Consider the following 280,098-nt stretch of genomic DNA (forward strand, 5'->3'; position numbering starts at 1 on the left):
TTGAAACATGCTGCTCTCATACATGGTTTTGGTTATGTTCAATTATCTGGAAAGATGTGACATTCTTGACATTCATGGAAAAACTCAAACTCAAATGTTGCTCCAAAGGTATCAATCCGTGTCCCACTCCAACTCCAGGTAAGGGTACTCTTTGTTATTTTTCTTTTTGATCAAGGTAAAAGAGCTTGGAGTATTTTAAGGTCCTGAAATAAAAGTATTTATTGATGCTAAGTCTTTTAGTTTCTTGTGTTTAACAGGGATTATATCAACACTGAGGACAACAATAAACACAACAACAATGCCAAACACAACAACAATGCCAAACACAACAATGATGCCACTAACGATCCCAGTGACCACACCAACAACGATCCCAGTGACCACACCAACAACGATCCCAGTGACCACACCAACGATGATCCCAGTGACCACACCAACGATGATCCCAGTGACCACACCAACGACGATCCCAGTGACCACAATAATAATTGGTGAGACACAATGATCAGTATGGATCAGATTCTGCATTCATAGATATCTGTTTAAGGAAATCAATTAACGGCAAATCAGACAGACAAGTAATTATGTTTTATTTATCCCCTGTGTGATAACTTCTGTTTCTGTCATAGAAAGGACACTTTCCTTTGTCTTGGATATAGAATATCTTGAATCCTACAATAACCCATCAGATGAGGTTTTCATCAATGCTAACAGAGCTGTAAGTTTTTGTGTGTCTTGTTTCGAAGTCAAATCTTTTTGTCCTAATGTTGAATCAAAGATTTTAAACAAGTTATATTAAAACCAATGACAGACTCTTTACTTTTAACAGATTCAAACGCAATGTGAGGAGCATGTCTCAACTATACAATCCCCTTGTCAGTTAAGTAGATTCAGGTAAGCTCCTTTTTCATCTTGTACCAAATTTAAAAGGCGACATTTTACAGAAAAATAAAGCAGAAGTCAAGTATGCTGTGTAGATGTTTCCCAGAGTCATGACTGTCCACAGTGAGTCCCACATGGCTTTTGTTGGATAAAAGTCGCCTATTTTATCCTTTTCCTAAATGTTGTTAATAGAAATCTGACTCTAAATAATTACCTCAAATCTCTGCGCATTCTTTTGATGGGATGAGAGGAATGACTGGAGACGTCTCTTTCAGGTAAACAGAGTTTATTGACCCAATGAATCAAGAATACAAGTTACAAAGTCTCTGGGTTCAACACTACGTGTCCCTGACAACAGACAGATACCTGGTCAGTTCGCGAAGTCTGTGCCCCGACTATTTTTCCCTGAATCCTTTTATGCACTAGACCAGGGGTGGGCAAACTACGGCCCCCAGGCCACATCCGGCCCATTGGCCTTTTTAATCAAGCCCCAAATTGGTATAAAATTGCCCAAATTAAATCATATTTATGAATTCATTCATTTGGCTGTATTCTGCAATGCTTTGGTGGTCCACCAGATGGCGCGTTAGGCGCATTGATACGCTTGGCTTGCTCTTTACATTTTCTGTTGTTTACCTTTATTACTGCTCTGAACCGACCAGAACCCATCTACGTTTTAGCAATGAGTGGGCCGAAAAAAAGGGAAATTGACTATGAGTGTCGAGTGTTTAATAAGGACTGGACAACTAAACACTTTTTCACTGAAGTCCGTTCAAAGGCTGTATGTCTTATTTGCCAAGAAACGGTTGCAGTTTTTAAGGAATACAACATCAGCCGTCACTTTTCCACCAAGCATGCCAACTACGCCAGCAACCAGTCTGCGCCAGAACGAGCGGCTACAGCTCAGAAGTTGGCAGCTAGTTTGCAAGCTCAGCAAAGCACCTTTAATCAACAAACTGCTAGTGAAGAGTCAAGCACGAAGGTAAGTTATTTACTGGCATTCAAGTTGGCAAAGACCAGCAAGCCTTTCTCCGAAGGAGAGTTTCTCAAAGACTGCATGGTAGAGACAGCAGGCATCTTGTGTCCGGAGAGCAAAAACAAATTTGAAAACATTTGCTTGTCACGAAGGACAGTGACTCGCTGTGTTGAGCTAATTGATGAAGACTTAGCGAGCAAGCTGAACGAAAAAGCGGAGTCATTTAAATTATATTCCTTGGCACTGGACGAAAGTAATGATATAAAGGACACCGCTCAGCTTTTGATTTTTATCAGATGGATTAATGACAATTTTGACATTACGGAGGAGTCTTTGGCCATAGAGTCCCTAAAGGGGAAAACACGGGGAGAGGACTTGTATGAAAGCGTGTTGGGGGTCATAAACAAGCACAAACTACCTTGGAGTACGCTCGCCAACGTTACCATGGATGGATCACCGAATCTGACTGGAAAAAACATCGGACTGCTCAAAAGAATCCAGGACAGGGTGAAAGAGGACAACCCTGAACAGGAGGCAATTTTCCTACACTGCATAATCCACCAGGAAGCGCTGTGTAAATCCGTACTGAAACTTGACCATGTAGTGAAGCCAGTTGTAAAACTTGTGAACTTTATTCGAGCGAGGGGACTTCAGCATCGTCAGTTTATTAAGTTTCTCGAAGAAACTGACACAGGTCACCAGGACTTGCTTTACCACTCAAATGTTCGCTAGTTAAGTTTGGGAAAAAAGTCACACAGGGGCTGCTAAATATTGTTTTGGGGATTATTGTATACAGAGGGGGGGGGGACAGCGGGTGTGTATTGTAACTAATGTCTTGTGTCCTGCCTGTCTGTATACTGCTACTGGATGCCGTCAATTTCCCTCGGGATCAATAAAGTATCTATCTATCTATCTCCGATCTGTAGGGGAAGACACTTTCTACCTGTTTCTTATCATAAACTGACATCTAGTCTAGTAACCAATTCCTTTTAAAGAAAAGACCATTTAAGTGATTAACTATCAAGGCTCATTGAACCTATATAAAAGTGGGTGAATGATTAATTGTTCAGGGCTTTAAACTAAACCTATGTTTGAATTGGTGAGTGATTCACTTTAAAGGACCACGTCAAACATGTGAGAATGTGAAATCCCTTCTGCAAGCCCTCTTCACAAAATACCTTTAACCTTCAACTAAAAATTAGAAAATTAGATTAAAACACACAAACTTAGAACAAAACATGATCAAAAATCATTCATACTGTGGATATCAAACCATTCATTTGTACTAGGTGATCAAACCTTATCTGATTTATTCAACAACATTATTCTAACAATTTGTTTGTCTGCATTTCTACCCTGGGTGACTGAAAGTGGATACTTGCAGTGAGAACAAATGCCGCATATTCATTGCCTTGTACTTTGTGCATGAGGCTTTAACATGGAGGTCTTTGGAAAATGCTGGCTTCCTTTTGGACATGACAGCTATCCTACCTGTCATTACACAGAATGGTCTTGTTAGCATTAGAAGCTCGGCTCACTTATGGCCTGGGAAATATAGGACACATTAGACTGCCCGAATCTTCAAATGTGTCACTAAACTGAGACACAGCTTTCGTCTCCGTCTCACTTATGTCATGTTTGAATTTTTCTCAAGTAATTAGGATATTTGAAACTCTATTTCCAAACAGGTGATGTGATAAAAACAACAATCATGCAAATGATTTTTTTTAAACTTGTTAACCAATTGACCATACAGCATGTGGAGGAGGGTAATCATGGTTTCAGGAGCTGATGGTTTCCACGTTGAATGTCAAACACTCGTAAATGTATTTTCTGTGTTGCAGGCCGGGAAGCACCATCGGAGAATATACCTTAAGAGCAGCTTCATTACCAGACACAGAGATTCAAGCTCTCAAAACAGGGCTATTTCTAGACCTGTCGGACACATACCCTATAATATCTGAAAGTATGACAGTTATAATTTGTTATTGGTTATAATAAATAGAGGAAACTATATTTTTCTGTGTTGCAATGGTTTGATACACATTGCTATCTTTTCTGATCAATTTGTACATTTTTTTATCAATTTGAACCCTTTGTCCTTTTTTTTCTAGGTCAGTCGTCCTTAACGTTGGACCCGCCTACAGTTATCTCTGAGGAAGAGGCAACTGTGACATGTGGTCCTCCTCCAGCTGATCTGGAGTTAGGAACCAACTGGGAGGCAGAGTGGAGGCTGAACGACAAGCTAATAACACCAGATGACCTCCATGTATTTTCAAAAGAGGGTGGAAAAGCAGTTTTAACTCTGAAAAGATTCTTCGGTACAGACATTGGTAAGTAATCATTTAAGTAATATGCATTTCATGATAGCACAGTTAAATACAAAAAGCTGTTTTTAAATGAAGGGTTTCTTAAGCGAGGGAGAAAAAAATGGTGGTTGATCTCAACTGAGTTCAATGTCTGTAGCCACACCCAGGCCTTATTACTGCACACATGTTCTCAATAAACTGCTATAGACATCATGCAGGGATCAAAAGAAACTCAGGAACAAATGAGAGAAAAAGTAATTGAAATCTATCAGTCTTGAAAAGATTATAAAGCCATTTCTAAAGCTTTGGGACTCCAGCGAACCACAGTGAGAGCCATTATTCACAAATGGTGAAAACATGGAACAGTGGTGAACTTTCCCAGGAGTGGCCGGCAAAACCAAAATTAACCCAAGAGCGCAGAGACGACTCGTCCAAGAGGTGACAAAAGACTCCACAACAACATCCAAAGAACTGCAGGCATCACTAGCCTCAGTTAAGGTCAGTGTTGATGACTCCACCAGAAGAAAGAGACTGGGCAAAAATGGCCTGCATGAGAGAGTTCCAAGACAAAAACCACTGCGAGGCAAAAGGAACATTACGGCTCGTCTCATTTTAGCCAGAAAACATCTTGATGATTCCCAAGACTTTTGGGAAAATATTCTGTGGACTGATGAGTCAAAAGTTGAACTTTTTGGAAGTTCTGTGTCCCATTACATTTGGTGTAAAAATAACAGCGCATTTCAGAAAAAGAACATCATACCAACAGTAAAATATAGTGGTGGCCGTATGATGGTCTGGGGCTGGTTTGCTGTTTCAGGACCTGGAAGACTTGCTGTGATAAATGGAAGCATAAATTCTGCTGTCTACCAAAAAATCATGAAGGAGAATTGCTGGCCATCTGTTCGTAACCTCAAGCTGAAGCGAACTTGGGTTCTACAGCAGGACAATGATCCAAAACACACCAGCAAGTCCACCTCTGAATGGCTGAAGAAAAACAAAATGAAGACTCTGGAGTGGCCTAGTTAAAGTCCTGACCTGAATTCTATTGAGATGCTGTGGCATGACGTTAAAAAGGTGGTTCGCGCTTGAAAACTCCCATTGTGGCTAAATTACATTATTATTATGAGTGTAACCTCAAGTCATGGCCGCGGGAAGTGGGGGTGCTGCAGCACCCCCTAGTGGCAAGGGGTAGATTTTCTAAAAATGTATTAAAAATTTTCTTGCACAATTTATGAATTCCTTATGAATCTTCTGGGAAAAGATTTTTGATTTAATTATTTTTTTGGCATAATCAACACAAGTTCACAGCAGTTAACATTTACATACATACATTACATTTACAAGTTACATTGCCAACGTCAGGCAGGCGCGTGGTTGCAGACGCAGAGTGAAGTGAGAAGGTTCTCGGCTCGCCCCATGCCCGGTCTACGAGTGTCACAGTTGAAGATGTAGCATCATGTTGGAGTAAGCTCCAGTAACAAACCAGAGCCATGTTTTCAGAGACAGAAAAACAGATTGAGATACGTTATAGTCTGTGCCTGCCTACACATCTCTGTGGCCTCATCTGAGCTCACTTTTTCAGCCTTGCGTCTTTTGAAGACATGGGTATGCAGCACCATGACCCAGAAAAGACTCACAAACCTTTAATTGATGCCCACAAAGACATCATGAACTCCCTGGACATTTGTCCCATCCTTAGAGACTTTATTTACACCACCAGAGCGCACCTTGAGATTTGGACACTAGCAACCAGGGCACCCTATCTGCAGCTCAATGTAAGATCATGGTGCATCTTCATATTTATGCAGTTTAACGTCACACTGCAGTATTTTTACAAGGTGGTGGGGATTGAGAGTGTTGTTTTGATCGTGTGTTCTGTGCGTAATGGAATTGGAGAACTCTTTAATAACGTGTAAATAGGAGATTATTTCCCTTTTGCGTAAAAAGGTTGGAGATGGAGAAAAAGTGTTATTTTGTGCGTATGTTTGCGTGATGGATATGGAGAACTATTCAATAACATGCTTAGATTGTCTAAGATCATTTCTTTGTGCAGTGTGTAAAAGGATTTTGGAACTGATAGATTGGTGTGTGAAAGGTGCAGTGACTCAGGTTGATGCCAGCTGATCAAACTATTGCAATGTTAAAGTGTTATTGTGAAGTTTAAGTAATAGCGCATATATTCCTCAGAGAACTGATGATGTCTGTGTGGCCCTGAATGTGTTCACTGAAGAGTGCAAGACAATGACGTGGTGAATCTTAATCTATTTTTTTATTTTTAAACATTTAAATATATTATATTATATATTATAAATGTATTCTAAATAGGCTCATGGGTTTTTTTGTCCAAAAAAGAACAAAGATTTTCACAGCACCCCGTGTTCAAAAATAACTTCCAGCGGCCCTGTCTCAAGCTGAAGCGAACTTGGGTTCTACAGCAGGACAATGATCCAAAACACACCAGCAAGTCCACCTCTGAATGGCTGAAGAAAAACAAAATCAAGACTCTGAAGTGGCCTAGTTAAAGTTCTGACCTGAATCCTATTGAGATGCTGTGGCATGATGCAAAAAAAAGGCGTTTCATGCTCGAAAACTTCCCATGTGGCTAAATTACAACAATTCTGCAAAGATAAGTGTGCCAAAATTCCTCCACAAGGTTGTAAAAGACTCAACAACAACAATTATCCAGAAGCTTGATTGCAGGGCAGGGCATGTCGTCATCAAGCAGAGAGGGGTGCTGTTGAAACTCAGCTCGGATCGATCAACAAAAGAAATGATTTAAACGTGATTTACCACCTATTGTTTGCCGCTGCTATGTAACACTGCCACCAAACAATTCAAACATGCCACGGGGAAATGACTCAGCCAAAGACTTGCTTGGAAAAACGCAATAACTTCAAACAATGTCTGGAGACGTTATCAAAGACGCTGTAAGCAAACAGATTGATATGTTATTTCAGGACTGTGATTTCATCTGCAAAATCAGTAAGATATTGGTTGATTCCCTGATTGAGTTGCCCGCCGCCTCTCACCGCGGGCAACTCCAGAGAAGTAGAGAGTCCAGCCCCTCTCGAGGAGCTGGGTTCCAGAGCCCAAGCCGTGCATGGAGGTGAGCCCGACTATATCTAGCTGGTACCTCTCAACCTCCTGCACAAGCTCAGGCTCCTTCCCCCTCCAGTGAGGTGACGTTCCACGTCCCAAACGCCAGAAGCTGCGTCAGGGGATCGGGTCGCCGAGGCCCCTGCCGTCGACTGCCGCCCGATCCACATTGCACCCGACCCCTACGGCTTCCTCTGCGGGTGGTGAGTCCACAGGAGGACGGGCCCGCGTCATCCTTTCGGGCTGAGCCCGGCCGGGCCCCACAGGCAAAAGCCCGGCCACCAGGCGCTCTCCTGCGGGCCACAACCCCAGGCCTGGCTCCAGGGTGGGGCCCCGGCTCCGCCATGCCGGGCGACGTCACGGTCCTTGCTCTTATTTCCATCATAGGGGTTTTATGAACTGCTTTTAGTCTGACCCATCACATATATATTGCTCCTTGGTGGCAAGGCTCCGGGGGTGGATGAGATTCGCCCTGAGTATCTTGAGTCTCTGGATTTGCAGGGGCTGTCATGGTTGACACGTCTCTGTAACATCGTGTGGTGGTCGGGGACAGTGCCTCTGGACTGGCAGACCGGGGTGGTGGTCCCTCTTTTCAAGAAGGGGGACCGGAGGGTGTGTTCCAACTACCGGGGAATCACACTCCTCAGCCTCCCTGGGAAATTCTATTCTAGGGTACTGGAGAGGAGGATCCGGCTGTTAGTCGAACCTCGGATTCAAGAGGAACAATGCGGTTTTTGTCCTGGCCGTGGAACACTGGACCAGCTCTACACTCTCCAGCGGGTGCTCGAGGGTTCATGGGAGTTTGCCCAACCAGTCCACATGTGCTTTGTGGATCTGGAGAAGGCATTTGACTGTGTCCCTCGCGGCGCCGTGTGGGGGGTGCTCCGTGAGTATGGGGTTCGCATTGCCGGCAGTAAGTCGGACCTGTTCCCGGTGCGCGTTGGCCTCCGGCAGGGCTGCCCTTTGTCACCGGTTCTGTTCATTACTTTTATGGACAGAATTTCTAGGCGCAGCCAGGGGCCAGAGGGGGTCCGGTTTGGGGACCACAGAATCTCGTTTCCTGCTTTTTGCAGATGATGTGGTCTTGTTGGCTCCATCGAACCCAGACCTTCAGCGCGCACTGGGGCGGTTCGCAACCGACTTTGAGGCAGCTGGGATGAGGATCAGCACCTCTAAATCTGAGGCCATGGTTCTCGACCGGAAAAAGGTGGCTTGCCCTCTTCGGGTCGGTGGGGAGTCCTTGCCCCAGGTGCAGGAGTTTAAGTATCTCGGAGTCTTGTTCACGAGTGGGGAGGAAGATGGAGCGTGAGATCGACAGACGGATCGGTGCAGCGTCTGCAGTCATGCGGGCGCTGTATCGGTCCGTCGTGGTGAAGAAGGAGCTAAGCCGAAAGGCGAAGCTCTCAAGTTACCGGTCGATCTTCGTTCCTACCCTCACCTATGGTCATGAGCTTTGGGTCATGACCGAAAGAACGAGATCTCGGATACAAGCGGCCGAAATGGGCTTCTTCTGTAGGATGGCTGGGCGCACCCTTAGAGATAGGGTGAGGAGCTCGGTCACCAGGGAGGAGCTCCGAGTAGAGCCGTTGCTCCTTCACATCGAGAGGAGTCAGTTGAGGTGGTTCGGGCATCTGTTCCGGATGCTCCCTGGACGCCTCCCTAGGGAGGTGTTCCAGGCATGTCCCTCCGGGAGGAGGCCTCGGGGTAGACCCAGGACACGCCGGAGAGACTATGTCTCTCGGGTGGCTTGGGAAGGCCTCGGGGTCCCACCGGAAGAGCTGGAGGAGGTGTCTGGGGTGAGGGAAGTCTGGGTGTCTCTGCTTAGACTGCTGCCCCTGCGACCCGGCCCCGGATAAGGGGGAGAAAATGGATGGATGGATGGATATATATATATATATATATATATATATATATATACACACATACATGTGTATATATATATATACATATATACAGTATATATATACATACACTCAACAAAAATATAAACGCAACACTTTTGTTTTTGCTCCCATTTGTCATGAGATGGACTCAAAGATCTAAAATTCATTCCAGATACACAATATTACCATTTCTCTCAAACATTGTTCATAAATCTGTCTAAATGTGTGATAGTGAGCACTTTTGCTTTGCTGAGACAATCCATCCCACCTCACAGGTGTGCCACATCAAGATGCTCATCAGACACCATGATTAGTGCATAGGTGTACCTTAGACTGTCCACAATAAAAGGCCACTCTGAAATGTGCAGTTTTGTCTCACAGCAAAATGCCACAGATGGCGCAAGCATTGAGGGAGCGTGCAATTGGCATGCTGACAGCAGGAATGTCAACCAGATCTGTTGCTCGGGCATTGAATGTTCATTTCTCCACCATAAGCCGTCTCCAAAGGCGTTTCAGAGAATATGGCAGTACATCCAACCGGCCTCACAACCGCAGACCACGTGTAACCACACCAGCCCAGGACCTCCACATCCAGCAGGTTCACCTCCAAGATCGTCTGAGACCAGCTACTCAGACAGCTGCTGAAACAATTGGTTTGCATAACCAAAGAATTTCTGCACAAACTGTCAGAAACCGTCTCAGGGAAGCTCAACTGCATGCTCGTCGTCCTCATCGGGGTCTTAACCTGACTCCAGATCGTCGCCGTAACAGACTTGAGTGGGCAAATGCTCACATTCGATGGCGTCTGGCACGTTGGAGAGGTGTTCTCTTCACGGATGAATCTCGGTTTACATTGTTCAGGGCAGATGGCAGACAGCGTGTGTGGCGTCGTGTGGGTGAGCGCTTTGCTGATGTCAATGTTGTGGATCGAGTGGCCCATGGTGGTGGTGGGGTTATGGTATGGGCAGGCATCTGTTATGGACGAAGAACACAGGTGCATTTTATTGATGGCATTTTGAATGCACAGAGATACCGTGATGAGATCCTGAGGCCCATTGTTGTGCCATACATCCATGAACATCACCTCATGTTTCAGCAAGATAATGCACGGCCCCATGTTGCAAGGATCTGTACACAATTCTTGGAAGCTGAAAATGTCCCAGTTCTTGCATGGCCAGCATACTCACCGGACATGTCACCCATTGAGCATGTTTGGGATGTGCTTGACCGGCGTATACGACAGCGCGTACCAGTTCCCACTAATATCCAGCAACTTCGCACAGCCATTGAAGAGGAGTGGACCAACATTCCACAGGCCACAATTGACAATCTGATAAACTCTATGCGAAGAAGATGTGTTGCACTGCATGAGGCAAATGGTGGTCACACCAGATACTGACTGGTTCTGAGTCCCCAGACCCTCAATAAAGCAAAAACTGCACATTTCAGGGTGGCCTTTTATTGTGGACAGTCTAAGGTACACCTATGCACTAATCATGGTGTCTGATGAGCATCTTGATGTGGCACACCTGTGAGGTGGGATGGATTGTCTCAGCAAAGCAAAAGTGCTCACTATCACACATTTAGACAGATTTATGAACAATGTTTGAGAGAAATGGTAATATTGTGTATCTGGAATGAATTTTAGATCTTTGAGTCCATCTCATGACAAATGGGAGCAAAAACAAAAGTGTTGCGTTTATATTTTTGTTGAGTGTATATATACTGTATATATGAATGTCAGCAAACAATTACAATCTCTGCAACAATCATTCATCACATCATTAATGTGGTTTGTGTGTTTCCGCTTTTGCAATAAAATCTGAACTTCACTAAAAGTTAGTATCATTTAATTTTTAATTTTCTTTTTTTTTAAGACCATTTCAATACCACAGTGTAAGTGAGGAAAGGTACGGTTAGAAAATTAGGACATTAGAAAGTCCCTATAGGAATCCTGATTCAGATTGTTTAAATTTTAAAACCTGGTTTTGCTACTTCACATCAATTTGATTTTCAGGTCAATATGAATGTCGACTGAAGTCTGGCCAAAAAATCTTCAGAGAGAGATCCAATCAATTATTCAAACTCCAAGAGCGACCTCTCATCCAACTGTTACCAGCCAGCAGACAAATCCATTGTGATGATACAGAGGAAGTGCAACTACAGTGCTCTGTCAACGAACCCTACACTGTTCAGTTCTTAAATGACTTGAATGAAGGTAAACCTGAATCAAGCAAACACAAAAAGGCTAATCTTTTATATTTTATATTAACATTATTAATTGCTTTTTTTTCCAGTCTTAGTCACAGGTAACCCTATCAACTACTTGTTTCGCATCCCCAACTGTGAAAACACGGAACGAACATTTACCTGTAGAGTGACTGGCAGCTCAGTTGTCGAATCAAAAGCAACCATGCTGCAGTTGACTACAGGAGGTGAGTGTTGATTAAAGGGAATTAAATACAGATCAGATCAAAATATTTGTCTTCATTTGAGAGTGATGTTTCATTCATTTCTTTCCTCCTAGATCCTGTTTGTAATGATGAAATCTTTGGTACTGGAGATCCTGGAGACAGGGCTGTCAGCAGTTCCTGTGGCCCTGACAAGGTGGGAGAGAGGATAGGAGTTTGTCAGACGGACCGATTGTGGAAGGTAGTTGAAGACAACTGTATCTTACAACCGGTTCAGGAGCTGCTCCAGCAGTCTGAGGTAAGGAATTCACCAGCACATGCTGACACATGTTTTTAATAATAATTGTTTGGGAGCGTCAAGCAAACTCCTTCCTGCTCAGGCCTTTATCACTAAAATCAGGGTACTGGTACATTTTTCTTTTTTAAAACTACTATTGTAGAAACACAACATTGAATTTAAAGTTCCAGTAAAGCTGTCTCAACAGACAGGGCATGATGTTAAAATGACAAAGGAGCAACAGAGCTTTGATGAGTGTTTGTGCTTTTTAAGTTTATCAATGCTACTTTAATTGTCCGTATTCACAGCATCAACAAATGAGTGGTAAAAAGTACATGCAAGCAGAAAAGAGTTTGAAGCAGGTACACTATAGACTGGCACAGGAACGAGAACTATAACCAGGAAGTGAGTTAGCATTTTAGCGCCATGGGTTCTAACCTCTGAAAGTCAATGTGGATTTTGAATGGGTTTGTGGTTAGACGCCTGAAATAATGTCTTTGGTGTGGTATGTTAGCTAAGACCCCCAAATTTCAAAGTTTTTACAGAACTCAGAACAGCAGTTGCGAACAAGTAGATAAATGAGACTACAGTGGTTGTCAGGGAGATTAAACGTCACCTCGCCAGGAAGTCAGTCACTTGAAATAATCATACACAGAACTAATCGTCCTTTGGTGACAGCTAAAACACTCCACATGACTTTAAGCAGTGACATAAGATTGTTTTGGCGTTAGCCAAAGACCATTCACATCTGTAAGATTTTGATTATACACACACCGTCATCATATTCAATCTCCGAAGATATTCTTCCCCAAACATTGTCTTTGAAATCGTTGTCTTTACAGATTTTATGTATTTTGTCTAAAAGAACCAAGTGCTGGGACACATAGATAAATTAAGTGATCCGCCAAGTTGACTGTTTTTGTATATGACGTGCCAACAACACGCGTTTTGATTGGTCCATTGTGTACGCTTCGCTGGGTCTGGGTATTTCCCACAACCTCACAATACTATACGTATCACAGAGGACACGATCCGAAACGTATCACAATCTGCGTTAGTTCTGGATCATGACCACATCCTACAAAGAATGATATTAGTTGGGGGGTTTTTGTTGATACATAGATTTAAGGATCCAAAAACTTAAACTCATGAAGTTCTTCTCTTAGAGATCCTAAAAGTAAACAAAACTATTCCGTTTATAATGCCAGAGTTATTAAAACATGCAAAACCAATATTCTTTCATTTTTATTTCAATATTCCTCCCTGTTGTCTCTCTGGGTATAATGTGTAATAATCTGGTTTCACTTGACTCTGAGAAGAATCACTTTTTGATGCACATCTGTAAACTACTGAAGCAGTGTAGATACTGAAGGAAGGAGTGGAGTTACACAGTGTGACTCACTGATCAGCTGTCTGAAGCCTTCATTATCAAACTCACTATACGTTCACAAGTCTTTATAAAATACATCATCATCTGAGCTCCTTTACATGTTCAGTGACCATGAAAGCGTCATTCGCTGCTGGCAAAGACGCCACACACTGACACTGTGTAGCCAGTCTAGCTGTTGTTGCTGACTTCTTGTCATATCTTGTTCATTGGTCTTGTTGCTGCTGTGTTTGACCTCGTTTTTATGACTCTTGGACGACTCATGTCCAACTCCAGACTGTCTGCTGTTTGTAAAAATACTAAATGTTTCATTAATCTTTGCTTTCAGTTTAGCTCACGGAGTTTCTATTCATGTTTGTTGTGATTTGGAACGTGCCGTGCATCCTGTAGTTTTACGTCTACTGCCCCCTACCGGCTTTAATAGGAACTGCATTATGGGAAAGGAGTCTTTCAATACGCTATAAACAGATTTGCGGCTGCATCGATACTGTAAAACCTGCATTGATACACGTATTGGCAAGGGGCACATGACGATATATTGCCATATCAATTTTTTAAGCACAGGCCTACTTGTGACGATCTACTACTGGATCGGACCCAAAAGCATAACTCTCAAGCCAGGTTCAAATAAGTGTCCAAGTTAATAAACAATTAAGTGACAGTGAGGGGGAGGGGGTGATGCATCCAGGGATCCCAATGGTGAGGTGAACACTCGGTCCGAGTGTGATGTGAGTCTCCAATCCCGTGGTGAAGTTCCTCCTGAGAATATCAGCAGGCAGTGAGCAGATAGTGAAGAACATACACGAATCCAAAAATGACGATCTGAAGTGGGGAAGCACAGAGGGGTTAGTACCCAGCTTAACCAAGCTAGATGAAAAAATACAAAAAGGCCGTGATCCACAAAAACACTACTACCACACTGGTAGACGCAACGATCTGGCACCGAGGCAGAGGAATCCCAGGTTTAAGTGCAGCCAGGGTTGATGAGAAGATTAGGTACACCTGGTGCAGCCAGCACCCAGTTAGCCACGCCTACAGCCACACACACAGAGACTAACAGGGGAAAGAAACATGAGGATCACAGACAGGGAATACAAACAACACAACGGGGAAGGAGGGACCTGCCATGATGGGATCATGACAGTACCCCCCCCTTAATGAGCGCCTCCAGGCGGTCCACCAGGCTTGTCAGGATGAGCATGATAGAAATCCCTGATCAATGAGGTGTCGAGAATCAGAGCCCGAGAGATCCAGCTCCTTTCCTCTGGTCCATACCCCTCCCAGTCAACCAGATACTGAAACCCACGTCCCCGACATCGAACGTCCATGACTCTCTTTACAGTATAAGCCGGATGGCCATCAATGAGTCGGGCGGGTGGTGGGGCGACGGCTGGAGGGCATAAACTGCTGGAGGTTACTGATTTTAACTGAGACACATGGAAGGTGGGGTGGATCTTGAGAGCACTGGGAAGCTTAAGGCGAACAGCAGAGGGCTTGATGATTCTTTCTATGACATAAGGACCAATAAAACGAGGGGCCAGTTTCTTGGATGGAACAGAGAGTGGAATGTTTTTAGAGTTAAGCCAAACCTGTTGACCTGGTCTAAAGTCCGGAGCAGGAATCCGACGACGATCCGCCATCCTGCAGTTCAGCTCGTGGCTGCGAAGAAGAGCGGCCCGAGTCTCTCTCCAAATTCTGCGACCTCTGCGCAGGTTAACCTGGACAGAAGGTACCGCAATCTCTGTTTCCTGAGCAGGGAAGAGAGGAGGTAAGTACCCTAATGAGGCCTCAAAGGGCGACATACCCGTGGCAGCGCAGGGGAGGGAGTTGTGGGCGTATTCCACCCATGATAGTTGAGAATACCATGAGGAGGGATTGCGGGCGCAGACACATCGTAGCGCTGCTTCAAGGTCCTGGTTGGCTCGTTCAGTCTGGCCATTAGTTTGAGGATGATAACCAGAAGACAAACTCACAGTTGCTCCCAGCGCCCAGCAAAACTCCTTCCATACTTGAGAGGTAAACTGTGGGCCACGGTCGGAGACTATGTCGGAGGGAATCCCATGGAGGCGGAAAACGTTGTCCACAAGGAGCCTAGCCGTTTCTGTGGCTGTTGGTAGCTTGGGAAGAGCCACAAAATGAACTGCTTTGGAAAAACGATCCACAACCGTTAATATGGTATTGTTACCTCTCGACGGCGGCAGACCAGTCACAAAGTCTAGAGCAATATGGGACCAAGGACGGCCAGGCACTGGGAGTGGACGGAGGAGACCAGCCGGAGGACGATGTGAAGCCTTTCCACGGGCACAGACGGTGCAAGCCTTCACATATTCCCTGGTGTCTGTGGTTATGGTGGGCCACCAGAAATGTCGACGGATGAGACACAGGGTTCGAGCAATGCCCGGGTGACATGCAAATTTAGAAGTGTGTCCCCACAGAAGGACCTGGGAACGAACAGTCAGGTACAAACAAACGACCAGGTGGACCTCCACCTGGGTCAGGGTGTGTCTGAAGTGCTTCTCTCACCTCTGACTCCATCGCCCAGGTCAATGATGCCACCAGGCAGGATGACGGCAAGATAGTGTCCGGAACGGCAGGTTTGTCTTCCAAGTGGATGAACTGCCTGGAAAGAGCATCCGGCTTCACATTTTTACTACCTGGACGGTAAGTCAGGGAGAAGTTAAAACGGCCAAAGAACAGAGCCCATCAAGCCTGTCGGGAGTTTAGTCTCTTAGCTGTTTGAATATAAGCTAGGTTCTTGTGGTCAGTCCATACCAAAAATGGGGTCTCAACTCCCTCCAGCCAGTGTCTCCATTCCTCCAGAGCCAGTTTTACTGCCAATAGTTCACGGTTGCCCACATCGTAGTTTCTCTCAGCAGTTGACAATTTTCTGGAAAAGAAGGCACATGGGTGTAATTTATTGTCACCTGCTGAACGTTGGGAGAGCACCGCTCCTACCCCAATATCCGAGGCGTCCACCTCCACAATGAACTGTCGGGAGGGATCAGGCTGCACCAAAATGGGGGCTGACGAAAACCTCCTCTTTAACTCTGAGAAAGCCTTCTCCGTCGCACAAGACCAGAGGAAAGGAACAGATGGAGAGGTGAGTTGAGTGAGTGGAGCTACTACCTGACTGTAGTTACGTACGAACCGTCGGTAGAAATTGGCGAACCCCAGGAATCTTTGTAGCTGTTTCCTGGAGGAAGGGGTTGGCCACTCTGTCACCGCCTTGACCTTATCTGGATCTGTCCTCACCTGCCCACTCTCAACAATGTACCCGAGGAACGAAACTGAAGACGTGTGAAATTCACATTTCTCGGGTTTAACAAACAATTTGTTATCCAGCAGTCTTTGAAGGACTTGGCGGACATGGGTTATATGTTCCTCCAGGTTACGGGAGAAAATAAGAATGTCATCCAGGTAGACGAACACTGACCTGTTCAGGAAGTCTCTGAGAACATCATTGACCATTGCCTGGAAGACAGCAGGGGCGTTGGTAAGACCAAAGGGCATTACTAGATATTCAAAATGCCCAAGAGGTGTGTTGAATGCTGTCTTCCATTCATCTCCCTCCTTGATCCGGACCAAATGATACGCATTGCGTAGGTCCAACTTTGTGAAGACTGTGGCGCCAGACAGGGGTTCAAAAGCAGAGTTGATTAGAGGCAGGGGATACTTGTTCTTGACAGTGATGTTATTTAAACCTCGGAAATCAATGCAGGGTCTCAGGGTCTTGTCTTTCTTAGAAACAAAAAAGAAACCTGCTCCTAGAGGAGATGATGATGGTCGAATGATTCCAGATTTAAGTGAGTCATTGATGTACTGTTCCATTGACTCACGTTCCGGGGCAGAGAGATTGTATAACCTGCTGGTAGGTAATTGAATGTTGGATAGCAGGTCAATGCCACAATCATAGGGACGGTGTGGAGGCAGAGATGAAGCTCTTTGTTTACTGAATACCTCAGCTAAGTCATGGTAAACGGGAGGCACAGAGGTGACATCCGGGGGTTCTGGTGGTACAGCACAGACTGAGCTAGTATGCAACGGCTGAGCTGACTTAAGGCATGAAGCATGGCAGAAAGGACTCCAACTCACAATCTTACCAGCAGCCCAGTCGATAACTGGGTTATGTTGTTGGAGCCAGGGCAACCCGAGAACAATGGGAGCATTAGCTGATGGCATAATGTGGAATGAGATCTCCTCATGGTGATTACCAGCTAACAACAAGGGCAGGGTACAGGTCTGATGAGTTATGCGAGCTAGAACGTCACCATTAAGTGCATTAACCACCAGGGGAGTCTGAAGAGGTTCAGTAGCTATTAGAACTTGTCTAACTAACTCGGAATCAATGAGGTTGGAGTCAGCCCCAGAATCTATCAGAGCCTGATGATGAATTGTGGTGGCGTTAATATAAATACTAGCCTTGAGGTTAATGCGTTTTCGGGGAAGAGTAGGGACCACAGTGTGACTCACCAGAACCCCGACTGACTGGTGATTGTTGCAGTTTAACCGCTGGGTGCAGTTAGCCAGTTGGTGCCCTTGTTCGCCACAGCAGAGGCAGAGTCTTTCTCTAAACCGTCGATTCCTCTCCTCCAGTGAACGACGGCTTCGGCCCAGTTGCATGAGTCCCTCCGGAGGTTGGGTTGACTGAACAGGAGGTATGTTTGGTCTTGTCGGGTTAGATATTGCCTTCTCTCTGCGACGATCCCGTAAACGGTTGTCTATGGTTATGGCTAAAGTTATGAGCTCCTGCAGGCCCTTGGTCTCCATCCTCCCAATTAACCCATCTTTAACAGACTCATTCAACCCTTTAAAGAAAATGCTCTGTAATGCCCTGTCGTCCCACCCCAGCTCTGCTGCTAAAGTACGAAACTCCACCGAATAGTCAGCAGTGCTCTGGGGACCTTGTCTAAGACTGAGCAAACGGTTACTGGAATCACTACTCGTGACAGGATGATCGAAAACCGAGACAATTTCCGACGTAAACTCATCATAAGTGGAATTGGACTTAGCAGGACTATTCCAAAACGCAGCTCCCCATGCTCTAGCCCGCCCCGTAAGAAGACCTAACACATAAGCTATCTTAGTAGCATCGCTAGCATAAGTGATTGGCTGCTGACCAAAAACCAAGGAACACTGAAACAAAAAAGACTTGCATTCCCCTAAATTCCCATTATAGCGTTCTGGTGCAGGAACATAAGGTTCACGAGGCTGATGACTACTCACGAGTGCCGCAGAGAGAGAAGCAGGGCCAGGTAGTGGGGCTAGCACAGGCTGAGAAGAAATAAGGAGTTGGCCTTCCATACGGGAGAGGCTAACTGATAGAGTGGAGAGGGATTCCATGATTTTATGCAGAGTCTGGTCATGATGACCCAACTGTATTCCCTGTGACGACACCGCCTGTCTCAACAAGTCCACACCTGGTTCTGAGTTTGCTGGGTCCATGTAGCCAGATCGTTCTGTGACGATCTACTACTGGATCGGACCCAAAAGCATAACTCTCAAGCCAGGTTCAAACAAGTGTCCAATTTAATAAACAATTAAGTGACAGTGAGGGGGAGGGGGTGATGCATCCAGGGATCCCAATGGTGAGGTGAACACTCGGTCCGAGTGTGATGTGAGTCTCCAATCCCGTGGTGAAGTTCCTCCTGAGAATATCAGCAGGCAGTGAGCAGATAGTGAAGAACACACACGAATCCAAAAATGACGATCTGAAGTGGGGAAGCACAGAGGGGTTAGTACCCAGCTTAACCAAGCTAGATGAAAAAATACAAAAAGGCCGTGATCCACAAAAACACTACTACCACACTGGTAGACGCAACGATCTGGCACCGAGGCAGAGGAATCCCAGGTTTAAGTGCAGCCAGGGTTGATGAGAAGATTAGGTACACCTGGTGCAGCCAGCACCCAGTTAGCCACGCCTACAGCCACACACACAGAGACTAACAGGGGAAAGAAACATGAGGATCACAGACAGGGAATACAAACAACACAACGGGGAAGGAGGGACCTGCCATGATGGGATCATGACACTACTCGTTGTAAACGAACCTTTGGGAAAATCTACCGCGGTACGAAAAAAAAAGGCTACAATAACGTGGCTGGTGTGAAAACTTCCATTTACAGTAGGTTTCAAAAAATAAATGAGTGAAATATTTATTTGAAAAATACGTGTCTGGTGTGCAAAGACTTTAAGGTTGTTTTCGAAACCACATACTGTAAAATACTTGATGATTTGACCAAAATGCAGTATGTAGTACGGAGTATGCAAACAACTGTAAGATTCGTATTGTATCGTAGCCACCCAACTTCATCACTTGCTTCAGTCGAACCACCTCTTTGATCCCCTCCAGTCAGGTTTCCGTCCCCTCCATAGCACTGAAACCGCCCTGGTCAAGGTGCTAAATGACCTCCTACCTTCTGCAGATTCTGGTGCCCTCAACGTCCTCCTGCTCCTGGACCTCAGTGCGGCCTTCGACACAGTCGACCACTCCATCCTCCTCACAAGGCTCCGGCAGCTGGGTGTTGAGGGCACCACTCTGGACTGGCTCATCTCATACCTCACTGACCGCAAGCACTTCATTTCCCTCTCCGGCTTCACCTTCATTTTTTCCTCTGTCACTCAGGGGGCGCCCCAAGGCTCTGTTCTTGGCCCCCTGCTCTTCATTAGCTCTCCCCCCTTGGCCACATCATCCACAGTTTCAACTTGGACTTCCACTGCTATGCTGACGACACACAGATCTACCTCAGCATCAAACTGACTCACAACCCTCCCCTCACCCACATTGAAAACTGCATCTCTGCAATAAAATCCTGGCACATCCACAATTTTCTCAAACTAAACTCTGACAAAACTGCACTCTTCCTCACTGACACAAAATCCACCCTCACTAAGCTTGGACCCATTTCCCTCACCACTGACAACACAACCATCACAACGTCCCCCCAAGCACGCAATCTTGGCCTCATCCTTGACCCTACCCTTTCCATTGTCCCCCACATCAACTCTGGTATAAAAACCTTCTACTTCCACCTCCGCAACATTGCCAAAATCACCCACTCTCTCTCTCCCGCCGCCTCATTCATGCATTCATCACTTCCTGCCTTGACTCCTGCCTTGCAACTCCCTCCTCACTGGCATCTCCTCTCTCTCCCTCCATAGACTTGACTAGATGCTCCAGAACTCAGCTGCCCACTTACTCACTCACACCCGGTCCCGTGAGCACATCACTCCTGTCCTCCAAACCCTCCACTTGCTCCCCATCAAACCTTCACCTTCAGGCCTTACACTCCCTTGCACCCCCCTACCTATCTGACCTCCTTATCCCCCACCGGCCCTCTTATGTCCTGTGATCATCCTCCACCCTCACGCTGCCCTCATCACGTTTAAAAACCTAGAGGACCGGGCTTTCTCCCATGCAGCTCCCTGTCTTTGGAACTCCCTACCCCAGCCTATCTGTAACCTACCCTCCCTACCCCTCTTCAAATCCCATCTCCTAAAAGTCTACCTGTTTGCCCAAGCCTACTACCTCCCCTCCCTGTGCTTCTCTGTGCTTTTCTCTGTTTCTTGTTTATTTATTTGTTTATTTTTAATTTTGTTTTCATCTTAATTTTATTTTCTCTGTTCAGAGCTTTGAGCCTCTAAAAGTGCTGTATAAATATAAAGTATTACTATTATTATTATAGATTTGCAGTATGCCAAAAATAGCAGTATGTCAAACTGATTAGAGAAAACTCAGTGTGCATCGAACCAGTCTACCTTCTGTGCTGTCTCCTACAATGCAAAGTGCATTGTGGCCGTTGTTTACTTCCATGTTCATCTTATCAAGCCATGGCTGAGAATCTGTCCCATGCAAACTATGAGTGCACCCTTAGTCTATTTTTTTGGCTTTTCTCCCAACAGAAAAACATTTAGAGCCATCTTTAATAACAGCCACTCTGTGAATTATGAGTTCAATGTTCATCTTTGTTATACGTTTAACAGTAATGAAGTTTTTTCTTTTAAATCTTACAGTTCTTAAATTCCAATTCGCTGCCTGGATTCCTGGTGACACTCCGCAATGTCACCGTCAACTTCACAGAGGAAGTTGTTGAGTCTCCTGCAAACATAAATGCCATTGTTGATATACTCAACAATGTTGCCACCATTTCTCTACCTATCGATAGTGAGTTAATAGAGGTATGTGAACAACACAGGTGAGGTTTACATGTGTAACATTATGCTTTATATTTCACATGAGCTAATGTCTCCTTTCCTGTCAATGCAGGATATCCTTTTTACTGCAGGTGTCCTCACCACAGATGGTGCAAGGGCATCCTGGGAGTCCCTGAACGACAACAACAACAACAACACAAGCAATGTCTCACAAACAGGAAGAAGCTCTGCATTCTTGCAGTCACTTGAGACTATAACAAGTCTCATTTCTAGTGACTCTTTAGCGATTGAAACACCTTTTATTCTCTTAAACAAAACTACATTTCCAGACTTTTTCAATCAAAGCTTTAATTCTTCTGTGACGATAGTTATATCAGAACCTGAAGAAGGAGAGAATAATATCACTGTGATGACATTTGCTTCGATGAATAATGTTCTCCCTGCGAGAGACGAGGCAAATTCCTCCATCTTTGAAATCAATGGGAGAGTCGTTCTTGTTCAGACCAGCATGGGAAACAGCCCCATTAATAATATTAACTTTACATTTCAACTCTTAAACACTACACTGGTGAACCCTCAGTGTGTATTTTGGAACTTCAGCCTCTTTGATGGTCGTGGGGGATGGGACACTGAAGGATGTAAGTCTGTAGAAAGTCAAAATGGAAGCGTCACCTGCAACTGCAACCACCTGACCTCCTTCTCCATCCTGATGTCACCTTTTGTTAACTGTAATGTGTGTTCTGTGATAACATACGTTGGAGTTGGCATATCCATGGCTTCTTTGGTCATATGCTTAATAATTGAAGCAATCATATGGAGAAAAATAAGAAGGAACACCACATCTTACCTGCGTCATGTCTCCATTGTTAACATCGCCGTGTCTCTCCTGATTGCAGACATTTGGTTCATCATAGGTGCTTCTATTGCAGAAGCAGAAGCAGAGGGTAACCGTGACGCATGCTCGGCAGCTACATTTTTCGTCCATTTTTTCTACCTAGCCATGTTCTTCTGGATGTTGGCCTCAGCTCTCCTGTTGCTTTACCGCACAGTCAGTGTCTTTGATGGAGGTTTGTCCAAAAGATCTATGCTGGCTATTGGATTCTCTCTAGGCTACGGAGGGCCTATTATCATCGCGGTCATAACTATTGCTGTCACTGCACCCAGTGATAGGTACAGACAAGATCAATTCTGCTGGCTCAACTTTGATGAGTCCCTCGCCATTATAGCCTTTGTGTTGCCTGCTCTGACCATAGTGCTGATTAACCTTATCATCTTGATAGTGGTATTATACAAAATGCTGAGGAGAAGGGCAGTTGCAGACTCTGCACAAGCAGGTCAGAGGAATGTGTTATTGGTCATTGTGAGGACCCTGGCTGTCCTCACACCTTTATTTGGATTAACTTGGGGTCTGGGAATTGGAACCCTGGTCCAACCAGAAGATGAAGGCATCCACATTGCTTTTTCATTCTTCAATTCACTGCAGGTATGGATACTATAGTAAACATAACTGTGTGACATTCTGTATAATACTGTATATACACTTTTGATGCCTTTTGAAATAAGTGTGTGTTGCATCATTTAAGCCTTGTGATGCCACTCTGTGCTGTTGTTTTTATAGGGTTTCTTTATATTGGTGTTTGGACTGCTGCTGGACAAAAAGGTATTTAGCACTCATTATTTACATGTGTATGTAATTGCACTTTTAAATACAGGATGAAAACATTCTGAAGTACAGTTCATAGTTTTTACCAAACACTACCCAATGTGCTCTGTAATGTGTGCAGGTAATACAGATACTCAAAAGAGACTATTATCCGTAAATCAAAGTCAAGAGTATAATCGGTGGAAACTTTTTATTTTACTGGTTTTTACTGAGATATGTAGTTATTTTGTCAATGCTAGTTATAAACTGTATGAGTTCATCATTAAATGAACTAGATTGTTATTAAATGCATCTTCTGATGTACCTGAACACATCCTCAGTGATATAACCTGACTGAGTGACCCAAATATCATTTGCTTTGATGGGCATACACCTTGCTTTCAACAGTTTTTTTTTACCAGATGTTCATATTTGGTCTTCTTCCTTTCGTGAGCGTCCTCCAGGTGAGCCTCCCATGGCACTGTCAGCTTCATGATGATCACTTTCTTAGTGATGTTAGAGACCAGAAGGATGTCTGGTTTAAGTGTGGGGCCAGACATCCTTCACAATGTGGAATCTCAGCTGTTTCTGCAGGTCCACTGAGAGCTGCCAGTCCTGTGCTGTTGCCAGGATCCCTATCTGATTGCTTCTGCAATTGGCTTCAGCACCTGGTTATGGCAGCAGATATAAGTTGTTGCTGGGCAGGAGTTCAGAATGTGAATGTTACCTTTGCTGAGTACAGTGGGCAGTTTGGGGTCTCCACCTTAACCCAGGTGAAGTGGTTTGCTTGGCTAGGCAGGACATCGTACACTGCCCGAATCAGGAAGGCGATGCAGTGTGGCTCAGTCTGCCAGAGGTCCGTCCAGGTGTCCTTCCGATCCATGGCTTGCTTCCACCTTGTCGAACCCCCCTGTTACCTTAACCCAGACGCTTTGCTTGATCATTTTTCCAACAATGCTGCCCTCACCTTCTATTGAATCTGCCTCCCCTTCTCTTTCCCTTTGCACTCCTTGTACTGTGGTGTTGGGAAAATTCCCAAGCCCAGTCCCAGTCCTCACCACCACTCCTGCTTGGGCCACCTTTTGGTCTCTTGAGTCCCTCAGCACCTTTCTTGTCCAAGTAACCTCGAACACCTTCTCCAAAGACTTCAGGGGCAACAGGAGCTTTGTGCTGTCCCCATAGAGGGCGATGTTGCTGAGACTTCTGGGCAACCCCAACTATCTCATGAGACAGCTGCTGACTTACCTCTCCAAGGTTTACACAGTGGACATGGGGACCTCGACGTAGCAACTTAAGTATCCTTGGCAAAATACTTTTTTATATGTCCACGCTTTGAACTTGCCTGGGAGCACAGATTTGTCAACTGACCTTAGCCAGCAGTCCAGTTCCTGGCAGGTTGACTGCATAGATGTGGAATCCTGTCAAACAACTTGCCCATGGTCTTCACTGGCTTCTCTTAGATGGTTGGTATTAGTGTCCCTTCGACGTGGAATCAGAATCTCTCAGTGACATTGCCCTTCTTCACCACTCATGCTCTGGACTTAGCTGGTTTGAAGCTCATCTGAGCCCACCAGATAAGCTTCTTCAGCCCTTAAAGGATCCATCGTCCTCCTGCATGGACTCTGTTGACTGTCAGGTTATCCATAAAGGCCCATATTGGTAGCTGATGGATCCTTGATTAAGTCCGAGGGCCGCAGCACTCTGGATCAGCTAACTTGACAATCATGGTCATCGCAAGGATGATGGTGCAGCCGGTGATTATCCCAACCTCAAGCTGGTGCCATCCTGATGTTGGTCCTCCTGCTGAGATTCTCTTCCTGAACTGATCATAACAATTCAGGATCAGATCTGCAACATAGTATGGCACATTGCGTTTAGTCATGGTGGATTGGACCAGTTTGTGGGGGATGGAGCCATACGCATTGGCTCAGTTTAACCACAGCACTGTGAGGTCTCCCTTGTTCATGTGGGATTTCTGGATGAGCTGAATCACCACTCCAGTGTGTTCTAGACACTTCGGCACTCCATAGATCCCTCCCTTTTGCACTGAGGTATCTTTGTAGATGTTGTTGGATAGGAAGTCATGTACCCATCTGGCTACTATGATGAAGAAGATCTTTCCTTCCACGCTCACTGATAGTACGAATCTTTCTGTATTCGTTCAGTTTGGGTACACTCTGAAGAAATGATCTTGATGTCAGCAGATTACAATCTATTCTGAGTAGCTATGACCACACTTGAAGAAACGTATATATCATAGGTAATGTCTCTGAAGAAAAATGTACTGACTCGACCAGCAGTGTAATGAGAGATTGTTCTAAATAGATGCTTGACATTCTTAGAGTAAAGGTAATAATGATTTTCCACATCATGTATAGAGGAATCTAAAGTTGGAAGTAATTTATGACGCATGCTGTGAACAGTATTTAACAGATGCACAGTGATCATTAAACTTGTCTGTCTGTCTATCCTCCCATCTGTCTCTTGCGTATATTGTCAGACCCCCAATTGGGTTATCCCGTCTTCTACCATCCAGTCTGTTTTATAGATTCAGCAATAGGGACATTTAGTTAAACCCCTTACACTCATTAATGAGATCATTCTGAACTGGTCGATGTTCTTTGAATTCTCGTCTTGAGGGATCCAATCCCCTTCAGCATATCGCCACTGCTGTGCCCCCTCTCCTTCAGATGACTCTTCATGCAGCATCTTCCAGAGTATCTTGAGTAGCAATGGGCAGTACTTGTAGACCTTGTACAGAACACCACTTGATCCAGGGACTGAGCTAAATCTTACTTTCCTCATAATCTCCTGGAATTCCCATAAAAGAGGCTCCCTGGCGTTAAAGTTCTTTGTGTCAGGTGGTGAGTCTACAAGGATGTCACACTGACCCAGCTCCATCTGTCTGATGGGGTCCCTGTAGGTGTTCTGGATAAGCAAATCTAGTTCCACCTTCGAGCAGACCAGGTTGCCATCTTGCTTCTACCCCAGCAGTGATTTGGTTAAGCCAGAGGTATTGGCTATGAATGACGCACACTTCCTGACTCTCTCCTTTCTGCGCCTTTGGTGCCATTCTGCTCTGCACATAGACATCAGCCTCTTCCTCAAGATGGCCTGGAACTCTGGGGGGCCGCAGCTCCTCGCTGGTTTCCTTGTACTGCTTCTTGAGGGACTTCAACTCGTGATGAACCTTGTAAACCTTCACTGCCCCCTGGTTCATTGTGTAAGTTGTCTGAACAGGCCATTTTTCCTCTGTTCCAAACCTCTCCTAGGCAAGGCTGATGATGACGGTCATCATGACCTTAAGTCTTCGGCGTACATCCCCTCTCTTCAATGCTTCCTGCACCTTGCCACGTGTCCTCATCAAACTGCCGTCTTACAGTCCTGTGCCACTTGCTTCAAACCTTCCCTAGGTAGAGACTTGGGAGAAATGGTTGTGCTAAAACACTTCTTCCTGGCGAGGTTAATCTTGAGGCCTCAGCTGTTCTTACAGATTTTCCCGCTTCTTCCTTCCTTTGCGCTCCTTGCTCTGTAGTGTTGGAAACATTCCCAACCCCACTCAGCCATGGGCCACCACACACACCTGATGAAGTCTCGTTAAACAAAACAAAACAAAAAACACTGAATGTGTCCTAATGGTAGATATTGCATTGTATTGCGTATTATCTCATCTGGTGCTTTTATTTTGAAGGTGGACAAACTGAAGTGTGGTGCTTTGTGTTGATAAGCTGTAAGACAAGCTAATGAGCTCTGCTGAGTGAGAAAAGCAAGTGCCTTGTAGAGCCCCCAGTCTTTTTTCCTCATCTAACTAAATGAGCAACAGATAAGAAAAAAGATGTGGGGCGTCTGTAGAGCTGGGTATCGATTCAGATTTCCCAAATCGATTCGATTCGATTCACAAGGACCCGATTCGATTCACGATTCAATTCGATTCGATTCGATTAAGGATATTTCAGTCACAGTACCAATTTTACTTGAATAATTTTAACTCTAACTTGGTGCATTATTAAAGATATTATTGTTGAATTAAGCCCAAAGCAGTGCCATTAATCATGTACTTTTTATTAAACATGACCTGACCAAAACAAAAATGTAATTTAAATCAAATCACAAGGCAGGCAGTGTAAATAAGGTGGCTACAAACACATTGTATCAGAAGAGAAACAACCAAAAGAGACAAACAATCATACAAATGAATAAATAATTAATAAATAAAAGTAAACAACCAGAAATTTAAAAGGTTCTGAATTGTCGTATAGTGCAATAAGTCAGGTTGTCAGGTATGAATCCGTTGCTCTGGATGTCCAACAGTCACAAGTTAGGGCGACTCTCTTTGCTAACTTAAGCGATGTTGCGATGCTATGTTTCACGTCTGCATACACGTTTGGGACTGTCACTTCACTTAACTGTTTGCGTGTTGGTATAACGTAGCGTGGCTCCAGAGTCTTTATAAGGCAGCGGAAACCATCATTTTCAACAACGCTGTATGGTCGTATGTCCTTGTATATAAATGTTGCGACAGCCTCGGTTATTTTCTGGTCTCGCGGAGAGTTTGCTGGTAACCTACATACAAATGCCTTCTCCAGCTGCGTTTGCTTCGGGTCCGATGTCTTTGCAGACTGCGTTTCCGGGTGGTGTCTCGATAAATGATTTCGGACATTCATTGTTTCCACAATATTTCACCTCCACGCTGGAGATCTTGCATATAGTTTTGCTATTGTCCAGTTCATTGCTGCCTTTGTGTTTTTTAAATCCAAAATGCAAGTTTGTTGGTAGTGCCTTCAGTGCTCCCACCATGTTTAACAACGCTCGCACTCCTCACCTAGTGACGAGATCTGGCTGTCCACGCGAGACTACTCGGCTTTAAACTGCATTACACACAGTAGAAAAGACTATTAAATAATCGATTTTAGGATTTTATGAATCGATATCGGGCCATTCAAAGGAAAATCGATTCGAATCGATTAATCGATTTTTTTAACCCAGCCCTAGGCGTCTGGCAGGCAGTTAGACCAATAGTTAACAATAGATTCAAGCTGTTTCTGTTGCTGACACTTGCTCGTGTAGACACACTGTAATCAGGGGGAAAAAACACCTGGCGGGATAATTAAGAACTATGACACCTGATTTAAAAACAGATGAATGCACACAAAAAGTCTTCAACAGGGCAATTTGTCCAACCTTTGGTAACCTTTACTGACAGACTAGAGTCAAGTGCAACAATAGGACTGCAGGTAAGATAAGTCATCCTGCTGGAGTCAAAACAATTGTGTTCCCATGTTTGCCTGAAATCAACAAAAACATCAAGCATGTTTCGCCAATGTAAACATAATAAGATGTTACATATGATTACAGATTAATTTAAAGGTTGCATATTCTCACATAGTTGTTGTTGAATGTGATAGACTTACCGATGAGAAAAGCCAGAGTTTTGCTTCTACAGAATTTAATCAGAGAAATAAAACGCGGGGACATTGTGAATTAATGGTGTGAGGTAACAAAAGACAAGACTTCCTCCTGCCTTCAACAAACATTACTGCCCCAAAACACTGAAATAGGCAGCTGACAGTCATCCTGTCATTAATTAATTTAGCTAACAACTTTAGCTATCTAATGTTAACTAAGTAGAACTCAGTGATGCTTGAATGAAGCATTTCTTGCCCTTTAATTTCCAAACAGCAGCAATATCAACCCAGACACATGACAACTACATAAAGCTGCCTGTATGTTTGTAGACTTGTGGACATTCTACATTGATGTCAGGAGAGGGATTATCTTCTAAATTTAAGCAAACATTGCTGAACAGACGTTCTGGTGTTACGATTAAAAGACGAACACGACTGAAAGTGTCCTAACAAAAGCCTCTTTATTTTTTGTTTTTTTGCATTTTAATCATATCAAAAATACTTATTAGATATTATGTTTTTGTGAAAGCTAGACACAGAGGCATTTGTTAGTAAACAACATGTCCAAACACTTCAGCTGAAAGTCACCAGATGACCACAGGCAAAGACTTTGCCTTTTCTAGCAGTGAAAATAATGTATCAGAGCCACAACTAATGATTTATTTTAATATCTCTGTTTACTTCGGTTGCCAGGCTATTGAAATAAAAAGCCAATGTTGTGATTCAACAGTGTTTTCAACAGTAACCAAAGTGTTTTTTTGCTCCCCCGATGGTCCCGTGACTGAAAGCCATGAAATGAAAAGAAAAAGAAAAGAGGGCGAACAAACACCGAGCTGTGGGAGTTTCACCCACCCGGGGGAGGGGTTACTGCCCTTTGTGATGTCATGAAGAGAAAATCTTCATACAGTCTGTTTAAGCACACATTTACTGAAGCAGGCGATGGGCGGAGAGGATGGATTTTTCTCATGATTAGGGGTGTGGAGAGAGAATAGGAACACAGACATTGTGAAGGGTTTTTTTTATAATATGAGACCTTTAACAATGTTCAAAATGATCAGTCAGAGTTAGACCTCTGTGTGGGGATAAACGTTAAATCTGCAGCTTACTGCAACATCAGACTTTTGGAGCTTCAAGAACCACACTAATTCTTGACAATTAACTTTTCAGGTGCGATCAGAAATAGCAATAAAGTCACAGATTTCCGGAAGTGGCACCAGGGTAAGATATTTTCTTTATTTTGTCATTTTTCAAAGCTGATCGAAATATATTGCAATAACTAATTCCTTTGTTTACAATCATTCTTGTTTCAGACCACCAGTGCTGGAAATTCATCGAGTGGATTTGGATTTCTCCGGCTCTGGAGACGTGGAAGAGGTACAGCAGTTATGTCCCAAAAAGAGAAAAAAACGGTGTCTCAGTGCTTCTGTAGTAGTTTCACAGGGTCCCAGCTCAGTCAGAAACTGAAGTTCTTTTCTGATTATAAGTCTATCTATCCTATTCTTGTTTGAGTGTGATATCTCAGTAGCTGGATTGAATATCTTTAAATTGCCCAAACAAAAAGCACAAACTTCCACCTGGACTCAAAAGACAACCTTTTCAGAATTTGTTGTAAAAGTTCAATAGTCAGAGTTATATCTCAAGTGCATTTTGACTTAACGCTAAGACTGACACAATAATAGGCCTACAAAGGATCAGCAGCATAAAATGATTAAGTGAAGACATTTTGTCACCACTTACATCATCTCAAGTCTTACGTGACCATGGTTAATCCAGGACATTTGGAGGGAGTTTTATCTTAACTTATAAATTGAAACTGTAATTTATGTTTTCCACAAATAAATAGATTTAAAAATGCCTGAAAACTCACTTTTTTTCTGAAATGCAATGCAAAATGGCCCAGCAGCTAAACAATAGTCCCTGAACAGTGTTTTTCCTACATGTATGAAAATTGGTACACATATAAGTCATGCCTTGGCCTACAAAACAAATATATTATGACCATAATATTCAGTACAACGTACATTGGCGATTTGAAGGAGGTTTTATCTTACATATTTACTTCCGTAATCCAATGTGTTCCTGATGCATTTAGTGTTGGAATAGTTTGAGAATTTAAATGCAGAGAAATAGCAGCAAGACACATGCTTGTACTGGCTTTAGAAAGGATAATACTTTTTTTTTGTCCCATATTTCCTCTAAAATTGAAACACTATAACATCTACTGAAGACAATCTGATGTGTTTCCACAGCTCCATAAGCCAGCACAGCAATCGGCAGTGTTTATATTGAGAGCTCTCTCTCACTGTTCCTCCCCACAGTGCAGCAGTTTGGCAGATATGGACCGTCTTACAAAGCAAGATCAAATGAATGATTTTTTAATATATTTGTTTATTAGTTTCCTGATTTTGTGCACAGCCAAATGTTCTTCCTGGTGTTCCTGCATTCGCCTTGCACAAGTTTTGTTTAAAAATGATGAAATGTGTATTGAATCCCTCATAAAGGCAGGATCATTTTTTTATAGACTGAAGGCAATAAGCATTTAATCAGCCAGCTGATATCTGTTGATATTAGCAAATCAAGTAACTCTCAGTATTGGTTACTTTGATTACATATGCAATGATCTTTACCAGTCAATTTACCAGTGTTGATCAACCGATCAAGAGTGGAGACTAAACTTTTAAATGACAGGGCAATCATTTCTGACGTTCTGCGCTCTGATTATAGACTGTAAACATCAGGCTCTGATGGAAACACGTCACTTTACTGGGGCAGACATGGGCAGTCAGGACCGTTTCACCCCAGTCAGGCAGACATTATCAGATCGAGCATGTACACGATCTGGATCTGAACAACGATCGGAATGACATTTCTTTCCAAATGAGCCTGATCGGATCAGTTTGTTCTCAATGACATGTTTACATAGAGCGTTTTTATCCGGATCAGGCTTTTCTTCCGATTATTTGTATCCATGTAAACGTAGCCAGAGTCAACCATTGATGCACGTACATGCCCGGTTACATGTTTCTTCTTTTTTTTGGCACAAACACATTATTTTGTTGCTGTGTTGTGTTTTCTTCCAGATGGATACAACATCTCATCCAACGACTCTAATGTTACTCAATCCCTCAACACTTGATGTTTGCAGAGCTCTCCAACCAGGCGGCACTGAAAGAGAACCGACGGAGCTTGACACTTTTTCTCCTCTTCTAATCATGAATTCAGTTTTCTTTTTAATGCTGCTGCACAGCTTAATTGTATAAACATACATTAATATTTATGTTTGACAAATAGTATTAATCGACTTTGTTGAGAAAGGAGTTTATTGTAGTTGCTAGGTCAGGAAATGCACACAGTCGTCATTCTCCTTTCTGAGCACTAGAGGCAGAAGTGCACCAATATTTTTCTTTCAGGTACTTTAATTTAATGCACTTTTAAAAAAAAAAGTATCTAAAGTAAGTGTTCTTATGTTACTGTGTCATCTAATAAATACTTTTTTTAAAGCAGAGACTTTAATAGCCTGTTTTACAAATCACACATGCACACATTTCTGGGGCGCTGCGTGAAGTGAAGCAGTATATAGAGGGCGGGAGGGGGGGGTTGAGCCCAGGAGGAGGGGCCCCAGTTTAAATGTCGTGTTTACAAGCTACAACAAACATTTCTACTGATGCCATCTTTAAGGTCAGCTTGCCAGTGTACATGTTGTTGCCATGCATACATAGAAAAATGAGGCTCATCATTACAACAGAACACTACTCAGTGTATATTTTATTTGGTCCAGAACAGAACAAACGAAATGCATTAAAACACGTCCTTCTGGTCATCTTAGCATAACAAGACAAATTCAATTTAGTCCATTCTGTGAAATGAAAAAATATTTTATCACCACACAATCATATGAAAGCAATATGTCAAGCAGCATTACACATTGTATAACAGTTCTTCAACATGAGCAGTCCTGATAATGATTAAAGTCTGCCATCATGATCATTACATAAACATGTTTTAAATGTGTTTACAGCAATGTGAGCATGAAGTGCTCCTACTCTTTCTAGAAAAATCAAAGTGAACACGTAGCATATTAAAGACATGAGCAGGCGGATGAAAGGCACTTTATAAACCCTCTGTCTGTGGTCATAGAATAAAGGTGACTTCCTCAGAGACTTAAACTGTAACAATTGCTTTAAAGTAAGTTCGAAAGGTAGAATACTACGAAAAGAAAAACTATTAAAGGTCATATATTCTCCTCCTCTTTAATCAGTTTAAACAAGTCTCAGAGCTCCTCAACATGTGTGTGAAGTGTGTTGTTGCAAATCCACTCTGATCCTGTATTTGATCATGTCTATAAACCCCTCTATTTCAGCCCTGCTCAGAACAGGCTGTTTCTGCGTCTGTATCTTTAAATATGTAAATGAGCTGTGTCTGACCACGCCCCCTCTCTGGAAGGGCTCGGGTGTACTCGATGCTTTCTCGCTCCATGTCCTATTGTTTAGGGTGAGAAGGCAGACTCAGAGGGCAGAACAAACACCTCGCTGTGCGAGTGTCACCCACTTGGGGGGGAGGGGCTACTGCCCTTTGTGATGTCATGAAGGGAAAATCTCTTAACGGTCTGTTTGCGCACACATTTTCTGTAAAGTGGAGCAGGCAGAAGACAGAGAGGATGGACTTTTGTCATCATTGAGGGGTTTGCAGACAGACTATGGACACATTAGTGTCAGAGAAAGATGGGGAAGTGTATTTTGTTTACATATGAACTTTAAACCGGTTTAGAGCAAAAGCATAGCAGCCATGTTTGCAGTTTGAGTCCGAGAAATCCCTGGTCCCTTGTCTCAGCTTATGAAAAATCACTCCCTCCTTCCTCCCATCTGTTGCTGCTCAGGAAATGTTCAACTCTGCAAGGCTAAAGAAAGGTTTGGTTTAGACCATAACTTCATGCAGTTTGGCAGGAGAGAGAGGGAGAGTGAACCTTTCTGACTTTATCCTACACCAAGCTGTGAATTTTAAGGACAGGTGAATTTGCCCACAGCACAGTAACACAACTTCAATACCTGCTCAATCCACACCAGAGGCTTTGAATGTTTGTGGCCCACATGATAAATCATGAATAAGGCTTTCGCTCTCACTGGCCAAGCTATAATTATTAAAACTGCTTATACACAGTATTGATTAAGTATGACTAGGAATAATCAAAACAGAGCTATACTTGATCAAGGAATCCACCTCAGAGAGAAACTCAGTGCTTACTTTTAAAGAATCACACCTCTTTCTTCTCTACTTCTTGCTCTCCACTGAAATCTAAAATACTTCTTTCCATCTGCTGACTAGTTTCCAGTCACTATTTCTTCTTTTTCTTCTCCACTGTCTTTATGAAGTTCTGGATGTCCTCGGCCATCAGCTGGGGCTCCTCCATGGCGGCAAAATGGCCACCACGGGCCATGTGAGTGAAGGTCACAAGTTTCCTATACTTTTGTTTGACCCAGAGTTTGGGAGTGTGCGTCAGGTCGTTGGGGAAGCAGGCGAAGCCAGTGGGGACATAAACAGGTATCCTGGTGGGGGGGGACAAAGATCAGGTGTTTTTTACATGCATGCAGATTATACTCCAAGTTCTACACTAACCTCTTGTAGTGGTTTTAAGGGGTCTTTTATGGGGGGTGCCAGTCGGTATCTGAACCGACAAACAAAGTTTGTTCTCTATATGCATTTGTTAATCCCACCACAAAGCTATCCTCTAGTTCTTTAAACCAGACTTCACTCAAAAATAGAAAAATCAGCAATACACAAACCACAAGAAATTCACACAAAGACATGAAGTGCAGAATAAACTGAAATGTATTAAACAATATTAAATGTCCAGCAACAATGTCCAAAAGTCAGTGTCTTTTCACAGTTCTCCAAGTTCTTAACAAAAAAACCAAGAGTGGGCTCTCTTGTTAGTGAGTCACTCTTTGACTGCACCGTTCAACAAAAAATACCTGAGTGAGCTCTCGCTCTTCTCAAACGCAATAAAGGATCTTCGGCGTGACGGCCAGAGAACCCAAATAAGAAAAAGACTCCAACAGGTCGGAGTTACCTCCTGCAAACAGATGATCCGTCTTGGTTCAGCGGCTTTCCCTTTCCTGATGTCCAGCCAGGAAGGAGGCACTTCAAAAGGACCGAAAAGCACGACACCGAAAACTCCGGGGATTAAACTACACAGGCTTTTATCAAGGGCTGGAGCAGCTGCAGACGAGAACACCGGTAACCAAGAGTTGCGGATGCCGCCATCTTGGTTTCTACGTACAACTTTTATTTTCTGGGCAGCGTCAATCGAGGGAGCTCATTGGCCAGAGAGGGACGCGTTACAGGGCGTGGAGCCGGCAGAAAAGGTATTTCCTCTCGGCGGATCGCCACACTCTGACATACAGTAATGAAAAACACTGCTTAGAGAGCCTGACCAGTATATACAAGTCTGTTGCTATGATTGGTTGATATGGTTCACAGATATTAATAATAGAACCATATACTAGCTCTTTTCACATAAAAGTGATGTTACCCCCTGGTCCTTCCAGTAGAGTACACGTGTAGAGCTTTCACACTTAAAAATGACTCCAGATATTTTCAGAGGAGCCGAATGTGTGAACGCAAATCAGCTAAATGAAGAATTCCCCTCCAGTCAGAGTGAGAGGGCGGTGACATGCTGTGATGGACGGATCAGACGGCACGCCACCGCTACAATCTCTGTGCAGGTAATCGAACGGCTGCATTATGTTTTCTTTTAACCAGTATGTTCTTCTCCACTCTTCAGTTCATATTGAACTACAGGTAGTGTTGATAGAAAGTCTGATACTCTCATTTAAGCAGAGTCATCGGACTCTGCTGCTACACCTGCATTGTTCTCCTGATTTCACTGAAAGTGGACCAAAGCCGGAAAAAAAATTAACATTATCACAACAATATTGCCTAAAGTGGTGGTCACCTACTTCGAGTGCGGCTGGTCGAGGCCTTGGCTGAAGTTTTCTTTGTAGAACCTCATGGAGGAGATGATGCAGCCAGACGTCCAATAGATCATCACGTTAGTCAGCAGATCATCCAGGGAGAACTTCCTGCAGCAGATCACACAGCGTTTCATCAGACAGTGAGGCATTTGAAATATATATATATACACATACATATATATATATATATATATATACACATACATATATATATATATATATACACATACATATATATATATATATATACACATACATATATATATATATATATATAACTAAAATCAAGAGCTGCTCATCACTTCTGGGCACTACTGTGAGGTGGCAGTCTGCAGAGGCTCTCTCCTCTGACTGGATTTTACTGTTCTGGTTTGTTTTGGTTGACTCTGAAGGTTTCTGGGTGGAGCTGGTGTGTTTCCTCCAGCCAATGACAGCACACAGGAGAGTTTGAGAGTCAATACAAATTCAGGGATTCGGCGTGAACGTAGCAGCAAAGACGAGAAAATACAACCACAGGGAGGAGTAGCGCCAAACAAAGTTGGTTCTAAAACGAGGATGAACCTTGTGTCGTCTTTCACCCGCAGACGTGGGGTTTGTCCGCTTTACGTTTGACAGACGGGTGACAAACACCGGCGGTTAGCTTGCGCTAGCGTGCAGTGTAAGTACAAGCAGTAAACGTGCTCTGGGGGAGATAAGCAGAGGAGGAGGGGCCCAGTTTGTAGTGGAATTGGACAGCACACCAGCTTCCCTCCAGGTAGTAGTGGAGTGGTCTCTGAAGAGGATACCGGCAGCCTTTGTGTGGAAGAGGTTCAAGTGGAATGAAAGGAAAGAAAAGGCAGAGAAGAAAACGCCAACATGTGTCAGCCTTCGTCAGGGCGTTAGAATCCTTCTCAGGTGTGTTAGCACAGACACTTGAATTTATAAACTTTTGTCTGTGTACTGATTATTTTCACTTCTCTCACTCATTTACTCTGAACACAAGACTTTGGATGTCACGTGTTGGGATGCCTACTAAACAAGAAAGCACTAACCTATTGATGGGGTAAATAATCCAAATGTCCCTAATGCTGAATCTGTTGAACAGACTGAATAGTAAAATACGGCTCATGGCCGCGAGTCTACCTGACAGAAAATACTGAGACTCTGTGCAAGCTGAAGATATTGCAGCCGATAAGTACAGTACTCTGTAACTCTTTTAAATGAAAAGCATCTATTCAAAGAACGATGTCTCATTACGCTGCCAGCTGAGTCTATACATTTTGTTCCTGATAGATTTCATATGACATGCTACTCTTCAAATATGGTCTTAGCTTCTCAGAATAGATTGTAGTGTACCCAAACTGTACTCAAAGTGAACAGAGTCACAGAAATTCAAACTATCACCTATTCCTATCCCACACAAGAGTGGCTGTAAGCGCTTCAGAGACCACTCAGCTGCTACCCGGAGGTTAGCCATTAGCTTTTTTCCTGCAATCTGTTCCCACTACACATCACTTTTAGCACCAAGTATAACCAGACACACAGAGTCCCTTCCATTCATTCATTTATGACATTGTGTTGTTCTGTTTACCTGGTGAGGCCTCCATCCTCCAGGTTCCTGAAGTGACGGCTCGTCCATGTGGAGAACTTCTCCAGAATGTAGGAAGCCAGACCCACAGGAGAATCGTTGAGTCCTCGACCTTGAGGGAATTTCAAAGTTAGAAATGATTCTCTCTTTTCAGTTTTCTCATCCCTGCTTGAAAAGGAACATTCACAGAGACTGGTGTTACAAAGTGTGTGTAGGTGTTCAGTGTATCACTCAGGGGCAGTGACCTCTTTACTTTCTCCTCACTCTGTTTCCTTAATCTCATGTTCAAATCTATAAATCATTGAGATTTATAGATTTGCACGGTACAATTTTATCTAAGCTCAATACCTGCATGAAATACTCATTAAAGCCTCTAAAGTCCAAGTGCTAACTTCACACAGTGCAGCTGTCTTGATTCTTGAGTTTAGTGGAGTTGACACTATGTTGAGACAGCTTTAGGTCCTTACCCACAGTGTCAGGCTTGGTGGCCTGGATGTGCATGTAGCCGGACTCTTTGATGGACTCCACCACCAGTTTCTCCATGCAAGGGAAGAGCCGCTGAACATCCAGGTCGGTGAAACCAAACAGCTTAGGGAAGCGTCGGCCGAGCATGACGGATAAAGCCATGGGCAATCCTGGTTTGGAGGGCGGGGCAAAGTTCACATGCAAGCCTTTGATTGTGCTAAGGGATGAAAAAACAAACAAAACAAGAAATGACCCAGCATCTTCCAGCATCTTATCACATCTCTGCCTTTTTCAAGCGAGCCACAGTCTAAGTGGTGAGGCCTGTTTCATCATGAGCCTGGGATCCTGCCGAAGATTTCTGCCTCTTAAAAGGCTGTTTTTTTCTCACCTATGTAACTTCTGCTGCTTCGCAAAAGTTCTCATGATGGACTAAGTTGGATCTTTGTAATACAGCAATGAGTGGTCTTTTTACCCGCTCTTTGTAATATTAAATAACAAAGAGTAAGGTCTTTTGTAAAGTGTCTTGAAATAACACGTTATGAATGCCGCTATACAAATAAAGATTGATTGATTAACCCAAAGCATGAGCTGAACTCCGCTTCTTGACCAATGGCGCTAGTGCATGTAAGTGAGGGGCGTGGCTTTGAGGGAGCACAGAGGGGAGGGGGTGAAAACACAGAACGGAGAGGATGCCACTTTTAAAATCATGCTAGTTTTCAAAAATGGCCAACCCTGCCTTTAAGCACATTTGTTCCCGCTCCCCTTTCCTCCTCTGGACTGCACTCACTCTGCTCCAGGACTAACCGGGCCTGACCTTTGTTACCTCTTGTACACAACGTTGTAACATGTGCGCTAAGTTTACCAGACAGACGAAAAGAAAAAGGGACATACATCTGAAAGCTCTTTTACCTAAACGCTGACTTATCTTGAGTCATTTTATTCAGATACTGTACAGCAGCGGTCCCCAACCTTTTTTGCGCCACGGACCGGTTCAATGTCAGACAATATTTTCACGGACCGGCCTCTAAGGTGTGGCGGAAAAATACAACACAATAAAATGATACGATCAACACAAAAAATCTGGTATTTTGTAAAATATAATAATAAATGTGAATCCACTGTAGGACTCCTGATATTGCTTGTTAAATGAAGGTTTCTTTTTCTTTGTGGTCCTAGGTTCTTCTTCTGTCTCCTCACTAGGCCTTTTCCCCTTCCCAAAGAATTTTTTCAAAGATGTCTGTTTGTTATTCATTTTGCTAGCTTGTGGGTTTAAAATAAGCGGTAATGTATCACGTGACGAGACGAGCGGTTTGACATCATATAGACAGATGTAACCGAGAGAATCCGGTGGTTTTTCAAAATAAAACAGTGTTCAGACTCGGATTACAAATAAAACAGAAATAATGTAAGTTATTATTTTTTTCTGTGCGGCCCGGTAGCAAATGACTCACGGACCGGTACCGGTCCGCGGCCCGGGGGTTGGGGACCGCCGCTGTACAGCCATAACACTCTGGGATTTCTTGATAATGACGGCTGTGCACGTTGTGTATCCATGCTTGTGCTCATGCACACCTCTTCCAACAATACCAGGGCTAAGGAAGTGTCCCTTTCTCGGGCCCAGATCGGAACACACTAGTCAAATCAACTCGACTTTTGGGGTGAAACGTGCTTAATAATAATAATAATGATGATAATAAAAATAATAATAATTAGGATATACTAAGGTGAGGAATGGATTGCCTCGTGTGAGTGCGCCATGACTAAAACATGGTGGGCTTTCACAATAAGTTAACATGAAATTCCTCAGGGGATTGTACTCCTGGCGAAAGCCATTTAGGTCAAGAGGGTGGGTGAGAAAGAAGTGAAACAAGGCGTCTTACTTGGGCTCCAGCTGAGCCATGTTGGTGGTGACCAGCCAGCCCCAGTCTCCTCCATGAGCGTAGAAGTGCTGGAAGCCCAAACGCTTCATTAACTTGTGGAAGATACGTGCCGCACAAACTGAATCAAAACCTGTTTACACAAACACACAAGCAAACCTATTTAGAGATCAAATGCACAGAACAAACCTGGAAAGTTAAGATATTTACACAGGTCACCATGTGGTGGACACTGTAGCTTCAGTGTTTAGCCAGCTCTGCATCGCTCTGTAAACCTTTCTGTGTTCTAACCTCTCTCCATTTTTAAAATCATCTCCAACATTGATCCTAGTTTGAGCAGCTTTCTGCTGCTGGAGCTTATTAGAAACATGCAGAGGCTTTTTAGCTCGGGTACAATCACTTCTATCTGAAGCAGTTCCACTGCCCGCTTCCATCGCTGCAACACCTGTTCACCTGATAACTGCTCTCATATCTGACAAACCCAGGGGCGTCCAAAACGGCCTTCAAAGCCCCACCTACTTTCTCTGGTCCAATCAAATCCAGAGCATTCAGGCGCAGAATCTAAAGTTAGAAGAAGGACAGAAGGCTGCTGCATTGTTGTCATGTAGCATGTTAATGTCTGATCACAGAGGAAGAGAGCGTCATCATTTCACTAACTCCATGTTTTACACATTGCTCCTATATACATTACAGTAATACACAAGGCTGAGACATTATGGGGATGTTGGGATTTTTTTTTTTCATGGTTGCAAGTGAAACAGTTTACAGACTCACCTTTCTTATGTGACGCCTCTGAAAACCCATAGCCTGGTATGGAGGGACACACCACCTCAAACACAAGGTCATGAGGGTCTGTTGGTTCTGTTAGCAGAGGGATCATTCCATAGAACTCATAGAAGGATCCGGGCCAGCCGTGAACCATTATCAGAGGAAGAACAGTCGTCCCCTCTGGCACCTTCTTTGGCTTCACATGCAGGTAATGGATATCGATGCCTGGGTGGAAGACAGGGGTTTAGAACACGTCAGGCAGCGGTAATAGCAGCTATGCGTCAGCTGCATGGCCTCACCTTCGATGCTGGTTTTGAAGTGGGGGTACTGGTTAAGTTTGTCCACCTGTCTTTTCCAGTCAAATTCATTTCTCCAGTAAGAGACCACCTTCTGCAGGTACTGGGAGTTGAAGCCATAGTTGAACTTGCTGTCCTCCAGTGACGGGACAGGGCGAGTCTGGTCTATCCTCCTGTAGAGGTCCTGATTGACATCAAAGAGCAGACACATGGAATGATGAATCCACTGTAGAGTCGTAGTAACACAAACAGACACATTTTTATACTCTGCATGAATGATTAATCATGTTTTTGAAGCACAGTTTGTGTCTCAGGAACTAAAGAGTTATTTTATTGCATGTCTGTTGTTTTGTAGACAGACAGACACTTTATTGATCTCGAGGGAAATTCAAGCTGTATGAAACAAGGTGTACTTCTTCTCTGGAGTTTGTTAAAAAAGAAACGTTATTTACGGTTTACCTTTCTGCTTGTATGAAAGGATTCAGCCGTGGCCTTATACAGTCATATAAACATCAGCTTTGATGCACTGAGATGCAGGAAACATTGTGTGCAGAGAAGGTACTTGTGTGAAAATAACCATTATTGCATGTATAAAAAATAAAAAAAAGGGACGAGTTAAAAGACGAAACTTTTGCTTTCTTAGCAAACTAAGACGAAAGCAAACCTCGATCTCTTCATCAGTGGTGGTGACTTTGAAGGGCTTGATGGTGACGTCCTCACCACCTTCAGGCGGTGCTCCGGGCCCCCACCAGCCATCCTCCGTTTTCAGAACCTGCTTTCTGCTCCTCTGAACCAGGAAGAAAATCACTCCTCCAATTACCACAGCGACCAGCACCTCAGTGAACATGGTGCTGAAGAGTCTGCGACAGAACGGAGAAGGATGGATGAGCAGAACAGATGAAAAGAGGAGGTGCCGTTATAATTCAATATTTCACTGAGGGTGAGGCTACGCACCAAGACATCCTAAAAACCTTCCAGGATTACAAACCAAAGATTTTATTTCAGCTATTATAATTTGTGACGTATGACGCATTCAAAACAAGAATGCTATTTGAAAGCAACAGATTAAAGTTAAATCCTCATGTCAGCGACTTTCTCTGCCAGTGATGTAACTTTAGTCTGGGCTCAAGGACTCCATCAGTCATGAGACTGGTGAAACATGTGGGTCCAGTCAAACAAAAGCTGTCTCTGTTGTTGTTGTGTGTGTTAGTGGCAAGCTGACAGGATTAGCTAAAGACGTGGCCCCTCAGTTACAAAAACCTCAGACCTGCACGACAAGCCTTTCAGAGCTGCACTCATATAATGCTGCATTCATTCATCAGAAGCTTTGAACTCCATAAAACAGTCCAATGTTCAAACAGCAATCAATAAGAGGTCAGCAGGTCAACGGACAAAGAGCACATTTATGCAATCATAAAAGATACAAGACATACAAGATCCCGCCTACTCCTCTGATCTGATCCTTTAAGCACTTTGTATCAAAAGTTGAAAGTATCTTTAACTCCTCTCAGTAAAGTCTGTCTGCTGCGAAACTTCCGAACACAAAGACTTGTGTTGTTTTCAGTCAGAATATTAAACATCGAGGCTGCAGGACACATGCAGAGATTACCAAACAAGTCGCGCAGAACAGTCTGAAATACGAATTAAAAAAAATAATAAAAAAACAGGAAAACTCGCCACAGCTCACAAAGTTTGAGTAGTTTACCTTAAATGTCTCCTGGAATTGGTCTTTCAACTCCTCCACCGTTTTCTTGAATCCTCCCCTCGCCTCGGGCTGTCTCACTGTCCCTGTCCTTCAGTACTAGTTTAAATGTGACTGCAGGAGGAGCAGCAAAAACTCAAATCAAGTGTCATGCGTATTATTCTGAGCACGTGCACGAAGCGCATGCGCGACTTTATTTCCTCGAAACCTCCGAAGTGCATGGCGGGATGTGTAGTATTTTACGACAAGGAAGTTCTGACCAAGCAATCTGATTGGACAAGAGGGAGAGCAACGTAAGTGGGACCTGAAGAAACACAGCACAGCAAACAAGCACAACGTTACAAACAGAAACACACACACACACACACACACACACACACAAACCTTTTATAACTTTGTAGAAACACACAGACATGCACAAAAATATACACACTATAAACAATACAAATACACTGTTTTTCTTTCATTTGTCTGAAGTATATCTAAAATATTATTAAATATCTTGATATACATCATATCATTTTGTGTCATTGAGATTAACATTATTACATGTACTATATGCTGACGTTCTTTTGCACAGTGATCTGTCATTTGTTACTGATTTACTTCATGCATATAATAAACATTCACACTTGGTTTGTAGACACTCTGTGGACATCAACTGTGAAAACACAATTGATATTTTGAGCACATATGTGTGTTTTCTGTCAGGCGATAATCCAAGTTAGAATCCTGTATTCATATCTTCTGACGTGCCTTTTAGCACTCAGTCGTTATTATGCAGCCAAAAGCTTTCTGGGCCAAGACGTTACTAATCTCTGAACAGAAAGTTAAATCTTCAAGTAGGTCAACTTACACTCACAGTCCATGAGTGCACGTTTCTTTGTAATGTGTGTGTATGTCTAAGCTGTTGGTGCCACATGGGGGCGGCTGTGGATCAGTGGTCTCTCAGGACGGTGTGAGGTTCAATCCCCAGTTCCTGCAGCTTCATGTCCCATGTGTCCTTGAGTCAGACACTGAACCCAGAGCTGCTCCCCCTGCTTTGTCAGTGCAGCGTATGAATGTTACTTCTGTCTCTTTACTCAGCAGCCTCTACCATCAGTGTGTGAATGTGTCAGTGACCTGAGGTGTGAAAGAGCTTTGAGTTGCCAGCAGACGAGAAAAGAACGATACAAGCTCAAATCCATTTACCAATCACCACAGCTGTGCAGTTTGAGGTCCAAAACAGGCACAGCCACCCCGAATCACAGCAGAGCTGATGGTTGGTAATGATGTCGACGATATTTAGGAGGATTTTTATGTTTCTGCAGAACAGCTGTCGATGTTGTGTTCTTCCTCTGGTCACCTCTTGTCAGCACTAGTGTGTCCGATCAGACTTAATGACTTTATGACTTAGAGACTCTGATGGAAAGTGAACGTCAGGTTGAGATCAGAGGAAACGTGCTTAAGATGTTTCCCAGCACAGTGAGGACAGGAAAGAAGCTGGCTTCACTCGGAGGTAAATAAACCTTTATTCAACATGTGACATGATTACTCTCAGGCGATGACATGGCTTTCACAGCATGTTGTTGTTTGTGGGGGGGGGTCATTTTTACTAAATCAAAAGGTCCTGCTTCATTCATGTGGCACGAGTCCATGAGGACAGAAAATGAAACCATTAACAGTGACTTTGAACCCAACTTCTTCAGACATGTGACCCTTCTTTACCGTCTTACATCTCATTTAAAAATGAAAATAAATACAGTCCTCCTTCAGACTAATCAAGGTGTCAACGCTGCTCACTCAGCCCCCCCGGTTTCCCTTCTGTACATCACTCAGCGGCCTACACTGAGTTTCTGTCTCATTCATACCATCAGAGATGTGAACAAAAAGCCCCTCCAGGACACGTAGAATGACGGGGTTTTATTGATTAAACAGGTAGCTGAAAAGAAAAGAAAAAAATCCTGAGAGAATAATAAAATATATACAGTTGATCACATCTCTGATGGGATTCATCCTCTCTGTATCTCTGCTCCCGTCTCTCAGACTCGCACTGCGGTGTTTCTATGCTCTTAACAACCATTGAGTCCACTGAACTCAGTCCAGGCGCTCGAGCTCTCCTCGAGCCGTTCAGTCCGTTTCCATGGCACCACTGTGCGTCTCTTTGGACACCATGAGTCTCATCAGCTTTCCGTGCAGCTTCTCGATCTTCTTCACATCCTGGGCCTGATCCGTCTTGTACTGCAAACACTAAGAGGACAGACAGAAACATATCTCATGTCACACTAAACTATGTATTCACTCCCATCTCCTGTCCAGGTCCAGGATCTTTATTTCAGCTGGTCCTGTTAACATGAGAAAACATTAAATACTAGTTCGCAAACCTTACACACTTTCACACAAAACTCCCTGGTGTTTTTTCTACAGGAAGTCCGAGTGACCTGGTGTGAGGACGCAGCAGGATTGTTTGGGTGTCTCCTAATTCTTTGATTTGACTCTATGAATCTATTTTCGATTCTAAAAGATTCCAAACATCAGGATCTCCTCCAGTCATCTGTGAGAAAGTCTGAATTTCTTGCTGCTTTACTTGGCGTTCTCCTGAGTTTGTAAATAAGAAAGCGTTGTACTAATTCAGAATAATACCTGAACCAAAAAGTTGAAAACGGCGCTGGAGTTGTCGGCCCCTTGACCTTTCAGTGGAAAAAGAAAAGTAGAGACGGAGAAGAAACGGCACAGATACTACAGCAGCAGGCTCGAGGGGCTTTACTGGACCTGCGCCGAATCCTCCGAACAGCCAATCAGAGACTCCTCTCACCGACGCCGATTCAACATGTCAATTCAGCCGAAAAAGGCAGACGGGCGGAGACGGACACACTGCAAAAACTAAGGTGACGATCTGTCCAGCTAAGACCGACGGTCTCCTCGGTGTGTCAGGGCCTTCACAGGTTTTAAATGATCTCTATGTTCTTCATAATTATTTTTTTTGATCTGCAGGACAGAGTCCAAGACGATAAAGTACCTTTCATCTAGTTTAAATAAAAATGGGAATCAGAGCACAGCCATGGATTTATTAATCAATGTTTGAAGAGTATGAATTATTGCAAAGTACTCGAGTACTGTCGAGCTCCCACAAAGTTAAAAGTGCTGCTCGAATTATGAACGCAAAGATCCAGATTACTAAACGGGATTAATCATGATTTTAAAACATCTGCATAACATCTGTAACGTTTGAAGCACTTTAAAAAACAATAAGCCTTCGTTTGGACGTGGTAACAATAATTATAATACTTATAACAATCATGAACTGTGATAGAACTATGCTGGAAAAACTACGAAAACAAACCATTTAAAACATCGTTTAATTGTCTTAATTTCATTGTATGGAGAAGTCGAGAATACAATTAAAATCAGATTAACTGTGGAGCTTTGTGACCAAAATGATCATGTTATGGAGTTCTGCAGATTAATCAACAATCAGAAATATAATAATTACTGGTGATTTGCTCTACTACAAGTTCCTCAACATAAAATCCTGTTTTAAAAGAGAAACACTCTAAGCGGTAAATACAGAGACTAAATAAACAATGTTAAGATGCAACTACTTAATATTTGAAATATACTGTATATAATATATTTGTGTTTAAGGTGGTCCTCATGCTACTTACCACGGCGTTGTCGGTCACTTTCATACAAAGGTTTCCGTCACAGTGTCTGTACTTTAACACCACTCTGACCTGAAACACAACACATACTTTAAAGTTCTAATAAATCATTTTAAATAAATAAATAAAAATCTGTTTAAGACTCGACTGTGCTGCACGCTGCCCAGCTAACATGCTAACCTCACGCTGTTCAAACATTAGTATTCTTGTTTTCACCTTCATTGGATCCGTTAAATAAAGTTTCTCCGCCGCTCGGGCGAACTCCTCCCACGTCTGATAAAAAGGCATTTTTATAATCACAAGAAATGTGTTTTTATTCTCACTAAACTCCGCCGGCTCTGCGCCTTTCTGCTAGCTTCAGAACAACACATCAGCGTGAAGGCAGCCAATCAGCGCACAGAGGACGTGATGTCATAATCACTTCCGGATTTCTGTTTCAAAATAGAGGCACCTTTTGAATTTAAATTGGAAAACGGAAAGGACAAAGTGAGGTTTGCGTCCTCACGTAGCCTCGTTGATTCAATATATGGCGTAAATTAATTAAGAAACTTTTAGGTTTGGGGTTTTATCACGTCAGTGGCTCCCGATCACCACCGGCCTTTTGTTTTGAATTATCCGAAGACGCCGGACCGGAAAGTATTCTTTGCAGGAGACTGTTGTAATGTTTACATATCGCCCTCTAGCGGTTAAAAGGAACAGGCTGACTAAAGGAGATGGTGCAACTTCAATAAAAGCTGAGGGATGTGTGGTGGATTTATTGCGGTCTCATTGATTCTTCACATTCACGTTTATTGTACTCTCTCTTGCCCCAAGGTAAGAAGGCACCTTTTTTTAATTCGATACATTCGTTACAAAAGAAAACAATTCCTCTGCAGTCCTCGAGATGCACTCTGGATAAATGTAAAACGTGAATCAGAAAAAGAAAAAGTAAGACAACATTTACCAATGCTCGAAGATTTGATGTGATCAAGCCCAGAAGACATTATGTGATAAATTGGAGGGGCAGGATGTTCATGTCTTTCTGATCTTGTGTTGTTTCAAAGTCGATGGGATTAGTGCAGACAGAAGGGGTAAATAAATAATCCTCATTCATGCATGTGCACACAAACATCAGGTCATGCTTTCACAGGTCAGAGCCTCTGTCTGGACACGCCCACCTGACCATGACGGGCTTCATGTCAAATCTGAAAACAGCACAAAATACGTTTCAACACTTTTGAGCATTATTTTTAACATTGTAATACAACGTTCATTATTTCGTCAAAGCCCCTAAAAACCATCAGATCACTGAAGACACTCTCCAGATGTTTGTTTGTGTTGGGCCGTGTGCAGACCTTTTACAGTGGCCCAAGTTTGCAGGGGAGGCATTTTAATACATTTAATTCATTTACCTTTCCAGCTCTTATCATGTGCACTTTAACATAACTCAAGAGATGGCAACATAAACATCATGTCAGCCAAATTCTTTAAGTACTCAAACAGATTGTCCAAATTCACAATTTATATAAGACACTGATTAAAGAAAATAAGTGTCACTGACAGTCCCATCTCTGACAAGCCAGATAGCCAATCATGGATTTAACATTTTGAGTTTACCTGGGGTGGCCATAGATATTTTAAAGGCGCACCTCATCTGGACTATGATGATGTACGGACAAACGTCTGTGTTACATGAAATACAGAACTGCAGACGATGTGCTCCAGCTGTTTAGAGCAGGGGTGTCAAACTCCTGTCCTGGAGGGCCGGCTTCCTCAGACTGTTAGATGTCTCCCTGCTCGGACGCAGCTGAATCCAATGAGTGACTCGTTATCAGGCTTCTGCAGAGCTTGATGACAACACATTGGTTTAAAGCAGGTGTGTTGGAGCAGAGAGACATCTAAAAGTCTGAGGAAGCCGGCCCTCCAGGACTGGAGTTTGACGCCTGTGGTTTAGAGGATGTAAGTGCTACGATGAAGGTCGGACACTAGATGGCAGACAAACTTCAGATATCTTCATGGCTGCGTAATCCTTTGAACTCATAGGCTGAACTTCAATGTGTATACTTAAATCCCCCCCCCCCCCGTATTAACGATGAGAGAAAGCTTTTTACACCTTTCATTTACTGACATTCACACGATGTGCTGACGACTCAGAGCATGTTGGAGAAGTTGAGATTCTTGAATGAAAGCTCATAACGGTGAGCAGTGGAGTTTTAACATCTTAAAAGTGCTTTTGTGTGAGTGATGAAATCAGTTTGTCCTTTACACAGAGCAATGAACCTTTCCATCAAAGTGTAGCTGTGTTACATAAGAGCACAGCAGCTCCAAATATGACCTTCTCCTCTTCCTCTTTTTTTTATTTTCAAACCCTGTCATAATCCTCTTTTAGAACATCCCACAAGCGGCCAGGTTAGCCGAGCAACCTCTAAATATGATCCGACATCCGGAGCAGATTAGAGGTCCAGTTATGTTGTTATTTACTCTCCTCATTGTGTCTCTGTCTCCATTCATCCTCAAGTCGGATCAAGTCAGTCAGTTCAAATAGCTGAGTCTAACAGGACCGGCTGACGCTTTCCCCTTAAACTGTTCTTCAATCAAAAAAACATGTCAAGGCAGATCTGTGCCAACCCCCCCCCCCCCCCCCCCCACACACACACACACACACACACACAGCCCCCAACCGAGCTCAATAAAGAAGTGATGCTTTAATTTTTGTCTGTAAACAGAACGAGTTGGCCCTTGCTCTGTTAAGCCTCTTTTGGTCCTCTGTGGATAAGTGGCTTAAAGCTCGGGCTTCATTTGCTGCTGTGCCCTTATAGTTATGCTGATGGTGGACAGATGATAGAAAGACACACAGACACACACTAATACAGAAACACATGCAGTACGGCACACCTCACCTCTTCTGAGAGGTTACCACACATAGAGTACATTCTGACGGATAACACAGGCAATCAAAGTTTCACATTTGACCCCCAAACAGAAGAAACAAACCCTCGACCAACTTACACGTTCACACAGGAGGAAGTCATACAGCCGGTGTCAGCTGACTGTGGCACAGAAGCTCCTGTGTCTTTTTTATGCAGGGGGGGATCAGACTGTGGAAATCAGGGAGACTGAGAAAGAGAGAGAGAGAGAATCAACATGTGATTAAGGAAGTCGCAGGTCAGACCTGCACACTGGCCACCCGCATGGAGGATTTTAGGCTCCGTACATGAGGCGCACACAGGATCGTTTGGGTATTATTGAAACTCCCCCGAAAACAAAAATATACCAAATTAATGATAAGGTGGATGTTCTGAACTCTTGTGAGGATCACTGGAGTCCATACTGGTGGAAGGAAGGTGTGGAGGAGGTGTGGCTAAACAGCAGTTTGTAAGGGCCACGCTGTGTGGACTTGGGAGAGACGCTGGTCTCCCTGTCGGGGGGGCGGATGTGGGTCTGTGATAGTTCATCGTCCTTTAACCTGAAGGTCCAGGGTTTGATCCCCAGCCTCTGCCTCTGCCCCGGGTAAAACACTTCAGCCCATGTTGGGGCTTCTGAGAATGAATGGATGAGTTACTTCTCTCTACACGGCGGACTCCACCATCAGTGAGTCCTCCAAAGACTAGAAAATATCTAAACAAGCTTAGGTCCATTTACATTATATTACCTTTCCTTATACCTTTATTTGTTGAATATTGTTTTGGATCTTCAGACTGTTTTAAAATGTCAAAGAAGAATAGACACACACACACACACACACACACACACACACACACACACACACACACACACAGCCTCTGGACATGAACTGATGGAGAGATGTCTGAGGTGGGGCTGAGGATGAGGGTTCGTTACCTTGCTCAAAGGGCCCTTTGGCAGTGCTCAGGCAGTGAACTGGCCCCTGTCGAGCTCCCTCTCAACCCTCTGACTTGACCTGCTGGTGACCCTCTGGTTCCAAGTCCTTACATGTGAGCGACTACCGTGACATATTGTAATCATGACACATCATCATGGTCTTCCTCACAGGTCTGTCTTCTTTTCTTTGTGCTGCAACAATCATGTTTATACTGATCATCATTATTATCTGAGCCGCGCTCACAAGAAGCTCAATGACCTCACACGCTCACCGGAGGCATGCCACACCTGGAGAAACATTTGGAGGGGGGTGCATACCATTTAGACTGAATTCATCTGAAATATTGAAGACCTTGAACCCCTTTTTACTGATCTCTGTGACGTGTGGAAAAATGAATTTTCATTGTATCCAAATAAACCGTACTTAGCTCCTAATTCAACAACTTTTATCCACATGACTTTTTCACCTGTTAAATTCAAATACAGATGATTAAACTGCACATGTTATAGATTACATTTCGCCTAACTGATAGAAGGTCTAAAAACTTGTTTATTGTTTTCTGTTATTTATGGCACAGGATGTTTTGTCAGAAATAATTTTCTGGGATATCAGAGAAAGCATTTCTACATCTGCACACTGAAATATATATTCTGTCCTCTTTGGGCTCAGCTCAACATCACAGGAGAGGAACAGAGCCAACACGGTTGTCAGGGGCAACTGGTACGTGCTACGTCCCCCAAGTTGCATAAATTGCTGCCTTCATGTGCCGTGGGAAATGCAAGCTTTACAGCCATCAGAGCGCATATCTAAAGAGTTTCTCTTTGAGTAGAATTTTAGGTGTGAGTTTCAGGAGAAAGGGAACACTAACTACATACATTACTTTCTTTTTACTTCTCAAATAAGTAGCCCGAATTAGTCTTACAGCCTTAAATAATGTCCCTCACAGTAAATGTAATTACACTGTTGCACGTTTGATACACTAACTATATCCACTTAAAGTAAAACAATAAAGTGTTCAACTAGCCATCTAGTTTACCGTGTGCATGTAAACTGGATCCAAGAGACTTGCTTTTTGTACCCCCAAAAAATCCAAGGACCAAAATGAGTCAATGTTCAACATTTAAATAAAAGATATGGCATTATTAACTTAGAAATTGTAGGCGTTGTTTTTTTTCCAGTATGTCAGTGAACGCAGCACGTGTTGCAGCCAGCAGGCAGCGGCAGCAGAGCGGTAACCGAGCGGCACAGCGCCGCATCACGCCGACCGAAGTGCGTCAAAAAAAGACCCAAGAAACGCGACTACTGCCCACTTTTCTCCCAAGTGACTCGTCGCGAAGCCGCGATGCATTAGATCATGTAGGGTTTGGTCGTTTCTTTTTTTTAAATCCACATTTTCTTTTTCTTTTCTTTTTTTTCTAATCTTTTTGTATTTTTTTACCGGAGTGCCTGAAAAACTGTGAAGCGTCTTGTCACGCCGCCGGATTCCCTTTCATCTATCCGCCTGTAGCTTTGAACCGAGCAGTGAACTTTTCTTTTTTTCTGTGTGTTTGTGTGCGCGTGTGTGTGTTTGTGTATGTGTGTGCCTGTGTGTGTGAAAAGTACAAGCCACCCGGTCCTCCGTCGTCGACACCCAAAGGAGTTAGTGATATATTTGGCCTGACAGCCTTTCGTCATGAGGTAAGAAGCTCCTGCTTGTCTTTTAATTCATGATGGAGAAGAGTGTTAACATGGTTAAAGTGTGCACGCGAAGCTCCAGGAGGAAAACTACAGCTGAGATGATACCTTCAAAACATGTTGCTTTCACATGTCACTGACAGCAGCACTGGTTTTAAATATGCTCCAGTGTTGGATATAACGTGTGTGTTATCAGAGGGCGCACACTGGCAGAGTGTGTGTTACATTTGAGGACGTGCACGGGTTGGGAATGGCTCTCTGCTGCACCACCCACACTGCAAAGAGGGATTATGTTTGAGCAGCACTGCTGATGGGTTTATTTAATGCCACATTGTGATTGTTTAACAGCTTGCGCACTTTTGTAAGCTGGGGGGGGCATGACAAATATAGCCGTGAATGTCCCCCCATGCAACGTCAAAACATAACGAGCATGCAAAGGAGAAGCCAGAGGAAGCCTGCTCACAGACACTTCATGATGGCACATGTCGCCCCCCCCCAAAAAAACCCATCTCATCAGGAGGTCAGATTGATTTTCTCACAGATGTTCTTCAAGGACCAAGAAACGATCCCAAGCTCAGTGAAGTAACGTAAGGGTCGATGTCTTCTCACAACCATGAAAACGACAAAATAGTTCATCAACTGTTCTTTCTTTTTATATTTTGGTTGTTTATCAAAAAGTTCAGGATGTAAAAGTGTTGAGAGTGTGAAGTTAGAGTTGATGTTTCAGTCATGTCTGATTAATCATGATGATGATGATCTCTGCCATCATTAGACATCGCTCAGAAGCGACCCCTCAGTGCGTCCAATGGGAGGACAGATCAGAGCCACAAGTTTACAGACCTTTAAAGACGAGTCACTTTGTTTCCAGCTGAAATGTGAGACATTTTTGTGAAGCCGTCGTCGTAGAGCTGCAGCTCCTGGACGAGCCGGAACTCTCCGGAAAGTCCTGTCGCGCCCTCAAAATCTCCTGATTTCTTCTTCCTCTTGTGCTGCTGGTCTTCTCCTTGTCAGCAGAAGAAACAAACGCACTGTGCTGCTTCCTGCTCTGCATCCTATCTTTGCTTTTCTAATCAACAGTATATTGTTACACTTCTTAAATCTTTGCAGCGTCGTTGTTTTCCTGCTCATGCATGGATCTCAGGAAATGCATGAAATAAAAAGATGTTGTGAAGCGTTTGATGGGGTCAGCCTGGTGCAGAGAGCCCCCCTCATGTAGATGTCCTTAAAAAGGCTGGAGGCTGCTGATAAAGCACAGAGCTGCAGCGTGATCTGCTCCGACATGTGGAACACAGCGCAGCACTTTTTGTCAGATCTCAACTTTGTTTGTGTGTGTGTGTGTGTGTGTGTGTGCCGCTCTGCTCCATGCAGTGAGAGGTCAAAGGTCAGATCAGCTTTTATGCTTTGCTCTTCTTCTTCCATGATCTAACTCTGCGTGTTCAGAGGGGAGGCGTGCAGCGTGGGTGCACGGGGCCGGCCCCCTTTAAGAAAGCCCCCTGATTGAATCCAGCTGTTGGACTCTCTCTGCAGGCCGGGCGGTGCTTAACAATAGCTCCGCTTGTTTTATAGAGCCGCTTGTTGTGTCCGAGTGTCCCACCATGGAAACACAGACTTCCACACTCCTCCTCCTCCTCCTCACCACTTTTTTTTAACTTTCTGTGACTTGTTTTGAACCTTCTCGTGCAGCACACACAGCTGTGGATGAGCAGTGAGTTTGAGCTGTGGCTCAGTGGTAGAGTTGGTCGGGGGTTCGATCTCCAGCTGTCTGATCTGATGTGTCCTCAGACAACACACTGAGCCCCACTTTGCTTCGTGTATGATGGACTCTTAGCACTGCAGCCTCTCAGAGAGCGAAGGTGGAGCCGTGAGCCGCTGTGTGGATGCGTCCAGCGACCTGCAGCCGGGACGTGGCTGCAGAACAGCTGCCAGCTGATCCACTGTTGTTTTTCAGCCCTCAAATGTGAAAAAAAAAAACAGAATCCCAAAAAGTTGACAACAGCAGTGCAGAGCCCGGCAGGCTTGTGTTTTGTCTCTCACATAGATGAAGAGCTCCACGGCGTGAAGGTCAAAGACGCCTGACGGGAGCACATTCCTCAACCATGAGGGCCACGATGCATTCGTAACGCCGGTCAGCTTGTTTTCTGTGTTATGTCACGCAGCACCCAGCGCTGATGTCAGCTTATCGCGGGTGGGTTGATAAGCAGCATCGTCATGGTGATGAGGCTGTGAAGCGTCATGGTAACGAGCCCTGACAGCTGCTGAAAGGGCTCCTGCCTCGCAGGCGCTGCAGGTTGACGCGGCAGGAGCTCTCTAAGTGCTGTGCAGGAAGTGGAGCTCGGAGTTGGAATGCAGCCACTGATGTTGTCCCGTCCTGATGAGGCATTAACGAGGTCAGCCCGAGGCTAATTAGAAATTAAAATAAATCGGTCCTGTTCATTGATTCAAATGAAGACACTAACTCAAGTCCCTCGTCGGGGTTTAAGTCTGGACTGAGAGCCGGACGCAAATAAATCAGAGAGATGGCTGGATCTTCTGCTCACTGTTACTGGCCTCTAACACGCCGGTTGTTGTTGAACTGCTGCTATTAAACCTCAGTTAAAGGGGACATATACCGAACCCTGTGCTCGACATGAAACATCAGTGTTTCTGAGCTTTGCTCCAAATATCAGATGAATCAAGCAGCAGAGGGGGTTTGTGAGCCTGTAGAAACCAGCTCTCTCTGAACGCTCCGTTTGGGTGTATGTGTCTCTTTAAATGCAATGACCCCCCCCCCCCCCCCCCCCTCAACAGAATCCAACTTGTGATGTCACAAACTAAGAACATTTGAAACAGAGTGTTGGGACTTAAGCAGGCCACAAACAAAGAACTGGATGGGTTTATTTCACATGCTGTGGGTCCGTAGACACTCAAGTTACCTAAAAAATGTAAGTGGATTCTTCATAATATGTCCCCTTTAAGCTTTTATTGCAATTTCCATTCAGATTATCGTTGCGTTAATGTGTGGAGCGGAGGAGTAGAAGTTATCAACGTTACTGAGACATTACTACTTCCTGTAAACATCATGTGAGCCATCGTCACTGAACCTGGCTGGAAACACCAGGTTCTATTGAAACATTGGAGCGTAGCCGTCTGTTCCTGCAGGGGCGTGGAGTCCCATGGATGGCGGCCTCGATGTCACAATAAGTCACATGGCGCCCACCTGTCAATCATGTCAGCTGTCCGCCTTATTGTGAATGAGAATTAAAATGATAAAACCTATCAGCCGTGCCTGTGCAGTGCGCGCCAACCGAGACACGAGCTGATCACACCTGCCGTAAACATGTTCATGTCTGCTGTAAAAACAGGCTTTTTGAATGGGTGTGTATGTGACTTCCTGTGCTGCTGCAGCCAGCCTCTAGTGGACACTCCAGGAACTGCAGGATTTAACACTTCAGTGCCGGCTTCTTTTCCCCTGCTTGGAATAAATGTGTCCTCTGCAGGATCGTGAGCTAGCTTAGAAGTTGTTATATAGCTTCAACTTTTTAATCATACCTGTCGTATGAACGGAGAGACGACGACACCCCGAGCTGCGTTCAGACCTTCAACGTGATCAGTCGTGAAACTCATGCTCATGAACTCACTAAGGATGGATTCATGAACCACTCATTAAGTTTGTAAATCTCTGATATTGGTTTTTGCGTCATTGTCGGCGTCTTAATGCAGACTAATCCTGATTTCCCTTCATGCCATGCTGCTAATCCATGCACAGTCATTGATGTGACGTTGTATTACGCTGATGCCAGAGATGTGACCATAAGCTTGAATTATTCATATCCAAATGTCAACATGAAGTCATTAAAAGGGCCTAATCAGCTGGAAGTTTCAGCTGACCTGAGCGGTTGAGTAATCCCATCCAATCGGTGTGTTTCCCTGCGACCTGACGTGTGCCGGCTCCTCGGCTCCTCGGCTGCTAACAGGACTTCTGAAATGTTAACTTCATCAAAACAAACGACAGGACAATGAATTATTTGTGCCCTGCTGCTTTCCTTTGAAGTTTTTGATTGAGACTGGCTTCCTGCCACCATCTGCTCGAATCACTCCTCATCTCTCGTTCGCCCTTTCTCTCCTCCCTCTCCTCCAATCCATCCTTAATCTCACTAGCCCCTCGAGCCGCTCCGAAAAGAGCCGCTTTACAGGCTTTTCTCTGCCAGCTCTTCCTTTTAATTATTATTCCATCCTGTGTTGTGTTTCAGCGGTCTGCTGACTGACTGTCAGCTCAAGGAGGAAATGAGCCATAGTCTCCGACAGAGAGGTAACTCTATCTGCATTCATGCTGAGTCACTCATTATAGGACAGCAGGAAGGTGGGCTGGACCACTCTCATCCTATCTCAGTGTTAGCATCAGTCAGCTGCTTCAGTTCGTTCAGTTAGACGCTCCACACTGTAGACTGTTTGTGTTGTTAATTTCAACACACTCGGACACCCGCCGGAGAGGATGGAGAAGGTTTGTGTTCTAACAGGTGTGATGTAGTTTGAGAGGATGGAGAAGGTTTGTGTTCTAACAGGTGTGATGTAGTTTGAGAGGATGGAGAAGGTTTGTGTTCTAACAGGTGTGATGTAGTTTGAGAGGATGGAGAAGGTTTGTGTTCTAACAGGTGTGATGTAGTTTGAGAGGATGGAGAAGGTTTGTGTTCTAACAGGTGTGATGTAGTTTGAAAGGATGGAGAAGGTTTGTGTTCTAACAGGTGTGATGTAGTTTGAAAGGATGGAGAAGGTTTGTGTTCTAACAGGTGTGATGTAGTTTGAAAGGATGGAGAAGGTTTGTGTTCTAACAGGTGTGATGTAGTTTGAGAGGATGGAGAAGGTTTGTGTTCTAACAGGTGTGATGTAGTTTGAGAGGATGGAGAAGGTTTGTGTTCTAACAGGTGTGATGTAGTTTGAGAGGATGGAGAAGGTTTGTGTTCTAACAGGTGTGATGTAGTTTGAGAGGATGGAGAAGGTTTGTGTTATTGACAGTTTACAGAGCTGATAGGGTGATAATTATCCTGAATGTTTTTAGATGTTGCTGATTTAGCACATTGGGAGCGTGGACTCATCCCAGGACCTGAGTCTATTGATCTGAACTGATCTGAGATCTGATTGGACACCAGCAGGAGAAATGACAGATGCACGGCCTGTATTGATGACATGTGATTGATCTCTTCACTCTGACTCACATAGAACTCTATCGCCACCTACAGGCGGAACAGATGACACAGGAAAGACAGTCTGACAGGATCACTGTTGTTTGTTTTCACACTCAGAGTGACCGGCCGGGCCGAGCGTGCTGCAACACAACCAGCCACAGGAAGTCAGGATGTCACACTCTGTGCTCAAACCAGCAGCCCTACTACCATAAACACACTTCAGTTGTTATCTCAAGGCTCCCATCTCCCATCATGCCCCGTGGTCACATGCTCACCTCTTTGGTCACGGTGAATGACCCTGGTGTTTAACTTTCTGTCGTCTCCTGCATGAAGACAGAGCTCATCACAGAGTTCTACACTGTCAAACAGATGTTACTAATGAGTGACTAATGAGCAGTGTGTTCTGTGCTCATTGTAAATAAATGAGGCCACACACACACACACACACCGTCTCAACGTCATGAAAACCATCAGGGAGGAATCTTATCAAACATCCTCAGTGTTTACCAGCACAGATCTGACTGTACCAAACCAAACACTGAACGCATCATCACTAAGGCCTACAGCCTTGAATCAGGCCACGTCCCCTGGTCATTGAAGGGGCGCCTAAAATCAAACGAGTAGCACCCTTTAATCCTGTCCTCTCCTCTCAACTTTGAGAAGCGTCCGTTTGGAGGTTGACAGGTGTGATACCAGCAGCACGTGTGTGTGATATGCTGCGACTCATTTCCTGTTTGTCCTCGTGTCACTCCCATCCTCGATCAGAGCGGGTCGCTGTGATCAGCTGACACATCTGGCCAACCTTCTGTCTTACACGCTGTAGGCTCACAATCAGTGAATAGGACTCACTGTGGCTTCAATGGGAATGACCTCATCTGCAGTCATTTAGTGGAGTGATAAAGGAGGCTCTTGTTTTTGCTTCATGCTTACACTGCAGTGACTGCTTTGTGTGGGTCATACACTGAGTCTGTCCAGCTGAAGAGTGTTTGCAGAACTCTAAATATTTCCGTGTGTGTGTGTGTGTGTGTGTGTGTGTGTCTGTCTGTCTGTCTGACGGGGGGTTGTGTGTTTAACCCTGGAGCTTGTATGCTCCTCACTGTCCTGTGGGTTTAGAGAGCTCCTGACTGTGGACAAGAAGGTGGAGCGCTGTGAAGCCACAGTTTGGAGAGTGCAGGGTTAAACATCAGTCAGTGATGACGTGGCCTCCCCTCTCATCTTCAAACCCTAAATGGAGCTTGAGCTTGTATCGTTCTTTTCTAGTCTTCTGACTGCTCAAAGCTCTTTTACTCTGCAGGTCACACACTGATGGTAGAGGCTGCAGAGTAAAGAGTCCATCAGTATTGAATAAGGCTGAACGATTTGATCGAAATCTCAATTTCAAAAAACGCGATCACGTGATTGTCAAAGCCGCGGTTTTTGGCAGTGCTTCTCCTGACTGACCCAGGAGCTGTTGTGTCAATTTACACACGCCGTCTATTCTGCCCCTGTGTGACTTCTTTAGCCTGATACACAGCTCGACAGATAGCTAACAGTTTTCCTCCAATAAAGAAGCTGAAGTTTCTTTGTCCAGTCTTTAATAAAGGAAGCTGTAAAACTAAACAGACACCAAAACAGAAGTTATTCATCTCATAATATGCCAAACAACCGAAAAGTCAGCTAGCTTGATGCTAACGTCTATGGTAGCAGCAGCATGGCAGGCACTGATGTTTCACCTTTCCCAAAGAAATCTGTAAAGCCGCCTGATATAACAACTGCCGTAACAACATGGACTTTGTGGCCATTGACAAAAAAAAAAAGGGCCCGGGCCTTAAGTGTGCTAATTGTGTTGCTTTACTTGATGGCTCTCACTACTACGCAAATGTTTGGGAGTTGGACGGCTGCTCGTAAACGCTCAACCTCACTTGGCGGTGTGCCAAAGACGCTTGCTGCTCCCCTGGACTCGTGGAGCCAGTACATAATCTACTCTAACGTGCTGGACGGTGGACAAGCCGTTTGCAAGGATGACCACCGTGGTCAGCCACGGGCACGGAGAGTGGCTCGTCACGCAGCAGTTCAACGGGAAAATGCGACGATTCTTTGCATGATGTTACTACTATGCGGAGATGTTCATGCAAACCCTGGCCCTATGGTTTCAAGACATTCACCGCAGCTGAATACATCCTCGGCAACACCAGTGACCCCCATGCTACAAGGTAACATCCAAGCATGCTGTGCGTCTAAAAACGCTGAACTCGGCTCGCTGAAGGCTTTTGTCACCTCCAAACAACGAAACACAAAACTTTTTCAAACAGTCAATCATGCATCGGTACTATGGAATCCCAAAACAAAACCAAAAGGAATATTTGGCGGACATATAAACATACGCAGTGTGATTTCAAAGACGGAACAGTTAGAACATTTACTTTTGGACTCAAATCTTGATTACCTGTGTCTTACAGAGACTTGGTTAACATCCACGACCCCTTTATCCGTGTTTACAATTCCAGGATACAACGTTTACAGACGGGACAGAGGGAAGGGGAAAGGAGGCGGAGTTTTAATCTACGTAAAAGACAGCATCGATAGTCGTCAAATCGACATTCCAGTACAAACTTTGGAGTGTGTCGGTGTTACTTTAACCCTTTCAGCACAAATGTCATTCTTTTTACTTGCTGTATATCGACCACCAAATGCAACAAATGAATTTTATTCTGGTTTAACTGAAATACTCAAAAAATGTGAAAGTAAAGAAACTCTTCTAATGGGTGATCTGAATATAAACTGGCTTGATAAAACAAGAAGGAAAAAACTTAAGGATATTACAAACTCTGTACAAATGACTCAAATGATAAACAAGCCAACTAGACTAACAAAGAACACTCAAACCTTGATTGATCTAATATTTACAAATAAACCAGACAGGGTTACCAAAACATACAACTTAATAACAGGTTTGTCAGATCACAACCTGACTCTAGTTGCTAGAAAAATAAATAAATCTAGGTATAGGGACAAACAGCAAATAAGCAGTCAAAATAAAATTCTTTACATTCCCAAGAGAAATCAAATTGCACTGACAAATGATTTAAATGAAGTAGATTGGGACTGCAAAGTTGACAGTAAAGGCTGTGAGTACACATGTAGTAATATTACTTTAACTTTACAGGAGACTATAAACAAATATACAGAATTAAAAAGAAATAAAACTTATAAAAAGAAACTGCCCTGGTTTGGCATCCCTCTTTGGGATCTAATGAAGCAGAGAGATCTGGCACTTAAGACCTTTCTTAAATCAAAATTGACCACTGACCATTATACATATAAAAGTCTAAGGAACAAGGTTACCACACAGCTTAGAAAAGCTAAGGCAAACTTTTATTTAAATCTGATTAAAGATGCAAAAGGCAATAGCAAACTTCTTTGGAAAAGTATGGATAAATTACTTGGAAAAGATAAAACAAATTGTGACCATGTACAACTTAAAATAAATGGAATTATTCAAAATGATAATACAGAGTTGGCAACCCATTTTAATGATTATTTTTTAAATTCTGTGCGGGATCTGGCAGATAAGTTCCCGAAACCAAATTGTGTAAGAAACTTTAATTGTGAAGAGTCATTTTTTAAATTATCTAATGTAGATGAAGGCGTAGTTTTAAAAGACATATCACACTTAAATAATAGTAAATCTAAAGATATTTTTGCTATTGATACAGTTTTTTTAAAAGAGCACAAAGAAATTTTAACTCCAGTATTAACTAAAGTCATAAATCAGTCTATAAATGAGAGTATCTTCCCCACAGCTTTGAAAACTGCTATAGTAAAGCCCATACACAAGTCAGGAGACAAGCTCCGGGTCTCTAACTATCGACCTATAAGCATCCTTCCCACTATCTCCAAAGTCTTTGAAAAAGTAGTTGCAACGCAGCTTGTGGAACATCTTGATGACAATGCTGCATTACACCCTCTCCAGTTTGGTTTCAGAAAACAATACTCAACGGAGACTGCTTGCTGCTATTTAATAGAGGACATCAAATCCAGTCTGGATGGTGGAGGAGTTGTAGGGGCGGTCTTTCTTGACTTGCGTAAGGCCTTTGATACAGTAAACCATGAATTACTGATAAATAAGTTAAGACATTTCTCTATTAGCACAAGTACAATACATTGGTTTCAGTCTTTTCTCAGTGCAAGGCAGCAGTGTGTATCAGTAAACAATGTATTTTCACCCCTACAAGCAGGCTCTATGGGTGTGCCGCAGGGCTCTATATTAGGGCCGTTGCTGTTTTCTCTTTATATTAATGATTTTCCAACTGTGTGTATTAATGCTAAAATGATAATGTACGCTGATGACACAGTGGTGTATATTCATGGTAAAACTGTGAAGGATGTTGCCCAAAAGTTAACCGAAGAAATGAAAAACATTTCCATTTGGTTGAAAAACTCTAACTTAACTTTGAATGTTGACAAAACAGTTTCTATGTTTTTCACAAACCGTCGTTCACGATGTGAAACTGAACCAAAAGTCAGAATTGAAGGTCAGGAAATTTTAAATGTAGATCAAATTAAATATTTAGGAGTCATTCTTGACCCAAACTTAAATTTCAAAAAACATGTTAAAAAGTTAGCCAATACATTGAAATTTAACATGGCAAATTTTAGATATATTAGGAACTCTCTCACTCTAGATGCCTCTAATTTATATTTAAATGCGATGATTATGCCGCACTTTCGTTACTGTATTACGAGTTGGTCACAGGCATGTAAAACAGCACTAAGGCCCCTGGAATCATTATACAAAAGCTCTCTTAAGGTCCATGACAAGAAATCGCGGCTATATCACCACTGTCATATTCTTAAAAAATATAGTTTGTTAAGTTTTGAAAATATAATCATATACTCAAATATTTGCCTGCTGTTCAAGATAGTTAATGGTATGGTAGCTCCTCCGTTAAAAAGGTTTATCTCACTCAGCTCAGAAATCACATCTCGAACCACTCGGTCGACGGTTCGAGGCCAGTGTAGGATTCCTCAGTGTAAAACAGCATTCGGCAGCTCAGCTTTCTCCAGTGTGGCCATCAGAGAGTGGAATAAGTTGCCAACAGAGCTGACCACATGTGCACATTTTAACACTTTTTCACACCAGGCCAAAAAATGGCTTCTTTTAAAACAAGCCTGCTCCCACAATGTAATGTAATTAGTTTGTATGTGAAAGTTAGTACCTCTTTTTATCTACTATGTTTTTAGTGTGTATGTGATAGTTTTAAATGCAATGTAATCCTTTGTAGTGTACATACTCTGTAGGTTAACAACAGCCTGCCCAGGGACTGCAGGTGGAAATTAGCACAAGTGCTACAACCTGGTACAATGCATCTCTCCTTTCTAAGGTTAATGTATATTGTACGCTGCCCCTGTTCAAATAAATAAATAAATAAAAAAATAAAAAAAATATGAGATTTTGAATAGGAATGTAAGAGGTTAGCATCGCAAATGTATCAATTGTTGTAACCTTATTAAACATACTCAAAATAAGCAATGCAAGACCTGAACATGAAATGTCGCTCACAGGCAAATGTTTCAGCCGTATAGATAGAAGAAAATATGGAGACATTGTTGGCTTCTCTTGTTGCATAACTTCTGTGAACTAAGTCACCTACGGCAACCCCAAAGGCCCAAAATATACCAACACTTATGACCAGATTTCTGTCAAACTGACACTAAAAACAAGAACATCACACCGTCTGTGTGTTTCTTCTTAATAAATAAATCTGAAATCAATTCTTAACTTTAGTTTTCATTCTATTAATTTAGAGTTCTGGCATTTAAAGTTTTAACTGGTATGATGTCATTTCCTGTCACGTTATGTTACTGTACATTGAGAACATTGCACAAGCTTGATTTGAAGAAAATCGTGATAAAAATCGAAATCGCAATTTCTGCCAGAAAAATTGCAATTCAACCTTTTCCTAAAATCGTTCAGCCTTAGTATTAACTCATCCATTCACGCTCAGCAGGAGGAGAGATCACGGATCAGCAGGAGAGACTCGAGGTTCAGAGTCTTTCTCTGGGATGCATCTGACATATGGCTGCAGGAGCTGGGGATCGAACCCCCAACCTTTAAGGTTATGAGGCGACTGACTCGACCATCTGTGCGTCAGCGTGTGCTGTCTTTTATTTTCAGGATGAAGACACAAAGCCAGCCCGCTGAGATGAACATTGACATTGCACGAGTTTCTGTGTTGGTGTTTTTATCGCGTGTGTGTTAGTGTGACGAGGCTGGACTGCATGGCAGCTGTCTAAAGTGTCATTATCATCATATTCATCCACATGATGAGCCACATGAAGTGGTTTGACAGCACCATCATTTCCAGTCTTACCTGCTGACGAGAAGGCCTTTCAGAGCGCACAGAGGTTCAAGGGTTCAAGGTTTTCTTTATTGTCAATTCCAAAATATGTCAGACATACAGTGAAATCGAAATTACGTTTCCCCCCTCCCCACGGTGCAATGTAGATAAAAAAGGGTACGGTAAATAAAATAAAACAAGGTAAAAAAGATAAATAATATTTACATTAATAAACCTAAATGTGCAAAAAGTACAAAGTTAAATAAAATGTATAAAACAAGATTATAAGAAAGGTGAAACTTGTGCATGCGTGCAATGTGCAATAAGTGACCAGGGTTCTGTTTCAATGTTCAAACAGGAGGAGGTTCCAATGTTCAGTGTTCATGGGGGCAGAGGGGAAGGAAGGGAGGGAAGAGAGTTCAGCTTCCTGACAGCTTGGTGGAAGAAGCTGTTTCTCAGTCTGGTAGAGCCGGCCCACAGGCTGCGGTACCGTCTCCCCGATGGCAGGAGGCTGAAGAGGCTGTGTGAGGGGTGGGTGGGGTCACTCACAATGCGGGTTGCTTTGCGGGTGAGGCGGGTGCCGTAGAGGTCCAGAAGAGAGGGGAGCGGGACACCGATGATCCGTTCAGCCCCTTCACTGTGCGCTGCAGGGTCTTGTGGTTGGCAGCAGTGCAGCTCCCAAGCCACACAGTGATGCAGCTGGATGCTCTCGATGGTGCCTCTGTAGAAGGAGCACATGATGGGTCGGGATGCTCGTGCTCTCTTCAGCTTACGGAGGAAGTAGAGGCGCTGCTGGGACTTCTTGGCCAGTGATGTGGTGTTGTCTGTCCAGGAGAGATCCTCACTGATGTGGACCCCCAGGAACTTGGTGCTGCTCACTCTCTCCACAGCAGCACCGTCGATGGTCAGGGGGGGTTTGGGAGTGGGGGCCCTCCGGAAGTCGACAACAACCTCCTTGGTCTTGTCGATATTCAGGAAGAGGTTGTTGTCTTTGCACCACATGGCCAGTTGGCCCACCTCCATCCTGTAGTGCGTCTCATCGTCGTTGGAGATGAGACCGACCACTGTTGTGTCGTCCGCAAACTTCACAATGTGGTTGCTGCTGAAGGATGGAGTGCAGTCGTGGGTCAGCAGCGTGAAGAGCAGGGGGCTGAGCACACAGCCTTGGGGGGCCCCAGTGCTCAGGATGGTGGTTTTTGATGCGTCGCCGCCAACCAAGGTTCCTGCTACACACAGTTATCTGGAGCCAGCATGCAGAGTTTGCCGTGACTCTCCACTAAAGCAGAGGAAGTGTATATCTCCTGAATCACCGCAACATTACAGTCTTGATTTACAGAGGTCAGAGGTTGTGCATCATTCAAGGTGAAGATACACTGACAGCCTTAGAAGAAGAAAACGTAGACGAGCTGCAGGTAGAACACGGCTGCAGCACCTGTGAGCTCAGCGTTGTGTTTGCTGAAATGTGTAGCAGAGAAAGGGTTAACCCGGAGCGTGCCAGTGAACTGTGAGTTTAGTTTGTGATGAAGCTCTGATTGGCCAGCTCACATTGGCCAGGATGAATGATGAGCAATCCAGTAGTGGAGTATTACTTTTCTCTTGTCAGGAGTAACATAATGCAGTTTCAATCACATCTAAAACTTAGTATTTGTCAGCCAATCAGATTTGACTGAGGAAGGTTGATCTGTACTGAGAGGTTTGTGTGTTTGTGTTGAAGGTACAAACCGCTCTAATACCATGAAGACTCCGTCCTCCCTAAATGACAACAAGCCCTTCACAAACACCATTGTCATCAATTTTAAGAGCACACACGCACACGCACACGCACACACACACACACACACACACACACACACACACACACACACACAGGGCCCCGTTGTTTAGTTCCATATCAACTATCATGTCTCAGGCCCCCCTGAAATAGTTCTATCACTAGAGGTTGGCGTCCTGGCAACCTAACAACGTTTCCAAATGGAAAGTCTTTGTTCAGCCAATGGCAGCCTTGCTAGATGGTGAATGAATGGAGAGGAGAAATAAGAGTCGCAGCTCTGCAGAGACGGCGAGGGAGGGAGGAGTGTAGACTTGTGAAACAGGTCATCCACATCACACTCAGGCCTCATTTGGCCTCCATAATGAAGCGACCCCGGACAAAGCCCTCCATCTTTGTTCCCCTGAACAATGGCTGTGCACTGAGAGCGAGTCACCTAACCTATGAAGCCTGTGCGCTCAGCTGGACCACCAAACGTCGAAGAGTTGCACCCTTTAGCTGTCAGTGGAAACAGGAAGTGTAGTTCAGTTTATTTTGAAACAGGTTCCGTTCACCAATCAGTCGAGTTCCTTCAAAACTGATTTGCATCAAGGCTTTGTTTACATCAGACATGCACAACAACAAACACACCAAGTCCCTGTTTAGTTCTCACCTAATGTTAGACAAAGGCTCATTCAGGTCCCTGTTACAGCGTGACAAGAGCTGTGTGTGTGTGTGTGTGTGTGTGTGTGTGTGTGTGTGTGTGTGTGTGTGTGTGTGTGTGTGTGTGTGTGTGTGTGTGTGTGTGTGTGTGTGTGTGTGTGTGTGTGTGTGTGTGTGTGTGTGTGTGTGTGTGTGTGTGTGTGTGTGTGTGTGTGTGTGTGTGTGTGTGTGTGTGTGTGTGTGTGTTGAATAATTGATGTCGGTGTGCTAAAGCCTCAGTTTGTACTCGACTCACATCAGCTCCGAGCTAACCACACACACACACACACACACACACACACACACACACACACACACACACCTCTTCAGCTCCAAGTACTTAACCCCGTGTGTGATGTGATGAAGTTGACCTATCAGGTCGCTCTCTGCTCTGCTCGTCCAGACGCTGCAGCAGGGCAGTGGATATCGAGCGTCACTCGTTTTATGGTATGGACTGAAATATGTCTGAAGCTGTGTGACTTTAAAGAGCTGGAAGCTTCCTGTAGCTCTTTTCACACTCTTCTATTCCTCAGAAGCTCAGCCATTAGCACGTCTTTCTACATTTTCATTGATTCTGCCATGGTCTAATATACCCTGATGACATCACACCTTGACCTTTGTTACCGTCCACCTGATGACATCACATGTTGACCTTTGGCACTGTCCACCTGATGACATCACATGTTGACCTTTGGTACTGTCCACCTGATGACATCACATGTTGACCTTTGGTACTGTCCACCTGATGACATCACATGTTGACCTTTGGTACCGTCCACCTGATGACATCACATGTTGACCTTTGGTACTGTCCACCTGATGACATCACATGTTGACCTTTGTTACCGTCCACCTGATGACATCACATGTTGACCTTTGGCACTGTCCACCTGATGACATCACATGTTGACCTTTGGTACTGTCCACCTGATGACATCACATGTTGACCTTTGGTACTGTCCACCTGATGACATCACATGTTGACCTTTGGTACCGTCCACCTGATGACATCACATGTTGACCTTTGGTACTGTCCACCTGATGACATCACATGTTGACCTTTGGTACAGTCCACATGATGACATCACATGTTGACCTTTGGTACTGTCCACCTGATGACATCACATGTTGACCTTTGGTACATTAACCACTTCCTGTTTCTGTGCTGGAGTTCAGCACACTCTACCAGAGGTTCCTCATTTACAATTTATTATTTATTGACTTATTTAAGATTTCAAAATAAAAGCCTAATGTAGTGCACATGTTTTGAGATGAAGGCTTCTACTGAAATGTAGATCAGTAATCACTAGAATAACATTTGTAATCAGTTAGATTCAAATGTCTTTGAATCTTGTCTCTTGTAGCAACAAAATGAGAGGCACTTATTAAACTTTCAGAGACCCCCCCCCCACACACACACACACACACACACACACAAACACAAACACACACTCGCCTCACAGCTGCTGCTCTCAGCGGCCTGCTGCTCACCTGTCGACACCTGAGAACACACTAATAGTGGTGGGTGTTGGTTAGCTGTGAGCTTGAGCTCCTCTATCTGAAGGGGAGAGCTGCTGCTCTAAATGTCTCTTCGGCTTCTGCGTACTGTTCAAGAGTCGTCAGAAAGGACAGACGAGGCGACCCGGCCCCTGATCCTGAGATGATGTCAGGGAGTTTCCATGGGGGGTACAACCACATCAGTGAGGTCATCAGGTGGACACACCCACAACACCTCCTCAAGGCAGGGCAACTCAGACTATAATCTCCACGGTGGACGTTAGCCAGATTACTCAAGATTAGTGCGTTCTCTGCTGGACATGTCAGAGTCCAGCGCTGCGTCAGGTCACAGGGTTTGATTGGTTTTTGAACCTTTTCGGGGCCCAAAATAAATGAGCAGAGACGTTGTACTGAACCACCATCTGATGTACAAGCTAACTTCATCCACGCGCTGGACGAGTGTTTGCACATGGCAACACTCTGTTGGTTTGTGTACACCTCTCCCCCAAACAGGTGAGCAGCTTAAATAGGTGAGACGTGAGACACACCCACCGTCCATCCTCACACTGGCAGGCGTCGTCTTTTTTCACCGTCACAGCGATTTGATATGAGAGGGCCATGTGAGCTCCGAGCTGCAGCTGAGGGGGGTCAGACTCCAACCATCTGCTGAACCAATAGAGCTCAGTCACTATTAAAAGCAGATCTGTGGGTCATAAAAAAACAGCATGTTGGGTCGATCCACACTGGACTGAAGTTAGTCTAACTGCTTCCACTCTGAGCCATGCAGGAGACTGCTCTTCTGTTCTCTGCTGGATCCATCTCAGCTTTCATCGCTCTCTCATCAGAGTTAAGAAGAGAAACGACCAGAGCTCCTGATGGATGTGCTCACACTGAACCGAGCTGAAGTCTGAGTGAAGCACTCAGGTGATCAGTAGAAAAGGTGACAGCTGTGACGTGTTCAGGATGCATCAGTTCAACACGTGCTGCACGTCAGCAGATAATGTGGCATGAAGCGACGCTGTTTATTTGTGCTGAATGGAAGTCATGCTGACGTGTAGTCATCCAAAGTGGAGATGGAGAGGCAGAGGAAGTCTCCTGGTGGACAAACTCTGACGTCTTTTCATGTCAAACAGGAGAAAAAAAATGGCGGCATTGTGGAAGTCTGACACGTTTTCAGCCCACCTTTTCTCTGCTTCTCTTCCGTGTATTTCACTTTCCTCATATGCACGGGTAAAAACACGCTCATGCAGGTACGTCCTCCCTGATTCTTTCAGTGATGTGCATCAACATGACACTTGTTATGAATTGGTGCCATATAAATAAATAAATAAGAGCTGATTGTCATGTTGTCCCAGTCCTCTGCACTCACTGTGCCAGAACATCAAACTATGCCAAAAACATTGTGACCACTGGGAGCAGCTGATGGCGGCGTGATCGATCATAAATACGATTAGGACATCCTTTGTTTGACTCACGAGTGGTGTGTGACATGCTCTGATCTGCACACAGGAAACCAAATCAGCAGATCATTCTCACACACACACTGTAACCCCAGGCAGCAGATGTCACTGCTAGTAAAAACCGGCTTATGGTGGCAGGCTGATATTCACCTGCCAACAGAAAGCCCACCACCCGTGTGTGTGTGTGTGTGTGTGTGTGTGTGTGTGTGTGTGTGTGTGTGTGTGTGTGTGTGTGTGTGTGTGTGTGTGTGTGTGTGTGTGTGTGTGTGTGTGTGTGTGTGTGTGTGTGTGTGTGTGTGTGTGTGTGTGTGTGTGTGTGTGTAAACAGGTGGCTGCTCTGTTTGTCCATCTGTCCCCTGTCTCTCAGCACCTGTCTGTGATGTCTCTGCTGAGGGTCGAGGGTCACCTGTCGTCCCGTCCTCTTACACACACACACATGCTGCTGCCTAGTAATAGGAAAGTTTGCTTGAGGAGGCGGTGCAGCTGTTTGTTTGTTTCTGTGGATCATGATTGTGATGCAGCATTAATGCTTCATGATCAGACGGGTTTGGTCTGAACGCTGACACGCAACCCAAATAAATCCAGCGTCCTCACATCTGCATCTGAAAATATCTCCATGGTTACAGGAGGGCTGTTTTTCACATGTGCAACTCACGGGGGGGGGGCGTGACCTGATAGCTGAACAGTCTCCACAAGGCCATGATGAGAATATCACTGTTGGAAGAGTTAAAAAGAAGAATGTACTCATCAAGTTTCATCCCGTGCAGCGGATCGCAGGAGTTTAGGATGAGAACACGATCACTGATCGATCATTGATTGGCTCCTCTGTCAGGTGCACCGTGGCCTCCTGTTGGGATGAGTGCATGTAAAGCCTGCAGACAGCTCCCCTCTGCTCTCTTCACTCTCAGAAGGCTGTCTCGTGTTCTGTGCTGATGCAGCTGAAAGTCAGCCTTCTTCTTATCCCTCATTAAAACGTGCAGAGAGCAGCTCAGGAGACGTATGACCGCTGGCTGTTTCCAGCTTGTATAATACATCAGCTGTTCTCTCTCTCGCCCTCCTCCCTCAATGTCTCCGTCTTTGTCTTCATTCATTTCACTGTTGTTGCTCTTGCTCTTCTCACACTCCACCTCTCAATCGCCTCTCTCTCTCTCTCTCTTTTCTCCGTCTTTCTCACGCCCACACTAACAGATGGGTCGCTGCAGCGTCGTTTCACGCTGCACACACGGATCCTGACAGCAGCTATGACGGCTGACTGTAAATATCTCAGAGTCTTCCAACAGAGCTCCGGTCTGTGCTGGCTCTTAGTATTCAGGTCCAACCCAGAGCAGCCTTAAAGCCACAGCCTCCAATCAGAACTGGTACATACATCCACGTACAGCACCCGACTCTCACACACACACACACACACCCGGGCTCATCCAAATACTTACTGTCTGAATATTAACAACCCCCCCTTCCTTGAGCTAGCACATTAAAACAATGACCTCCTTAAGGCAACATTATGCAACCATTGAGTTCACAACTCATTTAAGAGTATGCACCCTGTAATAGGTGAAACTAATCATCAGCACTGTTCCATAAAGACAGCACAGTTAAAGGTCACCTTTGATCCTCCCTTTTTAAAGCTGGTCTGGTTCAGTCCCAGAGCTCCTCTTCAACATGTGTGTGTGAAGTGTGTTGTTGTAAATCCTGATCCTGTATTTCATCTATAAACCCCTCGATTTCAGCTCATGGAGTCACAACATTAATGATGACTCCTCCACTAGGGTAACACAAATCTGGGAATTTTCAAAGGAAACTTTCCACAGGAGTAAACGGGGATAAAGTGTGCATCAAATAAAACTGAAGGATGGCCCTGAATAGAGAACTTAAATATATTTGAGAAAAATCAATTTCAGCATAATCTTGATTAAAACAATCAGCTTTTCTGTAAGTCCACTTAAATATCTGTTATTCCTCAATCACAGAACACACAGGGCTACTGCAGGGCTGCGGAGGCCACGCCCCCTACATGCCACGCCCCCTACATGCACTGTGCACTCCTCCATCACATGCACAGATGATTCTAGAACCCTGGACCACACTATGAGCTCAGGGCACAGGACTACTGAAGCCACATATTTTAGCCCGTTTACTACATGAAGGGAATCAAGTTTGGATGATATTATGAGGTCATATGTTAAAAAATGTTTTCCTCATTGTGTTTTTGTATTATTTATTTACATGTGTTATTTTCTGTTTAGGACAGAACAAATTTTTTTTATTCATGCTTGGATATGATACAGTGAATACCCATGGAAAGTTTCCGATCTGAAGTATTCCCCCCCTTTGCGAGCTGGAATGAATACTGGATAGATCTTGTTCTTGTCAGATCTGCAGCTCGGCCTCTGCACGTCACCGCCGATGAGCATGGTGAGGAGCAGCGTGAGGGTCTCCTCACGACGGGAATGTAGGCACTGAGGATAACGAGCTGCACTGTTGTTCACAGACGGGAGGGAAGGGAGGACACTGGCCTGACCTGCATCAATATTTTCAGTAATTGAGAAAATGCAAAGCAAAGAGAGAGCCAGGTGAGAGGAGGCGAGCTGCTTTCTGTAAACACACGTTCACTCTTTCCTACCGACTTCCTGTGTACGTCCTGTTTACCCACGGAGGAAAGTAGAGGATCAGTGACCGTCAGTACTTTACGTTTCAGTTGAGGACTAAAGGGCCAGAGTGTTTCTGTTAGTGGTGGGACTTGATTAAAACAATTAATCTGATTAACTCAGGGCTTTCTAATTAATCAAAATTAATCGCATTTTAAGTGCATCACAAGATTCTCCCTAAACAGCAGCACTTCTCAATCTAAATGGATTTTAATGGATGAATGAATACAATGCATGCAGTGTTACTGGTTCTCAGTTTCATAAAGCTGTTGGATCTTTGAAACAATTTTTCTGCACAGCAGCTGGAAAGCCTAACCTCTTATCTTCTACCACTAATAGTGGTCTACACTCCAGAGAAATCAATTTAACGAGTGAATCTGTAAGTTTATCATTACTAATTTTGGTCCTGAAGACAGTCATTTGGTCAAGTTTCGGCTGCGTACGCCTCTTGTTTGTACTTGTGGTGGAGCTAGCGTGAAGCTAGCACAAAGCTAGTGTGAAGCTAGCACAAAGCTAGCGTGAAGCTAGCACAAAGCTAGCGTGGAGCTGGCGCAAAGCAGTGACAAACAGTTCTGCGCTGTTTATGAGACAAACTGTGATTTGGGTGAGTTCAGAAAATTTAACACATTATTTTCTTGTAATGAATTAATCGTAATTAAGGCGTTAAAGTCCCACCTCTAGTTTCTGTCTTTGCACTTTGTGATGATGAATGTCGAATGTTCTTTTTTATTGTCGGTGTGCTCAGCGTTACCGAGCGAACAGTTCAGCACTGACACAGCGCCGGGTGCATTACGTCACTGCGAGCAGCACTCTCAGTCCAAAGAAGTTCAACTTTCAGAACAGCTACACGCTCCTCAATGTCACTTCTCCCTCACCTACAAATAAAAATCAAGATATCAGCTTTGTCAACAACAATGACGGAGGAGACGCCAATCTGACTCGTGTCTTAAAGGTGACAAGAGAAAGTTCAACCTGATGAATGAAATTTAGAATGTGCCAAACAAATCCCTGCTTATCAAACGGGGGGACAGCACGTCGACGTGTTCTGAACCAGAACCGGCTCTGTCAGAAGTGAACTCTTGGGAGCCAAAGGATGCTGTTTTCTGTGTGCAGAGCTTGCTGCTGGACTCATCATATTGTGTTTTCCCTTTGAAGCAGGAAAGTGTCTTATTACTGCTGACTGTTGAATAACAACACAGCAGTGATTGACTGCTTCGGCCTCTCTGCTCACTTTGATGTGATGTCAGTTAGGTGTGAGCCTTCTGGAGCCGTGGCCTCGCTGACTCACTGGAGCCTGGGATTAAGAGTGAACACTATCCGTGAGTCTCTGATTCAAACCTGTTAAAGACTCGACTGCTGGATGCACGTTGAGCTCGAACCCCGGGTTTGTCCCCGTGCTGCATGTCATGCCTAACTCTCCTCTGTCCGTCTCTATCTATACAGTATCTACACAGGTACTGTAGCTTTGACCTTTGACCTCCATCACCTGTCCAGGCTTTATACAGGATCTGTGTAAACACACATTGACAGACCCTGTATGTGATTTACATCTGTGTTTGCTCTGCTCTTCTGGAGCCAATCATGTCCCAGCACTGCGAGTCACCTGCTTGTCTTTGAGGTCGTGTGCGACACATTATTTGTCCTTGAGAAAGAAACAACATGAAGATTGAGGCAGCTGTGAGACCAGGAGCTTACAGTCATGAGAAACAGTTCTTGTGACTCTAAAGAAAAAGTGAAAGTGCTTCGCCATAATAAAACCACAGCGTCTATAATTAATTCAAGTGTTTGTGTAGCATTACAGAACAGTCAGCTTTAATAAAAGGACTAAGAAGATCATTAATGAGGGCATGCACGGCTGAATGTCTGCACTCTTTAAAGATGAAGTCAGCTCAACAGTGATGCAGCTTCTCTCTACTCCTGCAGGCCAGATTCCTCCTTTCCTCTCCACTATCAATTAGCCTGTTATCAGCCTGTCTCTCTCTCTCTCTCTCTCTCTCTCTCTCTCTTTGTCTCTCTCTCTCTCTGTCTCTCTCTCTCTCTTTGTTTGTCTCTCTCTCTCTCTCTCTCTCTCTTTGTTTCTCTCTCTCTCTCTCTCTCTCTCTCTCTCTCTCTCTCTCTCTCTCTCTCTCAGCATGACGATCCACAGCTCTGTGATCTGACCACTGGAGACTCTGAGTGTTCTCGGTGTCGTGGTCAGAATGAGCTGCTGAGGCCTCAGACGGGGGGGAGTCCATGACAGATTCCGCTGCGTGTGTCCCGGCAGACTGCTCCTAATTTGTAATCTCTGATTTGTTCTTCCGTCCATCAAATTAGCAATCGAGGAGTAATTATGAGTTGTATTTAGTGTGTGCTTGTGAGCGATGGCAGAGTTCTCTGGGTAGCAGCACGACTCTTGATGAATAAGTCACTAAAAGCAAACTAAACGAGGTGTGAAGTGTGACCTTTCAGGTGCTGGAGCCTCAAGTCCTCAACGCACCTACAATTGTCTTTACATCCATCCAGTATGTGTGTTGTCTATGAACCCCTCTATTTCAGCCCTGCTCAGAACAGGCTGTTTCTGTGTCTGTAGCTTTAAATATGTAAATGACCACCTGCTGACCACGCCCCCTCTCTGGAAGGGCTCGGGTGTACTCAATGCTTTCTCCATGTCCTATTGTTTACGGTGAGAAGTCAGACTCAGAGGGCAGAACAAACACCTAGCTGTGGGAGTGTCATCGGTTCACAAACGTTTGCGTCGTGGAGTTCAGAGATCCACACTTGTTCATCATGTAACATGTCTGCAGACTCCATCAGCATGCACAGCCTCATTATGGCAGCAGTAACAAAACACAGACTGCACGCACCCAGGCAAACCCAGGAAACGGATCCATGAAAGTCCTAAATAAACCACAGACACGGTCACAGGCAGAGTCCTGTGTGAGCCGAATTCCACACACTCAGCACAAAGCAGCTGCAGGGGAGGCCGAGTGGGAGCCATCCCAGCAAAAGCTTTTTACTAACAGATCTGTTTCAGCACAAAGCCAGGCCGTGGAAAAGTGGACACTTGATTCAGTTTAAGGATGCTTGAGGGAAGATTTCAAAAAGCTGTGCGTGACAGTAAATATCCCTCCTCCGACGCACCTCCAACACGTAACGAATGCAACACTGTGGGACAGGGATTTGATGCTGTGAGACCAAAAGTGTTGTTGCTGTAGTCAAGAGAAAGAAAATCACAAGAATAAGCCGTCAGCTTCATCATCATGCACGCACTGCACATCGCCCAGAGCGAGCCGATACCAGGCTGCCTCACGCCACCAGCAGCAGCTCAGCACTCGGCTACGACTGAAGGGAATCCTACAGTGGGGCATAACAATGAAAGTCATTCCTGTCATGGTTTCTTCTCAGATTGAAGAAAACAGGCTTCAGTTCTCTCTACAGTCACTCTGAGGGCTTTAAAGAAGGCATCAGCACGACTTCCACGACTTCTGACTTTCACTGAGTACAAATATAAAGAACCTTGTGGTTGTGCGGTGGTCTACAGCAGGAGGACGGCGCTACCTCACAAGCATGGACAAATCAGATAAGGGTCGTCCTCCGGTTGGGCCTCTCAGGGGCCAACGTGTTCCTTCGTGGTTTCCCTGCAGTTTAATGGAGTCTTCTCATGTTTCCCTGTGAAGAGCCGTACAAGGCCAGAGTCTGTGAATCACACTGAATCAAACGGACTCATTCTTCCCACAGATTGTGATACCATTGAACCCCTCGCTGACAGCCACTTTCTCATGGAAGAATACTGTGTACCACAGGGAGCCCACAGCGGTAACGAGGTCAGGTGCAGACTGTCAGTGAAAGAAGCCAGTTGAACAGGCCGTCAGGAATTTGAAGCTGGCAGACTGAGCGCAGCCTGATGTGTCTGTGTTTGGACCGTGACACAGCACACACACAGCTCACTTTTTAGTTCTTCTGCCTGTAGTGGAAGCTGTGAAGCTTTTCAAAGGACTTGATCAGCTACAAACGCAGAGAAGCTAACGTGCTCGGTAAAACAGCTTCATCCAGCTTTAATTACCTGGTGTGTTTTTACGAGCAGAGCGGGAGACCTGGCTAATTCTGCTCCCCAAGAAGAACACCAACAAACAGAGAAGAACTTTATGTTTTATTATGAAACATTCAACTTATTCCTCTCTCCACAATAAGACGCTCTTGTTGGCGCCGTCATGTTTGTTTTGCGTGTGCATCACTGAGTCTGATGTTGGCAGCGCTGTAAGGCGTATACATGCCACAGTATCCTGTTTTCTTTTGGAGTTCTCCAGGTAGCAAAGTGGAGTTTCTCAAAACCAGGACAAGGTTGTATCCCGGTTTGTGAAATCAGGATATGATGTTTACATGCACGAATACAAAACCGGGATACTCAAGTCCATGTAAACACACTCACAGCCTCTCTGCGGTTTGGAAGCACAGCAGGAGCTCCACACACACGCGCGCACACACGCACCTACACACACAGCTTAAATAGTATGTCAGCGTGAATCTCAATTCAATTCAAATTCAAGGAAACTTTATTTGTCCCCGGGGGGCACACAGAGCAGCCAATAAACGGCAGTGCAGCTATGCTACAACATTTAACCAATCGACAAGGAATATAGTGTCAAAGAAGAAGAAGTGTCAGTACAAAGTTAAAGTTAGATAAAATCTGCCTCAGTACACGTCGATCTTCTAAAGATGGAACTTGTACACTAATCTTTGACATCTCAGGCTCCTCTTTGTGGGCGGAGTCAAACCTCTACAGCCTCCTACAGTTTAGGAGAGGACGAGGAACGTTTGAGTCAAAGATAAGATCTCTGCTAACGTTTGTTTACTGCTAAACCCAGAACCAGCCGAGTCAGCTCCACACACGCACGCACACGCACACGCACACATGTCACGTCACTGTCACAGGCTGACTGGTTAAACCTGCTGCAAATGGGGATAACACTTAAAGTGTGTGTGTGTGTGTGTGTGTGTGTGTGTGTGTGTGTGTGTGTGTGTGTCATAATCTCAGTGGGTAGAGTCGTCGTCTCTCAACCAGAAGGTCGAGGGTTCGATTCCCAGCTCCTGCAGCCACGTCTCCGATGATGAGTGATTAGACTCAGTGTGTCTTTGTAAGAAAGATTTACTGTAAAAGCAGGCAGAGCTCCTTCCTGCTTGGTGTGTGTGTGTTATCAACACACACACACCAAGCAGAGAATAACACACACCTTTTGTTTTGCTGATCTTGCATAATCGGCTTCCCCTGCTTCTCCAGAGTGAGCTCCTCTTTTCCGGGCAATCAAAGCTTACCTGGACCGATCAAAGCTCACCTGGACCAATCAAAGCTCACCTGGACAAATCACAGCTCGCCTCGACCAATCAAAGCTTGCCTGGACCAATCAAAGCTCGTCTGGACCGATCACAGCTCGCCTGGACCGATCAAAGCTCACCTGGACCAATCAAAGCTCACCTGGACCAATCAAAGCTCGCCTGGACCAATCAAAGCTCGCCTGGACCGATCAAAGCTCGCCTGGACAAATCACAGCTCGCCTGGACCGATCAAAGCTCGCCTGGACCGATCAAAGCTCGCCTGGACCGATCAAAGCTCACCTGGACAAATCACAGCTCGCCTCGACCAATCAAAGCTCGCCTCGACCAATCAAAGCTCGCCTGGACCGATCAAAGCTCGCCTGGACCGATCACAGCTCGCCTGGACCAATCAAAGCTTGCCTGGACAAATCACAGCGGGCACAGCGGGCCCCCAACCCCTCAGCTTCAGTGCAACCCCTCGGCTTTGATTGTAGCAGGGGCCCATCCTTCCAGGAGTGCAGATGTGAAAACAGCTCGTCCACTGTGTGCATGATCTGTGTCTTTAACAGCAGATTCAAGTGAGAGAAGCTTCAGTGATTGTAGCTAAAGTTAAACACACCAAGCTTTGACTATTCAAACAGACACACACACACACACACACACACACACACACACAGACTGACAATTGCTCGGTGTCTCCCTAATCCTGTCAGCCCATTGGCCCATTTCCTTTGCGATGGAATGAAAAGTACATCACCATAGTGACCACATGAATGGCCTGTTAGCATGAGAGGTGAGGTGAGCTGAGGAGACGAGAGAGAGAGAGAGAGAGAGAGAGAGACAAGAATTGGAAAGGCAGTGAGGGTAAAAGGGAGCCAAAGAATGAGCTGGAGGGTAAGGGATGAATGAATGGAGAGCGTGTTTAAGAGGTGAGAAAGTTAGTGTGTGTGTGTGTGTGTGTGTGTGTGTGTGAGAGACTTTAAAAGAAGTGATACATTAGCTCTTTTCTGTTTAGTGGAGGAGGAGCTTTAGTCGTCTCTCTGCCTCGTTCAGGAGTTCTTCTATCTTTCTTTCTTACCCTCTTCTTTTCATTGTTATTCAGTGCACCCTCCCTTCCTCCCTTCCTCCCCTTTAATTCTTTCCTATTCCTTCCTTCCTCCTCTCCCTCTCCCCCTGTTGGATGTGGTTCTAAAAAGCTATGAGGACACAGTCTCAACCTCTTTGGAAATGTAAATGGAAGGACTCTGATTTATGCAGAGCTTCTCCTCTAATGAAATGTGTGTGTCACACACACACACACACACACTCACACTCCTCATTCTGTCCAAACACTCTCGTCTGCTCTTGTTAATGCAGCTCTGTTTACTGAGAACACGTGGAGATGTCAGACCTCTGGTCTCATACTGCCTTAGCGATCTGTCTTTGTTGACGTTGTTCTGAAAGATGGAGTAGAACGTAAAATGACTTTGAGCTCTGTTCATTAGATCATCAGAACAAACAATCTTTGGCTCCCTATAAAACTATAATATGAAGCTCAAAGTTCAATGTATGAACACTTCGCACAGAAGCAAAGAAGCTCCCCTCGCACAGAGAGTCAAAGAGCTGCTTTGTTTCTACACTCGCTGACTTCATGGTCGGGTTACGTGTGTGAGACACGGCCCATCTGACAGGTGTGGATTTCAAGGACTTCAAGGATGGAGCACAGTGCCGCCTTGAGGCGCTGTCCGAGCCTCCACTGTATCACCGTGCATGCATACTGCTAATGCTATAGATTTGCTGTAGATGTGAACTTTGCTTTAACTTTAGTCTTTCTGAGCTCGGTCGCGTTGGAGTGGCTGTATTTTGTGGCAACGCCCCGTGATGGATGGATGGATCTATTTGAGTCTCTGGTGACGGGGGGGGGGGGGGGGGAATCTCCAGACAGCTCAGGCTATTTCAGAGCTGGCGTACTTCAGCAGTGGTCATACCGGTAAATATGATTGACAGCTGGTTTACCGGAAAGACAGACATTTGATACAGGCAACCTTTAACCTCTATGCTCTGTTTTACAAGAAGCCCCTGACCTACATACCCTGTCAGGGCCATGGCCATAAGTCTGGTATCAGTGATGTCATCAAGTGTGACGTGTTTACCTCTCACAGGTATCTGTAGGTAATAACCAACCATCAAGAGCAAAGCCACATTCTGTGTGGAAGATCCAAGCAGCATGATGCTTAAAATACAACGTTTTTCATTTCCTGGAGTGTCCGCTAGAGGCTGGCTGCGGGAAACACAGGAAGTCACATACACACCCATTCAAAAGTCTGTTTTTACATCAGACATGAACATGTTTACAGCCTGCTTCAATGAAACAAAAAGGTCTGATCGGCTCATGTGCATGTCTCAGCTTTCACATTAAAAGCTGCCTCAGCTAGGTCGACTCAAAGTCACGCTCAGTCAGCATTTCCAGCCTGGAGGCCGCCTTCGATGGGACTCCAGCGCTCCCTGCAGGAACAGACGGGGGACATCACTCAGGCTTGTTCTCTTAATATTCACAGTCTATGTGTAGAATCATGTCCTTTTAAAGACCGACTTGATTTGATGTTGACCTTCATCCCTTCGAGGTGTGGTCGATAGTAGTCCTCTCCAAGGTGGTCCGCCTGTGTTTCCTGCTCCCTGTGGGGGTCTGAGAGCCCAGTGTTTCTATTCCTGCTGCTCCATCGATCCATTGATTTTGAACATCAATCCCGTAACTGAGCGCAGCTATTTACAGAACGAAGACCAGTGAGCGCCCACTTGTCCTGCATTTTCAGGGTCTGTGTTGTAAAGCGTGGACACTGACCAGCACGCCTTAGTCAAATGCTACTGATGGACGTGTCGCGAGTCCTTTTCGTCAGGATCTGTTTCTGTCCTCTGAAATGACATCCAGGGTGTTGTCAGGGTGAGCACAGACACAGTGAGCACTCGTTTTTGCGGTGTGTCCAGCTCCATCGCTACCCGTCGGCACTCGTCTGCCTTTTTGGGTGGATTTGACGCGTTGAAACGCGCAGGTCAGTGTCGGCGCGGCTGAAGAGGGAAATCTCTGATTGGCTGTTCGGAGGTTTCATTTACCTCCAGCTCTCGCCGCTGGTTGGAGCGGTTTCTTATTTGTTGCCTCCGCCTCTAAAAGACCAAAGGCTGACAACGCCAGCGCCATTTTCAACTTTTTATCAGACGTTATTCTCGATCAGCAGCAGCTACAGTATACTACGATCAGTGACCCAACAGACACACATTGACCTCTGGTTCTTTGCCTTCCTTGATTTAATCCAAAGGAAGAGGGCAAGTCACAGTTTATTTTGGGAAAGGCCGGGGAGAAGGACCCCTCACTTCCCCCGCCCAGCTGCTCCACTTTTAGCCCTGGCTGCTGTGAGGTGAGAGAGTGTGGGCGGGTGTGTGGGACAAATGGGGAAGGGGGGGGTCGGTTCTTGGCCACTGTCACTGTCCATCGAAAGCCCCAGTTCACTTTCTCCCCCCCTGAAGTCGGCCAGCGGAGCAGCTGCTGAGTCAGTCACACCATCTGTGGAGAAAGTGGAGACCTCAAGAACTAAACCCAAAGCTTCCACAACACTTTTTTCTTTCGGGCGGAGGTGCCAGATTTCCCCATTACCGACGCCAAGATGACTCGTGACTCGTAAGTTTGAGTGGAGCTGCTGTGTCATTTTGGGGTCAAAGATTGCTGTATTGTTAAAAGGAAGGGGCGCTCCATCACCACTGCTACTTTCCCTCTGTGTTATCTCCTCTACAGCTGGGTTAGCATTCCCAGCACACGCTCCTAGGGATCAGTATGATTGAGGATTTCTGTCCGTGCCTCTCATCCCACTCAGCTGAGGAACCAGCTTTAGCCTTTAGCATCCTCCTCCTTTTCATTCATTATTTGGAGCCTCTGTCACCACATGAGAAGCCTTTGTATTTATAGAGCTGCAGTGCTTGTTAAAAGTGGTCCGAGCTCCCAGCTCTGTCAGCGGCTAGCGTCCTTCTGTCTGTGAGGTGACGGGACACTTTTCTCCTTCACTGCCTCTGGAGCTGCTGCTAAAAGCTCTCTGTGGCCCGTTTCCCCCTCGGCTTCCTCTGGCAGTGTGTGCTGGTCCCCCACTGCCTTTATCTTCAGCATCTGCACTGCTACCATTGTGATCACTACTACAAAGCTGTGCCTTCTCCTCGTTGTTACATATTGAAATGCTCCAGGTTAATTCTTCCTCATCGCGTCTGCTCCTCGTCCATAAGGGAGCAGCTCTCTTCTCATAAGACACTTGATACTTGTAAAGATGTATAAATGTGTATCTTAAAGGGGCAGCTGTGGCTCAGTGGGAGAGTCTGTCGGGGGTTCGATCCCCAGCTCCTGCAGCAACATGTCTTTGTCGGTATAAATGTGTCTGACTGGATGAGTTCACCCACTGATGGGCTCGAACATGAGAACAGCACTATACGAGCTCAAGTCCTTTTACCATCCCATCTCAACATGAGAGCGAGCACAATCAAATGTGTCCGTTCATTATTAAGCTAAACAGAGACACAGCTGAGTAGAGCTGCAGCTATCGAATATTTTACTAATCGAGTATTCTATCGAAAATCCCCATCGATTGATTGATTAATCGAGTCAATCATACTTTTGCTTCATTAAGGTTTAACTCGTCTCGGGTCGTCCCTACAAACCTGCTTGTGGTCTTTGCAGTTACCATGGTAACACCTGCTTGTAACAACCAACCACCTGTGCTCTACAGCTGCTGACATTCACCATATTACTGACAGGGTCCCAAACTGACCTTTGGATTCACTGGTCAAGGTGGCAGGTAGATGAAACATACAGACCAAACATGTTTTAACGGCTGAAATAACAGACAGTGCAGTAGTATTGTGAAGCCGATGGTGTCGAAAGCCTTGGAAAGATCTAGGAATACGCCAATACCTTATTCCCCCTTTTCAATGGCGTCATTGATCTTTTTGATAAGATCAAGGATCGCCATACTGGGAGGGGCTGAGAATGTTCCGTTTATTGAGATAATTATTAAGTCTGTTGTAAACCACTCTTTCCAGTATTTTTGAAAGTGTGGGTAGGATAGATATGGGGCGATAGTTTGTAATTTTTATCACCAGATTTGAAGACTGGGATTATTGTGGGAAGTGTTGTCATTGTGGGAACAGTTCCTGTAAGCAGTGAGAGATCAGTACAGCGTGCAAAGGGTCCAATCATTTCTTTGCCAATACTTTTGAATATTTTGCTGCTAATCTCGTCCTCTCCAGCTGAGTTTGAACTCTTCATTGATACAAAATAATTATTCAATTCATTTGCAAGATCAGTATTTGTCTTTATGGCCACTCTTCAGGACACTTTCCATGATTCCTTTGAGTCTCCCTTTTAGGTTTTTAGAAGTTCAGAATAGTGATTACATTTACATTTTCTGATTATGTGTGTCAGTGTACTCTTGTAGACGTTGTATTTAGTTTTATTCTCTATATTTGATTTTTTAACATATTTGGTAGAAGCAGCATTCAGTGTTTGAGAGAAGGGAGGCAAGCTCAACGTGATGTTTAGTCATGCTTCTTGTATTTAGATGCAGAAGAGAAAAGTTATTTACCAAATTCCAGTAAAGAAGTCCCCCTTCAGTTTGGCTCGATGAATGGGAAATAATCCAAAAATCTGCCCCATGGGGGGAGAAAGAAAAGCGTGCCTCCAGGCAGATGATAGAATTGTGGCAGGCACAGAATTGTGGGGAATTTCATGTTAAATCTCATATTATTTTTAATCAACGGCTCGCACATATGGTTGAAACCCTGACGTTGTTCCCAGACAGCTGGGGATAGATCTTGACAGATGACAGCTTGTTATTCTCTAGCATCAGTGTCCCCTTGGCTTTCACAGCACGCGTGATCTTGACTTTGTCGCTGGAATTGTGGAGTTTTATGATCCTCACTCGTGGTCTGTCCGACGCGGTGAGCATGATCAATCTTCAGCCTGCTCTTCTCAGTCTGGAGGCCCAATAGTTTCAGGAGCACAGATTCGAGGAATATTTTCGGGTCAGTCCGTTCAATTCCTTCTTTCAAGTTCAGGATTTTGAGATTATCCCGACGACTTCGACTTTCCAGGTATCGACCTGTCATTGACTGTTTTCAGCTGCGTTTCCATTTCAGCCACTTTAGTTTGGAATAACTTAACGGAGTCTCCCACAGTTGATATCCGCTCTTCTGCCAATTTATGTCCCTGCTCATTTTGTGCCACCTTAGTTGTGAGTTTATCTGTGATTTCTTTTTAGTTTTAGTTTTTAACATCCATTAATGTGGGAAGCAACGCGGAAACTTTTCTTTGAACTTCTTCTCTCCTCTCGTGATGTTAGCAGCGTCCATGCACTGTGTTGTTACTTCTAGTTTGACTTTCACATGCAAGTGCCAGCTAAATATCATTAAAGCTTAGGTTTTGTTCATCAGACGAGCAGGCGCTTCAGACGTGTTCACCTAATTCACCAAATCCAGCCGACACAATTAACAGGTAACTTTGGTGTTTTTGAATGATGTGAATGAATGATTATTAAAGGTCTTCAGTTGTTTGGTTCCTACTTAGAATCCACAGAGCATTTGTCTGTCACCTGTTGTTGTTGATGGAGTCACCAGGGGGCCGAGTTAACCCAGCAACAATGACATCATTGTACAGACAGACAACAGAAGTGGTGCAGGTCAAATGACAGCAACGCAGAGTTATGTTCCTGTCCCACACAGAGAGACAGAGATGGTCTCAGCTCGATGTGTCGTGTCAGCTGTCTTTGTTCTGTGGAAGCTTGTCGTGATCAGGTGTAGATTTTGCTTAAACCTTCTCTGGTTGAGTATAGTTTATATAGTAGTAGTTATTTTCCCTAAAGTGTCAGTGTCAATCAATAAGTCACATCCCGACCGAAGGAAGAGCAGTTCTAGCTCTCAACAGAGTGTGGTCGAGATGAAGGCCGGTCTTATTTCAACAGCAGTACGCATGTTTAAATGATCTTTTGGAAGGATATGAACACTTCCTCAAACTGCAGCGAGCTCGCTTTCGAAAGAGACCTGACGTGTGTGTGTGTGTGTGCTCCAAATGTTTCCAGAACAGTGTTCACTTTCCTCGCTGTTGTCCGGAGATCAGAGGGGCAGGGGAGGGGTCGTTCTGACCTTCATCACATTGTGCTGGGGGTTTTCTTAACTATACTCTCATACACTAGTCTGAATTCCAGCTTCCTTTTTTCTACAAACTACACTTTACCATGTTCCTCTAATACTAATATGTCTCTAGTCTGTCTACAAACCCCCCAAAGATGAGAAAAGTCCATCCTCTTCATCTTTTTCCAGCTCTACTTTTCAGAAAATATGTGCTTAAACAGGCGTTTGGAGATTTTCCCTTAATGACATCACAAAGGGCAGTAGCCCCTCCCCCAGGTGGGTGACACTCCCACAGCTAGGTGTTTGTTCTGCCCTCTGAGTCTGCCTTCGCACTGTAAACAATAGGACATGGAGAAAGCATCGAGTACTCCCGAGTCCTTCCAGAGAGGGGGCGTGGTCAGACACAGCTCATTTACATATTTAAAGCTACAGACACAGAAACAGCCTGTTCTGAGCAGGGCTGAAATAGAGCGGTTTATAGACATGATCAAATACAGGATCAGAGTGGATTCACAACAACACACTTCACACACATGATGAAGAGGAGCGAGGACACTGATTTAGACTGGTTGAAGAAGAGGAGACTATTTGACCATTGATGTGGAAATAAGTCATTAGGATCATCTGTATTTTTTTGTTGGTCTCACAGCTGACAGAGTCTCACGTGTCTTTTTGTTGCATATTTTGTCAGTGTTTGTAAGATACTGTAACACTGACTCTGACACATGACGCTGGCTGTCATGATGTCACTGTTGGCAGGTGAACTCTCTTGTGGTTTTATGGCCAAGGAGAACGCCGCCATGCCAAATGAATTGCTCACACACACCAGATAAAAGAAGAAACCCCGCGCTGCACAAGTGTTTGAGACGACAGCAAGAGTCGAGGCCGCATTTCACTTCTTTATCACCAGAGTGTGAAGCCAATCAATTCTCTCCGTGGTTTCAGGGTCGAGCAGCAGATGAAGAGAGGTAGTGTAGAGGAGGCGAGCATGTTGACGTCTGCTGCACGGTGCACACTGTTCCGCTCAGGTGTGTAAAGTGATCTGTGAGCAGTCAGTGTACCTGGAAGCTTCCCCTGGGACTTGTGAAGGACAAAAGCTGCTTTCTGCTTTGTTCTGCTTTCTCATCAGTAATAGGAAGCTCTCTGTGTGCGGGAAGGAAGTTTTCTCTCACACGCCATTGTTAGCACGACACTGGCGCTGGTTCAGAGACACACCCACACCTGTCTTCTTCTGCCTTATAAGGAGCGCTGTGACCCGGAGACATACCTGTTGTTTTTCTTGTTACATTAGACCGAACACTGCTTCTCTGTCTGCTCAGAGAGACACCACAGCTGACCTCAGCCTGTGACCCACTGTGTTTGTGGTTGCACTTTAAGTTAGGTCTGTTTAATGCCATCATTATATATTCTGTATTTATATCAGTCCCTAGAGAGAGACAGAGACTCGAGCCTCTGGACATTGAGCGCCTCGAAATGAGCTCAACCAGCGGCCCAGGTTCTCAACATTTGAAGACGATACGAAATCAACTCACACGATATCGATGCATGTTTCCACACAACACAAGCAAACACAGAACTCCTGTAAGCCTGTAATAAAGGAGAATATCTTGTTTCTGTTGTAAACAAACAGCACACCATACTGTATGGTGATGTATCCTATCCTGTCGTATCCGTGGGTTAAATATGACCTGAAATCTGTCTTTCAGAGTGGAGTCTCAAACACTGTGATGCGTTTATTGTAAATATTGTCTCTCACACTTCTTCAGGTCAGCGTCATATCAGGTCATGTAGCCTAAATGTTGCTAAGCTAGCAGGTTTTGACCCCTCTGTCTGTGCTGCGCTCGGTCCCAGTGTAGTCCAGTATCCCAGTTAGCTTCACACAAGTTCTGTGCTAGCTTCGAGTCAGAGGAGAAGAAGCCTTCTTTGTAGTCCTGCTGGGGGACGCCCTCTGCTCTCTTCATCTCCTTTGAGTCAGCTGGAGTGTGTTTTTGTTGACTGCTGAGGCAAAAAGGACTGCTGACTTGTCTGATGATGTCAACTCTTTTCCTCCCCCCCCCCCCCCCCCCCCCCCACACACACACACACGTTAAGAAGAGGAGGCTGTTTGTTGAGTTTAATTAAAGAGGAGGGCTGACGGTGAAGGCCTCGCTTAGAGACACGCCGCTGTAACAGGAAATGACAGAGAGGGAGAACATCTGTAATTAAACATTGTAATATTTGCGAGTGTTCTTCTTCCTCTCCTGTGCGTTTGATCCAGATGTTTTCTGATGACTTTGTGTTCCTGTGTGTGAGAGCTCCATGTTCAGCACTGGTCCTTACAATCAGGACTGAAACAAACTGCTGAATGTCCTGCCTTCACGTTAGAGACGTAATAATCCTCTACCGGATCGAGACGCTAACATAGCGTCACTTTAAAGCCCCGTTTCCACACAGCGGCCCGGTAAGGATCAGTACAGTCTGGTTCAGTAAAGCCTGATCTCGTTCCTGTTTCCACAGCCACCCTGCCCTGTTTGGTAGGTGGCGTGTCAGCCGTATGCTGATAGCCGCGTCAGCCATGCAATAGCGTCACATCATAGCAGCTCATTGCTAACAGCTAACCCGCTATTAAATTCAACAAAGGAGCTTTGTTTCAGAGAAGGCTGTGTGCCGCGAGGAGAAACAAACAGACATAAACAATCAGCTGTGTGTTTACAGTCAATGGTTTAAACACGGGAAGTGACGACCAATCAGCGGACTGCAGTGTTTAGCTCCACCTTTTGGGTCGGATGAATATTGTCGGCCCCCCAACAGAAAGGTCCCAAAAAGAAGGAGGGTACAGGTGGGTTATTTGTGGATCTTTCTCGGCTTTGGAAACTCCACAGAAATGCGTGCGAACTGAAGTGAAGCGCTCGGTGGGAACCTGTGGGGATGAGTGACGGATTGAATGTGGACACAGACAGAAGTCCACTGAACATCTTGTTTTGTTTTCTCTTCCTCGTCATTCAACTGAGCTGTCCCCACACGGCTGATCTGAAGCTCTGCTGCCCCTTTTTAATAATGTTCTCTGAGCTCACCTTCAGCACGGACTGAGAGCACATTAACTCGCTCAGAGAAGTGACCTTATCGGCCAATCAGAGCCACTTCATAGACAAATACATGAAGGCTCATCGTATGCCAGTGGCATAGATTTAGGTAGCCTGCCGCGAAACCGCTTTTTGCACGGCCTATTTTAAAAAAACACGGCCTTGAAATGATTGCACGGCTTGACCTAGGCCGTGCAAATATCTACATTTAATAGACGTGCTTACTACACGGGTTTCTATACGGTGCTAAATATCTGATTAGGCTACATTCTAATTCTGGCAAAGAATGTTTGCCGAATACCGGTACTGAAAAGCTTAAACCCGATCCCGTTTACGTTTCTACAGCCACCCGTGTCCTATTTGGTAGACGGCGTGTCAGCCGGATGACGATAGCCGCTATGTAAATAGCGTCATATGATAGCAGCTAACCGCTGACAGCTAACCGCTAACTAATAAATTCAACAAAGGAGAAAAACGCTACATAAACAAAACCAACGAAGAAGACATCCAGCAGTTTATCTCCTCTGTCACTGTCATGTGACTCTTTATTACAAGAACTCATCCAGCTTTGTCTCAGAGAAGGCTGTGTGCAGCGAGGAGAAATACACACGTAAACAATCAGCTGTGTATTACAGTCAACGGTTTAAACACGGCGGAGTTTTGTTTACTGACGTAACAAGAAGTGAGGATTCTTTCAACCAATCAACGGACTGCAGTGACTTTTTCGGGTCAGCGCCACATTCGAAAATGCTGACAGATGATTGACTTATCAAGGTCTAGGGATCTATTATTACTGGATGACACATGTAATATTATGAATTTATTTGTTTGTTGTTTGTTTTTTAAAGAAAGTGCAGATAGAAGTAGTGGGCCAACAAAGGGGTTAGACAACATGAACCAAGTGAGTTGCAGTCAAATGATGAAGGGGTGTGTCAGGGTAGGGGCTGTACAGTAAATCAACATTATGAAGCTTGGGAAAACTAAAATGTGTAACAATGCATCTTATTGAACAGAATGCACCATTTAGAGACTTATTCAGTTTTCTTCAAAACCAGTGTGTTAGGGAGCACATAACCTCCGCTCCACCATGCTGCGCCGGCGTGAGTGACACTGAAAAAAATTTGCACCCCCTGTATTTTTTTTTGCACCCCCTGTTTTCCCATTTCTGCCTAAATCACTGGCCAGTGGTTTCCCCCACACATTCAGTGTGGATACAAAACATTGTGACAAAAAGACATGTTTAGGTCTGTTTTTAGATTGGTTAAAACAGAAACAGAAGACTGACTGAAACACAAAAGTCAATCGAAGTCAGAATGAAGAGAATAAGTGCAACATTCGACTGAAGACTTTTTGAAGATTCAACATCAGGCTGCGTGTCGGCCGCTCTGAGCGCTGTCCTCAGCCTCCTACAGGTCATGTCTTGTACCTGCGTCCTCTTTGCTCCGTGTCTGCTGGCTTCACTTTGTCTAAAGACACAGCAGCTGCTCTTGAGCTGTGGATTATTGAAAGTGTCTTCTCACATCTCTTCAGCAGCGTCACAAATACCTCGCTGTGTTTGTGGCTGCAGCCTCTGGCACACACGGACCCTGAAATGCACTCAGTCCTCGGGGGCAGGGGACAGACAGACCCTTCTTCTCTGCTCCCGTCTCTATCAACGTTGAGGCTGGATACCTTCATCAGTATGGAAGGATGACAGGGAACACATGGTGATCAGGTTTAATACATAAACAGAGCTTAAAGAAGGACAAGTGGAGGCTTTGACATACTGTTGTTGCCCCTCTTTAGAGTACAGTCTGTACGATCTGGGTCAACTTTCCAACTTCAGCTGTGACTGTGATGACAAGGAGAGAGCCACCTTTAAATGTTTGGCAGATAAATCCACCACCTGTGTGTTTACAACAGCCATCATGAAGCGAGCTCCTTCTGTTAGTCCTCGTCCCCTCCTTCCTCCCCTCCTTCCTCCCTCGCATCGTCTGTGCTGCTAAAAAAGGAAGGAGCTGATTACAGGTGTCTCACGCTGCTCTCTCTCATTTTCTCCCTCCGCCCTCGTCCCTCTCTCTCTCTCTCTCTCTCTCTCTCTCTCTCTCTCTCTCTCTCTCTCTCTCTCTAATTGATTGTAATAGCTCTCGATGCGTGTGCCGTGTTTAGACAGCGTTTGACCGGCTGTTTAGCAGAAGTGTGACAAACGGCTCTCCTCGCAGACCTTTCCTCCGTCACAGCTCGTTTCCAGTTGGCGTACACACGCCGCCGCCTGCCTTAATAAAAGTCCTCGTGATGGTTCAGTCCATTAGCCGAGCCGCTCCAGTTCAGGAACACTCCGGTAATTGAATGTAATCATTGAGAAACATTTGTTTCTGAATCCTGTGCTCTCTGCACTTGGCTGTTGTTTGAAGCGGTGACAGGAAGTGTGTGTGTGTGTGTGTGTGTGTGTGTGTGTGTGTGTGTGTGTGTGTGTGTGTGTGTGTGTGTGTGTGTGTGTGTGTGTGTGTGTGTGTGTGTGTGTGTGTGTGTGTGTGTGTGTGTGTGTGTGTGTGTGTGTGTGTGTGTGTGTGTGTGTGTGTGTGTGTGTGTGTGTGTGTGTGTGTGCGCGCGCGTGTGCGCGCGCGTGAACGTGTCAGAAGAGGATTTGTTGTGTTGGCTTAAAGCGCCAGCGTGTTATTGTGATGAACAATTACACATCTGTCCTCGAGCCCTCGTTGTTCTGACCTCAAGAGTCCTGTACATCTGTTCCTCGCAGCTCTCTCTCTCTCTCTCTCTCTCACATGCTAATATCAATTTGCCGCCCTCCCAGGGCTGATTTCATGTCTGTTGTGCCGGCTGCTGTCCTTTCATTTGAACATTTGTTTAATCACATCATCACTTGAATGAGTTTGTAGCCTTGAGGTGAATCACAGGCTGAATTCAAACAGTGGAAGAGACGCGTGTTCACTAAGTTGCTCCTGAATCAGCTGACGAGTTCTCCTCTTCCTCAAATCAAACTGTTCAACACTTTGAATGGAGGAGTTTTAAAAAGAGGAAGAAAACAGTCACAGATGAAATGTGCACCGCGAGCCATCTTTAAAAATACATGTCAGACTCCCACATGAGAGGAGCGATGACCAGCCTCCTCCTCACAGGACCATGACTCCACGCTGTGTTTCACAGTTTGCTCTGGATGTAGGATTCCTCAGGCCTCCCATGTGACGCCTCAGATTCACCACGTTCACACACGCTGCCTGAAGCGATTGCCACCAAACATCTCTAACTGTGAGGACTCTGTGTGGCGTCTTTGTTTTGGAGCGGGGCGAGTGTGGTGGGCGTGAGGCAGGGAGAGAGACGCAGTGATAAAAGCAGAGCGAGAAGCTGGGAGGGAGGAAGAGGAGGGAGCCACAGGCAGATAATGAAAGGGGGGAGACCAAGTGAGAGACGAAAGGTATGGAGACGTAGCAGAGGGAGCGAGCGGAGAGAAGGATCCCCCCCACACCTCGACGTGAACCCTTCTGGGCTGAGCTTCCACACCAGCACAGTGATATCCCCCCAACAGCTCCCCGACTCACGGAGCCCAGAGAGCGCAAGAGCAGGCTGTGTAGGAGCAGGAGCCTGTTGCCTGGATACCCCTGCTGTCGCCACGGCGGCAAAAGAGCCAGCACTGAACTGAGTGTGTGTTTGCTGGCTGGTGCTGCTGCCATGGGAGAAACACAGCTGGCTGACTGTCTGGATGGTTCCGTGCTGGTTTGCTCATTTTTTCTTCGCTGGCTGACTCGCTGACATCACACGTATGAATAAGGAAGGAATCACCCTGACGCGGGGGCTTTGAGGGAGGAGGTGGGAGGTGGGGGGGGGGGGGGGGGGGGGGGTTTGAGGGCTTTGAGGGATGAAGAAAGCTGTTTGATCGTGAGGCGAGAGAAACCAGAGAGATTCCCTTGGCTACAGAGCTTGGAGAGAGAAGGCGAGGAGACCCTGAGATAGCTGAGGGAGGGGGAGGCTGGCGAGGAGGGGGAGGGGGGGAGTAGAGCTGGAAGGGAAGGAGAGGCAACTAGCAAGCTGCGTGGAGCCATGCAGATCCAGTCCTCTGGTCCACAGTCCAAAGTCTCCAACTTCATCCTCAGTCAGAGATGTGTCCTGGACTCCAAAATGGAAATCCACCGGTACGTACCTGCTGTCACACTAGTAGGTTCTGCTCCTGCATTTCTTCATCAACCTCCATCTTCATGGCTGCTCAGTCTTCATCAGGGAAGCAACGAGGCTTCATCAATCTGTTTCTCTTGATGTTAAACACGTGAAGTTTTATTGAAGACAACAAGTTTTAAGATGGTAACATAAAAATGGAGCTTCAGTCAAAGAGTACGGCAGAGCCTCGTGTTCTCCTGTAGTGAAGCACAGAGTCCTTCTGTAACAGATTAAAGTAGCATTAGTCGCTCCTTCACACATGCACAACACCAATGTAAAGGTGATGTTTTCAAACTTAAAGGAGTAATAGGTCACTCTGACACCTAGAGTATAAATTGGGTACTGCGATCCAGCTTCAAACATTACAGAGAGCTGTCTCTGCCCCTCCTCCCTGCTGTCATTGCCATGAGGTGGACACTGTAGCTTCAGTGTTTAGCCAGCTCTGCATCGGTCTGTAAACATTTCTGCGTTCTAACCTCAAAGTACCGACCTTCTCTGGTGCGAAAGTGAGGCGTCTTTCTGTGTGAGTAACCCGTGTGCCTGTCACCCTGAGGGCTAACTGAGGCTACAGCTAGCTGCACTACTAACTCCTGTATCATACTGCCGCAACATACATGCAGTACGGAGGCGGAGCTTAATTATTGATGCAGTTTGTGTGCAAGAGACATTTCATGTGCATAGTGTAACTTTCTGAGTGATGTTTGATGTTGTTCTGTTTCCTGCCAAAGGACTGATGTTATGAACTAACTCTGGTGCAGTGCATCAAATGATGTTTGTTTTGGTTGCACATGGTCCCTTTCAAATAACTTAGAATTAAAAAAGAGATGGTCCTTGTCAGTATCCCTGAGCTTGTTAGCTGAAGGGATGATGGTCTGTATGTGACCTCTGACTTCCTCTTTACCCGCAGAATCTCTTTTCTATCCTCTGAATAGACGAGAACTAACAGTAGTGACTGAACACAAGGCGGGGACTTGTCTGTGTGAAATGAAGGGACCAGCTGACGGACCCTCCAGGTGTTTGGCTGGTGGTCACCGTGTGTTATGCTTGTGGTCGTGCAGGAAACACGGCTGGAGGCCACACAGAGGAGCTAACGCTTCTTTTCATTCAAATGTTGAACTGCACACTGTGTGATTCCATGTCCAGTGTCTCTAAATGAAATATTTGTTTATAGTGTGGCTGAGCTCTCCATATATCAAACACAGACCAATGTGAAAACAGCAGGAGATAGAAACAACACTTTGACATAGCAACATGTCAGCCTCTCTAAGTGGTCCAGTTCTGATGACCTCATGTGACAAACAGCAGATTAACGTTCTACGATTCCCCATGAGGGACAATCCTCCCGTTCATGTGTGAGGAGCTGGACATTGAACAGATCTTCACAGGTACTTTATGAACGTTGAAGAACATTTGGCCTCAGTCCACTGTTCAGACTCAAACAAGTCGTTCCAGTCGTGCCTCTCAAAGCTTCACTTGTTGGTTTCCATGGTGATCAGTTGACGAGTGAAAGCAGAGCGCTGCTTGGTCGGAGACCAGACCTGCTCTGCTGTCAATGCCTTCCCTGTCCCGGCGTGAGAAGGGGGCGTGGTTCGCCTCTTGTAAAACGAGCCAGGCTCCCCGTATACACGCCGCGCTGCACGCTGAACCCTGAAACACCCTGCAGTGTATGACTGTGGCCTCATTAGACCGCCGTCATCACCTCTTTGTACATTCATGTTGGTGGCGTGGTATTGGTGTTCCAGTCAGTGAATTCACATCATGTTTCGACGTCGCAGAAACACAGCGGGAGTTTCACACAGAAACATGGACCGGCACGCACGGCGCTCCCCCGCTGGATCCGCTGAAACCACTTCAACCAAAGCGTCTGTTCCTCGTAATGAGGGCGGTACAGAGGGGATCACTTACTCCCCCAATTAGGCTTCTGCAACACTCGGATTGACAGCCAAATGCTCACAGGGTGTCAATATCACGATTTGAAACGGCAGTGTGTGTGCGCGTGTGTACCAACATGCTAACATGCTACATTTCCAGACTGGTACTGAATGATTTGTTGGGGTTTCTTAGCCTACTCTGCAGGAGCTTGGTCCCACAATGCTGGGTTACCACGGTGCTGAATAAGGGAAGAGTCATGAAAAGGCGATGAGAGGGGGAGTCACCTGTGGATGGTTCGTGTGAGCGAGCCGCTCGAGGTTTAATTGAATCGGAGAGGATTCTGTGCATCGGGCTCGACTGCCACTTAAACAAGCCGAGTGCTTGAATAGGCCCGTTGATGGGCCAGGTAATTACTCAGCAATAATGTTTTACACCATAATGACCCGTGTTCGGTGAACAGGAAATAATTGCAGAACAACAAAGTGCCATTACTGTAGTTTAAAGTGGTGTTGAATGCTGTTAGTCACATCGTCTGAGAGCTGTTCCTTCTTTTCTCTGGAAATATTAAAAACAAACTTCCACGTGACAGTTCCTGCAGTGTAGGAGGAGGATGTAGAAGTTCCTGTTCTCTGATTTTGGAGCGGCTGTGCCTCAGTGGGTAGAGTCTGACGTCTCTCCACAGGGAGGTCAGAGGTTCAATCCCCAGCTCATGCAGCCACAAGTCCGATGTGTCCTGAGGCAAGACACTTCACCTCAAGTTGATCCAAATACAAGAATGATATCTTCATACAGAGGCTAAACAGTATGGCTCATATATACTAATCCAGGGTGTCGTCTTTGGTATGTAAAGAAATGTTGATTCCTGGACTGCTTCATTGACAGATCAATAGAGATCTGATTAACTGTCAGCTGATATCAGCAGATCTGTATGGCTTAATCCCATCACAGATATTCAAACAGCATTTCATTTGAGTTCCATTGTATTACACTTAGCAGTTCTCCGTCACCAGCAGAGGGCGCTGTATGGATTGCAACAAACATCACGACTCTCCAGAGAGTCGTGATCCTGACGTCATTGTCATTCTCTGTCAGACACAAACTCTGTCTGTCTGCAGATCAGAGAGCGATATTGATCCTCAGTGCAAAGTGCTTCTGTTATGTGTTTGATGCACCTGTTTAGTAAAGATGAACACCTGTAAGTGTTCTCTATCACTTCTCATATGCTGCAGTTTAAAACGACGTCGACCTCCTCACAGGATTTGAAATGATGGACAGGAGTCGCACGTTGAGTTTACATTTCCTACCTGAGCATGAGTGCTTGTCACTCATTGGACCGTCTCTGATGAGGCGCTCTTTCTCCGGCTCCTCATTGAGAATCAGTCGCAGTAGGGTTGTCACAGTGTGAGAGTGGGCGTCGTGAAATCCCTGTGAGACTGTGGCTGATAAAACACTGCAAGCCAAACCACTGACATGAGTACGATCCACACGCTGACCTTTGTTCACACCAACAAAGCTGAGAGTCGCCACCACTCTGCTGCTGAGAGCTGTTCACTGAGCTGGCACACACACACACAGTCATCATGATGCTGGGCTCTTCTGGGTTATATGTATCCACTGGTGGCGTTGGCTCCTTTATCACACCTCAGGTGTTTTTACTGCTTTCATGTCACACAGTGATCTCTCTCTCTCTCTCTCTCTCTCTCTCTCTCTCTCTCTCTCTCTCTGCTGGAGTTGATGACTCATACTTGTGAGTGGAGGGTCTTTTCTAATGACTCATGATACACTTAATGGGTTCGTGTTTATAGTAAGGATGTCAGGTAACTGAAATGAAGCTATCCATCTTTTAAATCAAGATTCATCTCCTCTTATTTTGTCCCTTCAGTCTCCCCATAGATAGTGGTCCTCGGTGTCTCCACCTGATGACATCTCATGTTGACCTTTGGTACCGTCCACCTGATGACATCCCATGTTGACATTTGGTACCATTCACCTGATGACATCACATGTTGACATTTGGTACCGTCGACCTGATGACATCACATGTTGACCTTTGGTACCATTCCTTGGAGCTGTTTGTCATCGTTAATCACTTCCTGTTTCTGTTTTAACTTTTTGTCCTAACCAGAAGGTTCCTTACTGGATTTCAAAATAAAAGCACGGTTGAATTCAAACAAAGCAAAGTACTGGCAGCTTAAGACAGGACGAAACTTCAAAATAAAAGTCTCACAATGTTTATTGTGAAGGCCTTCACCTTGGACTGGTCCTTTTCATCTTTTCTAGATTTATTCTAATGACTGGATGGATTATAATAAGTTTGTAAAAAATGAACCCGTCAGTTGTCTGAAGTCTCAGAGGTTACTGTAACACTGAACTGAACTGAACAGCCCTGATCCCCCTGATCTCATGAGGCCACTTTGGAATACAAGACCCTCAGGCAGCAGTCAAACGGGGGACTTTCTCCGGTCTGTGAGGCCTCTGCTGTTCTTCCTGCCCGCCCTGAACACTTCCATATGGGCTGGAAGCTCTCTGCGTACTCACCAAGCCACAAGTGATTAAAGAGAGGGAATGAGAGGAGGCGGGACAGCTGGACGAGGAAGTAAAATAAGAGGATGTGAGGTAAATATTAAAGACATGGTTCCAGACAGAGTCAGTCGAAGAGGATGCAGATGAGCTGTGACGTTCCTTCCTGAACAAACAGCTCATCTCTCTGTCCCTCTCCTGACTTTTTAAGCATGATTCCTCCGGCCTCGTTGAACCTTTAAATATATACTCAACAAAAATATAAACGCAACACTTTTGTTTTTGCTCCCATTTGTCATGAGATGGACTCAAAGATCTAAAATTCATTCCAGATACACAATATTACCATTTCTCTCAAACATTGTTCATAAATCTGTCTAAATGTGTGATAGTGAGCACTTTTGCTTTGCTGAGACAATCCATCCCACCTCACAGGTGTGCCACATCAAGATGCTCATCAGACACCATGATTAGTGCACAGGTGTACCTTATACTGCCCACAATAAAAGGCCACTCTGAAATGTGCAGTTTTGTCTCACAGCAAAATGCCACAGATGGCGCAAGCATTGAGGGAGCGTGCAATTGGCATGCTGACAGCAGGAATGTCAACCAGATCTGTTGCTCGGGCATTGAATGTTCATTTCTCCACCATAAGCCGTCTCCAAAGGCGTTTCAGAGAATATGGCAGTACATCCAACCGGCCTCACAACCGCAGACCACGTGTAACCACACCAGCCCAGGACCTCCACATCCAGCAGGTTCACCTCCAAGATCGTCTGAGACCAGCTACTCAGACAGCTGCTGAAACAATTGGTTTGCATAACCAAAGAATTTCTGCACAAACTGTCAGAAACCGTCTCAGGGAAGCTCAACTGCATGCTCGTCGTCCTCATCGGGGTCTTAACCTGACTCCAGATCGTCGCCGTAACAGACTTGAGTGGGCAAATGCTCACATTCGATGGCGTCTGGCACGTTGGAGAGGTGTTCTCTTCACGGATGAATCTCGGTTTACATTGTTCAGGGCAGATGGCAGACAGCGTGTGTGGCGTCGTGTGGGTGAGCGCTTTGCTGATGTCAATGTTGTGGATCGAGTGGCCCATGGTGGTGGTGGGGTTATGGTATGGGCAGGCATCTGTTATGGACGAAGAACACAGGTGCATTTTATTGATGGCATTTTGAATGCACAGAGATACCGTGATGAGATCCTGAGGCCCATTGTTGTGCCATACATCCATGAACATCACCTCATGTTTCAGCAAGATAATGCACGGCCCCATGTTGCAAGGATCTGTACACAATTCTTGGAAGCTGAAAATGTCCCAGTTCTTGCATGGCCAGCATACTCACCGGACATGTCACCCATTGAGCATGTTTGGGATGTGCTTGACCGGCGTATACGACAGCGCGTACCAGTTCCCACTAATATCCAGCAACTTCGCACAGCCATTGAAGAGGAGTGGACCAACATTCCACAGGCCACAATTGACAATCTGATAAACTCTATGCGAAGAAGATGTGTTGCACTGCATGAGGCAAATGGTGGTCACACCAGATACTGACTGGTTCTGAGTCCCCAGACCCTCAATAAAGCAAAAACTGCACATTTCAGGGTGGCCTTTTATTGTGGACAGTCTAAGGTACACCTATGCACTAATCATGGTGTCTGATGAGCATCTTGATGTGGCACACCTGTGAGGTGGGATGGATTGTCTCAGCAAAGCAAAAGTGCTCACTATCACACATTTAGACAGATTTATGAACAATGTTTGAGAGAAATGGTAATATTGTGTATCTGGAATGAATTTTAGATCTTTGAGTCCATCTCATGACAAATGGGAGCAAAAACAAAAGTGTTGCGTTTATATTTTTGTTGAGTGTAGTTTCATCTCGCACGCCGCTCCAGCTCTCAGGATTGATCACCCTCGTCCATTGTGAGACGAAGCTGACCGAGTGTCCGTCTACTGTCACGGGACGCTGGCTGAAGAGGTCAGACTGGAGAGACTGAGTTCATTTGAAGACTTTGTTCCTCTCTTCTTAGTTTGTTAGTTAAGTGAAACAGAGGAAAGAGCAGTCGCCTTAATTGAGAAGAAATGTTTAAATGAAGAAAAGATTTAAAGATTTTTTTATTGTCTGCTAAATTTAGACTGCTTGAATTCCTCACTCGTTGTAGTTGAGACTCAAGTACGATCAATTTATCTTCAACTGTCACAAAGAGGGAGAAAGCCAGCAGGCTTCTGCAGAGTTCAGACCCCAGAGAGAGAGACAGACAGACAGACAGACAGACAGACAGACAGACAGACAGACAGACAATTTGTCGAGCTGTCTTGAAAGTCTTCCTCTTTCTGACATATTCTGCAGATTTTCTTCTTTCGGGTCACATCTGTCTTTTGGCAGCTCCAAGTGAGCGAGGAAATGAACTAGGGCTGAAACGATTCCTCGAATAACTCGAATAACTCGATTACAAAAATTCATCGAGGAATTTTCGCTGCCTCGAGGCTTCGTTAAGTTTTTTTTTGTTTTTTTTTTGCGTCATCAAAACTTTGGTATGAATATAAAACATGTTTAATGTAGCTGCAGCTACCTGCTCCTCTCTCTTACACAGACACTTCAACACGCACACGCGCGCACACGCGCGCCCCTTTTAACTTTTGTGATCCATACGACCGAGTCGGGAACACGTGATCCGGTCAAACCGTCGGCTTTTCTCCGTTCACTCTCTCCGTGTTTGAAGCTAACATAACGATAGCAACGTCCTCACAGTCTCTGCCATAGACGCGTCTCTGGTCTCTGTAGTCTCAGCTAACGTAACGATAGCAACGTCCTCACAGTCTCTGTCATAGACGCGTCTGTGGTCTCTGTAGTCTGTGAGCGCGCTGAATGCACGCGCTGCAGGAGCAGACAGAGATACACTTTTAATAATATAAAGGCTGATTATATGAAATGTCTAATGTCTTCAAAGCTAAATCAAGACAGAACTTGTTTGTGGAATAATAATTCAGCAAATATATATTTAACGTTTCTCAATTTCCTTATCTGACATAATGATTGATTCTGTGATTGATTCAACAGAACATAATGCTTTCTCAGTTAAATGTACTGTAACAGATGTGTAGGCTACACAAAACACTATTTGCTATTTCAGCCATTAAAACATGTTTGGCCTGTATTTTTCATCTACCTGCCACCTTGACCAGTGAATCAAAAGTTTATTTGGGTGACTGTCAGTAATATACTGTCAGCAGCTGTGGAGCAGAGGTGGTTGGTTGTAACAAGCAGGCGTTACCATGGTAACTGCAAAGAAGCAGGTTTGTAGGGACGACCCAAGACGAGTTAAACCTTAATTAAGCAAAAGTATGATTTATTCGATTACTCGATTAATCGCCGGGATATTCGATAGAATACTCGATTACTAAAATATTCGATAGCTGCAGCTCTAAAATGAACGCTGACTCGGAGGCGTCAGCCATGCAGCCAGCTGCTCTTCCTTCACTCGTGTTTTTGTCGCGGCGTGAACACCCTCCATCGTTCTACAAACAACGAAGATGTTATTGAACGATATTCCACCATGGCTTGAACAGCGTCAGTGACTCTGCTCTCATGTTCAGTTGACTCAGACAGAGCAGTGACGCTGCCATGACAAATATGAACTCGGCATTTGTCCGCTGGGTAAGTCAACTGTTGGTGGCACGCACGATGAGGGAGATTTCAGTTTCCCCGTTTGGTGCTTTCTATTTTTAAAGCTGCTTATGTAACTTTGGTGTATCAGCAGAGAAAGTATTCGGAGTTAGCAGCCGTTGTGGTGATGAAGTGAGCCAATCGAATCAAAATCAAAACGACTTGACGGGAAGAATAATTCACAGGTGATTAGAATGTTTAGTGGCGCCATACGACGCAAGTAAAGGCCTCTTCCTCACATCGTCTGGAACATCTCCCCCTACCCCGGCAGGATGTGACATCACATCAGCGCGGCCCCGGGAGCTGTGCTAATCCTCTTTGAAGTCAGGACTATTCTTCACTCAGAGCCTCATTAACATTAATGAAGAGAGTGTGTGTGTGTGTGTGTGTGTGTGTGTGTGTGTGTGTGTGTGTGTGTGTGTGTGTGTGTGTGTGTGTGTGTGTGTGTGTGTGTGTGTGTGTGTGTGTGTGTGTGTGTGTGTGTGTGTGTGTGTGTGTGTGTGTTTTCGTTTCTCAGAGTGTCTGAATGTTGAAATGTGCCTTTGTGTGTCGCTGACCCTTTTGACCTTTCATAATGTCACTCAGACGTGTGGAACATGAAACATCACTGCGCCTCTGTAGAGATGGATTGGACTAGATTACACCCGGAAAGCACTCAGCAGGCGGAAACCCACTCTTTACTGTGGATGCCTGTGACATCACGTCTCTGAAGACAAAGAGGACATGCAGTCATCTCACTGAGGAGCGTAATGATGCCGCCATTAATGTCAATGAAACCTAATTGTACGCTCTGATTCCGCTGTAATGTTTCCAGCGACCGGCTCAAGAGAGAAAAGCACCAATGTCAAAGTCGGTGAGGAAGAGTCTGCAGCTGAGTCACGTCTGCTTCACTGTGGGCTCCACAGATATGTTTTCAGGGCTTTTTCTTCCCTCTTCCTGTCTCATGTTGTTTTATTTTCTTCTCTTTGTCGCCACATTTTCTTCTTCTCAAACACTCGGGAGCAGATTCCTCTGGCTTCCTGCTCCCAGCGCGTATAAACAAGTGGAGCAAACACACGCGCACACACACACACACACACACACACACACACACACACACACACACACACACACACACACACACACACACACACACGCTTATAATCAGTGTCCACACGTGCAAACAGCAGTACAGTCAGCACACAAATATGTCCGCTCAGGAAATGTGCATGTGTGCTGTACAGTCATTCGATGAGGAGCACACACACACTGTGGTAAAGTTTGGGACTCTAATGAGTCCTAAAATGACCGCAATCCACAAAACACACAGCCACACAATTATTAGTTTTCACCACTCGAATGTGACTGTTTAAAAACCTCCTGTCTGAATCACTGTGTACCATCGAGACAGTCGACCTGATGCACAGAAGTCTCTTTAGCACCGTTTTCACACAGCGGTCCTGTTTGTGTTTCCACAGCCAACTGGGACTTATTTGGTAAGCTGGATGCCAATTGCCGCGTCAGCTACGTAATAGCGTGACGTCGTTGTAGCTAATCGCTAACAGTTAACTCGCTAACCCGCTAATGAATTCAACAAAGGAGATGGCATGTGGCGCTTTGTTTCAGAGAAGGCTGAAACACAGGTTTTTAAGCTTTTAGGCTTTTAAGGTTGGATCGATATTCTTGGCACCCCAAACAGAAAGGTCCAAAAAAGTAGGACGGTACAGTTGGGTTATATGGGAATCTTTCTCGGCTTCAGTCCATGGAAACGAAATGAACTGAACCACTCAGTGGAAACGTCTTTGAGTGCAGTCCAGTCTCTTCTCTTTGAATAAACATAAAATAAAGAAGTAAAAATAGATAAACAAAGACTGGCTCTTCATCAAACTCTGCAGCCTTTCTGTCTCCCTGTCTTTGTGTAAAAACAGGCTTTTTTTTGAATGGGTGTGTATGTGACCTCTTGTGCTTCTGCAGCCAGCCTCTAGTGGACACTGGAGGAACTGCAGCTGCAGGATTTAACGCTTCAGCCTCAGCTTCTTCATCACCGGGGGTTTCTGCGTGTTATTAATGCAGCATGTAGAGATCAGCTGCTGCAAAGAGGTGTTGTGTTATTACAGAAAGCCATCTCAAGCTCAGAGCAGCTTGGGTACTGACAGTGTGGACCCTTTTGTTTGACTCGTACCTGACGTTCAAACATGCTCCTTTTAAAACCCTGGACGTCTCTGTGGATCAGGATCTGATCCCACAGCGGCTCTTTTCAACCCATTTTCACTCTCTCTCTCTTTTCATCCCTTCAAGCTACTTATGCCTTTCACTTTCTCCATGGACTCTCTGCTTGTCAGAGACCCCTCCCTCTGCTAGTCTGGCGCCCTCTCACTCTCTGCTTGTCAGAGTCGGGGTGACAAACAGAAACTCATCTGTTTTGCCTTGTTGTTGTTTTCTGCTGTTAGAAGTTGCAGTCATGCGATGTGCGACTGTTGTGTCTTTGGAGGCGGTCTTATGTAAGCTATAGCATGACTTGACATGAGTTTGACTGATGTTTGAAATAACCAGACAGGCAGCAATGGTCTTATATAAAATGATATTGCATAATGGGAAATGGAGTTTACTGGGACCAGAAACCATGAGCTCCATGTTTTTACTCCCTTGTTTCTCCTGGGGTGCATGATCGGAGTAAAGACTACCTCCAGGTAGTATCTCTGAGTGTCTTTAGATATGGCACTAATGTCCGCTTGGACTCGGTGAACTGATTAGATGGAGGCGGTGAAGGGCGAGGTCAGATGGATCACCTGACATGAAGCTGCTCTGGAGGCCTGGCAAAAACAAGTACAAAAGTATATTACTAAAGAAACCATTGAATTCAGAGAGTGAGGTGTGAAACTAAACTAACAAAGTGAACCACAACATAAGAATGCTCCACTTATCAGAAAATGTGTGCTCAAACAGGCTGTTTTCCCTACATGACATCACAATGGCCAGTAGCCCCTCCCCCAGGTGGGTGACACTCCCAAGTGTGGATCTCTGAACTCCACGACGCAAACGTTTGTGAACCGATGACTCTCCCACAGCTAGGTGTTTGTTCTGCCCTCTGAGTCTGACTTCTCTCCGTAAACAATAGGACAGCGAGAAAGCACAGAGTACACCCGAGCCCTTTCAGAGAGGGGGCGTGGTCAGACACAGCTCATTTACATATTTAAAGCTACAGACACAGAAACAGCCTGTTCTGAGCAGGGCTGAAATAGAGGGGTTTATAGACATGATCAAATACAGGATTTACAACAACACACTTCACACACATGTTGAAGAGCTCTGAGAATTATTTATTTTATTTACAGGGGATGAGATGTGACCTCAAAGCTCACTTTAAAAGACCGATCAGGTCCGCCCACGTGTGGTGGAACACCCCCCACCAGCGACCTGCAGGGAGACAACCACACAGTCTGAAGGGCCAACACAAGACAGCAGCCCCTGCTGGCAGGAGGGCTCAGAAAGCACACACTCAAACACTCGCTTTGTGAGGAGACGTAGAAATAAGGGGAGAAGAAGTATCTGCTATTTTATTTTTTAAGAACAGTCTACGGCAACATGAGGGACACACTGTTGAAAGGGACTAGCAGGCACAGGCTGTAATTGTACCTGTAATGGGTCTTTTGTGAGTCCACCAAGATCTTGGGATTGCACTTCTAAATTGCTGTTGTCCATTTAAACACAAGGCACACACTGAAGTGTCCAGGTTCAGATTACAAGGCCAAGTCTCAGTATAGTTATTAAGTGTCAGATCCAAAATAAAGCACTGGCCCTGCCCACGTAGCAGCTTTTATTAGTTTGGTGCTCCAGGGCTGAACGTGTCTGAATTAAATATATGAACTCCCTGTTTGTGCACTCTTAATAGCACTCTGTAGACCAGCACTTCACAAAGGCTGCATTCTGATTGGACGGTCAGTCCATCCAGACCCAACACATCCCTCGAGTAATAAATGCAAAACATTACAAATGTTGTATTCTAGAAATGAACAAGAGAGAGATATCCTACCGTCAGCTTGTTTCCATATTGTGGCGTTTAGTGTTACACTGATCAAGTCTTACATGTGCAGACAGAGATGTGAGGACATCTCTGTCTGTCTATGTAAGACTTGAAGTTTTCAGACACTTTCAACAGACACAGACAGGACTCAGTTGAGTTTTTCCTGATGGCTCATGAGTTTCCTTCTTTTCTCTCGTTTGTTTTCCTGCAGTGAACAGAGTATCTGCCAGGCGCGAGCTGCTGTCATGGTGTATGACGATGCCAATAAGAAGTGGGTCCCAGCGGGTGGTTCCACGGGCTTCAGCAGAGTCCACATCTACCACCACACGGGCAACAACGCCTTCCGCGTGGTGGGCCGCAAGATCCAGGATCATCAGGTGAGTGGATGGAGCCAGTATAGAGATGCAGACCCCAATCCAGGGACACAACATCTTAGCTACTGTTGAGCTCTTTGAGCTCTCACGTACAAGAGAGAATGGACACATGGAGTCCAACGCACCATGTTTGTGTGACAATACAAGAACATAAAAAAACAGATAACAAAGAAAACATATTCCTTTAGTTCCAGTCTGCAACACGTGAGTCTTACTCACACTACCCTACCCACAATCCTCTCTGCCTCCATGTTTGAGAGTTCTTCTGTGGCTGGAGGAATGGAGCGAGATCACGTTTGCCTCCTCAACATCACAGCCTGATTTCCTTCAGCTTTTAATTTGATCCACGGATGAAATCAATAACCGCTGTGATGATTGCTCCACTCAACCACAGCTGTGACCACGGGCTCAGGCGTTCAGTTCATCTGTCCGTATGAATGAACAGGCTCAAAGGGATGGACTGCCAACTCTTCATATGTGACATAAAACTTCAAATAACTGCCCAGACTTTGATTTCCTGCAGTCTCTAAAATGACCTCGCCTTCAGTATGGACGACATCTCTTTCCATTAGAAGTCTGCAAAACATGTCACCTTTTTGAAATCATAACTCTTTTTCATTTTCCTCAAATAAAACAAGAAGCTTGGAGAAATGTTATGGATACAAATATTTATTTTACTCAAACAAAAACCTTTTAATAGAAAAATAAAAGATGATGGACGTGATTAACCACACAGTATATAAATATCACCACCAGGGGGCTCTCAATCAAAAAACAATAACAAAAGATGACGTCAAGGCTCATTGGAATCATGGGAGTGATTCTCTCTGCTACTCAACCCCACCCTGATGAAAAGCAGCTCCCAGTTAACCGTACAGTCGAGCTGGTGAACCCGACCTGAGGGAGAGAACATGTTGACAGACCACACAGCAGCAACAGTCCGGCAGCGTTCAGCAGCAGCTCACGCTTCCTTGTATAGCAGTGTTTCCATGGCAACGATAAGACAAAGACACGGCCACAAAGACACGCCAGTTCTAACTTCAAAATGACGTGTTTCTCTTTGATGACTGTTGGAAAGAGTTGAGCTGATGTGCTCAACAAAGAGTCTAAACATGGGTTTAGTCCATTATCAATACATTCAGATATCCACATACTACACCTTCAAAATAAAAGTCCTCCTGATCTGATACTGAGGTCTGAATGTCCCATGTGAACAGACTGACTTTGTGAGCATCACAGTGAACAGATGACAAACTTGTCGACTGACCGTGTGGCAGCTGAGTGGTCGTCACCGGGCGCTGCCGACTGATTTGCTCTCTGATTATAACGTTCACATTTCCTCGGTTTGGTTTTCTTGGCTGCCACCTTCAATAAACTTCCAGCATTAGAACGGCTCAGTCTCAGCTCTCGTTGTCTCGCTGCTTGTTTTATTACCCGCTCCTCCAACAGTAAAGAATCGTCCCGCCTGCCGCAGACTCACATATATAATAATAAGCACAGAAATAAACACAATTATTCCTGTCTGGCTTCAAATAAACGTGGCCAGCAGATGGGCTTCCACCTTGTTTTGGATCAACAATCAGAGCGGTAGCAGTCTTAAAGGACAGGAGACGTGTTTATTGGTCGAAGCAAAGATAATTTACCTCTGGGCTTTTTCTCATTTCACTGTTGTCTTATGAAAGCTGAACTAAGCAGAGGCCCTGCAGGAGGCGCTGCAGCCTGAAAGGGAAGCTTTGTGTCATTAGTGTGACGGAGACGATCAGATTAAGAGCTACAACATCTTTTCTGGGTTTTCAGATAATGATGATGTGCATGTTTACATCAGAGTTTGCAGACATGAAAGAAGGAGGCCTCTGACGCTCTCCGTCTCTCAGACTAGAGCTGCCTTCATTTTTAGCATCCAAAGAACCTTAAACACGGAGTAATGGATCATAAGGCCTCTTTACAGGCAGCTAAAACTGACCTGTAACCAGGGAACACCCCCACAGTGTCCGTTTAATGAGATTGGGGGCGTTTGTTGGGACCGGATCGGGATCTGCTGCATGAGCTTTAAATCTGTGCTGGAACACCTTTTTAATCCTCCTGTTTGTGCTTATAGTCTGTAAACACCAGACTGTAAACAGGAAGTCTCCTTCAAACGTCCTGTGAGATAAATAAAAGTACAAACAGCTGCAGAAGCTTTCAGAGTGTCTTCTGTCATCTGAAGTTGTCTGACGGCCGTCTCTTCCTGTTTGGTCTTCAGGTGGTGATAAACTGTGCCATTCCCAAGGGGCTGAAGTACAACCAGGCCACGCAGACCTTCCATCAGTGGCGTGACGCCCGACAGGTCTACGGACTAAACTTCGGCAGCAAGGAGGACGCCAACGTTTTCGCCAGTGCCATGATGCACGCTCTGGAGGTGCTGAACTCGCAGGATGCAGGTACATCTGCTGTGTGTGTGTGTGTGTGTATGTGTGTGTGTGTTCACTTTTTGTTGGACATGGATGTGCATGATGAGGAGCGTGGCTGAGTTGATTGACAGGTGGATGTGATTGCCAGTAGGCTTAAGTCCCGCCTCTGCTCTACCTCTTTGTCTGTTTTCGATTGATGAAAGTTGAGATCTTATTTTCAGTATGACGCTGTTATTGTCGGGCTGCACGCCGTCGCCTCACAGAGAGGAGGTTCGAATCCCCGTCCTCTCGGTGTGCACCTCTTTGTTCTCTCTGGGTCAGTGGTTCGTCTATGTCTGCCCTGTGATTGGCTGGGGACCAGTCCAGGGTGTAACCCCGCCTCTTGCCCTATGACAGCTCGGATCACCTCCAGCCCTGCGCGACCCTGAACGGTTTAAGATTTAGGATGGATGAGCTTCAACTCTCCCGAGCTTTTAGACGATATAGAGCAGGGGTGTCAAACTCCAGTCCTGGAGGGCCGGCTTCCTCACACTGTTAGACGTCTCCCTGCTCGGACGCAGCTGAATCCAATGAGTGACTCGTTATCAGGCTTCTGCAGAGCTTGATGACAACACATTGGTTTAAAGCAGGTGTGTGAGAGCAGGGAGACATCTAAAAGTCTGAGGAAGCCGGCCCTCCAGGACTGGAGTTTGACGCCTGTGATATAGACGGTAGCTCAAATTCTGCCCCCTCTCCTAAAGCATCACTAGGATGCTGCTAGCTGTCCACCTAGTTTACACTTACTGGCTGTACTGTGAGGGCTGCTGCTTGTTTGGAGGATTTCTATTCAAACAGCTCCAATCATATGGCTGCAGTGTAACCGTACTACTGTGGTGTTGTAGTCAAGACCACCACAACTGAGACCAAGACCTTCAGCTGAAGAGTCCAGAAGCTGCTCCAGAACATTTCCTGAAATGAAATGATGAATTTGAAATGATTTGACAATTTCATTAGTCTTTTTTGAAGACGGCCCTCTTCCTGGCCTGGCGACCCCTCTGAGGGTACTGACCCTCACTTTGGGAACCTCTGAGATGAGCAGTGACTATAACGGAGCTTCTGGTTTTACTCTGTGTCAGTGAGAGACATATTAAGGTTCGCATTAGGACTTGAACCGGCAACCCTAACCCAAGTCCCTACAGACTGAATGACTGCTCCTCCCGACAAACACAAAGTCAGAGGTGTGTGTGTGTGTGTGTGTGAGAGTGTGTGTGGTTGGTCTCGTAGCAGCGCTGTGTGCAGCAGGCATGAAACACGCAGAGACAGGAAGTTCTCCCACGGGGGAGGAGGAACATTCAGCCGAACTAAAAACATGTGTCAACAATCAAAGTGTTTTCAAGTGAACCACAGTTACTAATGGCTTTACCAGGAACAACGATGGGAGTGAAATGTCATGTTTAATTCATCCCAGGCAGCTCAGCACAGAGAGACGACGGACCACTCCCGCTCATGTCCTCGCATCATTCATGGTGATCGACCTCTTATGAAAAGGCTGGTCACAGGGGGCTGCTGCTCTAGAAGAAGACGGACAGTATTCACATCACACACATTCAAACAGCAAACATCTGTGGGCCTCAAATATTTGCACGCCGTGACTCCAGTGGTTTACCACGACCTTGGTTTTTGAAACATGCTCTCATTATGGAGCTGCAACCTCTGAGAGAGAGAGAGAGAGAGAGAGAGAGAGAGACTCCAAATTTAAGGACAATGTTCATTTGATGCTGATTTCTCTGAATCTCTCTCCTTTTTTAATTCAGTAAAGATGGTGCAGAGATTTCAACTGATGCCTCCATGTTCACTTTAGATGGACTAAGCACTAGTATGACTTCCTCTCCTCTCTCCTCCTCCTTCTTCCTCTTCTCCTCTCTCTCCTATCCCTGTCCTCTCCTCCCTTCCCCCTCCTCTCTCTCCTCCCCCCTGCCTCCCTCTCTCCCTAAGCCATGCCTCTCATCAGCCTAATCCCATCCACTAATTAACCTGATAGTGATGCGCCTCATTATGCTAATGTTGCTACAAGGTTTGTGTGTGAGAAGAGGAGGGAGACCAGCGCTCACACCATGGACAATGGTTTCTGTCTTTGGAGTCATGCTTTATTTTTTGGTTTTAATATCCGGTGTTATCAGAAGTTTGTAGCTTAGCTTCAGTTTTAAAGAGTCTTCGTTTCCTCTTTGACCTTTCTTCTTATCGTCTGTTTCAGGGAACACAAATCATAACTCAAAAGAACTCAGACGTGAACCACAGTCCCCTTTAGAGTAATAACTGGGTTGTTGAGTCATCAGACTTCAGACCGCCTTCGAAGTAAGACTTGATCGGATTTCTAGATTTGTCTCCAGACGTCCCACGTGAAGGACGTTAGGAATACAGCACAGATCCCTGCAGTGCAGAGCCAGCTCTAACCTCATGTAGATATGTATGCTGTATATGTACATATATGTAGATATGTATGCTGTATATGTACATATATGTAGATATGTATGCTGTATATGTACATATATGTAGATATGTATGATGTATATGTACATATATGTAGATATGTATGCTGTATATGTACATATATGTAGATATGTATGATGTATATGTACATATATGTAGATATGTATGCTGTATATGTACATATATGTAGATATGTATGCTGTATATGTACATATATGTAGATATGTATCATGTATATGTACATATATGTAGATATGTATGCTGTATATGTACATATATGTAGATATGTATGATGTATATGTACATATATGTAGATATGTATGATGTATATGTTGTGTATGCTACATCCTTGACTTTGAAGACCTCCTCCTGTTCTATATGTGCTTGTGGTGGGATCGAGCATTTGGAGTCTGTGCAGAAGAGCTGCAGCGTCTTCTCATGAAACATTTGACTTTAAAACATCAAATGGCGTCTGCTCGGGACAGTCTGTGTCCAAACGGACGAAACGCTCGTGACATAAAGTGCTCCAAGATGAACGTTTACGTTTGTTTTGAATGTGTGGGGTCGAATAAGTTTTGTCAAGTCGAAGTGGGACCACGAGACAAAAAAGGCGGGAACCACTGGTGTGTCAAAGTCCCGCTCTCCCTGCTGTGACACTTTCACACACCATTGGCTTTGACTTTGGGAGCCAATAAGGGTTCAGCGTCTTCTTGCCCAAGGGCGCACAAACATGAGGACTGCAGGAGCTGGGGTTTAAAGCATTATGCTTTGATGTAGATAGTTCTAATGAGTGCGGCCTGCTGTAGTCCATGCAGCAGCTCATTCAGCCTGTTGTTTATATTTCAGAGCGAAGCTGTGAACGCTCTGCACATCAACACAGCTGCACAGAATCCCTGTTTTAAACAGGTTGTGATTTAGGATGCTTTCTTTGGCATTTGAATATTTTTAAAGGAGGAAGTGACATCCTGTGACTCTCAGCTCAACTGAGAGGGACACGCTGAGTCACCGGCGAGCCGCTCCGCTAGCGTGAAGCATCTGATTTGAAGTGAAGCACAGAGAACAGTCGCAGCCCCTGGCACCTTTCTTTCTATTCCCCGTCCTCTCTCCCATGTCTCGGGGACCTCCCTTCATCCCCCCCTTCATGTCAGCGGCACAGTGAGCTGCATACAGAAGCTGCATGGGTTTCCCCTTTCACCCTGCTGTTTTGCTTCTGTATTTCTGTCCTGACAGCTGCTCTCGGTGGCGCCTATCCCAGTCGCAGTCATCTAGTGGACCTGACAATCCTCCCAACAGCCGGGCTTCACCCTCCATCACTCACCCAGTGGGGGTTTCACTCCTGCCACATGACATCAGATCACTCATTTCAGACCTCCGTTTGTTGGACGAGCTGATTTGCTTTGTGTGAACGATGAAGCGCCAGCTTCTGTGATCATCTGTAATGTGGTCGCAGTGCGCAGCCCCCCCAAGCTTCTCGCCACGTTCATGGTTATAAATGGTCATGTTCAATACGGGGATCACGAGGGAGTAGAGAATCCATCGATAAATCATCACATACAACCAGAGTGAACCATAGCAACTCTTTGTTACACCCAATACAGGGGTTCCAAAACGTTGCCATGCCAACGAGCTCCATACAACATCAACCACTGTTGGCCACCACTCAGTCATTTCTCGTGATTCCACAGTGAACGTCTTAGCAAGCTGTGAGTGTATTTTCCATGGAGCTCGCTGCGAGCTAAACAGAATAAAATGGTCCAGACAGGAAGTTAGAGAAGACCTTTGCAGTCTGTTAGAGATTTTAAAATAAAACACAATATACAGACACAATATCCATCCATCCATCCATTTTCCTGCCGCTTATCCGGGGCCGGGTCGCGGGGGCAGCAGTCTAAGCAGAGACACCCAGACTTCCCTCACCCCAGACACCTCAGGGAACAGGTCCGACTTACTGCCGGCAATGTGAACCATACTCCTGCTCCGGAAGTACAAGGACCGTAGCAAAGGGCCCTGAACCCCATACTCACGGAGCACCCCCCACAGGGCGCCGCGAGGGACACGGTCGAATGCCTTCTCCAGATCCACAAAGCACATGTGGACTGGTTGGGCAAACTCCCATGAACCCTCGAGCACCCGCTGGAGAGTGTAGAGCTGGTCCAGTGTTCCACGTCCAGGACGAAAACCGCATTGTTCCTCTTGAATCCGAGGTTCGACTAACAGCCGGATCCTCCTCTCCAGTACCCTGGAATAGACTTTCCCAGGGAGGCTGAGGAGTGTGATTCCCCGGTAGTTGGAACACACTCTCCGATCCCCCTTCTTGAAAAGAGGGACCACCACCCCGGTCTGCCAGTCCAGAGGCACTGTCCCCGACATCCACGCGATGTTACAGAGACGTGTCAACCATGACAGCCCCTGCACATCCAGAGGCTTAAGATACTCAGGGCGAATCTCATCCACCCCCGGAGCCTTGCCACCAAGGAGCTTGCCAACTACCTCGGTGACTTCGGCTTGGGTGATGGACGAACTCAGCCTCTGCTTCCTCAGTGGGATTGAGGAGATCCTCGAAGTATTCCTTCCACCGTCCGACTACATCCCCAGTCGAGGTCAGCAGCTCCCCACCTCCACTGTAAACAGTTTTGGTGAAGCACTGCTTCCCCCTCCTGAGGCAACGAACGATTTGCCAGAATTTCCTCGAGGCCAACCGAAAGTCCTCCTCCATGGCCTCCCCGAACTCCTCCCAGGCCCAAGTTTTTGCCTCCACGACCGCCCGGGCTGCGGAACGCCTGGCCTGCCGGTACCCGTCAGCTGCCTCAGGAGTCCTATGCGCTAGCAACGCCCGAGAGGACTCCTTCTTCAGCTTGACGGCCTCCCTTACTTCCGGTGTCCACCACCGGGTTCGTGGATTGCCGCCACGAGAGGCACCAGAGACCCTGCGACCACAGCTGAGAGCAGCTGCTTTGACAATGGAGGTGGAGAACATGGTCCACTCGGACTCAATGTCCCCAGCCTCCCCCGGGATCTGTGAAAAGCTGAGTTGAAGACCTCGCAACAGAGGGTTTCAGCCAGACGTTCCCAGCAGACCCTCACTACACGTTTGGGCCTGTCGAGTCTGACTGGCTTCCTCCCCTGCCAGGGCATCCAACTCACCACCAGGTGGTGATCAGTTGACAGCTCCGCCCCTCTCTTCACCCGAGTGTCCGAGACACACGGCCGAAGGTCAGATGACACGACCACAAAGTCTATCATCGACCTCCGGCCTAGGGAGTCCTGGTGCCACGTGCACTTATGGACATCCCTGTGCTCGAACATGATGTTTGTTATGGACAAACTGTGACTGGAACAAAAGTCCAATAACAGAACACCACTCTGGTTCAGATCAGGGAGGCCGTTCATCCCAATCACCCCACTCCAGATCTCACTGTTGCCCACGTGAGCATTGAAGTCCCCCAGTAGAACAATGGAGTCCCCAGTCGGAGCACTGTCCAGCACCCCTCCCAGGGAACCCAAGAAGGCCGGGTACTCCACACTGCCGTTCGGGCCGTAGGCCGAGACGACAGTGAGAGACCTATCTGCTACCCGACGGCGCACTGACACGACCCTCTCGTTCACCGGAGTGAACTCCAACACCTGGCGGCTGAGCTGTGGGGCTATGAGCAAGCCCACACCAGCCCGCTGCCTTTCACCGTGGGCAACTCCAGAGAAGTAGAAAGTCCAGCCCCTCTCGAGGAGCTGGGTTCCAGAGCCCAAGCAGTGCGTTGAGGTGAGCTCGACTATATCTAGCCGGTACCTCTCAACCTCCTGCACAAGCTCAGGCTCCTTCCCCCCCAGTGAGGTGACGTTCCACGTCCCAAACGCCAGAAGCTGTGTCTGGGGATTGGGTCGCCGAGGCCCCCGACGTCGACTGCGGCCCGATCCACATTGCACCCGACCCCTACGGCTTCCTCTGCGGGTGGTGAGTCCACAGGAGGACGGGCCCGCGTCATCCTTTCGGGCTGAGCCCGGCCGGGCCCCATGGGCAAAAGCCCGGCCACCAGGCGCTCTCCTGCGGGCCCCAACTACAGGCCTGGCTCCAGGGTGGGGCCCCGGCTCCGTCATGCCGGGCGACGTCACGGTCCTTGCTCTTATTTCCATCATAGGGGTTTTGTGAACTGCTTTTGGTCTGACCCGTCACCTAGGACCTGTTTGCCTTGGGTGACCCTGCTGGGGGCTCAAAGCCCCCAACAACATAGCTCCTAGGGTCATTCGGGTGCTCAAATTCCCCCACCACAATAAGGTAGCAGTTCAGGGGGGAGGGGGTTTTTCATCTCTTTATCAACATTAAGTTCAAACAGGAACCAGACGAACAACTAATCATCCTCAGAAACACAAAATGTTCTTCTTTCTATTAACCCTGTGATCTTGTAGTTCTCCTGTGATCTTGTAGTTCTCCTGTGGTCTTGTAGTTCCCCTGTGATCTTGTAGTTCTCCTGTGGTCTTGTAGTTCTCATGTGGTCTTGTAGTTCTCCTGTGATCTTGTAGTTCTCCTGTGCTCTTGTAGTTCTCCTGTGATCTTGTAGTTCTCATGTGGTCTTGTAGTTCTATTGTGGTCTTGTATCTTGATCTGTATTATCTAAACCGACAGATATCAAAATGTTCCGTTTAATACTAATAGCACAGCTCGATTCCTCTTTTTGGTCCAGTCTCCTCCGTCTTCCATCCAAGTTTCTGTCACCTCCCCCGAGAAGCTCCTGACGACCCCCACACTTTGAAACACTCTGCCTTAATACTCCACTGAGCAGCCATTTTTAAAACGTGTTCTTCAGTTGGACTTCTTGTATGGTTCTTCTACAATAGAAAGTGTTTGGATGCAGCGAGGGCTATAAACAGCAAGGCTTTTATCCAACGTGCTCCACATGACCGCTGAAGATATACATGACTCACTACTCTCACTCTCAATAATCAATGGAGACATAAGTTAGAAAGCTCCAAACCGCAGTGAGCCTCAGCAGGAGGAGAACGGGACAAAGTGCTCAATGTCGTTCATGACACACTCGCTCTTCATTGATCTTCAATCAATCATGCAGCCGCTTGAATAACGACACTGTCTAAAGTGTGTGAGCCTGATTGATAGTTGGGGGGGGGGCCTTCTCAGGGTCAAGGTCTTTTATTTGTCATTCTTTAACACTGAATGAAATCATTTCCTGTCGCCCTTTAACTCTTCTCTGGTTAAATGTTGACGTTTAAATCGACACTGTCATGACTTGAACTAGTGTGTTTTTTTGTGAATGATATGACCAGAGAAGCACACGCAACATTACCAGATTCCACTCGGTGTGTTGCTCAAAGTGTAGAATCGGTCTTGATCCCCAGCCGCCCAGTTATTTCCAGTTTTCCATTTTAATAACTCACAAACTGGCAGTCTCTCCCTCTGTCCTTTATCCATTTCCAGCCTTGTTCAGACACTCTCACCTGACTTTTTAATAATATTCACTGAGCAGCTTTAATGTGCTCTAAAATTAACGTTTAATTACAAAACAGTAAGAAAACAAAAAAACCTTTTCGGCTTTTTGGCTTTGTTTTCGGCTCTCAAAGTGACGTTACAATGTTCAACTGAGTGAAATATTCTTCTACACAAACATCATGCAAGGTCATTCTGCTGATTAAAAGGATCTCACGCTGTCATCAATTGCTCTCCCTCTTCTAATCTTAAGTAGCAGCTTCTGTGATATTGTTCTTTGAAGTGAAGTGTCACCCTGCCGGTCGAGGGAGAGCCTGATTATTCCAGGATTAAAAGGAGCACAGTGCTAACGCCAGGAAGTGTCTATGCTCATGTTTGGCCGACACTTTGAACCTGCTGAGCATCACCAGTCCCCTGATAATATGGAGAAGATGTGTGTTTCTAAATGTGTGTGTGTGTGTGCTCATCTGAAGCATGAAGGAATGTGTGAGTAAGCTTTTGAACAGAGCACTGCATAGTTTCCATCTTACTGAAGCAACGTGTGGACCTGTGGAGAGTGTGTCGTAGCTATAATGACTCTCAGGATTCTAAGTTTACGCTGTCTGTTGCATCATCCTTACTTTATGACTGTGTCGAGTCAGAAGGAGAGCAGAGTCTTCTTCTCTGAGTCTCCGTAAAGGGATGCATTTGAAAAAAACAAAAAATCCTGAGCCTACTGTCTAGCCAGTGCAGATCCAGTGGTACACGCCGTGTTTGTCCGTGTTTCTCTTTTCTCCAAAAAAGGCTACAGTCGAACTGGACGGGAGGCAGGGATCTGGAGAGGGAGGGATGGGTCAAAGGACCGCTGGGCGTCTGTCTGTGTTGTGGTCTGGATGGTAATCCTCGACCTAGTGGAGAGAAAGGAGGGGAGAGGTGAATATCAGATACAGATATAAAGCTGAGACGTGGATTTGAAGGCTGGATATATGGGACAGATTTCTCCCGGATTGTCTGGAAAGATTTAGCAAAGTTTAATTTTCCAGGACGATCACGCTGCTTATCCTCCCACTGCCGCGCAGAGTTATTGCTTCGAAGCTCAGCCGGGTTGAATTAAGGGTCACACAAACAACGCTGTCCTGCCCTGACCTCTGTCGTCGTGTGAGATGTTGAGTGACAGCAGCTATAAAAGTACTTGTTTTGAAAAACGTGGTGGCATCATTACAGCATCTATCATTAGGAATGAAGACAATACTAGCCCCACCCCACCCCCCAACACACACACACACACACACACACACACACACGTTTGAATGTCACCATCAATGACTCTGAGTTAAAATAATTGAAGCTCCTGTGAGGAACTCATGCTTTGTGTTGATTTTGGCACCCCCCTGTGGACAAACCTGTATCTTCAAGTTACAGTGTACCATTTATCACTTCATCTTGCAACTGTTTCTGACATTAAAAACAGAAACACACAATCTTTATCCTAATGGCCTCATTTGCTTTATGGAGTTATAAATAGACATCAAATTTAATTTCTGTGTTTCATAACAAGCTAAAAAGACCTCACAGGAGCTTTAAAGGTATACGATATTTAGAATCCCCTTCAAGTTTCTGTAACACTGTGTCTCTAGCTTATCTACAAACTCCCCAATGATGAGATCCTCTCCGTCTTCTACCTGAAAATTTGTTCTCAAATGGGCCGTTTGGAGATTTTCCCTTCATGACATCACAAAGGGCAGTAGCCCCTCCCCCAGGTGGGTGACACTCCCACAGCTAGGTGTTTGTTCTGCCCTCTGAGTCTGCCTTCTCACCGTAAGCAATATGGAGCGAGAAAGCCCGAGACACCCGAGTCCTTCCAGAGAGGGGGCGTGGTCAGACACAGCTCATTTACATATTTAAAGATACAGACACAGAAACAGCCTGTTCTGCAGGGCTGAAATAGAGGGGTTTATAGACATGATCAAATACAGGATCAGATTGGATTAGAAATAGAAAAGGTCTGGAATTTCTAAATTATAAAAAAAAGAAAACTGCATTTTTAAGTCATACAACAACAACAAACAAACAGTGAGGTAGGATTAGAGCACCATCTCCTCTTTCAGGAAGGTAAGCGTGCTGTTTTATCAGTCCAGTCATTTTTGAAGAGAGGTTACAGCTTGATCTGGTAGAAGATGACCACCACTGTAAAATGAATAAGGTCGCTCTCTGTTGGGATTCTTTGTGTCAACGAGTCTTGAAATAACAACCTGAGACTGTCAGCTGCAAAAACAAGAGTCAGTGACTGATGAGTTCTCAGGCTCTTTGTCTACCTCAATGAGCTATAACTTATGACCACCTTTGCAGTCCATTAAGCATACTATATATGTTGGGAACACCTTTCATCACCACCTCACAGGTTGGCTAACCTGTGTGAAATATCTTGTTCAATAATAATCAATGATAAAAGGAGCAGTATGTAACTCTGACACATAGTGGTTAAAATAAGTACAGCAGTCCAAATTCAAAACATTAGAGAGATTCCCCCTGTCCCCTCCTCTCGAGAGTGGATGCTTACGAGGTTCACCATGTGGTGGACACTGAAGCTTCAGTGTTTAGCCAGCTCTGAATCGGTCTGTAGACCTTTCTGCGCTCTAACCTCTCTCCATTTTTTTTAAATCATCTCCAACATTGATCCTAGTTTGAGCAGCTTTCTGCTGCTGGAGCTTATTAGAAACATGCAGAGGCTTTTTAGCTCGGGTACAATCACTTCTATCTGAAGCAGTTCCACTGCCCGCTTCCATCGCTGCAACACCTGTTCACCTGATAACTGCTCTCATATCTGACAAACTGAGGGGCGTCCAAAACGGCTGTGTGGGGGGCCTTAAAACCGTCTACCTTCTCTGGTCCAAACAAATCCAGACCATTTAGGAGCAGAATCTAAAGTTAGAAGGAGGACATACTGACTGTTGTATTGTTGAAGAGAGGAACTTCAACACAGCATGTTTTCTTCATGTCTGATCACAGAGGAATAACACTTTGTCATTTCACTCAGTAAATATTTTACAGATCGCTCCTTTAATAATTTGTTAGCAGCATTTTAATGTTGCTAATATAAAATACATTAATGTTTGCTGGGTCGTTTGTCATTAATGGGTCATATTTTACAAACAGGTCTCATGTTTGAACTCACATTCAGAATCTAAAGAATCTTAAAATATCTATATTTAAGTTAACGATGATACTTTATCTGACACTGTCCTAGAGGAGGATTAGGGTCTGTCTCAATTATTGTTTTTTTTATGGGTTGGCAGCTCCTACGCTGGGTTACAAACGTTAGCTCTCATCACTTCTGCTTCACTCGATTGTGATCATAACTCTGGAAACCATGTCAAAGGATTCTGTCCTGGGCTTAGCAGCAGCTCCATACCTGTGAAGTAAGAAGAGTTTGAACTGCACCATTATTGTTGTCCTGCCCTTTCTTGATTTTGATTGGGCAGTCGGGGAGTATTGACATTGATGAGCTGGGCACTCTTTCAAAAGTGGAATTATTCTTCACTGAGAGCGCTTTAAACCAGAAACAGCTTAGGTAAGGGTGTTTAGGTGACTGTGAGAAACACTTAGCATGGATTCAGTGTTGGGAAAAGCCCAAAAGAATACTTTGTGCAGGATTTGTCATTAAACTCCACAAACTGACATTACAAAGCTCTTCTAATGAGTGCTGAGAGCCTCTGCCAGATGATGAGCACAGACTATTTGTCTGGACAGCCAGACTCCGACTTGGCATTGGCTTGTCTCCGGAGTCACATGAAAAGTTGCTAACGGGAGATCATTTGTTTTCGGCCCAAAACGGTCCCTGCCAACAAGACCCCATGTGTCTCTCAGTCTTAAGAAACCTGTTCGGGAGAGGCGGGGCTGAAGCCAGAGTTAGAGACACACACAGGTCCCGTAGAAACAGTCCCTGCTCCCTGCTCCCCATTAGCTTCTGCAGGTCAGGGAGGTAAACGCCTGTTGTAAACATCGAGGGGTACAGGCCTCCTGCCGATAGTGCACGACATCAGTCTGGCATGTGTTTATACTCGTCAGAGCGTGACAGCGTGTGACCAAACTCACCCTCCTTCTGTCTGTCTGCCCCACTTCTCTCTGTTTTCATGAGTCTCTGGCATCAAACCCCCCACCCCGGGTTAGAAACTGCACCACAGCTGGATAGAAGTGGAGAGAGAGACGTAGCCTGTCCGATTGTACCAGAGGGACTAAGACTCGAGGAGAGAAGAGAATATTTGACGAAGTAAAAAAACAGAGAGAGGAGAAAGAGGGGTTTTTTCAAATTGTGAAAGAGAAGCAGGTGAAGTTGTTCAGCAGGATCAGCTCAGTCAAAAAGTGGAGCTGAAGGAGAGACTTGAAGAGTGAAGTCAGGGCTCAGCCAGCCTTTTCTACATTTTCTGTCTGTGGCTGCTGCCTGTGGCCAAAGGACTCCCCCCCTCCCCATCACTGAGCTATCCTCAGACATGCCTGCTTCAGGGAGAGTTCAACGATTCCTCCAGGATCAACAAAAGATCAGCCGTGCTCAAATCATCCTCAGGAGTGAGTAGTGATCCTGACAGAAGAGTCTGAGGCGGTTGGCCGTGTGTTTGGTTGTTGTCGGTGTTGTTATCCGAACTCTGTAAAGACAGTGTGTCTGACTTAACGAACGTTCCGACCATTCGCTACGTTTCTTTGGGTTAAAACGGGTGGTGATAGATCTTCATTACCTAAAATGTTGTCTGGTTCCAGGTGCTGACTAATAATGTGATGATTTGCTGCTTTGCTATATCGGTTAGTTATGACTAAGTAAGACTGAAAAAGAGAAACTATTGAAGGACGTCTGGGCTCAAGGAAACTATAATCCTAACCTTTATGCTTGGTTTCTAAAAAGGGGGTGGCTCATCCTCACTGTCATGCACCGACATTGAATGTGTTCCAATACGGCTTCCTCAGTAGTCAATCTGTGTGTTGGAGTCTGCGGGTATGTTCAAACGTTTAACCGCTCTTTCTCAAGAGCCTCCAACACATTTAAGCCGGAAGGAAGGCCTCCGTAGAGACTTCTCCTGATTGGCTAAAGAGCCAGACTGTATTTTCATTGGTTCAGCTGAGCTCCAGTTGTCATGTAGCAACAGCGCAGGAAGGCTGGAAGGAGTGCTGACCACAGTTGCTATGGTCTCCTGATCTTTGACAGAGCAGGTTTAAGTTTAGTTGGACATATGAGCCCCAGCACAGACTTGTCTTTGTGTGTTCACATGTTGTCCTGTCTCAGCCTGGTTCCACATCTCAGAGCAGCTGCCAGCATCTCCAGATCCTTCACTGATTTATAAGGATCTTTGTTCTGGTCTTTAACAGCTGTGACCCTTTGGGATAGATGTCGACACCAATCACAGCTTTGTTGACATTGACCTTAAGAATGTAAAGTGCTACAGTATTTTATGGGGCAGCTGTGGCTCAGTGGTAGAGTTCGATCCCCAGTTCCTGCAGCCAAACATTATAAAGATTATTGACATGAATTGGTGGATGGGTATGTGTGTGTGTGTGTGTGTGTGCATCACACTTCACCTGGTCAAAAAGGCGTGGAGACGCCCCTGAAGAATCGGATATGGATTGATCAGATTCAGGATGAAAGTTACCTGAGTTAAAGGAGCAGTATGTAACTCTGACCCCAAGTGTTAAAATAGGTACTGCAGTCCAAATTCAAAATATTGTCTTTCTACCCCCCTCCTGAGTCGATGCTTACGCAGGTTGCCATCTTACTTTAGCTTCAGTGTTTAGCCAGCTCTGTATCAGTCTGTAAACCTTTATGTGGTGTGAATAACCTACGGTTTGATCCTCTTTAGAATCTTTAAAAACGTCAAGATCAATCCCATGTGAGAGTCAGTTATGAATTTAATTATGAAATGTATAATTGGTCGAGGCTTTCTTCTTTCAACGTTCAGCCCTGGTTGAATATGAGTCTCCAAAATGAGAGAAAATGTATCGCTGAGCTGGAGTCTGCGTGATCCTCTTTAAAAACAATCTGTCTGGGACAACAGTAAATACATGGTCGAACGACATCCATCTCTTCCTCCCATAAACCTCCCATACACTTCATATTCAACCCACACGACCAAAGGAACATTCCTTCACGCATGGTAAGCTAATGATGTAATTGTGAATGTGTGGTGATCAAAATAAGTTTCAGACAGCCACCACTGTCGCACTGAACCGTTAAACACACAAGCTGAATGCACGACTCACAAACAGAAGGTGAATTCAAAGTCTGCTTAAACAGAAGACAGTTGGTTACTCAGGCAAAGGTTTCCTGGAGGAAAGGCGACGGGCTCGTCAATAATCCACGAATGGTCAGATCAAAAGGCTGCTAGAAAACATAACAAGAAGGCCGGGCCGTTGTCACGACGATTAAGAAGGGGAGCACAGAGGCTGTTTTCAAAAACACCAATGACATATATAAAATACATATAATAGTACTGTCAGAAGTAATACGCTGTTTGTACTCCTTACTGCGTCCAACAGCAGTATGTAGTCTGACCTCCAGCCGGTGGTTATTCTGCAGTACGCCCGGCTCAGCTGAGCTGGTTTCTGTTCTTGGAAAGGGGAAGTAAACAACAGCCGCTGCTCCGGTGTAATGTCCACTGACTGTCTGAGAATCAGTAGGCGGTTTAACTACTAGACACAGGTGAAGTTGTCAGGTAGTCCCAGACACGGGAGACACAGGAGGAAGATAGATAGATAGATAGATAGATAGATAGATAGATAGATAGATAGATAGATAGATAGATAGATAGATAGATAGATAGATAGATACTTTATTGATCCCGAGGGAAATTGACGGCATCCAGTAGCAGTTTACAGACAGGCAGGACACAAGACATTACTTACAATACACACTCGCTGTCCCCCCTTCCCTCTGTATACAATGATCCCCAAACAAGATTTAGGAGCCGCCTATGTGACTAAGAGTAAAGTAAGTAAGTAAGAAAAATTTATTTATATAGCACTTTTTGCAGGCAGGGGCCACAAAGTGCTTCACAAACAGGGTTAAAACATCACAAGCAATATACAGACAGTACAAAAATCATAGCAGCCCTAAAAGAGACTAATTAAAAGCCTGGACAAATAAAAACGTTTTCAGTTGACTCTTGAAAGTGTCAACTGAATCAATTGAGCACAAGGATGATGGAAGTTCATTCCAGAGGCTCGGAGCAACGACTTGGAACGACCGGTCACCTCTAGTGTGAAAATGAGCTCGAGGGACCTTCATCAGGTTCTGATCCATAGACCTCAGCGCTCGCATAGGGGCGTAAGGCTGGATCAGCTCACTAAGGTAAGAGGGAGCCTGACCATGTAGGGCTCTGAAGGCCAGAACCAGGATTTTAAACCTGAACCTAATGGACACTGGCAGCCAGTGAAGGTCTTTCAGAACAGGGGATATGTGGGTCCTCCTATTTGTGCGGGTCAGAATTCTTGCTGCAGAATTTTGAACTAATTGCAGTCTAGAGAGCTCTTTCTTGTTAAGACAAGAAAACAAACTATTGCAATAGTCTAAACGTGAAGACACAAAGGCATGGATAATGAGCTCCAAATCATTCTGCGAAACCATGTTTCTAAGTTTGGAGATCTTCCTCAGTTGAAAGAAGCAGTTCCTTGACAGCTGTTTACAGTGCTGGACTAAAGACATGTCTTTGTCGAAAATAACTCCCAGGTTTCTAAGACTAGGCTTCACGGACTGGCCTAGGTCCCCCAAGAACTGCTTAATCCCTGGGATTGAGTCATCAGGGGCGAAAATCAATGTTTCTGTTTTCTCTGCATTGAGCTGCAGAGAATTTTCGCTGAGCCATTGTTTGATTTCCATCAGACAATGACGTAGGGAGCTCAGCTTCTGGATCTCGGACGGCTTAAAAGAGCAGTACAGCTGGATATCGTCAGCAAATAGGTGGAAAGAAACATCATCGAACCTTCGTATGATCTTTCCTAGAGGGATCAAATACAGCAAAAACAAGACCGGACCCAAGACAGAACCTTGAGGCACTCCACACAGCAGGTCCGCAGAATCTGACCTTATTTGGTTGGCTGCTACATTGAAGCTTCGTCCAGCTAGATAAGAAGAGAACCATTTTAGAACTGAACCCGACAGTCCAACTTGATCCCTCAGTCTTCTCAGCAGAATCTGATGGTCTACAGTGTCGAAGGCTGCGGACAGGTCCAAGAGAACCAGGACCGTGGACTTTCCAGAGTCAGCAGCCATCATAATGTCGCTGGACACTTTCAGTAAGGCCGTTTCCGTGGAGTGTTGCTTACGGAAACCGGACTGAAGCGGTTCATGGATGCTGCTTTGATCCAGGAAAAGGGTCAACTGATTACAGACCACCTTCTCAAGGATCTTTGACATGAAAGGGAGCTTAGAAATAGGCCTAAAGCTATTAAGATCTGTTTGGTCTAGGCCTGCTTTTTTTAGTAATGGCTCCACTATGGCATGTTTGAATGCAGTAGGAAACACACCAGTGGACAAAGACAGGTTAACCATTTTGGTCACACACGGGCCGATTTCCCCAAACACTTTTTTAAAAAGCCTACAGGGAAGGACGTCAGATGAGCAAGAGGAGGGCTTCATCTTAGACACCACTGCTGAAATATCAGCAACCGTCACAGTCCTAAACGAGGACCACAAGCTGGAGACAGGCTCAGAAACAGCAGGGGTAACACGAAGAGGGGGCGGGATGTTGTCCTTGATCATCTTTATCTTGTTTGTGAAGAATCTCAAAAAGGCATTGCTGTCAGCTTCACAAAACACGGGGGCAACTGGGGCAGCAGGATATACAAGTGAGTTTATCAGTTAGCATTTATGTAGTTATTTAGTTAGTTAGTTAATTTATAGTTAACATTTATGAGTACACATAATTGCAGGTTAAACCTGTGCAGTTAACATTAGCATTGGACTTAAAGTTCTATAGCATAAATGTACATAACCTGTGAAGGAGAGAAAAACATGTGTGCTGGTTAAAAGAGACCTGTAAACAGTTCTCAGACAGGAAGTGCGGGGTTAGTCTATCAAAATAAAAGAGGAAACAGAAGAGATGAAAGATGAGGATAAGAAAACATGCTTGTAACTGAGATGATGGACGATCCGTCATCCACACACTTCCTCCTCCTTCCTCTAATATGAACTGCTAGTGTGTTGGGTGAAGCAGCGCTGGCGCGACAAGCCTTTTCACACTTTATTGAGCGTGCAGTTGTGAACAGCAGGGAAAGCTGATGGAGCAGATTGGTGAACAGATGTTCGCTCTCTTCTTCATGTTGTCCTTTCCCTCCTTCTTTCTAGATTCTTGAATTCTGCTAATGTTTTAGATAGAGGAGTCTATTGTGTCTCCGACACTCTCACAGGGTTTTGGTCTTCTTTGTTGCCATTAGCCTGCTGAGCTTGTGATGACTCATGCACTCATCTATAATTCATTGTCGTATTGGTCTGAAAGACTATTTTGGATGAGTTGGAGGGAGGAGATAAACAACTTCCCAGCCAGCCTTTCTATCAGAGCGGAGACTGTAATTCAGCGCTGAGTGGAAGAAGAACAACATGAGCACATTTTCATCAGAGCTCAGGAACATCAGGAAGTATCCTGAGACCTAATGACTCATCATGGCTCTTCAGTCCACACAGTCTTAATATTTCTGCTGGTATTCTGCTCAGTAAGACCTGCAGGGTCAGGCCTCCGAGCGTGTTAGATAAAGGCTTTGTGTTGTCTCTTAAAAATGGCTGCTGGATGACGGACTCTGCCCCGCTGCTCGTCACTGTATGTTGTATGTTTGAGATGCATCCTTCCTTCTCTATGAGCCTCAAACAGAGGATGTTTTCTCTCCTCACTTGGACACGGAGCGAGGAGGACCAAAGTGAAGTGGACATCTTTAATTCAGAAAAGAGTGCCCGGTGATATGCCTTTTTAAAAGCTAAAAGCACTCAGAGCAGCCGCACAAAAGAAACGCCACTCAGAAGAAGGCGCCTGGCGCTGTGCGGCTTCTGCTACAAACGCTCTGTTCTTTGAAAACAAAAAGATGCTAGGTGAACACGAGGCCTGACTCACCACGTGTGGCCCGCAGTAACACCAATATCATGACTCAGCGACTCTGCGGAGTTAATATACTGAAAGACATTTAAATAGAATATAAAATGCTGCTGACGAGATGAAGTGGAGGTTTGATGTATTCGCTGCTCTTCAGTGTCAGTTTCTCCTCCATTATATTTCATACTCACTTTATAAAAGCAAGATTCTGACCAATCACGCGTAAAGCATTACCATGAAGAGCAGGCGGCCGCTCTCCTCACCGACCTGTCGTGGTGTCAGCCAACAGTGAGAAGTCGGTTTCATTTGTTCCTGTCAGTGAGGGAAAGAAGAAAACAAGCTTTAACGACACAAAGAGTGGTGATGACAGCGCCACTGTCTGTCTGTTTCTTCACAGAGGCGACGTGTTTACTGGGAGCAAAGGTTTGTCTCTGGTCTCAGCTCCAAGGTCAGGGGTTCAATCCCCAGCTCCTGCAGCCACATGTCCTTGGGCAAGGCGCTTAACCCCAAGTTACTGCAACTGCTTTGTTGACGGTTTATGAATGTGTTTCAGTGGATGAGTTAAAACTGCTGGTCCCTTTACTCAGCAGCCTCTACCATCAATAACATTAGAGCAACATCAGTTTAGATTTGGGTTTGGTGATGTTTAGTGATGGGATGAAGGATGAGTTTACACTCTTCTGTTCATAGAGAGAAGGAAATGCAAACAGGCGTGATGTGACCTCACTGTTGTTTTTCTCAGGTCTGTCCTGTTCAACACATCCAGTCCATGCTGCCTCTCAGCCCTCCTGCTTTAACCCCGCGCTGTCCCTCACGCTTGTTGCCGGGCAGCTCTGACACTAAAATAAGTCCGTGTTTTCAGGTTGTGTCACTCCGACATGTGATCCTCCTGGATCATGGATCCTGCCTCCTCCATGTGATGTTGCTGAGAAATTCTATATTCTTGGTGAGTTGGAATCAAATGTCCAGCGGCTCTCTATAGGTGGTGAGGATGACGGAGGTGTAGAAATCACTATCCTCCTGCCCCCCTCCAGACTTCCTGTCTCCCCAGAGCCCCAAAATAACCCCCAACATGTCGGACGCAGAGATGGATGTACAGCCACACGAATCACTGCTCCGCTCTCTTTGGTTCTGTACAGCATCTGTCTGATCCAGGGTCCATAAATTCTGCGCATGCTGCCGTCCCTCAGCACCACGCACTTCTTTTTCAACAGAAAGCACAGCAGTCCGTCTTCTGCTCCCTTTTTTAAATATGCTGAAAGTCCCTTTTTATCGACGGATGTGGCTGCAAACATGCATCAAGCTGGACAGAATACATCGACCCAGGCAGGAAGTCAGACAAATAAAAGCACAGAGCAGCCGGTCAGTTTCAAAATAAAACACAATATACAGACTCACAGTCGGATTTATCATCTTTTTATCAACATTACATCAAAACAGGCACCAGATAAAACAGACAGACAGACAGACAGACAGACAGACAGACAGACAGACAGACAGACAGACAGACAGACAGACAGACAGACAGACAGATACTTTATTGATCCCGAGGGAAATTGACGGCATCCAAAAGCAGGAAACAGACAGGCAGGACACAAGACATTACTGACAATACACACTCGCTGTCCCCCCTTCCCTCTGTATACAATGATCCCCAAACAAGATTTAGGAGCCGCCTATGTGACTAAGAGTACACATAATTACAGGTTAAACCTGTGCAGTTAGCATTAGCATTGGACTTAAAGTTCTATAGCATAAATGTACATAACCTGTGAAGGAGTTATGTGCTGGTTAAAAGAGACCTGTAAACAGTTAAAGAGCCTCAGCAACAAAAAGTGCTGACCTTCTAAGTGTGTGTGTGTGTGTGTGTGGGGGGGGGGGTCTTGTGATCTGGCTCTTATTTGAAAAACACAGCTGAGATCATTCAAGTCAACGCCGACGATCTTGAACTTCTCCGCCAGTTTTTGTTTTTTGCGATGCCGAGATTAACAAACCGACAGCTCATCACACAAGTTCAATACAAGTGGAATCCAAGATACATTCAAAATCCTGCTCTCTGATTGGCCGGTTTTCAGATGGAGTCAGTGTTAGCATGTCAGTGTTTCATTAAGTGTTGTTGCAGTGACGGCTGGACTTTCACAAAAGTCATTCAACCAATCAAAAGCTGTTTCTCTGGTGACTGGACGAGCTCAAAGAGGTGGATTTAAACGTTTAAAAGAATCTGTCCCCGCTGGGATCCTGCTGTCTGTCTGTCCAAATAAAGCCAGACGTGGACACATGACTGACAGTCAGCTCCCCTCTCAACAGAGTGAAGACAGTTTCCACACCGGTGCAGAGTGGGTACGTCATTTATCTGTGCATGCTAAAATACTGAGAGGCTCAGAGTGTCGGAGCTTCATGTATTATTTATAGCGGCTGCGTGCTCTTTAGCAGCTTTGTCTCCAGCACTGTGATGGATGGACGTGTCTGCAGGAATGCACCTTGACCTCCTGCTTCACTTCCACAAACACAGACGGGTGGCAGCTTTGATGACAGCTTCTGTGCCGTCATCCTGCCTGTTCTTTGTCTTTGTCCAACACTAACCCTTCAGTTTGCCTCAGATGTTGTCCCTTTACATTTTCCCCCATAACGATTTATTTTAGGGCTTTTTCAGCTTTTATTGGACAGACTGGACAGTGTAAAGAGTTCAGAGAGAGAGATTTTATGATTTTTAAACAGACCTTCATTTATTAGTCTGCACACTGTTCAATATAATATACGTTCTTAAAAATATCACCTTCTTTACATGAGGGTATGTGTAGCACAGCACACTGACTGGAGCGTCTCCTGCGTTCCTGATTGGCTCTGTACAAACAACCTGGACTTCAACATTTCAAATGAACTCAAGTTTCACTTCCACATCTCCACACTCCTCCACCTCACACACACGGCTCTCTAAGTCAAACCCAGGACAGAGTTCACCAGTTGGTGTTTGTGTTTCTGTTGTTGAGTGTATTTAAAAGCACAAATAAAAACCTGTTTCTTAAAAACACTGAACATCTCCTCTCGAAGGTCAAAGGTCAGAGCCTCTTTTCTCTTTTCTCATGACATCTCCGTGCTCCTCATATTCTTCCTGAAGCTCCAGGTCTGTGACAGCAGAGCGTCTGAACACAAGGAGCTTCTGATCTCAGTGAGCTCCAGCGCCAGGCTCAGGGACAAGAATGAGTCAGTTCAGTTAATCAGTTAAAAGAAATGAATATGGACTAACTGCACACACACACACACACACACACACACACACACACACACACACACACACACACACACACACACACACACACACACACACACACACACACAGAGTGATGATATTTAGGGCAGCAGCAGCCATGTGCCTCTTTCTGTATCCTCGGTATAAATAATAGATTGCATCCAGGAAGTACAAACTAGGCGGCCATCCCATCAGGTAGAGTCTCAGCACATCCTGCACGCTTCTCTCTCTCTCTCACTCTCTCTCTGTCTCTCTCTCCCTCTCTCTCTCTCTCTCTCTCTGTCTCTCTCTCTCTCTCTCTCTCTCTCTCTCTCTCTCTCTCTCTCTCTCTCTCTCTCTCTCTCTCTCTCTCCCACTGTTTCTCTATCTTTATCTGCCTTCTGTGTCTCATCTCTTTGTTTTTCTCCTCGTTTTGTTTGCATCTGGCTCTCATCCTTCTGATCTGTCCTTCCTTGTCTTGTCTCTGATGGTCACACTCCCGTTCTCTCTCTCTCTCTCTCTCTCTCTCTCTCTCTCTCTCTCTTTCTTTCTCTCTCTCTCTCTCTCTCTCTCCCTCTCTCTCTCTCTCTCTCTCTCTCTCTCTCCCTCGCTTCCTCGCTCCCTCACTCCCTCCCGCTCCTCTTCCTTTGTTTCCATCAATTATAATCTACTGGAGAACCGGCACACAGACCAACCACACCCGACGTTTCAGCATTAGCTGTAGAGTGAGCCGTCCGGATATGATTGCGTCAGATTACAGAGGCTAAAGGACCACAGGGAGAAGGCTGAGTACTGTGTCTTCAGGAACATCGCTCTGAGCTCTCCAAACCTCCAGCAGGGTGGATGAAGTGGAGCTGAGGCACAGGAAATTGAAAGGAGAACTGTGAAGCCTGGGCTATGGTTCTGTATGTGAGCCCTCGGGATTGTGTGGGGGGAGCTGGCAGCGAGGCGGCGGTCACACTCAGGCCTAGCAGCGGCTCTGACGGGGCCTCACACGGACTGTGGCGCTATGTTTGCTGCCAGAGGAGGCCAATGCTGACGCTGTCCTCATGTAGGTATATAGGTGTGTGTGTGTGTGTGTGTGTGTGTTTTTGTGGGGAGAAGATTCTCTGAGGTTTTTGAAAGCTGAAGCCGAAAAGAAAAACTTCAGATATTCTTGTTGGCATGTTTTAATGTACCTCTCGCTCTCCTCGGTCTCTTAAGCTCTTATCAGCCATGTCGTCCTGCTGAGAAGATGAGACAGTACAAATGCTGACATGACACTGTGGTCTCATGTCCAGGTAACACAATGAAGGACGGACCAGTTTGTCTTGTTCTCTGTGTGTATGTCAGCTTCCTCTCTGTAGCTTCACTTTGTGTCCTCTCACTCTCATTTCCTTTTTGTCTCCTTCTTTCCCGATGTTTTGTCTCAGAGTGTTTTTGTAAGCGGGCCGAACTGAAGCGTTGTTATCTTGCTGTGTTGAAGCTTCTCTGACAACAATCCAGCAGTCAGTATGTCCTCCTTCTAACTTTAGATTCTGATCCTGAATGCTCTGGATTTGTTTGGACCAGAGAAGGTAGACTGTTTTAAGGCCCCCCCCCCCCCCACACAGCCGTTTTGGACGCCCCTCAGTTTGTCAGATATGAGAGCAGTTATCAGGTGAACAGGTGTTGCAGCGATGGAAGCGGGCAGTGGAACTGCTTCAGATAGAAGTGATTGTACCCGAGCTAAAAAGCCTCTGCATGTTTCTAATAAGCTCCAGCAGCAGAAAGCTGCTCAGACTAGGATCAATGTTGGAGATGAAACATGGAGAGAGGTTAGAACACAGAAAGCTTTACAGACCCATGCAGAGCTGGCTAAACACTGAAGCTACAGTGTCCACCACATGGTGACCTGTGTGAGCCTCCACTCTAGAGAGGAGGAGGGAGACAGCTCTTCAAAATGTTTTTAATTTTGACAGCAGTATCCATTTTATACACTAGGTGTCAGAGTTACAAATTCCTCCTTTAATGAGAAAATAATGCTTAAATGAATGTGTCCATCAGGTCTGGAGTCTTCCATCGTTCAACGCTGTGGCCCCGCGAGGCTGCTGTCTGCGTTCTATCATTAGCACATAAGCTCTATTAGAGCAGACAGTAACACAATTACACCCACAGGCAGCAGAAGATGGAGACAAGAGACCATGTCAGCGATTAAAGTGGCAGATTTGGACTGCCTGTGGACTCTGCTTAATTCAATAGTGTTTCATTCCCTCCAGACGGGGGAGAAACCAACAAGATGTTAATAAGAGGAGATGATCTGGATAATTATGCCTGATAAAGAGCTTTATGTGAAATCGGTTGTTCCTTTTTTCCTGGAGATAAAGTTGCACATCATTATCTCTCTGTTTCATTCTGTGGTATTTGTAATTGTCCTGAAGCAGAAGTCAGATTGTTCCTGTTGCTGCACCTTTCTGATTTTATAGGTCACATATGTTCCTCCTTTTTAACCAGTTTTAATAAGTCTTAGAGCTCCCCAAAACATGTGTGAAGTGTGTTGTTGTAAATCCACTCTGATCCTGTGTTTGATCATGTCTATAAACCCCTCTATTTTAGCCCTGATCAGAACAGGCCGTTTCTGTGTCTGTAGCTTTAAATATGTAAATGAGCTGCGTCTGACCACGCCCCCTCTCTGGAAGGGCTCGGGAGTACTCGGACTTTCTCACTCCATGTCCTATTGTTTACGGTGAGAAGGCAGACTCAGAGGGCAGAACAAACACCTAGCTGTGGGAGTGTCACCCACCTGGGGGAGGGGCTACTGCCCTTTGTGATGTCATGAAGGGAACATCTCCAAACGGCCTGTTTGAGGACACATTTTCTGAAAAGTGGAGCAGGCCGAAGACAGAGAGGATGGACTTTTCTCCTCTTTGGGGGTTTGTAGACAGACTAGAGACGCATGATAGTGTTCTATTTTCATGACCCTAAGAATAGTAACAGGACATTGATCAGAGACTGTTTCTGGCTATAGGATTTCTGCAACTCTCTCTCTGATTTAATCATGCACCTGACTGAAAACATGTTTTTATCACTACTCTTGTGAGTTGAATGTCTGGATCATTTCGGTATAGGCTGCCAACTCTTTTTGAGTTGTCCGTTCACTTGTGCACCTCAGAGCGCGATGCATTCTCTGTTAAATAGAGTAGACGTGACTTAAAAAGGGAACAGAATCGGGCTATCAGTTTCTGCCTCCAATGAATGTTATGTTCCACCGAACGTAGCACTGAGTGGTTAAAGGACAGAAAAGAGTTTAAAGCACTTTTACTATGTGCACTCATCAGCATCGTGATATAACATAGCACCTGTCGGCCTGCTCAACACGACTTCACACAGAAGTTGTACTTCATTTTGGTTTGGTTTTATAACCAGTTGAAATTCTTCCCATGAGCTTGAACTGATCAGATTAAGAGCAGCGTTGACCGGGAAGTCTTCAGGAGAGGTTTAATCCCAGGCTCATATGAAGTCTGAAGAAGTGATGGTAAATGTCTATTGCTTGGCTGTGTGTGTCAGTCACCAATGTTGACGTCAACATTATAACAGACTGTTAATTAGTGATGGTGAGTCACCCTGTTACAACACTCACATACACGCACACACACAGGTACAGCTACACACACATAAACACACTCACAGTCACCCAGGTAAGGAGCTGCAGTAGATAGTAGTCCATTTTCAAAATGAAACGCATAAAGAGCACTCTTAAATTATGTGGCTCAGGGCCGTCGTCTTTCTTTTAGAGCAAAAGAAAAATCACTTCTAATAACTGTGGTGTGAGGGCTTTGTATTCAGAAACTCTGTCTGTCTGTCTGTCTGTCTGTCTTTATCTCAGTCTATGTTTGTCTGATTCGTGTGTTTGGTTGTGCAGAAACGTTAGCTCATTAGCTGATATAAATGAGACATTGATGCCTGGTCTCCCTGTTGTTGTGCGAGAGATTGCTCAGGCTGTTTCACTGTTAATCTCAGGACCCTTCTAAAACACTGTGTACTCCTCTGGGCGCTTTGTTTATTTCCACTTTTCTAAACTGGCTATATACCCAGAGTCCACCCTAAACCCTCCCAGACTTAAACAGGATCGGATCTGCAGTGTGTAAGTCTGTCAGGGCAGTGATGTGCATTTTACAGAGGTAATTCACAATGTCTACAAGATGTCTAACATGAGCTGTGTGTGTTGCCCTCTACAGGCCCCACATTGCCCAGACAGGCCCCCCAGGTACAGAATGGCCCCACACCAGAGGAGATGGAGCTGCAGAGAAGGTAGGAGCATCACAAACACTAGCAAACACACTGATTCAAATCGAGTCTACCCTGTCGTGACCTATACTGTTGTGGCCTACGCTGTAATGACCTACACTGTAGGGACCTAAACTGTAGGGACCTACACTGTAGGGACCTACACTGTAGGGACCTACACTGTAGGGACCTAAACTGTAGTGACCTACACTGTAGGGACCTACACTGTAGGGACCTAAACTGTAATGACCTACACTGTAGGGACCTAAACTGTAGTGACCTACACTGTAGGGACCTACACTACTAGGACCAGGGACTACCTACACTAGGTGTATTGCCAGGTACTGCTCTGGCTATATTCACTGCTTGTTTTCGCACAGGTAAAAAGTGTTTCTGGTGTAAAAAAAGGTAAATGTACTGCATTATTATTAACCCTTACTGGTCCTCCCAATATACAAGAAGCTTTACTCTACATGTTAATGATAAACAAACTTTAGCTTGTATAGTTCTTTTCTAGTCTTCTGACTACTCAAAGCAGAGTGTTAAAGAATCCACTCATACACATTCATACACCACTGACGAAGCAGCAGGAGCAAGTTGGGGTTACATGTCTTACGCAAGGACACATCGTACATGCGGCTGCAGTGTTGTAAGCCTTTCATTCACACATTCAAACATTAATCACATACAGTGCAAGGCCAGTAATCAGCGGTTCATTCACACACTCTGCTGATCGCATTGCATAGGGAGCAATTTGAGCTTCAATATGAGGGAATCTAACCACCGATTATCTGATCAGGGCTGATTGATCAACATCTTTCAGGGATCTAGTTGTCATCTCACTCAGGATGAAGCTACAGCAAGTTTCACGGCCGCCTGCTAAAGTGAACCGAGTGTGTACTCAAAAATAAAGTGTTTGAGCAAAACAAATATACAGAAGGTCCTGAAATATAGAACGGGCCTGGATTTATAGAGAGGTTAGTTCACCTTGTGAGGCACCAATGTTTCTTCTATCTCGTGCTCATCTGACACTTCTGTTATTCTTACACTCAGTCTATCCCTGTCACACACACACAAACTCAAACACACAGCCTGGCATGCCGAGGGATGTTTTTCTTCCCCATACAAGGTCACTTGTTCCCTCAGGTAATAATAAAGCTCTAGAAAAGCTACAAAGGTATCACACACACACACACACAACACACACACACACACACACACACACACACCAAGCTGTGATAATGGAGGCCAGCTGTAAGCCAGGGTTTTGAACCTGTTCACTTTGCATCAGTGGGTTTATTTGAACGTATTACTTACACATGCTCTCACATGTAAGCAGAGGAACCTGCACATGCTTACCAACAGACTTGACTTCATCAGCGTGCCTGCACTCAGTTGTAGACAGATAAACACCAGACAGAGGCGCATCACGGACGTCTTGAACTGAGTCTTTTATCTTTTGTTTTTGTTAAATGAGCAACAGAAACAACGTCTTTGGTAAGCAGGTCACACAAAGGGCAGCTGGTTGTTACTGTCAAATCACCTGCTGTTCACTGTGTATAAGAAAAGAGAACAGCATAGCAGCAGCACATTTGAACAGTTAGCTGTGTAGTCCGATGATAAGGGATGTGAACATGAACAAAACATGCATGAACTCTCACGTCATTGTTGAGTTCAGAGGGATAAGGAAAGAAGGAGCTCGGGTACAGTCAGCTGTGGAGGGGACCAATGAAATGCCCAATTCCCCATTGTGTGAAATGTAGTCCAGGAGGGATTGGGACTGTTGATGTAGTCTGAGGCACCAACCACAGTTTAGGACATAATGGATCTCATGGAGGATCTTGCTCGGGATCCTGATGAGGAGAGTGTTGCAGTAGTCCAGCAGGAGGAGAGAAAGGCATCAACGAGTTTCCTGATAAACCAAGGTGTTTTGTAATATCTGAAAACACCATTAATGATGAGCAGAGTGCTAGTCAACTCAAGCTGTCCTCTGTGGCAGAGTAAGAGGCTGGTACTTCATGCATGTGTTCATGTGGCCTCAACACTAACACATGAAGTGTCTCTTTGAGTGAGTGCAAGAAAAGTAGCAGAATGGGCCACCAGCTGGGTGAGCTGCTCGCTCCTCATGGGTTGTTCAGGTACATTAGGCAGCAGAAAGTTTTCAGAAGAGTTCTGGTTGAAGTGTCCTCGTCCTATCTAACAACCGTTTGCTGATAGTGAGCAGCTTAGTGTCGGGATCAAACCGTTGTTTTAGGATTCTCTGTAAAGCATCAGTGTGAACAAACATTCATTGAAGTTACAACATCAATATAGACATCATACAGCATCTTTCACATTCAAAGACTGTCCAGCTTCTCATTGTCCACCAGGAACAATCTTTGTCCTGGGGTCGCTCTCTGCTGTCAGCCGTGCTTCTGCAGTCACATGTCTGTGTGTTGGAGGTCATTTTCATCGGGGTGGGGATGAAGGGTGAACAGAGAGAGCCCCTCCCATGATTTCCCACCAGCATACTTTGTTATTGTCTTGAGTGAGAGAGAGCCCCTTGGTAGTGGAATTTACATGCGGTGCACTTTGGGTCTGAATTGGCCCGAAACAGTCCAAACGTTTGGATTCTTTTAAATCAACAAGTATTATATCATCCTCCAGGCATGCACACACCTCATTCAGGCCCCCACACACACCATTAGTGGCGCATTCTTCAGGTGTGATTCAGTGGTACCTCTTTGAATCTGTTTGAGGTGAACTGCCAGAGAGCCTGATGGATTTGCTGCCAGCTCCTGCCTCCCTTTCTTCTCCATTTTTTGTCTTAATTTATCTCGTTTGTCACACTCTTCATTCTTCTTTATCTTATTTTCTTGCCCTTCACCACCATCTCCACACCTTCAGCCATGATTCATATTTAGCAGCGGATGACAAACAGGCAGCGAGTGGATCAGCGACTGAGGTCATCCGACGTTATAGAAGCCAATATCATGGAGGGAGAGTGAAAAAGGAGATGTGTGGAGTAGGGTGAGAAGAGGAGAATAAAAGTGCAGGAAATAATTGTAAGCACAGTTGAACAAAACGTTTGTAATTGTCTACAAAAAGAACGGGAACATCCGGCCCACTTCATCCAACCTCCGTGTGGCCAAAGGAAATGGACAGGTTATATTTGTGCAGTTGTTTCATCTAATCAGCGCCATCTGTCCCTAATCCTCCATGTTGTCTCAATCGTTTATTGAAGCTCTGAGAAAAACATCTGGAGAACAACATCTGTTGCTTTTTTTTGTTTGATTTATTCCAAGCTTTTAATCAAAACATCTTCATCAAAGCATGTCAAGGACTTTCATTTGGATTGTCTTTTATTCAATAAACCACTTGAGCGAATGATATCAAATCAAAACGTTCATCAAATACATATTGATTAAAGTCAGCAGCACGTCAGGTTTAACCCGGCCCGACAGAGATGGAATCAAGTCCTCTCTCCCACCCGAAGCAAAGTTAACATCTTTCACTGGTGGCTTTTTTTACAATCTCATTATTAAATACTTTGTCCAATGACTGAGCTGCCATATTCTCAAGCATTACATTATTTATTCTTACTACAAAGACTTGTTTGTTTTTATGTCCCCTAAATAATGACAAAAGCCCATCCTCTCCAACTTCTGCCTGCTTTTCAGAAAATATGTGTTCAAACAGGCTGTTTTCCCTTCATGACATCACAAAGATAGATAGATAGATAGATAGATAGATAGATAGATAGATAGATAGATAGATAGATAGATAGATAGATAGATAGATAGATAGATAGATAGATAGATAGATAGATACTTTATTTATCCCGAGGGAAATTCAGGGCATCCAGTAGCAGTATACAGACAGGCAGGACACAAGACATTGGTTACAGTACAAAACATCGGTTACAATACAATACACACCCGCAGTCCCCCCCTCCCCTCTCTATACAATAATCCCCCAAACAAGATTTAGCAGCCCCTATGTGACTGAGAGTTAAGGCATTAGCATAAGATTTAAAACTTATGTAGCATGGTGTACCTGACCTGTGAGGAGAGAGAAGCATGTGTGCTGTGTGTGCTGGGTGTATGTACAGAGGTCTTTGAGCTTATGCCCGAGGTGTGAGTACAGTCGTTAAACAGTGAGCAGTGATTTGCATTAAGTGTCCTAAACAAAGAGGTGAGACCAAGGATGATTCGGGTGATTGCTATTTAAGTACCCAACTATTGAGGAGCAGGTTAGCATTAAGTGTTGAAGACAATAGAGTGAAACTTGACCTAGTTAGGGTGATCATGTCAACCCTTACAGATGTAGCATAGCAATACAGTAGGGTAGAACCAGATGATTAGGGTGATTATCTTTAAAGTGACCAGTGCTCAGTAAGGTGACTATCAATATGCATTAAAGTGTCCAACTGGGGGCTGACTCTGAGGTCAGCAGTGCAGGTGAGGAGTGAGAAAAAGCGAAAAAAGAGTCCAGGGATCACCGTGCGCTTCTTCCCTGCTGTGACAGTGAAGTGTTGTACAGTCTGATGGCCAGGGGGACAAAAGAGTTCTTGAGCCTGTCCGTGGAGCACGACTGTGACAGCAGTCTTTCGCTGAACATGCTCCTCTGCCCGGTGAAGGTGCTGTGCAGAGGGTGGTGTGTGTTGTCCATGATGGAAAGCATTTTGTCCAGAGACCTCCTCTCTACCACTGTCACCAGTGAGTCCAGCTCTGCACCCACCACAGAGCCGGCCCTCCTCACCAGTCTGTCCAGGCGTGCTGCGTCCCTCTTCTTGCAGCTTCCTCCCCAGCACACCACTGCGTAGAAGAGGACGCTGGACACCACAGACTGGTAGAACATCTGCAGCAGCTTTCTGCAGATGTTGAAGGACCCCAGCCTTCTCAGGAAGTACAGACGACTCTGTCCCTTCCTGCAGGTAGTGTCCATGTTAGGCGACCAGTCCAGCTTGTCATCCAGCTGCAGCCCCAGATACCCGTAGGTCCTGACCACCTCCACGTCGACCCCCCCGATGGAAACAGGTTCTAGATGTGGTTTGTTCCTTCGGAAGTCCACCACCATCTCCTTGGTCTTGGAGGTGTTTAGTTGCAGATGGTTGTCACTGCACCATGTCACAAAGTCCTTGATCAGGCTCCTATACTCCTCCTCCTGTCCATCCCTGACACAACCAACTATTGCAGTGTCGTCCGAGTATTTCTGCATGTGGCAGAGCTCAGAGTTATACTGGAAGTCAGAGGTGTACAGGGTGAACAGGACAGGGGAGAGCACGGTCCCCTGTGGTGCTCCGGTGCTGCTGACCACAGTGTCAGATGTGCAGTCCTTCAGTCTGACGTACTGTGGTCTCTCTGTGAGGTAGTCCGTGATCCACCTCACCAGGTACGAGTCCACCCTCATCTCGGTCAGCTTGTCTCTCAGTAGGAGGGGATGGATGGTGTCGAAGGGCAGTAGCCCCTCCCCCAGGTGGGTGACTCTCCCACAGCTAGGTGTTTGTTCTGACCTCTGAGTCTGCCTTCTCACCGTAAACAATAGGACATGGAGCGAGAAAGCATCAAATACACCCGAGCCCTTCCAGAGAGGGGGCGTGGTCAGACACTGCTCATTTACATATTTAAAGCTACAGACACAGAAACAGCCTGTTCTGATCAGGGCTGAAATAGAGGGATTTATTGACAGGATCTACTACATTTACTACAACACACTTCACATGTAGAGGAGCTCTGAGACTGATTTACTTTGGAAATAAGTCTAAAGTGACTTTTGAAAAATTTGAAAAGTGCATGAATATGTTTACAAACAGTCCCTGTAAATTTTATTTGACCCTGTTTTGTTGTTTTAGTTTTCTGATTACTCAAAGCCCTTTACATCACAGATCACACCTTCACATTCACACACTGATGGTAGAGGCTGCAGAGTAAAGAGTCCATCAGTATTAACTCATCCATTCATACACATTCACACACTGATGGTAGAGGCTGCTGCAGAGTAAAGAGTCCATCAGTATTAACTCATCCATTCATACACATTCACACGGAGGGGACGTAGCAGCGGGAGCACCGTGGCGTTAAAGAGACTTACTCAAGGACACATGGGACATGTTGATACAGGAGCTGGGGCTCAAACCTCTGACCTTCCGTTTGACAGACGGCCGACTCGACCACTAACCCCCCCCCCCAAACAAATGATCCCATTTCAAAGCACTGCTTCTCCCTCAACAGTGGGCTCACTAAACATGACAGCTAACTTGTTGGCTTTGCCTTCCATCATTGAGTCACAAAGCTTTTCAGCGGGGACACAAGATAGTCTGAGATAAAGAAGAACGCAGCGGATATGAGGATGAATGGAAGGGAGGGAGATATAGTGTTTCTTCTGTCCTCGTTCCTCTGGACCTCATTAAATAAGATCAGCTAACCACTGAATGAACTCCCTCATTCCTTCGTGATGATGATGAGTTCAGTGGAACACATTTCCCACACGAGTGCTCACTTGAGGGTGTCCACTCCGTGTGAGGACTGAAAAACACACTGACACCATTAATCGGAGGAGAGGCAGCAATGGGATTTTCCACAGTATTGGATGATGGCGTGGTTCTCCTCTGCCGTCCCCCCCCCCCCCCCCCCCTTTCATTCTTCTCTTCATGGAGACATAGATTGATGAAGAAGATGTTGGCCATGATGCTCCCATGATGATGGATGGAAACCTGTAATGTATTAGCGGATTCATAGACAGCTAAAGGAGAGAGTGCAGATAAACCACCTGTTCAGAAATGCAGGTGCTACCCTCAGATTAAAAAGACATGAGCTGCAAATAATAGGCTGAGGTATAAATAGCTGTGTGGTGCGTGGGCGCAAGGGAGTGTGTGTTGGGAGAGAGAGAAATGTGTTGCATAGCCCTGATTGAGAGTAAGGATGTGAATATGGGCAGAAAATAGAGGAGAGAGGATGTGAGCTGTTAGATTTGTGTTCATGGTTTTTAGCTGCTCGTGTCTTACACTGACAATATTGAACCAGCAGCTGATGGTGAAAAGTGTTTTGTCACAGTTTGTCATCAAGTATTCTGAGAAAGTATAAACGCTCAAAACGCACACTGATGCCTCCTGAACAGATGCGTTAGCTCAGCTTTCATCAAATGTTGGCGACACAGCAGCACATGCCGCCTGCGTGTATTCTGCCCTGGGACTAGATCCTCACTAGAGTAGGTCCATATGGTTTATCTGGGCGCCCATCCATTCAGAAAACCATTTCCTGGTTCTGTGAGCCAATCAGACAAGCAGGCCAGCAGATATTTTGGCAGACTTCAGCGTCCCTGGAGGTTTAGTAATGATGCCAGTCGTGGCAAACTGGCAAATTCAAAATGTGACAGATTTTCTTTGAACACGGACAAAGAAACGCATATGCAGTGAAATACTTTAATATGGGAATAATGCTGTTAGTGAACTGCAACAGTGACGTAAAGCCCACTGAGTGTGGACCCCCATTTACCATGAACGAGTTTGACGGTGGTTGTGGGGACGACTCAGTCTGATGGTGGTGGCTGGGCGTCAGGGATGTCGGATGGTCGTAGAACCACATAACCTCGCTGAAGGCTGAGGGAGCTCCAATCCTTTTCATAGTTTCTCACACGTAAAAGAATAAGATCAGTGAAGAGATAAGAGGCACCACTTTATCTCCAGGAGGCGCCAAAAATGACCTAATCTGAGAGTCAGATCAGGAGCTTTAAGAAGAAGCACTCGTCTGTTCACACGATAGAGACTCGATTATATTAGGCTGCTATTGGCCAAACCTTTAAGATCAAAAAATCTCCATTTTTAAATTCCCTATTGCGATTGAGGCAAGACGATTTCTAAGTCAGCAACCTATGTGCTCAAACTGGCACGCATTAAAAAGATGTGACTTTTTGATCCAGTAGATGCAGTGATTTAGGCAGAAATGGGAAAACAGGGGGTGCAAAAAAAAATACAGGGGGTGCAAATTTTTTTCAGTGTCACTAACGGCGGCACGGCGGTTATGTGCTCCCTAACACACTAGTTTTGAAGAAAACTGAATAAGTCTCTAAATGGTGCATTCTGTTCAATAAGATGCATTGTTACACGTTTTAGTTTTCACATTTTAGTTTTCCCAAGCTTCATAATGTTGATTTACTGTACAGCCTCTACCCTGACACACCCCATCATCATTTGACTGTCACTCACTTGGTTCATGTTGTCTAACCCCTTTGTTGGCCCACTACTTCTATCTGCACTTTCTTTAAAAAACAAACGACAAACACATAAATTCATAATATTACATGTGTCATCCAGTAATAATAGATCCCTAGACCTTGATAAGTCAATCATCTGGAGCTAAACCCTGCAGTCCGTTGATTGGTTGAAAGAGTAGTCACTTCCTGTGTTACGTTGGTAAACAAAACTCCGCCGTGTTTAAACCATTGACTGTAACACAGCTGATTGTTTACGTGTGTATTTCTCCTCGCCGCACACAGCCTTCTCTGAAACAAAGCTGGATTGAGTTCTTGTAATAAACAGTCACATGCCAATGACAAAGTGGATGAACTGCTGGATGTTTCCAGCGTTGGTTTTGTTTATGTAGCGTTTTTCTCTTTTGTTGGATTTATTAGTTAGCGGATAGCTGTTAGCGGTTAGCTGCTACCATCTGACGCTATTTACATAGCGGCTATCGTTATCCTGACATTCCGCCTACCAAATAGGGCACGGGTGGCACCGTACAGAAACCCGTGTAGTAAGCACGTCTATTAAATGTAGATTTTTGCACGGCCTAGGTCAAGCCGTGCAAAAATTTCAAGGCCGTGTTTTTTTAAAATAGGCCGTGCAAAAAGCGGCTTCGCGGCAGGCTACCTAAATCAGTGAGTAGATGTTACCCTTGAGTTCCAGCATGAAACCAAAACACACCTCCAGCATACTGATGGGTCTTTAGCTTTTTCATAAAGGTGCAAAGGGACTCTGCAGATCAAATGGAGTTTGGTTGTTTCACCACGGGGGGGGACAGAGAACAAGAGTCTAGATTCTCTTCCCTGCTTGCACTCTGTCGATCCAGCGGTCTCTAAAGTTTGACAACCAGTCATTTGATTGTTCCAGTATCACCTCACCTCTTTTCTGCCCCTGTACGTTATTTTAAGAGGAGAGGAACATGTGTACATACACATGTATCTACTATATTTGTGTGTGAGACTTCAGGCTGCGCTGCTGCCCACACTCCCTTAGCAACGGTTTCCTTGGCAACCCTTGTCAGGAAGCGGGTACGACGCCAGATAAACCTGGCAGAAGGCTTTTCACAGCTCTGCATCCTGAGACATTTTCCTGCAAGGCAGAAAGAGACGTGAAGGAAGAAAGCCTGTTTTAGGTTCAGCCATCACAGGCAGGAAAAGTGCAGACGGAGCGATTTCATGAGTGAGTCACTGAACTGATCCCAGGAAGTGATTTAATACATCAGTCTTCACTATAGATGTAATATTTAAGATGTGCGCTATATAAAGAGCTAATGCACTCCTCGATTGAGGAGAATCTGACCATGGTTCAGAAGTTTTGAGTTTGTTGTTCAGCTGTGGGGGAGGAAACTGTATCCTCCATGTGGTCCTTATGATCAATATGAGTGCGCTCTTTGTGTCAACACAAACAGATTTCACCTGAGGTTTCTCCTGGTGTTCTGTCTGCAGCAGGTCAGAGTAAGCTGCTGTGAGAACATAGCAGGATATAATCAGGAAAATTCAGCTATATAATCAGGAAAATTCAGCTATATATATATATATAGTCCAACTAAAGTGATAAAGACCATGATGAAGTTTTTGCTCTGTTTATACATCTCATGGTTAAAAGAGTCTTAAACTGGCCTTTAGAAAAAAAGCAGCCTTTGGACGCCTCTGTATTTCTTCTAGTTCACCAACGTTACTTCCACTTGTGTTCTCCAGCAGAGTTATTGGTACGTTTCCAAGCTGAAGCAGTCAGTGATTTAATTCTTAGAGCTGAGAGCACACAGTGCTCAACATGTCTGCTGGACCCTCACATCGTGTTCATTCCTTGTGGTGTAGAGGTTGAAGGTTTCCCATTCCCCTCTTCATCCTCACTCAGTGTTTGTTGAATACTCATGAAGAGTTTGGGCAGCGAGGGGAGTCGCTTCTCAGGAATGTGCATCCTGAGAAGTTATTGTTAGGATGCTGAAGCATGTCATAGTTCTCCCTGTGAGTAAGAACAGGCTCGCTGTCCTCTCTTTGTCACCTGCGTATACAAACCAGCTCACCAGCACACACGCCAAAACCTCCAGACGGGATATTTGAAGAGTGTATGCACATCGCTCAGGAATTTCATGATCTACTGCGAAGAGGAATGCTCTATTCATAAATCAATGGTGTGTGTGTGTGTGTGTGTGTGTGTGTGTGTGTGTGTGTGTGTGTGTGTGTGTGTGTGTGTGTGTGTGTGTGTGTGTGTGTGTGTGTGTGTGTGTGTGTGTGTGTGTGTGTGTGTGTGTGTGTGTGTGTGTGTGTGTGTGTGTGTGTGTGTGTGTGTGTGTGTGTGTGTGTGTGTGTGTGTGTGTTTAACTCCAGCAGCAATGGTAAAATAGTCCTGTAATCCTCCAGGTCAGGAGGCAGATAATGTTGCGACATGAACCGACCTGTGTTGTGGAGACTCTCACTTTAATGAGGATGGTCAGGATGCACTTCTGAAACAAAAACATCATTTAGCTCAGAGTTAACAAGTTGTGAAAGCTGTAGCTGCTTTACACTTTACTCTGATGATGAGAGGAAGTTCTCTGTCGGATGCGTCACTACCACCTGTTCCAGTCCATTTTATTGAGTTTGGATGAGGATCATCCCATCCACCCGATCCACATTGCACCCGACCCCTACGGTCTCCTCTGTGGGTGGTGGGCCCACAGGACGAATAAGGGCCCGCGTCGCCTTGCTGAGCCCCACGGGTAAAGGCTCGACCACCAGCCGCTCTCCTGTAGGCCCCAACCCCAGGCCTGTCTCCAGAGTGGGGCCCCGTCTGATCCGTCACCTAGAACCTGTTTGCCTTGGGAGACCCTACTGGGGGCATAAAGCCCCCGACAACATTGCTCCTAGGCTATTCAGATACTCAAACTCAACCACAACTATAAGGTAGCAGTTCAGGGGGAATCATTAAGATCTGTAGTGACTGAAATAATAAAGTCACCTCACAATATGATCGGACATGAAGAAAACATGCTGTGTTGAAGTGCTGTCTTCTCTGACAACAATCCAGCAGTCAGCATGTCCTCCTTCTGACTTTAGATTCTGTTCCTGAATGCCAGAGAAGGTAGACGGTTTTAAGGCCCCCCCCACACGGCCGTTTTGGACGCCCCTGGGTTTGTCAGATATGAGAGCAGTTATCAGGTGAACAGGTGTTGCAGCGATGGAAGCGGGCAGTGGAACTGCTTCAGATAGAAGTGATTGTACCCGAGCTAAAAAGCCTCTGCATGTTTCTAATAAGCTCCAGCAGCAGAAAGCTGCTCAAACTAGGATCAATGTTGGAGATGATTTTAAACATGGAGAGAGGTTAGAACACAGAAAGGTTTACAGAGCGATGCAGAGCTGGCTAAACACTGAAGCTACAGTGTCCACCACATGGTGACCTGTATGAAGATTGACTCTGCTCCTGAATGCTCTGGATAAACACAACAGTGTTTAACAAGCGACACATGGATGTCAAACAGAAAGAAGGTTACCCTTCAGTAGATGCTGGACATTTTGTACCTTCTGTAAGTGTTGGCTGATACGAGGAGTATGACATCCCCTCTGATCTGCCTGATCAGGGTTATTTTTCAAAAAAGCATTTAATCGTAGAGACATTAAGCTTCTTCAGTGAAGAGGATCCCACAGGCGCTTGTCTGCCTTCAGAGACGTCCAGGAGAGACTGTAAACGTGGCCCTGCTAACTGCCTTTTATCCAGGTTACCCCGCGTCTCTGTAATCACACCCACAGACCACTGGGACACTGTGGGAACTGGGCCGACTGTGTGTGTGTGTGTGTGAGTGTCTTCAGCCAGTCAGCACTTGGTTGAATACTAATTGACTTCCTCAATCTAACCCCCCCCCCCTTTTTTTTTCTCTCTTTCTTTTTTTTTAATATATTGCTCGGATGTCCAAGTTCAGTGATACCCAACATCTCTCCCAACGGTGGGAACGTTATTGTTCCCGTCTTCTTTTTGTCAATCCAGCGTGGAGAATCCATCCTCAGTGGATGTGTGGACATCCTCTTATCTCTCCTGTCATTCTGTTGGCATGAATTAATGGATGCGAGCGGCGTCTTCACGGGTTTGCAGAAGCGTTAAAGTACAATGAAGTTACTGTCAGTGATTTCATTCTGTTTGTCTTCTGACTCTCTGTTGATGGAGACACATCGCATGCTGTACTAGAGGAGTTAGACTGAGGTGCAGCAGGTTTAACGAGAGAATGTCCTCACTTCTTCTGTGTCTCTGATTGGGCATCATCTTCCTGAGAAGCAGAAAGGTGTGGGAGCCCCTGAGCTCTTTGCAGCTAATCTCCAAGAGTTTGTGCGACTTAGCTTGAGTGCTGCTGAATCAGTCTGAATGTAATTCAGCTCTGCATGAGCCTGATTCACTCGTGATGATCTTTCTCTCTGAGTAAAGGTGTGTTCACAGGACACACTTTGAGGAATGAGAACCAAGTGGGCACGGCACATTTAAGCATCTACCCATCATGTCCCATCTTACTTCAGTCACTTTGAGGACATCTTGACTAGATTGTCTTTATTCACAGACTTCTGAAACGTTTGCAGTTTGAGCCGGAAAATCCCAGATCAGGCAGAAACACAGGTCGACGCCTCTCCACAGCATCACAGTCCCTCAGCTCTACCCCTACATTACTAACTTCAGATCCATAATCCATGTTGGACAGTTCTAGGTCTGATCCCTTCAGTCATCAGGGCGCTGTGGTCGCTCCGTACTCCTTGCAGGTTAACATCCACATGCCTGTGCTAAATGTTTTCCCACATTTCCACACTCCTACGAGATCTGTTCACTTGTTTACATCTAAGAAGTAGAGCGGGAAGAGCACGCCCATGAACCGCAGCCTGTGGCTACAGCTCCATCTAGTGGCAGGTTGGCTGAGCAGTGTTGAGGTCCAACATGTGAACAGAATGATCATCATTTTAACTGACTGTCAAGTCGACTGAGCTGCACGCTCCTTACTCAGGACTGGTGCACCATTTTTAACAAATCAACTTTGCCTCAGATTTGACGGTTCTGACTAAGACCAAGTTCTGCTGCGGGTCTGTTTGTTTCAGCATCCAATCCAAAGGTAAAATATGGTTCAGCCGGCACCTTGTACAGGATGAATAATTCAGGTCCTACCCAACGTGTTATGTACACCATGCTCAGCAAACTCCACTTTGATGTTGTTGTTTTTTCTCTAATCATGAGCTCTCATGTCTTACAAAAGATCTGTTCAGTCTAACCAGCATGAGTGGAGAGTCGATGAAAAACGTGAGTGTTGTTTGCATGTCTGTCGTCGAGTGAGTCAGCGCAGGTGGAAAGACTCATATCACAGGTGTGTGTGTGAGCCTGCTGGTCCAAACATGCCTTGAGACAAGTGTCTGTGTCCCTGCTGGAGGGAGGCTTCTGTGTGTCATCAGTGCAGATGGCTGCACAGAGAGGGAGTGTTTTACATAAAACAATATTAATGCTGATGTTAGCTGTGAGTCAGCTTCCAGCTGAACAGGATGAGTGAGGGCAGACAACCTGTGTGTGTGTGTGTGTGTGTGTGTGTGTGTGTGTGTGTGTGTGTGTGTGTGTGTGTGTGTGTGTGTGTGTGTGTGTGTGTGTGTGTGTGTGTGTGTGTGTGTGTGTGTGTGTGTGTGTGTGTGTGTGTGTGTGTGTGTGTGTGTGTGTGTGTGTGTGTGTGTGTGTGTGTGTGTGTGTTGAGAGAGAGAACGCATGTTGGCATTGAGCTCAGGTTCCCACCATTTCTCTCTTTGAATCATACAATGTGACACTAACAGCTTCTAATTTGGATTAGGTGTGTATGTGTGTGTGTGTGTGTGTGTGTGTGTGTGTGTGAGTGTGACAGTTTGCAACCTGCCACAGTTGCATCAGCTCCTCCCCTCGTACTTTCTATCTTCTTCATTAAAATCATTGCCACCATGAGTTGCTGAGCTTCAGATCTTCACTCATTTAAACGTCTGCAGGATCCTTACCGTGTGAGTACTGACTGGTGTGATGTGTTTTTCATCACTGGCCTGAGTTTACATTTCCTCTGATTGTATTCTACTTTGAATGCTTTTTGTAAGTTAGCTTATTTTTTGTGTGCCTTTATTGGATCAGCTAGAGAGAGAAAGGAAGTGTTGAGAGAGGGGGTTGACATGCAACAACACAAAAAACTTTATTTGTCCCCGGGGGGCAATTTAAGGGCACATGGAGCAGTAAGTGAACGACAGTGCAGGTATGCTAAAAAACAAAGAAAGTGTCAACAAAAATGAAGTTCAACAAATTAGAAAAATGAATTATGAAAGTTCAAATAGAAAATATAAAAAATGGGGGAAGTTGAGTTGAGGAGCTGGACAGCCGTGGGGACAAAAGTGTCTCTTCTCCTCTGTGTGCAGCAGGCACAGTGAAGCCGGCATCCTGAGCCTCTCAGATGTTGGGAAGAGAGCATGTCATGGGTGAGCAGAGGTCGGATTCAAACCCACAGCAGCTGCAACGAGGACTAAAGCCTCCGTAAATGGGGCAGGCAACATAACCGTTGTCAGCGCTCCCTCTTTTTATAAATACATCCAAGAACCATGGCAGACTTCTCATCACACATCAGCTGCAGTAAACACACAAACACACACACTGCCTACATTTATGTGTCCCTCCACTGTTGCCGTAGTCAAACATGCACTAGACCTTCTTCTGCTGTTGCCTTCTGCTGCCATCTAGTGTTTAAAAGTGGAACTGCAGGCAGTGTTCACTCCGCAAGAAAATCCTTTCCTTCAACATTCAGGATCATTCAATGACTGTGAGATCATTCAGCATGATGAATACGCTCCATACACGAAAGGATGTTTGCCTTTATTCGTCCTCTCTGTCTGAGTGTGTAGAAGGCTGTGACCAGCGTTTAAGCAGGGCTGGCTCTGCTTGTGTAACGTGCCTGGCAGTAATTGTTATATAAAGACGTGTCTTATGTAATGTAGTGCCTGTGGTACAGAGGGGTCACGACAGGCCCGACACTTACTCTTATTCATCCTCCTTTGTTTCCCCTGATGTGTGTTTGTTTTCTTTGAAGAGAATGTAAAGGAGGGTTGGACATGGGGCTACGAACGGATACATAGCACACCTGGATCTAGGCGGGGACAAGAGAAGTCAGACTGAGACTTATTGTCCCCGTCTATCAGCGCTGTGTGAACTTTTAAAAAGGTGGTTTCAAGTGTTTGGGGAAGTTTATCTGTTGATCTTTGGCCCAAAGTGCTGTGCACGGAGGAAGAGTGAGCACACACTGATGAACTCTTATCTGCTTCGGATTTGACCGTTTTTGTTCATTGCTAATTACATTAAGTTTTGCAATGGTTTATTAAAGGGATTTTGAAAACCAAACCTCTCCTCCCCCTCTCTCCTCTCCTCTCCTCCTCCCCTCTTCTCCCCCTCTCTCCTCTCCTCCTCTCCTCTCCTCCTCTCCTCTCCTCCTCCCCTCTTCTCCTCTCCTCCCCTCTTCTCCCCCTCTCTCCGCTCCCCTTCTACCCCTCTCTCCTCTCCTCCTCTCCTCTCCTCCTCCCGTCTTCTCCCCCTCTCTCCTCTCCTCCTCTCCTCTCCTCTCCTCTCCTCCTCCCCTCTTCTCCTCTCCTCTCCTCTCCTCCCCCTCTTTCCTCTCCTCTTCTCCCCCTCTCTCCTCTCCTCTTCTCCCCCTCTCTCCTCTCCTCTTCTCCCCCTCTCTCCTCTCCTCCTCTCCTCTCCTCTCCTCCTCCCCTCTTCTCCTCTCCTCTCCTCTCCTCCCCCTCTTTCCTCTCCTCCTCCCCTCTTCTCCCTCTCTTCTCCCCCTCTCTCCGCTCCTCTTCTACCCCTCTCTCCTCCCCTCCTCTCCTCTCCTCCTCCCATCTTCTCCCCCTGTCTCCTCTCCTCTTCTCCCCCTCTCTCCTCTCCTCTTCTCCCCCTCTCTCCTCTCCTCCTCTCCTCTCCTCTCCTCCTCCCCTCTTCTCCTCTCCTCTCCTCTCCTCCCCCTCTTTCCTCTCCTCCTCCCCTCTTCTCCCCCTCTTTCCTCTCCTCCTCCCCTCTCCTCCCCCTCTTTCCTCTCCTCCTCCCCTCTTCTCCCCCTCTTCTCCCCCTCTCTCCGCTCCTCTCCTCTCCTCCTCCCCTCTTCTCCCCCTCTCTCCTCTCCTCTTCTACCCCTCTCTCCTCCCCTCCTCTCCTCTCCTCCTCCCGTCTCCTCCCCTCTTCTCCCCCTCTCTCCTCTCCTCTTCTACCCCTCTCTCCTCCCCTCCTCTCCTCTCCTCCTCCCGTCTTCTCCCCCTGTCTCCTCCCCTCTTCTCCCCCTCTCTCCTCTCCTCTTCTACCCCTCTCTCCTCCCCTCCTCTCCTCTCCTCCTCCCGTCTTCTCCCCCTGTCTCCTCTCCTCTTCTCCCCCTCTCTCCTCTCCTCCTCTCCTTTCCTCTCCTCCTCCCCTCTTCTCCTCTCCTCTCCTCTCCTCCTCCCCTCTTCTCCTCTCCTCTCCTCCTCCCCTCTCCTCCCCCTCTCTCCTCTCCTCTCCTCCCCCTCTCTCCTCTCCTCCTCCCCTCTTCTCCTCTCCTCTCCTCTCCTCCTCCCCTCTTCTCCTCTCCTCTCCTCCTCCCCTCTCCTCCCCCTCTCTCCTCTCCTCTCCTCCCCCTCTCTCCTCTCCTCCTCCCCTCTTCTCCCCCTCTTCTCCCCCTCTCTCCGCTCCTCTCCTCTCCTCCTCCCCTCTCCTCCCCCTCTCTCCTCTCCTCTTCTCCCCCTGTTTCCTCTCCTCCCCCAGGCAGCTTCAAGAGCTGCAGCGGCAGAAGGAGATGGAGCGTGAGCGTCAGGAGCGTGAGCGCCTCGAGCGAGAGATGCAGGAGCGGGAGCAGCAGGAGCGCGAACGTCAAGAACAGGAACGTCAGGAGAGGGAGGCGCAGGCGGAGCGGGAACGCCAGGAGCAGCAGGAGCGTGCCGAGCGTGAGCTGATGGAGCGGGAGAAGGCGGAGAGAGAGCGGATTGAGAGGGAGCAGCAGGAGCAGTTGGACAGAGAGCAGCAGGACTGGGAGAGAGGGAGACGCATCTCTAACGCTGGTGAGTGATGTACACACACACACACACAGACTTGTACCTGGGTTTGGACTGCAGTGGGTCTTAGTTTGCATGAACACAGCCGTGAGAAGTGACTGGAAGAACGAGGAGTTTGTAGTAATGATTGAGGCACATATTGAGGTGTGGATGTCATATTTCAGGATTTAAAGTTGAACAAAGTATTTTTTAAAGATCCTCAAAAGGAGGTTTTTGATGCGAACAGGAAATAAGAGAAACACGAGCTTCACTTTAAACTGAGCAGGAGAAACACTTCCTGTAAAGAATCTTCTATGTTTTGAATGTTTCCTCCATGATCTGTATATAAAGATGATGTTTAGTGAGCAGGAAGAGAGCATGAGCTGTATTTAATGAACTCCTCAAAGATTCACAAAGGGTCAGATTTGGAGTTATGGCTCAACGTTTCATTAGTGCAGCAAGTTGAACTTTAAATTGGTCGATGGCTTTCTTGAAGGGTACGTCAACATGTCCGCTGAAAGTGTCCCGGGTTTCTGTTTAATACAGGCTTTCACAACCTTGGGCTCCTGACCCAATGGGGTCGTCTGAAATGCTTATTTATTTACCAGTGAGATGTTGTATATCAACGTGTACTAAACAGAGGCGACTGTGGCTACAAGCAACGCTAAAACAAGAAACCTGCACAGGATATCTGAGGTCAACCGACTTTTGTGATGTCATAGTGAGGTCACGAGCCACTGATTACTATCTGAGATGACTTGAAGCTTTAGAGGGCTGAAGGAGACCTTACACCAGGCAGGACGTCTTCATCAGCGCCCGTCCTGAAAGCAGCCGTCTCCTGTCTCATAAAGCGAAGCTGCAGAGCTGCTCGTCTGCCCAAAGGCCGGACAGACGCTCCCAACAGATTGTTAGGGCAGCGGGGGCAGATGACTGTGTGAGTCGATTCACGTGGGTTTAAGGGTGAGTGCATTCTTTATGAAAGAGCAATGTTCGCCCAAACACCAGTCAAACACACGCGCACGCACACGCACGCACGCACACACACACACACACACACACACACACACACACACACACACACACACACACACACACACAAACATTTTAATGAAGATGTGAAGTGATGCTGAATCAGGGGACTTAATCGTGGTTTTCCTTCTTAAAATATCCACTTTATTATCTTTAATAAGTGTCGTCCTTGTCAGAGCTCCGAGCGTTCAAAGCTCATTTTGCATGAACTTCATGAGCTGAGTTGAAGTCAGGATTTTAACAGCAGAGATAAAATCTTCTGAGTTAATCTGATCCAGGATGAGCACCAAACGGATCCGAGAATCTGCTTCATGTAAAGGTTTGGGTCATTGGGGAAGACCACCGCATTGTGTGGCACGCTTCACTGCCACCATCAGCCTATTAGCATATGCATGCCCACACACACACACACGGGCAGGCAGGCAGACGCAGATCGGTGGTGTTACTCAGAGTCTAAAAATAGATCATCAGGGAGAACGCTGGTGAGGCCCCCAGGGACAGTGTGTGTGTGTGTGTGTGTGTGTGTGTGTGTGTGTGTGTGTGTGTGTGTGTGTGTGTGTGTGTGTGTGTGTGTGTGTGTGTGTGTGTGTGTGTGTGTGTGTGTGTGTGTGTGTGTGTGTGTGTGTGTGTGTGTGTGTTCAAACTGTCGCTCTTCTTTTATTTATTAAAGGAGCAGTATGTAACTCTGACACCTAGTGTTTAAAATGGGTACTGCTGTCTCAACTCCTCTCTCGAGCTTTTTAGGTACAATCACTTATATCTGAACCTGTTCTCTGGTCCAAACAAATCCAGAGCATTCAGGAGCAGAATTTAAAGTTAGAAGGAGGACATACTGACTGCTGGATTGTTGAAGAGAAGCTTCAACACAGCATGTTAATGTCTGATCACAGTGAAGTCACTTTATTATTTCAGTCACTACAGATCTGACAGATTGGACCTTAAGAAATGTGATTTGCTTTCTGAAGGTTATTTCAACTGGAGGATGACTTCCCAAAAGTTGAGTTTAGCTGACTGTTTTTTTTCTGGTGTCTAAGTAGGTCGGTATGGAGGCAGCTGAACAAAGCTGCTTTGCTTTGTTTGCAGAGACACAATTCTTAATGTCACTCAAAAACATTCAGCTGTAAGCTGAAGGGGACATACTTCCATACAGTTTATTTGACTCTGTCAACCAGTGAAGACAAGTAAACCTATTCCAGATCTGAGCTTGTTTATCTGCTTATCCAGAAACAACAACAACAACAACAATGGTGTTCCTGTGACAACAAGTTAATTTGTAAAGATCTTTAAAATCACTGAAGTCAACTCGTAGTGACAAAATGTTCTCATCAGTATCGAGCCCAAGAGAATCATTGAAACACTGCGATACAACGAGCAGACATCTGCTTTACTCACAGATTACATGTGCATCCAATGAAAAAATCTTTTTCTGCATCCCTGCATCAATCACACGCGTGCACACGCACACTGCACTGTGACTTCAATTTTAGTTGAAACAAATCGAGCATGCGTTTTTTCAGACCATATTTTGTCAGTCAATGCAAGTTTATATTATTTGTATTGATCTGTGTTTAAGGTGGATACCATGACGACAGAGCTGTCCATCTCTGCCTCTTTGTGTGTCGTTGCTGTCATGAGTGTGCACGTGAGCAGCTCTCCGTGTAATCAGTGAGTTTAGATGGTGTGTTGAGTTTGTGTGGAGCCAAGCTGGGGCCTCTCAGTCACATGAACCGCCCAGAGCTACAGAGGGTTGGGGAGAGCGGGCGAACGAGAGAGAGGGGGGGGGGTGTGATGATGAAAGAAGGATGGAAAAGGTCAAAGTGCAGCAAAAGAAGAAAAGGACGAGAGAGACGAAGCAGTGTGGGGTTCGCTCCTCGCGCTGTTCCCCCAGAAACAATATTACATTACGCCAGTCTTGACTGGCAGACGGACGTGACGTCTGCTCTCCGGAGGTGGGACTTCCTCCTACTATAAAAGCCTGACGTAACGTCCCATCCTCAATCTTAAACCCCTTCTCGTTTCCGGAAAGAAACCTCTCAGAAGGCAGGTATAGTTTACGGGCTAGCAAACTGTTCAACACTACCTGCAGTCTACACAAGCCGACTGAGCTGGTAGCTGGTCTGTCTCCAAACAGTAGCCACCATACTAGCTGCCACAGTTAGCCACCATACTAGCTGCCACAGTTAGCCACCATACTAGCTGCCACAGTTAGCCACCATACTAGCTGCCACAGTTAGCCACCATACTAGCTGCCACAGTTAGCCACCATACTAGCTGCCACAGTTAGCCACCATACTAACTGCCTCCCGCTTCTTGGCTTTTATTGATGAAGCTTCCTGTCACGGTGCTTAGACTTTTCTCTTGCCATGAAAAAGGGCAAGCTGCCAGCCACGCTGTGCACTTCTGGTAACAAGATAGCCGGGGCAGACACCAACTCTGTATGCAGTGCGTGCCTCGGGCTGCAAAATGCCCGGGACGCACTGACACCCCAGGCTACTTGTGAACACTGTGCGAGCTTTTCTCTGAAAACACACCAAGCTGACCTGTTGACCTATGTTGGGGGTTATCACGCCGCCACATTAAGGGACTTAAGAGGACACCCAGGGTGATACTGAAGCCATCCCTCTGGGTGCTACCACTAGTTGGGGCGACTAGCTTGACGCCATAGCCCCACTAGACCACCCCGACGATCTCGAAGCGAGCCAGAGGGCGGAGCAGGGAGACGTCGAGGACACTGACTCCGACTTTGGGGGAGAGACCCTTAGCCTCGGTTCTGATGAGGATGATGAGGACTATAGGGAGCCTTTCACCGCCTCACCGGCTGCAAAGCCCGCAACTGTGGGTGGTGCATACAGCGGCAACCCAGACCCGCCTGTCAACGCGGACCTGCATGAAACCTGCAAGAGGGCAGCTGCAAAGCTGGGCATTGCGTGGCCTGAAGTCTTCTCCGAGACCACCATGTCTCACTACGAAGGAAAAAGGCTGCCGAAGGCAAAACTCTCTACTAGGCAGCACCTCCCGATCTTCCCGGAGTGCCTGGAGGAGGCTATCCGGTCCTGGAGCAACCCCCTGACCGCCAAAAACCCCGTCCAGGGTGGATCAGCTTTACACTGGGCCGACATGGAGGAAAAGGGATTTTCACATCTACCTCCAGTCGAATGTCTGTTGGCGTCTCACCTCCACCCCTCCCAAAAGTCCACCAGGACCAAGGCTCTCTGCCTTCAAGAGCTGATTGTTTCCAGTCCTCACTGACTGAGAAAGGCTATAAAGGCGGTGGCGATGTCGGTCAGGGCCCTGAATGCATCATCCCTACTGTTGGCTTACCAGGCGGAGTTGGAGGATGACATGGCGACCTCTCCTACCCCAGCTCAGTGGGAAGAGCTGTGCGTGGTGACGGACCTCTGCCTGCGTCTTCACAGGTGTGCTGTGCAGTCCTACGGGAGAGCTATGGCCTTGATGGTCTCTCAGGAGAGAGCGAGATGGCTCAACCTGTCCAGCCTCTCTCACAAAGAGAAGGCTCAGCTTCTCGACGTGCCTGTGGACCCGGCTGTAGCCACGATGCAGAGACGCCGTGAGGAGAAGAAGGAGGGAGAAGCACTGCAGCTGTGTCTCCCCAGCAAAGTGCTCTCCTTCCATCCTCCCGCAACTCGGCAGATGTTTGCTCAGGCAGTAGCGAAACCAGTTTACCGTATTCCCAAATGCCAGCCTCAGCCTCAGACAAGTAGCCGGAGCCAGGGCAAACCACCTGAGATGAAGGGTGCTTGGGCTAAGAAGCCATTCGCTTCCAGTGTGACGCCGAAAGACCAGATAGGCACTCCGGTCACTCAGAGGGCAAAGAAGAAGTGGCGCGCCACCTGATGCGCTGCCAGACAGGCGGGATGGTGGGCTTAGCCAGAGGCTCGCACCGTCCCACCCGGGCAATGTTCTGTTCCAAGTAATATTCAGAGAGGCATGTTCCAGGGCCCTCAAGAGGCGCGCACAGCCCACGATGGAGCCGTCGGTTTGCCGCCGTATGAAGAGGAGGAGGGTCGGACCCGTGGAGAGCTCCGCCAAGCTCCAACCGAGTCACACAAGCACACACTAGTGTCCTCCCACTCATATAAAACATTCAATAAACATGTTTTCTTGCGCGCATCCAGGCCACGGGCCAAAGGCGCTAATTTATTTAAAAAAGAGAACAATGAAAATAGTAAAGAAACAGAACGGGCTGCACAGAAGAATGTCTGTCTGTGGAAAGGGTGAAAGCTTTTCATGCTTGTCTGGCGCTTTCTTAACATAGATGCTGAAATTCAAAATTTGTCTCAGGCTGTTGGGATTGATGGCGTCAGCACTGACTGTCATCTCTCTCTCACCACTGCCACCGCCAGGTGTTGATCTCCTCGAGGTGCGTCCTGGCGCTGCGCCCTTGGAAATGCACAGCTTTTCTGACTACAGGCGTTTCATCTGCACGCACTGGCACGCAGACTGATTATTTGGAGCAGCTCTCACCTATTATCTCTGAGAGCCACCCATGTTCCGGGAAATGAACAGAGGGGCGGATTTAATGTCCAGAGCTAGGCAACCCTCGCTACAAGGATTGGAAGCTCCACAGCGAAGTGGCCGACCGTATTGTCTGGTGGAGATAGACCTCTTCGCGTCACAGGAAAACTCTCAGTGCCTGCTGTTTTATCACCTGATTGGTCAGAACTGGCCAATGGGGTTTGATGCTCTTGCACACAAGTGGCCGTGTGTCCTCCTATACGCTTTTCCCCCATTAGAGCTGATCACGCCTACTCTTGCCAGAGTGCGAGAGTGGGGACTTTCTCTGATTCTGGTGGCCCCCCGCTGGGCAAGGAAAACCTGGTTAGCGAAGATATTTCAAATGCTTTGGGATCCTCCATGGCCTCTGCCTCTCCGCAGGGACCTCCTGTCACAGGCACACGGAGAAATCTTCCATCCCTACCCAGAGCGCATGGCTCTGTGGGCTTGGCCCGTGAAAGGTTCAATTTAACTGCTGCAGGGCTTCCGCCGGGCATCATCACAACTATGCAAGGCACCAGAGTTGTGCTTATGATGGCAAATGGCATGTGTTTGATAAGTGATGCGTAGACTGGATGGCAGACTGTGGTCCCTCAGCATAGAAAACATGGATGTTATGAAATGTTCTCATGTAACAAACTTTTAGTAGTTTGTGGTAGCTTTTCAGAGCTCTGTATCCAATGTTTTGACATTTCTTCAAGAGCTGCTGGATAAGGGCTTGGCTTTCTCCACTGTTAAGGCATATGTAGCCGTGATATCGGCTTGTCACATCGGATCTGGGGACAAAATGGCAGGTCAGCGTCCTCTCATATGTCAATTTATGAAAGGAGCGCGACACCTTAGGCCAGTGTCTAGAAACCTGTCTGCCCCCTGGGATTTATCTTTGGTGCTTGATGCACTGTCTCACCCACCTTTTGAGCCGTTACGCCAGGTAGTGCTGAAGATACTCTCCTTTATAACAGCTCTTTTACTCGCACTCACCTCTGCGAAGCATGTGAGTGATATCCATGCTTTGTTTGTGAATCCGTCATGCATGCAGTTTCAAATGGGGGGTTCTTGAGTTTTGTTGAAACCTAATCCTGCTTTTGTGCCAAAAATATTGAACTCTGTGCTGTCATACCGCCCTATAGAGCTGCCTGCTTTTAATCCTCCTCCGTTCACAACACAGGAGCAGGAAGGGAAACACTGGACTCATGGAAAAGATGTGTGAGAGAGATGTGTGTGTGTGTGACGTGGAGTGAAAGTGGGAATCTGAGCCGTCAGAACGTTCAGCAGAAAGAACCCGGGCAGTTGAACAAATCCATCCGTTTCTGTCTTGTGACTGAGCCCGCACACTCAGGAGTTTATCAGACTTCTCATTCTGTCTTCATGTTTGGACCACGTCTGTTCGCTTCTGTTCAGGTTGTCCTCGCAGAGACACTTAAAGGTAAAACATGCAGGTAGATGCAGACATGGTGTGTAAGGAGGCTTTACTCCTCGTGACCTGGGTCTAGTACCGACCTCTGGCTCTTTCTCTGCTGTCCTATCTCTACGATAAAGACACGAAAAGACAGAAATATAATCCTGAAAACACAGAAGATATGATCTGTATCCAGGATGCTAAATGTAGAGGCCTCCTCTTTATTTCCCACAGGTTGAACATAAAGTCAGACGTGTGGCGTTAAGGCTAAACAATTTATCGTTTTCTGATCGAAAAAACAGGATCGCCAAAGCCGCGGTTTTTGGCAGTCCCGACTGACCCAGGAGCTATCGTGTCAATTTACACATACATTCCGTCTATTCTGTCCCTGCGTGTGTGCGTGACTTCTTTAGCCTGATACACAGCTCGACAGATAGCTAACAGTTTTCCTCCAATAGAGAAGCTGAAGTTTCTTTGTCCAGTCTTTAATAAAGGAAGCACTGTAAAACTGTCTCCAGGAGTCGCTTTGTTTTGTTAGCTAATACCAGACAGCATCAGCTCCCAGGTGCAGCAGATCACATGTTGAGGATTGTATGGCGGTCAAACAAGCACATAACATGAGATAGGAAGAACCATACAGTGAAACCATGATAAGGTAAAGATTGAGGTCACCCGTGTGTTCCTGCAGGGGGCGCTGGAGTCGACTGGAAGTGGTTCATTCTACCGTTCAAGAAAACTGTGAGGAACACAACACAATGCTCAGTCGAACAGTGAAACTGAGAAACCATGAGTACATGTGTCACATCAACTGTCCCCTGAAAACACTACGACAGAGACATGTAGAGTATCAGTGCAGAGGATTAGCAACACACAGCTAACACATGGCAGCCTCATCCTACACTGTCAAGACTCTGCTAAGCCACCAAACAAACTATCAATGTGATTAGTTAGAGAGGGTTCACCTCTTTAACTGTGAGGGAAAGATTAAGGGATTAAAGAGCCCCCCCCCCAAGAGAAGTGAGAACAGCATTAAGACCTCACGAGGGGAGACGTGGGTGTAGCATGGAAATGAAAAAGCACACAAAATAAGATGAGCAACATAGGATTTGATAGTAAGTTTAGAAACAAGCCGTGACGCTCACAATAAAACAAAACAATGGATGTAGTTCATCCGTCAGGAGGCTAACCACGCACACCGCCATCCACTCGACTGAACACAGCAAAGACAGGTACTAAGACATGACTGATACAGGGGGGCTTCTGAGACCTCTGATTGGTCCTGGACTCAGAGAATCCAGTGAGAATCAAACTGATAGGCCGTCTCTTTCTATTGTGTCATCGCTGATGTAGCCTTGTGCTAACACGGTTCATCTTCCACTACAAACAGAGCTTCACCTGCACACGTCTGAACACTTCAGTAGAAGAAGAGATCCAATGTGCTGTTCAACTTGTGTTTCTGACTCAACTCTCCAGCCACGTGATTGGTCCTTCTTGATCATAATGCACATCACATTTTAATGTCAATCAAATGTTGTGGCTGATTTCGTTGTCGGGGTTTTGTTTTAACTGATGTTCTAAAGTAAAGTCAGCAGTCTCTCTCCTCTGTTTCAACCTGTGCTGAGTGAACTAATTAAAGGGCACATAATGTGAAAGGTCTTCTTTAAGTCTGTCAGTGTTTATTTGAGTAACAGCATGTGAACTAAACTCATCCTGTCCTGTGTTTGTGGTCTGCAGAAGTCTGACAGCACAGAGAAAATGCTCTATTTAAAATTTACTCCCCTTGTGATGTCACAGTGGGATTCTGGTATCTCCTCTCCAGCTTTGAGCTAAACTTTTTGTGCAGGTCCGATGTTTTCATTCTCTGACGGGGTGATGTCTGCAGTCGGGTTTGTCATGTCAGAGACTTTATCATCATGGTTGTTCAATCCGAGCTAATCGACGGAGCAACTGAGATATGTTCAGTGTTCACTCTGTTTTAATGATTTATATTCTGTACATGTATGAGCGGGTGAGCAGCCTTGTTGACTCTTTGGCTCTGTGCTAAACTCTTGCTTCTCTGACTTGTTTCCCTCTGTCCGTTTGTTCCCCTTCTTCTCTCCTGAGATGAGACTGTAAAAGCTTTGTGTCTCCGGCTCTGTCCGCAGCGCTAACACCTCTCCACTAACATTGTAGCAGCCTTAGATGCTGTTGATACCTGGAGGAAAAGTTTGGTGAAGCTCTGTGCTGGTTGTTCCTGCTTCATCCGCTCCCTTCTCTTTTTCCTCCCTTCCTTCCTCCCTCCTTCCTTCCTTCTCTCTCCTGACCTGCTGTCTCTCCCTCCTGTTTGCACGTTGGCTTCTACCTTTCTTCCTGCCTTCTTTCCTTACTTCCGTCTCCTTCCCTTCTGTCCTGTCTTGTCCTTGGTTTGTCCGTTTAGCCTTTGAGAGCACCCTGTACAACCCCACTCCTCAGGAGTACGGCAGGACATCCTCCACATCCACGCCAACCTACCCAGCTCCCGGGGCGCCATCGCCCTCCTCCACCACTCCGCCAACCCCACCTTTAAGGCATTCTGCCTCCAGATTTGCCACCTCACTAGGTTCTGCCTTCCACCCCGTCCTTCCTCACTACGCTACAGTCCCGAGGCGACAGCAAGCCTTTCCCCAAGCTCCACCTCCTGCCCCCGCCCCGGCCCCGGCCCCCCCAGCTAAGTCTGTGGTGTGGTCAGCCTGTAATTTCACTCCCTTACCCCCGTCCCCCCCTGTCATGATAAGCAGCCCCCCAGGGAAGGCTGCAGGCCCACGGCCGCTCATCCCCATCGCAGCCCCTTCCCCTCTCACCCAGAAGCCTCCATCGCCAGCCCCCAACGGCCCCCCCATGTTCCCAGCGCCTTCTCCCGTGACCATCCCCTACAGCCACACCCCTCTGGGTGTCAGCTGTCCCACCCCGCCTCCGCCGCCTACCCCACCCCCTCTTCCCTCACCTGTAGTAGCCCCTCTGTCTTCCTCCTTCGTCTCGTCTCCCCCCTCCTCATCCCAAGCTCCTGGTGTGCCCTTTCCCTCCACAGCGCCCCCTGCTGCTGCAGCCGCTGCCACCTCTGCCTCTGCTGAGCACCTCTCCCTCCCTGTGGGCCTGGGCCTGTCAGGGCCGGGGGAGCCGGACACAGCTGCAGGCCCAGAGCCCCACCCGCCTCAGTGGGGCTCCACCTGTCAACCCCAGCCCCAGGGTAAGGCCTCCAGTCTGGACTTTGTCTCTCTCTTCTCTGCCTCTCTCTCCCCACGCTTTTCACTACTCACACACTAACGGGGGCTTTAGGACATGGTTACATCCGTTAACCTCAATGCTGAGCTAGATAGATAGATAGATAGATAGATAGATACTTTATTGATCCCGAGGGAAATTCAAGGCATAGACGCAGGCATAGACGCAGCACAGAGCAAGTCCCATGTAACGAAAGCAAAGTGTGAGTCCTGGCTGAGGACTTGAGGTGTAATAAATAACAGCAGCTTCACTCTGTTGTTTGGGTCTGATTGTTTTGTGTCAGTCTCTGCATGTGTGTCTTTAGAAGTGCAACTGGCTCACGTTTCATTGGCTATGAAATCTGTGTTGTGTTTCAGTGTGGCATGTCCTCGTGTATGATCGTCACGTGTTCTGTGGACACTGATCCGCTGTTACCTTTTCATCTCATGGTCGTCGTTTGCTTCTTTCATCCATGCACCAAAGGTCAGATCTGCTTTTCCCCTCTGTGCTGATTGGATTTGATCAGTCCCATTCAACATGTTCCACATCAGGAGTCTGAACATTAGTGAAGGGTTCAGGAGTTTTCTCTCTTACTCCTAAAAATCTCACTCACGTGTTTCAGGTTTGCAAACGCTGACACTCAGCGACACATCCCGACTGACATGAAAAACATCCAGACAGTTAAAAGTTAAAACTACAGTTTGTAGTGTTTTCCACCGTGAACCGCAAAACTCCTGATGTCCAGACATTTTCAGGGTGAGTTGCATGAAATGCAGATTTTCCTCCTGTCAGTCAAAAGCCTGCTAAAAATGGAGATGAAATGAAGTGTGATGGCAATATTCACAGCTGTGGGGGGCGTTGATTTAGTTTATTAATGGAATTAAACATGGTTATAAAAAGTGTCTGACGCCCTGCTTGTTAAGTTCTCCACATGTCAGTGCTACATGTGTGACGGTGGGCTTCACTCAGTGACAGGAAAGCAGTGAGTTGATGATTGCGTCCCAAACCGCAGACTTTGATAAATCATCATCACGTGAAGTACGATCCCAAATCATAGCATGCAATAGTGTTTATGCGAGAAATACCCCGATGTTCACTGCCTCATAATGCACTGCGGCTCTCAGCTGAACAGCCGGCCAACAGGAAACGTTTAAAAGTTTTTAAATATTTTAAATAAATCATATTCATTTTTTGAATTATTAATGAACGTTTTTATAACGCTTGACGCTCGCTCAATGAACCAAATGACATCAAGTTTACCTGCATTATAGCACGTTGCTAACTGGTGGCTAACGGCGGGGTTAGCGTGCAGTACAGATACGTTGAGAAGGTGATTGGCAGTTAGTGCTTTAAGACGTGACTGTAGATCAGGTTTTTCTTCCTCGTGTCAGTGTAGACTTCCTCTGTTTATGAAGGTTATCTTGAAGAAGATCACGTCACAGGAGAAAATCTAACTTCCCCTCGTGGTTATATGACGCTCTCGCTACGCTCTGCTCTCATCTCTCCTCAGCTGATCAGGAATCGAACCTAACGAACGATGAAAACAAACACTCACTAGAAGATAAACCTATATACACCTAAATCTTTGTACAGTGACCTCGTCCCTCAGCTGATGACCTTTCGCCTCAAACATGGTCAGAATGAAAAGCTGGGCAGGATTCCTGGTTGGATATGGATCATAGCTCAGCATGCTCAACATTCAGTCAGAGATTATTGAGAGAGTTTGAATCCTCTGAGATTTAAACTAAAAATTAAAAAATTAAAATTCATACTTCGTGTCTTATGATCCTTATGATACATATGATGTGTGTGTGTGCGTGCGTTTGTGTGTGTGTGTCCTCAGTGGTGTAGTGCAGGTTTACAGAGCATAGCCACTCCTTCATCTCCTCTGATTCACACCAATTATTCATCGATAACATTCAGGTCTATGCTGAACATTTTCGTGGGCTGGTGAAGTGATGCCCCGCCCTCCTCCCTCCTCGGTCTCTGATTGGCGTGTACACGCTGATTGAATATGCAGGAGGAGTCGGACGTGTCCCTGATAATAACAGAGGCGCTTGTCCTCTGCTGCTTTAAAGAGCGTCTTCAGGCAGCCGTGCACCACTGAGTGTCCTCGCACTTCAGCTGTGTTTGCTAATGTGAGGCTCAACGCTTCCTTGTTGTTTCACTCATCAAACGCCGACCTTCAGCTCAGAACAAACGTTAGAAGCAGCAAACACTCAGCAGGTAACGAGATGAACAAAGCCTCACAGCACTTCTTCTAACTAACGCTGCATGTTTTTCAGTTTGACCTCCGTGTGACACCATGTGGCATGCTCTCATACTCTGTACGTGGCTTCATGTTCAACCATCACTGCCCTGTGGGCTCATGACCCTGGTGTCACCTGACAAACACCTCGCCTTACCTGCTTGTTTGAGCTGCATCATTACAGAGACTAAAAGTCTTTATTGATCAGTGTGTACCCGGGCTGAGAGTTGGATCACTTCTGTCATAATTACTTCAAGCTTTCACTTTTAAGGTACCTGTGTAACAGCCAGACAAACTCAAGTTCAGAAGTGGAGGACCGTGAGTCCACTCTGGAGGTCTGTCCTCTCAGTCTGTGCTGTCTCCTCATGTCATAGAGGGCGTACTCACACCAGGCACATTGTCTCTGTACTCTACTAAAGCATGATTGTCCCCCACTCACACGCTCCCCTTTTACACAGAACATCAGACAACAGCACATCCATGGCTTTATATGAGCATGAAGCACGCTTAGTTTACAAGACAGACGCACTCTAAAGGCATGCTTGGTCCAGTCCGTGTACGCACACATAAAACATGACAGATACTTTACTGATTTAGTGGCTCATTTGGAGTTATTTGAGTCAGATACAGCCATGAAACATCCTGGACTGTGACGGTCACACATGCTTGGGACAGACTGTATGGTGTGAGTGTGCCCAGAGTCAACGCTGAATCCTCATCGACAGACAGATGTTCAGATGAGAGATGTTTGAGAGTGTTCATGTCCTGTAATGTCATCTAATGTCTTCTAAAAAACAACCATTTGAACTTATTTTCTCCTCCCCATTATGTTGGCCCCTCCCCCACCCCACCCTCTATCCTCTCCCCTCCAACAGACGTGGTGCAGACCCCAGGGTTGGCAACCCCTCCCCCACCTCCACCCCTGCCACCCGGCTCCACTGTGCCCCCGACTGCCGCCTCGCCGGCCGTCACCCCCACCACCCCAGCAGGCCATCCTCCCCCACCCCCACCTCCTCCACTCCCTCCTACATTGACTCCAGGCGGGACCCCTCCTCCTCCCCCAGGTCCACCTCCTCCTCCTGGAGCCCCTCCCCCTCCCCCAGCACCACCCCTCCCCGCCGGACTGTTCTCTCCTACGGAGGAGCGCCCCATCTCAGGTTTGGCCGCGGCCCTCGCTGGAGCCAAGCTGCGTAAAGTGCCAAGGGTGAGCGCTTGATTGGGTATTTGATCAGTGGACGGCTTGACAGAGCATGTCCACACGCATCAGCGTTCAAGCACACGAACACATCATGAGAGGGCACGAGCCGCACACGCAAACACACACACACACTCTGTGTTTCTATCAAACTCTGTATCCTTTAGTCTTCATAAACACAGACTCGAAGACGTAAGCCTGACACATTATCTTCATATCGTCTCTGTTCACACGACACACAACCTCAAGTTCATGGATGAGCACACACGCGGTCGCCATCTGTCACATCTCGTCTCAGACTCCAGGGAGGCTTACTGGTAACAACCTCTCACTACACTACATACCTCTGTTTGTGTTAGATAGAGCAGCTCTCATGGATACACGTGTAAAATGAATGACAGTGAACACAGAAAACATCTTTAAATCCTCGTTAAACTTTAAGAAAAAGGCTGCTTCATCCTTTTGATTGTGCTGAACGTTAAACACTTGTTTGTGCATCACATCATTTTCCTGTAATCCCCTCAGAGTGACGATGCAGGGGCTGCTCTGGCAGCAGCCATGTTGGGGGCCGCAGGGGCTTCAGGGGCAAAATCAGAAGCCAGAGGAAACGGCCCTCTTCCTGGAGGAGGCGGGCTTATGGAGGAGATGAGTGCCCTATTGGCCAGGAGGTAGCGTCACACCAAACGTTATTGTTGGCTTAATAATATCTTAAAGTAGGCTCCCTTCACTAACCATGCAACGTTTGAGTTCTCATTTGTTTAATTTAATATGTTTACTTCGCTTCATAGTTACATTGTGTTTGTTGTTTTTGCGATTTTGGTGAAAAGCAAAAAAAAAAAAAAAAGACGAATAAAAGACCCAACCTAACATTAACTTTGAAAAGGACAACCACTGTATTTAGAACAGCTGTCACTTGTTCTGTGTGTCAGTGAGTTAGAAACATCTCCCTGATACGTTGGTATTTTTTTTAAGCTCTCCTAGAGTAAAGAAACAGGAAACCCTGATATTATTATCATTTTGTGTTACAGAAGGAGAATTGCAGAGAAGGGCTCCTCACCTGAACCCGACCAGAGATCAGTAAGTTTTCATCAGAGCCTCTCAGGGATGATGTTCAACACGTCGTTGTCACAATGGCTTCTGTCTTTGTCCCAGCTGTACAGTGTCTAGCACATTCACTTACTCTCCTGTCTGAATCCACTCCTGAGTCTCTCTGCCCTGTATCTGTGTGAACGGCTGCAGTTCAGTGCATATGTCATGTAATCTACGTCATATGTCATCGTATATCAGTAAAATGTTTCATCTGATCTCTTACATTTTTAATTGTTACTCATCAGTTTCCTATTGGAAAGTTCAACCCGAAAGCAGTTTCATTCTGTAGTCTTTGATCAATGAATCAATGAAACTACAGGAAACATTAAGTAAGCTTTTTCACGCACAGACACATTGCACACTGAGTATGATGCGTTTAATTTCTATTAAAATTCCCAGTATGAGACTAAATGTCCCGTTCTTGATGAGATAATTTAGAGGCTGTTTCACTCCTTTGGGTTTTTTCCTTGTGATTACAAGAGCTAGGAGACTTTCCTCTGTCGATGAAGGAGACTTTCCTCTGTCGATGAAGGAGACTTTCCTCTGCCGATGAAGGAGACTTTCCTCTGTCGATGAAGGAGACTTTCCTCTGCCGATGAAGGAGACTTTCCTCTGTCGATGAAGGAGACTTTCCTCTGTCGATGAAGGAGACTTTCCTCTGTCGATGAAGGAGACTTTCCTCTGTCGATGAAGGAGACTTTCCTCTGTCGATGAAGGAGACTTTCCTCTGTCGATGGAGTTGCAGAATTATTCCAGTAGCTTCCAGGTTTATTTCAGGATGTCAGTAGTCCAGTTTGATATGTGGCTCTCTATACTGGTACCACACATGGAAAAAGTTCACTGGCCATCCACTGGAGGCACCACACACAAAGGGAGGGATCAGAAAATCAGACCTGCTCCAAAAATAATAATGATGGATGAAATTTTATGAAATCTGAGTCAGGTTGAAAACGTGATCATTTTGTTTGTGCATCCATTTTGAATGAGAAAAAATAAACTCAGTGTGCAAAGACCTTGAGAGGCAGTGCATGTTTTAAAGATTACTTAAAGTTAATTCATCAGTGTCGACAACATCATCTGCAGCGGTTCATTAGATTTCTAATGAGCACCAAACTCACAAATGAGATGTTTTATTCAGGGGCAGTGTTTATTTTGCTCACGTTCAACGGTCCTTTAACTTGATGGGACATAAATAGATGTTTCAGTCATAACACATAACGTACAAAGATAAAGGACATCTGAAGGGATGGGGTTATGAGCGAGGAACAGAGGAACGACTGTTGCTGTTTTAAGAAATCCGGTTGTCTAATCCATCCAGTCCCCTTAATATCAACACAAGTCAAATCTCTGACCCTCTGATTGGAACTCATCTTTGACCTTTGACCCTTGTCTGTCCAACCAACAGGAGGAGGGCGAGATAAACACGACTCCTAAAATGTCAGCCTGTAGCACACCAGGTAAGTGTCAGAAGGACCCTAACAGTCCAGGTCTGAAGATCCTCATCCTCGACAACAACAAGACCCGATTAACATGCATCCTCCTCACACAGGCGGGGAAGACCCAAGTCAGTGTTGGGGTTTTCCCACGGCGGCAAAATTATGTATGGGGTTTTATGATGTAACATTTAGTTGTCGAATTAAATTTAATAATTAAGTTTACTTAATTATTAAAATAAATCAATAATTATTATTAAACTGAGTTTAATAAAGCTTGGGGCACCACCCTGTAAACAGGGAACAACCAAAATATTACAAATATCAGTCTCAAATTAGTTAATTAAATACCAATATCATTAATAATTAATAATCTGTATTTAATTGAAGGTGTGAAATCCGAACACAAAGCCCTTTCACCCAGCCTAAGTCACAATGCAAATACTCAGTAATCACAAACAACTGCTCTTTAAATTATAACAGAATTTATTTAACAAAGAAACATCAAGTTAATCAATGAAACTCAATCAAACAAACAACTATTATAAACTAAACTACAGGTAACAAACATAAACAAACAAGCGTGGCACAGAACACAGGTCTCCTAACCTGGTCTATTGTCTAGAGACGGAGTCAAACTCTGTCTCTACCTGATCTATGTTTCTGCAGCGTCTGGAAAGCCACAGATCTCTATGTGTGTGCGTCTACCGAAAGGTGCGTGTGTGTAAAGCGAGAGAGCGAGAGAGAAAAGAGCGCACCTCGAAAGCTCAATCTCAGCCTGGATCTCACGCACAACTCAGAGCATAGTTTACTGCACTACCAGAAGCCAGTGGCCGGATTTGTATCAGACGGCGTTCACACTAGTCTTTCTGATAATGAGTCTATTACCCGGTTATGACGCGAGAGTTCACAGATAAACACACGGGACGCAGCGGCACAAATAAAGAAAACAAAAGAGGTTTTACTTTCATAAAACCTTAGACGCAGTGGTCAAACACCAAGCAAATATTATCACCGTTTCACAATAATAACTCGTCCGCGGTTGATGAAGGAAGAAAAGGGGTCCTGGAACGGTCTTTCGACGTCTCCCTGCAGTTGTATGGTCCCAGAGGGTGAGCAGAGCCGTAGTGTCCTCCGTCGAGCGAGGTGATCTCCGTGGATGTCCTTTCTTTAAAGGACGGAACGAGACGTAATCCTTACAATCTCTCTCAATACCGTTTTAATACGGGAGAAATAAAACGCTCTTCTTTGAGATGCGTTCGAATGGATGATCTAAGCTCGGAATTCAGGACGTCGGTATGCTTCAAGACCTTGGGTTAGCTGCGCGCCAAAACTTTTAAACAAAGAGAAGCGTGTTGTGAAACAGGAAGTAGAGGGGTATCCTCGGACGTCGCCAGACGACGTTTGAAAGAGAGTGAAGAAGGGGCACAGCCGGTTTTAACCCTCCCAAACTTCACACCTATGCGTTAGGTGTAGCAAAGCATTCTGGGAGTACCTGCAAGGCATGCTGGGATAAAGAGTCTTTTGTCCTGGTTCTCCAAACGTACACAGCCTGAACTTTGTCATTTTGGCTGGACCCAACATCAGCATTAGATACATGTTTTGAGTTTAACTTTTGATTCATGATGTCAGAGTATTTAAAATGAGTAAGAAGTTGTAATGAATGTCAAACTGTAAGAAGAGTGGAATTCTTTGTGTTTTTGTTTTATCTGCAGACATGCCCAGGAAGCCTTGGGAAAGAACAAACACCATGAACGGTAGCAAGTCTCCAGTTATCGGAAGGTATGTTCTTTACTTTTTCACCTTATCACTAAAGGAGCAGTATGTAACTCTGACACCTAGTGGTTAAAATGGGTACTGTAGTCCACATTTAAATCCAAGAGAGAGCGCTGTTTCCCCCGTCCTCTCTAGAGTGGATGCTCACACAGGTCATTCTGTGGTGGACACTGTAGCTTCAGTGTTTAGCCAGCTCTGCATGGGTCTGTAAACCTTTCTGTGTTCTAACCTCTCTCCATTTTGTAAACGCATCTCCAACATTGATCCTAGTTTGAGCAGCTTTCTGCTGGTGGAGCTTATTAGAAACATGCAGAGGCTTTTTAGCTCGGGTACAATCACTTCTATCTGAAGCAGTTTCACTGCCCGCTTCCATCGCTGCAACACCTGTTGACCTGAAAACTGCTCTCATATCTGACAAACCGAGGGGCGTTCAAAACGGCCGTGTGGGGGGGGCCTTAAAACCGTCTACCTTCTCTGGTCCAAACAAATCCAGAGCATTCAGGATCAGGAGGACATACTGGCTGCTGGATTGTTGTCAGAGAAGACAGCACTTTAACACAGCATGTTTCCTTCATGTCAGATCTCAGAGGAAGGTCACTTTATCATTTCAATCAGTATATATTGCTCCCTTAAGTACCATTGCACTTAAATTCATTTCTTATACTGTTCATATTTGGTCTAAAGATAACATTTCACTTCTGTCTCTTATCTGAATGTCTATTAGCTACTAAGCTCTACTCTCTTAGTAAAAGGTGCCAGAGGAACATATTGAAGCATTTGCATCAGCTAGCTTTTAACTTTAGCATGGTGCACTGCTGGGGCCGTTCTGCGCTGGCTAACATCACTAAAGCTTATGTTGCCTTCATGACCAGTTTAAGATGAGTTGTCTGTGTGTAAATGGAAAAGAACTGTGTAGCATCAAATGATCAGTTAGTTGAAGGTTTCAGATTTGAGATCTTGCCAGCATTTTAGGTTGAATGAATTTATTACTTTCACTGCAAACTTTGGATGACATTTGGCGGGTAACTTCAAGGTAGAATGAAAGTCTCAGAGTTCCTCAACATGTGTGAAGTGTGTCGTTGTAAATCCACTCTGATCCTGTATTTGATCATGTCTATAAACCCCTCTATTTCAGCCCTGCTCAGAACAGGCTGTTTCTGTGTCTGTAGCTTTAAATATGTAAATGAGCTGTGTCTGGCCACGCCCCCTCTCTGGAAGGGCTTGGGTGTACTCGGTGCTGTCTCGCTCCATGTCCTATTGTTTACAGTGAGAAGGCAGACTCAGAGGTCAGAACAAACACCTAGCTGTGGGAGTGTCACCCACCTGGGGGAGGGGCTACTGCCCTTTGTGATGTCCTGAAGGGAAAATCTCCAAACGCCTGTTTAAGCACACATTTTCTGAAAAGTGGAGCAGGCAGAAGACGGAGAGGATGGACTTTTCATTTGGGGGTTTTGTAGGCAGACTAGAGACACAGATTAGTGTCTCTCCACATGTTATGTTTTTCCACATGTTGGAGAAATGTGGAAGTTCATGGGACCCTTTAAAGCATCCTATCATTTAGCTGAGTTGATATTCTGAACACACATACACAGATAGTAAATTGTCATTTGTTAAGTTAGTGTCTCTGCTGCTCACACAGACGAGAGTCTCCGTGGAGAACTCCAATTGGAGCAGATCCCTCCAACAGGTAGAGAGAAAAAAGGGCCTGGAGAGTTTTCCAGATGTTTTTCTGAAACAATGTCCTTTGAGGTTTGCTGTGATGGGCGTGGTTTGGTTGGAGGGTTTATTTTGAATGCTTGTTCATTTGGGATGAATCCTATGATGTCTTTCTTTTCTAAATACACCAACCTGCAGGGTTGCCCTCACTGTGTCTGATGATTTGTGTCATTTGGTACAATGTGCTGTGGTGCTTTCTAAACAATCATTGTGTGTATGATGGATTTCTAATGTAATCTAGTAATGCATGCTGCTCTGCCTGCTGCTCTCTTAACTCGTTGCACCCTCCCCACCCTATCACACACACAGACGCACACAAGCTTCAAATCGAGTGTCCGCCCAGCGCGCAGCAGACTTGGCACAGTTGTTATCATCAGAGAGCCAAAGCAGATCCAGCAGGCACTGACAGATAAGGCCCTGCCGTGGATGTAAGGGAGTGTGTGTGCATGCACAAAGAAGGAGACGTCAGTGTGTCACCCACAGAGAACTAGACCATCCAAGAAATGTTGGAGCACATCATCTCAGTGCTCCACATGAGTCCTTCTAGTATTCTGTGAACTCCTCCCTGGTATGATAGAAATTCTCAAGTCTTCCCTCTTAAAGTGGACGATTGTGGCTCCTGAAGCCTAGTGGTCAGTGTGCACGCACATGTACGGAGGCTATAGTCCTCCAGGTGAGCCCGGGTTAAAATCTGACCTGTGGCTCCTTCTCTGCAGGCCTCTCTCTCCCCGGGTTTATGTCTCTAAAATAGAAGCCGAAAGACAAACCCTTAAAAGTGAAAAAGGAGGATGAGGAGGAGAGAAGACCCTTCTTTCTGTCTGTCATATCTCTTTACTCTGCAACAACACACTGAAACCCACAGCTCATACTGAGCTCATTTCCTCTTCTCTCACTTCCTTTTCCTGCCGTGCTTCCTCACTTGAATGTGATTGGCTGCTCTGTAACTTTCCACACCAATGGTTGTCATGCAGAGCCTTTATTTACAACTTTTGTTTTTAATGCTGACACGCTCTTGGTCTATCACTTTGCCTCAGACGTGTTGAAAAGACTTAAAAAAAGCTGACGACCATCAGAACACGTGAAGAGATGTGTGTGTGTGTGTGTGTGTGTGTGTGTGTGTGTGTGTTGACATGCATGTCTAAGTGTGTGCTCTTACCCCAGGATTTGCATGCAATGACACAGATTTGCTTTTTCGCTGCAGTTTTTTAATTTGCTCCAGATTTCATCAAAGTCAACATGAGCGTGCTGAACCCTGTTGGGTGGAAGAAACGTTCACTGAGGAAATCATGAGGGTTTCTTTTATTCAGAAAACAGAACAGACACACAGCTGACAGGGTTTTTATGTGAACAGTGTTGCTTGTTTTCTGTCAGCAGGTGCAGCCTACAGATCTAAACGTTAGACATCTAGACTTCATGTTTCCTCTTAGCTCACAACAGACACTCACCTCCTTAACCCTGGACCCGTGTTTCTCTTCCTTTGTCCTCTCTTTCAGACCTAAATCCACTCCGACACCCACCGCATCCTTAAGTGCCAACGGTGTGCCAACAGAATCTGTTGACTATGATCGATTGAAACAGGTAAGAGGAACCTTAGACTGTAGGTCTTAAGATGTACTGCTCATGGGTCGTTGGTTTGACTCCACTGATAGAGTGGACGCCACGTGTGAAGAGCCTGCAGTCGTCATCGAGCTGGTCACAGTCCTGGTCCTGTTGGTCCTGCATGTGGTTCACGCTCTCTTGCCCCCGTTTGCTCTCACTCTCACTCTCTCTCTCTCTTTCTCTCTCTCACTCTCTCTCACTCTCTCTCTCTCTCTCTCTCTCACTCACTCACTCTCTCTCTCTCACTCTCTCTCTCACTCTCTCTCTCTCACTCACTCTCTCTTTCTCTCTCTCACTCTCTGTCTCTCTCACTCACTCTCACTCTTTCTCACTCTCTCTATTTCTCTCTCTCACTCTCTCTCACTCTCTCACTCTCTCACTCTCTCTCACTCACTCTCTCTCTCACTCACTCTCACTCTTTCTCACTCTCTCTATTTCTCTATTTCTCTCTCTCACTCTCTCTCTCTCTCTCTCACTCACTCTCACTCACTCACACTCTCTCACTCACTCACTCTCTCTCTCTCTCACTCACTCTCTCACTCTCTCTCACTCTCACTCACTCTCTCACTCACTCTCTCTCACTCTCTCTCTCACTCACTCACTCACTCACTCTCTCTCACTCTCTCTCACTCTCTCTCTCTATCACTCTCTCTCTCTCACTCTCTCTCACTCACTCTCTCTCACTCTCACTCTCTCTCACTTTCACTCTCTCTCACTCTCTCACTCTCTCTCTCACTCTCTCTATCTCTCTCACTCTCACTCTCTATTTAGACTTCATGTCAGAGTGGGGTGAGCCTGTTAGATGAGTACTGTACAGTTGACTATCTGTTGCCATGACTACGGCACACGGCGCTGTGACAGTGAGACAGAGACATCAGTGATCTGTCACTGGTTGACTTTGATCTGCAGATAGCGGATTAGCCTCTTCATAAAGATGGTTGCACACAGCTAAGTCCAAAAGCTAAAGTCCTTTCCTCTCTCTCTTCTCCTCTCAGAGCTCTGATGTTTGTCTGGAAAGATGACTTTGACTGGTTGTGTTTTTCAGGATATTCTGGATGAGATGAGGAAGGAGCTGTCGAAGCTAAAAGAAGAGCTCATCGATGGTAAGTTTCACCTCAGTATTTATGACACCAAAACATATGCTGCAAGTTTTCAACAGCAGCAGATTCCTCAAAGTCCCTGAGAGCGACAAGTCATGTAAAAAAACATCATAACTCAAGAAACATTGTGATAATCAAAACGTTCAGAGCATTGTTGTGGAATTTTTCCCATTACCAAAGAGTGAAAATAAAGAGTGAGAAGATCTATTCAGAAAGGAACCCCAAGATCGATCTGGTCTCAATGAACATTTATTCGAAGGCAAGATAAGCGTTCGAAGACCCCTCTCTCACACGGTGAGGAGAGAAAGAGGCCCAGAGAAAAGGCGAACATGAAAACTTATACATTTCCATCACACTACACAGATCACTCCCCATCACGCCACATAGAGCCACTGCCCACCTGGCAGGGCACCATCTATCCCCTAGTGTGAGAAAAGAGACTACATGACTATTTACCATCTTCCAAGGCTGAGAAGGAGATGGAGTCCAGTGAGGAAGAGCCTGGGTGACTCTTCCCACATGTACAGAGAGAAACAGAATAAAGGGAACTAAATGATGGGAAACAAAACACCCAATAGGCTGTGCATGTAGTGTTCTAAGACATTTCACATACATTTTATATGACAGATTCTATGAGACCTTCGTAGTACAAATTGAGTAAAATTTTCCATAACATTCTTCCCTTTTGATTACATGTTAATCACACCATATGATACTTGGGAAATGTTCTTAAATGTGTGTGCAGTCACAGCAAACCAAACATCAGTAATTCCAATGACAATGTGTAACCACTTCAAGTCAAAACTTCATAAAGGTACAGCATATCAATATTTACGGATTATAGTCTTCTTCATCATCACTGTCGCTGCTGGACTCTCACAATTCTTAATAACAGGGGAAGTCATGGAAAGGAGTTGATATTGAACAGTTTGATTCTCTAGGTGCTGAACCCGAGTTCTGGTGCAGGAATAACACAACAAGAAAAAAAACAAAATCAGCAGCACAATTCCAATAAACAGCAAATTTATCATAGATAGAAGAAAGAAAGAGCAGGAGTCATTAAGAGGGATATTACATCCTGCAATGATTCCCAAATATGTGCCTTTGGGGTCTGGACAAGTAATACAGACAAAAGGGTTAACAAAGAGGTTGAGACTTTTTTTTTTTTTTTTTTTTTACATGTACACTGATCGAGATTGAACACAAAAAGCATTAGTCGGTGCAGTGAAGGTGTGAGGATCACGAAGAACATAATAACTTCCGTTACATTCTTGACCCGGGGGTAAGATTCACAGTCTGAGTCTGATTTCTTTTCCAGTGAAAAGGTTGAGTGTGGTTGCCTTTCCACAGCAGGAGAACGGAAGTGGAAACGTGTACTGAGGCAGGATAGGGAATCAGCAAGCAGTTAGAAGGAGTGGTATGGGGCAATAATCCACAAACTATGCCTATAAAATGGCTTATGGGTAGCTTTCACAGGAATAGACGAACACGAACACAGGGCCCCTTCAGGAGGATTTCCTACTGTCATTCTTAAATGTGCACTTTCTGAGCCACTGCTGTCGTTTAGATAAGCAGCTCTGCAAGGCCGGCTGCCCGGGTTCAAATCCCACATGTGGTTCCTTTCATTCCCCGCTCTCTCGCTCTTTCCCTCTCTCTCTCTTTCTTTCTCTCTCTCTCTCTCTTTCTCTCTCTCTCTCTCTTTCTCTTTCTCTTTCTCTCTCTCTCTCTCTCTCTCTCTTTCTCTCTGATTTCTGACTCTGCCCTCTCCTCTCTGTCCGACCTCTTCAATAAAGGAATAAGAAGACCAACAAGTAATCTTTAAAATAATAAAAAGGAAACTGACAAATTTAGGATATTTTACTTTTCTTCAAAGTATCCTGATAGAAATCTATGAAAGTAGTGATCAGTGCGTGCACCTCGTGTTCACAGGCCAAAGTCCTCGAGAGCGGACAACCTGCGGTCGATCCGACCTCTGGCTCCTCTCCCGCATGTTGTCTTGACTCTGTCCACTGTCCTGTCTCTCTAAAGACATTCAAAGGATGAGTTTCACAAACCTCTCTGTCCAGTGAGGAGATGAAGCTCAGACCCACATCTCTCTCTGACATAAATCCTCCTCAGGGGTGAAGTACTAAAGAACTTTCTTTTTGTCTCCTCAGCAATCAGAGAGGAGCTGGGCAAGTCCAGCACAGCGTAGAGGATCCAGAGCGTCCTCCTCAGAACATCTACATCCACGTGAGCCGCAAGAAAAACCCGCACGGTCAAATCCAGACAACCCGACCGAGAAAAACAATCCAATCAAAGAAGGAGTGGAGACGGCGACGATGACAATGATCACATTCAAACTGAGACAGGACTTTATCTGGGGCAGAATCGGACGCATCAACAATGGAGCAGGTGGGGGGTGGGGGTGGGGGGTATTTCTCTGTGACTCAGAATCCATTCTACAGAATCCTGATCCTGCTGCCTCCCCCACAGACTGCTCCTCTCACTGAGGGCTTCGCATCCTGGACGACAGCGCACAGTCTGAAAGAGAGCGTCTTTATGCAAAGATGATTTTCTCTTTTTGTTCTGAAATAACTAGAAGGAAAAAAAAAAATAAGGTCAACAATATTGAACTCTTCAGTGATACTAACCACCTGAACAGTAGCATCCACGCTGAGAGCCGCGTGACTTACTATCAAACACTCACTTTTTGTTAAGAGAGAACGGAGACAGGAAGACAGTAGGGATGGAAATACAAACTTTTTTTCCCATAATGCCATAGGGTAGCGTGTGTGTGTGTGTGTGTGTGTGTGTGTGTGTGTGTGTGTGTGTGTGTGTGTGTGTGTGTGTGTGTGTGTGTGTGTGTGTGTGTGTGTGTGTGTGTGTGTGTGTGTGTGTGTGTGTGTGTGTGTGTGTGTGTGTGTGTGTGTGTGTGTGTGTGTGTGTGTGTGTGTGTGAGAGAATGTGGGACTGACAGTCTCTGGTGAGGTCCACCACTGCAGGACACTGTAAAGCTTGTCTTCCTTAAATACTATTTTAACCTGAAAATGTATAAAAGACACAAAAAGTTCTTTAGAAAAAGAGAATCTCTACGGAGCACGTCAGCGTGCGTGTTCAACTCTGGCCGGATCAAGTCGATCCACACCGGCTGCTCTCTCGTCCGCCTCTCCGCCATCTGTGGAATCATAACAGGAAGACAGGCGAGACGTTTGACCGTCTTTTCTTGGGTCACGCTGTTGAGTGAGGGTTGGACGAGCGAGCTGCGTGTCAGAAAGCAGCCAGTGTAGCTCTCTACCAAATGTTATCTTCTCACTCAAAGTGCTGATTTGCTAACATCCGTCATGCTCGTCTGTCGTGGCCAGAAATGTAGATAGAAGTGACTTTTCCTCCCAGGACACTTTGATTTGACTCTCTTTCTTTTTTTTATTTCAGTCGATGTCATGTGCGTCACATTTAGGTCCTACATCTGAAGCATGTACGCTCCTTTTCTTTATATGTCGAGGGTCACGAGTCTGCCAAGAAGTTGCATTATAACCGTCACATGTTTTATTGTTAGCAATAAGTGTAGCATCTATTCCTCACTCCACCCAGCATCTCTGTGTCCCGGCCCTTTTTGTCCCTGCTCAGCCCCCGTCTCTTTGTCCAACTGTGTCCTGGTGTGATGTTAAACTGGATATGAAGATGAAAGGAAACCACAGAGAAAGTCGGAGACAGGAAAAGTTCAGTTTTGATATTTTCTTTTCTATTCAAACCTACGATCGTGTTTCTTTAGCCACATCAAGCTGTTTAGTTTTACCCTTTATTTTTATTTGTACTGCATTACGTCCTCACAGAGCAGACTGTTGTCCATATAAGGACATGATAGTGCCATTGACTCTCTCCACAGTGCTTAGTGAGGATGGTTTGGCTCCAACTTTAACGTTTGGCCTTCTTTCCGTCTGCTGCTGTCCAACTCTGAGTGAAAGTGTTGAACCTGACAGACGTCTTCGATAAGGGACCTCCTTGTTTATTTCCATCCTTTCAGATGGGTGCTGTTTCTGCGTCACTTCAAGCTCAAAGTACAATCAACCTGACGGGGAAACGCCCACGTCCAAATAATGAAAGTCTGTGTTCTAATTCTGTACTCATCGTCTCGGTAATGTCCCGAGGAGACACAAATACAATCAGATGTCAGAACTGTCCAACAGCCATACACGGTATGATCCGCAACGCACACACAGACAATGCAGTGTGAGGCCTCAATCAGCACTGGTGCATGCATCAAAGTGAGAGCTGAGGATCCACCACAGTGAACCAAAAGAGCTCAGCCTGACTAACACGTTCATGAAGATGAACTTCAGGCACAGTCAGTAAGGAAACATCCAGCCTGCACATGGTTTTCCTCCTCACCCGTGGTTTCTATGGCTGTTGGATGTTGTATGACTCCGCTGTGTTTAAGGGCTTGGACATCATAGCTTTTCAACAAATGATGAGTGTTAACTGATATGAGAAAATATTTACCAGTAGTTTCTCTTCTTAGCTTTGCAGTCGATCAAATGAAATGTTCAGCTTTTAACCCCTCATCCACCCTTTTCTAAAAGGGAAACGCCCAGACAGGAAGCTCGTACACTGCGCATTGATCGCACATAAAGAGAAGAAGAAAAAAAACACCCCGCAGAATAATCCAACACGCTAAAAAACGTGCGGCTATCTCACCAAAGGATTCATCCTCACGGTCTCCTGCTCGACACGCTCCCTCTCAGCAAAGTCGCCTTTCTTCTGTTTGAATCATTTAGTAGAGAGATCTCTGACAGGATGGAGAGAAGTTGATCTTTCTGTCAAGCTATGTGGTTTGTGCCTTGTTCCAAAGTTGCATTTAAAGTGTTTCAGATCTAAAGAGAACTATAGTAATAATATGTGGGGACTGTCGTTCTGATCTCATGCAGTAGTTTAGTTTCTGTTCGCCTCTTTCCGTGGAGATCATGATGATTTCAAGGGAGCGTGGAATGACCTTGGTACTGTTCCCCACCATTTTTTTTTCTTTTTTACACAATATTTTTGTTTCATTCTGATGTGAGGTTTCTTTTCTAACAGCTCCGAAATACAATCCGATCTTTAAAAAAACTGAGATAACGGATCAGTGCGGCTTCAGAGACAGTCGGACGAGACGTCCCTTCACCTGTGTAAGTCCACACGTATGCCTGGCTGGTTTCCTCACGTCCTTTGAACGTCTCAGAGAGCGTGGTGGCTCAGCAGCTTTCTGAACACGCTTGAGGATCTTTTTGGTCGTCTTCTCCATGAACAGAAGAGCGCTGGTTGAAACATTTCTCGTCTGTCAACCCTTTTTTCTTTTCTGCTGAGGGAACTGATGGGATGGTGAAGGAGAGGGAAATCTTTGCAGAGATGACGATGGCTGATGTAGGTTCGGAGGGTCGGGTTCCAGACATATTCTTTAATCATCTGCATTGTACCATACTGTTCTCATGTTCATTAGTCTTTTCTTACGTGCTAACATATTGTTTTGTTTGAGCAGATTAAATAAAAGTTGCAATACAAGACCGGAGCGTGTCTTCTTCTTTCTGAAGTGACTGATTGTAAACAAACTTCATTCACACACCTGACGGCCATGAACTGGAGTCTTTGTGGCCAGCGTGAGTCAAGAGCTGAAGGAATCAAAGAGCTGATCAAAGCTGATCGTTTTCCTTGGAGGTGCAAGAGAGCGACATCCGGAGGACATTAAAGTAATATAGTTCACTTCTGGATATATATTATACAATTATTATCCACCATGATCAACATCAACTTTACTGTACTTAACATTCAGACAGCACAACGATTAATTTTCTTCTTTGTTCCTTTTCATCAAACTTTACACACCACATTGTGAACAAACATTTCAAACTAAAAGAGAACATCTCATGGGAACATTCAGTCATTAATTATCCAGTATTATTTCCTCACGTGGTTACACCAGGTACACCTCTGTCTCAAAGTCCATGGACGCTGTCTGGCTGTTTGAATGCACGTCACGTCTACGCTCAGCAGAGGAGAACAGGAAGTGCCCGATGACAGCGAGAGCCTGCATGATGAGCATGCCTTACTGCAGCACTTCCTCCTGGTGCGGCTGAGGTATATTAAGCTCGGTAGAACTGCACTGCTGTGAAGAGACAAGGTGAGGAAAGGAAGAAACGACAATCCTGAAGTCAACACACAAAGGGGTTTGTAATTTGTAGGACGAAAGAAAAGGGGAAAAGTTGTGTCACAAAGATTAGGGAAATATTTAATTCACCAAAAAGGGAAACAGGTGTTTGTATTTTAAATGACATAACCATGAACAACTTCCTATTTAAAGTGTTTACAACAAACGTCTGTCTGTGATTAAAAACATATTCAGTCTTATTGTGTATGTCCCTCTGAGGGGATGAATGTCATGATCTCAGGGAAGAACGTCCACTAGCTTTAACAACATTAGTCTGCTCATAACTCTGTTTTTAAGATGACAGGAGACTTCCACAAGTGTTTCCCTGCAGCTTCTCGTCACAATGCAAACAGTGAAACTTCCTGTGGGCGGAGCACCGAGCGCTCTGGCTGTGCATCTGCAGTTCATTTGAGGTTGTGTTTGACTTGTAGCCAGTGAAAGGCTCTGCTCTGCTGTGGTGAAAGCTGCAAGAAAGGAAAATAGTCTGAGCCGCAGAGAGAGAGAGATGAGGAAGCTTCTGTTCATGCAAAGAGGACACAGCAATGAGCTGCTTCTCCTCTCTTTAATGTGTTGAACCAGTGACTGTGTCTGTGACGGGAGGATTCAGTCACTCTGATGGTACATCAAGGTTAAAGTGATTCAAACACGAGTTTCCCTTCTGACTTTAACTGTGAACAGTGTTTTAGTCTCACACGCTTCCTTAAAGAGGGAATCAAAGGTCAACAACGTGTTAAAAGTAATGAGCCACAAGGTCTGACTGCTTCAAGTCGAACCATTATCAATGTTTGCTTTTTATGTTCAGGGCGAGAAGTTGTCTTCCTCTCTATTATTAAAAATAAATAATGTCTCTTATTTATTTCACTTTGGGTGCATTTTTCTCATTATACTAGATTATAACAGAGATTATTAATACACAATGTTTCATCCATGTGTCTTAACTAATTCTCCAGTTGGACGTGCATCGATCAATTCTGCTTCACATCTAAACCATTCGGCAGACGGTCTGGGTTCAGGTTCTTACCCCACATGTCGGTCCTCTCTCTCTCTCTCTCTCTCTCTCTCTCTCTCTCTCCCTCTCTCCCTCTCTCCCTCTCTCTCTCTCTCTCTCTCTCTCTCTCTCTCTCCCCCCATGATGTCTGATAAAGGCCCCAAACATAAAAAAAAAACACTTTTTAGGGAGTTTTAAAACCATTTTAACACATTTATTAAAAAGCCCTGAACATTTAATGTGAGACAGGATGGAAGGCAGTAAACAGACCTGTACTCATGTTGATATTTGTATATCTCTGCCGCAGCTAAATATACATCTTCTTATATCTTGCTATGCCCAGGTCACTCTTTCTTTTTCCTTTTGAATTGTTTTAATCTTTTAATTAGACAGAAGCCCTCATAAAGGACAAGTGTTGTAAATCAGCAGCTGATACTGCATCAGACTGCTGTTTCCAGTTTGTCTGTATATTGTATCTTTCCCTTTTACAAAAATAGAAATATCAGCTGATTTTTATTCTGATTTTTTGGATTGTTGTTGAATGCAACATGAATATAAAGTTAATTATTGGGCAAAATGAAGGTTTAATGTGTATCAGAATCAGAAATACTTTACAGGGAATTAAATATATCTACAGTAGGCTACTTACAAAAACTACACAGGCAGTGTTGAATGTGCCTTGGTTTTTATTTAATTATCATTATTTGGGGAACTGGTGTTTTTGTGTTTTTAATGTTGAATCATTGTGTTCCTCACATTTCAGTTGAATGTTTATAAAAAAAAAACCCATTGTGATTGTTTGGGGCTGTTTGAACTTTTCTAATTACTATCATTGAAAAAGAATTTTGTTTGTGATTTTTCTGTAATAACGTAGAAGACGTTTCTAACAGATTGACAAATGTTTCCCTGGTTTTGACATTTACACCGTTTGACCGATGGTAATTTGACGCCAGTAAACAAAGTAGACGTCACTCCCTCACAGCCAATCACAACTGATTTAAAACCCAGTTGTAGCCAATGAAATCGCGGAGCTTTTTGAAATGAACGTCGAGCGAGCCAATCAGCAGCCTTCGCGCCTTTCTTGTCACTGGTGGTTTCGCCCAGAGAGGGAGGGAGCGAGCAGTACGTCAAACGTTAGCTGTGTCCGCTTTTTAAAATATTACCGCTTAATAAATTAATCCCTCGTGTTTTAAAGAATATCGTGTTCATCTCTTTTAATTACTGGGATTATTCGCGTAAAGTCAAGGTAAGTGAATACACCACACTCACGTTTCTGACGCAGAATAGCGAGCCGCTTTAGGTTTGTCTTTGTTGAGAAACAGACAGGCTGCGGCGGGGTCGATGTCACCGACTACTTCCTGGTGTCTCAACTTATTTAAGTACGAGTTACTGTTTAAAATGTGTCTTTGTTGTGGTAGTGTTTCTCTTTAATACGTATGATTTAATAAAAGGTGTTAGGTAACTTCGACTTGGAGCTTTTGCTCTGCTTTAAACGACGTGCAGGTTTACGGAGAGCCAGATTAACGGACCGCTGGAATAGAAGGGCAGAAATTAGACGGCGCCCGTTTAGCGACCAGGTTGCTGCGGTTACAGGCGCTCGCGCTGCTTTTCAGTTAAACATGCAGCTTTTTTATTTAAGGTTTTACCTCTGGATAATAAGACTGAATGAAGCTGCATAGACATTATGTGTACATGTTGACGTGCTAAATGGTTAGCGAAGCTTCTGGTTTCGGTATTAACGGGTTTGAATGCGTGACGTTTTCCCTCCTTTCGCTTGTTTGTAAACGCGACGGCGCGGGTAATCTTTAAGCTAACGAAGCTAACGCTAGGTGTTGTGAAAGAAACTGCTCCCCTTACATTACAAATAGGTCATGGCATGAATTACTTTAACACTGTTCGATATAAAAAAGAATACACTCATGTTATAGCTGCATATCTTCACGTGTTGGACCTGAAAGTTGAAAAACAGGCGTGTGAGGATAGCGGATGTTTCGACTTTAAATGACATGAAGTTGATATTTGAGGGAGCATCACTGCAGGGATTAAAGCTGGTGTCCTCATTGAGTCAGCTGAAAACATGCAGACCTGTCTACACACAGAAGCAGTCCACTCAGCATTGAAGAGAAACTCTTGAGGGCTTCATTGCAGGTGGAGCGAGACAAAGTTTTTCCAACCCGGTGGTGTGTATTTAAAACCCCACCCACGTTACAGTCCACACATCCTGTGATCGGCCGACCTGAGCACGATGGGAAACACTCAGCAGGCTCACATCTGTCCGCATGATCCTCTGCAGGAGAACCAGGAGAGCAACTTTGGGTCTGTGTCTCTTATTTTAGCCTTTTACAGGATTACATCCTTCACTAGTGGATCAGGAATAGACTGAGTATGATTTGACTCTCCTGTTGGCAGTAATCCTTGTGAACAAGCTTGTAAAAGGGTCGTTGTAGTCTTTATATCAGCGGAGTTAGTGTGAATTTATGAGACTTTGATGAAGCACAGATCGACTTTAAGTGACTTGTATAGTGTATGGTAAGGTGTGTGTGTATACTAGTAAACTAAGTGTTGTATTTCTTACTAAAAGTGCGATAAATAAACACTGGTCAAATTTAAAATGATTCCAAAGAAATCTGTCTGAACAGTGAGCTGACTTCATATAAAAACAGGAAGCAGATAGATAGATGATCCCGAGGGATCAATAAAGCAGCGACACCTGTCAAGTTTTCAAAGTCAATCCTTTAAACTGAAGTGTCAAAACGTTGTCATGGAGACGATCTGTGAGCTCTTCGGAGACTGTGCGAGCTGTGAGCATTTAAAGTGCCTGAACATGGTTCTGGATCGATGACAAAGATCTATAAATCACGTCAGTATCAGGCCTGATTTCAGACCGGCTCTGTCCACTCTCTACTTGAGAGTTTATAATATTTGTTATCCTTTTCATGCTCCTCACGCTCTAATTCTCATCAGAGCAGGCTTTCAACGCTCCCTGCTGTTTATTACAAAGTGGTAACACCTGGAATATAAACACACCTGTGTGCTGACAGGAGGCTGTCATTAGAATCGACACACAGTGAACGTTGAAGACCAGTAACAGTGTATTACATACTGTATATAACTTAGTTAATGCTGTTTTACTGCAAACTCTCCAGACAAAGCCTCGGCTCCATCACGCTCCTGTTTGTTAGTTTACAGTCAAAGGATTGAGTCGTATCGATGTAGGCACACGTCGATTTCCTCTACAGATAGAAAAAGATAGATCAATGATGTTTACTGCTGTGATTACATAACAAGACAAACGCTTCTGCTAGGTGTCATGTACATCCTAAACTCTGCATCATGTAACAATAGTGTCAAACATTTCCTTTCCAGTTTTCCGACATGTTTCTTTGTTTTAAACTGACAGAACAAATTTGATACATCGCTGCAGCTCTTGAAGGCGTTACTTTTTCTAACATTAAAGAAAATGACGAGTCCACCTGTCTTAATAAAAACGAGTGGACTCCCAGTTTCATAAAGTCCTTGCCTGGTGGTCTGTGACATCACTGGATCCCCTCGATTGGACAGGCGGCTTTGGGAAAACCTGGCAGGGACAGACCTGTCAGCAGTTCTGCAGTTAGTGTGCCGCTTTCTAGACACTGAGCCTCCCTGGTCTCTGATGGACCATAATGCTGACCTTGCCTGGCTTACCTCTTTGTGTGGGCTCATGCACTCTACAGTAGGGTGTGTGGGCTTTTTTTCTCCTGCCATTTGAAAGTTGCTGAAGTCAAGTCTCACTGAATGTTTGGAGATTGAACCCAAAAATGAATTCAGTGTCATCAGACACCAAAGTTGATGTCCTGAGAGTCTGACAGGCCAAAAGAAAACAGACGGAAACATGTTTTAACCTGCTGAGGCCCCGTTTACATGGAGATGCTGTGACAGAAACGCATCGAAACGACCGCACTCCAGATTCAAAGTACAGACCGTCTACACGGCAGATCTTGCCTGAGTGAAAACGATGTAGTTCTCACGCCTGGCCAGTAGTGGGCAGTGGAACTTTACAACGCGACACTCACCAGTACAACCACTTCCTCCACAACATCCTCTTTAGCGGCTAGTTCTCCCAAGTCTTACCTAAACGCTGCGTATGGTCGCCCTGTGCTTGGGTAAAGGTTGAACTATTTGCCGCAAGTGTTCGATGCTCTTTCTGCGGCGACACACACGATGTATCATATCAAGGTTCTGTCATAAGAGACTATACAACAAGAATAGCTGCTGAAGCACATAGCACAAGCAAATCCGCCGCCATTGTTGTTTGTTTGTTCTCGACTACTGCGCATGTCCAAATGTATGGGGGGAGGTGTGGTGAGGTCATCCCAGACAGAGATTTCGCTCAGTTTTGTTCACATGGCAGCGATACACCCCCGTATACGTTTCGTTCCACCCTGGAGGTCGAATTCAAAAGCTTGCGTTTTCACCCTTGTGAAACACAGACGCCGTGTGAACGGAAGGCCAATCCGATATTCAACTGTTTCGTTTTGCTGTCACAGCGTCTCTGTGTAAACGGGGCCAGAAAAGAAAATGAATACATGTTCTAAAAGGTGTACTGTGACAGTGTGTTGGTAGGTGATGATGTATTGTTGTACCTGTGTGTTTGATATTTGGGAACAAAGTAAAAAGAGTGTTTGAAGACTTTAAGTTTCAGCAGGAGGTGGTTCTTTGATATTAAACATATTCCCCTCTTCAGAATGAATTAGATACACTTTATCTGCTTCCCGTCCAACAGTCCTTCCCTAAGCTCAGTGAGCGACAGCTTTATATGGAGCGCCTGCTTTATGGGTCAGACGCTGGAACAGTGGAACATGTTTTTAATGTTGTGATGGCGACGTTTAGTGATCTCTTCATGAGCCAGCTGAATGAAGACGAATATTTGTCTGACTGTAGACTCCAGTGAGCCGTGGTCTGACACTGGATCAGCACGGTGGCTCGGTGTCAGTCTGAAGGAAGCGTAACAACCCCGCTCTCTGCCCACCTCCAGCTTCTGGTTATAAGAACAGTCACTCCTGTTTATAACCTACAGTTATCAAATCAAGTGGACTTGACAGACTGTTGAACTGGACCGGTCAAAAACATCCCGACCACGGTCAATCAAAGAATGGAACGAGTGAGGAGTCGAACTGTGTGATGAACCGTTACACAGATAGTGAAGTTCAGCAGAGTGAAGTCTCCTTTTTTAGTGACCTTGCAGTCGAGCTGAAACGATTCCTTGAATAATTCGATTACAAAAATTCATCGAGGAATTTTCGCTGCCTCGAGGCTTCGTTAAGTTTTTCTCTTTTTTTTCTTTCTTTTTGCGTCAACAAAACTTTATGTGTATAAAACACGTTTAATGTAGCTGCAGCTACCTGCTCCTCTCTCTGACACACAGACACTTCAGCGCTAACACCCACACACGCTAACTTTTAGTAAGCACACAGTTGATCCGTGATCCATACGACCGAGTCGGGAACGCGAGATCCGGTCAAACAGTCGGCTTTTCGCCGTTCACTCTCTCCGTGTTTGCAGCTAACATAACGATAGCAACGTCCTAGACGTACGTCTATGGTCTCTGTAGTCTGTGAGCGCGCTGAATGCACGCGCTGCAGGAGCAGACAGAGATACACTTTTAATAATATACAGGCTGATTATATTAAATCTCTGTCGTCTTCAAAGCTAAACCAAGACAGAACTTGTTTGTGGAATAATAATTTAGCAAATATATATTTAAAGTTTCGCAATCTCCTGATCTGACATGATTGATTCAACAGAACATAATGCTTTCTCAATTAAATGTACTGTAACAGATGTGTAGGCTACACAAAACACTATTTGTTATTTCAGCCATTAAAACGTGTTTGGCCTGTATTTTTCATCTACCTGCCGCCTTGACCAGTGAATCAAAAAGTGAATTATGGACCCTGTCAGTAATATGGTGAGCATCATCAGCAGCTGTAGAGCAGAGGTGGTTGGCTGTAACAAGCAGGCGTTACCATGGTAGCTGCAAAAAAGCAGGTTTGTAGGGACGACCCAAGACGAGTTAAACCTTAATTAAGCAAAAGTATGATTTATTCGATTACTCGATTAATCGATCGGGATATTCGATAGAATACTCGATTACTAAAATATTCGATAGCTGCAGCTCCACTCACCTCAAAACATGGATCATGTACCTGACCGAGTTTCCTCTAGTGGAGCGTGCATGTATGACTGATAGAGGCTTGATTTTGTTACTGGCTTTACTTCCTGTTTTAACCGAGCGGTAACCTCCCATGTTGGAAAATGAGAAAATGAGGCCAATGTGAAAGTGCCAAACTGTGCAGTTCATCAAGTGTCCACTTGAGGCCGCCTGCAGGAACGCCACACGAGGTGTGATCAGTTATTGTCGTCATGGACACACACTGTACGAGGAATGTGTACGAAGGCTTTAAACCCGCCTCAGATCTGAAGTTAGTCTGAGACATCATTTCCAACATGGCGGCTGCTGCTGATAAGCTTCCGGAACAGATGGCTTCGTCCCTTCATATTTACTTTGTCTGAGTTTTTTCCACGTTATTCTAACCAGGTGGAAGTTGTGCGTCCTCCTCCTCAGCACTTTAGACCAGTTTGTCACATCCTGAGTGTTACGTTGTGCCATGTGTTGAGTGATGAACAATGTATTTGTCTTTCTAAAGTTTAGAGACCAGGAGCTAGTGGAGAGACCTCTGTAGTGTAGAGATCCGTGCTTCAGTTTGAGCACTGAAAGGCACGGGCGGCTTTTACAAAGCTGTTCATTGCATCCCATTCTCCGCTGCTCTTAACCATGTCCAGCTAGGCTCATCTGCACTAACACATTGGGTCTGTGTGGAAACAATCACACAAACTTCTGATGCCATATAAATACAGCTACTTCACTTAATTTCCCTCGGGATCAATAAAGTATCCATCCATCCACCATCCCCTGTTTTCTGAAGCCTCCACCAAAATATAAAAAAATTAAAAAGGTCCAAACAAAAGTAACATGTTTTACTTTAGTTTGTCAAAAAAAAAAAAAAAGCCTGACAATCCTTCTTCTGTTTCTGCTCCCCTTCTTGTTGTCTTTACCCTTTCTCATCTTACGTTCTTTTCTCTCATGATCAACTCGTTAGCCATCACTCTCGCATACTGACTCAATCCAACATGTCCTAATTGACAGAGAAATGTGTGCCAGACTGCAAGCGTGTGTCCGGTCAGATGCGCACTAAACGGTGGAAGAAAATCCAAACAAGCCTTTACGTTTGTAGAAGTTAACGTGAGTAAAACGTGAATGTTTAATGTTGATCCAGACAAACTGTGCAGTTTGAAGCGGAGCCATGCCAGGTGTTATTTTGAACTTTAAATTGATGATTGTACTCGCTCATTCCTTCCTCAGTGTCCATGGATGTGTGCTTTCATCTAAAAGCCAGTAACCATTTTTGGAGCTGAATGAACGCTGCTCACTGTGAGTCTGTTTGTTCATGTTTCATCTCTTCCCCTCGTCTCCTCAGGTTAGAAAGGATGCCGTCTGTGAAGTACCAGAGAGGGGACATGGTGATGGGCCGCTGGCCGGGCAGCAGCCTGTATTATGAAGTGAAGGTGCTGGGCTTTGATGCCAAAAGTCAGCTGTACACTGTCATCTACAAGGATGGAACCGAGCTGGAGCTCAAGGAGCAAGACATGAAGGTACGTGAACGTGGGACAGATGTTGTACAAGGCCGTATGACATGTTGTTTTTAGAAAACCAACCATTGTTAACCCTGAAATATGAACTCTTTAAATGTTGGCCGGGTGCAGATCAGATAAAATTATAATCTCGATGATACAGAAAGATAGCCTTGGAAAAGTTTGATTGTTAATAATACTTTTCTCCTTTTTCCCCCCAGAATGCAGCTGGTTTCCAGGCCCGTCCTCGCTCTCGCTCCCGCTCTCGATCCCCAGGCCGTCGCCGCAGCAGGTCACGCTCCCCGGCGAGGACCACGCGACGCTCGTCCTCCCGAACGGCGGCGGCTGTTGCTGCTGCAGCCATAACAGAGAGCGCTCCGTCCTCCCGCAGAGATGCAAGGCTGAAGGACGCCGTGGAAGTCCGGCTCAGTCCCCTGGTACGTTTGCACAGCTGACAGCGCTACGCTCAGAGTGAGCCATGACGTGTCCCTCTCTTTCCCTTTAATGAACTCCTCGTCTATCTCCAACACCTTCATTTTCTCCTTGGTGATCACAGTCTCCATGACCTCACAGAGCAGGACCCGTGGACCTGGCTTTGACACATGTCCCCAATGTCCACTTGAGCAGAGAAATACGTGTACAGGTGTTGAACTACTGGTTCACGCACTGACTCTGTCTATGACCTTCACTTCAGTATTTAGTTTGTTGAAGGAGTAGAGGATTGCTTGAAGAGGCTGGGACATGAAAGGATGAAAAAAGAAACGCAATCTGTTTTGCTGTTTGACCACATGTTCAGACCGTAGAATGGAAGGCGTGCGTGGCGTGTCCTCGATCATCAGCACCTTGTCCTCATGGGGACACATGTTTCTTTCTCTCTTTCTGGATTGTCACCACAACGCTCTCACGTTCCCTCTGCCTGTTCCTCACCTTGTTGTTGCTTTTTTTTGTCTCTCTCTCCATTCCCATCAATCTCCCTCCATTGTGTGACGGACAGGATCAGACAAAAGCCGCCGAGAACAATAGCAACAATAAGCATGAAAAGAAAGAGGAGGAGAATAACACGGCTAACAAAGTTACTGAGGTGAGTTCTCTCCTCTGAGCTTCATCTGTTTCCACTTAACTAAGAGACGCTTAGCGTGGACAACACACACACACACTTTTCTCTGTAGTGGTGAATGGGCTGTGAGGTAAGTCAGAGCTGCTGGAATGTCATGATGCATGCACGTTGGGGGGCCGTGTGTGTTTTTCCAGCGGAGAGAGGCTCCCCTCACAAGATGGGACTTCATTGATCCAGTCACACGGTACACTGCCATGTGCCTCCTCTTTAGTTTCCCTGACAGCTCTGTGACTGCTCTATACCAAAGAATGAAAAGACCTCGCATGTTAGTCCAACCTCTCTGTTTTGCCTGAATTCTTTCCGTTGTGTTCTGTGATGGTCCGGCGTCTCGAGTCTCTGTTAGTGTGACTGTGTAATCCTCATAGGTAGACCCTGTAAGAAGCTTTCTGAAGGAGCTCAGTCTGAGCTTTGGAAAAGTTATGTTCAGAGAGTCAAGCCTCATGATGACGACCTGCTGAAGGTTCAGCGTGTTAGATAGGATTCTTTCATGTTAGACTCTTGCTTTGATTTAGATCTTTTTCAGTCAAGCTGTCGTTCTCTGAATGGATCTTAGTGAGCTGATCTTCACACGAGATGATATGCCAGTCGTGTTCATGAACATGAACACAGACGGCCTGTGCAGAGACTTCCTGAACACAGAGGAGACTAAAGAGATCTCTAACTCTCATCACTCCTCTTATTACAGATTACACTTTCTTGATGTTTACTTAAGTGTGCAACATGTCCTCGTGCAAGGCACTCGACCCTGAGCGCTCCCGCTGCCTCGCCAGCAGCGTTTGAATGTTAACACTTAGGGTCTCTTGTCACAGCAGCGTCGACCATCAGGGTGTGAATGTGTCGGAAGTCAGAAGGTCTGTTTGAAACGTTGCATTCTGTAAATCATCAGAACTGGGCGCCAGACTAATGGCGTCCCGGGCACCAAAGGCATTTGTCGGTCTCTAACTAAGTAAACGTGATACCACACCACATGTCCTCGCACGAGAACATGCATGTCTTTTAGTTACTGTTCCCTCTGCGGTACTGATCTATCCCCTCATTCACAAACGGTTTCAGCACGACATCACTTCTACTGCTGTGCTCCATCATCAGCTTTCTTTAGACTGTAGACAAATATGTCATTATTACTAAACATTTCTTTCCTTTCCAAAACAATATCCCACCCAGGCCCTCTAACAGAAATGGCACACATTCATGGTGCATAAAAAAGTGAGTGACGGAGTTGGATCACGGCAGTAAGGACGCGTAGAACTGACTGCCAGGCTCATATTAAAAGTCGTCTAACCAAATTTACTCGGATAAAAACGTTTGGAAATATTTGATCATTAATGTCATTGACATGACTGCTTTGAATCAGAGACACTCTGTGTGTTTGTGAGCAGGTTTACTCACTCAATCATTCAAGCACTGGTATAATACCCCTGTCATGGTTTCTATGACCTGAACAGCAATATGAACAAGTGTATAAGTGAGTAATCTGAGAAACATTTAGATAAGAAATATGATTATTGATGTTTCCTTCTGTATTGTGGTACATTTCATTATTTCCATGTGCCAACATGCAGTTTGTAATGACAGATGTTGTGTTTTTAATCCTGTAGTCTTAAATGTTATCTTTAGCAAGTGCTGAAAATTCTAATAAATTTAAATTAAAGATTACAGACCATAATAAGCAACATTTGTTTTTCGGGACATTCTGAGATGACTTCCCAGCTGATACGTCCCCTCTCAGCGCTGAGCGCCCTCTGCACACAGACAAACCCCTCAGGATCTTTTGTGGACGATCCCAATGGGAGCTTACTCAAAATTGTCCTCACTGTGTTGAACCTTGACCTCTGACATGTTAATCTTTTCTGTCTTTTTCAGGTGGAGGCGGAGCCTGAGAAGAACCAAAGCCGCTACAATCTGCGCCGCAGGAAGGACGACGGAGATGCCAAACAAGCCGAGGTCAAACCTGAGCAGCTGGAGGAGAAGGAAGCCAAGCTGGCTGCAGCGCCTGCTGCCACCTCCACCCCGCTCGACTTTGGAGGGAAGCTAGGTAGATGAATGATGGCGAGGAGAGCCACAGGTTGTCTTTAGACGACAGTATAGTGAACCATGCACAGCCTCTTTTTTTCTTTGTTTTTGATAGAGTCGAGGTCATGTGACACAGGGATCGTTCTCTTTATTGTAGTTGTTCAGCTCTACATGTAAACAAAGCCTGATCAAGTTGACAGCATGTCCTGGTTGCCCTTTTCTCTCTAATAGGAGCGTACTTCTGGTTGCTCTTCCTGCCCGCCTGGGTTCTCTTCCTGGTACTCCAAGTGAACCTGGAAGACCCCAGCCTGACCAACTTCCCCCCTCCTCTGCCCCTCCTCCAAAGCCTCTGGGATGCCCAGGCCTTTGGATTCGTTGTCCTCTGGATCTTATTCCAGGCCTTGATCTACATCCTGCCCATCGGAAAGGTGAGGGACCAGCTGACAGAGATGAATGGAGTCGGTTGTAGTTCCAGACATTTCTCCTCTGGTAACGTGCGTGAAACATCATCAGTGTGGTTTTTTTAACCCGCAGACAGGTGGAGATGGTTCATTTTCATAGCTTCCCATGTTCTCGTGTGCAGGAAAGACGCACCAACCAGCACAAGACTTTCAGTGAACTCTGGCAGGAAGCAGAGATTGGATTAATGGTCAGGAGTCACAGTTAATGAGATGAGCTGCAGGAAAGAGTAAGCTGTTTGCATTCTTCTCCTGGGTAATCTCTGCACTCAGATTCTAACTCGGTGCCTTAATCACAAACTTTATAAACACTTTAGTGTTCAGTTTGTCAGGCCAAGCAGAACCAAACGTCTCAGATCTGTGTTCGAACTCCTCTGATTTAGTGCCTGAACGTCACCCTGTGGGATCAACCACACGCTGTGTTACATCTTTACATTCAGTTAGGTGGAGGTCTTCTCTCAACCAGAAGGTCAAAGGTTCAATCTGCTGCAGCGACATGTCCAATGTGTACGAGTTAATACTGATGGACTCTTTACTGTGCAGCCTCTACCATCAGTGTGTGAATGGATGAGTTAATACTGATGGACTCTTTACTCTGCAGCAGCCTCTACCATCAGTGTGTGAATGGATGAGTTAATACTGATGGACTCTTTACTCTGCAGCCTCTACCATCAGTGTGTGAATGTGTATGAATAGATGAGTTAATACTGATGGACTCTTTACTCTGCAGCAGCCTCTACCATCAGTGTGTGAATGTGTGTGAATGGATGAGTTAATACTGATGGACTCTTTACTCTGCAGCAGCCTCTACCATCAGTGTGTGAATGGATGAGTTAATACTGATGGACTCTTTACTCTGCAGCCTCTACCATCAGTGTGTGAATGTGTATGAATAGATGAGTTAATACTGATGGACTCTTTACTCTGCAGCAGCCTCTACCATCAGTGTGTGAATGTGTGTGAATGGATGAGTTAATACTGATGGACTCTTTACTCTGCAGCAGCCTCTACCATCAGTGTGTGAATGGATGAGTTAATACTGATGGACTCTTTACTCTGCAGCCTCTACCATCAGTGTGTGAATGTGAATGAATAGATGAGTTAATACTGATGGACTCTTTACTCTGCAGCCTCTACCATCAGTGTGTGAATGTGTGTGAATGGATGAGTTAATACTGATGGACTCTTTACTCTGCAGCCTCTACCATCAGTGTGTGAATGTGTATGAATGGATGAGTTAATACTGATGGACTCTTTACTCTGCAGGTCACATACTGATGGTAGAGGCTGCAGAGTAAAAGAGCTTTGAGTCGTCAGAAGTCTAGACAAGAGCTGTACATCCATACACGTTTAGCGTTTAAAAAGAGCATACTAGTGCAGACCCTGATGTTATCACCCCAGCAGCTCAGCCTTCAGCTGTGCTCTCGTGTGAATGGAAATATTAACACAGAGTGATTAACAGGATTCTGCATGTGTCACTCTGACTTTAAAGAGCAGAGACGGACTGACTCAGTGTTTACTGCATCTCTGAGAGCGGCTTCAGGTTGTGTTTGTACAGACTTCTCATAAATCCATGATGGTTAAAAGATGCATCTCTCACGCCTCTTAGTTAAAACTTCAACTTATTTTGAGAGGGAAATGAGGTGTCTTCAGCAGAGACGGAAACCTTAGAGCACGCTCAGTCTCGCGTCTCCTCCTGACTTCAGGGAGGGCGTCACTGGCGTGTTTGAGAGGGGGGCCTTCGTACTGTTACTGTGAACGGCAAACAGAAGTATAAGCTCCCTCCTATGGTCTAATTCCAGTGTCTTCTGTTTCCCCTATGCAGCTGAGTGAGGGGGTTCCTCTCAGGACGGGAGAACGGCTGAAGTACAGAACCAATGGTGAGCTCTCTGTCTGCCGCTCTCACCGCTGTCAAGTCGACAGATGTCTGTGATCCCCGCTAACGTTTCCTTCTGCTCCCCTGTCCCAAGGTTTCTTTGCCGTCGTGTTGACTTCTGCCCTGGCTGCAGCAGCCGTGCACCAGGGCGTTGACCTCACCTACATCCACAGCCACTTCCTGCAGCTGGCCGTGGCCTCCTTCCTCATCTCCGTCCTGCTCAGCATCTACCTGTACGTCCGCTCTCGCTATGCTGCCCCGGAGCATCTGGCCCTCGGGGGCAACTCTGGTAAGAGGGGGGGCTTTATCCGTTTCTGGTCACTGGTTGTAATTTTGATTCCTCTTGGTCATACTCTTTTCTTTTTGTCCTACAGGACATGTGCTGTATGACTTTTTCAAAGGACGCGAGCTCAATCCTCGCATCAAAAACTTTGACCTGAAGTTCTTCTGTGAGATGCGCCCTGGTCTGATTGGCTGGGTGAGCAGACTCAATGTTTATTTCATTTGATGGTTTTATTTCTAATATTGGATTTAAAGAAAGTGGCCCTGACATTTCTTTCCGCACACTGCCCTCTACTGGCCGTGTGTAAAACTTAAGTTCCAACCTCAGACAGGAAGTGAGTGAACGCGCTGTTTGGGTGGCTGGTTCAGTCATTGTGTCTGTGTGTTCTTCAGTGTTTGATCAACTTTGCGATGGCGCAGGCTGAGATGAAGCTGCAGCGTCTGGATGCTCCGTCACACTCAATGATCCTCGTCAACCTCTTCCAGCTTGTCTACGTGGTGGACGGCCTCTGGAACGAGGTGAGCTCAGAGAATCACGAGAAAACGTTGTCTTAGTGACATCATCGACTCAGTCGCTTACTACCCGTCTCCCTGTTTCCCCAGGAGGCCATCCTCACCACCATGGACTTGATGCATGATGGTTTTGGCTTCATGTTGGCGTTTGGGGATCTGGTGTGGGTTCCCTTTACTTACACGCTGCAGGCCTACTACCTGGTCAGCCACCCGAACCCCCTGAGCCCCCCCGCCCTCGCCGCTATCATCACACTCAAACGTAAGAAGGTGCAAAGCACTCAGTTATATAACACTGTGTGTGCGCATAGTTCTTTCACCATAAACCACAGTGTGTAAAGAGGCGAGAGGTGTGGCGTCATGGCCGCCACCTGGACTTGTCTGCTGGTGCCGTGTCTTACAGGTCACGAGCAGGGTAAAGTCTGAAAGAGCTACAGAGCAGAAACGAGGTTTCAACCCAGATAAAAAAAATGTGTTTGGAGGTCACTCAGAGGTCAAAAGAAAAACTGCTTTTTGCTGGGTTTGTGTCTCTGTTACTGCTTACGTTACGTTCGTTCAGCACTCAGCCTGCGGTGCGGTCACGCTGCTGAACTCTGACCTGTGTACCTTCGTTAGCTTTAAACGCACCATGATGACCTCTTGACGGAGGAAAGGTGGTAAAAGTGGCGCTGCCCGGCTCGTCGCCTTTGCCATGTCCCTTTTTGAAAGATTCAAAGCAACAACACACGGGACGTTTCAAACAGCCAGGTCACGTGCAGGTCAGTGCGTGGTGTACTGGTCACACTGGTGTTTAACACACAGTCACCTTCAAGTCTTCAACAACAGAGTTTACGTAGACGAAGTCGCAGGGAATGATGAGGCAGGAACACAGGATCTGAAGGAGCGTCTAACATGAGCTCGTACTCACTCAGCCTTTCTTCTTCGTCTTCAGCTTTTAAATGTGTGTTTCTGTGTTTCAGTTGTCGGCTTCTACATCTTCAGGAAATCCAACTCTGAGAAAAACACCTTCAGGAGAAACCCATCAGACCCCAAAATGTCTCGTAAGTCCTCCTGATTTCTACAGCAGACCACAAACTGTTACTACCATCAGACTGTGGCTCAGAGTCAAACGGACTGTCAGGGGTTCGATCCCCAGCTCCTTGGTCCTTGACCAAAGAGAAGAGAAGGCCTGAAGAGAACAAGCTGCTGTTCAGTGACCTCAGTTTGACCTGTGTTTGTCTGTCCAGATCTGAACACCATCCCCACAGCCACAGGGAAGAGTCTGCTGGTGTCTGGCTGGTGGGCTGTGGTCCGCCACCCCAACTACCTGGGAGACCTCCTCATGGCTCTGGCCTGGTCGCTGCCCTGTGGTGAGTCACATTACAGACGATCAGATGCTCCCTCAGTATAAATGTTAGCGCCGTATAATCCTCCCCCTCAAAGTGTGCTGACTGCGACTAGTTCCCCTCTTTTCATCGTGCTTTTACACAGTATATAGTTGAGCGCTCTTTTAAATGAAAAGTCTGACATTAAGTTAGAGGGAGCAGCGGAGTCGAGCAGAGAGCTCACAAGCTAACGCTCTGTACTTCATAACGAGAGCTGGAGGGAGCAGCAGTTTAAACTCCACTGAACACCATAGAAGTCATCACACAGGACCACCTATTAAACTCTTCTCTCTGTGAGGCCTTTAAAAACACAGCGCATGATTCTCTCTTTTTAGCAGAGAGAATCATGCTCTGCACTTTACAGTCCGATGTGACAAAGCCGCTCACTCAGAACAAAATCTCTCTCTGAAGAGTGGATGGATGTAATACTCATGGAGTGGCAGGGAGCTTGAGTTAAGTCCTGTAGCGTTCAGTGTGTGATGGACGACGCTGCACGGGACACAGCCCACTGTCTGAATTAAAAATTAGGTTTTACAAGCGCGTCCTATAATCGGGATGTGACGGTAACCAGTTGTCTTTAAAGATGAGAGGAGACAACATGAACATGCTGTAATCTTTGTGTCTGTGTGCTCCAGGCTTCAGCCACCTCCTCCCATGGTACTACATGATCTACTTCCTCATCCTGCTCGTGCACCGAGACTCCCGCGACATGACCCAGTGCAGGAGGAAGTACGGCTCGGCGTGGGACGAGTACTGCCGGACGGTCCGCTACCGGATCATTCCCGGCGTCTACTAAGAAAGCGACGGACTCTCCTGAGCTCAGGCCCCTCTTGTGACTGCTCACCAACGAACCAAACAACCGAACATCGACTGACTGATTTGTATTTTAGATTTTATTTTTTACAAAGAGTTTTAAAAAAGATCTCCTCTGTGGACTTGAAGGCACTGCAGAATATTTTCAGGAAAAGAAAAAAAAAAGACACTCATTGGTTTAATGGACTGTTTGAAGAAATGCCTTCTTTTTTTTTAAAATCTAAAAATAACTTCAAAATATTGTTGTAAAAGTTTACAAAATGGGCGAGGAAAAGAAAAGCTCCTCTGCTGGGGGCGTCTTGTTGGGATGTATATTTGTGTATATACTCTTTGTTTTTATACCGCAGGAAAACTCCCAGCGTGCATCACTTCTGCTCACTTTCACTCTTAGCTTCCCGACGTTCCGACACGAGCTCGGCCGTGTCTGAACGTCTTCCTGCTCCGGTGGTGTGCTTGTGTGTATCCATGGTGACGTGACGGATTACAGACTGTCTCCAGGATTTCCTCGTGTAAAATGTGTTTATAGAAATCTAGTTTTGGAATTGAGAGTGTACAAAGGACTTAGATGCACTGTGTGTTTTATTTTCTTCTATTATGGATTCCAAAGTGTGTTTGATTTGGCTTTGCTACCTCAGGTTCACTCACTGTCCAGCCCCCCCCCCCCCCCGTGACAGTGCATGTTTATTATGAGTGTGACTTCATGACTTTTCAAAAGACAAAACAGGATTGCAACAATGACGTTTCAATCCGTTCTGAACGAGCGGCCTGACTAAACTTTGGTTCTCCCTCCTGCAGCTCATCCTCTCTGGGTTAGTTGTTCCATCACTGCCGCATGAATAAAGCTTGAATATTTTAGGTCATGACTTTTCAATTAAATTCATAGAGGACTGCTTTTTACAAACCCAAATAAGTTTTTTTTTTTTTTTTTGCACCAGACCTGCCAGCGTTTGTTTCTGCTGTGCTGAATGAAAACCATGTAAATATAGTTTGTTTTCAATTATGTTGTTTTTCCAACACCTAGCGATCATAGTCATGTTTCTCATTAGATATTTAATTTTGCTTTTCTTATTTTGTCGTCAGATTTGAGCCTCTTAGTTTGGAGCACAGTAGTTTCCACCTCGATGTGACAACATGAATGTCACTCTGTGAAGAAGAGCGCAATAAGATGCTTGTGGATGAAAACAATGAAGGGTTGATCAGATTGTCCTTGATGACCAAACACATATGTGAAAGTGTCTCAAAAAACAGCTGATCTGTACGCATGCTGCAGCATCAAATAAAGATTGACAGTATTTCTTTGAAGGCTGTGCTCAGTGTGTGTGAACTTGTCTGCTCGGGGCCAGACCTGGTTCTGGACTGGTTTGAACCTGAGGATCCTCCACCGACTCCATGAGAAAGTGTGACTTATAAAGTGTCTAAATTTTTCTGTCAGATTTATTTAGTAAAAGTTTAGCAGTTTGGACCAAAGCAAAAAAAAACTGGACGAGGCCAACACATTTAAAAACGTTCACACAAAAAAGACACACTGACCCACTGAACGCAGCTCCGCGACCCACTTTTGGGTTCCGACCGACCTGCCACTCGAGATGCACTACTCCAGACTACTTCCCTTCAAAGGGTGTGACCTGGATTTGATTCTGACCTGTGGCTCCTTTCCTGCACTCTTAATAATTCAGAAATCAGAGAGTTATCATGACCTAATGACACAATAACCTGTGTGTGTATGTGTGTGAGTGTGTTCAGGAGTGAGTGTGTTTGTGTGTGTGTGTGTGAGTGTGTTCAGGAGTGAGTGTGTGTGTGTGAGAGTGTGTTCAGGAGTGTGAGTGTGTGTTTGTGTGTATGTGTGTGTGAGAGTGTGAGTGGGTGTGTGTTTGTGTGTGTGTGTTAGTGTGTGAGTGTGTTCAGGAGTGTGAGTGTGTGTGAGTGTATGTGTGAGTGTGTTCAGGAGTGTGTGTGTTTGAGAGAGAGAGTGTGTTCAGGTGTGTGTGAGTGTGAGTATGTTCAGGAGTGTGTGTGAGTGTGTTCAGGAGTGTGTGTGTATGTGTGTGTGTGAGTGTGTTCAGGACATAGACTGTAAAAATAATGGACGGGACAAGGTCCCTTGTGGAGTGAAGCTTTTTTTTTTAGATCGCCCCCTACTGACTGGCTGCAGTATAGGTCTTAAACCCCGCCTCCTCAATGATAACAGACGGGACTTGGGTCAAACTGTTAAGTTAAAATACTCGTCACATAATTTTTTTCCAGACCTAAACTCTGCTGTGATCATTAGATATTATCACCCTACATGGTTTTCAAGTGCTCATTTTTCTGTGAAGTTTGTTTTAAATAAGTTATTTGAGGTTAAAAAACGGGATTTGACGTCATACGTGGCGATGATTGACAGCCGCGGATCTTGCGTAGCGCTCTTGGTAAATAAGCAGTTACGTCGTGAAGTGAAGCTGAGACGACATGGAGCTTTTCTGTTCAGTTTTTTCGTCTTTTTTGAGCTGGTGAAAGCTGTTTTTTCTGCAGTAAACTAATGTCACGGACCTGTGGACTCTAAAGGAGCTTTGCAGTTTTTTCGGTAAGTAATAAAGTTTGATTTATGTGCAAACCTAATAACTGACACGATATGTTGTTGTGAGTGAAATTGTATTGTACCTGACCACTGCTTCTCTTACCAGGGCGTTTGGTCTGATCTTACACTGGACGGCGGTCTGATGTGAAACAGTGGGCCGAGTGTCGCGCCTGAGCCACAGAGGACGCAGCTCGCACATCCTGAGCAATGTTTGACTATTCATTCAAAAGATGAACGGAAGAAAAGAGAGGCTGTTTAATACCGAGGTTTTTCTTATAAGCCACATTTTCTTTTTGTTATTTTTAGATTAATCTTCCATAACTTTAAAATACTGTGCATTCATTTGCTTCTTTCAAACCTGTATAACCCACAAAAACCTTAAATACTACCTCCATCTAACTGAACAATCAAGTGAAAGAAAGTAGCTTAAAATACCACACTATGTTTTTAAGCACAATCTGTATTTGTTCAAGTTACAAGACTAGTGTTACATTTCATGTGATTGAATAAAATATAATAATGTAATTGCCTTCTCAGTCGTGTCTGTATCATACCACTCTACTGTCTTTATGTGCATGCTGTCTTTAACACTAACCTGCATTAAATGTTAAATACTCGAGTGTTGAAGTACTTTTAAAGCTATTTGTTTCCCAGCTGTGACTTCTGTCATGACCCTACAAGAACATGAGACATTCTATGTTTTTACACCTTAAAACAGGAGAGAAAAGGTTTAAATCAATAAATACTTTATTTGATTTATAACACATAGTCTGAACGGTGGTTCAGTTATAAAAGTGAGGAGGTTACTGGTTTGAATCCCTGTCTGACAGGAGTCTCTCTGTGAGGAGTTTGCTCTCTTTCTTCCACAGTCCAAAGGTGTTCACCGAGAGGAGAACAAAGTAAGGGAGACCATCAGGTGAGCTGGCAGGGGTGTCTGTATCAGCCATCTTTCTTCTTCCTTGTGTCTAAAAAAACAATGAGATAAACATCTTAGACAAGGAAAAGAACCAGAGAAAAGGTCCATACAAGCAGAAACCTTCATGAAACAGATTCATTTACCAACTCCACAGTTATGCACAGAAACACATATACTCTGTAAATGTACATAGACCTGAAGTAACTACTGACAGCAGATATAACTTTAGTACTATGTGCACCACTACTTTCTATCATATAACATATTTTCACCAGCATATGTTAGATCTGTACACAGCTTATGTTGCTAACTTAGCTAAAAATAGTTCGTTTTTTGCCAAAAATAAAAGGTTTAATAAACCACAGAGTTAAAGAAGATAGATAGATAGATGGATAGATAGATAGATAGATAGATAGATAGATAGATAGATAGATAGATCCTGAGGGAAATTCAAGGCATCCAGTAGCAATATACAAGACATACAGGACACAAAGAAAAAACGTTTAAATTCAATAATTAATATAAAAAGTGTGATTTTCTTAATTTCTGAATGAACTACGTTTAGATATTTGATTTGAAATATATGGTGGTTTTGTACTCACCTCTATGGTCGGTAGATGAATTTCTCTCCGTAAAGATTCTTAAGTTCTTGGCGTAGCTGGGCTGCGTAAGCTATCAGAGCGGTACGCAAAGTGGGCGGGGCGTGTTGCCAGGGCTCCTCCCGCCGGACCCTACTGCGCAGACTCTGGTTGCAAATGATGTCAAAATTCCAAGATGACAGCGCCCATGAGGGCCGTAAAAAAGCTTCACGAACGTAGAACGGAAACAGCTACAGTCCACACCCACTGGTTCAGGAGTGTGTGTGTTTGAGTGTGTTCAGGAGTGTGTGTGTGAGTGTGTGTGAGAGTGTGTTCAGGAGTGTGAGTATGTGTGTGTCTGCGAGTGTGTGTTTGTGTGTGTGTGTGTGTGAGTGTGTGCGTGTATGTGTGTGTGTGTGTTCAGGAGTGTGAGTGTGTGTGAGTGTGTGTTTGTGTGTGAGTGTGTTCAGGAGTGTGTGTGTGAGTGTGTGTTTGTGAGTGTGAGAGTGTGTGTGTGTGTGAGTGTATGTGTGAGTGTGAGTAAGTTCAGGAGTGTGTATGTGTGTGAGTGTGTGAGTATGTGTGTGTGAGTGTGTTCAGGAGTGTGAGTGTGTGTGTGTGTGTGTGTGTGTGAGAGTGTGTTCAGGAGTGTGTGTGTGTGTGAGAGTGTGTTCAGGAGTGTGAGTGTGTGTGTGTGAGTGTGAGTATGTTCAGGAGTGTGTGTGTGTGAGTGTGTTCAGGAGTGTGTGTATGTTTGTGTGTGAGTGTGTTCAGGAGTGTGTGTGTTTGTGTGAGAGAGTGTGTTCAGGAGTGTGTGTATGTGTGTGTGAGAGAGAGAGAGTGTGAGTGTGTGTGTGTGAGTGTGTTCAGGAGTGTGTGTGAGTGTGTGTGTGTGAGTGTGTGTGTTTGTGTGCGTTTGTGAGTGTGTGTGAGTGTGTGTCTGTGAGTGTGTGTGTTTGTGTGCGTGTGTGTGAGTGAGTTTGTGTGTGTGAGTGTGCGCGTGAGTGTGTGAGTGTGTGTGAGTGTGTTTGTGTCTGTGTGTGCGTGTGTGTGTGCGTGTGTGTGAGTGTGTGCGTGAGTGTGTTTGTGTGTGTGAGTGTGTGTGTGTGTTCAGGAGTGTGTGTGTGTGTGTGTTCAGGAGTGTGTGTCTATGTGTGAGTGTGTGTGTGTGTGAGAGTGTGAGTGTGTGTGAGTGTGAGATTGTGTTTGTGTTGGTATATATGGTATCGACTGACAAAACACCTGAGATTTCACCTGGGAAAAGTGGTTGATGGGTAATAGACCGACACGGCCAGTGTCTAATTCAAGAGTTGTTTTTACATTTTTTATGGTCAAAAAATAATATTTTTTCTCCAAAACAAGTGCAAAATGAGCCTACCAGACAGCTGGGATAATAATCAGATGTTGATTCATTTCTAAACATCATATAAATATGATTTTTCGGACTGTCAGTCTAATACCCTGACCTGTAATTCTGTGTATGTGTGTAGCGTCAAAGCCGCAATTCTAGATTTTTTTTTTCTAAACTTACACACACAGGGCCTTTTTCAAACCAACCCCTACACACTCCTCCGTGACAGAGTGCACTCCGTCAGAAGTCACACTCGCAGCTGAATGAAGGCCCCTCCATCCATAGAAATAGGTAGAAATACAGCCACAGGCTTTGGGACAAACTTCACTCTCTCAGGTGGAAACAGGAAGTGTGTGTTACCATGGTTACTCAGCGGCATCCTGGGGGAACGGCTTATTATTAATGTACGTAATACATTCTGTAAAAGTCTTGTCGATTATTTTTCTCTAATGAAATTTATATTAGCGTAGACTTATAGAAAAACGATCAGATGGAGCCCACGATCTTTATTGTAATTTATAATTTAATGTTAATTTATTATAATATCAAAGAACAGGTTGTCTTAAATGAAAGCACAGACAAGCACATCACAGCTGCAAGACGTTTATTTTTTTGTTGTAGCCGAAATCAAGTTTTACAATGAAATCAAAAGTAGAGCAATGATAAATAAATAAGAGTGCGAAGTTGTCTACAACATAATTTAATATTCTTTAGTTTTTGCAACAGTCCCTTTAAATATAAAACACAATGAAATAAACACGTCAACAGAAGGAAGAAAAGAAGAGGAGGCTTTTATTTGAACCTTTAAAACAATAAACAGGTGAAGTTGTTAACGTCTGTATGATCATATTAAATGTCCATCTTAGTTGGAGCAGTGTTTTGGTTTGTTCAAACACTTACACAAAGAACTTACTTTTGTACAGGTCACTCCTGCCGTGACTACCGGACGCAATAGGCGTTACACGTGATCATCAAGTGGGCATCGGTGCAGACTCGCTGGCGGAGGGTTTTATGGCCCACTACCACTCCCCACTAAGTGGTTTGAGACGGACTTAATATGGCGGACCCTCCGCGTGGACGCGCAAACGGAGGGGTAGTGGATAGGGCTAGGGTGTAGTGGGGTCTTTTTCAAACCGTCCACTACACCCTAGCCCTATCCACTACCCTTCCGAACTCCTACAAGAGCATGTATTCGATCATCGTAATCTCAGTGTCAGTGTATTCTAGACATGTTGAAGATCTCTCGTTGTGCTCCGCACGTTATTTCGTTTAAGGGCGTGGCCATGGCGTACCATCAAACATTGATGTCTCGTCACACCCCTATTTGACCTTTCTGAAAGGCCTCCCCATAGAGGCTTTTTTCTTTTACATGCATGACAATTTTTTTGTACATTCATAATGTCAGGACCTACAAAAAATCCTCTTACACCCAGAATCAAAACCAAACAGGAAGTCCGCCATATTTTTTTTGAATGGGTGAAATTCACGTTTCACGGGTTAGCTATTTGAACGAACTCCTACAAAAGCATTTATCCGATTGACACAAAGTCAGTGTCTGTGTGTTCTTGACATGTTGAAGATCTCTCGTTGTGCTCCGCACATTATTTTCTCCAAGGGCGTGGCCATACGGACGTGATGTTCGTCACAAACAGGAAGTAGTTTGTTACAGTACTTCATATAGGCGTAGAGTCATCAAACATAACACACATGATCCCAGCAGAAAAATTAAAAGAAAGCTCAATCTCAGCCTGGAGCTCACGTACAACTCAGAGCATAGTTTACTGCACTACCAGAAGCCAGTGGCCGGATTTGTATCAGACGGCGTTCACACTAGTCTTTCTGATAATGAGTCTATTACCCGGTTATGACGCGGGAGTTCACAGAGAAACACACGGGACGCAGCGGCACAAATAAAGAAAACAAAAGAGGTTTTACTTTCATAAAACCTTAGACACAGTGGTCAAACACCAAGCAAATATTATCACCGTTTCACAATAATAACTCAGTTATTAAACACACTCTCTAAATCTAACTGCCCAGACCTAGCTAAGCCTCACTTGTAACCGTTTTGTCCACGGTTGATGAAAGGAGCAACAAAGAGGGTCCTTCGCTGTGGCGGTCTCTAGCGTCATCCTGCAGTTATGTGGTGATGGCGGCGCGTCCCAGAGGGTGAGCAGAGCCGTGGCGTCCTCCGTCGAGCGAGGTGATCTCCGTGGATGTCCTTTCTTTAAAGGACGGAACGAGACGTAATCCTTACAGTCTCTCTCAATACCGTTTTAATACGGGAGAAATAAGACGCTCTTCTTAGAGATGCGTTCAAATGGATGATCTAAGCTCGGAAATCAGGACGTCGGTATGCTTCAAGGCCTTGGATTTTGCTGCGCGCCAAAACTTTTAAACAAAGAGAAGCGTGTTGAAACAGGAAGAAGAGTTGGTATCCTCGAACGTCGCCAGACGACATATGAAAGAGAATGAAGAATGGGGCATGGCCGGTTTTATACCTCCCAAACTTCACACCTATATGTTAGGTGTGGCAAAGCATTCTGGGAGTACCTGCAAAGCATGCTGGGATAAAGAGTCTTTTGTCCTAGTTCTCCAAACGTACACAGCCTGAACTTTGCCATCCTGGCTGGACCCAACAACATTAATGATAAACATAAAATAAACCTGAAAAAGATTGTTCTACACTTGTTGAAATAAAAAACAATTGTAATAGTTCTTCTTAGTTTTGAGTCCATTTTCATTGTTTCAACATTTAATTATCTTTTGTTTTATATCTGAAGTTTAAATATTGCATTGTGTTTTTAGAGTGATTAAGACATTAACCTTCTGTTTTGTTTTCTATTTTTTCATATGTTGTGTGAGAAATGGAGTAAAGACAGAGGAGATGGAATGTGTCTGAAGTGAAGCAGTCCAAAAGGCAGATGAGAAGACACCATGCAGTGATTCATGGACACTGAAGCTTTGCAGATAACAGCACAGAGGGATTCTGAATTCAGCTTGATCAAGGCTTGTACGATTTTATTCACAAACTCTTTCAACAGACACCTGCATTTATCTATGAGCGCATACATTTGTAAACTAGTAGTTTATGATATGTTTGGTTTGTTTTTGCATATAGGATTATGGTAAATTAAAGGGTAATTTTTAGGAGGAATCTTGGCAACAGACTGATGCATCTGGTTGATTAATGAAGTAGTGTAGGTTGGGTTGCTTATTGTGTTGGAAAGTTGATTTGATCTGTTGAGTGCTGTGAATGTTGGTTTCATTATCTGAGTAAGGTTTAGTTTGATGTGAGTTTGTCTTGAGATGGAACATTGACTTGATTTCCATAGTTTTGAGATAATTGGGTGTGATTGGTGATACACAAGCAATTTCACTTCCTAGTAAGAAGCTCTTTGTCTTTTTTTGGGGGGGTTGGTAAAAGTATTGTTTTTAGTGTGGTAGTGCTACATTTTATGTCTGACATGTCTGGTATATTGATGCTAGATGTTTTCAATTTTGCTGGAGATCAATAATCTGTCTATCTATCTAGATTTGATTAACGTTGTTCAATTTATATTTCAATGAAATAAGAGGATCAGTCTAATGTCAAAGATGAGTACTAAGATTACACAAGCAGTTACTCCTGTTGATGTTGTGCAGAAGACTAATCCACTTGTTAAAAATACTCAAGACTCAAGTAGAGAGGGTTCTTCATATCTTAACCCGCTAGCAGCCAGTTCAGGGGTAAAAGATGACGGAGGCAGGGCTTTAAGAGAGGTTGAGAGGAGCATTGGTAAATGCCTTCAGGAGTTAGATGAATCTAGTAATCCAGAAACCCAGCAACTACTAGAAGAACAATTACATGAATTAAGAATGACACAGAAGAAGATACAGAAGAAAACATCTCAAAAGTCTGATACATTTGGATACTCTGTGCGTTCAAGAAAAGATAAGAGACCTGATAAAATGTGTCCAGTAATCATACGTGGGCAAAATGTAGAATACAAACCTTGGAAAAATACAGATATGTCAGACATAATTGAAAAGCTACCCACTCTTCAAGATGGAGCACATCCTTGGATTACAAAGTTGGAGGAGCTTTTGGTGGGTACACAGCCTGCCATGGGAGACATTAAGAGACTATTGGCTAGTCTCATTGGGGTCCCAGGGATGGAAGTGATCCTGCAGGCGGCAGGTCTTAATAGATATGTGGCAACTACTGTGCATGATCCAGAATTGTTTGCTGCAAGTAGAGGTCGGATGTGGAAAGCACTGAGAGATGCATTTCAGACAAACGTACATCCTGATAATATTGTGATTGAGTCATTGGGATCCCAGGAAAATCCAAGAGCCTATGTGTCGAGAGCTCATCAAGTGTGGAGAAATGTCACAGGTAATAACCCAGATTTGAATCAAATGGAGCAGTCAATTTTGAGAGCTAAGATACAGAAGGGGCTTCCCCTGTCTGTGCGGAGTAAACTAGCAGAGGTGGTTGGTCTTGGAAGCATGGCAAAGGGTGTGTATACAGATCACATAGCACACCAAGTTGAATTATATAGGAAAAAGGAGCATGAGCAGAAAGAACAGGATGAGGAGATCCTCAGAAAATTTAATCAAATACAGTTGGTTGATAATAAGAAGAAAGAGAAGAAAAAAGCTGTTGTTGTGCAGAGTCAGCCTCAACCAAATGAAATATCATCTCAACCCCAGCAGGGACAGATACTGTTTCATCCAGTCCTGTCGACATCTATGATCCCTAATGTTTCAGATTTTGGCAGATCACAGATATGGACAGGAAGAGGTCAAGGAAATTTAGGCAGAGGTAGAGGAGGAAATTTCCAACAGCCTCCAGATGTATGCTATAATTGTGGTTTGTTGGGACATGTTGCTTATAATTGTTACAGGACAAGAGGAAGTTTCAGAGGAAGCTTCAGAAGAGGTTTCAGAGGAGGTTTCAGCTGATCTCTGTGAATCCTTACAGAGGCCCAGAGCCAGGTTTTTAGGGGTGCCCAGAAGACTCGAAAGGGGGGTGTCAGCTGGTAGTGTCAGGGCCAGAACAAGATCCAAAAATAATAGTAAGAGTAAATGATTAACCATTAGAAGTAATGGCGGATTGTGGAGCAGCTTTTACTTGTGTTCGGCCTGAAAATGCTATACATCTCCCCATGTCTGACCAATTGGTACGGACAATCGGGTTTGAGGGTGTGAAACAGCTGATTCCTCTCACAAAGCCAATTGAGCTCTGTTATAAACATTGCAAAATAACAATACCTATTGGTGTCAGAACATACACCTATTGCACTTTTAGGAAGAGATGCTTTATGTAAACTAAATTACACAATAAGGTGTACACCAGAAGGCTGTCTGGTGGATGTGCCAAGGGATACTAGTCATCAACTATTTATGACACCAGTGTCCAAGAGATCTTTAGTGTACTGGAGTCCAGAGCTACTAGTCCGCTAAGCTTTGGAAGAAGTTCATTGTAGCACAAATACCTAATGCTAAGCTGTGAACATTGTGATCATTAAAGATATTTGTTTGGTAGTTTTTGAAAGTATCTCAGAAGTTTGGTCAACTTAAATGATGATGTCACCTACTCTATAATTTGAAAATTACAAACACATAGATACATATCTATTCAAAAAGGGAACAGTTTGAAAAGTAAAACTATTGGAAAAGTTTGTGAATGTTGTAAAGCAAAAAGGAGAGTTATGAGGGTAAAAAGTAAGTGTAAAAGGATGAAAGTTTCTTGTTCATTTGAATAGGAATGTGTAAAGGTAAAAGAAAGTGATGTGGATGAAGATGTTGGTGGATGTGATGAAGTAGAAAGAAGGAGATAAGTAAGTGCTGAGAATGGATCTAGGAAGCAGAGATGTGGATTTGATCAAAAGAAGTATTGAGTCCTACATCTGCGAGGACATGGATGAGGGTGAGAGAGTATGAGACTGAGAGATGGATGAGAGATTGAGAGGAGATTTGATATTTTGTTTTGGTGAAAAGAGTAAAAAGGACGTTTGTAGGATACATTTTTGCAAACATTTGTTTTCAATTAACAATAAATAAAAAAGAGACAGTGATAGGATATTTTTACTTAAAGTAGATTTTCAGTGAGTTGGTGTCTACTTTCATTTGACTGTATTTTAAACTGGGACTTTAACTTTGACTTCAGTGTGATTTTAATAAAGGAAGGGTATTTTTACTTAATATTTTGGTATTCTTTATGCCTCTGACTGAGGGTCGCTTGAGGTCTGTGGAGATGATGTGAAAGGCTGATGGTAGTACTCTAAGATCTGCTACTCTGATGATTCAGAAGGCACATCATTAGTTCAAACAATTTGTTTGAAATAATTTTTGGAGAATGCTGATGTTCAGTCTGTTGATAAGTTTTCTGTTGTTAAATGGTTAAGTTTTAGTTTCTGTTGATAAGTTTTTGTTTTGTGAAGTTACAAGCAGGTGAAATGGTGAAGAGTTTTTGAATAAAACTCAATAGAGAATAAAATAGTGAATAAAACAAGAGGATAAAAATAGAGAAATAATAAAATACAGAAATAATATCATCTGCAAAGCCAATGTGTTGGTGAAAAATTAATGGTGTGTTAAAATTGTATTGTTAAAATCTGCCAATGCATGGGATTGAATTGAATAGTGACTGAATGGATAAAGGGGGGACATTGAAATTTGTTAATCATACATTGAGATCATTTGAAAGTATGATATGAAATGATTATATTTTTGATGCTTTTCTTCTGCAAAGATACTGGTTTGTGATTTCTCTCCTAGGATAGTATTGGGGAGACCAGAGTGAGAATGAAGGACTGTCCAGAGATTCCTTCTGCCTAAGGGATGTGATTCAAATGTAGGCGAGTGGAGGATTTCCTGATGGACAGTGGACCCTGAATGAGAAGATCATGATGAAAGGTCTTGAATGAGAAATCTTTGCAGTCCAATGGAAGAAGCTGATACACCTACAAAGCAATATTTCAATGTCTTTTCTCTACTCTCATGTATTCTTCTTTTCTTTTATTATTTTACATTAGATGTTTAGTGTGATATATTATTTAGATTTAGTATTGATGTTTTTGGAAGTTGTGTAAGATGTATGTATTGAGACCTCAGGTGTTTTATTTCTTTTCTCCTTAGGGAAAGTGGTGATAGGTAAGGACAGGTTCATTGAAAGGTGCGATGGGTCGACCAGCCTGACTTTGAAAAATTTTTGGATTTTATTTCTCAGGTTCTTAATATATGCATTTGTATATCATTCAATAAAGTATTTTGATTTTGTTTGTATTTTAATTGGTTTAAGAGTGCTGAAAAGTGGTCGCCATGGGCAGTGGGGCCGTGAGAGAATTTTCCTGTCTAGATTGTTTGATGGTATTTGAAAGATGTCTGCTTGATGGGTTTTTCGCTCTCACACTCTAGTGTTTAAAAAATTTAAGGTTAGTCATGGTCAGAGGGTTATGTCATAAGTATTTTGTGTGTTAGTCTTGTTCGAGACTAAAGTCTCGAAGGGGGGAATATGAAGTGTATTATACATGCAACACAATGTGATATGAACAGCTGTGTGAACTGTAAGTGTGCTGCTGAAATGTGAACTTATGTTAAAGCAATTAGTGGTCTCAAGAAGAGCTTGGTTTAACACCTAAGAGCATGAAGTGGTTTATTAGGGGTCGTTTCTTTAAGACTGAGTAGGATAACATTTGGGTCTAAACAGGAGTAAACAGGTGTTGATCCTGAGGAAGAGATAATAAAAGTCAACCCTGCATGGAATTGTAAATCTTAAGGCCATAAGTTCAGAGTAAGTTTAAGGAGGCTAACAGTTGTTGTCCTAAGTCCAAATAAGGACTTGGATGGTTTTCTGTTTTCTTTGACCAATGCTGTATAAATACTAGAGTCTTTCTTTGTTCGAGAGGGTTCACATTTGGCTGGTGACTCTCCCAGGTGCCATGGCTAACCTGGACTGATGCTGTTTCTTGACTTTGTAAATAAATGTCTTACATTACAAGCAAGTCAGTGTCAGCGGATTTTTCTTCATCATCTACACATCATCTTCAAAGGAGGAGAACTTAAGAAACTACACAACCGCACAGTTCTACCGACCTCCGCAGCTTCTTGCGCTTTAGCCCCTGCTGCTAACTCAGTTCCCAGGATAACTTCTTTGAGACCTATGGTTTTTAAGTACGCTAAAAACCTTGCCTCCCATATGTGGTAGCGGGCTGGGCTCATAACCTGTTGACTCATCTGCAGCGGGTGTCCGGTTCGTAGCATGTGTTGGCTCACCTGACCCTCCTCCCGTCCGGTTAGGAGCATGGGAGGCACCTGACCCTTCTCCCGGGTCCGTGTCTTCAGTTGACATCTTTGCAGACGTATTAACTTAAGTACCAAGTAAATAACAGACAGGAGACATGTTTCTCTCTCTTTTGGCTGGTAGCCCCACTCCGACATGAACACACACAGAGTGCAGGAAGGCTCCGCCCTTTATTATTCAAACCAGCGCGTAACCCTATGCATAATAAAGTAGTGCCTATCAAAATAACACACAGTGGCAAATATCGGACTCTAACAAAAGGTAATGGATTTGGTTGGGAAATAAAAGCAAAAGTAAAGGAATATAAGATTGAAAATATATGCATTACATCTCCTACTCCAATCAGTAATATTCCTATTTGGATGTTTCCGGCTACTGAGGAAGATTTGAGTTTGATGGACCTAAAAAGAAAATGGGGAGACAATGAAAAGCATACCATCAATAAAAATAAATATTGGTAAAAGATTACCTGATCAGTTGTCAGTATATACGACACTGGTGGGGGACTTTGCTGCATGGTGCCACACGAACCAGCTACAGCTCAACACCTCTAAGACCAAGGAGCTGGTCATTGACTTTGGGAGGTCCAGACGGAGGATGCAACCTCTTCTGTTAGAGGGAGCTGAAGTGGAGGCTGTGGACTCCTACAAATACCTCGGGCTGTGTCTAGACAATAAACTGGACTGGACAACACACACCAACCACCTGTACGGGAAGACACAAAGCAGGATGTACTTCCTAAGGAGACTGCGGTCCTTTAACATCTGCAGCAAGTTGCTGGGGATGTTTTACCAGTCTGTGGTTTCCAGCGTGCTTTTTTAAACCGTGGTATGCTGGGGGGGCAGCATATCCAAACAGCACACATCCAGACTGGACAAACTGATCAGGCGGGCCGGCTCTGTGGTCGGCATGAAGCTGGACTCTCTGGTGACGGTGGCAGAGAAGAGGACACTGAACAAACTGCTGGATATTATGGACAATGCCAGCCACCCTCTGCACACTGTCATCAGTAACCAGAGGAGCCGGTTCAGTGAGAGACTGCTCCTTCCCAAGTGCAGAACCAACAGACTTAAGAATTCTTTTGTCCATCATGCCATCACGCTCTACAACTCCTCACTTGGGGGGAGGAGGACTCGAGCACACGGGACAGAGGGGTAGGAGTTGGAGCGTCTTTCCTTCTACCCTCATTGTGCAATAACACATGGACACTTTCACTTGTATGTGCAATAATAATCTCAACCAAGTGCAATAATCGCAACAATAATCATTGCCTTTTTTTGTATATTTTGCTTATTCCATGCATATTTTTGGTATATTCTTTCCAACGGAAGAGTGTTCTATTATTTATGCTATATTATTCTTTATATTGTTACTTTCTGTTACCTGCTACATTCTTATTTTTATTTTTACTTTTATTGTATATGCTGCTGGAACCTAAATTTCCTGAGGGAGTCATCCCAAAAGGATCAATAAAGTTCAGTCTAAGGGTACGTCTCCCTTTCCTTATTTGCAGTCTCCTCGGTCCTCGGCCGAACCGGAAGTAGTTCCAAAGCCACCATGTTGAGGATCGTCCCAAAGCTCTTATAGCGAACGGAGGAGAGAGGATGGAGGAGAGAGGAGGCTGATCCGAGGAGCGATGACCGAGGAGACACGAGAGCTGACTTCACGGAAGTCTTTTCACTGACAGACACGCCCCCTTCTCGTATATCACTCATTGATTGGACGCTGCACAGGATCAGACTTCAGTGAAACTTCTCAACATGAGCAGAGTTTAATACGGGAGAAAAGATGGACATTAAAAAGACGCTAAATGGAGCGTGGGACATTTAAACAGATGATGAACATCAGTGAGTTTGTAAAGAGTCGCTCTGTGATGAGCTGGGATTAAAAAGAGTCTGACGAAGAGGATTCCGTTTTATATTCTCACATATTTATCTTCTGAACGTTTCATCATTTAGATTCTAATCAATCATTTTCAGTATCCTGACACATAAATATCTGTGTTTATAAAATACAGAGTTTGTTGTCTAAATACAGGCTAGGTTCAGTCCAAACTGTTTAATAATAATCAATAATTATAGACAATTCAAAATGAAATCTTTGAGTCAGTAGAAACTGTGCTTTTGGTTATGAGTGGACTGCAGGTTGTTCTTCAGGTGTTTTTTTTATCAGGTAAAGACACTAAACACTGTAACTGTGTTTGATGAGAAATAATACAGTGCGTGTGTGTGTGGACATAAACAGCTGTTCGGCTGATTGACAGCTGAACGTGATCAGCTGATGTCGCGTCATGTGACGCTGTCGAGGAAACGACGTCTCATGTGTCTTAAAGCTGATTTCCTCGGTCCTCTCTCCTCGGCTTCGTTTCCTCCGTGCATCTCTGGTGGGCGGGACTAAGACGCAAGTGGAGGAGACAACTCGGAGGACACTCGGTGCAAATAAGGGAACTGAGAAAGGCCCTAAGTCTCTAAGTCTAAGAAATGATGGCTATTATTATAGGACTTCAATGGGTGGAGGAAGTGAAACCAGATAGAATAGTTTGTTGTGTTGATTCCTTATCCGCCCTCTATTAGGGAATGTTGCAACACGGACACTTTATACTGTGGCACACGATGCAACAGGAAGTAAACACACGTTCGAGATGTGAGCCGTTACCGGCATTTAGAGTTGCTCACTTGTTCAGTTATTGTCATTTCGCTGCTTCTCACATTAAAGTGTGCGAACAAATGGAACGTTGTTCTTATTTATAACTGAACAACTTGATCCAGCCGAACGGCGGAGACCGCGAAAGATGAAAGCAAACACATAACTTACGTGGATGAACTGTACAGTAAAGAGGAGCGCCACATGAGAGCCTGGACATACGCACGTGCAGTGGAAAAGAAAAGAAGAGAGAGAGAATAAAAGGTAGGCCCTTGAAATAAACTTTAACATCCAAAATTAATCGATATAACCGTGCTGATGGCGCCCGTAAATGCACGTTGCCCTTACACGAAGACGACCGCCACAAGACTACCTTCATCACCCCGTGGGGGCGCTACCGCTACCTCTCGGCCCCACAGGGCTACATGGCATCAGGCGACGGCTAGTCGCTGACATCCCCGACAAAACAAAGTGTGTGGACGACACGCTGCTGTGGGCCAACACGATTGAGGAGAGCTACTTCCAGGCCATACAGTGGCTGGACGTTTGTGGCCGGAACGGTATCATCCTCAACCCAGAAAAATTCGTCTTCAGTGCCCCCACGGTTGATTTTGCAGGCTTCACAATCTCCATGACTGACGTGCGGCTATGCTGCCGTTACCTGGAGGCGATCCGTGACTTCCCACGACCACGCAACATCACAGATGTCAGGTCATGGTTCGGGCTGGTCAACCAGGTGGCCTATGCCTTCAGCCTGGCTGAAACAATGCAACCGTTCCGGAAGCTGCTGCAGAGCGGGGTGCGGTTCGAATGGTCTCTGGAGCTGGAGGACATCTTCCGCACGTCGAAGGAGAGGATTGTACAGGAGATTGAACGTGGCGTCCGTATCTTCGACAAGTCCAAACCAACGTGCCTAGCCACAGACTGGTCAAAGGAGGGCGTGGGCTATTGGCTCTTCCAGAAGCACTGCCGTTGCTTTCCAGTCAGGCCCTTCTGTTGCCCTGATGGTTGGAAGGTGACACTGGTCGGCAGCAGGTTCACGCACGCGGCGGAATCCAGGTACGCACCAGTTGAGGGGGAGGCACTCGCCGTCGCAGACGCCCTGGACAAGGCGCGCTACTTTGTGTTGGGCTGCAGGGACCTGATCGTAGCTGTCGACCACAAGCCACTTTTGAAACTGCTTGGCGACAGGGCCCTTGATGACATACCCAACCCCCGCCTCCGCAACCTCAAGGAGAAAACCCTGCGCTACCGCTTCCGCATCATGCATGTCCCGGGCATGAAGAACAGAGCCGCTGATGCCATGTCATGCAGGCCGGTCGGCACTCCACTCACGCCGCCCATGGACCTCCCAGATGATGCTGCCGCCATGGCGACCCCGTCCTCGCCCTGCTCACACACAGACATCCTGTCTCTTATACGTCGAGCTGAGCCGGTGAGGGACGATACTGAAGACGGAGACCTGACGTGGTGCGCCGCAGGCCTCGAATCACTATGGTCTGTCACATGGGACCGTGTCAGAGAGGCCACCAGCAGCGACAGCGCTATGCGTGCGCTAGAGGAGATGGCTGTGGACGGCTTCCCCACATCAAGGAGTATGATGCCAGAGGCCGTTCGAGACTTCCATCGATACCGTGAGGACATCACATCCACTGATGGAGTGGTCCTCTACAAGGACAGGGTAATCATACCGCCCTCACTCCGGGACGAGGTGCTGAGTGCCCTGCATGCTGCTCACCAGGGCGTATCGATGATGACTGCCCGTGCGGAATCGTCTGTATTCTGGCCCGGCATCACAGCTGATATATGCTCCACTCGGAACAGCTGTGCCCACTGTCACCGGATGGCGCCTTCACAGCCCGCTGCCCCACCGATTCCGCCCATCCCAGCTGTTTACCCCTTCCAGGCGGTGTGTTCGGACTTCTTCACGCACAGGGGCGTTCACTACCTTGTTACAGTGGACCGCTACTCGAACTGGCCCATCATCTCTCGGTCAACGGGTGGTGCTGCCGACCTCATACGCCACCTGCGTCGCATCTTTGCGACGTACGGGACGCCCGAAGAACTCGCATCAGATGGGGGCCCAGAATTCACCTCCGCCGAGACGAGGTCTTTCCTCCTGAAATGGGGCGTCCACCATCGTCTCTCATCAGTTGCCTTCCCACACAGCAACTGCTGTGCAGAGATTGGGGTGAAGACAATGAAACGGCTTATAACCGACAATACAGGCCCACAGGGCGGACTTGACACGGACGCCGTGCAGAGGGCAGTACTGCAGTACAGAAACACGCCAGACCCAGACACGAAGGTTTCCCCTGCGATGTGTGTTTTTGGTCGACCCATCCGTGACTTCATCCCAATTCCCCCGGGGAGGTACAAACCACATACGACTTGGCGTGAGACACTGATGGCGAGAGAGGAGGCCCTCCGTAAACGCCACATCCGTGCGGCTGATGCCTGGGCAGAGCACACCAAACGCCTCCCACCCCTGAGAGTGGGGGACTCGGTTCGCGTACAGAACCAGACCGGCTCATATCCCAACAAGTGGGACAGAACTGGCTTAGTTGTGGAGGTGCGCCAGCATGATCAGTACGTCATCAAGATTGATGGATCGGGCCGGGTGACACTGAGGAACAGGAGATTCCTGCGCAAGTTTCACCCAGTCCGCAATGAACTACCTCCACCCCGGTCAATAAACGACGATCTGGCATATCGTGTGGTGACACTGGCACCCGGCGTTGCCCCGCATGCACAACCTTCTACTGTGACCGGACCCACCAATCCATCACCACTGGTACCCCCTCTGGAGTATGAGCCTGGCCCAGACGTCCCTCATGCACCATCACCAGCTCCCAAGGCTTCAGCTGCCGAGCCTGATGTGTCGTTGGCGACGGGCCCGCGACGATCCTCCAGAGAGACTGTGGTGCCTACATGGCACAAAGACTATTCCATGGGCTAGCCCCGCTTGAAGTATTCCAGCGTTCCAGCGTCATTGCCTGACTGTTGTCTTTGTTGGCCAGTTGCCTGTATTTTTTTAGGCCATTTGTTCATTCTTTATTACTATCAGCCTTTAGGGTTTGACGTTTTAAAGGCTAGGGGGGAGATAGGGAATGTTGCAACACGGACACTTTATACTGTGGCACACGATGCAACAGGAAGTAAACACACGTTCGAGATGTGAGCCGTTACCGGCATTTAGAGTTGCTCATGACTTGTTCAGTTATTGTCATTTCGCTGCTTCTCACATTAAAGTGTGCGAACAAATGGAACGTTGTTCTTATTTATCTATAGTATCCAGAATATGAAGTCTGATAGAGAAGATTTAATGTTAGAAATTCATCAAAGTTTATTTAGACTACATAAATTGTTATAGATGTGAGATTCTATTTGGTACCTGCACATGTAGGAGTCAAAGGAAATGAAAAAGCAGATATAATAGCGAGATATTGAGATATATCATCGGATTTAGCTTATTATTTATTTATTTATTTTTATTTCATTTACTTTATATTAAATAGAGAAGTATACGCTCAAACTACATACTCCGGTACAGTAGGTGGCGGTATACACCTCTTTAAGATATGTTTGTAACCAGCCATTAAACTAAAAGAAGAAGAAGAAGAAGGAGAACGGCGTCATTTTCCGGTAGAATACAGTTGTCTGGTTGTGCTAAAGTTGTGAGTTAGAGCAATGTTAGACAAGACCTTGCGTTGATTCTAGTTTCTGTGAGTCTTGGATGTGTGGGCTCAGATGTCCGGGTTTCAGGATCTTCAAGATCTGTTCAGACGGCGGCTGCTCGCGGCGGCTCGCAGAGATATGTCAGGACAAACAACAACATGTGGATACGAAGTGGAGCTCCACCGACAAAGAAAACTGCTGCAGGTGATTTTAGTACCTGAAATCAAGCTGCACAGAGCAGGTAGGTTTTCTTTCCACTGCTGGAAACGTGTTTCAGGGAGCAGAGCTTTTTTTGACGTCCATAGACATACACGGCGTCACAGTGTTAGCCGCAGCTAGCTCCTGCTAACAACATCATTGGGTGGATCCCACTTCCCTTATTTGCTGTCTCCTCGGTCCTCGGCCGAACCGGAAGTAGTTCCAGACCGGCCATGTTAAACATGGTCCCAAAGATCTTATAAGCTGCATTCCGGTTCTCTTATTTGCAAAAAGTTGTCTCCTCCACTTTTGTCTTAAGGTGCATCTCACTTCCCTTATTTGCACCGAGTGTCCTCCAAGTTGTCTCCTCCACTTGCGTCTTAGCCCCGCCCACCAGAGATGCACGGAGGAAACGAAGCCGAGGAAAGAGGACAGAGAAAATCAGTTTTAAGAGACATGAGACGTCCTTTCCTCAACAACGTCAGCTGATCACGTTCAGCTGTCAATCAGCCTAACAGCTGTTTATGTCCACACAGACACGTGCTGTACTATTTCTAATCAAACACACACACTGTATTATTTCTAATCAAACACACACGCTGTATTATTTCTAATCAAACACACACATACACTGTATTATTTCTAATCAAACACACACACTGTATTATTTCTCATCAAACACAGTTACAGTGTTCAGTCTCTTTACCTGATAAACGCCTGAAGAACAACCTGCAGTCTACTTCAAACCAAAAGCACAGTTTCTACTGACTAAAAGATTTCATTTTGAATGGTCTATTTATTATTTATTGTTATTAAACAGTTTTGACTTAACCTAGCCTGTATTTCGACAACTGTATTTTTAAACACATATATTTTTATGTGTCAGGATACTGAAAATGATTGATTAGAATCTAAATGACGAAACTTTGTGAAGATAAATAAGTGAGAATATAAAACGGACTACGTCTTCATCAAACTGTCATCTCATCATCATCAGACATTCAAACAGTCTGAGGGATGATGAACAGAACATGAAGGATGTATTGATTTGATAGAAGTTATAGAGCTTCATATTTGGTTGTTAATCTTCATGTCAGACTCTTTTTAATCCCAGCTCATCACAGAGCGACTCTTTACAAACTCCCTGATGTTCATCATCTGTTTAAATGTCCCACGCTCCGTTTAGTGTCTTTCTAATGTCCGTCTTTTCTCCCGTATTAAACTCTGCTCATGTTGAGAAGTTTCACTGAAGTCTGATTCTGTGCAGCGTCCAATCAGTGAGTGATATACGAGAAGGGGGCGTGTCTGTCAGTGAAAAGACTTCCGTGAAGTCAGCTCTCGTGTCTCCTCGATCCTCTCTCCTCCGTCTGCTATAAGAGCTTCGGAACGATCCTCAACATGGTGGCTCTGGAACTCTGGACCGAGGACCGAGGAGATAGCAAATAAGGGAACCGGGATCCAGCCATTGAGTTGACTTAAAGGGTGCATTCGGATCGTCCCTACTTTCTCCTTTAACTCTCCTTTTTTCCTTGACCCCAAAAGCAGTTAAGTGGTGGCCATCATGAGAACTGTTCGAATTCTCTAAAAGTTAAGGAAAAGTGGGTCAATGCTTCCTTTATAACCTCCTTTAGCATAGGAAACACTTCACCATCCTTTCACAAAAGGGGATAAGAAAGAGATGCCCCACAATTCCTTGCGGCCACAACTTTTAAAGTGACACATGTCCGATGTGTCCTTGGGCAAGACGCTTAACCCTGATTTCCTCCCCCTGCTGCGTCAGGGTGTATGAATGTGTATGAATGGGATTAGTTACTTGATGGGCTACATACATAAGAACCAATGCCAACAGTGTGTGAATGTTTAGGTGTGACATGCGGTGTAAAAAGTGCTTTGAGTGGTCAGTAGTAGTTTTAAACGGGTCATATTGTTTTAAACAGTATGACCAAACAAGCATCAGTATGGATTGTGCTGTAAATAATGTAAAAAGTCTATGGAGTGGCCCCTCAGTAAGCAGGCCAGTAAGTGTGACTCCCCAGAAGCAAACTGTCATATGAATGGTCACTATATAGTAAGACCATCAGATGATGAGGGGACAATTATTGATATCGACTGATAAGCTCAGTAGGTAGAGTTGTGTAGGGACAAGAACTCCAAATTAGCCACGGCTAGAAGTCCCATACAAATTGCATTGGTGGCACTTTAATTAGGTGTGACAACAATAATAATACATTTTATTTGTGTGATGGCGGCTTTCAAGCCACTCAATGTCACCTTACATAGGATAAAAGCATAGAATAATACCAAATATTAAAACCAAACATTGACATAAAAAAGAGAGACACATGTAGTGTGCGGTGAACAGTTAGAGTGAGTAAGCCAGTTTAAACTGGGGGCTTTTAAGTTAAGATTTGAAGGTAGAGATAGAGTCTGACTGTCTTATGTGAGGAGGAGAGAAGTCTGGGTGCCGAGCAGCTGAAGGCTCAGGTACCCATGGTCCTGAGGTGTGGGGAGGGCTAGCAGTCCAGCAGAGGTTGAGCGGAGCGTGAGGGGCTGTAGTGATGGAGGAGGTCGCAGAGCTAAGTGGGGGCTCGAAGGTGAAGAGCTTGGTATGTAAGGAGGAGGTTTTTGTTGTTGATGTGTACAGGGAGCCAGTGAAGTTCGATGAGAATAGGGATGATGTGGTCAGATGATTTGGTGCGGGGGATGATCTGGGCGACTGAGTTCTGGATGATTTGCAGCCTGTTGATGAGTTTGGCGGGGAGTCCAGTGAAGAGGGCATTGCAGTAATTGATACGAAAGAGGTCAAGATTAATATCAGACAAGTGCCGGTAATCCCAATGCCAGCCAGGCGGTCCAGCAGGGTTTTGTGGGAGATAGAGTCCAATGCTGCGCTGAGGTCGAGGAGGATGAGAATGTTAAGTCCGGAGTCAGCTGCATGTAGGTGATTTTGACATGGGCTGTGTCAGTGCTGTGTTTTGGACAGAAACCGGTTTGGAAAGTTTCATGGAGGTTGTTTCAGTAAAGTTGGGACTGTAGTTGTGCGGCAACCATCCTTTCAATTGAATGTCTAAATGAATTGTCTCTGACAAAAAAACTGATAATAAAAATAGCAATCTGACAGTTTTTCGTCATAGTAGACAAGCAGAGCCCCCTCCGTCCTTTATCCGTGTCTGTTGACGCAAGCGACAGAAGAAAATAGAAACGGGCCGTTGGTTAGCCCAGTTCTACAATCTCTCTGCTTTGGCAGATCAACACGTTTGAGTCTTTTACGATCAAGATTGTTGTATTGCACACAGCTAACCTCTGTTAAAGCTGCACAATAACTATCTGTAGTTTTAAAGCTTTTAATGTAAAGCATTTATATCAGGAAATGGGGTGTTTACAGCAGGAACAACTAAACACTAAACATACCAAAACTAACCCTGAACAAAGCTCACAGCTACAACAGCCTGAGAAGGGAACAGATGGAAAGATGAGTAATTCTTGCTAACACTGTACAAAGGTCAGTGACAGAGAGGAAGTTCATATTGTCATTCAGCCAGTTTTTGAGATTGTCATTAAAGTGACAACTGACAGCAGTCCTAGCTATGAAGACAACATTTGTCTTTTATAAATATTCCTCAAGTATTACAGACAAAATATTGATTTGGTGGATTTTTAACATCTCTGATTTTACTCTGGTTTACTATGTCCTGCAGACATCCAGCAGCTGTTGAGTAAAGAAGAGCTTCCCTCTGAGCAGGAGGAGTGGAGCCGCAGTTTGAACCAGGAGGACACTGAGCTTCCACACATTAAAGAGGAACAGGAGGAAGTGTGGAGCAGCCAGGAGGGAGAGCAGCTTCAAGGACTGGAGGAGGCTGATTCCACTGACGACCCCTTCACCCTCATCATTGTAAAGAGTGAAGATGATGAAGAGGAACCTCAGTCCTCACGGTTTCATCAGAGAAAAAAAGAACAGATGGAAACAGGAGGTGATGGAGAGGACTGTGGAGGAGCAGAACCGGAGAGGGACTTGGATCCAGACAGATACTTACAACCAGAGAATGAAGTCAAGACTGAAGACTCTTCTGAACCAGAGACTGATGACAGTGTTGACTGGACAGAGAGGATAGATAATCAGTCAGGGAAAAACTCCAACAAGAGACTGAAGTTCGATAATAAATCACATAGCTGCTCTGAGTGTAGTAAATGTTTAAAAAAGAAACAGAATCTTACCAGACACATGAGAATTCACACGAAGGTGAAACCCTTCAGCTGCAGTGACTGTGGTAGAAGATTCAACTGTAAGTCCACACTTAAATTTCACTCTGCACACCACAGAGCGGATAAACCCTTCAGCTGCTCTGTTTGTGACAGAAGATTTTGTTGGCCCTCTCAGTTAAAATCAGACAAGTGTCAGGTTTTAGAGTTTCATCAACACCAAACTGAGGAGAAAAGAGAGACACAAACAGGAGCTGATGTAGAGGACTGTGGAGGAGCAGAACCAGTCCGGAACTCGAATCCAGAGAGACATTTACAACCAGACACTGAGGTCAAGGTTGAAGACTCTTCAGACCCTGATAACAGTGTTTACAGTGTTTTTTGTAGTAAGACAATAGAACTCCCATCAGGTTTAAACTCTGAAGAAAACACGAAAGATAAGAGGCAACTGACTTATAAGAAACCACATAGCTGCACTGATTGTGATAAAACATTCCAAAAAAAATATTATCTTACCAGACACATAAGAATTCACAGAGGAGAGAAACCCTTCAGCTGCTCTGACTGCGATAAAAGGTTTAACCAAAAGGAGCATCTGACCAGGCATATGTTTGTTCACAGTGAAGCTAAACCTCACATCTGTTCTGTTTGCTATAAAAAATTTAACCAAAAGTCTAGTTTGACACGTCATAGAAAACTCCACTGGGGAGAGAAAATCCATGGCTGCAGTGCATGTGGCCAAAGTTTCTCCTGGTATTATCAGTTAAAAAAACACAACACCCACAAGTGTGGTGGGTGTCAGGCTTCAGAGCTTCATCAAAACAAAACTAAGGAGAAAAAAGAGGCAGACACAGGAGCTGATGGAGAGGACCACTGTGGAGGAGCAGAACCAGAGACTGAGGTCAAGACTGAAGACTCTTCTGAATCAGAAACTCAGGACAGTTATGATTTGTTGAAAATCAGTGAACATCAGTCAAGTTTAAACTCTGTGGAAAACATTAAAAGTAAGAGACCCAAGAATGAAAAGAAGTTACATAGCTGTTCTGAGTGTGGTAAAACATTCAAAAAGAACCGAGATCTGAACCAGCATATAAGAATTCATACAGGAGAGAAACCTTTCAGCTGCTCTGACTGTGGTAAAAGGTTTAACCATAAATGGAATTTGACTACCCACATATTGGTTCACACAGGAAAAAAAGCCTTTAATTGTTCAGTCTGCAGTAAAAGATTTAAACATAAGTCCAGTCTAACCCTTCACATGGCACATCACAGAGGTGAGAAACCCTTCAGCTGTTGTATTTGTAGCCAAAGTTTCTCATGGCTTAAACAGTTAAAGACACACAAGTGTGTTGGAGTTCAAGTATCAGAGTTTCATCAAATCCAAACTGAGGAGAAAAGAGGGGCAAACACAGGAGCTGTGGGAGACAATTGTGGAGGAGCAAAACCAGAGACGAACTCGGATCCAGAGAGATGTTTAGAAGAAACCGAGGACAAGACTGAAGATTCTTGGAGAGTCGATTTAGCTCAGTTTGAAGAGCAGGTCCCCCTTGTACAGAGGCCACAGTCCCTAACGCAGGTTCAATTCCCAGTTCTGATGCTATTTGGTGCATGTCATCCCCAGCTCCCTGTATCCTTCAAGCTGTCCCATTTAACAAGTGCAAGAAGTCCAAAAGGTAAAAAAAGTGAAAAGACTGAAGACTCTCCTGAACCAGGGAGTGAAAACAGTGGTAATGTTCAAGAGGCAAGTGATTGTCAGTCAGGTGTAAACTCTGTGGCATGCACTTCAAATAAGAGACTGAAGAAATCACATAGCTGCTCCGAGTGCCAAAAGGCATTCAAAACAAGACAAGATCTGACCAGACACATTCAAATTCATACAGGAGAGAAACCCTTCAGCTGCTCTATTTGCAGTAAACGATTTTACCAAAAATGGAATCTGACCTCACATATGCTAGTTCACACTGGAGAAAAACCCTTTGGCTGCTCTGTTTGCAGTAAAAGATTTATCTTAAAGGGAAATCTTACCAAACATATGGTTATTCACACAGGGGAGAAACCCTTTGGCTGCTCTGAGTGTGGCAAAAGATTTTACCAACAAGGAAATCTGACTTCACACATGCTTATTCATATGGGAGTAAAACCCTTCAGCTGCTCTGAATGTGGGAAAGAATTTCGAGGGAAAGGAAATCTGAACAGACACATTAAAGCTCACACTGAAGAAAAAGCCTGACATGTCACAGAGGAGGGAAACCATACAGCTGTGTTCTTGTTGGCCTTGAGTTACAGTATGTAAAAAAACCATGAGCGGATGGAGAGGAGTGTGGAAAACCACAACGAGATTTTAAAATCAAATCTAGCAGGACATTTACAACCAGAGACTGAGGTCAAGATGCAACACAGGCCAGTACATCAGGAGACGTGGAGGAAGCCGTAGGAGGGCAACAACCCAGCAGCAGGACCGCTACCTCTGTCTTTGAGCAAGGAGGAACAGGAGGAGCACTGCCACTGTCAAACGGTCAGAAGCAGACTCCATGAGGCTGGTATGAGGGCCCGACGTCCAGGTGGGGCGCTTGTGCTTACAGCCCAAAACCGTGCAGGATGTTTGGCATTTGCCAGAGAACACCAAGATTGGCAAGTTCTGCACTGGTGCACTGTGTTCTTCACAGATTAAATCAGGTTCACAATGAGCACATGTGACAGAGTCTGGAGACGCCGTGGAGAAAGTTCTGCTGCCTGCAACATCCTCCAGAATGACCGGTTTGGTGGTGGGTCAGTAATTTTGTGGGGTGGCATTTCTTTGGGGGGCCGCACCGCCCTCCATGTGCTGGCTATAGGTAGTCTGACTGCCATCAGGTACCGAGATGAGATCCTTAGAGCCCTCGTGAGACCATATGCAGGTGCGGTTGGCCCTGGGTTCCTCTGGGACATCATGTCTCGCTCCATCCACCAACGCCACAGCGCACCACAGACTGTCCAGGAGTTTGCGGATGATTTAGTTCAGGTCTGGGTGGATATCCTCAGGAGACCATCCACTACCTCATCAGGAGCATGCCCAGGTGTTGTAGGGAGGTCATACAGGCACGTGGAGGCCACACACACTACTGAGCCTCATTTTGACTTGTTTTAAGGACATTACATCAAACACTTTACACTTTGATTTTGAGTGTTACTCCAAATCTAGACCTCCATTGGTTAATACATTTGACTTCCATTGATCATTTTTGTGTGATTTTGTTGTCAGCACACTCAACTATGAAAAGAAGAATTTAATAACTAATGACTATTTCACTCGTTCAGATTCAGGATGTTATTTTAGTGTTCCCTGTACTGATTGCTCATTTTATTAGCTGTAGCTAATTTCACACTCTGCCAGAACCAGTGTTTCTTGAAAGTAATAAATATTGTGGTATCATATCACATACGGAATGTTTGATGTTTTTTGTATTAAGTCAATGCCATCCTCAGGGGGAGGGGGGGGGGTTGTTTGGGCAGGCCATCCTCACCAACAGTCCCAAGGAACCTAAGAGAGCTCAGGAGCTCCCAGAAAAGGGAGAGGTTAGAATATAAAGATAGTGACAAGTAGTAATAAGATATGAAATCTGGGAGAGAGAGATAAGAGATCCTGCCAGTTCCCCCGGTAGTCTAGGCCTTTAGCAGCATAACTATGAGCTGGTCCTAAGCCAGCCCTAACTATAAGATTTATCAAAAAGAAAAGTTTAGGTCTATTCTTAAAAGTACCTAGTGTGTCTTCCTCCCGGACCCCGACTGGTAGACGATTCCAAAGGAGTGGTGCCTGATAACTAAAGGCTCTACCTCCCATAGTACTTTTAGAGACTATAGGCACCACGAGCAGGCCTGCATTCTGGGAACGTAATGTTACTGTCATTGTTCTGTTTTTTTTTTCTTGTTTTTAAGCCATTATTATTTTTTCAGTTTTGAGCAAAAGCTGATGTGTGTTCACCAGCAAATTTGGCATTACAGAGTGTCTTTTTGTTCAAACATAACGGACCATCGCTGCTGATCCCTTTTCCCTTCCCCCACTGCGTCACACATGATCCGAACGACGTGTTTCAGTCTCTCTGTCTGCTGCTTTTGACACCAAACAAGCAGAACAAGAACACTGAAGCTTCATTTTTTTCATTTGTTAAAAATTTAAATTGAATTTTGAATTTAATTAGAATTCGGTTTTTGATTACATTTCTTCATTTGGACTTTTTAACACTAGACCTGCTGAGATGCTCCGATAGACAATTTAAAGAGCTGTTATGTGCTCTCTGATATATATATATATATATATATACTCAACAAAAATATAAACGCAACACTTTTGTTTTTGCTCCCATTTGTCATGAGATGGACTCAAAGATCTAAAATTCATTCCAGATACACAATATTACCATTTCTCTCAAACATTGTTCATAAATCTGTCTAAATGTGTGATAGTGAGCACTTTTGCTTTGCTGAGACAATCCATCCCACCTCACAGGTGTGCCACATCAAGATGCTCATCAGACACCATGATTAGTGCACAGGTGTACCTTATACTGCCCACAATAAAAGGCCACTCTGAAATGTGCAGTTTTGTCTCACAGCAAAATGCCACAGATGGCGCAAGCATTGAGGGAGCGTGCAATTGGCATGCTGACAGCAGGAATGTCAACCAGATCTGTTGCTCGGGCATTGAATGTTCATTTCTCCACCATAAGCCGTCTCCAAAGGCGTTTCAGAGAATATGGCAGTACATCCAACCGGCCTCACAACCGCAGACCACGTGTAACCACACCAGCCCAGGACCTCCACATCCAGCAGGTTCACCTCCAAGATCGTCTGAGACCAGCTACTCAGACAGCTGCTGAAACAATTGGTTTGCATAACCAAAGAATTTCTGCACAAACTGTCAGAAACCGTCTCAGGGAAGCTCAACTGCATGCTCGTCGTCCTCATCGGGGTCTTAACCTGACTCCAGATCGTCGCCGTAACAGACTTGAGTGGGCAAATGCTCACATTCGATGGCGTCTGGCACGTTGGAGAGGTGTTCTCTTCACGGATGAATCTCGGTTTACATTGTTCAGGGCAGATGGCAGACAGCGTGTGTGGCGTCGTGTGGGTGAGCGCTTTGCTGATGTCAATGTTGTGGATCGAGTGGCCCATGGTGGTGGTGGGGTTATGGTATGGGCAGGCATCTGTTATGGACGAAGAACACAGGTGCATTTTATTGATGGCATTTTGAATGCACAGAGATACCGTGATGAGATCCTGAGGCCCATTGTTGTGCCATACATCCATGAACATCACCTCATGTTTCAGCAAGATAATGCACGGCCCCATGTTGCAAGGATCTGTACACAATTCTTGGAAGCTGAAAATGTCCCAGTTCTTGCATGGCCAGCATACTCACCGGACATGTCACCCATTGAGCATGTTTGGGATGTGCTTGACCGGCGTATACGACAGCGCGTACCAGTTCCCACTAATATCCAGCAACTTCGCACAGCCATTGAAGAGGAGTGGACCAACATTCCACAGGCCACAATTGACAATCTGATAAACTCTATGCGAAGAAGATGTGTTGCACTGCATGAGGCAAATGGTGGTCACACCAGATACTGACTGGTTCTGAGTCCCCAGACCCTCAATAAAGCAAAAACTGCACATTTCAGGGTGGCCTTTTATTGTGGACAGTCTAAGGTACACCTATGCACTAATCATGGTGTCTGATGAGCATCTTGATGTGGCACACCTGTGAGGTGGGATGGATTGTCTCAGCAAAGCAAAAGTGCTCACTATCACACATTTAGACAGATTTATGAACAATGTTTGAGAGAAATGGTAATATTGTGTATCTGGAATGAATTTTAGATCTTTGAGTCCATCTCATGACAAATGGGAGCAAAAACAAAAGTGTTGCGTTTATATTTTTGTTGAGTGTATATATATATATATATATATATATATATATATATTTGTAATTTGTAATTTGTCTTCCAAAACAAATTAAAGCTCAGTGTTGGTTCCACGCTGCACTTTAATCAAAACAACATAAACATTTCTTCTGTGAGTTTTTAAAGTTGGAATAAAGTGGTTTTCATGTGGCAGTGGCAGAGTGTGTTTGGTGCAAACACACTCCTGCTCTGTGGAAGGAATCCAATCATTACAGAGCGTCTTTTTGTTCAAACGTAATTGCCTGTCATACTCGTCTTTGTCACACATTGCATAAGGTTTGAGCTATCACATAATGACATTCATACAATAACTGAACAGCTTCTGCGCCCTGACCATGATCGCTGCAGCGCTGAAGAACAAGACTCCATGACGCAGGCTGGAATAAGCAGTGCCAAGTGCGTATAATGTACATTAAAACATAAACTGATGACACCGCTGTGACAACTGTCATAATGTACTGTAATGTGTGAGAAGCACCTGAGACCTGGAGATTAGGCTACCTGTGGTGACTGTGAATGGACTTCTTGCTCAGCGCATCAGTCAAAGTGATATCAACGGTTTGACACAAAAACAACCCCCTGCCTTGTCTCAGTGAGCTCATTAAGTGGACGTTATTAGGGCCTGAAGCACTGACTTTTCTTCTTCCTTCCGCCTCTTTGCTGCCATTTTTCACTTGGGACCCAGCACAGTTTAGCAGATGGCTGTTCCGTCATGATCCGGGTCTGCTGAAGATTTCTGCCTGTTAAAAGGAAGTTTTTCTTGCCACGCTATGACGGATTAAGCTAGGCTCTTGTAATATAGCCATAAGTAAGGTCCTTTACCTGCTTTTTGTAAACATAACAATGAACATGGTCTTGTTACCTGCTCTTTTGTTAATGCTAACAGACAAACAGTAAGGTCCTTTACCTGCTTTTGTAAAGTGTCTCGAGATAACGCCTGTTATGAATTGACGCTATACAAATAAAGATTGATTGATTGACTGCCTGAACGTGAATGAAAACTTACCAAAATTTCCAAAGTCATCAGGTCTGGCAAAAAATTGGATATTTTCATATTTCCGTGACAAAAATTTGCAAAATGGCTCAGTGGCGCCCCCTTGCAATTTTCATAAAGGCCTCCCCAAAAAGTTTTTTTTGTCCTACGTGCATGACAATTTATATGCACATTTATGTGAGGTCTCACATAAAATCCTCTTGCACCCATAGTCAAAACCAAACTCGTGTTTCACAGGATAGCTATTTGAACAAACTCCGACAAAAGCGTATATCCAATTGACAAAAACTCAGTGTCTGTGTATTCTTGACATGTTGAAGCTCTCTCGTTGTGCTCATATAGTGCTAATGTAGGCGTAGAGTCATCAAATATCACACACATGATCCCAGTAGAAAAAGGTAATGTAATGTAACATGTGGGTAGAGAAAGTGGGCGTGGCTAAATGACTCTGTGGCACCTCCTTGAATTTTTAAAATTGGCCTCCTCATAGAGGTTTTTTTGTCCTACATGCACAAGTTTTTCTATGAACATTGAGCAAGTCTGGAGCTACATAAAATCCTCTTACACCCATAGTCATAACCAAACAGGAAGTCCGCCTTTTTTTTTTTTTACGCAAGAAAAATGGCCCAATTTTACATTTTCAAGCTTCCTATTTGAACTCCGACAAATTTCGTTAAAGGGCGTGGCCACGGCGTAATATCAAACTTTGATGGTGGTGCGTTGTGGTGTTGGTGGATGGAGACAATGATGTCCCAGATGTGCTCAGTTGGATTCAGGTCTGGGGAACGGGCGGGCCAGTCCATAGCATCAATGACTTCATCTCGCAGGAACTGCTGACACACTCCAGCCACATGAGGTCTAGCATTGTCTTGCATTAGGAGGAACCCAGGGCCAACCGCACCAGCATATGGTCTTACAAGGGGTCGAAGGATCTTATCTCAGTACCTAATGGCAGTCAGACAACCAGCACATGGAGGCCTGTGTGGGCCCCCCAGGCAGCAGAACGTTCTCCACGGCGTCTCCAGACTCTGTCACGTCTGCCACATGTGCTCAGTGTGAACCTGCTTTCATCTGTGAAGAGCGCAAGGCTCCAGTGCAGAACTTGCCAATCTTGGTGTTCTCTGGCAAATGCCAAACATCCTGCGGACATCGGGCCCTCATACCACCCTCATGGAGTCTGTTTCTGACCGTTTGAGCAGATACATTTGTGGCCTGCTGGAGGTCATGTTGCAGGGCTCTGGCAGTGCTCCTCCTGTTCCTCCTTGCTCAAAGGCAGAGGTAGCGGTCCTGCTGCTGGGTTGTTGCCCTCCTACGGCCTCCTCCACGTCTCCTGATGTACTGGCCTGTCTCCTGCTAGCACCTCCATGCTCTGGACACTCCATGTTGATTCCTAAATGGACAGTGTTCCCTTTATTTTTTTGAGAAGTGTACATGCCTTAGTACACTCAACTTAGTACCAGTTGAGTGTTGTGCATAGTGTAAAAGGAAATGTATTGTCACGATGAAAGGCTGCGGACCTCAGGTAGAATAGCTGGCTTGCTATGTGGAAGCTAATGAGGATCCATAATAAATGAAACCAAACATACAGGGTTTCTACTTACTATATTTTATTTTAAGGAAAAACAGTGTAACCGACGGTGTCATCTTCACTGAGCTCCACGAGGGTTTTACGAAAACTGTGTTTCCCCTATAATGAATTTAGCAGCAGCGGCCCTCCTGAAATATGACCGCTACAGTTGACTTTTTTGTTTTTAATGAAGGAAGAAAGAAAAGGAAATGAAAGGACAGAGAAAAGAAAGGACAGAGCTCCAGCTTATCTATTCAGAACTCACATTATATTATTCGTGCTAAGGGACCAAACAATACCACCACTGCAGACTTTTTTTTTTTTAATTTCAGAGGGAAGAACAGGGAAATGAAAGGAGAAGAGAAAAAACGTCATAGCTAACCTCCTTACCATTTATGATATAAAAAGCTACCTCCTCTATAAGAATATGCAAGACAGAAGAAGCTTCCTGCCCTTGAAATAAAGAGCTACCTTACCTGATAGATGACGCCCTGTCATCTGCAGGGTGAAGGCCTTGTCCTTTTTCTTCGGTAATCTAATGAAGAGGTGCTGAGAGTTTTATTCATTTTAAGGTTTATTTAAGTTGGACAGCTACAATATTCATAGACAAATTGAAAACAGCAACGCAAGTATCAGTGTTTATCATAATATCTAATTTGCCCCAAGAAGACCTTTGTGGAAAAAAAGGTCAAAACAGTTAAAAAGAAAAAAACAAAGAGTAAACTGGAAAGAGCAAGATATAAGACACATATTTAGCTACAAACAAATAAACAGAAGTACACGTCTGTTGCTGAACTAACTAGGATTTGGTGGCTCTCTTAAAAGCGTTGGAAGTTTCTGGTAAGCTTCAAATGATCCAGGGCCCGTATTCACAAAGCCTTCTAACTACTAACACTTGCACATAGTGACAAAAGTCTCAGAAAACTCTAAGAATCAAGATATTTTCAAAGAAGTTTGTGCTTCAACAGCTCCACCATCATTGAAGTCATAAAGAAACCTGCCGTCACAGGATTAAATGACTACAGGCCTAATTGCCTTAGCGTCTGTGGTCCTTTGAGAGACTGGTGTTGAGCCACCTGAAGGTCCCCTCGCTGGACCCCCTGCAGTTCGTCTATTCGATTTCACTTTGATAAGACAGATGTCAAAAAGACGTGAATCCAGGAAAGCAGTTGCCATTAACGACAGTGAACAGACAGCTTGACAACCTTTTCACCAATATCACACACTGATAATTTGAGTACAGAAAGATTATCAAACATATGACTCTTAGGCCAGACATGCAATTGTGTATCCAACTGAGATATCGTGCTAGCCTATTTCCGTCCTGATGTATCTACACCGGGCCGATTGCAAGCGACAGTGCTGATGACTGACATTTCTTATAGCCAATGGAATTCTGAACAAGGGGATACTGTGCTTTGAAGGGTATCTTACATCCAGAAAATAAGGAACATGTGTAATACCAAAAAAAAAGAAAAAGTGTGTTCTAAGTAAGGCTGAACGATTAACTGCATTTGTGATAATATCGTGATATGATAAAACAAGATTTTCTAACCGCAAAGGCTGCGATTACATTCTGTTCACATGACATGGAAACGAGCGTGAGTGAGGAGTCGTCTAATAATGGAGCAATTTGGCACATCAAACTTGTACATGTTGATCAATGGCCTAAGGCCATTTTTTCAAAGAAGAGCACATTGCAGCCAGCCTGAGAGAGGGGTTTGTTAGCTGGGATCTCCTGGAAGAGAACAGTCTCCATAATATACGTTAATAATAATAATAGATGGTGTTGGCAGCACAGCTTAATGAGTGGACCAGGCTCCTTTTGGACAAAGACAACATCTGATGATTGGTAAGTTAATTGTGGACGTGTATTTGTGTGAGAGGGATAGGGAGGAAAAGAAAGAAAGAGGTAGAGAGAGAGTGTGAGTGTACAGTATTTATGATGGTGGTGGGAGTTGCTGAGTGTGTGTGTGTGTGTTTGTGTAATCGGGATAGAATTGTATTACACAATTCAAATTGTATTGATTAAACTACTTTAATTTCTTTCAGGAAATACACTCAAAGAGAGATTCAAGAGCAACAGGACAGAGCAAGAATCTGCGAGGAAGAAAGCAGAACTGTTGAGTCACTCCTTGACCCTAGGTTCAAATCATGTTGTCATGATAATTATTACATACTTACAACTTAGACATAGCAGTCAATGCTAAAGTAAAAATAGTTCATTGAAACCACCTCATGTATCATATAATTTTGTCCTAACATAGGCAACAGTAAAAAAAAACAGTTTCGATTGACTGACTGATTTTATCTAATATTGAGTTTGTTCATAATATAGAATGATTTATTGCTTGTGTTTGTTGAAAACACAGCAGATAGGGAACTTGAAAAAATAATTGCATATTAAATCCAAACTGCAATGTTGGTATAAAAAAAACACACAAAAAAAAGGCATTAGATTTACAAAAATCATTCAGCCTTAGTTCCAAGCTGTACTCTTACTGTAAGTTAATGGTAGTCCATTTAAAGCATTTGAAGCATTATGAGACACTCAGAAACTGGGACGGATTGTTAGCTTACATGTTTGTGTGTGCTAACACAAACATGTACGCAGGGACTGTTAAAATAATAAATTAGTAATCAGTATACACATAATGCTAAATTGATGTTGAAAAGTGTACTAGCCCTTAGACAAATTTGAGTGACCCAACATGACTATGAGGGCCTCTCTTATGTTAAATCATTAAGTGCAAACAGAGAAGCTGAAGGGTTTCTCTTCAGTGTGAATTCTCCCGTGTTTGGTCAGAGTTGATTTCCGTCTAAAAGTTTTACCACAAACAGAGCAACTGAATGGTTTCTCACCTGTGTGAACCAACATATGCGAGGTCAGATTTCCCTTTTGGTTAAATGTTTTACCGCACACAGAGCAGCTGAAGGGTTTCTCACCTGTGTGAATTCTTAGGTGTCTACAAAGATTCCGTTTATTGTGGAACATTTTACCACAATTAGAGCAGCAGTGGGATTTCTCAATAGTCTTTAGTCTCTTACTTGTGTTTTTTTTGACAGAGTTTAAAGATGACTGATGTTCTGTTGTCTCTTTCCCATAATCGCTATTCTGAGTCTCAGGTTCAGAAGTGTCTTCGATCTTTACCTCAATCTCTGGCTGTGACTTTCTCTCTGGATCTGAGTTCTGCTCTTTCACTGGTTCTGCTCCTCCACAGTCCTCTCCATCAGCCTCTGCCCGTTTATTCTCCTTAATTTGGTTTTGATGAAGCTCTGATGAGCCTCTGTGATGTCTCATGTGATGTGTCAGACTGTGCTTAAAGTTAAATCTTTTACCACAATCAGGGCAGCTGAAAAGTTTCTCTCCTGTATGTATTCTCATGTGTTTGATCAGATATGATTTATCAGTAAATCCTTTATTGCACTCAGAGCAATTGAAGGGTTTCTCTCTTGTGTGAACCCACATGTGACTAGTCAGGGCCACTTTTTGGTTAAATCTTTTACTGCATTGAGAGCAGCTAAAGGGTTTCTCTCCTGTGTGAATTCTTGTGTGTGTGGTCAGAGCACATTTTCTGTTAAATCTTTTACTGCAAAAGGAGCAGCTGAAGGGTTTATATCCTGTGTGCACTGATATGTGTCTGGTAAGGTTCCGTTTCTTGTGAAACATTTTACCACACTCAGAGCAGCTATGAGATTTCTCTTCAGTATTCAGTTTCGTATTAGTTACGGTTATCTTAGAGTCTAAACCAGATGGATGTTCTATTGTATCTTTCCAGTCATCACTGTTGTCAGTCTCAGCTTCTGAAGAGTCTTCAGTCTCTAGTTGTAAATGTCTCACTGGATCAGAGTTTGTAACTGGTTCTGCTCCTCCACAGTCATCTTTATCAGCCCTTGTTTCTGCCCGTCTTTCCTCCTCAGTTAGATTTTGTTGTGGCGCTGATGCCCCTCTGTGATGTGCCATGTGATGTGTCAGACTGTGGTTAAATTTAAATCTTCGACCACAATCAGGGCAGAAAAAGGGTGCATCTCCTGTATGTATTTTCATGTGTTTGTTCAGATGTGATTGCTCAGAAAATCTTTTATTGCACTCAGAGCAGCTAAAGGGTTTCTCTCTTGTGTGAACCATCATATGACTGGCCAATGCAACTTTTTGGTTAAATCTTTTACTGCACACTGAGCACCTAAAAGGTTTCTCTCCTGTGTGAATTCTCTTATGTGTGGTCAGAGTACATTTTCGATTAAATCTTTTACAGCAAAGAAGGCAGCTGAAGGGTTTCTCTCCTGTGTGTACAAGTAAGTGTCTGGTCAGATTCGGTTTCTTACTGAATGTTTTACCACATTCAGAGCAGCTATATGAATTACCATCAGCGTTTGTTCTCTTACTTTGAATGTTTCCTACAGAATTCAAATCTTGCCTACGTTCTCTGGTATCTTTCCAAAAGTCACTGTCAACGCTGTCATCAGATCCACAAGCTTCTTCAGTCTTGACCTCAGTCTCTGGTTGTAAACGTCTCTCTGGATCTGAGTCCCTCTCTGGTTCTGCTCCTCCACAGTCTTCTCCATCAGCTCCTGTTTCCATCTGTTCAGTTTGTCTGCGATGAAGCTGTGAGGATTGAGGTTTCTCTTCATTGTCTTCCTTCTTTACAATGACGAGGTTAAAGGGCAACCTGGTGGTATCAGCCTCCACCAGTCCTTGAAGCTGTTCTTCCTCCTGACTGCTCCACACTTCATCCTGTTCTTCTTTAATGTGACAGGGCTTAGTGTCCTCCATTCCTGCTGCTCAGGGCTAAGGTCTTCTTTACTTACCATCATCTGCTGGAAGGCTGCAGTAGGCACTAAAAGACAGAAGGGCACATCAATGAAAACTGTTAAAAACAAAACTAAGCTTAATATCAGCATTTTAAGTTGCCCCCTGAGTCACAAATAGCACCCGCCAACTGACAAATCCAGGTGTTTTTGTGCAGTGTCAGGCGTTTTTGCTTAACTTACGGGCCACTGTGGCAGGTAAATAAATAAAAATATATAACAGAGTTACAGTATTTGTAAAACAAATGAAATCCCTGTCTTCTGCTTGTTCTGCTCTGACTTTACGAGCAGTCGGTCCTCTGTCCTCCTGAACAAAGGTATTTGCCTCTTCCTCTTGTACCTCCAGGGAGTCAGTGTTTACCATGTTATGAACTGTCAGGCATAGTAACTGACCTAGGGGGCACACGTGGTACTGTGTGTAAATTTGAACGGTGGGGAAATTTTCCGGACCTTTTAATTCTGAATATGCATGCAGTCTATGCATTATAATGCCCTCAGACACGTCACAACAAAAAACATTCTAAAGCTATTTTATGATCATCCTCAACACTAAAACACTGGGATCTGTATATCTGTTAATATTAATAATTTTGCCCAACTGGGTACTCATTAAATTATGGAATAATGTTTAATTTTTTTTACAAAATAGGCCTATTTGTGGAAAGATATATAATAATTAAGTTACATGAAGGTTTTTATTTGTTTTCTTTCTAGTTGTGCTTGAGAGAGGAGAGCAGAGGAACAGGAGAGGAAGAGTAGGGGAAAGAAGAGATTATCAGCTGACCCTTAGGGTGACTTTAATGTATGTGTAACCATTCAATGCTAATACTAAATTCTATATGATCCACTACAGGGCCAGTTTTAACCAAGAGGGGTCTGTGTGAGTATGGTCCTACCACACTGGACATGAGAGTGTTCCTCAGATCACAGCTTTTTTACAGCTGACCATCCAGTAATGAATTACAAGAAGATTAGATTCAAGTCAAATCTTTTTTGGTGGTTGCTTACATCTTCTTCTGAATTCAAGTTGACTTCTTTATGTGTACCCCACCCAGTGCAATAAGGTTAAGAGCCCCTGAGTTATGAACATGTCATCTTTCAAACTACCACAAAGAAAACATCCGAATAATACATTGATGTGTGTATTTTAATACATTTTGTCTGGTCGATGCGTGAGATTTCTTGTAAATCTGTCCGAAAGTTAGCATTCTAAGTGGAGTGAGAAAAAAGTGAAAAATGAGTCCAGGGTTCACCGTGTGCTTCCTCCCTGCCGTGACAGTGAAGTGTTATACAGTCTTATGGCCAGGGGGACAAAAGAGTTCTTGAGTCTGTCCGTGGAGCACGACTGTGACAGCAGTCTGTCACTGAACATGCTCCTCTGCCCGGTGAAGGTGCTGTGCAGAGGGTGGTGTGTGTTGTCCATGATGGAGAGCAGCCAGTCTGTTCAGGCGTGCTGCGTCCCTCTTCTTGCAACTTTCTCCCCAGCACACCACGGCGTAGAAAAGGTTGCTGGACACCACAGACTGGTAGAACATCTGCAGCAGCTTTTTGCAGATGTTGAAGGACCCCAGCCTTTTCAGGAAGTACAGACGACTCTGTCCCTTCCTGCAGGTAGTGTCCATGTTAGGCGACCTTGTCATCCAGTTGCAGCCCCAGATACCCGTAGGTCCTGACCACCTCCACGTCGTCACCCCCCCCCCCCCCCCCCACAGTGTCAGATGTGCAGTCCTTCAGTCTGACGTACTGTGGTCTCTCTGTGAGGTAGTCCGTGATCGCACATCCGACCCATATCGGAGCGTTCAGGAAAACTAAGGATCTGTCAGAGGACAAATGTGGAGACAATCTGCACATTGATTTGATTTGTAATTAGTTACAGCCTTTGTATTTATTTCATTTCTTTTTATTGTGTGTGTGAAGAAGGTGAAGCTTGCTTTTATACATTCTTGTATCATGTTTGTGAAGATGATTTGCTGTTATTTGATGTTGATTTAATACGTGAAATTGTAACAGGCCTATAAAACCTTTAAACCGTTAATAAAAAAAGGAAAAGAGACGCAGATCATAGACGTTAGGACTGCAATAATTTACCTTAACTTTAAACTATCTTAAATCTAGAGGTGAACTGTGAACGTGATGTTGATGTTATAAAACCATCACAGTGAAGTTTCCTGGTGTCTAATAAAGCCTACCTTTTATTTGTATTCACACCTCATGGTTTTTCAGGTTTATTTCACCAGTGTAGAAAAGGCCCAAAGTTAGGGACATGTCTGATAACGCAAGAAGTGAGCCTGCCCATGTGATCAGTCATAATATTCTAATGAGTGGCACGCAGTATCAACAAGCAGACGAGAGAGCTTCGGTTGTGACGTTATAACTCAATAGAAGCTGTTTGTGCGTAGATGAAAGTGTGAGTATTTACCTCTTGTATATTTATCACATTGTTTACTCATGTTGATGTTGTTTGGTTGAATGAAAGTCGGAGCCTGCGTGCTCGCAGTATGATCGGTCACGTTAATGATAGCTGATTGCATGCATGCTAATTTACATCCCTCTGCTCACTTGACTCTGCGCGTCAGTGTGAGATGTGTCATGTTGACTTGGAGGCATGTTCATTTACACATTTATTACGTCGTGTTAAGACAGTTGTGATTGAGCCGAAAGCGTTTAGTGTCGATTGAGTATTGTTATTCATGTTGCGTTTCAACTACGCTAATTTGGTAACCGGATGTAGCAGCTTGCCTGCATGTTTCAAAATAAAAGCATCCTGCTGGTTTCGGTAGTTAGAGGATTTGTATAACAGGACTGAAATGCTAAAGAGACCTGTGCATTCTGTGTTTAAGTTTGTTAGTTTAAGTTAGTGTAAAGAGAAAGGTGATTATAATTACTGAATCGCTTGCTGTGTAAATGCATGGTAATATTTCACTGATGTTACTTTATATAGGTGAAGTCATTTATGTTATTCTGTATTATTGAGACTGTATTTTGTTATTCTTTCTTTTTATAGAAACCACATTCACATGCACATGCATAACTGAAACGACCAGTTACAACTACTTGTATGTGCTGCTCTATTGGAAGTAAAGAAGAGCTGAACAGCCTGAAATCTCTCTCTGCCTTTCATTCATCATACTCCCTGGTACCGTGGCCTTAAGTGGTGTTCTGGCCGACACTTTGGTGTGAACCTAGTGATTAAGACAGAACTAGCGCCCAGCCTGAACTATTTTTATTATCTCTACTACATTAATGGTCCTTCGAGCCGGATCACTGGGTTTACGTCAGAGATGGATCATTTCCCAGAGTACGATGCTCGTGGTGCACGCCCCAGACGCGACATTCGCCTCCCTGCACGCTATGCAGATGGTCACACCAACAGCCTACTGGACTACCTCAAGGAAGCAATCCAGAGCCAACTTACCATGGACCACGCCCAACAATTCCCAACTTCTCAAGTCGGGACCCTAGTGAGTTTGCGCGGCTCAAGATCTCACTGGAGAACCTCCTACCACAGAATGAAACTGAGTTGTTTAAGTACCAGGTGTTGGTCGATCATCTACACCTAGAAGAGGCCAAGTTAATTGCTGATGCTTACCTCAACTCTCCGATGCCCTTCTCAGACACGATGGTTGCCCTGAATGACAAGTATGGCCAACCATATCAGATAGCATTGAGGCGTATAGCTGCTGTGCTGGACGGCCCAGACATCAGACGTGGAGACCTTACTGCATTTGAGAAGTTTGCACTCCAGATTCAGTCACTTGCGGGAATGCTGAGAACATTAGGCCCCGATGGAGAAGTCGAATTACAGTGTGGCTCACATGTTGCTCGTCTGCTAAGTAAGCTGCCACCTGAACAGAGAGCAGAGTTTCGCCGCTGCATGTTTCATCAGGGCAGACGGTCCCACACCTTACTAGACCTTTCCGAATGGCTGAAATATGAGTCTTGGTGCCAGGACTCTGAAGGGCAGTTAGCGGTGAGAGGTGCTAGGGAGAAGCTGGTGTCAAAATCCGAAGGACGACAGGGCAAGCGATCCATCACTGTCCTCCACGGTGTGGAAGAAGCTGCCAGGAAACCTGTGGTCCCGGTGTCAGGTAGCTACTTTAAAGGAAACAAAAGCAGGCCATACTGTCCATTCTGCAACAATGGGGAGCACTACCTCAGTCAATGTACAGCAGTATCTAAGCTAACTAAAGAGCAGCTAACAGAATGGATAAAGAGTAATAAAAGGTGTTGGCGCTGTGCACGGCCACACCAGGCGGCCCAGTGCAACTTGAAAAAGACATGTAGTCTCTGCAAGGGGAAGCATCTCCAGGTGCTGCATGAGGTCAATGTGAGACCACCTAAGTCAGCGACAACACCCACGGTGGAGAACCACGGAACAAGGGCCACGACTGAGGTACTGTACCTAGACAGACCCAGGGAAGGCAGCCGAGTTCTTCTGAAAGTAGTCCGTGTCCACATTCACCATGGTGACCGAACACTCAACACCTTTGCCATATTGGACGATGGTTCAGAGAGGACTATGCTGTTGCCAGATGCGGCGGAGAAGTTAGGTGTGCAGGGGACCCCAGAGGACCTACCTCTACGTACAATTAGACAGGATGTACAGACCCTCAGTGGTGCATCAGTGTCATTCACAGTCTCTTCTCCTGCAAAGCCAAAGACAAGGTTCAAGATTTCAGGTGCATTCACTTCTGCTCGCATCGGGCTAGCCGACCATACCTACCCCATTAAGCAACTTCAGCAGAAGTACAAGCACCTTATTGGCCTTCCTATCCGTGACCTCACGAGAGTGGAGCCCTTGCTTCTCATAGGGAGTGACCACCCCCATCTCGTCACACCTATCGAACCCGTCAGGTTGGGATCTCCAGGAGGGCCTGCCGCCATTCACACTAGGCTGGGCTGGACACTGCAGGGCCCAGCTAGTGTAGTCTGCCACCTCAACCGACCACAGCAGTGCCTATTCACCACAGTAGCACCTCAGGTTAGTGAGCTCATGAAGAACGTAGAAAGACTATGGTAGGTTGATACTGTTCCATTCAGAAGTGAGAAGATAGTCACACGTTCAAGGCAGGACCAAGAGGCCATAAGTATCCTTGAGGCCAAAACCACCAGGGTAGAAGTTGATGGCATATTACGTTATGCCACCCCACTGCTCCGTCGAAAGGACATGCCGCTCCTTCAGGCCACTAAAGAGGCCGTCATCCCCAGTCTACGAAGTGTAGAAAGGCGATTGGCTAAAGACCCTGCCAAGGCTGAATCCTTCCGAGTTGAGATGGAGAAACTGATCAAGGCAGGCTTTGTCATCAAGTGTGGCCCTGAGGCACCAGTGAAGGAAGGCCATGAGACATGGTATATCCCACACCATATGGTGAGCCATAATGGAAAGAATAGGCTGGTGTTCAACTGTTCCTATCAGTATCGAGGGCAGAACCTGAATGACTACCTGTTGCCTGGGGCCAACCTTAGGAGCATCGCTTCTGGGAGTCCTGCTACGCTTTCGAGAGCATTCTGTGGCAATCAGTGGAGACATCAGAGGCATGTTCCACCAGGTTCGCCTCCTCCCAGAAGATCGTGCCCTGCTCAGATTCGTTTGGAGGGATGTCTGTCTAGCAGAGCCTCCTGCAGTGTACGAGTGGCAGGTGCTACCGTTTGGAACGACGTGTAGCCCCTGTTGTGCCACATTTGCCTTACAGCGCTATGTCACTGATAACAGCCAGCCAGATGACGAGGTGAGATTCTCAGTGGAGAAGTGTTTTTATGTGGACAATTGTCTCCAGAGTGTTCCAACCATCACCGAGGCGAGGTGCCTTGTTGACAAACTATGAGTCCTTCTAGCCTCTGGAGGTTTTGAACTGCGACAGTGGGCCAGCAATAGACCAGATGTGATAAGCCACCTGCCAGTAGAGAGCCGCTCTGCTAGTGTTAACCTATGGATGACTCAGAACAAGACAGAGGCCCCAGAATCCACTCTAGGGCTAAGCTGGCTCTTCTACACTGATATCCTAGGCTACAAGCATTGTCATGTAGAGTATGGTGTACCCACGATGCGTAACATCTACAAAGTGTTGGCGAGTCAATAAGATCCCCTAAGATTCATATTACCCTACACTACCAGGGCAAAGATACTCGTCAGGCACCTTTGGGACAAGCACAGAGGATGGGATGATCCATTACTACCTCAGGAGCTTCTACAGCAGTGGGAGGCCTGGGAGGAAGAACTACAGATCTTGTCTCAGGTCACCTTGCCCCGGCCATACTTGCCAAAGGAGGTGGACATCTCAGGTCTTCACAGGGAGGTACACATATTCTGCAACGCCTCGGAAGAAGCCTATGGTTCTGTAGCATACCTCCGGACTACTGACAGACATGGTGAAATGTATATGTCATTCCTGATGGCCCGCTCTCGAGTCTCTCCAAAGCGACATCACTCCATACCCCGATTGGAGCTCTGTGCTGCACTCACTGGTGCCCAGCTCCCACGGGTGCTGGAGAAAGAGCTCACAATCAACATCAATCAGACAATCCTTTGGTCTGACTCCACAACGGTGCTGACATGGCTGAAGTCTGAGTCCTGCCGATTTAAAGTCTTCGTCGGCACTCGCGTGGCCGAGATACAGGAGCTAACTGACAGGCACGCCTGGAGATATGTTGACTCAGCGAGGAACCCCGCCGATGACTTGACACGTGGGAAAACGCTGAAGGAGCTCGTCGAGCCCAACAGATGGAGCCAGGGACCCTCCTTTCTCCTGCTATCGCAAGACTCATGGCCAGAGGATCTCGCCGTGCCCCAAGCTGAGGATACCTCAGAGTTGCGTAAGTCTATCTTCTGCGGGGTCACTGTAGATGTATCGAGTCAGCCCCTCCAGACCCGAGTCACCACAGCTCTTGGAGAGAGCTAGTAGAAGTGACAGTACAGGGGTTGCATGGGGCAGCCAACTCTAATGATAACCCCACTGCTGAAGACTACCATCGAGCAGAGCAGTTGATCCTCCAGAGGGCTCAGATGGATAGTTTCCAGCAGGAGTACAGCCTATTGAAAGCTGGTAAGCCAGTCCCTAGAAGCAGTCGACTTCTCACTCTGTCTCCTGAACTGGATGAGAAGGACGAGCTCATCCGTGTTGGTGGACGACTCCGTCGAGCAGAAGACCTCGAACTGGCGGCTCTTCACCCAGTCATTCTAGACCCAGGTCATCAAGTAACTAAGCTCTTGATTCAGGACTTTGATCGCCGCCTCAGCCATCCAGGCCCAGAGCGGGTGTTCGCTGGGCTCCGACGATCGTTCTGGATCCTGCGAGGGCGTGAGGCTGTTCGGCGCCACCAGTATAGCTGTGCTGACTGCCAACGATGGAGAGCCAAACCTGCTGTACCAAAGATGGCGGACTTGCCAGCAGCTCGTCTGCGCTTATTCAAGCCAGTTTTCTATTCCACAGGGATGGACTGCTTCGGCCCATTCAAGGTCAAGGTGGGCAGGCGTCGGGAGAAGAGATGGGGGATCATCTTCAAGTGCCTCACTACCCGGGCAGTTCACCTGGACCTTCTTACGAGCATAGATACGGACGCTTTCCTGATGGCCCTCCGTCGATTCATTGCCCGCAGAGGAACGCCGGCAGAGCTGTTCTCGGACCAGGGGACAAACTTCAAGGGAGGTGAGCGAGAACTCCATGAGACCTTCATGGGAATCTCTCCTGAACTACAAGAGCTCCTTGCACCACAAAAGATCGCCTTCCGCTTTAACCCCCCGGCAGCTCCCCACTTTGGAGGCGTGTGGGAGAGGGAGATACGTACAGTGAAGAGTGCCCTCTATGCCACAGTGGGTGCTCAGCCTGTCTCCGAAGAGGTGCTCATCACTGTGCTTACTGAGGTAGAAGTGATCCTCAACAGTAAGCCCTTGGGTTATGTCTCTTCAGATGCCAGAGACCCTGATCCAGTAACTCCGAATGTTCTTCTGATGGGGCGGCCAGATGGTTCCCTACCTCAGGTAGTCTGCCCTGAGAACGAGCTCCTCAGCCGCCGCCGTTGGAAGCATTCGCAAGTTTTGGCAGACCACTTCTGGGCCCGTTTTATCCGCCTCTACTTAGTCTTCAAGCTCGCCAGAAGTGGCAGGCTACTCCAACTGACATTGCACCGGACTGTGTGGTGATGATTGCTGAAACACATTTTCCCAGAGCTCTATGGCCAATCGGGAGGGTGGTCAAGACTCATCCCAGCCCTGACGGGCGCATCAGGTCTGCTGTCGTGAAAGTAAAGGAGAGAGTGTACACCCGGCCAGTAGCCAGACTGGTGGTGCTTCCCGCACTTCCTTCAGGAGAAGAGGTGGACGATTCCACTACCGCAAACTCAGCTTAACCATAGAACTTTGTTGCCTTTATTGATGAGCAAATGTTTTATACATTTGGGGGCGGCTGTAGAAAAGGCCCAAAGTTAGGGACATGTCTGATAATGCAAGAAGTGAGCCTGCCCATGTGATCAGTCATAATATTCTAATGAGTGGCACGCAGTATCAACAAGCAGACGAGAGAGCTTCGGTTGTGACGTTATAACTCAATAGAAGCTGTTTGTGCGTAGATGAAAGTGTGAGTATTTACCTCTTGTATATTTATCACATTGTTTACTCATGTTGATGTTGTTTGGTTGAATGAAAGTCGGAGCCTGCGTGCTCGCGGTATGATCGGTCACGTTAATGATAGCTGATTGCATGCATGCTAATTTACATCCCTCTGCTCACTTGACTCTGCGCGTCAGTGTGAGATGTGTCATGTTGACTTGGAGGCATGTTCATTTACACATTTATTACGTCGTGTTAAGACAGTTGTGATTGAGCCGAAAGCGTTTAGTGTCGATTGAGTATTGTTATTCATGTTGCGTTTCAACTACGCTAATTTGGTAACCGGATGTAGCAGCTTGCCTGCATGTTTCAAAATAAAAGCATCCTGCTGGTTTCGGTAGTTAGAGGATTTGTATAACAGGACTGAAATGCTAAAGAGACCTGTGCATTCTGTGTTTAAGTTTGTTAGTTTAAGTTAGTGTAAAGAGAAAGGTGATTATAATTACTGAATCGCTTGCTGTGTAAATGCATGGTAATATTTCACTGATGTTACTTTATATAGGTGAAGTCATTTATGTTATTCTGTATTATTGAGACTGTATTTTGTTATTCTTTCTTTTTATAGAAACCACATTCACATGCACATGCATAACTGAAACGACCAGTTACAACTACTTGTATGTGCTGCTCTATTGGAAGTAAAGAAGAGCTGAACAGCCTGAAATCTCTCTCTGCCTTTCATTCATCATACTCCCTGGAACCGTGGCCTTAAGTGGTGTTCTGGCCGACACTTTGGTGAACCTAGTGATTAAGACAGAACTAGCGCCCAGCCTGAACTATTTTTATTATCTCTACTACAACCAGTAAGAAGACTCAAACATTTTTAGATGAGTTTTTTGTAGTCCATTTTCTGTAAATTGTAGTTCCACCACGGCAGACTCCTGTCACTAACCTCTGCTGCCGTCACATTATTATGACATCACCTAGTGAAAGTGTGGTCGGATTGTCAAAACAACGCGATTGCCTTTTCCTAAGTCCTTTATGAATTCTCCTAACACCTCTCCTTAACCCTGTGACCTTTTCACAGGTTCAAGGTAAAGTGAATAGTGAAAGTACATAGAAGGGACAATCCGAATGGACCCTCTGACTTTCTCCAAATAGCTAGCTGCAGGTCCGTCTTATGGGTGAAAAGGTCCATCTCAGACTATTTTGCTAACAGCAATACAAGCCTTTCTTCTCTCGTCTCTTTTTCTCTTGATGGTAAGTTAGTACTTAGCACTTCCGGTTCAACATGTGTACATCTAATACAAAGATAGACCAGCAACATTAGTACACACACAACACTTCCTGGAGATTTTCAAAATAAATTAAATACATTGACTGCAATTTACATTGTACAGCATTTCAATTCATTTCAGGATGCTTTTAAATGTTTTAAACTCATGACTCTCTTAATGAAATATGTTTATGTAATATTAAACATATTTATTCTTTTTTTTAACCCTGTAACATGTATTATGAACTTCTATTAGTTTATTATTATCATATTTACATCTCTATCCAGGTTATGTGGATAGGTCTTACATTGTCATGGTGCAGTTATTTTAAAACCGTACTAGAGCTTGACCCTTAAAGCCATAATTCACCCATTGAAACATGAATCTGTAGTGAAATTGGGTCGTATGTCGTAGAAATGTGAAATCATTTTTTAGCTGGTGCTGAAACTGATTGGAATTAAATACTACAACTCCCAGAATGCACAGCGCCACAGGCCATTCCCACTGATCCTACTGAACACCAGAGTGAGGCTACAAGCTATAAGCTTACTCGTTTAGATCCAGTAAGACTTTCGAAATGGTGAAATTATCGTTGTTTAATCTGAACAAGGACAAGAAGTAAGTTTTCACCACCAGCCTGTTAGACATTTGGACGCCATGTTTACATTAGCTGCGGGTGGAGGAAACAGACACTCAAGGCTAAGACTATATTTCTGTAGCTTCAGCAAATGAAAACATGAGAAACTAGACTTGTAGTTCAACCATTACACACTACTCGCATGTTTCTAATGATACAAAGCTTAATGCAAATGGGTGAAGTATCCCTTTACACACCTGAGGGAGCATCATGATAAATGTTTGTCAAAGCACATGCAGCAAACACAGGTACTAATGTCACTGCTCTAATTATTACGTATGAAACAATGTTCATTAATATTTCAACATCTGATTCATGCTTGGATTCTGTCAGGATCTTACTGTGAGCATGTTGGATGATTATCTCTAGGAAGGAAAGTGCAGCCCTTCTTATTAATCCTCCTGTTCTGGAGAAATGTAAGTAAATTATTATCTTATCCATTATGTCTGTGGTGTTTTGTCCAGGGGAAGTCCAGAGGAAGAGGGGAACACCTTATCCCTGCCAGAGATTTCAGCTGAGCTCCATGAAGCAGTGAGTGTCAGAGGCCACCTTTCCTTTAGCTCATTTCTCAATGACTGTTGTTTCCAAATGGATATATAAACGTCTCTTCATAAAACCTAGTGACACTTTGCTATGGTGTAGCACATGAACATGTTTGATTTGGAGTTTAATTCACATGAAATTAAAATGGATGACAGCATGTTTCTGACAGACAGGAGAGCAGGCAATGTAAAGCCTTTGCACTTAGACCTGCATGTTTAAGTAGCTATAAGATTTTATTTAAAAAGAACACAGTCAGATCAGAATGACTTCGCCTTTGTCTCTGCCAGGTATTAGTCAGTTATTTTTTCAGTTTTGAAACTCTTCAGTTGACGCCATGATGAGTTTTTAGTTGATCATTCATATTTTTATTAATGTAAGGGCTGACAGGATAGTGAGGGCACAGCTCGCGCTCAGCTCTGTAATGTGAAACCTCCTCCCTCTCTCCTTGTAGCATTACTGCTTCATTCACTGTATGAAGATTGGCCTTGTGGGCTCAAATCATGGGTGAAATGTTGTCTGCATGGTAATATAGCCTCCATACCAACCAGTAACCACACTGTAGCTCCGGTTGAAGTGCTGCTCTGCCTGTTTTACTGTTCATAACATTAACTGTTTCGTTTTATTTTATCTGTCATGTTTATACTAGTCAATTAATTTAGAATAATTTATTGTTTAATAAAGGATCATAGTAATCAGATATCCCTGTCCCTGCACACTCTTAAATACAAAGTGCGCTTTGAGTGGTTGTAATGTTAGGAGTCGTTTTTAATTTGATAAATTTGAAATTTAGAGCTAAAACAAAGCCACATTATGAATCCACTGACTTATGTTATGTTATTTCTTTCAGTTTGATGCTGTTCACCTTGTGGGAAGTACAGCTCATGAGATGGAGATATCAACACCAGCAGAAGTTTCACCCGAAGCCGCTCATGCCTCTGAAAGTTTAGTAGAAACTTTATTTGATGTCCTTTCTGGCTTACTAAAGGACATGATATAGTAAGTAACAAAGTACTTCTTTGCTTTCCTGACTTTTTATTTTGGTCTTGGTTCATTTTTTTTAAATTTTGTCTGTAAATACAAAAATCTCTGTGTGGTAATAGGTGTTGGGTTGTAGAGTCCAACCATTCATGCAAAGATGTCTTGTCCGAATCTCTCTGAAGGGGAACCAAGACTGACCGCTGTCTGGCTTTTAAGCCTGTTTGCACACCCAGGTGTGTCTCATCTCCTGATTGTCTACTCAGAAATGGCACAGAGACAGAAAGCAAGCAGCAACAATCACAGCAGAGGGGCGTCACAACTAGAGCTGGGTATCGATTCAGATTTCCCAAATCGATTCGATTCACAAGGACCCGATTTGATTCACGATTCAATTCGATTAAGGATATTTCAGTCACAGTACCAATTTTACTTGAATAATTTTAACTCTAACTTAGTGCATTATTAAAGATATTATTGTTGAATTAATCCCAAAGCAGTGCCATTAATCATGTACTTTTTATTAAACATGACCTGACCAAAACAAAAATGTAATTTAAATCAAATCACAAGGCAGGCAGTGTAAATAAGGTGGCTACAAACACATTGTATCAGAAGAGAAACAACCAAAAGAGACAAACAATCATACAAATAAATACATAATTAATAAATAAAAGTAAACAACCGGAAATTTAAAAGGTTCTGAATTGTCGTATAGCGCAATAAGTCAGGTTGTCAGGTATGAATCCGTTGCTCTGGATGTCCAACAGTCACAAGTTAGGGCGACTCTCTCTGCTAACTTAAGCGATGTTGCGATGCTATGTTTCACGTCTGCATACACGTTTGGGACTGTCACTTCACTTAACTGTTTGCGTGTTGGTATAACGTAGGCGTTTGCTTCGGGTCCGATGTCTTTGCAGACTGCGTTTCCGGGTGGTGTCTCGATAAATAATTTCGGACATTCGTTGTGTTTCCACAATATTTCACCTCCACGCTGCAGATCTTGCATATAGTTTTGCTATTGTCCAGTTCATTGCTGCCTTCGTGTTTTTTAAATCCAAAATGCAAGTTTGTCGATAGTGCCTTCAGTGCTCCCACCATGTTTAACAACGCTCGCACTCCTCACCTAGTGACGAGATCTGGCTGTCCACGCGAGACTACTCGGCTTTAAACTGCAGGCTGCATTACACACAGTAGAAAAGACTATTAAATAATCGATTTTAGGATTTTATGAATCGATATCGGGCCATTCAAAGGAAAATCAATTTGAATCGATTAATCGATTTTTTTTAACCCAGCCCTAGTCACAACCTCAATAAGCATTCTGAGTAGTTCAGATGAGTACCTGCCCTCTAAAGCCTCGATCAACACCAGCTCTTCAGACAGTGACCATCAAACCACTGAGCTTCCAGCTTCAAAAGTGAGCAAAAAGACTAAACCAAAGAGGACGTACAGAAAAGGGACTGTGAGCAGGATCTCTTCAGGCAGACAACAGCAGAACAGACAAGGAGGAGTTGGGTGAAGATGACAGGTTTCTGTAATGGACCTTAAAAAGAAGCCAGATAGTGGACGGATGAATAGAGAGACTCATTACTGTCTGATGCATTGCATCAAAATGGCAAGGAATCTGATTCGCAGACATGTCAATGAAGCAGCTGTAACCAAAGCCAAAGCCTTTTCCCCTGAAGTCAAAGGAGCGGAAACTTCATTTGGACCTCATTCCAAACAAGACCTCACAACAACAAGGATCTTAAAACAGGAAAAGGAACACTAATACCAAGCCAACTAACAAAGGCACAAGTGAAACCCGGTGGCTACATGCACTGCTTCAATTGTAATGCCCTATTGAAACAGAAAGCACTACAGAGACACATTTCGAGACGCAAGCTTGCTCAAAAAAGCAGCACAACCAAACCTGGCAGGAGTCTGATCCAGGCGTCCTGTTCCTTTGCACAACCCGTTCCAGATGGTGCCAGCAGGAAAGTGTGGGAGCTGGTCAATGTTATGCACCAAGATGAGGTCACCAACATCATCAGACTAGATAAAAACATTGAGACTCAGGGAACACCTTTACACCAAACATGGACATGACAAGACCAAGTTCGAGTACATGAGTTTGAGAAAATATGACAAACTTAAAGAAGTGAAGGATTTTTTCATTCCCTCCAGCTTCCAACATGTCATTGATGCAGTTAAGGAAGTGGCTGGTTATGATGACGAGAGAAAAAATCTACCAAACTCCGTTCTTAGCACTCCAACTCGGACACAGTCTGAAAAAAATTGCTGATATTATCGAATGTGAAGTAACAATGGCAGACTCCGATGAAGAAACTTTTGAAAAACCTCAAGAGGAGCCGTGCCCTATACGACAAACGATGGGAGGTATGCGCGTATTCATGTGCTCTACATACCCTACGTGAGAAGAAGTGGAACACCCCCCAGATTCTGCCCTTCACAGAGGATGTGAAAACAATGCATGTGTACATGGACAAATGCTGGGTGGAGTATTAAAGCAGACTGTGGATGGAACAGAGCAAGAATTGGTTTCAATCAATTGGTTGAAACTGGCAAATTTAACTCTCACTGAAGTAATCCTGTTTAATAGGAGACAAGAAGGGGGAGTTTCCAAGATGCCACCCAGTTCATTTACACTTTGAGACTCTACTTCAGGAGTGCATTCAGACTTGTCCCTCAGTCTTTCAGAACTTGAACAGAAGCTTGGTAACCGTTTACAGCGCATCGAAATCCGGGTAAAGAGGAACCGAAAAGTTACCATCCTTTTGACCTCGCAAATGTTTGTTTCAATGGAGACACTGGTTGTTCATCGGCTAGCATGTGGAGTCTCGGATGAAAATCCATTCTTCTTCTCAAGACCTGAGTCTGGGAGTCATGTAAGGGGCTCTGATGCGCTGACAGCTTGAAAAAGCTAAGCATTCTCAAATACTAATCAACAAAGTTGAGAAAGCAGGTTTCAACTTTGTCCACCGTCCTAAACCTAAGGGGACAATGAGATGGATATCTTGGCAAATGTCCTTGGTCACGATATTTGCGTCCATAGGCAATAATAATACATTTATATATACATTTTATTTAATGGCGCCTTTCAAGCCACCCAAGGTCGCCTTACAGTGGATAAAAACAATACATTAGGTTAAAACCAAACATAAAAACAAACAAAAGACAGGTGTAGTGTGGAGTGAACAGTTACAGTGAGTATGCCAGTTTAAACAGGTGGGTTTTGAGTTGGGATTTAAAGGTGGAGATGGACTCTGACTGTCGTATGTGGGGGGGAGGGAGTTCCAAAGTCTGGGTGCCGAGCAGCTGAAGGCTCGGGCACCCATGGTACTGAGGCGTGGTGTGGGGATGACTAGCAGTCCAGCAGAGGTTGAGCGGAGGGTGCGTGAGGGGCTGTAGTGATGGAGGAGGTCGCAGAGGTAAGTGGGGGCTAGGTGGTGAAGAGCTTTGTAAGTGAGGAGGAGGTTTTTGTAGTTGATGCGAAATTGTACAGGGAGCCAGTGAAGTTGAATGAGAATGGGGGTGATGTGATCAGATGATGTGGTGCGAGTAATGATCCGGGCGGCAGAGTTCTGGATGAGTTGCAGTCTGTTGATGAGTTTGGTGGGGAGTCCAGTGAGGAGGGCATTGCAATAGTTGATGCGGGAAGTGACAAATGAGTGAACTAGGATTTCGGTGCTGGACTGGGGCAGTGATGGGCGGAGTCTAGAAATGTTACGGAGGTGGAAGAGGGCAGTCCGGGTGATGTTTCTAATGTGGGGAGCAAATGAGAGGGTGCTGTCCAGAATGACGCCGAGGCTTTTGACTTGTGGGGAGAAGGGTACAGGGAAACCGTCGATGATGATGTGGTACTGGGGTGTGTTGTGAGTTGGCGAGGGTGGGTTTGGAACCGATGAGCAGGGCCTCGGTTTTGTTGCCGTTGAGTTTTAGGAAGTTCCTGCTCATCCAGTTCCGAATGTCTTCCATGCAGGTGATGAGGGAGGTGGGAGGGGTGGTGGCAGTGGGTTTGGAGGAGATGTAGACCTGTGTGTCGTCGGCATAACAGTGAAAGTGGATCCCATGATGGCGGAGGATTGTGCCCAGAGGGAGGAGGTAGATGATGAAGAGTAATGGACCCAAGACTGACCCCTGGGGAACACCCAGTGAAACACCCGAACACCCAGACTTGTGGTCCCTTATTTGCACAAATTGTTGGCGGTCAGTGAGGTATGATGTAAACCAGCGGAGTGCAGCACCAGTGATCCCAATGCCAGCCAGGCGGTCCAGGAGTAATGTGTGGGAAATAGTGTCGAATGCTGCGCTGAGGTCGAGGAGGATGAGTGTGGTCAGAAGTCCGGAGTCAGCTGCACAGAGGAGGTCATTGGTGATTTTGACTAGGGCTGTTTCAGTGCTGTGTTTTGGACGGAAACCGGATTGGAAGGGTTCATGGAGGTTGTTTGTGTTGAGGTGGGACTGTAGTTGAGCGGCAACCACCCTTTCAAGTGTTTTGGAGATGAAGGGGAGGTTGGAGATGGGCCGGTAGAGGTTGAGGTCAGTTGGGTCAGCGCCGGGTTTTTTCAGGATGGGAGTGATAGCAGCTAGTTTTAGAGTGGGGCCAGTGGTGAGGGAGGAGTTAATTATATTGGTGATCATCGGAGAGATGGATGGCAGACAGGCTTTGACGAGGGAAGTGGGAAGAGGATCAAGCTGGCAGGTGGTGGTTTTAGCTTTGCGGATGAGTTCAGAGATGGTGTGATCCGATACTGGGGTGAAGTCAGAGAGGCAGCTGATGAGAGGTTGGCCAGCAGTGATCATCCAAGTTGGATCATTTGAGGAGGTGCAGGATGATGCCAGTTGTTGGTGAATGGTAGTGATTTTTGAGTTGAAGAAGTCCAGGAAAGCAGTGCACTGATCGGTGGATATGTCTGGTGGGAGGATTTTAGGAGGCTGAATTAGGTGGCTGACCGTTGCAAAGAGGGCTCTGTTGCTGCCAGTACCAGTGTTGATGAGGTTGGAATAATATGAAGATTTGGCAGTAGTAAGCGCATTCTTATAGTGATGCAGGTGGTCCGAGTACATTTGGCTGTGAACGGTGAGTCCGGTTTTTTTGTACAGTCGCTCCAGTTGACGACCTGTGGCTTTGAGCTGGCGTAGGGCAGGGGTGAACCAGGGAGCAGTGTGATTGAAGGAGACTGAGCGTGTTTTCAGAGGAGCCATGGTCTGAAGGGCAGTGGAGAGACAGTTGTTATAGTGGGTCACCAAGTCAGAAGGGGAAGATGCTAGGGGAGGGCTGGGGTAGGAGCTGATCAGGGTGGAGAGATTTGTCGTGTTGATATGATTGATGTTTCTGAAGGAGATGGTCCGTTGTTCTTTGACTTTGTGAAGTTGGGTGTGAATGTCAAAAAGTACAGCTTTGTGGTCAGTAATGGGGAAGTCCATGATGTCAAGGTTGGTGGGGGTGATGTCAGTGCAGCAGATTAAGTCCAGTATGTGGCCTTTGTTATGAGTTGGGAGCTTTACATGTGTGATTCCGAGACAGTCCAGGAGTGATGTGAAGTCGTTAGCTAAGGTGTTGGACGGATTGTCAATGTGTATGTTGAAATCGCCGAGGAGGATTACAGTGGGGGACATGGCACAAACAGATCTTAGTAGTGATGCAAATTCATTGAGGAACACGGTGGAGGGTTTTGGTGGCCTGTAGATGGTGACAATGATGGTGGGTTTTGGGCCTGTGATTTTTGCAGCTAAACATTCAAAGGAGGAATGGTGGGGGATAGTGACAGCAGTGACTTTGATGTTGTCGCGGTGAAGGAGAGCGAGACCTCCCCCCCTCCCTGTGGCACGGGGTTTACTGATAAAGGAGAAGCCCGGTGGAGCAGCCTCATTTAGCTGGGAAAAGTCGTTTGGCTGTTGCCAAGTCTCAGTGAGGCATAAAATGTCCAGTTTACGGTCAGCAATAAAGTCAGCGATCAGCAGAGCCTTGTTACTAAGGGATCTAATGTTCAGCAGACAGAGTTTCAGACAGGTGAGTGGTGTGTATGTGGTTGCTTTGAGCAGAGAAGACAGTAGGTTGTGATTGACAGGACGGGTAGTGCGGCGGGGGGGGCGGGGCTCAGTAGACCAAAAGGAGCGGATGTTTGTGTTGCTGTTGTGTTGACTGTACTGAAAGTTCCGTTGAGAGCCTTCTCACGTTTGAGAATGTAGTGGTGTTGTGCAGTCTGTGGCGGAGCGGCCCTGGAGAAGGTCCGTAGATGTAACATCTCTGTTACTGTCGATAGGGCAATGGAGGGTGGGTGGTGAACTGATTTGACCCTTTTTTCGGTTCTGACTGGGATGATATGTGGAATAGAGTCAGGAGCATGAAGTGAGACAGGGGCGTGGCTGTTCAGGCATACAGACAGTCAGGCACTTGGGGCTGTGTGCACGGCGTGCTGTATGTTAGCAGCGAGCATTCGTGCACCTAGTTTGTTCGGATGTAGCCCGTCTCTTTTAAAATAAGACCATCTGTTCCAAAAAAGATTGAAGTTGTCGATGAAGCCCACAGCGTGTCCTCTACAGACTGACTGGAGCCAGTTGTGAAGGCTGAGAAGTCTGCTGAATTGGCCGGTGCCGCGACCGACTGTGGGGATGGGACCTGAGATGAAGATGGACTTTCCACAGCACTTAAGGAGCCCTAAACATTTATCAAAGTCAGCTTTGGTTACCTCGGACTGAGAGCGGGTTGTGTCGTTTGAGCCAACGTGCACTATGACTCTTTTAATTGAGGACGGGAGTGAGGGCAGTAAATCCTGGAGTTTTTCTATAATGTCAGTGACAGTGGCTCCAGGAAAGCAGCGGGTGGTGGCATTAAAAAAGTGCACTGACCTAATTATTGAGTCACCGATGATTAGAGTTGATGGTGGAAAAAGTGGCAGAGGGATAGTTGGCTGTGTTGTGGGGGGAGAAAAGGCGGCATGATGGGCCTTCGAGGTGCGGGTGGTACTCACTGGCAGACGGGCGGTCAAGTCTTACCAGCAGTAAGGGGCACTTTAGAGCTTGGATAGAAAGGAGCTTCAGAGCTTCTTCTCATCACAGCCTCCTTCAGCAATTGGCGGCGGTGAGAGAAGGAAGATTTGACTGTTGGAGCAGGTGAAGGCAGTGGTGCACGCTCGTCCAAGGGAGGAAAATCCTGCATGCTCAGGATGTTGAAGCGGTTGGCAAGTGGTAAAGCCGGGTGAGGGGAAAGGGGCGACGGAGGCTTGGCACAGTGTTTAGCTCTACTAGCTATGGACCAACGATCCCGCGGACGCGGCGTAGAGCTCATGGGGCTCACAACTTCAGCTATCCCATTGCTTGGTGACGTCTCTGTGGATCTCTCACAGGGAGCAGACCCGGCTCTCGATTTTGGCTTCGCTCCCATGAAAAGCCACGGATCCTCTGGTACAGCTGACCTAGTCTTAAGCTCAGGCTCAGGAACGTCAGCGATCGTGGAGCCTGACCATGGCACAGTGTGGTCGTTGGTTGCTTCAGGATGGGCACGGAGGGGAAGGCCTGTGGAATCCTGACAGCTGTGGCCAGAGGAGCTCAGGACTGCGAGGCGCTTTGCCTGGGATGTGGCGACGGTGGAAAATCCTAAAATGAGCTGATCTTTTTCCCTGAGCTCGGCTTTCATTGAGGCAATGCTGGTCTTCAGTTTCGAAATGGTAAGGCAGCAGGATACACACTCCGATTCACCATGAGCCATAGTGCAGGTTACAAACTGTAAGATTAAGAAAAAGTGTAGGCAGACAGACCTGCTGCTGCTGGCTGGATGCTAGTAGGCCAGGCAGGTGGTTGAAAGCTGGCTGCTAGCAGGCCAGGCAGGTGGCTGGGGGCTGGATGCTAGTGGGCCAGGCGGGTGGCTGGAAGCTGGATGCTAGGAAGCCAGGCAGGTGGCTGGAGGCTGGATGCTAGCAGGCCAGGTAGGTAGCTGGATGCTAGTAGGCCTGGCAAGTGGCTGGAAGCTGGCTGCTAGTAGGCCAGGCAGGTGGCTGGAGGCTGGATGCTAGCAGGCCAGGTAGGTAGCTGGATGCTAGTAGGCCTGGCAAGTGGCTGGAAGCTGGCTGCTAGTAGGCCAGGCAGGTGGCTGGAAGCTGGCTGCTAGCAGGCCAGGCAGGTGGGTGGAGGCTGGATGCTAGTAGGCCAGGCAGGTGGTTGGAGGCTGGCTGCTAGCAGGCCAGGCCGGTGGCTGGAGGCTGGCTGCTAGCAGGCCAGGCTGGAGGCTGGCTGCTAGCAGGCCAGGCAGGTGACTGGAGACTGGATGCTGGTAGATGAGGCACGTGGCTGGAGACTGGATGCTAATAGGTGAGGCAGGTGGCCGGAGGCTAGATGCTACTGCAGGCTCACTGAGGGAACCCTGGAACAGGCCACAAAGTGAGCAAAGTGCTCCTTGCCATGGAGAAAGGCCGACTGACTTTAAAGGGAAGTCTCTGGACCCAATTGAAATGGATCTCAATGGTAAAGTACTGCAGTAATGTTCTTGAATAGTTCTTTTGTTCTGTCATTACCATCAAAACAAAAATAAACTGTTCATAAAAAGTTAAGGCCCACATTACTTTTGCTGTGAAATTCTTGGATGTCAAATGTATCTAAAGTAAATAAATCTAGCAAAGTAAACGTAAAATGTGCTTATATTTGTACAGGCCTGGATGTCATTGACATCTACCGAGCCTTGAAGTCTTTGATTTGAAACATTACTGGTTTAATTGAAGCCAGAAACTCTTAGCGGTTTTACTCACTATAGGGTTATTTCTTTTCCTCATCACATTTTGTAAACAGAACAATACGTTTCCAAACAGTCAGTCGTGAGACAGTCAGTTATTGGCTTAAAGCGGCAGAGAAACTTAAAACATCAAAAAAATACAGTTCAGGAAAACTCAAAATGAAATCACTATTGTTAACAAATTAATAAAAATGACTGTTTCAAACAGTGGGCCTCATCTTTTTCAAACAGTATCGTTAGGTTGATAATTATACCTTGATAAATTGAGTCATGATTTATTTGGACATTTGAGCACCTCCATATTGCCGAGGTGGAATTATTCTTGTTGATAAGCAGATGATGACAGACTACTGACTGAGACAAGGAGTCCAGTAAAACCATTTCTGAATAAGTTGTTGAATGTTTAAGGTCACCCTTAATATTTACTCTTTAGAGGAAGTGAGAGAGGTGGAAAGTGATCTCTCAGACACAGATTCAAAATTCAGCTGTCCAAAATCAGGTGGGTTTTTTCATCATTAAATAGCTCTTTGGTACAAGCTAGAAACCTTAGTTTATACTTCAAATGTCCGTGTACATCAATTTTAAGTGCATATTCATGTTTGCCGTTAACCTTTTTCATTGGTAAACTCATTCATTATTGTAGCTGACACATGCCATGCAGTGGAAGACATGTAGACAGTGCCTTTTTTCATAATTTATTTGTTAATACACTGAGCATGTAAAGGCGATAAATAACATCTTTTATTTCTCAGAGTCTTTTACACCTAAGCGAAGACTGGACCTTGTTGAGAATGACTGATGATTTTACACATTCAGTGCTGTTCATGTTGTTTTGTCTGTATTTTTTGTCCGTTTCTGTTTTGTTTTTAAAATATTTGCAAACTTGAGGCAAAAGAAAAAAAGGAGATCACCTGACATGAGCAGTGAGGGATCCTAAAAGCTGAAGGACATATCTTTGATCTGACACTGAGAACAAAGAACAGGTATTTCATTCATAGTACATGGGGATTTTTTTTGTACACCAACTGTTAGAATAAAAGCCGGACTAATGAATTCTTAAACTTTAAAGCCGGACTAATGAATTCTTATTAGCAAGGTTGAACACATGCAACCTTGCTAATAAGAAAGATTTGCTATTAAATTGCCCATTCAGAATGAAATATAATTCTAACTGAGGTTGATGGTTTGTGTTTTTTATTATTTCGGTGTGTCTTAATATTTCTTACTGTTTGGGGTTTAAAAGTCATATTACTGTGCATGTCTGAAGCTTCAGGTTCACACAATGTTTACTGACTGTAGAAGGAGTTTGGAGCCTCAACTTTAGGCCACCCTGGGAGAAAACGTTGAAGGAGATGCACCCACCTACAGGCATACTTCTTTAAGGTTTTAAACTACATTGTGCCCCTTTTTTTGATTCTGCACTGCTGCAAAGCCCGAATTTCCCCGTTGGGGATCAATAAAGTTATATCTTATCTTATTAACATTTTCTATGGTACAGTACTGCTTTCCTCAATTTTATCCTCATTTGTAAAAGATGCTTTATGTTCTGCATGTATCTCAGGTAATACTTAAACTCTTTCTTTCTGAAAAACAAAAGGTGATTTTGTTTACATGAGACATATTTTGGGCTCAATGTTACTTGTCCTTAATGTTTATTTTGAAAAACAATTTGTCAATTAAAAAACTAATTGACAGGATCAATATTGTCTCTTGTGTCTGGCATTAACTTTTGGGTTTAAAAAAAAGCAATAATTAATTTGTTATTTTGATTAATAAATAGGTACAGGAAATATCCCTCAACAAATATGCTACAATCATGAGTAAATATTACTGTTTTTTAAATGGCTAAGTAAACTCAACCTAATGTATTTGATAATAGTCGACACTATTAGGTAATCTTAACTCAAATACATCAAAGTGAGCTCAAATTGTAATCTCAATTTTATTGAGTAGATTCTACATGTAGCTTTTTTAGGCTTAGACTGCCAGGGAAACTGGAGCCTTGGGCTGCTTCCCTGTGCATTCACATATTACTGCATGTCACTGTATGTAAATATTCAAGTACTTTGGAAGTTACTAAACAGGGATTTTTCTGGAACCTCCTGAGCTGCTGCTGGTTTCAGTATTATTAGTTTCAAGTATTAGATTTGATGAGCAGTATATCCTTAAAACAACATATCAGCTACATGATCCTTGTGTAGGACTGTACTTTTTTTGTACCAGCCACAAAGTTCTGTTGAAGGTTTTCTTTATACCATCTTTTTAAGTTGTTATGGTGTCTACAGCAATGCATCATGGTCTATAAGACTTTTTCCTCTTGAGTTCAGTCTGACACGCGTTTTATAAACATATGAAGAAAGAGAGGTTTACAGTGTCATAGACATGTCTATGTTTTTGCTAAATGTCATATTTAATGTTCTAGACGTTTGTTGTTAGCAGGAGCTAGCTGTGTGTGTAAATGGACGTCAGCTAAAGGCTGTGATCTCTGAAACACGTGTCCAGAAGTGGAAAGAAAACCTACCTGCTCTGTGCAGCTTCACTTAAGTTGCTAACGTCGCCTCCGTGTCCACATGTTGTTATTTGTCCTCTGTGATCAGCGCAGCGAGCAGCCGCTGTCTGAAGAGCTCTTTAAGATCCGGACAGAGTCCCAGACTCAACTCAACTCTGACACCTTTACAACATTACTCTGACATCCGACAACGTTAGCGCACACACACACCCATGCTAACTTTAAGAGCGTCAGACAGGACCATTAAACCCGGAAGCTACACACTGCATCCGCAGCCACACTTCTTCTTCTGTTGGTTTTCCGGCGGGCTGTACACTGTAGAGTGTAATGCTGCCCTCCACAGTCTAGGAATACTTATTTAATATTCTCTGATACAGGCCAGCAGTGTGTAACAATCAAAGAGGTGCGCCCCCAGTAGATTGAAAGTTTGTTTCCACAGAAAATAGGGACTTAAAGGAGAAAGATGAGAGTCCCAGTTAGATAAGTCTCTGAATAACTAACTTATTTTATTCCTATTTTTAACACAAACAACACTATCCACATTGACACAGAGCATCAGGGTGTTTACTGATGACCTTTAGATAACTGTCTCTCAGCCACAGAACCTCTAACTTTTTCATACAAACACTGTAGCATTCACCTTTCTCCAAACAAACATGCACCTCAATATCTTGTTTTAAGAGAGACTCTTTTTGCAACGTTACCGTCCCTTTGTAGGCGATGAGAAGTGAATGACTTAGTCTCCTGCAAGATGTACGGTGTTTTGTATGCAGGTGTGGTGTCTGACAATAAAGTGAACTGGTTGGAGAAAACTACTCTGTCTCCCCTGCTACATTGTGTGACGAATAAACAGACTGCTTGTCACCAGCCCAAAAAAAGCCAAGCAGCTGTCCTGTACTACAGTTAGGGACAACTAAGCTGACAAAGAAAGGTAGCACTGGGGGCAAAATGGAGCAAAGGAGAGAATCCCCACACTGCAGCCAGGTCAGTTTGATGGATCAGGTTCATGATAAGACTTTCTTTACCAGTTTGAAAGCTGTGTTAAGTTTAACCGCTGGACTGAAAAGACCATGGCCATCCAACTCAGATTCAGCCTGACTGGAGCAGCTGGTGCCATTGTTCACAAAAATCCCCAGTCTGCGAGGTGGAGCTACAAGCGCATTTTGGAGGAAATAGAAAGTGCTTATGGGCCGTCCTGTGAACATGCTGCAGCCATCAGCATTGAACTGAGGCAGTGTCAGGAGACCAGGTGAGACTCTGCACACGCTCAGAGATGACATCTACGAGAAGGTCTCAATTGTGTATGCTGACCAGAGTGTGACCGAGCAAGACCGCATCAGTGTGGAGATTTTCACTTACGCCCTGGCCGATGCTGAGGTTGTTCAAAAGTGAGGAGCGCCCCCCACACTCTAACTAGAGCCTATGAGATCGCACACAGGCATGAAGCCAGAAGGAGGGCTGCCTGGGCCGTGACACAGTTAATGCGTCCAGGGGGCCGCGGTGCTGCGACCAAGGGGAGCCGAACAGCCACACTACATGAACCAACTTCTGCCCCAGTGTGTGAAATCACAGAGATGACACACAGAACACCCAATAGACCACCACAAGAGACCCCAATACCCAATTAGCAGTGGCAGCCTAACAAAAGCAGGTACAAAAAGAAACCTTTTGAAGAAGTTATCTTCCACAACTGTTCCAGTATGGCAGACACATTCAGAGAAACTACCCTTCCCCCCGTCCACCCCCACAGCCTTTCGTCAATACTAAGTCAAACCCCTGCCCTGACAGCAGCACGGTAGTCATCAGCACCAAGAGATGTGCGTCATGATTGAGGTTCATAGAGTTGGACTCAGGAGCATGGAGAAACGCGCTCTCTCTCCATTTCAACTTCATCGCCACCCACAATTCAGCCGTCTACAAAACAGGTTCTTCAAGGCATCAGACCTGATGGTTGAGCTGTTTTTGGAGAATTCACCCTGCCTGTGCACATTGCAGGCAGGCTTGCTCAAGTGAACTTTATCGCGGCAGACCATCAGGTAGAGCAGAGCCTGAAGACTGGCATTGGCATTAACACTTTGCTCTCTGCTGTTCCTTGAATCTAACTGAACTTTGTACTAACATTCTTGACACTTCTTCTTCTTTGACACTTTATTCTTTGTTGATTGGTTAAATGTTTTAGCATAGTTGCACTGTCGTTCATTTGCTGCTCTGTGTTCCCTTGAATTGCCCCCCGGGGACAAGTAAAGTGCAGAAACACAGGGAGGAGGACCCAAGTGCAGAAAACAAAAAATATGTTAACTAAAAAGGCAAAAAAACTAACAAAAACTTACTATCAAACAAAATCCAAAACAAGAAAAAAACCACAAGCACAAAACAAAGTAAATCCAGGGAGCAGAGAAACCAGGGAAACATCCAACGTCTAACACAGGCAAAAGACAATGAACCAACAAGAGGGTAAGAAAACACAGAGACTAAATAGACGGGTTATTAGACACAGGTGAGACTAATCAGACAGGTGAGGACAATCAGGGTCATCAAGGAGGGAAACACAGAGAGGCAGGCTTCAGTGAAACTTGTCAACATGAGCAGAGTTTAATATGGGAGAAAAGACGGACATTAAAAAGAGGCTAAACGGAGCGTGGGACATTTAAACAGATGATGAACATCAGTGAGTTTGTAAAGAGTCGCTCTGTGATGAGCTGGGATTAAAAAGAGTCTGATGAAGAGGAGTCCGTTTTATATTCTCACTTATTTATCTTCTGAACGTTTCATCATTTAGATTCTAATCAATCATTTTCAGTATCCTGACACATAAATATCTGTGTTTATAAAATACAGTTCGTTGTCTAAATACAGGCTAGGTTAAGTCAAAACTGTTTAATAATAATCAATAATTATAGACAATTCAAAATGAAATCTTTGAGTCAGTAGAAACTGTCCTTTTGGTTTGAAACAGACTGCAGGTTGTTCTTCAGGTGTTTTTTTTATCAGGTAAAGACACTAAACACTGTAACTGTGTGTTTTTGATGAGAAATAATACAGTGCGTGTTTGTGTGGACATAAACAGCTGTTTGGCTGATTGACAGCTGAACATGATCAGCTGATGTCGCGTCATGTGACGCTGTCGAGGAAACGAGGTCTCATGTGTCTTAAAGCTGATTTCCTCGGTCCTCTCGGCTTCGTTTCCTCCGTGCATCTCTGGTGGGCGAGACTAAGACGAAAGTGGAGGAGACAACTCGAAGGACACTCGGTGCAAATAAGGGACATGAGATCTAGCCCAGAACTGCAACTTAAAAACAGGAAACACTAAGAAACACACAAGAGGCAACACCAAAGAATTTACTAAAACTGAACTCAAAACACTGAAATACAACATAGATGAAACCGAACCATGACAGAATGTAGTAACTACTTCTTTTCATGTGTTTGCATATAGTCGTTATGGACATTTTTCCTACATGCAGAAGACTGAACGTGTGTGGTGTTTTAACAGTATGGACTCTTTCTGGACATTGCCCTTTCATTTTGATGTCTTCTACTATATGATGCCTTATTAGTAGCAGTCTGTGAGGGTGGGATGAGTTAATGCTGAGAATATGTTGAAAGACACTCAGCAGTTAAACTATTTATATCCACATAATTTACTCCAATAATGGTTTATATATGGTTTCCGTCATGTATAGATTTAGCTGCAGAGATCCTGACCCCCCCCAACTGCCCACTGTACTGATCCAAAGCCTTCTGAGTTTGTAAGAAAAAAATTCTAAATATTTTTCCCTCACCTCCAGATGGCGCCATCATGAACAAAAACAGACTTACCAAAGCCATGATGAATTTGAAGAAAAATATAATTTATCATTACTGAAAAGGAGTGGACTGATTACTGAGCCTTGGCGAGTTCCATGTTCAATGTCAGCTGTTTCTGAGCAAGCTCTCCCAACCCATGATGACCTACGATGAAGGAAGTCTTTAATCCAATAAAACATTTTACCTGAAATATCTGCATCGTGGAGTTTAGTAAGCACACCCTCCCTCCACATTGAATCATATGCTTTTTCAATATCTAAAAATACGGCCAGCACAGCTTCTTTGTTGATGATTTATTGTTTATTGCTTTCCCTATGTCCTGATCCCTTATTTCTATCTTGAAATATTGCCAAAGCTGCAGTACTTATGATCGGTGGTGGAAAACAGGGAAGGATTGCAATTGCAGAAACCAAAATTTATTAACAAAAGGCAAAACCAAAATTAATTTAAAAAAAACTAACAGGGACATGGAATCATACTAGGAAACAAAACAGAACACTAAGGATAGAAAACTAAAACAAGACGAAACACAGAACCAAACCATGACAACTTATTCAAGAAATGAAAGATGTCCTGCTATCCTATGGGCTTGAGTGGCAGCAGGTAGTCAGCATTTAAATGGATAACTGACCCTAACTGTGCTGTGATGAGGGGCAAGAAGACAAGAGACACAAGCAAGGAAAAAGAACCCACACCTACTGGACAGAAAGAATTTTCCATGAATTTCAGAGCCGTTTTTGCCAATTGGCCTTGAAGCAAAATTTTTCAGATTTTTTTTCACCTTAAACCCTGCAATTCCATGCTTCCTTTCTCTTCCTAACAGCTCTATTACAGCCCTTATTCCACCACGGGACAATGACATGATCTTTGGGGATTGATTTAAAAGGTATTGTCTCAGAAGCAATTCTCAATATAATTTTTGATAAGGTCTCAGTGAATATAAAGATTGGCTAAAGGTTAGCTTATCAGTTGTCCATTAATACAGCAGAAATGATTGCTATACATATATGTCTACAATGGGCGGAGGAAGTAAAATCAGATACAGTGGTATGTTGTGTTGATTTCTTAGCAGCTCTGTATAGATTAAATAAATTGGATAGAGAAGATTTAATGTTAGAAATTCATCAGTTAATTTATACCGCGTAGGCTTCTTATAGATGTGAGGTTAACAGGGTACCTGCTCATAGCTAGAAATTCCACCAACATCAGAGACTTGATATCTTTTGGTAAAGGATACACTAAGGCATTGATCAATAAAGAAATGATAAAGAAATGGCAGGACAGATGGGACAGGAGTAACAGTGGAAGGATATACTAAAGTATACAGAAATCAGGTGCACTGTTGCACTGTGTAAATAAGAAAAATAGAAGAGAGGAGACAATGTTAACTAGACTGAGGTTCGATTACAGGGTTAAATAAAGCATTATTTTGTCAGGTAATACTCCGGTACAATAGGTGGCGGTATACACCTCTTTAAGTTATGTTTGCAACCCACCATTAAATTAAAAGAAGAAGAATCGCCGTCAAAAACCAAAGAAGAAGAGGGAGAAGAAGATTTTTTTTTTTTTTTCAAAAACTTTATTGAACGTTTCTTTTAGTACAAACGTAGAAAACAAGTACATCAAAATTGCAACGTCAATATCCAGCACTTCATTTCAAAATAGAGAAAATAAATGACAATCTTAAGAAATAATAAATGAGGTCTGAACTGAGAAGAAAAAGGAAATTAAGGAGAAATAAATAGTAAATGAAATATACAAGGGTATGTAATGTTAGTTGTCTAATACTTTGGGAAAGTTTTTCAAAACATCGTATAACATTTTTGCTTTTTTTCCATTAATTAGTTTTAAGGACTTGAGATAAAGTTTGAAATCATTCAGAAAAGAGACAAAATTGGGGGATGACTTTAAAAATCTATTCTTGTGAATAAAGAATTTTGCCAGACACAAAATCAAATTAAGACAAAGTTCCTCATTTGTATTGTTTGAGATTCCAAATGTAATATCATCTCTGGAGATGGAAGGTAGACGTGACGATATTCCCTTTGCGATCCATTTATGGATCTCAACCCAGAATGTATGAGTCACATCACATGAGAAAAAGATATGGTCCGTGGTGTCTATGTCACTTTTGCAAAATGAACAGATGTTATCTTCAATATTGAAGCGTAACCTAAGTAATTCTTTGGATGGGTAGATGTCATTCATGATTTTGAAATGTATTTCTTTAGTTTTAGGGGGTAAAGGTAGTTTGAGATACAAAGATCTTAGTTTGCCAACAGAACCTTCATCAAATTTATTCAAGATGTTATTTTTGTTTTGCTTTCCTGGGAATGATTTGTCCGTGAATGATTTTCTTATGAAGGAATTATTACACCTTTTATCCCATATTAGAATACCTTGAATTGAAAGTGGAGCCAATCGCGGTTGAATAGTCTGATGTGTCATTATATTTTTCGTCAGGAAGACAAATTCTTGAGGAAGTGCTTTTTGTAGCTTATCAAAATCAGCTTTCATTGGGTTGAAGTTATGTTTTGTGCAGAATTGATCATAGTTTAATAAGTGACCATTGTCATCCATCAAGTCAACCAGGGACCATATACCTTTTCTAAACCAATCTTCAAAAAACAAAGATTTCTTTCTGTATAGTACATATCTATTATTCCAGAGTACAGTGGAGTGGGGTGAGAAGTTATGGACATATAACAATTTCCAATACAATAATATTTGTTTATGGAACTCTGATAAAGAAATAGGAAGTTTGTTGATGTCAAAATCTGTGACAAGAAGAAATTTTAACCCTCCAATTTTATTAAATAAATGATTTGGAATACAGAACCAGAAGGAGTTGCTATGTTGGATCCAGGCTTTTATCCAGTTTATTTTTAAAGTTCCATTAAGACAGTCAAAATCAATAACTTTCAGGCCTCCATCTCTAAAGTCTTTAACCATATTACTTTTTTTCATATAGTGTGCTTTGTTCCTCCAAATGAAATTCATATTGATCTGGTTTATTGATTTAATTAATTTGTTTGGGATAGCAATAGAGTATGTTGGGTAAATACATCTGGACAAGCTTTCCATTTTCGTTAAATAAATTCGACCAAGAATTGATAGATCTCTTTGGAGCCATAAACTCAACTTTGCTTTACATTCTTTTAGTTTGTTTTCTACATTCAATGATTGACTTATTTTTTGGTCTTTTGTAAGGTGAATTCCCAAATATTTGATTTCTGACTTGATTGGAATGTTACAAATATCCTGAAGTATTGTTTCATGTATTGCAAAAATTTCGCATTTTCGCAGGTTTAAAGTTAACCCAGAAGCATTGGAGAATTGTTTTACTTTTTCAATAGCTAGTGGAATTTGATGTCTATTTTTTAGAAAAATTGTAGTATCATCCGCTAATTGGCTGATAATAATATCTGTACCCAATACATTTAACTTTTTAATGTCACTACAATTTTTGATGTGAATTGCTAACATTTCAGTAGCTAATATAAATAAATATGGTGAAATTGGGCAACCTTGAGGGATACCTAAGAGGGAGAAGAAGATTGGTCGGTGTGTGAACTTTCCGGGTTTCAAGACCTGACAAAAAGTAACATTTGAAAACGAAGAGGAAACACCTGAAAATTAAAACCTGTAATCAAGCTGCACAGAGCAGGTAGGTTTTCTTTGCACTGCAGGAAACGTGTTTCAGGGAGCAGAGCTTTTTTTGACGTCCGTCTAAACACATAGTCTGATGGAGCTGCACCTTATCAGTGCTTAAGTGCATTTAATTTAGAGGTGCTAGAATGGAAAAAAATATATCCCGATTTAAAAACAAAAATGTTTATGGCAAAATCCCGATTTTATTCATACTGACCATTTTAACCAAACGTATTTCCCTGTATAATGTTATAAATGAAAAAAAGCTGTACTAACAAGTTAAGTTTTAAAAACACCTTTGTTGGGGGTCTTGAGTTATCCCACCACAAATGTCTTTTCCTTACTTTGAACATGTGTTCATTGTGACACATGTTCAAAGTAAGTTTTAAAAGAAAAATGTTATTCATAGAGGGGGCGGGACATTGTTGACTGACAGAGTCCCATCACTGACTGTCTGCCTGAGCTCCGCTCTGTCTGACTCTCAGCAGACGGTGAACGTCTCTCCTACTCATGTAGAGTTGGTTGTGTCACTTTGTTTGTTGGCAAACTATGCAGATAAGTTAACGGTTTCTCACACTGTGTTGGTTTGGAAAAATATCAAAACAGTTGCATAAAACTGGGGATGGAGTTGTTTTTGAGGACTAACTCAAGTTTTGTTTTCACTGCTGTGGAGCAAACAGGGAGGGGGAGAGGCTTCTGTGTAGGAGCATAAACTCCAGCATGATAGAATATTATTTATTTTTGTGTCCAGCTGCAGATGGTGAATAAAGAAGAGCTTCCCCATGAGCAGATGGTGTGGAACCCCAGTCTGGACCAGGAGGACACTGAGCCCCCACACATCAAAGAAGAACAGGAGGAATTGTGAGGCTGATACCACCATGTTCCCCTTCACTGCTGTCTCTGTGAAGAGTGAAGATGAAGAAGAGAAACTGACAAACTGAAAAGATGGAAACAGGAGCTGATGGAGAGGACTGTGGAGGAGCAGAACCAGAGAGGTACTCCGATCCAGAGAGACGTTTACAACCAGAGATTGAGGTCAAGATTGAAGACTCTTCTGAAGCTGAGACTGAAGACAGTGATGATTGGCAGGAGACCGGAAGGAATAATTCAGGTTTAAATTGTGTGGGACATTTTAAAAACATAACTGATGGGATTTCATATAGCTGTTCTGACTGTGGTAAAACATTTAAAAAGAAACTAAATTTGACGAGGCACATTAGAATCCACACAGGAGAGAAACCCTTCAGCTGCTCTGAGTGCAGTAGAAGATTTAACCAAAAATCGTCTCTAAACAAACATAAGAGAATTCACACAGGAGAGAAACCCTTCAGCTGCTCTGTTTGTGGTTCAAGATTTAACCAAAAAGGGCATCTGTCCAGACACATGTTGGTCCACACGAAAGAGAAACCTTTCCGCTGCACTGAGTGTAGTAAAAGATATAACCATAAGCAAACTTTGACACTTCACATGGCACGTCATAGAGTTGAAAAACATTTTGGCTTCTTTATTTTTTGACAAAAGATCCTCTGCATCTTATCAGTTAGAAGAAACATATATTGGAGGTCAAGCTTCAGGGCTTTATCAAAACCAAAGTGAGAAGAAAAGAGAAACTGAAACAAGAGCTAATGGAGACGACTATGGAGGAGCAAAACCAATCAGGACTTCAAATCCAGATTTACAACCAGTGACTGAGGTTAAAACTGAAGACTCTTCAGAAAGTAAGACTGAACACAGGGAGACAACAGGATTTTATAACTCTGTAAAAAACATTACAAATAAAAGACCAAAGACTGATGAGGATTCACATAGCTGCACTGAGTGTGCTAAAACATTTAAAATCAAACAACACCTGAAACAACACATTAGAATTCACACAGGAGAGAAACCTTTCTTCTGTATGCAGTAACAGTTTTAACCATAAATCTAATCTGAGACGTCACAGGGCACATCACAGAGAGAAATCAAATAGCTGCTCTTTTTGCAGTAGAAGATTTAAACATAATCGAAATCTGAAGAAATACACATTAGTTCACACAGGGGAGCCACCCATCAGCCGCTTTGTTTGCTGTAAAAGATTGAAGCATGATTCTAGTCTGACACTTCACATGGCACATCACAGAGGAGAGAAACCCTTTAGGGACTCAGATCCAAAGAGACACCACAGATTGAGGTCAAGGTTGAAGTATCCTCTGAACCTGAGACTAAAGATTGGCAAGAGACAACGGGATATCATTCAGGTTTAAACTCTGTAAAAAACATAGAAAAGGGACAGAAGACTGATAAGAAATCAGATAGCTGCTCTGATTGTGGTAAAACATTCAAAAAGAAACCAAATTTGACTAGACACATGAAAATTCACACAGGGGAAAAACCCTTTAGCTGCTCTGAGTGCAGTAAAAGTTTTAATCAAAGGTCTGCTCTAATCAAGCACATGAGAATTCACTCAGACGAGACCCCATTAGGCTGTTCAAAGTGCAATAAAAGGTTCAATGACGAAGGAAATCTGACAAGACACATGAGAATTCACAGAAGAGAAAAACCCTTTTGCTGCCCGGGGTGTGGGAAAAGATTTAACCTGAAGCAGAATCTAAAAGTTCACATACTGGATAAACCCTAACAGAACTTTCTATCTAGTCTATTGGTCAATTCAAACAAAACAAAACAAATGTGGGAGATCCCCCTTCAGAGCTTTATGAAACCTGAATAGAAGAAAAAAAGAGAGGCAGAACCCCTGACCTTCCAATTGAGAGACAATCAACTCTACCACTGATCCACTGAACCACAGCCACATGGCTCTAAGTCAGGGGTACTCAATTAAAAACTTAAAAGGTCCACTCACCAAATTTCTGTCCAGGGTCTCGAACAGTGACGTGTAATTCCAAAATTAAAACTCAGAACAAAAAAAGGGCGTAAATCCACAAAACATTTGAACTATGCACAAAGCATGATGTGTTCTGTCCACATCAGTTGAAACATGACACTTTTTTTGTACCACTAGTTCTTTAAACATGGTCACAAAAGCTGTGAGGGCCAGGCGTAGACACTGGTGTAAGTTTTGTTTTTCTGTTAGTTTTGTGCATAATTCTGCTCTTTGTTTCATAATTAAATTTTTCGTTTCCACTTTGGACAAGATCAACTGTGTCATTACAGATTAAACAGATGGTTTTGTGCTCCCCGCAGGCAGCAAAATGCATATTTATTAGTCCACTCCGCCTTAAATTCACGATTTTCAGATTCCACCTCTCGCTTTTGCTCAAGTGTGGAGCACGCCATGATTTTTGCTTTACTACAGAACAGGTACCGTTCTCAGGTCTGACTGCGTTGTTGTAGCTAATGATGACCTGTGTGACCGTGGTGAAGTAGCACAGTATTTTTCAGTACAGTTTCCATGTATGTATTGGTATCCCTGTGTATGTCTGTGTGTGTGTGTGGTCGGGGGTTTCATAAACGCACACAAAAGTAAAGGGGGAAAAAGAGTCCTTTCATCTGCTCTCATCCTGAGTGCACCCTGAGCACTAAATGAATAGGATTTCAGACAAGGCCGCCCCCATCTGTTTGTATGGCAGTTAAAAGAGTAGTAGAAAGTCTATTTGGTGGTTTCTTCCTCATCGTCCTCAAGATCAGGGAGTAAGATGAGCCAGGCGACTGGATAAACGTAGGTGCGATCCTTCACTTTGACACTGGCAGCTGGCATAATCCGTCCTACGTGCCAGGATGCTCTGGGAAGTTGAGGATCCACAACCAAGACAACGTCACCTATGCAGAGTGTCTTACCATCTTTCGTCCACTTACTACGCTCTTGCAGCCCTGGAAGGTAATGACTAATGAAGGATGACCAGAAATGATCAGCGATGGCTTGGCTGTGCCTCCAACGTCTTCTTCCGAGCTGGCTGGGGTCATAGACCGCCTGAGGAAGCGACAAGTCGTGACGGCCCATAAGGAGGAGGTTAGGCGTCACTGGGTCCAGATCAGAGGGATCAGAAGACAAGTAGCCTAGAGGTTTTGCATTCAATATGCCCTCGACCTCCACTAGGATTGTCATCAAGACAGGTTCAGTGACAACTACAGTAAACTACCCGCTGCGCCAAGCTCGCCCCACACTAAGAGACACTGTAAAACACATCAGTCCGCACGGAAATATAAATATAAAAGGTTAATTGTTTAAAGAGTACTCAACTCGCCCGATCACACATGGTCCTCTATTTCCTCTCTGTCTGTCTTCGTCGCCGGCAGCCCTAATAGCTACGAACGACACCCTCCCTCCAAAAAGAGTGCCAGGCCGTCCTGACAGCTGCTCCTGAAAAAATCACTCTGCTAAGAAGTCAGTGTCTCTCTTATGTGGGCGCAGAGTGAAGGTTTGCAATCATGCACACCAGCTGCCAGTTAAGTCAATCAGCCCCAGAAGTCGCATCCCACTTATATAGCATAAACATAAATAACCTGTGAAGGAGAGAAAACATATGTGCTGATGAAAAGAGACCTGTAAACAGTTAAGAGCCTTAGAAACAAAGTGCTGACCTTCTAGAAGTTAGTGTTGTTTGTGCATGTATAGTGGTGTTTAAGGTAGTGCCAGAGGTACATTAAACAGTCAATTAAGACAGTTAGAGATGCAGATTAAAGTGCAGGTTGAGCCATTAAAGTGCTCAGCAACATAAAGGAGCAATGATTAGCATTAAGTATCCAAAACAATAAGGTGAAACCAGGAGTGATTGAGGTGATTATCATTAAGTGCCCAACTATTGAGGAGCAGATTAGCATTAAGTGTCAAAGACAATAGGGTAAAACCAGACCTGATTAGGGTGATCATGTCAACCATTACAGGTGGAGCATAACAATACAGTAGGATGAAACCAGACATAATTGGGGGGATAATCATGAAAGTGACCAGTGCTCAGTAAGGTGACTATCAATATGCAATAAAGTGTCCAACTGGAGGCTGACTCTGAGGTCAGCAGTGCAGATGAAAAGTGTGAAAAAAAGTGTGCTTCTTCCCTGCCGTGACAGTGAAGTGTTGTCCAGTCTTATGGCCTATAGGGGGACAAAAGAGTTCTTAAGTCTGTAACGTGGAGCACGACTGTGACAGCAGTCTGTCACTGAACACGCTCCTCTGCCCGGTGAAGGTGCTGTGCAGAGGGTGGTGTGTGTTGTCCATGATGGAGAGCATTTTGTCCAGAGACCTCCTCTCTACCACTGTCACCAGTGAGTCCAGCTCTGTACCCACCACAGAGCCAGTCCTCCTCACCAGAGAGTCCAGCTCTGTACCCACCACAGAGCCAGACCTCCTCACCAGAGAGTCCAGCTCTGTACCCACCACAGAGCCAGCCCTCCTCACCAGTTTGTCAGGGCGAGCTGCGTCCCTCTTCTTGCAGCTTCCTCCCCAGCACACCACTGCGTAGAAAAGGACGCTGGACACCACAGACTGGTAGAACATCTGCAGCAGCTTTTTGCAGATGTTGAAGGACTTTAGCCTTCTCAGGAAGTACAGACGACTCTGTCCCTTCCTACAGGTAGTGTCCATGTTAGGTGATCAGTCCAGCTTGTCATCCAGTTGCAGCCCCAGTTGATACACGTAGGTCCTGACCACCTCCACGTCGACCCCCCCCGATGGAAACAGGTTCTAGATGTGGTTTGTTCCTTCGGAAGTCCACCACCATCTCAGGTGTTTAGCTGCAGATGGTTATCTCTGCACCACGTCAGGACTTTAGGGGTTAAGTGTGCTTAGGCACGATACACTTTGCCAGTGTGATCATGCCCTTGAGATGAGATGAGATTCAACTTTATTGTCATTACACATATACAAGTATAGTCTAACGAAATGAGGTTTGGCATCTCACCAGAAGTGCAAATAAGCAGAAAGTGCAAGAGTTCGTGCTATGTACAGTGATTACAAAATTTACAGATGTAGTTAAAAAGTGAATTATTAGGTATATATGGCTGGATGGATTATTGGGATGCTATAAATATAAATAAATGCTATAAATATAAGTGTATTCAGAGTATTAAATATACAGATTAAGGTGCAGAGAAAAATGCTTAGACTAGTTTACAGATAATATACAGAATATGTACATATTATACAGATCGATAACTTACAGTGGTGATATGAACATACTATAATACAATGATGTTTGTGGGACCAGGAGGAGTGGTGGGGGGATGATGGATGTGAGGTGATATGCAGGGGAAGGGGGGGGGGGGCGGTCAGGAGGGGGCGGAGTTCGAGGGAGAGACAGAGTTCAGAGTTCGGGGGGTAGAGTTCAGTAGAGAGACAGCTCTGGGGAAAAAGCTGTTTCTCAGTCTGCTGGTTCTGGTCCGGAGGCTCCTGGGGCGCCTACCGGAGGGCAGGAGGGTAAACAGTCTGAGGGCAGGGTGGGAGGAGTCTTTAAGGATGCCGTGAGCTCGCCGCAGACAGCGTTTCCTCTGGACATCCTCAATGGCAGGAAGTGGACACCTTGTGTCCCTGGCTGTGGCTGGAGGGTGTGTGTGGGGGCATGCCAGATCGGGCGGGCGCGGTAACCAAGGAAACAGGGTTGTGGACGGATCCTGAAAAAGTACAAACTATCGCGTTTGTGAGAGAATCAGTAGGGGTTCATACAGGGAGCATAGCAAGTCGAAATAAGCAACTCCATTTTAGGAAACTAGCCCAAAAATCTTAAGATATTTCCAACAACTTTATAGAAAAACAAGCCCAAACCTGTTATAATAATATATACTTTATTGATGCCACAACGGGAAATTCGGTTTACACTCTGTCTAATGAACATGAACACACACACAGGCTGAAATACACACTCATGCACAAACAGGATCCTGGTGACATGCATTAATGGAGAGGTCTCATAGTGAGGGCGGCTGCCCACGGCGAGTGCTCCAGAGCAGTTTTGGGGTTTGGTGCCTTCCTCAAGGGCACCTCGGCATTGCTTAGGAGGTGGCACCTCTCCGGACTTGGTGCGTGTCGGGACTTGAGCCGGCGACCCTCCGGTTCCCAACCCAAGTCCCTATACAGACTGAGCTAATGCCACCCATATATATATAACAATATATAGTATATTATAACAAGCGGACAAGGCAACATTGATTTAATCCCTCTTCACCTCATTACGGTAAAGTCTCTCTCTACCTCTTCTGACAAATCAGATGATTAAAATAAATCAACAGCATACACATCTCAACTCTCGTCATACATTTATACTTTTTTTACATCCAACTGTATCTGTTTTTGTGAGACATTATACTGTATATCATTTGTGTATAAAATGCTCCGACAGTCCGCGATGTTCAGGTGGCTCACGCTCCTTCTGCATGTCAATTACGTCATTACCTCATGAAGTTATCAGAGCTTGTCGGAGACGAAGCAGCAGCATGCAAGTTCCCGAGACTTTATAAATAACTTTACTACATAAGTATTACCTTTGTTCAGGGATCCTTTCTGTCCTGTTTCCAACAGTGTTGCCAGAGTTGAGTCAATGACGGAACGTAAGTTGTCCTTAATGTTCGATAATATTCAGAAGTTGAAACTTACACCTGTAGCCTCCTGCTAACTAGTGAAAGGATGATTGTATTATGGTGTTTACCCTCTAGTTTATTGTTGTTGAATGTTGTAGTAATTTAATGTTATTTCTGAGGTTTAATCGCACATGAGGCGTGTTTCTCTTTGATGTTGATTTAATTGATTCCATGCGTGGTTGAAAGTCCGTTTGTGGACGCTGCTTGTAATATTCTTTGTTGACCAGCAGATGGCGCCTGTAATACTTGTGCACACAATATAGTGAAATGGTTATCTGTCTAGAAAGATGATTTCTGCCATTTTCTATTTTCCACTCTAATATTCCTGTTGAAGAATTTGTTGTAATGATTCTAAGGAATGTATTTATGTTCATATTTGTATAAGAGCCTTAATTTATTTACCTTTTTGTTATAGACTAAATGAATACAACACTGGATTTTCAGTTAATAAATACTGCTGGATCACAGGCAGTTTAAGACTAATCAGGTCTCCTCATCATTTTCCTCTGTATCCTGACCGATACACCATCCTGTTTCAAGTCAAACCTTTGAAGAATTAGCTGTGCCTTACTACCTCTCCAACATTGGTCCTTCAAGCCAGAGGACAATATTCAGGATGGATTCTGAGGAGGAGATGATGCCTGCTGTTAGACCAAAACGGCAAACAAGCCGACCTGCCAGATTTCAGGAGTGGACTATGCAGGATATCATCAACAAGACATGTCAGAATCAGGCCTATTAGATCCTTACCCGGGAGAGAGTTTCACAGGGAGGGTTCAGTCCAGATGTCCCCCTTCCAGACATCCAAGGCTCACTCTGATCACTTTCATGGGAATGCTGCTCAATACGAGATGCCTCAGCTAGCCCCAGGTTTCACTCAGAGGAGAAGTATAAATAGTGATGTCAGACATGAGTACACGCCCTCCTACCAGGAAACACTGTATCGTGATTCCAGTCCCCAGAAAGAATTAAGAGCCAGGACGAAAAGTCTAAGCTTCTCCAATCACAACAAGCATTCCAGTCGGGTTTAAAGGTACTAGTTGATACTCGAAATGAGATCAAAGAGCTTACTGAGGAAGAAGTGGTAGATGGTAAGCAACCATATTACCCCTTTAACTCATTCCCCGCCATTGACGAGATTTTCCGTCAATTGGTGTTTTCAGTGAAATACGATAGGGGGCGCTCTGACGGATGTTGTGAAAAAGTTACAGGACTGTGAGGTCAAAAACCAACAAACAAGACCACCTGAGGGAAAGTAGAGAAAAACAAACAAACATCTTCTTCGTCCTTATTTTCTAGCGGTCGGAGTTCGATCAGTCTGTATGTGAGTTTGCCGCGCTTCAAAAAGTAAACATTAGCCGTATAGATATGAGATAAAAGCTCTTGAACAGTACAAACATGCCGGCGCCAACAAGGAGATATTCGGCTGCGGAAGGATAGAGTTAATTATAGATACAAACTCTGATAATTCATTTTTTGACCTCTGTGAAACTGATCTGGATGAAGGCAGCAGCAGCGACAGCGAATGGAGGGATTCAGGACGTGTCAGAGGTAAGATATGATCACGTTATTTTTTGATTCACCGTGATAGCATACGCATCTGATAATTCATGAGATAACGTGACGTCGAAATAACATATCCCTCAGTTTTGGGCATAAACTATGTACCAAACAAATTTTTGACGGACTTTTTATTGTAATTTCCAGACACAGAGTCCAGGTCTCCAAGATCCAGGTCTCCAAGGTCCAGACATACACGTAGGTGCAAGAGGTGAGTTATGATAACATATTTTATTTAGTTTGATAGTATGTTACTTGGATTGTATGATTATTAGATACTACAAGACAAGAGCATCTGCTAATTTGTGAGAGAAGAGAAAAAAGAAATAATTTAGCTTTCATTTTGTACACAAACTATTTACCAAATGAATATTTGTATGACATTTTACTGTCATTTTACACACAGAGTCCAGGGATTCAAGGCCCAGGTGTCCTTTATACAGAACTACTCAAGGTGAAAGAGGTAAGTTCCTCTCTTTGTGCACATCACACTGTTGAATAAAAAAATGGTCATTCTAATTATTTACAGGTCGAACACAGCAAAGAGGCAGAGGTCGGACCTGTGGACCTTATGGGCGTGGTGGAGGTGAAGTACCTGGTGACCAAGTAAACCAGCCAGGTGCAGGTCCTGGTTTAGGTAATCTGATGTGGAAAGAAATGAACTGGCAGCCAAAAGACTTTCTTTTCACTGAGAATCCTGGACCTCTAAATGATGCTGCTGCTCTTGATCATATCATTCGTAAGCCTGACCTTGAAATGTACTGGTCTACAGATGACATTTTGGTCACCCCCTACTTCAACAAGGTCATGTCCCGCAACCGGTTTGAAATCATATGGAGATTTCTACATTCCAATGATTATGAATCAAGGCCAGCAAATAGCACTGACAGGTTGTACAAAGTCCGCTGTCTGCTGTCTTACATTACCTTCTATCTAAATTCAGTCAAATGTATCAACCTAGCACCAACATTTGCATTGATGAGGTTATGCTTCTGTGGCGTGGACGGCTAGCGTTCAAGGTATACAATCCCCAAAAACCTGTCAAATATGGGATCAAAACCTACATCCTTTGCGATTCTGACACAGGGTACTGTTACAACATGAAACCATATTGCGGTGAAGGCACTTCCCTGGGAGACACAGTTGTCTCTCTTCTTGATCAGGTTTTTGTTCAACTAATGTTTTATTATTGAAGATAACCAATATTTAAGTGTTTGTAAAAACAAAGCATTTCTGAGTGTATAAGAGAAGAAAAATGTATAATATAGTTTGTAAATGTTGTAGTGCTACACTATTCAAAGAAAATGTATAATTTTATGTAATCATATTTATTTATTTTAAAATATAACTGTAGTTGTCAAATGAAAGTAAAAAGAATCCAAATGTAAACTCAAAATCTCATTTTTTCTTGAAAATAAGTGTGTTTTACAAAAGTGAATGTTGTTTTTTTGTGAAAATGGCCGATATTCAAGTGCTGATAAAAAAAGATTGAATGAAGTTTGAATAAAACAGTTTTGTGTATATGAAAGCACAGGCTCTGATCTTTCTTTTGATGTATTCAATATTTACATATTCAAAGAACAAAATATTCTGTGGGTCTTGAAAGATTGGTGAAAATGGTGAAAAAGGCTGGCGCTGGCTGGCAACCATTCTAGAATTCTCTGGCAGGGAAAGTGTTAAGAGCCCTGTATATCCACCTGCTAAACCTCCACCACCACCACAGCTTTATCCTAAGCCTCCTGCCCCTGCTCTTAGTACACCGGCCCCTTCAGATACTCCTGCAAGACTAGCACACCGTGCTCCAAGCCATGCCAGTTTTAGACCCCTGTCATCTGCAAGGGCTGTCCATTCTGCTGCAACGTCATACGCAATGCCAGGGTTGATGCCACCCTATCACCATACACAGCTTCTTGAGTCTGAACAGTTGTATAGAGAGCCTAAACCTACTATCCCGAAGTTCATTCACCCTGACCCAAGCGAGTTTGCAAGGCTTCGCATTGCTTTGGACAACCTACTTCCCTCTAACGCCACCGTACTCTTCAAGTACCAAGTACTTGTGGATCATCTGAAGTTGGAGGAAGCTAAGCTTATCGCAGATGCCTATTTGAACTCACCTACCCCTTATACTGACACTATGACTGCCCTTCATGACAAATTCGGTCAACCACATCAGCTGGCCTTAAAGAAGATAGCAAGTGTTTTAGAGGCCCCTGAAGTAAAGCGTGGAGATGTGGCAGGATTTCAGAAATTTTCCCTCCAGATACAATCATTAGTGGGCCTGTTAAAGACACTGGGTTCTGATGGAGAAATTGAACTGAACTGTGGCTCTCATGTAGCACGTCTGCTGAGCAAGCTCCCACCAGAACAGCGAACATCAGTTTAAACAGCACGGAGGGACCCACACACTGTATGACCTGTCAGAATGGCTTCATTACGAGTCTTGGTGTCAGGGTTTCGATTGTCAAGTCACCGGTAGAAGCAGAGAAAGGCAGACTGCGAAGTCTGATGGTCGTTCTGGGAAACCGATAGTGACAATATTACATGGTGCTAGTGAGCCCACCAGGATGACCTCCCTGCCACATAAAGATGGCTCACATGAGAAGAAAGTAAAGAATAAAGTCTACTGCCCTTTCTGCGAGAGCACTGAGCATTACCTCAGTCAGTGCAGTGATGTTGCTAAACTCACCAAAGATCAGCTCAAAGAGTGGATCCAGGTCAACAAACGGTGCTTGCGCTGTGCACGATCACATCAAGCAGCCCAGTGAACTTTGAAGAAGTCCTGCAACCTTTGTCAGGGAAAACACCTCCTTGCTCTCCATGAGATAAATGCAAGACCGGAGAAGAGTAAGAAAGAAGTCGCAGTAAAGCTGTTTAACCACCTCTGCTTCTGAGATCCTCTACCTTGACCGACCATGCACTGGAAATAGGGTCATGTTAAAAGTAGTCCCAGTATATGTACATTATGGAAGGCAGACTTTGGACACCTTTGCTGTATTGTCCTCTCAGACCGAGAGGACAATGCTGTTACCTGATGCAGCTAAGGCTCTTGGAATTAAAGGCATCCCTGAAGACCTTCCTTTACATACTGTTCGTCAGGGTGTTCAGGTGCTCCATGGACACTCAGTGTCTTTCCTAGTTTCCACATCTGCCAATCCACAGACCCACTACAGAGTCAATGGTGCCTTCACTGCCAGCCGACTCAGCTTAGCTCAGCATACCTACCCTGTCGACGACCTTCAAAGGAAGTTTAAACACCTGCGTGGTATCCCCATACCTGCTTTAAGAGGAGCCAAACCAGCACTTCTGATTGGCTCTGATCAGCCCCATCTTATTTTGCCAGTTGAACCAGTCAGACTTGGCCCACCGGGGGGCCCAGCAGCAGTTCACACCAGGCTAGGGTGGACTCTGCAAGGTCCAGTCAAGTCGATGGGGCAGCCTGTAAACACAACACAGTGTCTTTTCATCTCATCTCCACCAGTAACAGAGGAGCTGTACAAGCATGTAGAAAGACTGTGGAAAGCTGACACTGTACCTTATCGACACGAGAAAGAGGTGACCCGATCTAAGCAGGATCAACAGGCTGTAGAATTGCTAGAAACCAAAACCATCCGCACCAAAGTAGATGGAATCCTCAGGTACGCTACTCCGTTGTTGCGTCATGCTAACATGCCACATTTAAATGCCTCTAAGGAGTCGGTCATGGCCCTGCTGCGCAGCACTGAAAGGCGTCTCCTTAAGAATCCCAAGCAAGCCGACACCTACAAGGCAGAGATTCAAAAGCTCATTGATGCTGGTGTTGTAAAGGAAGTCATCCAGGTATCCCCCACCACAATGTGTTGGTACATCCCACATCATCTTGTCAGCCACAACGGAAAGAGTCGTCTGGTGTTTAACTGCTCTCATGAATACCTTGGACAGTCTCTGAATCAGTATCTGTTACCTGGTCCAACTCTTGGTGCCTCCTTGCTAGGAGTTTTACTAAGATTTCGGGAACATCCCATTGCTGTCAGTGGAGACATCAAGGGGATGTTCCATCACGTGCGTCTTCTCCCTGATGATTGTCCCCTGTTGAGGTTCCTGTGGCGTGACCTGAAGCCTGATGAACCCCCACATACCTTTGAGTGGCAGGTCTTGCCCTTTGGCACTACTTGCAGTCCTTGTTGTGCCACATATGCCTTACAGCGCCATGTTATCGACCATAGCCAGCCCGACTGCAACCTGAGATTCTCTGTTGAGAATTGCTTCTATGTTGACAACTGCCTTCAGAGTGTGCGTACACCAGGTGAAGCAAAACAGCTGGTGGATCAGCTCTGGGATCTTTTGTCTTCAGCCGTGTTCGAACTTCGACAGTGGGCTTGCAACAACCCTAGTGTTCTTCGCCACCTGCTGCAAGACGCAAGATCTGCAAGCTTGGAGCTATGGCTTGCACAAGATAAGTCCAATCCTTTTGAGTCAACATTTGGGCTTGGCTGGAACTGGGAAACTGACTGCCTGGGTTACAAACAGAGACCTGTGGCTTATGAAGCGCAGACACTGAGGAACATCTACAGGGTCTTAGCTTCTCAATATGACCCTTTGGGTTACCTGTTACCATTTACCACCCGAGCCAAGCTCATCGTCCGGAAGTTGTGGGACAAACAGCGAAGCTGGGATGAATCCAACTTACCCTCTGAGATTCTACAGGCCTGGTCAAGCTGGGAGTCTGAGTTGAAATCCTTACCTCTTCTCACCTTTCCTCGTGCATACCTACCTGTGGATGAAGACTTTGAGGATGCCACTCATGAAGTGCACGTCTTTGCAGACGCCTCGGAGCAAGCCTACGGAGCTGTAGCTTACATGCGGACTACAACTAGTAAGGGCCAGATATACCTGTCCTTCCTCCTAGCTCGTTCTCGTGTTGCTCCAAAACGTCTCCAGTCTGTCCCACGGCTGGAGCTCTGTGCAGCTCTTGTGGCAGCAAAGTTGGCCTGTGTACTGAATAGAGAACTCACCTTGACAGTGTCCCACATAGTGTTGTGGACAGAGTCAGAGTAACTGTGTTAACCTGGCTGTTTTTCCAGTCCTGTCGCTACAAGGTGTTTGTGGGGGCTAGAGTAGCTGAGATACAGGAGCTGACAGAGAACTACACCTGGCGCTACGTGGACTCCATGAGTAATCCTGCAGATGATCTGACCAGAGGTAAGACCCTGGAATCTCTCATTGCACCAAACAAATGGTCACAAGGACCTCCCTTCCTTCTCCAGACTCCTGACACTTGGCCTGAGAGGCCCAACCAAGAACCACCAGAGGACAAAACGGAGCTCCGGAAGTCAGTCTTCTGTGGTCTGACAGCACCGGATCTACCTCCATCAACCTTGATGATAAAGAGTACCACACCTGGCAGGAGCTCATAGAGGCTACGGCTCAAGCCCTTCATGGACAGACAGACCCCGACTATTCCCCTACTGCTGAAGAGTATCGTCGAGCTGAAGTGACTGTTCTACATCAGGCCCAACAGCAGTCTTTCCCTGACAATTTCAAACTCCTTTTGGCCGGGAAACCTGTCTCATCTGGGAGTCGCCTTCTTACTTTAGCTCCAGAATTAGACCAGGCTAAGACCTTATAAGAGTTGGTGGCCGTCTTCGACGTGTAGCAGGACAAGATGACTCAGCAGTGCACCCTGTCGTCCTAGATGCCTCACACAAAGTAACTCGTCTGTTAATCCAGAAGTATGATGGAGACCTGCACCATGTCATGTCATGTCAGCGTATCTTTGCAGAGCTTCGGCGATCCTTCTGGATACTTCGTGGTTGGGAGGCAGTGCGGCGGCATCAGCATTCATGTGCTGAATGTCAACGTTGGAGAGCCCAGCCATCAATTCCTAAAATGGCAGATCTTCCCGCTTCTTGCCTCAGATTACACAAACCTGCCTTCTACCCCACTGGCATGGATTAATTTGGGCCTATGTTAGTCAAGATTGGCAGACGCCATGAAAAGCGCTGGGGGATCATATTCAAGTGTTTAACAACAAAAGCTGTACATTTAGAACTCCTCAGTAGTATGGTTGCTGATGCTTACCTGATGGCTCTGAGGTGGTTCATCGCCAGGAGAAGAACCCCTGCTGAGCTTTGGTCAGACCAAGGGACCAATTTTAAAGGAGGGGAAAGGTAGCTGAATGAGGCCTTTGTTAACATGGCACCAATCTTGCAGCAATTACTTGCTCAACAACAGATTAAGCTCCATTACAATCCCCCAGCGGCCCCACACTTTGGTGGAGTGTGGGAACGAGAAGTTCGTTCTGTCAAATCTGCACTGTATACCTGTGTGGGAGCTAGAGCTGCAGCTATCGAATATTTTAGTAATCGAGTATTCTATCGAATATCCCGATCGATTAATCGAGTAATCGAATAAATCATACTTTTGCTTAATTAAGGTTTAACTCGTCTTGGGTCGTCCCTACAAACAGGCGTTTCCATGGTAACTGCAAAGACGCAGGTTTGTTACAGCCAACCACCTCTGCTCTACAGCTGCTGATGATGCTCACCATATTACTGACAGGGTCCCAAATTCACTGTCTGATTCACTGGTCAAGGCAGCAGGTAGATGAAAAATACAGGCCAAACACGTTTTAATGGCTGAAATAGCAAATACTGTTTTGTGTAGCCTACACTTCTGTTACAGTACATTTAATTGAGAAAGCATTATGTTCTGTTGATTCAATCACAGAATCAATCATTATGTCAGATGAGGAAATTGAGAAACTTTAAATATATATTTGCTAAATTATTATTCCACAAACAAGTTCTGTCTTGATTTAGCTTTGAAGACATTAGACATTTCATATAATCAGCCTGTATATTGTTAAAAGTGTATCTCTGTCTGCTCCTGCAGCGCGTACATTCAGCGCGCTCACAGACTACAGAGACCATAAACGTGTCTATGACAGAGACTGTGAGAGGACGTTGCTATCGTTATGTTAGCTGCAAACACGGAGAGAGTGAACGGAGAAAAGCTGACCGTTTGACCGGATCACGTGTTCCCGACTGGGTCGTATGGATCACGGATCAACTGTGTGCTGACTAAAAGTTCAAAGGGGCGCGCCGCGCTCGCGTGTGTGTGTGCGTGTTAGCGCTGAAGTGTGTAAGAGAGAGGAGCAGGTAGCTGCAGCTACATTAAACATGTTTTATACTCATACCAAAGTTTTGATGACGCAAAAAAAACCCCAACAACTTAACGAAGCCTCGAGGCAGCGAAAAGTCCTCGATGAATTTTTGTAATCGAATTATTCGAGTTATTCGAGGAATCGTTTCAGCTCTAGTGGAAGCCCAACCTCTATATGAAGATGTCCTTCTCACAGTGCTCCTCGAAGTTGAGGCTGTGCTTAACTCAAAGCCATTGGCTTCTGCCAACATTGCCGATATTGACCCTGTGACACCAAATAGTCTGCTCATGGGGCAGCCAGATGGGTCACTCCCACAAGTGGTCTATCCTGAGACTGAGATCCTGAGTCGCAGACGTTGGCCGCATTCAGAGGTTCTAGCTGATCAGTTTTGGTCCAGATTCATCCGGGAATACCTCCCTAGTTTACAGACCAGGCAGAAATGGCACTCCTCCACCCCTGCGCTCTTTCAGGAAGCAGTAGTAATGCTAGTGGACCCCAACCTGCCTCGGGCCCTGTGGCCCATTGGCCATGTTGTGAAGACCCACCGAAGTGATGATGGTTATATCAGGTCAGCTGATGTGAACATTAAAGGACACATATACACCAGGCCGGTAGCTCGGTTGGTGATGCTGCCAGCTCTTCCATCCGGGGAGGATGAAAACCCTCAGAACTGTGTAATTCCTGATCCCAAGGGATAAGTCTCTGTGTAAGCAAATTGTTAAGGCACATTTGGGGGCGGCTGTATATCTTATAGTTAGGGCTGGCTTAGGACCAGCTCATAGTTATGCTGCTAAAGGCCTAGACTACCGGGGGAACTGGCACCAGGATCTCTTATCTCTCTCTCCCAGATTTCATATCTTATTACTGCTTGTCATTATTTGTATATTCTAACCTCTCCTTTTTCTGGGAGCTCCTGAGCTCTCTTAGGTTCCTTGGGACTGTTGGTGAGGATGGCCTGCCCAAACAACCCCCCCCCCCCCCCCCCCCACAAGGATGGCCTGCCCAAACTCCCCCCCCCCCCAAACCTATCCTATTCTTCTTTCTGCATCTTGTCCCATCTTCCCCATCTCATTTCCCATCCCATCCCATTCACTGTATTGCAGTTAAGCAGAACTACACACCCAAACACAGTCTCTAATATGACTGTGTTGATGCCATTCACTTTCTAACCAAACCCATCCTTTTGTCAATAGGCCTACTACCTCCAAGCAGGTTTTGAGCATTTTGACTTGTTGTGATAGTTATCCAAAACCTTTATGTATTTTCTGTGTATTGTGCCCAGTAACTGTGGCCTAAAGAGTGTATTTGCCACCAGGACTGGTAGTGCATATTTTCATTATTGAGACCAGTTGAGGGCACTGTGGCAGTTTACTGAATGAAGTAATGTTCATTGTGTGCCTATGGCCTGCCCAACCCCCCCCCCCCCCCCCACCCCCCCAAACCTATCCTATTCTTCTTTCTGCATCTTGTCCCATTTCAAGCCCAGCACAGTTTAGCAGATGGCTGTTCCGTCATGAGCCCGGGTCTGCTGAAGATTTCTGCCTGTTAAAAGGAAGTTTTTTCTTGCCACACTATGACGGATTAAGCTGGGCTCTTGTAATATAGCCATAAGTAAGGTCCTTTACCTGCTTTTTGTAAACATAACAATGAGCATGGTCCTGTTACCTGCTCTTTTGTTAATGTTAACAGACAGTAAGGTCCTTTACCTGCTTTTGTAAAGTGTCTCGAGATAACGCCTGTTATGAATTGACGCTATACAAATAAAGATTGATTGATTGATTGATTGATATAAAAGGCTCAGACAGTCCGCGATGTTCAGGTTAATTGCTCACGCTCCTTCTGCATGTCGATGACGTCATTACCTCATGAACAGTTATCAGAGCTTTTTTTATTTCTGAGTTTTAATCGCGCATGAGGCGCGTTTCTCTTTGATGTTGATTTAATTGATTCCATGTGTGGTTGATAGTCCGTTTGTGGACGCTGCTTGTAATATTCTTTGTTGACCAGCAGATGGCGCCTGTAATACTTATGCACACAATATAGTGAAATGGTTATCTGTCTAGAAAGATGATTTC

General features: G+C 44.9%; 6 protein-coding genes across 10 annotated transcripts; 4 read left to right on the forward strand and 2 right to left on the reverse strand.

Moving 5' to 3' along the window:
- Positions 1-330: 330 nt before the first annotated feature.
- Positions 331-31,838, forward strand: LOC306821100 (adhesion G-protein coupled receptor F2-like). The gene is made up of 15 exons (XM_079339293.1): positions 331-491; positions 630-718; positions 830-894; positions 3,703-3,824; positions 3,973-4,191; positions 11,164-11,364; positions 11,444-11,581; positions 11,674-11,855; positions 21,233-21,397; positions 21,486-22,856; positions 22,992-23,033; positions 23,438-23,479; positions 29,588-29,638; positions 29,731-29,794; positions 31,501-31,838. Exons 1-15 carry the CDS (start codon positions 332-334, stop codon positions 31,554-31,556), a joined length of 2,967 nt encoding a protein of 988 aa, XP_079195419.1. The 5' UTR covers position 331; the 3' UTR covers positions 31,557-31,838.
- A 318-nt stretch (positions 31,839-32,156) lies between these two features.
- On the reverse strand, positions 32,157-42,262 carry ephx1 (epoxide hydrolase 1, microsomal (xenobiotic)). The gene is made up of 9 exons (XM_079339566.1): positions 42,070-42,262; positions 41,029-41,224; positions 40,368-40,548; positions 40,075-40,293; positions 39,304-39,433; positions 37,426-37,640; positions 36,962-37,070; positions 35,377-35,499; positions 32,157-33,963 (listed from the first exon to the last, which is right to left on the reverse strand). Exons 2-9 carry the CDS (start codon positions 41,209-41,211, stop codon positions 33,753-33,755), a joined length of 1,371 nt encoding a protein of 456 aa, XP_079195692.1. The 5' UTR covers positions 41,212-41,224; positions 42,070-42,262; the 3' UTR covers positions 32,157-33,752.
- A 1,691-nt stretch (positions 42,263-43,953) lies between these two features.
- srp9 (signal recognition particle 9) lies at positions 43,954-46,123 on the reverse strand. Its single transcript, XM_079341096.1, has 3 exons — positions 45,924-46,123; positions 45,711-45,779; positions 43,954-44,295 (listed from the first exon to the last, which is right to left on the reverse strand). Exons 1-3 carry the CDS (start codon positions 45,993-45,995, stop codon positions 44,176-44,178), a joined length of 261 nt encoding a protein of 86 aa, XP_079197222.1. The 5' UTR covers positions 45,996-46,123; the 3' UTR covers positions 43,954-44,175.
- Positions 46,124-50,728: 4,605 nt separating this feature from the next.
- On the forward strand, positions 50,729-175,682 carry enah (ENAH actin regulator). 4 transcript variants are annotated; one of them, XM_079339332.1, is made up of 15 exons: positions 50,729-50,883; positions 51,127-51,204; positions 102,659-102,824; positions 105,064-105,241; positions 130,583-130,655; positions 147,580-147,872; positions 157,205-157,993; positions 161,131-161,459; positions 161,976-162,118; positions 162,479-162,527; positions 163,945-163,996; positions 165,688-165,754; positions 168,958-169,042; positions 170,109-170,166; positions 172,320-175,682. In XM_079339332.1, the coding sequence occupies exons 2-15, from the start codon at positions 51,200-51,202 to the stop codon at positions 172,355-172,357; spliced, it is 2,325 nt and encodes a 774-aa protein (XP_079195458.1). In that variant the 5' UTR covers positions 50,729-50,883; positions 51,127-51,199; the 3' UTR covers positions 172,358-175,682. The 4 variants fall into 4 exon arrangements, with proteins under 4 accessions (XP_079195458.1, XP_079195457.1, XP_079195459.1 ...); XM_079339331.1 differs by lacking the exons at positions 50,729-50,883; positions 51,127-51,204 and adding an exon at positions 89,312-90,355; XM_079339333.1 differs by lacking the exons at positions 50,729-50,883; positions 51,127-51,204 and adding an exon at positions 89,459-90,355 and having other exon boundaries at positions 157,835-157,993.
- A 2,677-nt stretch (positions 175,683-178,359) lies between these two features.
- On the forward strand, positions 178,360-194,717 carry lbr (lamin B receptor). The gene is made up of 14 exons (XM_079339468.1): positions 178,360-178,557; positions 184,829-185,003; positions 185,204-185,419; positions 185,977-186,063; positions 187,963-188,134; positions 188,344-188,540; positions 190,396-190,450; positions 190,541-190,735; positions 190,821-190,924; positions 191,122-191,247; positions 191,332-191,500; positions 192,198-192,278; positions 192,465-192,587; positions 193,238-194,717. Exons 2-14 carry the CDS (start codon positions 184,839-184,841, stop codon positions 193,396-193,398), a joined length of 1,851 nt encoding a protein of 616 aa, XP_079195594.1. The 5' UTR covers positions 178,360-178,557; positions 184,829-184,838; the 3' UTR covers positions 193,399-194,717.
- An 18,518-nt stretch (positions 194,718-213,235) lies between these two features.
- Positions 213,236-221,236, forward strand: LOC306831430 (uncharacterized protein). 2 transcript variants are annotated; one of them, XM_079355537.1, is made up of 2 exons: positions 213,236-213,632; positions 217,325-221,236. In XM_079355537.1, exons 1-2 carry the CDS (start codon positions 213,587-213,589, stop codon positions 220,054-220,056), a joined length of 2,778 nt encoding a protein of 925 aa, XP_079211663.1. In that variant the 5' UTR covers positions 213,236-213,586; the 3' UTR covers positions 220,057-221,236. The 2 variants fall into 2 exon arrangements, with proteins under 2 accessions (XP_079211663.1, XP_079211662.1); XM_079355536.1 differs by having other exon boundaries at positions 213,238-213,669.
- The last annotated feature ends 58,862 nt before the right edge of the window (positions 221,237-280,098 follow it).

The sequence above is a fragment of the Symphodus melops genome (genome assembly GCF_947650265.1).
Source record: "Symphodus melops genome assembly, chromosome: 1".
NCBI lineage: Eukaryota > Metazoa > Chordata > Actinopteri > Labriformes > Labridae > Symphodus > Symphodus melops.

Bases quoted from the DNA above. Each gene is read 5' to 3' on its own strand.
- LOC306821100 (XM_079339293.1), top strand. From the start codon at position 332: ATGATGCCACTAACGATCCCAGTGACCACACCAACAACGATCCCAGTG. The intron at 895-3,702 runs GTAAGCTCCTTT...TCTGTGTTGCAG, and splicing joins TGTCAGTTAAGTAGATTCAG to GCCGGGAAGCACCATCGGAG. The intron at 11,582-11,673 runs GTGAGTGTTGAT...CTTTCCTCCTAG, and splicing joins GCTGCAGTTGACTACAGGAG to ATCCTGTTTGTAATGATGAA.
- ephx1 (XM_079339566.1), bottom strand. From the start codon at position 41,211: ATGTTCACTGAGGTGCTGGTCGCTGTGGTAATTGGAGGAGTGATTTTC. The intron at 35,500-36,961 runs GTAAACAGAACA...GATCTGCTGCAG, and splicing joins GAGGATGGAGGCCTCACCAG to GAAGTTCTCCCTGGATGATC. The intron at 33,964-35,376 runs GTAGGTGACCAC...CCCCCCCACCAG, and splicing joins CTCGACCAGCCGCACTCGAA to GATACCTGTTTATGTCCCCA.
- srp9 (XM_079341096.1), bottom strand. From the start codon at position 45,995: ATGCCTTTTTATCAGACGTGGGAGGAGTTCGCCCGAGCGGCGGAGAAA. The intron at 45,780-45,923 runs GTGAAAACAAGA...GTTGTGTTTCAG, and splicing joins ATTTAACGGATCCAATGAAG to GTCAGAGTGGTGTTAAAGTA. The intron at 44,296-45,710 runs GTAAGTAGCATG...CTGTCCTCTTAG, and splicing joins AAGTGACCGACAACGCCGTG to TGTTTGCAGTACAAGACGGA.
- enah (XM_079339331.1), top strand. From the start codon at position 90,264: ATGCAGATCCAGTCCTCTGGTCCACAGTCCAAAGTCTCCAACTTCATC. The intron at 130,656-147,579 runs GTAGGAGCATCA...CTCCTCCCCCAG, and splicing joins GAGATGGAGCTGCAGAGAAG to GCAGCTTCAAGAGCTGCAGC. The intron at 169,043-170,108 runs GTAAGAGGAACC...TGTGTTTTTCAG, and splicing joins ACTATGATCGATTGAAACAG to GATATTCTGGATGAGATGAG.
- lbr (XM_079339468.1), top strand. From the start codon at position 184,839: ATGCCGTCTGTGAAGTACCAGAGAGGGGACATGGTGATGGGCCGCTGG. The intron at 188,135-188,343 runs GTAGATGAATGA...TCTCTCTAATAG, and splicing joins CGACTTTGGAGGGAAGCTAG to GAGCGTACTTCTGGTTGCTC. The intron at 190,451-190,540 runs GTGAGCTCTCTG...CCCTGTCCCAAG, and splicing joins GCTGAAGTACAGAACCAATG to GTTTCTTTGCCGTCGTGTTG.
- LOC306831430 (XM_079355536.1), top strand. From the start codon at position 213,501: ATGTCCGGGTTTCAGGATCTTCAAGATCTGTTCAGACGGCGGCTGCTC. The intron at 213,670-217,324 runs GTAGGTTTTCTT...TATGTCCTGCAG, and splicing joins AATCAAGCTGCACAGAGCAG to ACATCCAGCAGCTGTTGAGT.